The sequence below is a fragment of the Neopsephotus bourkii genome, unplaced genomic scaffold (assembly GCF_033783945.1).
Source record: "Neopsephotus bourkii isolate Nb327-2 ecotype Australia unplaced genomic scaffold, CSIRO-AGI_Nbou_v1 NB_1120, whole genome shotgun sequence".
Taxonomy (NCBI): domain Eukaryota; kingdom Metazoa; phylum Chordata; class Aves; order Psittaciformes; family Psittacidae; genus Neopsephotus; species Neopsephotus bourkii.
The window spans coordinates 391,530-635,322 of NW_026901606.1; the positions used below are offsets into that span (position 1 = coordinate 391,530).

Consider the following 243,793-nt stretch of genomic DNA (forward strand, 5'->3'; position numbering starts at 1 on the left):
TGGTAAAGAGCATCCAAATAAGATGTTTTTAACATTGGACGTCCTTGCTCCCTTGCATCAAGAAAAGAGTTTCTTTCATCCATGAATGGGTAAACATTACATTTTAGCTTCATCTAACCCTACTGATGGTGAGATAAGACCATTCAGAGTTCCTCTAATGTCAAGGACCCATTTAACATGCTCCATTTGAAATACACCCTCTTCAGAAGCTCTGCAAACACCAGCTGCATAGATCGCAGCTGAAACCTTCCCATCTCACCGAGTTTAAACCGAAATGCACACCTCTGTGTAGGCACAGCTCAGCACCTTTCTCACTGATCATGGTTTCTGGAATGCTTAAAGGATTAAGATGAACCTGTCCTAGGTACCTGCTAGCTAATAGTTTGGGTGGGATGAATCTTTGTTTAGCTGCTCCCTTCATCGTGACTAAGGGAAGTTCATTGGTATTTTACCCCAAAGAAGAGAATGAGAAAACAAGGATTTAAAACAAGACATAATTAAGACATATAAACACAGTGATATTGGTCAGGAGATGTCTTAGGAAAGGCAATGTTTGTGTGTTTGCTTCAAAATCACTTTGTTTAGCTGCCAAAAGGACATTGCATGAGGAACTTCCTTTCCAAACATCTTGTATATTCCATCAGCCCCCACTCTTTCCTACTCCAGACAAGCTTTTTGCATACAATTCCCAAACAGAATGACTGTTGATACTCTCTGTCTAATGTTCCCTTTCCCATAGTAAAAAACACGTGACCTTTATTACGGAGAAGACAGCAGCATGTGTGAAAGTCCATCCTTGTTCATCAAAGCACTTAAGCTCATGCTTAAAGCTAAGAAAACAGTTACGTGCTTTGATATAAAGGGAAGATCTGACAAAATGGGACCATAATGATGCTACAGTTAACCGATTTCCTTTGAGAACAGCCTGTATTTTCCCCAAATGGCTAATACTGTAGTTCTTCAATTCAGCTCAAAAGCTGCTCCAAAGCTGCAGCAAGCTTGATAGGGTTGGCGTTTCTTAGAAGCTATTTATTCATCCATGACCAAAGTATTAAGACTCGCTCTCTGCAGTAAATGTGCACAAGTGGGCACACACTGGGAAATTCTTTGTCTTGTCCCTGTTCTGCTGCTGAAGGAAGACACATGGTTTCAATGATGTCTTTGTTATCTGATCAAGCCTTCAGTCCAATTTGCAATTTTAATGAAAATCAGACACCTGCACTGCAACTGATCTCCATTCCCAGGATTAACAACAAGGAAAAGAAGCATTCCCCCTTATCGGAAGAACTGAAGCCACCAGTATCCTGTTACCAAAGCCCAGGCTGTGATTCCAAATGTTACCCAGAAGAAAGGAACCCTTTATCCCTCTTTGGACAGTGATCTCCTCAGATGGAGAACCAAACTGAAATGACTAGCTAGTGGTATTGTTAGCTTGAACACAGAAGCACACGCTGGGGAGCTGTGCGCACCAAATCTCTGCAAGCTTCAGATACGGGCCGTGCTGGCTGACTCCAAAGCAGCACGAGTACTGCACTGACCACAGAGCAGGCTCTCTTATAAATATCACTCATCCAGAATTACTACTTAGAGCATGCATCTTTTGATGGTGATTCAAGTGTTTTTCCTTGCTTTTAATCTGTACAGGCTCATTTTTAATCTGGTCTGGACCTGAAGATGACACACGCTGTAGCACTGAGCAAACCCCAAAAGGAAACTGGAAAAGGATTTGGAAGCAGGACAAGTACCCTGGCTACAAAGCCAAGCAGGAGAGGTGCCCCAGCACTTCACCATGCTATAGCTGAAGCTGAGTGATGCCTGGGAGGAAGTATGGCCACTGTGCATGGGGCATTCAAACATTAGGGGCAAAAGACCAGCTCAACACGCACGTGGAGAGACTTCCTCCACTCCAAGAAGCAAACAAACCCACTTTCTCAGTGGTTTAGTCAATGTTTACTGAAGTACCTCCCAAAATGTTTCCTGGTTTCTCTTCTTGCCTGAAGCCCATTTCTTTCTGTCAGCTGGGTTGGTGTTTGTTGGTGTGTTTCATGAAGGGGGAGAAGAATAAGGGAAGGAAAGAAGGAAATAAAAATACTAGTGAGCACCTTCAGTAAGAAGATAAACTCCAAAGGCTACCCCAAACCAAGAACTTGCAAGGAAATTGGAATTTTTTCACACATTTTGCTTTTTGTTATTGAAAGAAATTTGTTTCAATGGAAACCCCCTCAGCTGTGGAGATGCTCAGGTAGCTCTAACGAGAGCAGGGAAGTTTCAGACGCCAGAGTTCTTTGGACCTTCCTTGTCCTGAGAAGGAAGTCAGGAAGACAGACTTCTGCATAGTTTGTCTTCTTGTTGCAGCATGAGCTCCCTCTTTTGCCCTTCAGAAGGTAAGTCAGGCAGCTCCAAAGACAGTTTGTCAAACGATTGCAAGCCATGCATCTCTTCCTGTCCCACAGCAAGGCAAACAATTTGGAGACCCCAGGTCAGCGAAGCATCTCATATACTGCTGAGTCGAGCTCTTTATGTGCATGGGCTTATGTTCCTAGGCAATGGTGCTCTATATAGCAAGACTATTGTCTATTCAACTCTAAGCTGGGCTCTGTGTTCCTAATGAGGACTTTTCACCCCATTTTGCAAAGGAAATTGTATTACTTTGAAACTACATTTAGCCACCCCAGCCTTCCAGAATGTTCCTGAAAACACTGTGCTCTTGAACCTACCACCCATGAGGTAACAGAGAGATCTTTCTGCCCAGGCTGTTTCTCTTGCTGTGTGGTTTAGAGACAGCCTCCTCACCGAGTCCTGTTGTAACTCACCCAAGCCCAGTGGGGTGGTGGTGCTTCTGAGGACACGCACACTCAATTCTAATGTGATTCAGGTCTCATCTAAGTTGAAGATAACAATCTCCTGTTGATTCCAGGGAGCAGTACAGCCCTGTAACATCTCTGCACAGCATTTGGACATAGTGCAAGTGCCGCAGCAGTTATAACACAAAGCAGTTCCTTCAGGCCCTGTTTGATGTGTCTGTTCATCCAAATTAGATCCACAGCACTTATCTCTCCCATCGCTTATCTTCACGCCTCCCATAAACAAACGTTAAAGCGCCAAGTTCAGGTCCATGAAGCCTCAGATCTCCAAGCCCCACTGTCCCTATGCATTTTGGTCAAGGAGCATTTGGGGAAGCATAATGAGGATCATGGGTCATTACAGGCAGCAAAGCAATGGTGTTTGCAAAAGCACCTGCAGGTGGGGTTATGTCTGGATGTTCGAGTTGTGTCCTAAAGCTCAGCGCTGATTGCCCCACTGGGCATGTCCACACTGCACAACAGTCCTAAGAAGGGTCCTGGAATCTGTGCATCTGTGTTAGCTGTTTACCCAGCGAGGAGCTGTTCTGGTGCAGTTACATTTCCTAACCCTGAAAACCTGGTTTTTGAGAGGTTCCAGGCAGATTTGTGCCCATGATGTGGTGCAGAGGTACCCATTTCCATTGCCTGTGTGTGGCTGATTTCATTCCCCAGATTTCACGTGGTAATAAAGGAGTTTAAGGAAAATTATGTGTAAAAACACAGCTAGTGTGGAGGGGATGTCAAAGGGGCCAACACAGCTCCTGTGAATGTCCCTCTGCTCTGGGAAGAGCCAAAGCAGAAGTGAGCCCATACAAGCACTGTGAACATATCCTGGGCACCATCCCTGCTCCCTGCTCACTTGTCACTGGATGTGGTCTGCATGCCCCTGCAGGCACAGCAGCATCATTTGGGCATCTTCTCTCCATCAGAGCCTCTAGGGACCATCACGGTCCAAAACTCAATCAGCAACAACAGCTCTGCCTCCATCCAAGGTTTTTAGCAACTTTGGTCTAGCAGTTGTATGAGGGGAAGGGAGAGATTTAAAGCTTTGTTTTTATCTTCCTCTCTCTCCTTTTTCTTCCCTTTTGTTTTTTAAGCAGGCAAACATCTGCAGAGCACTCTAAGATAACCATAGCAATGACATGAGGACAATTGGCAGGCGCTCTGCACTCCTCAGCTGCGCTGTGATTCACTGGTCCAGTGCTCAGAGCTGCGTCCAGGCGGCCCAACACGGAGGGACCTCCTCACATGGAGCCCTTGCCCTGGGGTCAGGGATAGAGCACACCAGAACTTGCATTGGAGCGGAACGGGGGAATGCAGATATCAGGGGATTTTCAATGGAAATCACAGGTGTTTCTTCCCTGCCTCCTCCCTGCAAGAGGCCCCTCTATGTTCTGTTACAATCTGTTTTTCTGGCAACCAGCGCACTCTATTTTCCTTGCCTGTGTTTTTATGAGTTATGTTTGGTTTGTGCTAAAACAACAGAAAACAGCACAGGGCTGGGTGGTTTTTTTTGAGTAGGTTGTTGGTTATTTTCTTTCTTCTTTTCCTTTTAGGAACTATGCAAAGGGTCATTGGGAAGCCCTGATTCCAGTAAAACTTTTCAGAAGGATTGATGGAGGTTTCAGATCAGCTCAGGGTCACAGGTCAAATGGTTTAGCCCCCCAGGCGGGCGAGAAGATGAGATTAGCAGCCATGCAGCCACAGCTAAGCCGTGAAAGAGGAGCAGGGCTCCACAGGACACACATGGTGGTGGGAAGAAGGCAAGCTTTTAGCAATGGGCTTGCAAACCACTGTTGATAAACATCTCGCTGAAGAGCCACTCGTCCACCCCATTTGAATAGAGAAAGTGAACTGCAGCTGGCCAGGGGGCAGGACAGGAGAAGCAGATTTGTGTTTGCACAAGAGCAGAATAAATACCTCATTTTTTAAGAAGAGATTTTTTCACTGTAATGGAGGACTAAGTCTTTTAAAATATCTGACATTGTGTTTAAAAGCAGCATCAATTGCTCTTCAGTGCAGGCCTGAGCCAAAGATCAAGCAGAGAGAAAGAGCAGGTGTTTAATAAATCTTTGGAGGAGTTGCTTTAAAAGGTATCTGTGATTTGCTCTAGACATGAAGTATTGGTAATGGGAAAATGCATTATTCACGCACCTCCATCTAACCACAGAACGATTTTGGCTGTGTTTCAGAGAGAAAAATCGGTGGCATATGGTCTGCATAAAGCACAAGCATGACTTGTTCTTTCGACTGGTCTTGGCACTGGGGAGGTCATGAAATCATCTTTCAGAAACTTCAGCTGGACCAAGCCAGAGCCTCCTCCTCTTTTCATAGTTGTCCTTATCAAGAACCTTATTCATAGTCACTACTGTCATCATCAGAGAATCAGCATAGTTACGGTTGGAAGGGACCTTAACATCATCCAGTTCTATCCCCCTGCCATGGGCAGGGACACATCACACTAGACCATGTATCCCAAGGCTCTTCCAACCTGTCCTTGAACGCTGCCAGGGATGAAGCATTCACCACTTCTCTGGGCACCCTGTGCCAGCCTCTCAGCACCCTCACAGTGAAAAACTTCTTCCTTATATCTAACCTGAACTTCCCCTGTTTTAGTTTAAACCCATTACCCCTTGTTCTATTACTACAGACCCTGATGCAGAGTCTCCATCATCCCTGTAAGCCCACTTCAGATATTTGAAGGTATGCCATGCATCTGCCCAGGACCAAAAATTTGCGGTTTGAATATAGAAGCATTTTACTTTTTCCTGCTAAAGACAGAGATAAGATTAAAAATACCCACCCCAAAACCAGATATTCCCTTAAAAATGTACGTAAGACCTCTGCATCTTCCAACATTTCAGATTGTTCCCCCCGTTCATCGCTGCCAGGAGGAGAGAACTCCAGGCTCTCCAGTGGGGATCATGACCCAGCTCATGTTGCAGGCGTTCAATATTCACAGGAGCAATTGCTACCAGCCATGCATTACCAGCCTGTCCCTAACCCTCATGAGTAACCCTACCTGCGAGACAGCTTTCGGGGGGAGGAGGACAGTGGAAAGTCTGGAAACAGAATATGGAAAGGAAAAATCCAAGGCCTCCGTGTTACATGAGATCATTAGGACAAACTGTGTACCTCTGTAAGCAAACCCCATAGTGCTTATTTGCATGAATAAGCACCCTTTCTTTGCCTTTACAAAGAGTTTGCAAAGGATTACTAGGCTGGCTATTTCAATTCATGCAGAATGGACAAACCCTGTTCCTGTGTTCCCCAAGACGGAAGAAAGTATGTTTAGCCACCTGCCCAACTGGGAGATATGTTTGCATGGTGACCACGTCATTTACATAGCTGGGAGGTATTGCATAGCCTCCTTCCTCAAAGGAAGAAAAGGAGTTGAGGCTGCTTTTTTCCTTCTCTAAACAAAAGGTGATTTATTTAAAGCCAAAAGGTGTGAAGGATTATCTTCTGAACCTGCCAAACTGGCTGCAAACATCCTGAAGAGCAGATTTTATTGTTATTATTTTGCATTATTTCATTTTTAAAAGAATGAGAAAAACCTTGGAAGCAGAAAGATGAAAACTGGCTTTCCCCTGACATATTTATTCCTGAGATTAAATGTGTGTAATTGTATGCTATATACATACCACTGTAGATAACAGAGGTGTTAGCTCTAGGACACTGCAACATCCGGATGTAATTTATATCTCTCCCCTCGTCTTCACTCTCAAACATATGTGGTTCATCATATTCTTTGTCACTGCTGGACTCTGGCAGGTCTCCAGCATTTCAGAGGTCAGTGGGTTCCTGAGTGGCTGATCTGTCAATAGCTGCTTTTGCTGTGTTTACCTAGGTATTATTCAGCTTTGTACCACTAAGACAAGCTGGTACATGCTGGTTCTGTTCCATGGGGTGTTTATTCTCTGCTATTTTGACCTTAAAGTTCAGCCGTAAAATGTCTCCAACCAGCACTTTTAGAAGCTGCTCTGAGGCTATAGAGATGAGGACAGGGAGAGAATGGGGTGGGAAGAGATGAGATAGGATAGGATAGGATAGGATAGGATAGGATAGGATAGGATAGGATAGGATAGGATAGGATAGGAGCTGGTACTGGTAACACCAGTTAGAACAAGATGAATTTGACATTTCTATTAAACTTGTGGTTTGCGAATTTAATACTTAGCAGAGGCATCACTTCTCTATCTCTAAAACTTACAGCCTGAAGGTCAATCACGGTTTCAGCATACTTGCTCTGAATCGTACTGAACATAACATTGGGATACTGAAGAAAGGTATTTTTTTCCCCTTGTTTTACATTTAAAGATCACAAATATTTATCCCAAGGGGAAAACCTGCCCTTTTCTCAGTACCAGCCTGAGGAAAACTAAAGCAGCACAACACAGCAGGTAACAGTTGAAGCCCAACCCCGTTGCCTTCATGGCAGCATTGACTCTGAAAGACTGTCTTAGGATGCCAGTAATGTTGCACCAAACCCAAGCTGCAACTGTGAAAACGTCTGCTCCATGAAGACCTCCAAGCACCGAGTCCAGTTGCTTGCCAACAGACGTTTTACAAACCTCATTTCCAGAGCACGGCTATTCAAAGCTTGCTGAAAACCAAGACCTTTAGAAGTTTCTTCAGCTGGACACCCAATAGCTAAGGCATCCCAAATCCCTGGTTATTTCTGAACATCTTGGCACACAGTGCTGAGCAGAGGAAATGGGTGAGATTAACGACTTCAGCTCACACATCAAGCAGGATATGGAGGGCTACGTGTGCTATGTGCATAATATGTCCCTTTTGCCAGTGTCAATCAAATTTTAAAGCACAAAAAGGACATTGTACCCACTTGGAGAGCAAACATTTCACTTCTCCAGATCAAAACCTAATGGAAATATTCTCTTTCTTCCTGTCCTTCCGTCGTATGAGCTAGATAATACAACTATCTAATATGAAAAACAAAATCAAATAAACCTGCAAGTTTACAAGCTAAAAATCCAAAGGGAAGTGCTTCTTCTCATCGAACTTCCTGTGTTTTTGTTGCCTGAGAGAAGACTAAGGTTTTCCAAAGGTGTATTCAAGGATCTTGCACAAACACGCTCTCCTTCACTAGACATTTCTTATCGGCCTCGGACTGAGAAAGCTGTGATAGGAAATGTGCCATTCATTCACAGGGCTGCTGGTGGGGATCTGAGGCATATCTCGAGCGTGTTATCACATGCTTTGTATTGTCTACTCCATCCTGAGAAAGAAACACTCTAATCAGCCCGACATTTTCTCCTTCTGGAAATCACCAGCTCTTTCTCTGCCTTTTGCCGTGCATTGATTAAACACCTTCCTGTTGAAACAGTAACTAGACAACCACAATAGCAGCAAAAAAAAAAAAAAAAAAGGCTTTGAAACTTGGTATCAGCTTCCCAGATTCCTGGTCTTTTTCATGTGAGAACAGAGTTATTTTGAATGCATGGGTAAGGGAATGGGTGGGTAAGGATTGGAAGAAGTTTTGCTGCTTGGTTTAATAACGATCACCTTCTAGTACTATCCTGTAATACGTACAAGTGGTTTGGATGTGATTCCTTTGGGTTAGGGTAGTGCCCACATATATGACCACCAGGAAAGGATCCCCTCTGCAGAAGATCTGATTTACAACCTGATACCACCCAAAAATTCTAGGAAATTTACAGTTCAGCAACTGAAAAAACCCGTGTCTGTATTGTTTTCCAGCAGAACCTTCTTCCATTTTTGTGGGAACAGGGTTTTCCGTTGCACCACCTGCACTACCCATTCAGACCTACTCATTCTGATATATTCCAACTTTCCAAATGCTTTTAACTGCATTTCCCAAGGACGGGATACTTTTGCTGTGTCCTTTTAAGTTACCTAAAGTGTAAAAGGATATTTTCTAATAGGAAGGAGATCTCAATCATTTAAACGTGCACACACGAGCCAATAAGGCGGCATACATGTTAGAGTAACATTTATCTAATCATACCCCTATCAGCTTAGTGTGACATTGCCTCCTAGAAAGGGAAAAAAAATTATACTAATGTTAACATTGCAGTAAGATAAAGGTGGTTTTAAGATGTGATTGTATCCATTCAATTAACTTCTAGCACTTATGGTTGTAGACTGCCTTATGTAATTATTCTTTCTTTAAAGTCATTTGAGAACTTTTCATCTCACTAAAACGTAATGGAGAAAAACCAAAACTCTTCATCTTTTTACCTAAACTGGTAAGCATCTAGATCTCAGGCTGTGTTGGTGAATATTCAAGAAGAAAGAATGCTGTTCTTAACATCCTGTCTATATGGGAAATTAAACACTCTACGGATAGTGAAATACTCCCTGTATTAATACAATGCTTATCAGCAGAAAGAAATGAAATAATACAGACCAGAGGTTATTTTAATTTCAGAAAACCCACGTAAAAATTCTAACTGCATGGGAAGAATCCTTACATTTCTCTTGATTATGTCTGTATTAAAAACTGAGTTGAGCACTTCCTAGGAAATACTGCATTAGGCTTAAGGATGCTGCATTAGTCTTCTCTCAGCTGCAACCCTCTGGCAAAGGTCCCTTAGTTTAGTGGGTTGCATGGACCTTACGAGCTTGCAAGGCAGTGATATGAACTAAAAAGGCTGGGCATGGAAAATCTCCCATGAAAATGGAAAGACAATCCCAGCAGCCTTCCCCAGACATCGTTCAGCTCAATGAGAACACTCAAATGTCCTGGTAAGGAGCAATCCCAAAACCAGGTCCTCCCAGACTTCATCTCAGCTGTGGTTTGGATCTCTTCTTATTTCAGATCTCATGTTTCTTAAACCGTTATTCTTGACACTTTAAGGTTTACACCATGGCATGATAACACTCATACTGGTATACTTTAAATGGCAGTGTGGGAATGGCATATTTATCTTGGGCATTACTATCTATGAAATATATTAAAATGAAGAGTCAAAACGGCCCATTGCTCCATTTAGTGCTTGACACACTGTTGAAAAGTAACAAATAACAAAGTGGAATTTCTTGGTTCAAAACTTGCTAGTGAGCACTTCAAATCCTTACAAAATTCACTTGATACAACACCTCAGCTGAAACTACTCATCAAATTCCAATCAGATTTGCTGAAAATAGTTCACTAAGCTTTGCCTAGAAGGTTGCTTGGCTGAATGCTGAGCAAGACAGAGTTGACTGATAGACACACACGTACACACAGGCATCCAGAGAAGATTTAAGAGCCATCTTCTGCTGCAGCTGTCTTCATAGCTTAGATCGAATTCTCTTACTCATCGCACGTAGTCATATCAGTCAGACTTAAAGGAAGACCTAAAGATTGGTTCAAACCTAAGCCTTCCTCATCTATCTTAGTCATTTTACAGGCTTACAACAGGAGTTCGTCCTTAGAAGCATAGATTGATGCCTTTCCTCAGTCAGACTAGAGCTTTAACGTATTCCAATTCAGGCACTTCGGACAAGATGACAGTGTGATGACAGCAAGCCTGTGCCATCAGTCTTCCTGAAAGCACCATGCAGATAACTTCTTTGATGCTTCAAGAATTTCAAAGCTTCTAAAGAACACCTTGAAGTAGCATTAAAAAAGGGGATGAAAGTTTAGTCCAGTAAGAATGACACAATCCACTGAACTCATGGGACCTTGTTATCTGCATAGTTCCTATCACAATCTGCATGTCTGCAGGCCTCCAATAGTAATGTGTTGCACAGCACATTTTGCCTATAGTGTCAGCAAACCTGCTCTCAAAAAAACCCAAACATGTAATGGCATACTCTTATCTTTCCTGTTATTAGCAATGTTTCTGAAATTCCCACCAAAGCCTGTGGGATATTCAAGACAGTTCTCTTGAGAGGAAAAATAAAAGGCAACAATTGTATCCCGTGACCATCCCTAAGCAGATTTTGCGTTACTTCTTGCATTCTTAACCAAAATAGTCACCTGCTTTACGCTGAATCACTTACCAAATTACCTAGTGTTTCTGAATTCCCTCTGAGAGCAGAGACGGCAGGTGGGGATGGATAACTGCTATGCAGAAGTCTAAGCTCCCTAGCAAGAAATCTTGCAGTAGAATGATCCCTTTGATCCAGTGCTCGAGATCAATCCCCAATATTACTGATAAGCTTAGATACAGTTTTGAGAGGGACAAAACAAACAATACCACAAGAGATGGAGAACCACATAGAAGAGGAGAGCCTTAGGGATAAGAGTGCAACCATCTTTGCTGTGATCTATTTCCATGCAAAATTGCTGTGTTTTTCTGGGAAATTCTGATCCTTGAGACATTAATAGAAAAATGAATTCCTTCTTTCATTTCTATACACAACACTTTCCTCTTGATCCTTCATAAACCATGATTTCTTCTTTATAGTAGCTTCCAAATGCAATCCTCAGTGGTTTCTTTATTATTGGTTTGGTTTGTTTAACATTTGTCCACGTTAGAAACAGTTTTAATGCATCCACACACCTTTGCAAAGATACTGAGTATAATTCAGGTTTGACCACCAGTGATTAGAGTTTGCTTTGGTATAACTGTCTCATTTTCTATGTCAAAGAATGTAGGAGGTGGCTGCAGCTGAGTACATACATTGTAAATCTAGTCCTGACTCGGACAGAAGAAGCTGGTGTACAAAGATGGATCCCATTTCTTTTTTAATTCACATATAACAAAAGGTTGCATTATTGCTGCATCCCAATTACTTCTGCAGCTGGTCTAGGTACTGCTGGCCTGTATGTCTAAGATACATGCAGGACACACTGAGTCGCTGCAGCGTCTCCTCTTTCTTCTGTAAAAGGAGGTATTGTTCAAATGCCAAAGTTACATGGCTGGTTTTCCAAAAACACTTACTATTTTGATACCTTTGTTCCTACTGATACCCCAATGAGCTGTGTTGAAACACCAGCCTGCAGGTCAAGCAAACTGAGTGGGAGGTGACTTCTCAGGGAAGATCTTGCTTTTAAGGTAGCAAAATTCACAGATCCTTTGTAATGCAGTAGAGGTCCAGTCCTTGGACTCCTCCATTCCCTTCCTCATCCCTGAGCCTACTCCCCTCCCTTTTTCATAGACTACAAATGGAGTGGAGGGGACTGAATCCCTAATTAAACATACTAGCATTAGCTGACCGTGTCTTTGGAGGGAATGAGGCATGTCATATTCTTGTAAGATGTATATGCCATGCTGCCAAGAAAAATCCTCATCAAGGACAGTATCACGTCCTGCTGTTTTTACAGCTGTCAATTTTTTTCTTCCTAAAATGGAAGCAAACCTTTGCACACAAACTTATCCCTGGTGTAAGTACACTTGAAGCCAAGTTCAGTATCAATAAATCAGTGCCTTCGTCAGGAAAGCAATTGCATGGTTGTTTTTATCTGCTATTATCTGTAAGTTTAATTGGAGTACAAAAAGTAAGTAAATTTTTAATGACAGCTGCATTCCTTATCCCAGCCTGTTGTATGACCTTCAGATATTGAAAACAAATGAATAATTGAAAACAAAGCTTCGATCATGCAACTTTGAGGTGGTTTTGAAGCTCGCCTAAGAGACCTCAAAAGACTCCTTGCTCCTACCAGAAAGCAAATGTTTCAATCAATTGTGATTTTAACCATTTCTCTTTAAAAGATAATTAAAATCTATTTCTGTACTTCTCTAATGTGGCAAAAAAAATCTATATAGAAGCTAAATCCTGCTGGTTTTCATGTGACTTAGGTCAAATAGATTACTGCAGATTTACACTGCACTAAAAATGGGGGATTTCAACTGATACTTTATGAGTACCAAGTGCTCATAAAACCAGTCCAAATTTCATACAGAAACACTGTATTTTCTTGCAGAAAGAGGAGAAATTTCTGTTTCCAAAATAAATTAAGCAGGTTTAGGGACTCAGAACCAACCCCTGGACTATTTTAGCCTGTACTCTCTGTATTTCTGCTCATTTCCCACTGGGGCAGAAGACACTTCTAATATTTGTTTCAGATGGGTGCAGTTTTACAAGCAATAGTCTCACGTAATTGTTTGTCCCCACTTTATGGCAGCAAGGGCAAATTCACTACTGAATTAATCATTGTTCTTTTCAAGGGGGTCTGGGTTTTAACTGGGAAAAGAATGAAACTGATAGGGGTTATTTTCCTTTAAAGTTTAGTAGATTTTAAGTTGAATATTGCAGGAAATAAACAACCGGTATTCCAGTTCTTAGGATACAATATAGTCTTCTTTTTACCTACCTGGAGCTCTTTTTGAAAAACATGACTTTTGTATAATTAACTAACTCAAGCAGCATTCATCCAAACAGGAAAATGCCACATGTGAGGGTTCAACAGCTTTTGAAATGAATAGGAACTGAGCACTATATCCCTAAGACATCTCTGCAAACCTCAGGCTGAAACCAGATTCACATGCCTTGACCCCAGTCTGAGTGAGGCATCCAGCCCAGATTTCTCCCCTTAACCTGGTTTTCATTTTGAATGTGCAGTTTACCTTTAAGGAATTAATCTTTTAAATATGAATTGCTTTTCTCAGATGCCTGGCTATGATAAAAGGCTCCAGACACAGCCAGGAATGAGATTACAATGAATATTGGTATTTGTCATGATCTGTCTGCCTCTTTGCCATTTCATATTTCAAACTTGAATAAATGGAGGCTGTGCATATTAAGCACCTGTGGTTTGTGCATTGATGGGCACACTGGGAGGAAAAAGGCCAAGCTTGATTTCAGAAGTGCCCGGATTGCACACCCAGCCCATAGCTATGGGAGTAGTTGTTTCCATCTGTTGAGTGGGAAATGACTCTCCCCTTTGTCAGATTTTGAGGAAACTTGGAATTCCTGATTTCAAGCTCAGCCAGCCAAAACGCATCCTCCCAGTTTTGAGATTACAGCCTGGTTTGGATAAAGCATTGCAAAAACGTGCATTGCAACTCAAGCCTGGGTGGTGGGCAGCCATAGCATTGCTCTGCGCTAAGTGGGAATTGCAGCCTGGTCCATGCAGCAGCTCCTAGGGGATGCTGCGCACATCCCTGCTCAGAGCCAGAGCCCAAGTGGCACCTCAGTCTGACACAATGCCAAAGCCAGGAAGGCTGTGAGTTTTGGCTGGTGAGGCTGAAACTGAGGACTCCTCATTCACCCCATTCCCAAATTTCCATCCCAAACTGCACAACCCATTGCTCACACAGTGGTTCCTGCTACATCCAGGAAAACCCAGGAAAGGGCAAGTCCAAACAAACTCTTCTGCCTTTGGTGAGGGTTTCTCAGGCCTTGCTGACAAAGATAACATTCGGTTTTTGGAAAGCAGATGTGTAAAACCCTACCAAATGCTCCTCCTCCCGGCCTGCCTGCCGGCCCTCATCTGAGCTTGGGCAGTCTTGTTTGTACACGTTTGGTCTGCTACGTGTTGGCTGTAATTTCTCTTGATTGAATAAAGCATTAATAAGATAATCAGAACAAATGCCACTCTTTGGCTGTCCCTTAAGCATGTCTGGAGCTACAGAAATTGTTTCATATGACTGCTGGAAAACAGGGATGGTGTAAAACTGTACACATGGTGGCATACGGCTTACACGCACTTTCACGATCAATCAGCATCAAATTAAAAGCAGGAATTATTATTGAAGTTGAAATGAAGTACAGATAGCAAATGGGAGTACTTACAACTTCTGGGTCACGCTTGAGCAAGGAAATGATGCTAAGAGCTATAATTGGTTCTTTTTCAAAGGAGCCTTTGAAAATACTTTAAGCTTATCCCCAAAGACCAGCAGAAGCAGTGAGCTGAGGGGCTGCATGTCAGGGGTTGGGTCTTCCCCCCAAAGCCATTTATGTGGTGCTGCCTCAGTTTCTTAAATCTGTAAAATGGGCTAATATTCCCAGCAGCTTTGGGGCTGGATCAAAGAGAGCCACCAGAAGGCACAGACAGACCTTGCATACTGCTGCAAAAAGTAAAGCATGATACAACTTTGAGGACTGCAAGGAGCCTGTAGCACACTGAACCTAACCATGGCCATATACCTTCTTCTCACCAGACACTCCATACCAGGGTGAGGCCAAAGGGGGATGCCACAGCAGCTGCTATATTGCATTCCTCCTCCTAACCAGGCTATTTCAGCAAAGGCCGTTGTTCCCATTACAATCCCTGCCTTGCGTTGTATTGGTGTGTTGATTGCATTAGAGACTTTACAGGAAATCTCCTTTCCAACAGATTAGCAGGTCCCTCTCCCCACCTTCCCACATGCCCCAGGGCACTGAAATCCTCTGTAGCCTACAAATCCCTTAGCAGGAGTTCTGGCGTGGGAGAAATATATATTGGCATTTCAAGTTGATATGGAGCTTTGCAATTTTATCCTCTCACATTTAAAAATGATAGCTTTGAGGAAGCTTTACTGGCTTTGTTGGTTTGCTTTAACCTCATTAGTTTATGTGGCAATAAATGACAGCCTCATGTAATCCCGCCCCTCATCAGGAGAGCGCTCAGACCCAATGCCAGCTTTCAGGTGGGGGCATGCAGCCACTGAACCACCAAAAAACCTTCCTCACAAGACCAAGCACTTGGCTGAAATGGTCCCTGAATAACTGGAGCTGCAGGGGAAAGCAAGCTGCAAATTGCCTTAGGCCATAGTGTTTGCTTGGGTGGTTCTACCACTGTGAGCTGAGGGAGCAAAGGAGCTTGCAATACTAATTATAGTTGGGATAAACCTGGGACTCAACTGCTGCTCTCACCAGAATATTTGTCTAAGTATGAAAATAGTCTTATTACTAAATGAGAGACAAGAACCAAGAGCTCCTACCCCCCTGAGCACCTTATATGTCCTTACATCACCGGTCCATACACCACACAGGCATATTCTCCAAAGCATCACAAGCTCCCCTGAAACCGTCCCACCCTCGTTGGTCTCCTTGCCTGCAGCAACCCCAGCAGACCTGATCCTCTGAGGATTACAAACCTTCTCATTTTCTGCTTGTTTATGGTCATTTGCTCTGCTGCCAGAACGGGTCGGGGGTTTTTTACACTATTGTTTTCTAAAGAAACACGGAGTTAACTCTGAGCACCGCGTCCCTTCCCTTGAGCTGTTTTGACAGGAACGCCACAGACCCCTGTGCATGTCAAGAAAATGCTTGTCTGACTTTTCAAGTCCTATTTCAACAAACCCTTCAATTGTTCCATCAAACTGGGGGGAGGAAAAAGAAAGGCAAAGCTAACAAGGCACACTTCTGCCCCCTCTTTAAGGGAGAAATGCACCCCCCCCATACACCGCAGCGTTGATTCAGGCAAAGCGCCAGCTTGAGAGTTCAGTGAGTTATCACCTTCTAATAGAGCTGGAGGAAACCTTTTCCCCCTTGTATGCTGTGGTCCTGAGAGGGCCAAACCTGACCAAATAGCTCCAGAGAGAGCCCCAGGGGAAGGAGAGCCCACACAGTGTGGGGACAAAGCCACCAAGGGACCATGGCTTCTCCTGGCTCCCCATCTGCATCCAAATGTGTCTTGGGGCTGGGAGGGAGCAGAGGGAGGGTGTTTTTTAAGTGATAAAAGAATAGGTAAAGAATAAACCTTAAACATTGCTAAAGGCCATAAGCCAGGAAAAACCCCAACAAAGTGAGCTGGAGCATTGTGAAACCCAGGCAGAATATGGGAGTGCTTCCTTCACTCCGCATTGCAACCAGCACCCAGAAAGTTCACACCTGTGCTGGGAACCCTGCCTAAGAAAAAGCCCAGCCAAGTATTTGAAACAAACACATTTTCAGACTTTTCTAACCCCAAGGCGCTTTCACAGGGATTGTCAAGGAGTCAAAGCACGGAGAGGAGAACAAACAAAACAACCCTCAGCCAAGCCCGGTCCTCCCGCCTCATACAAAGCCACCGCAGCAGGGTGACCGCAGCCAGGATAGGGAGCCAGGTTGGGCTGGGATGGGTTTCCTAAAGAAAAGGCTCCTCCAGCATCTCAGTCCCACCTCTTGCCATGGGCGCTGTCGGGAGGAGCGTTATCAGCACAGCATCTCCAGGAGGAAGGGAAGAGCAACTTGATTTCAACCGTCTCTGAAACTAAGTAGGACTTTGATAGAGACATTGCACAACCTTGCCATAAAATGTAAGAACGGGCTCAATGAAGAGCTGAGAGTCAAGCAAACGTGCTGTGCTCACGAGGGTAATCTGCTCCCCTTCTCAGGGAGGTTTGACAGGAGCTTAGTAACTCTGTGTCACCAAAATACTGCTGGGGTTTCCAACCTGGCAGAGCCCGCGTGCTGCATGGAGACCAACTGCAACAACAAACAAAGCAACCCCTGGGTGCCGCGCTCTGTTTAGTTCAGTGTATCTTCCTGAAAGAAATAGCAAGGTAATTCCTTGGTTATTTATAGAGCCATTTACAGCACAAGTCACCACAAACAGACATGCCCTTGCCATGTCCTGCAGCGTTTATGCAGCCCACCTTGCTCAGCATGCATGGGTGGCTTCTGCCAAGCAGTGGCTGGACACCCAAGCAGACACAATTAGCAGTGTGCCTCATCAGCCAGCTGGACCAGCTGTGTGGTCCTGCCCTTCAAAGCATGGAGACTTGAACCCAGACCCATGCAGTGCATAGGAAAAGCTTGTAGGTGGTTTGTTAAGAAGACAAACCTCCCCACTGGCCATCCCGCGCGGAGCTGGACCTCACTGAAAGCTGCTCTGTACATCTGCTTCACTTGAGAAAGGGGAGATGGCCCTCCCCACCATCACTCATCCTGCCAGATGTGAGGTCACACATACAAGTTGGCTCAGCTAAATAGACCCATAGAATTATGGAATGGTTTGGGGTGGGAAGGACCTTAAGATCATCAGTTTCCAACACCCTGCCATGGACAGGGACACCTCACACTAAACCATGTCACCCAAGACTCCATGCAACCTGCTCTTGAACAGTGCTAGGGATGGAGTATTTACCACATCTCTGGGCAGCCCATTCCAGTACCTCACCACCCTCACAGTAAAGAACTTCTTCCTTATCTCCAACCTGAACTTCCCATGTTTAAGTTTTTCAAGTTAACAAATGCTCCCTGAGGAGGTGCAAGGAGGTCCCTGTGGCAGGCGAGCTGGCAGCTCTGCCATATAAAGCCAAGGTTTAAAGCCATTCCTGTGATGCATTGACGGATGGCAGAGCTGTCAGGGCTGGATGTGGGCTCCCACACATCTGGCACGGAGGCTTTAGATTCAGATCTGTCCTGCTGGGGTGTCTGCAGAGCATGGCCAGCCTCTGTGGAGGCTGCGGGCCTCATTGCGGTAATGCTGCCGAAAAGAGCTCTTGGTGGGGATGAACCAGACAGTCAGGTCAGCCCCATTCCCACAGTGGGTGCTAAGGTGAGAAGATTATTGTCGTTACCGATTCTGAGTTTCTTTTTAGCACAGGACACCAGGCTGACTGGGTAAAAATGCTTAAATTACAACCTTTGGGTTTAAGGATGGAGCACTGGAAGACCTCTGAATCCAGCCTCCTACCATCACAAAGGAGCTCATAAAATGTCCTTCAAAAGCTAAAAAAGCTCTTTTTAGAAAACCAGAGGGGTTTGGCTGTCATTATTCATCCCAGGCTTGTGAAAGAAGAAGGATTCCAAAGGCAGGGTTCAGCCCACCAGCATCCCCCTTCCCTTGCAGGCCCCATGCTGAGGAGAGAGAAAGACAGATGCAGGCAGGGTCATGGGGATCCCTATCGCTGTGCAAACTCTTTCAGGAAACCTGGGAGTTTCACTGCAACGCTTTAGGGGTAGCCGCAGAGAAGAGGAAAAGTAAATATTTCACAAGCTGCAGAAGAAGGTGGGACAGGCAGAGCCTGGGCTGGGGTAAGCCAACAAACAGCTCTTGCTCCTGGGTACGCCTTGTGTCAGCCAAAGAGCTGTCTCAAGAGCTGCGACTGAGCAGTGGAGAAGTAAACATCCTCATCTCCTGCTGTGTCAGGGGAGAGGCAGCAACACACCACTGCACCTCCAGCTTCTAGTTATTCTGGGTGAGGATCCAAAGCTTTTGCTTGAATTAGCCAAACCTGCTAGCGTCCAGACCCCATCTTCTCCTGTCAGCATCCGAAATCCGAATTTCTTACAGGAAAGGCACTCAGAGACAAGGCAGGGATTAAAGGCACTTTACATATGCTCCCTTGCAGGGCAGACTTGCTCCCACATTAGCCCTGCAGTTCTCCAAGGGAGAAGATGTAGTTTGATGCTGAGCTTAACCCCACCAGCCTGGCCTGTTCTGGCTGGGTTTGTGAGTGGCTGACACAGTGCTCTCCACTGCTGGTGGCATCTAAAGCAACCCCAGCTGTGGGACAAATGATGCCAGCATAGGTCTGACTGCATTTGTACCAGTGACACCATCTCCAGGACAGCTCCCTGCACTGGCGTCTGCTCTTTTTCCCCTCTCTGCAAAGTGAAATGTGACTGCATGTTTGTGACTGCTGCACCCTCGCTGGAGTCTCAGCAGCTCTGCTAGTGTCTGGGCTCCTGAGGGAATAAACAGAGAGGAGAGGAAGAGCCAAAACACCAGGGGAAACGAGAGAAGAGACGGAAAGCTGCCAAAGAAGTCTCCCTCCTGCTTGTTCAGACAAAGCTTGTCTCACAGCCAGAAGTGGCAGAAAAATGCTGCCCTATAAAAGCAGGCAGGGAGCAAGGAAAGCAAGAGATGCCCCTCAGTGCCGACTGGACACTGGGGTTTGCATGCCAGGGAAGTGGAGCTAAACCAGGTGTCGTGCCAGAACCAGCCCACCAAGCTCTGGGAATGGGCACATCAGGTCCTCTGAGGTGGTTTGCACCCTGTTACAAATGAATGGTACTTTCTGGTACCCAACCTTCTCTGTCTTGTTAAAATGCCCCTCCTGACATTAAAGCAGAGAGGGAGCTTCAATAAACAGTCCTTTCTTAAAAGCTTCAGTCTCCATCTTTTCTGGATTAAGCCACGCCGTCTGTCTCCAATCTAAATGTTAAACCGAATCGGCTACAACGTGTCTGCAGAAGCCCCAAGTGGAGCCTGGGATAGTGTCTGGGGTTGGAAATACTGCGTTTGAAAATCCCACAAGGTTCGAAGCTCTTGAAGCAGAGCCCACCAGAGTTGCTGATAGACATCCCTCTCCTTCCTGTGGGCTTTTGGCTTGCTGCTGGGCTGGGAAACAGCACAGTGTTTGACCATAGTCCAGTGCTTTGGAGAAGACAGGGTGGCCGAGCAAAGGAGGTGCACAGCTGCAAGTCAGGAGACCCAGCTCCATGACTCGGGATGTGTTGTGTCCTTTCTCCATTTATTGCTGACAGCATGATAAAGCCTTTTGTGACATCAATCATCTCAGAACAATAAAAACCATAAAACAGACCAAACATCTTGCTTCCAAACACATCAGCATTAGCGACTTCAGATCTGTATTGGCTGTAAGTGCAACTATATTATGATAAAGTAGGCTCTATAGGGCCAATACTCTTAGCAAAGGCTATTTTAATGGGCTGGAGGTTTATTTTCCTGCACTACCACACACAGTCACTGCTGAAGAAAACAGAGAGGGCTTAATAGGGCTCCAGAGCACACAGATAATTCTTTGCAACTCTAAAACTGATTTAATGTTTGTACACATGTAATGCTCCTGGATGTTTTCAAATCTGAGAAGTTGCTCAGAGGGCTGTGCTTGGGATGTCCAGCAAGTTTTATGTGGCAATTAAAACACAGAGACAACCCACCCCAACAGCACAGTGATGCTGCTTTGCAAAGACCAAACTAAGTATTACTTGGCCTTGGTGGCTATTGCCCTATTTATACTTAGCATCCCAGCATCCAAGACCGTAACAAAATCAACTTCAGCTCTAAGAATCGGAGCCCAATTTTCCTGTTATTAAACAATGACCTGAGTATTTCCCATTGAATTTTTTCTCTCTTTTTCTTCTGCCTTTTTGTTTTTCTCTGCATGGGGAATGTAAAGCTCAGTGTCTACAAATACTCATACCAATGACATTCTGGTTTCAATGCTTGTGTGCTGCTGCCAGTAAAAACTGATGGACTGCATATCAGCGAAAAGTGGATACAAAGGGTGCAATAACCACTCAGGCAAATTAATCCGAAGATCTCAGTGAATATTCATGACATTTGGGTGGCATTCAGCCATCACCAGCATTTTGGACTTGTCCCATCAGTATTGCAGCCAGTTGTGGAGAAGGGGAAAAGCTTTGCTCTTCACCCAGCTGTTATCAACCCTTCACTGATAAATTAGGAGTAGCACTAATTTACTCCAAATGCTTTGCAACACTTCACACAGCTTGCAAACACCCTAAACACAACCGTCCATCCAAGAAGCACCCTCCAGTCACCCTTGGTACGCTTTACCCATCCAGTCTCAAAACTCAGGCCAAACACCAACCTGTCCAAATCATTTCAGATCCACTGACTCCTCTGCTAAAGACCAAACAGCAAGTGTGGCACTGTCTTTCTCTGCAAAACCAGGTCAGATTTGGAGAGCTCCTGGTACAGGGCAGGGAGCCTGAGCTCAGCCAGGTCCTCTGGGTGCTGCTACGGACACACTACTAATGATATTTTCTCTCATCAGCAAGATTTTTAACAAAATCTTTGGATATTTCTACTTTACTCATGGGAGCCTTGCTAGCTCTGGGAGAGAAAGCCTGTTGTGGGCAAAAACCAGGCACATTTCTCTCTGTCAGCTTCAGTCACCTGAAATACCATCTCCAAAGAAACATCTTCACCAAGACAGACAGTATTTACCTTCTGCAGCAAACGTGACAATCAAATGTGCCTAAGCACACCATAAAAATGAAATAGCACATTTACTACATCACAGCTACCACACTGCCACAGCATTCAGTTTGTTGGATCCACAAAGCTATAGCAGGAAAGGCTCTTAAAATTCAGTTTGTGATACTGCAAGATACCAGGTTGTGTCCCTAAAATGTGCCATTTTCTCATTAAAATTAGGTTTATAGGAGCTTAGTAAAGCAGCTACTATTGCAAGAAAGTCTAGACACCAGTACCTCAATGTTCTCCTACATGGACGTGGGGACGCTTTTTGGGGTTGGTCCCAAAGATGATGCTCGGTTATAATTATCACAGCTCCTGTTTGGAGCTTGCTGGGGCTCACACAGACCCACAAAAGCTTTATTATATTATTTCACAGAAACAAAGTCTGGCAGCAACCACAGGGCAGGATTCCATCTGCTTGAAGAAGAAGCAAAGAGAGGAGAGGCTTGGGCAGCCACCAGAACACCGGTCATCAGCCTGCTTGAAGCTGGGCACACTGAAGAAGTGTTGGCCTTTCCCAGGTACAAGGTGCCAGCAGTGCTCGTCTGCACCAGACATTTACATAGTCCCAATGTGGCATAAGGGCAGCAATGCCTACTGAAGGATGTCGGTAGGAGCCCAAGCTCCTGAACACAACTGGGAAGGACTGACACTTTTTTGGGTCATAATCCGAGCTTTTTACCCGGTCATCCATTGATGATGATGATGATTTACTGATCCCTGCCACTTCATCCAGTGCTATAGCTGATGTTAAATTCAGTGCAAAACCCACCGGAGCCTTTTTCCAGTCTCCTTTGTGGGATGTGACTTGTGCTAATAAAGGAGAATGCAAATGGCTTCAGTCTGACCTGATGCAGTTGTTCTGGGATGAGTCTGACTTGGCCAAAGAAAAGACAAATATTCACTCTGCACACAAAACAAGGCAAAGCTGCAGAAAGTTGTTCGACAGCTTTTTGTCATACAGAGGCACTTTCGGAGTTGTCAGGACATGAAAGAAAGGACTGTTAAATAATATTTTACTTGAGCATTATGTCACATGAAGTAAATATCATCTGCTGTCCTGATGGTTTGCTTCGGGTTGGAAAACAACCGCCACTGCTAAAGGCACCCAGGCAACCTTCTAAAACAGGCTCTTGCCCAAATGCTGGGAGCAGAGGTTTACCAGCTCCACATTGCAGCCGAGACCCTGGCTGCAGATGGACAGATGGATGCAGAGCACTCCTGAGCCACCTCAGGTCCTGTGGGCTCAGCTGGATGAGCAGAGCTACATCCCATTTGTGCCTCAACACGCAGACCTCCATAGGCAGCATTTGAGGCTTCCATAGCTCCAGCCATGGGACAAGCCCAACAGTAGCTCAGATGGAAATCACAGACCTACAGCCATGGAAAGCATGGTGCTGAGCATGCGAACTCACTGGGAAAGGTAGAGGAGGTGTGCAGAGATTTTGGCTGTGGCAAGGGTCAGTTTATTTATTCGATGTTATTAGCAATGAAACCTGCAGAGAAGCCACTCCAAAAATTCACCCTGGGTACAAAATTTCTTTAAGGAGAAAAAAAAGAGACAAGGAGGGAAGAGTCAAAAAAGGAATTTTTGCTTGGGAGTGAAATACAGCCTAATGCATCAAGAAGAAATCAATCCCAGCCTAGGAAAAAAATCCTGTAAAGAGCTGCCTGGGGTGTGCATGTACCAGAAAATGTTTTTGTCTCCTACTGGCAATATCCCTATCCAGGAGACACCAGGAGGTGTAGAGGGGCAGGTACCACCTCCTTGGGCTGGCTCTTTCTTCTCTACAGCAGGAAGATGTGAGCATCAGGATGCAGGAATGGTCTCTACAGTTGCATGATTGAGCCCTTGAGCAGAGCGGTCCCTAGGCACTGCAGTGAGCAGCATAGGCACCCAAGAAACACCCAAAACATTGCAAATAACAACGGCACCTTCCATTCAGGACATATGAAGAGCACCTGGAAAAATCATTTTTCTTGGGAAAATTCCAGCAAAGTGCTGTAGAATTGTGTGTGAATTTTGTGTAGAATTGTGTGACTCCACTGCAGGGAGGCTTTGGACACACAGACTCACGCCTGCATGGAGAAGTTAGAGTCTTGGGACGTTCACTTTTGCCCTCAAAGATCTCTGCACCCACAAAGCTCCCATTGCTCAGGGAAGCTGTCAAAGAGGCTGAGCAGAGCCCAAAACAATGGGGTTGGCTTGGGAAGTGCTGTGACTTTTACAGCACTAAATTTGATAGATTACCAAGATTTATTCTGTTTGTTTTTTTAAGGAAAACGTTTTATGGAACCCAAAAATATTTTGCTAATGAAAATAAAAAAGCCACTTACAGAAGGCTTTGTGAGCCACCACATAGACAAATGTTACTAAGCACAGTGCTTAAACTGGGATTAGAAACACAAACATTAAATACCAAGAGGCAACACAACCTTTTGTTTGCCATGAATCAAAATGATGCCAAGGGTGGCATCAGGGAACTGTTGCTTTATCCTTAGACTTTTTCTTTTGGCATCTGTTCCATGGTCCCAAGTACAACCCAGGGATCCTAACCTATGTGCAAACACCCAGCACATACATGACTCTATTTTGCAGTCTGATTGCAAACATCTCCTGGAGATACCAGAGATTTTGTGTTTGGATGAAGTATGAAGGCCTGGTAGTGGTTTACAAATAAATGCCTTAAAGATAAATGCATGAAGGTTTTGTAGGAAAAGATGTTCTTGTGGGAAGAGAAGGGAAAGCAAATGTGAGCTAATCAGGGCAAAGACAGAACAAAGGAGTTCATGGCCAAAAACCCTCTAAATTCACTGCCATAAAAGATAAAAATTGAATGAGAGAACAGCTCTGCCACAGCAGGAGGAAAACTGGATGAAAACACAGAGGTCTTTCCACCAAACAAATCTCTTCTGCAGGGAGAAAAAGGGGAAAATGTAAAAAATACAATTATCCATTAGCTGCTTGGCCAATTTTCTCTTGGTGTCCTGTATAATAAATGCAATTTAACACTTTGGGAATACAAAGGGAGAATTGTGTATGGGACCTGACAAACGTGTGACACACATTACTAATGGAAATTCAAGTCTTCCCAGCCAGGCAAACAAGCCCCAGGAAGGGACTGTGCTGTTACTAACAGAGAGAGGGGAGAGAAGGAAAACAGAAAGACAAGCAGAGGAAGTCATCAGTGAAGCTAGGGAAACAAATACAAAACATCTCTTAAATTAGGTCTGGACACAATTCTTGGTGCCTTTACACTGGGCCGGAGGGGCCTCGGAAGTCTGAGCATCTCTCATAGATGTGCTCAAATGGGACAGGTTGGGATCAAACTGCATTCCAGGGGGGCTCTCCCAGCTGGGTCAGGTTCTGCTTGTGCCCATCCTGTCCTTGCAGCAGACCCCCCACACAAATGACTTCACATCTGTACTCCTGGATGGTTTTATGGGAGAGGACATTTTTAAGGGAGATGAGGGGAAGCGAGCAGCAGAGATGGAGCAAATGGGATGCTGGCCATGCCAAGGCCAGGGCCATGCATCATTGTAATCTCTGCTAATGCTCTCCTGGATAACAAGAGCATGACTTTGTTGCAGCTGGTCTGCCCCAGTGGCCCCCAGCCCCACTGGCCAGTGGGAGACTCTATACAGTCCAAAAGCAAGGAGAAAACCACACGCCTGAAGATATCGTTCCCCATTCATTCATTTGCACCGCCTTCCCTGCACACTAAATGAGTTCCACAGGTTTATTTTACATAGTGCTTTTCAGCAGTTATAGTTGTCAGACACTGTCTATAACAAAACATCGGGTTTTCAGCTGCTGCTGCCAAAATTCAACTATCGGGTCTTAAATTTTCCAAGTGAGCATCTGCTTCAGTCTAGATACTGGGGGAAAAACATCACTTGAAACGTGTCTCCTGTTTAGTAGAATGAGCTCACGGAAAACATTGTTGTTTTGTCTATGTTGAAGGGAAAAGAAAAAAGAATCCTTGTTTCATCACTAATATTTCCATACAATAGAGTGAAACATTAAAGCTTGTCAGACGAGAGAGGAGTTAGCAAGTTAAAGCCATAAGATGAAAAGCACCGGTGTTGTAGAGGTGCAGCAGTGGCCAGGTTGTTTTCCCCATGAGACAGACCCACTCATGGAACAAATCCAGCACTCCACCAAGGACCTAGAGTGTGTCCATTCACTAGACCCCTGCTGGATGAAGCAATTGCCCGTGTCCACATGTGCATTTGTGAGACTTTCCTAGTGATGCTTGGCCTCAGTACGGGCTTTTTCACAGAGCAGATGCATTGTGGTGATGCCTGGAGAGCACTGCAGAGGCATTTTCAGGCAGGCTAGTTTGAGATGCAGCTGGGATTACATCATTCATTAATTTGTGGTAGAGACAAGTATCCCATAACTCAAAACCAAGAGAGATTTCTAGTGCTTTGACACTAGAGATTAAACAGAAATAAACACATGACTATCAGTAAAAGTGACTGCAAAATACCAGAAAGGATAAGTGGCTAAGAACAGATAAAAATCAGCCTATAACAAAGATTTAACTGGAAGGAGAGTAGGGTATAGAGACCATGACAAATTGACAAGGTCTTCACTGCTTATGAATAAAGGATGCATTTAAAATAATAAAGACCATTTTGAGAGAGGGGACGTGTGGGCATGAGGATTATTATGTATAGTCCGTTAAGCTGCACATGCTGCATTTTAAACTTGCCTCTCTTGAAAAAAGGCTCTGAGGTACCTCATACCAGCATGTGTTGTTAAACCTAAGAGATTAGTTAGTACTTTATTGTCCAAGACACTCTTTAGAGATGATGATATTTCCACTACACCCAATAGCTGCCTCCGAGGCACACATGCATCCATAATGAAATCCTACTGCTTTCTAAATGTTCTGGAAGAAAGTACACAAAAAAGGCCCATAAGCAAGGACAGAAGCAATAGATACAATCTTCTGAATTTTTATAGCCTGTTTAGGAATGGTTACATATGGGCTCTGCCATACACTTCACAAGGGACCAAATTCTACATAAAGCAGTGCCAAAACCTTCATTTGTTCCCTGGGACTCCAGCGTGCAAGCCATATTAAAGGGACTGACACAACATCCCTTTAGCAGGGTCACTGTGGCTATAGCAGCAGTGCCGTAGTAACTGTGGCCAGCAGGATCTGCCAGCTCCAACCTGCCCCTGCAGGCTTTGGCTATTTAAGATCAGGATTTTCAGGTGTGTTTGTTAATGACCCCACTGTTGTCTGTTCATGCCAGCATTGCGGGGTACCATGCACTCAGAAATAACATCTCCATAAGCTAAGTATCAAACCGAGGATTCCACACCACTTTGTTAGTAATGGAGCTAAGAAAATCAAGAGGTTTTGAGTCAATGAGTAACTCATGAAATAACTTAAAAATACCTATTAATCTTAAACTAAAAGGAATGCTTCAGAAAAACATTCACCTCTCCTCCCTACCCTTTGAAAGACTTTGAGTAAAGTCTTCAACACGTAACATGATTTTTCTTGATTCAAAATAAAAGTCTGCTTCACGTCTGGGTTACTCAGACTACTTTTCTGTATTTGAAATTTCCTTTTAAATCTGGCCTAAAACACACTTAAATCTGAAAGATGACAAAATGAAGCATGAGGATTTTAAGAAACCTTTAGTAGAAAAATTAAACATCCAACAAGTTCAGACTCAATTCACAAGAGGTCCAGACCTTTCAAAGCCTTATTGTAAAAACAAATGTGTCCTCTTCAACGATTCATCTGCCCCTTTGCAGTGTGTTATATGTAACATGATGATAACAAGACCCAGAGAAGATGCTCAGGCACATCACACTGGGCACTGCTCAGGTCTGTCTCGCATCTACAGGACATCTCCTTGCTGAAGGACACTGGTGGCACAGAAGCACCTACAGCAGAGCCATGAGTGACTGCCAGCATTGACATCCTGCAACGTGCCCTAACCAAGACACCATTTACCTATAAGAAGAAGCAATGTGTAAGAAAACCTCCAGGATTATGTAAAGACATTATATGTGCAAATGCCTTGGGAGATTCACTGAACAAATTGGGCACATTCACATGAATGAACTTCTGGAAGGTTTAATATGAGTGTAACAGAAATGCCAAGAAGTATCTGTTTGACAGGAAGGAGCTCCATTGCTTGCAGTACCACAGGCTCTTCTTCTCGAAGCGCTTGGAAGGAATCAGGGAGGACAGGGACGATTCCCTAGGCTGGTTTTAAAGGATATTTTTAAAATATGGGCAGCACATGGAAAAAAAATGGGAACAGCTTTCATAGAAAAGGTTTTGTTCTATGCGTTCGAGTGAAGATATTTATGGTGTCTGCTGTGTCATTCCAGATTTGTCATGGGCCATTAAATATCCACCTGGATATTGCATCATTTAACTACTGGAATGCGTAAGCATTTCTGCTGCTCATGAAAGGGCAACTATGAGCTGTATAGAGCATAAGTGCTCTGCTGTCCTTTAACAAATAAATCAGAAAGCAGAGCAGATAATACAACTGTGTTCAGTTGTGGCAGCCTGGCAGTTGTGTGTATTTATTTTTTTTAACTGATCATGACCAGAATGTGAGCACGGGCTCTATATATTATTTCTGGCCTTCCCTCGAGTTTGTTAATCTTCCCTGGGTGCCAGCAGCAGTTTGGAGATCCATCTGAGGGGGTCCCTTCTCACACAGTCAGAAGGCAGCCCCTGCAGCCTCACGCATAGGCAGAGACAAATAAAAGCCCATCCAACTTCAGAAACATGCTCCAAGCTTTGTGTGTCTGAAGGTGGAAACCCATCTCTCAATCAAGGTGGCACCAACCTGTCAAGATCTGAAACAGGGTCTCACATTCCACTTTTGTGCATGAAATGCCCACAGAAAAAAAAAACGCAACCTTTTTTGACAACCACTATGACTTAAACGTGTGTCCAGCCTTAGGTAATGCTTTTCAGACATGTTCCTTGTGCTGGCTGGTCCAGCTGCTTCACACTTGTCTTCAAGGTCCATCCGCCTCTTCTATGTATGGCTGGTGATGCACATTGTTCTCCAAGGGGGATTTTAGGGGACATGCAACATTACTACAAACACCAGTGCAGTATTTAAAGTGGAAAATAAGACTCTTCTTAGAATGGTTTGGGTTGGAAGGCATCTTAAAGCTCATCCAGTTCCAACCCCCTGCCATGGGCAGGGACACCTTCCACTAGAGCAGGTTGCTCAAAGCCCTGTCCAACCTGGCCAAGTACGGTTACACAAGGCACTGAAATGGATATCTCCTCAAGAGAAAGCAGCTGATGACGTATCTCATGATGACAGCCTTCTTTGGTGGTCCTGGTTTATCCAAGATTGAGAAAACCTTTTAATGCCTCATACTGAACTGGCAGAAACAAGGTTATGCTGTACCTGCACTGCAGTTGGATGTTGGCACACGATGCACAAATCCAACAGGCAGGGACAGCGCTGGAAAGGGCTGTCTCTGCCAAGTCTAGGGGGTTTAGAATACATATATCCTCAGTGGGGATGGTGGAACGGAATCTGAGCCCTCTCCAAAATCAAGATGTAGGTTTAATGTTATTAGGAAAACAAAGTGGTTTCAGTGGAAGGGTTTATCCAGGCAGGGGGCAGCTGAAGTGTGGGTTTTGGGGCTGTCTCTCCCAAGCACCCTGCTCAAGGGCCAGCAGCCCCACAGCCTTTGGCCACAGCACACATCATCTCACAGAGTACCCGGGGGATGTGGATATGGGGAGTGTGTCAGAAAGGTCAGCAAATCTGGCAGGTCTATGCCCAGATGACATCAGTGTTGGAAGGACTTCCTCAGAGTCAAAATCCTGCTGGGGAGAAAGCAAATGTCTGCAGCCCCACAACCGCAGGGGAAGGAGAAACTCCTTCTGCAGGAGGGGTTTCACGCAGCATGCCCAGACCCCAGCATACACACATTTAATGCCTCCTGCTTGTCACTGGAGCAGCAGCAGCAGCTGTGGAAGCGCAGGTTGGTCCCAATGAACGCGTTCCTCCCTCCCAGAGCTACAGGAGCTTTTCTTTTGTAATTACAAAGGATGAGACCCTAAATCTGCCATGTTTCCTCTAATAAGATCCCATAGCAGAGGCTCCCACTCTCCTCCTCTGATACCAGCAGCACAGAGCAGTGAGCAGGCGGAGGAAGGAAACTGAGCAGGATCGAGTTCCTCTTCAGAACAATTCTATCAGCAATTCCAAAGCTGCTCTCCCCTTCCCAAGCCCAGAAGAGGCAGGTGCTCAGTTCACTGTAACCCACAAGAGCAGTGTGAAATGACTTGCACTGTACTGGGCCATATGAGTAGAAAATCTTCCTCCAGAGCAAACATATATCAACTAAACCCACCCTCAAGATACATCCTAGCTTTAGGAGAAAGCAAGACCTATATAGTAAGCTCTGCAACAGCCTTCAGGGGGAGAAACGGAACTGTTTTCTTTGGCATTTCCCATCCCTTTTTGCTTCAGCTGCAGACAGGAGGAAAGCAAAACACACATGTGGTCCCCAGGACGGCAGTGGGGAGATGAAAGAGGGAGGTTGCAGGCTGGGTTGGTATTAGGATGCTGTCGTGCTTTGGAGAGCCTCTCCAGTGCCACCCAGCATGAAGCCAGCAGCTCACTGTGATCAACCAGAGCAAGGAGCACTGAGGTCCTCCTTGAGAAATAGAAACTGAACACACAGAAAAGGAAAGCCCTGGTAAAATGCACAGTGAGTTTGTCAATGCAAGGCAAAGAACAGGCAAACAAATACTGACACCAAATAGAAGAGTGATGTACCCAGGAATCCCATAATAACAAAACTATTGTCTCCATACTGCTTTGCCCACTAGCCTCTCTCACCAGTCTGTCTTCAACAACCCCTAAAGCCCACAAGGTCCTTGAAATTGCTTATTCCTTTAATTTAAATGCAGCAAGACTCCACATGGCCAGTTGTTATAGAGAAAGCAGGAACATTGGAAGTGGAATCCATTGCAGAGCAACCTGTCCCTATAGCTAAACATCAGCAGACAGCAACAGGTAGAAGTCAGGCTGGTGTTTGCTATGCTTCTTTCTCAGACCAAGATCTGACTGGTAACAGCTGCCTACTTTATGGCTGTCTCTTTTTATTACTTTATTCTCTTCCATGCCCTCTAAAAAGGGGGGGGGGGAAGAATGGCTAAAATTTATGGCTAGAAGAAACCGATTACTGTTGGCAAGTGAACTGAAGGGATCAATTGTTCCATACGGCAAAAGCCAAAGAACTCAGGGTTCTATTCACAAGAAAAGACTGATGTGCTAAAGGGCATGGAAATGCCACTTTTATTGTGTGCCGGAGAATTTTCACATTTGAATCCAAATTCCATAGGAAAGCGTGGTATGCAAGAGACCCAGCTACAAGGGCTGGCCAGACGGCATGTGTGAGCAGAGAGCATGTGTACGGGGAAAGCATAATACCCTGAGCACAAAGGTTCTGTGTTCATGTCCTCCCGGCACAATGTTGGGCTTTCACACAAGCAAGGAATTATGTGCAAAATGCCTGGAAGTCAGCACCAAATGTGCTCTGAAACAGGCAAAACCAGAGCGCTGCTATGTTGTTTCCTACCCAAGCATGGACTGTTGGGTCTATTGCTGGTGGTAGTGCAAGAAAACTTGGTCAAACTCAGGGGAAACTCTGTTTTAAGTGTGGGGGAATAAAACCCTAATGTTTTTCTGCTTCAGGAGAAGAAGCAGCAATTCCCAAGCTGAGCAGGGACTATGTGCCCACAGATGGGAGCAGGAAAGCAGGACAGGGTGAGCACAGGCACCAGTTATGGCATGCTGGGAGAAGTTATTGGAGGTAGGATGTGAAGAAACACGAGACCTTTGGCTCAAGGACAGACATGCAAACTGTTTATGTATTTGTACAGTGGGGCATGTTGACAGAGCAGTTAAGCACGATGGATCCAAAGAAGCCAATTCAAGCCATAGTTTTGGATGTGCATCAAAGGCAACTCCCGATGGGAAGCAGAGGGTTGGAGGCACAGCTTTGCCTTCTCAGCCCCATGTGCCATGCTCACTGGGGTACTGTCCCCAAAGGCTTTTGGTGCTGGGTGTCACCCAGAAAGCAGGAACAGATGACTCCTGCTCAGCACCAGGGACATGTATTAATGTCACCAAATGATTCGGTGTTTTCCAGTAGACAGATGTACAACAGCAGAGAGCCAGATTGGAATTGTGCTCTGCAGTTTTCCAAGCAGGAAATAGGAGTTGGGCCCAAATTTAATAAAACCTCCAATGACAGCTAGGTACCTCACTCCCCAAAAGGCCTTGGGAATCACAACCCTTCTCAATTAAATGGAAAAGTAAAAGAGTTTTCAGAACAGCCAACTATGGATTCCTCTATGGCAAATGCCAACAGTGAAATTACCAGGGTTTGTTTTGGGATGCTCCTCGCAGGCATCTGAAACTCAGGACACACAAATGTGTATGCATTTAGGAGGCTCGTGGCTAAATTTGGGCAGAGGTTTATGAACAGGAGGAGGAGGAAAAGGCTCTGGGAATGACTTCAGCCTTGGAGATCAGGCGTTAGCAGCACAGCTCCCATGTGCGGCAGGCACGGTGGGAGCACGCAGTATCGATGGCTCTCTGGCCGGCTGACGGCACAGATGTGCTGCAGCTCAGGCTGTGACTAATTGCAACAGGCTGCTCGCACGGTTACAAAAGGCAGATCTGTTGGCATTTTTACTTTCAACCACCTGGCCTTGACAACCGTTTTCTGCAAATAGCACATATGTCATGAAGCTGGGCTCGGGAGATGTGCAAGGGAAGAGTGTAAATCCCAAGGATGGAGGCAGGGGCTGGAAGTGGTCATGGCCAGGATGTCCCGCCAAACAGCATGGATCAGCATAACCAGCAGTGGTCAATGGACTGAAAGAAGGCAATGTTCTTCTTTCATTTAATAAAACAAATGATGCAGTTGGACAGTCTGTTGCTCACGATGGTCTTCTCCAAGCAGGAAAACCCACAGTGCATTGATTTTAGCCTTGCACCAATTCCTGCCCGTGTTGGGTCCATCCCTGTTAAATGTCAGAATGACACAACTCGAGAGGGAAAAAGCCCAGATGACACAAGTCTGACCCTTTGAAGGAGAATATATTCAACAGTTTTCATAAGATTTCTATTTAAAATAGATCAATCTGTGCTAAAGCCAGCAGGGAAGGACACAGCTACAGAGATGGAATGCTTTCAGGATCAGAACCTGGATGGGTTCATACTCTCAAGCTGGGTGCCTTGGGAGCTGCTGGGCTCCCTCCCTCAGGCAAGGCTGCTCTTTTTCCATGAGATCCATGAGGGACCTAAACATGCAGCAATGACCTCCACAGTTCTCCTTTTCTCACCCCACAGTAACATACACTGCCATTTAGGGAGGAAGAACTGGTGTGAATTAGTGTCAGAAATGAACATAGTCCAATTCAAGCATCATGACTAAGCACAAAGATAACAAAGGAGCTGCTAACGCAGTTTTCATCCCTTGACATCTTCACTGGCAGGCCAGTTTGGAGTAAGAGTTATTGGGCTCATTGGCAGGGTGACTGTGATCCTGTGATTCATGAAATGTAAACTTCCAGTTGTTGATCTTGTGATACTCTCTGCCCTTGAAACTACTCTGGCTGTACACAGGGGTTTATTCTGGTTTCCTGGAGCCTGGCACAGTGAAGTGCAGGAGAATACAAGAGTATAAGGTCAATCTGATGGGTCCATGTCCTGACGAATGTACAGGCCTCTTTTTGCAGGTGGGATGGTGAGGGGCTGCTGAAAAGCTAGTCTTTGATCAGATGAGAGAAAGGAGGAAGACACCCAGTGGTGCAGAAACTATCACAGTGAAATCACATTTTCTGTCTTTCAGAAGGATGAAGCTTATTCTTCTCTCTGCATCTACAACTAATTTACTTGGGGTTGGGTGAGAGGAACGGAGAAGTGGGACAGCCCTGGGAATCTGCAGATCCATTCTCCTGTTAGACCATGCCTGGCTCACAAAGCTAAGCTGGCGTTCCAGCTTGGTTTGGGGCTATGCTAGAGCCATTTCCGAACTTCAGAATAAATGAAAAGGAAGCAAATAACAATCCAAAAGCTTATAATCAGCTGAAATGCTGGGTCTCTTCCCCCAGAAAATGTTTCATACTTTTACTGCAGTGTTACCAAATTGGGTCTCCACTGACCTATTACATAAAGCTCTTAGTCAAACCCAGACCATTACATGCTTTCTGCACACAGCCTCACCCCCAAAAAGGGTCAATCAGGAGTTTCCATAGCTGGTAAAACACACTTTCCATTGCCTATGCAGCACACAGACTCTTCACAGCTTGCTTTAAATTAGTCGTGGGACAGCAGAGAGGAATGAGAAAGATTTGAAAAGATGGAGATTTAAACATAATTTATGTCTTCCAGAAAATGCAAGTCAAACCTTGCCTGTTCTGGCCCTTCAGCACTCCTGGTGGGAACAGGATATGTGTTTAGCATATCTCCAAGGTATTCTCATATGAACATGACAACCAGGTGCCTACTGTGAGGACAGCTATAACAAATCACCCACATTCTTTTCAAGCCAACGCTGCAATTGTTCTTCTCGCCAGATCATCTGGCTTCAGTGTGGGCTCCCTTCAATTTCTAACACTGAAAGTATTTCCAATAGTTGACAGATGTCTTTCCTCGCTTTACACTCCTTCCTTACCCTTCTGTGTGAGCCTTACAGGAAATACCGACCTAATTGGAAAGATTAGGAAAGGTCTCCTACAGCTATTGGAGAAAAAAGTGGGAGCAGACAGAATGCAGCAAAGGGAGAGTAATTCCTTTAGCATTTTACTTCAGTATTAAGCTTTAAATATTAACACCCAGAGAAGAAAGGGCTCTAAAATCCTGTTTGTTATCACTCAGCACAAAGTTCTCTCTCTCGTAATAGTTTTAAACTAGTAGTTTAATTCCTTGCCCACATATAGAAGACATTTTCCAAGAAGCAAGCATTTGTAAACAGTTGCTAGAAATACCATTTGATCATGCTGTGCAATACTACAGTGTATGTACATGGTCTGGCTCACTGGTTTATACCACACACAGACCTTAGGGGTTTTGCCCATTAATTTCTCTCCTGTGGAAGATGCAATATTCATTCTCAGCAGCAAAAAAATCACCAAAAGAAACACAGCAATGAATTTTTGCAGTGTGTAGATAATGAAAATGTCTATAGAAATAGTCTCTCATGAGCTCATTGGATTTGGAAGGAAGCAGGGTTTGATGCCAAGATTTCTAAAGGATGAGAAGTCCTCCAGAGTATCCAGAAGTCTGATCCAGGTTTTCAATTCCACCTCCTCTCCCCTGTTTTGTAGACAAAATGAATATCCTCACACCGGTACGCTCAAACCTGGAGTTTGATCTGCTCTGATTTACAGGCTATGTTCAAGTGTGAGCAGTTCCAAAGAATTTTCTTCCTGAAAGACCACAGAACACACCCTGTCCTAATTATTTTCCTAAATGCACTGGGGCCATCTACGCTGTTTGGACAGCAGGAGCCTACAGTCGTAACGGAGGTATCTAAGCACCACTGAACTAAATATATTACTCCTTTGGTAGTGCTGCTCTTGCAGCAAGACAAGCACCATTCTCCTCAAAAAGAGATTTGTAATCAGAGGGAGGGGTGGGGAAATGGACACCTCTATCCTGCAGAGACCAGCTGCATGAGGAAAGCATACCAAAGGAAAAAGCTCTGTATGAGCAACACTTAACATGCAGCACTTAGCTCATATCCAGCACAAGAGGATGCAGAGAACGGACACGGCTGGAGCATGGATGTATGAACAAACAATAGATTAAAACCCAGTTTTGTGCTTAGACCTAGATGAGGAAGCATGAACAATTAGCAAAGACATGGTAATTCAAGGTACAAGTCAGTGACAGTAACTGCAGGGCTCTAGAGCAGGAAATGGTTTCATTAAGGTGCAGGTCTCTGAACTGTTACCACCATTACGACTGGTGGGGATAATTTGGGCTAATTTTCAGGATCGGTATTATTTGTGTCATGCCAGCCAGCACTTATCCTTCAGGTCAAAACGCAGCACTCATTTAAAAGACATTTCAAAGCATTACCTGCTCAAGCATCTGGAAGCGCTTAAGCACGTGAACCTGTTTGCTATTTATGCTGCTTAACTGTTCCCATGTTAGAGTGCGGTGGAAAGTTGGGTGACAGCAAAGAAAACAGTAAAGTGCAAGACTGAGCGCCTTTCTCAAGGCAATGGGATGTTAAAAGTTCACTGGCAGCTTTGGTCTTTGGTTTCTCCTTATCTTATGCCTTGCGAGTTCTGGGGAACAAGTAACAGGGAAAGAAAATGAAGAGTAGCCATGACTGCAGATGAGGAGATGCTCTGGTGATATCAGGATGAAGACTGACAAAGTCTGATGGAGAACAGGAGCATTCCAGAAGGGAATCTGCAAGGAACAAGACCTTGACAAAGGATGCCTCAGCTGAGGACACTGAACAAATGGGATCCAGTGAGGAAGGATCTTTTACCAAGAGCCATAAAGGCTGAAGAAAGCCCATGAGAACTGTGATGAAGGGCTGCAAGAATGCTTCATGAGCATTACTGAACTGCCAAACATAAGTCACAGGCCCACAAGTCATAGCAAAACTACCCATAGCACATCCTGAGTAATTCTGACTTAAAGTTCAACTCAGCTTTGTGTTAACAGATCATACCTCCACATGCCACACGTGGTGGCTGGCAGAAGGAAAGAGATAAATTACAGCAGAAGGCAGGCTGTGATGTGTAAAAGCTCCCAAACAGCCGTGGTCCAGAGGCAGGACTATCGCCTTACGCAAACAGAGCAATAGCAACCAAAGTTCAGTGCTGATAGAGGCAAAGCTGTACACGCTGGAAGGTGCTCACCTCACTGCATGGGGCAGGAAGGGACCGACAGCATTGAAGCAGCAGGGATGACCTCAGCTGAACACACATGCATGGTGAAAAACACACATCAGTGAAACCCCATCACAGAGAGCAATATGGAGATAAGCGGGGATGTGCTGCTCTGCTACAGGACACTCCATCCCTGGAGGATGCAGAAGAAGGAGGAGCTTAGAGAAGCTGAACAAACACTGAGGCAAGAAAAAAGCTTCCTCTAAAAAGCCAGTACAAGATACCTTAAAAGGAGACAAAAAAGAAGACAAAGGAATCCACTTTCTATTACTTGAAGAAAGCTGATAAGCAATTTCTCTTCTCCTTCTCCCATTGCTCAAGAACTACCAGAGCAAAACCAGTCCAGAGGACAGCAAAAGGCAGTTTCATGCAAGCTCATCCCGAATTATCACTCAGGCCCCATCCTGGGCACATGTGCTGTGTCTTGGGATTACTACATAGAGCAGTTTTAGAGATGCTGTGCACAGATCTGCCTGCTGCAAAGCTTTAACGCCTTCCCCAGCAGCAGGATGAGTCCCCCATGGCAGAGGCAAGGCCAGGCAGCACATCTGGCACAGCAGGCAGCAGATGTGGCAATGCACAGCACCATGGTCTAATGCTGCCTCAGTGACACACGTGCAGCAATGTGAGGACAGACACCTGCCAGCTCTCAAAGCCAACACATTCCTGAGCCAATGGCAGGCAAACAAACAAATACAACAATGACTTGCCCCAACAGCAACATGGGGCAGGAGTCCCGGCTTGTCTCAAATATCAATAAGTTGTTCTTCGGAAGGGCATGGGGCTCATCTGCTCCAAGAACACCCACACAAATATTTGGGGGTATGTATTTCTCCTTAGCTTAGGAGTTATTGTAAAGCTTCACCCTATCACCATCCCTATGCTTGCAGCCCATGGCAGTACTCCCCTGGCACTCTGCACTGCTCTGCATGCCATAATGTCCCCATGGGATCTTCCAGCTGAGGTGCCCATCACAGAATACCAGGTTGGAAGGCACCTCAAGGATCATCTGGTCCAGCCTTTCAATCTAAGCATGACCTAGACTAGATGTCCATCACCATCACCCACATCAGATCATCTTCCAGCCTGTGAACAGATGCAAGACACAGCCATGGCCCAGGTAATCTTGCACCCATACGACCTCCACAGCATGACACCCAGCTAAAAACCCCTTCTATTTTCACCCTTTAATGCACATGTAAAAACAAGTCAAATATCTAATGTGAAGGCCTCTGTTCTCTTGGTTTTCTCCTCTCAAGCACGGGATAGTTGGTCACTATTTTTCTTCACCAAGTCAGTTCTTTTCCTCTTGCTTTGCCAAGGTTTATACTCAAATCTCAGTTTTCCCCCGAATCCCAACTTGTAATTACCATTGTTATCTAACTCTTTTTCAAGAGAAAGGAATGCCCCTTGGTCTTGAAATCAGCTCAGATTTGTGACCTGAGTTTAAATACATTCAGCTGAAAGCCATTAGCAATTACTCAATTGCCTTTGCTGTAAAATAGCTTAAATTACTCAACTTTAGTCCATTATTTGAAGAAAAAATATCAATTAAACCTTCAGGCTTAGAGAACTTACATCTATACATTAGAGGCATTTAGCAGTATTTGGATTTTAAACTTTTTCCACCAGATTCAAGCCGGGGCCTTATTCAGAGCACAACTTTCCCACACCAGAGTGTGTTCCCATCTGAGATGATGCCGGGTGTGCAGCATGCTTGGCCCAATGCTAGATCTAAGTGTGCCATGGACCTGAGGTGGTGCTGGGTCTAACAGCACGCCTGGAAGCATGGATAGGCTGCAGAGTGCATAACCCCAGGTCCATGTGTCCTACCATGGATATGTGTACCTCCCAGCATACAAAACTCTTTTCAGCTGAGTCATACAGCAAAAGCTTTATTCAGTTCCACTGAACACTTTGCCCTGATGCTGTTGGCAGCATGGTCTGTGCCAGTGAAAGAAGAAGGGTGAAAAAAAAGAGTTTAAAATAATAAAGAAGTAAAGAGTCAAACAAACGGTTGGGTGGTAGTGCTGACCAGAGCATCATTTCTGTGTATGCCTGTCCTCCTGCTGCTTCTTGGCAGTGAACAGGCTTAATTTTCTCCCCTTCTGCTCTGAATTTGACTCTCCTTCATGGCCTGGGATGTTGAAATGCTCAGGTCCTGGCCATTAAAATCATCGGTTGTACACAGCACACCCATCTGGCACCAGGGTGGCTCTAATGTTAATGCAATCTATTTGATTTCAGGAATCCGTGTTTTATTATCCTTCAGAAACTCTGAGCAGCATTTCCCAGGAACAGATATCGGAATTTGCCAAAAGAGGGAGCATTCCCTAAACGCTCGGACACGGCGGAGGGTGTACGGTTCCTGCCGCCTCCATCCAGCCCCAAAGCCTGTGGGGTTTTGCAACAGGGGAGCAGACAAAAGCTTACACCCAGATACCATCATGACTACATATTCCAGCTGGTTGCTACTGCAGGGCACCAGGTGAACAAGCAAGCAAGGTCTGCCAGCCTAATTCAGTGTGAAAGGGGCACAGATTGAGCAGAGGACCCTCTGCCACCCTGATGGAGACATCCAGGCACATGTTCACCCTTTAGGGCAGCCTGGGCTGGGTACGACTGTTTGTGGGGAGCAGCCAGGAGCAACATGGGGTGGACATAAAGGAGGAGATGACTCCCTGCATGAGGTTTTGGACCAATAGAACCTTTTTCTAAAGAGCTGGTCAGAAACCACTTGCTTAGATAGCAACTTTCCCCTGGATCCATCTTCAATGCAATCTGAAGGCAGAAATAGCCAGTAATGTGATACAGGGCTAGTGTTAAATCTCTTTCGAAATGGAAGAAGGAAAGAGCAGGTACGATGCCATTACTGATGCCACAGGTGATGCCACTGCAGAGAAACACCTGGCTCACAAGTGCCTAATTCAAACACTGAGCCAAATTCAGATGTGGATTCTAAGTGGCACGGATAGAGAGACATTAAATGTTCACAGAGAGGGAACAAAGTTTGCAGTGTGCAAACCTCCCCCTTGTACCTTCCTACCAACTCCATCTCGGATATTTTCTTAACAGCCTTTTCTGGGGCTGACAGTGCTGCAGAGGAGGCCAGCAGGGATCCCTGCACCGCAGTGGTGGTTTGGCAGCTTTATGATGTTTTACATCACTTTTGCAAAGAGCACCATAGCTATAAAATCTGTAGTTTTCCTAAACCCCTAGAATCCATTTAATCAAAACAGTCCGGCGGCCGCACCAGGGCATTATGCAAGTGCATGGCTGCTTCTCCTTCAGCTGCAGGAGCAGGAATTTGCTGACAAGTCAAGATTAAACTCTCAGTTCCTTCTGCTCGGTCATTATGTGCAGTTAAGAAGAAATTTCAAGTTAATTAATTCAATCTCAGGAGAGGGAAACACACGCAGGGTTTCTTTAACTTGGTGCAGCTATGGAAGGGAAAGGCTGACTGTGTTTACTGCCGAGTGAAAAGCAGTTCATGTCCTTCGACACTCCCTTCTCGTCTTCCACTGCACAGGGTGTTGTCATGGGGTAGCCTGGTGGGAAATCAGTTCACTTGAAATGAGTTTTGCAGCCCCTGAACAGATCTGTACCGCCAAACCCCTTGATTTCTGAGCCACTTTCTGTCCTGCATTTTGTCTTCCTCCCAGGAACTCCCTGTATTCACATTCCACAACTTGGCACAAGCACCAGGAGCTGCACCTTGCCTCCTTCCAAGCCAGAAACTGGTAGGCAGGCAAGAGAGCCCTATAAAACACAATTAACCTTTTCATTAAACAACAGCTCCCCAAGTGAAAACCAGGCCATATTGGAAGGAATGAGACTGCTTTATGTTAACGGCGTGTCTCAAACCTTAAAATAAAATATTTGTGCTTACATAAATAGTTGGAAAGGTAAAAGTGTCATAACACTGGGTGTTTGTTATTGGAGCCGGAGCTTGCCTCCTGCCTGCAACAGAATGTCATAACAAAGCCCACATTGGGCTCGCTGCGTTTACTCCTCACTGCAGTGTTTAAAACTCAAAGACAATCCTGAGCTATAAACAGATTGTGTGATAGCTCACGTAAGGGCTCCTATCACAGGGGGGCTTATTTTAGTATGATGCAGACCCAGCGTGCCATAGACCTGAGATGATGCTGGGTTCAACCATGACGTGGACCCTGCAGGCCTGCAGAGCTTTGCAACAACTGAGATGGTGCTGGGCCTGCATCACACTTGGAAACGTGGCCCAGCTTGGGACATGGACCACAATCATCCCGGGTTCGCAGCACACTTGAGACCATGGCCCAACTTGGGACCTGAACCAACATCATCTCAGGTTGATCCACCTTGAGCCAACTTAGTAATTCAAAGCCTGGATAAGAAGCAAGGAGAGATTTAGTGGTATATAGTCAAGGTAGGAAAACCCATTCTGCCACGGTGTGACTGGGCAGGAGACAGGTAAATTAAAAGACATCTATATCCAAGAAGTGGATAGGTATCCTTTTTCTTTCAAAATGGCTTAAGTAACGTACATCTTATGACCTGCTTTGTTAGCACAGATATGTACTGATCACTTGTCTTGTGTAAGGTGCATTCAAGTGGTCTTGAAGAGCAACTGGCCTTTGGAATGACCCCCAGAGCAGGGGCAGCCTGTACATCTGTGCCTTATCATGCAGCAGAACCTGTCCTTGGCACTGTCCCTGACCAACAGACCTCTGCAGCTGTGTGCAACCAAGAACGAACATTCAGCATAAAGCAGCACGACACCCCAGAGCAGCTGTAGAAATACTTCACCTAAATTAACTAAGCATTACTGTAGCAGCAAGGTGCCTATTCACAAATGAAGAGCTGGAGGCTGCAGACAGACCTGCTTGCTCCAGTCCCCCCAGAGCCAGGGCAGAAGGCTTACAGGTGTTGCCTGGGGACAGGACTGGATGATGGATTAGAGGGCCAGGGTTGGAGGCTGTATTTATGCTCTCAGTGTCTCTCTGGGGTCATTCAAGAGGTGGGTGATGATCACCAGGTCTCCAAAGGCTGGATCCTGTCACACAAGCCATGCTGCTGCCCAGAGGCTGATGCCGTAAGTGGAGCTGATACCTTTATGCAAGCATCTCCCCATGGAGAGTGAGGTCCTCCCTGAGCTGAAGCATCTCACCACCGAAGACCCTCTTGGGTAGACAAGAAGGCCACCCTTGTACCTGCCACCTTTCACCTTTTCAGCCATACCTTCCCACTCCTTTCCCAACTTCTGCCCTGGGCATTTACTTTCATAAGCAGGTGTCTATCTGGAGGCTTTTAAATACACACAAAATCCCCTTATTGTTCGATTTCCAGAATCCTGCCCACTCAGCAATGCGCTCGAGTCCCTGGAAAGGCATCAGTCGTGGGTAGTGAGGATCCTACGGCTGGAACCCTTTCCTTCAGGAAAGCCACTGCTGGTTTATTTGCCCAGTGCAATCTGCAGCTGCACCACACAGACCCTTTGGCTTCCCCCTGACTTGTATAGGGCTGGGGAGCAGCTGTATGCTCATGTCTGGGTGGGGTGCAGGCAGCGAGCAGAGCCATCAGCAGAACAAGCCAAGGTTTCTGTTGCCCTCTCCCAACCCACAGGAATCCAGGGTCATGCCTTTCCCACCGGGAGAGAACACCACAGCTGTCCTCCCATGGGGCTTCCCTGGATCCAAGAACCAGACCCTCTGCAGGAGCACTTCAAAGGGCTTCACTCCTCACCACTGAGGAGCTGGGATCCAGCAATCCCAGGCTCCAGGGCTTTAGTAAGTGTCCCCGAGGGATGGAGGGAAACCCAGATGCACGGAACGCTGGTGGGTGAAGGACTTTCCCACTCTCAGAGCTCAGCTCCCCATCTGGGAGCACCAGCACCAGCATCACCTGGTGCTTTGAGGTTTATGGGTGCAAGGCTCTGGCACAGCATCGGGGGACTCGGGGGCCCCGGGGCAAACACAGGCGCAGGTGGGTCCATGGGATGCCAGCACAGCCGGCTCGGGCGGGCAGAGAGCCATGGCCCTATCGCTGCAATCAAACCCTCAGCTCCAGCAGGCTGGCACCCCCCTATGGAAAAATGTGCTTGGAAGCTCTCCAGCCATTGCTGCTCCATGAGTAACTGATAACCCTGCTGCCAGCAGATACCCTGGGATCATCCTTCTTCCTCCCCACCAGAGAAGGACGTTTCAAACCCCATTGCTTCCCGGTCCAGCCTTTCAATGCCTTTCTATTTCTCAAAAGAAATTCCTGCACAGCCAGAAGACTTTACCACTTTGTTCTCGGAATATCATAATATTTTCTTTTTTAATTAAATCGCATTCTCCATCTGCCTTGCATACATGTTCTGGGTAGTCTGCTTTTGCCAAACATAAGGTCAACATCCATGCTACTAACTTTCTATAAAAGAGCAATAATACTAAAACACTGTTTTATCTAAACCCGATGTTCTTCTCACAATTCTGACCGCACCCAGGCTAGGGCTATGTGACTTCACTGCCCTGGATCCCCATCAAGAGCTTTTTAACATGAGTACGCTCATTTAGCGGCATACATTGTCCTGCTTTCTTCAAGAGCAAACTCAAACCTCCCAAGAATGACTTATAACATTTCCATAACAATTATGAACTCGAGGAGAGGGGTTGCTGTATTTGATTTGAGCTGCAAGGAAATGAGCAGGGATCTCCCAGGCTTTAGTTTTAAAGCTCCAGAACTGACTGAAATCAAGGGAATTCAAGAGAGCAAAAAGTTAAAGCAAGGGTATTAATAAGGGAGACAGCCAGGAAAAGCAAATCCCAACCTGCAGCATACAGACCGACCAAGTCTATACAGTTGGCCTGAAAGATGAACCACATAAATACAGATATAGCAGGGCTTCTGGGATAGATGTACGCAAATGAAAAAGCTCACAGTACTTCTATAAGCTTCTTGTCCAGAGTTCACAACCTTTTCCCAGAGAGATTGTAACCTCCCAGCTCTCCAGTTTACAGAACTGAAGCACAAAGATTAATAATTCATACCAGCTTCCATCTATATCCTGCAGCATGGGATGGACAGAAATGAGCTTTTGGCCAGTGCATTACACCAGTCCAGAAGCTTTGTATAATTCATAAGGGAAGGATTTTGGACAAGAGCTCGCCCATTCACATGCAGTTGGGAAGCACAGCGCTTTCCCTCCCCATCCTGAAGCTGAAGAAAGGGCTGCACTCAGCTATAAATCTGGACTAAGATCTGTAAGGCTAAATCAAGATAAGCACAAAGCAGAATGTCTGCAAGTACAAACTCATCTTCTTCAAAGCATTTCAGGCCCCAGCTGCAAATTGGTTTATTCCGAGAACAAATTGTTGCTCAACTACTTGGAAGCAGGCTTCCCAAAACTTCAGGCTAAGCATCTTTGATTGAAAAGAACATCATATCAGTGATAAATAATATCACGTGAGAACACAGGAGGAGGCCTCAGCCTCCCCCAGGAGTGAGATAATTAACTGCAAGACGTGTTCTATCACTTGCTGTTCCATACCAGCCAATAAGTTGCCCAAGAGTCTTCCCTGTGGTATCGTACAGAGTGTCCTTCTTCCTCTGTGCAACTCATAACAACCTTCCTCCACCAAGATAAACCCGCATTAAAGAAGGACAAATAATTGTGCTCTGTTAACAGAGGGTTGGCTGGCCCAGGAATTCCAGGTGAGCTTCAAGGATGCAGACATCCTGTCAGTATTAACTCCTGCCCTTGCCAAGGAGAGCACAGTCACATCTCAGGTACACAGCTCCCTTTGGGAAAGGAGATTCTACACAAGGTCAGCTCTGGTCATAGAATCATAGACCCATAGAATCATAGAATAGTTAGGGTTGGAAAGGACCTTAAGATCATCAAGTTCCAACTCCCTGCCATGGGCAGGGACACCTCACATTAAACCATGTCACCCAAGGCCTTCATCCAACCTGGCCTTGAATTCATCCGTGAATTGTGTGATTGGTGACACTTTGGCTTCAGCATCAGAAACACTGAGGCTCCCCCTGAGCACCTACCACCTCCCACTTGCACAAGCATGACTCTACTTGGGCAAAAGGAGAGATGAAGACCATGTCTCACCTACTGTAGCACTCAGTGTTGTCAACTGGCGTTGTCTGAACACGTGTTTGGGAAGGCATGGTGCTGTGCAGTCAGATGGCATGATACTCCTGCAGGTTAATGTCTTATTTTTCCTTTTATTTTTTTCCTTCAGACTTAGAGAACTGAAAAAAGAATATTTTCCTTCCAGCATTCTCAGTTGCAGGTGACAAACAAGGATCAAACCTGTTCCTAAAAACACAGCTGTCTCTTTCTCTTCTACTCTCCACAGGGAAGGGTTGTGAGAAGGAGGGACACAGAATGAGGGAGGGCCATGAGGGGTGAAGAAGAGTGAGGAGGAAAACAATGTGAGAAGGCAAGGACATAAACAGAAACACATGAGGTAAAACATCCCTCACTTCATCACTAGACAGCTCAGCAGGGTCACAGATGACACGAGCAACAAGCCTGGCAACCTCAACAAAACACCATCCAGGTTGTGTTAAGACAAGAAACTTCCCCTGGAAGCCATCACATGCTTGGGTTGGTCGGAAGTGATGCTGCTGCTCTGGGGGTTGCTCAGTCATACACATCACACATCCCCTGCAGAGCAGAGCATGGAGCAGATGGCTGTGCCATCAGCGAGCCCAGGTACCCCAACTGCTTGCAGCAGATCCATATGCCAGGGTTATGTGCACACAGCTTGACATCTGGGTCAATACTCCTGGGGAGCCAAGGACCATGCTGCAGAGACTCACCATCAGCAGATAAGCTATTTGCATGCAGCACTGCAGCTGAAGGAGCAGCCCCAAAAATCGTTTCTTTGCATTTTGCTGCTTGAATTTATTAATTGAAGGAAACAAACAAGGACCTCTCCTGAAGTCGGGCTATGGGAGCTTTTTGGAGCAGCAGAACACCATCTCCCTGGAAATCCTGTGGTTTTTATTAGGGTAATTAAAGACACAACAGAGCTGCCTGGTCCAGGGTGTCCATGCAAGGCCAGGGGCCACATCTGGGGAAGAGCATCCACCTGCACTGGATTACTCTATTGCATGTTGACCTCATTTTGGCTCTCCTGCATAGTGTTTGAAGTTCCTCTGCAGAATCAGATTTAGCAAGGTCCATACCTGGGCTGAGAAATATATATGTCCCGGGGGCAATTCCTCAGCTGTCCTGGCTTTCATTAACCAAGCTCCTCCACTGTCCTTTTTTCACACCCATTAAACAGCACCAAAGGGAGCTGGCAATACATTTTCCTTTGCCCTTCTCTTTTGTGCTTCTCCTTGATGAATGGCTAAAGCAGATGCACAGTTGTCTTTGAAGGCTCTGGTGGATGAGCATATTGAATCAATGATGGATTGGACCAAATGAATCACAGTGTGGGACAAAGCACAAGGCAATGGTTTCTTAGTGGCCTTCACATCTTTACACTTCAGAACTTGCTTTAAAAGCCCATTTTCTTCTTTTTATCTGGTTCCAGTTTCTGCAGTGCCTTTGCATATGTTGAAGGAGGTAGGGGGGGAAGGAGGAGAACCTTTACATATAAACAGAAGATTCCACTTCTCCGTCAGACAATAATGAAGCATTGTCATTTAGGGAGTTCAAATAGTTGGGAAACCACTTCAAGGCCATGCAAAACAACTGGGTAGCATCAGAAAGAACAGCAGTTGGCAAACTGAGCAGCAGAGTTTAAAATTCCAGTATAGCAAACTAGCAAAAAAACCCCACAGCTGGTTCAATGGCCCACTTCCCCTCATTGGGACGCAAGAATCCTTCAGAAAACAGCTTTAATGAAATGACATTTTTAGGATACAGTGGATTGCCAGAGATTACTGGGTATGTAACTGCTGCTGCTCATTCCCAACGGAAACCCTGCACATTCAGACAAGCTTTGTGTGTCCTTACCCTCAGCGAGCGGGAGGTCTCCAGTACCCATTCAGAGCATCAGTCATTTCCAGCTTGGCTGCTCTTGGGCCCTCCCTGTGACTGACGACACGACTGCACTCATCAGATGGATGTTTTGCTCCCCACAGATACACCAGGATGGATACAAGAAATCAAAAGCACTGATTCTGCAGTGCTGGGCACAGGAGGGAGGCAGAGTATGTGGGAAAAGGGAATTGAACTTTTGGGGCGGACAGTGGACAAGAGGGAGAAGAACATGTACATACACACACACCTGCAGGCTCAGACATCTGAAAAACCTCCAGCAAAAATCATACCCCAGGTTGGGTATTGGGTTTTATGGTTAAGCAACAAGCCACACACATTCACCTCCAGGTCTCCACCACTTCATGCTGCAATGTGTGCCCACATGACACTACCACAAGGAGGACACTGGTGGCTGATCTGTGCCTGGGCAGAGGTCTTCCCACACGCAAGCCTCTGTGGGATCTGCTTTATGTTACAGCTCGGGATGATGCCATATGTGGAAATACAAGTGGAAGCTTGCTCAGACCACAGGATTTGCAAAGCCTGCTCGCCTAACCAGAGCTAAACATGAGCCAAGGACAGCTTGGTTTGACTTCTTTATTCTGGATGCCCCACATGAAGTGCCGCAGCTCCTGCAGTAGCATGGAGAGAATGTGGCAGCAGTGCCAGTGCTCGGATGAACCTTGTGGAGAAAGGCATGGCTGACACAGACAGAAGGAGGACAAACTGGAAGCTGCTTCCAAGACCCTTCTTGGAGATGGAGACAAAACAGAAAGCAGAGAAAACAGGGATACAAAGGGCCTATTCCTCCAGTGCCACTACTCCTCATTCAGTTGTATTTGCATAGAAGCTGCCCATCCACCTTACAACAGCAGCATCACTGCACTCTGCTCTTTGCCTCCTCACCAGTGATCCAGTGAGGTACAAATCCCTCTGCTCCAGAGATAATGGACTTGGATGCATTAACTCCTCTGCAAACTGCAGGCTTGCCCCAAGCAAACAGCAACTGCCAGCACTGGGCAGGGACAGATCCAGCTGCAGCTTCCCACTGAATGGTCAAAATCTCCATAGCCCAGCAAACAGGGCTCGGGAAAGCACCTCCTGGTCTACACACAAGCAGTGATATTTATTAAGTGCTGTGAGGTTGGAAGTAGAATTTAGCCACAGACAATGGAAGTAGGGACAAGCTGAAACATCATTTGCTTGCGAGAGCTCCAGTGTCACACCAAGTTTACAATTAAAACAGTGGAAAAGGATGTACGAGCCTGTCTGTGGCCAGAGGACGGTACTGCAGACTCTGCTGCAAAGGGAAATGTGTGAAATAAAGGTGCTTAGGACAAAGGGAAGTCTGTTAAGGTAAGGAAAGCCTGAATAAACAGGGTTTTTCCCCAGTTCCACTTTCAGCTTCATCCAGCCAGAGCTTAAAGATAAAATAACAAGGAGTTGCTGATTTTTCAGCCAGTGGCTTCAGGGATGTGTTTATTGAGCATCGCATTTGCACAGCCAATCTGACAGGGACTCAGGCCCTGTGAGGCCAATGTCAGGTGTTCACAAGGGTTAAATCTCCCTTGCTTTGCAGATCCCCAGAGCATTCTAAGAGAAGTGAAATCCCTCCAGCTGGAAACCCACAGGAACACACTTCCCCCCCTAGCCCCACAGAGACCAGTGTCAGGATGAGCCAGGGATGCTGCAAGCTGCACAGCCCTGTAAAACATAGTATCGCTGTCCCAAGGCATCATTTACAGCCACCCCATCACGTTTGTCACTGGTTCTCTGTGCTTTCAGATGCACATACTGTAACCCAGTGGGATGCAGGCTCTGCTCAGCAACACCCCATGCATCTGCTGGGCTGCAGGGCACTTTGAAGTGCTGCTCCTGCAACGAGAGCTCTGGTCGGTAGGAGAGCTCACATACATGTTAGGAGGGGAAGATGATTAATTGCCTCTCTCCCCCCTTCCCCTCCAAGGGGGGGGCTCCTCGATGTTGTCTTGCTGACAGTGATTTTTCAGGACCATATGGCACTTCCACATCCCATTAGTAACGCGCCTGCTGCACCCCGTCCACTCCGCGATGAGTTTCATCTTTCACTGGGCTGGGGAACGTGAAATACCAAAGCTCCGGCCGAAAACTTGAAGGTCAGAAGTTGGGGATATAGGTTTCATGGAAAACTGAACTTCTTTCCTGCTATTGGTAGTGCTGGTGTCACAGGGCACTGACCTCACACAGAGAAGGGTCCTATCTCCAACAAGACCTCACGTAGGTGCAGTGCTGAGATGCCCTATCAGAGACTCAGCTCTCCCTGGACAAAGGGCTGGTTTTAGTCCGTTATTATAATATACTTACATAGAATCACCTGAAACCCTACTTTTGGCTATTTTCCCTTTACCCCCCACATCATGGAGCTTCCCTTGGGGTGCACAGGGGAGACTGGCAGCAGTTGCAGGGAACATGCCCTGATGCTCACAGCTCCAGGGAGCAGGAAACCTGCAGACTTCATGACCAGACACAGTATGGTGATGTAGTGTCAAGGTGCATGAAGCTGCAAAGCTATGGCTGTATTAACAGGTAGATATTGATTAAAATGGCCTCAAGTTGTTCAGGTTGTTTCTTTATGTTTGGTTGGTTTTTTTGTTCCAAGCTGTTCATCATTTCATGTCTCCAAGACCCTCTAACAGTGCTCATGCCTACTTGGAGCAGGTGCATTCATCTCAGCATGGATGGTATAGGGGGCACCTATGAAAGCAAAGGCACAGCAAAAGCAATTCCCAGCCCCTGCTGCTCCTCCAAGCACACCACAGGGACTTTTCCCACCTCATGCGCAGCAGAACAGAGCACCCTTTGCAGCCAGGCACCTGCAATAATGTGGGTGCTCTGGTCCCAGGGCTGGTGCGTGACAAAGCGCAGCTCCCCAGGAGAGCAGGGTGTGCTGCAGCAAGTGCCGCGGCCGGTGCGAGAGCACACACTGGCTCTCAATCACTGCTCCACAGTGCACGGCCCCCCTTGGCAGGCAGCGTGGAAAATGCCAGCACTCACAGATACGGTCTCCAAGGAGGACAGTTTCCATAACCTAAAGCAAAGCAGGAGCGGCTGCCACAGCGGCTGGGGGCCAGCACCCACCTCCCGATCTGCTGGCAGCTCCTGGTGGCAGCGGGCTGCGACACCCCGGTCCGAGCCTGGCAGGCGCTTGCCCTGCAAGTGTTTTGCTCACTTATCCTATCTCTGGTGGCTGTTTTTACAGAAGAAAAAGTCCAGCCAACTAAAAAATAAATAAATACAAAAGCTAAACAGAGAGCAGCTTCCAAATGACATTATTTCACTCGGTCATCCAGTTCCCATCACAGACGGGAATTGTTTTCTTCCGAGAGAAGAAACAGTTGCTCACCTCAGCCCCATCCTCAACCTCCCCTGCGCAGGAGCTGGGCACTGCCATTGCCAGAGCCACCAGCAGTTTTTTGGCACCATCTCAGGGACCCCAAAGCATCTCAGAGCATCTCTGCAACCCCAGCAGGCCCTGCAAGGTCCTGAGCTGGGATCTGCACAGGGATTTCTGCCCCATGGTCACTGGTGGCAAGAACATGGGGTCCTTCTTCCACCAAGCACCTGGCAAAGGGCACAGCTCCTCTGCTGTGATGCTCCAGTCCATCCATAGGGGAGGCTGGGGAAGCCCTCCCTCAAAGACCTTCATTGCTACGTAAGGGGAAAAGGAGACAAAGAGATCAAGGGCAAACCAGACCTCTGCTGAACCATGGAAGATCCCCGTTGCTGAACCCCAGTGCCCACAGGACACGTACCTTCCCCAGCCCTGTGAACACGCCAGCAAACCTTGCTGCTGTCTATCTAATGTATTCCATATGGAGCATGCACCTCCGAAACATTACTTAAAATGGGAATAAATCCTTCAGGAGACCTCCCCGTGACAGATACCACTTGATTGAATTGCCAAGCGAGGAACTTTTATTTTAAGGAAAAACCTGCAATTAACCTATTGTCACTCTGCAGCAGGGGGGAAGCAATAAACTGTGTATGTCTGCTTTCCAGCCAAGTCCTAAAGGTTTATCCGCAAGCCCTTCTTAGCAGATCTCCTCCGCAAGTTCTTTTGATACCTTATGGATTTGTTAAACATTTATAACATGAAAGAGAGAATATTATACACACTGCCCTGGCATAAATCACAGGTCTGATCCTCTGTATATGCTGGCGATGGAAACAGGGACCTGGAAGGAGTAACAAGGTTCTAGGCTGCAAGATAAGTAACTGGGAGAGGTTTCTCTCGTCCCTTCATTCAGCACTAAATGCACACCGAGGTATCATAAGGAGGTGGTTCTCCCCCAGCCCCTCCAGCTTCCCAAGTTTTACACCTAGGGAAAGAGGAATGAACAATGGCTGTTAGACATCGGTGAGGTGAGCGCACAGCACATTTAAGAAGTGGAAAAACATCTGTTTAGTCCAGATAGAAACCAGATGGAACGGGGGGGGGGGGGGGGGAGGAGGGTGGAGGTGAAGGATGGAGGAACAGTCAAAAGGAAAAGCAGGAACACACTCAGGAAGAAGGCTGCCGGAGAAAAGAGGCGCTTCCAGGAGGGAGAAGTATCACCACACTGAGACCTGTATGTCCTTGCAATGGTGATGGTTGAACAGCAGAGCACAGCTCTGGCTCATATGGGGGACTGGGGGCCACTCAAAGCAGCTGATTTTGGAAGTTCAGATGCTGCCTGGCCACCCAGGACACCATATGGCCACTAACACTGGGAACTGCTAAGGCAAAGTCTCACTGGTGAGAAGGAAGTGAGACATGGGCTCATTTCCAGCGACCAGAGAGCCACAGACCTCCCTCAGTGTCTCCAGCTCTCCCCTCCAAAACACCCCAGTGGTGCCTGGCCCAGAAGCCTTTCCTACAAGGAGCACATAGGACACATTCTTCTGCAAGTGTGGTGCTTTTAAAAGGTCACTTGGCACTATTCTGCAATCCTCTGTACCCTCACATGCACCACAGCAACCAAGTTGTGCTGTTCTGCCACAGCACTGCTGATGCTAGGGCTTTCAGAGACACCAGTGTCTGGTGCTTTTATGGCTGCAGTAGGGGCAGTAAATGGAAGCAATGCCTGGCAGGCAGGGTGCAGCAAGCAAAACCTAAAAGGTTATGGCACAAGGCCATGGCTAGTCTTTGGGAGGTGCTTCTAGTGCCTTCAGGCAGAGAACAGCAAGTAACTTCAGCAAGAGGACTGGAAATCCCCCAAGCTGAACCACCAGGATGCTGAGGAGAAACATCATTGCAACACCAGGGACATGTTATCCATGGATGTGTTTGCAATGCAGACAGCCACCTTGGAAAGATCACTAAAATAGGACAGTGAGGTGTACTGCAAAAGGCACCCTCAGTAAGCTCTGTTTCCTCCTGGTTTTGTGTCTGACTTTGCTCCCAGGTTCCACTTTGGCTGGCAGAGCAGATGCAAGAAAAGCAGCGATACTTCCTTTTAAGCTGTGAAGGGCCTCTCCAATAGCATCAAGTGGTAAAACTGATGAGCAGTTTCCTCATTATCCAGTATTTTCCCACAGACAGAAAGATTGTCAAAGCAAACTTCTTTATTTGCAGAAAATGCTCAGCTCTGAGGCCCTTTTGACCCATTTTTTCAATCCAGGTGAAGCGTCCCCTTTCAGGCAAGTGCCAAAACTGAAGGTCCTTATGTTGCTGTTCAAAATGAGTGCATTCCCAAAGTAAGAAAGGGATCTAAATACAGCCCTCCTTTACCCCCCGAACAAAACCCAAGTGCTTAAACATGGCCACTATGCAACCTAAGAATTATACCATTCAAAGGTCTCTAAAATATTCCCCATTTGGGAAAACTATTCCCCACTCCATTTTAAAGGAATGCATTAAAAATGGCCTCAAGCTACCTCTTCGCTTGATGAAATGCTTTGCCTTAAAGGAGACATCAAATGTCCAGCATGCTAAGAGGTGAGAGTAAATGAGCCCTCTTCTGACCAGGTCCTACAGAGAATAAGGTAGTAGTACAAGACTGGGTCAGGGAGAACGAAGGATCGATGACTGCAGCAGCCAAAATAGAGGGAAAGAAGGAAGAATAATGTAGGGGTACCCCAGAAGATGAGCAGACTGTGCTCACGGGAAGCCTAATTCCAGCCTACTGCAGCCGATCACTGCAGGTGGGACACCAAGAGAGGTGGCACTTTAGACTGTGTTCTTGGACCATGAGCTGGACAGATGAAACCAGAGTTCTCCAATTTGGCAATCTCCAACAGGAGCTTACCCTACCTACCCAAGAGCATGTCCCTGCTGTTAGTCCTTCACTGCAGATGCAATGCTGCTGTGCATTTATCTTCTTTACCAGAGACAGAGCACTGACATTCTCTTCTCTGCCCTGCTGCCTGTTTGCAGGAAACCTATGGAAACCCAACTTTCCTGGAGCCTGACACATGTACAAAGCCGTTCTCCCGCCAGCTTCCTCTCCGGCCGGTTCCCAATTTGTCTGCAAACCACAAGTTTAATTGGAGTTGGCAAGTGTTTTGACTTCAAAAATGCCTGTAACACCTGGAAGACAACGTTCAGGTTTAAGGGGGGAGGAAATGGGATGATATCCAAATGCTATTGTCACGCTCACAGCTGCCTGCGCAAGGAGGAATGAGTAGCTGCAGGGTCTGGTGTGTGCAGGCGATATACAGGCACGCACACAGATCTGCCTTCCTCCAGCTTCATACTGAAGCAGGTTTTTGAGGTTAAAAACTAGTTAAAAACCCCTTTTGCCGAAAAATAAAAAGACACACCCTATAATGGTTGGGGAAAATGAATTCCAAGAACTAGGAAGAGATGTTGATGTGCCATTCCTAGCCAAAACTAGATACCACAAAGCAGATGAATTATCCATCAGCTAAGGGTAGCAGATGGGAAAGACTGTTCTGCTGAAGGACGTGGTGGGGGAATGATGACTCCCCTCCATGTATTCCTTCAGCATCCTTCCAAGCTAGACAGTCATTTTGGATCAAATCCACAACGGTGCGAGCCTGCACCATCCGTTATCCCACAAGACACAAGTTCCAGCTGCCTGGACACCAGTTTCATGGTCCTTCCCATTATGGTTGGCAATGCTTTAGGAGAAGAGGCATACAAACCAGCCCGTCAGCTGGAGCTATGCCCTGGAAAGGTGTGCTGAGGGTCTGGGTTTTGGAGCTTTCTCTGAAAGGCTTCAGTGCCCACAGTTTGTTTGACCTGTTGCAGGAGGAGGAGGAATGGAGCCAGCTCCCATTGGAGCTGCCTGGGGCGCTGGTGTACCTGTGACTGTAGAGTTGGACATCCACTTTACTGCTTTTTATGCAAGAAGCATTTATGGCCAAGTCTTTCTGAGTCTTTTAAAGACCAGCTTTGGAGGACATACTTATTGCCAGTGGCTTTACCTTAGCTGAGGGTGGAGCAGATTTCTCCTAATGGTAGGTTCTTGCAGTCCCAATCAGCGGTGCCCTGCTAGTTACTGTGACCCTTCTTGCCAGCAGGGTACAGCTGAAAACCCCTTCCTCTCACACAGCTTTGGGGGCATAACAAATATTAACCCTTGGAAGAGATCTAAACCAGGATAAAACTGCTATGATGCAGAAGAATTCTGCAGTTACGCCATTTTTTATCACATTACATAGACCTGAGAAGAATGCATCCACTTCCCCCCATAAGTTTCACCTTTTATTTTCATTGTTGAAAGCCCCACTAGTTTGTTTCAGGTCAGTTTATCTTTATTTAATAAATACCTACACAAATAACACAGAAAATTACAAAAACTGATACGGAAAAGGTGAATCAGCCGTTTCTGGAAGTCCTTCACTCAAACCATTGATCAAACCTTTAATAACAGGCACTAACATATGAAAAATGTTAACAGAGAATGAATGTTAAAAAAGAAAGTAAATGGTTTGCAGGGTGTTCCAGCTGCAGCCCCAGGGACCAGTGTGATTTGTGTAACAGATTTCCTTCCCTTTCAGGGAACCAGTAACTTTTGCATCCTTGCTGCAAAAGGGTACTGACCTATAACTAAGTGTAAAAGCAATGAGCAGTATAAGAAACAAAGCGGTTGTTTTATTTTTACCCCATGCATTACACACTGCATCCCATATTTTATATCTTGCTGTATACCTGTACTTTTTTAGCTGTTCTGTATTATATTGAGTGACTTTCTCAAACCTGGGCAAATTCTTATGAGACAGATTTTTGGAGCAAATCCAATCTGGAAAACGTGAGTGCTAATTAAAACTGTGACACTGGCATGATTGCTACGGGAAGGGATAGACAGTTCTGTTCATTAGGAAAAAGACACCTCAAGAACTTACGCAAGCAAGTACAGCAAAAGCATGCACTGAGCTGTCTCTTATTAACAGTACAGATCAAATGAGCCAATGCAACTGCTTCTGCTTTGCCTAAATAAATGCCTGGATCAGTCATCAAAGTAGGATTGTTTTCCACAATACACTTCCTTGAGCAACCCAGATAGCCTTTTTGTTGGCCCCAGTAATGATGTAATGGGAAAAACTTACAGGCATTCTGTCAAAGCCACGCAGATTGCTCAAAATACTATTTCCCAAGGCTCCAGCTTCACAGGTGCAGGCTCAGCAGCCATCAGGACTTGCTGTGATTAATGACTTTTTCCAACGTGTTGCCTTACATTAATATAGCGAGCTAACCTTTATTAAATTATGGATGATCTATTAGAGGATTCTAATCACCTGCAGGCTGTCATATGCAAGGAAACTGTCAGAACCCATGCAATCTGGGTATCTCAGAGACAAGCCAGTTTAAGCTTTGCATTACTTCCGTGCATTATGGTACATATAGACCTCCTCTCTATATTGTATCCTGCCTGTTTGCCTTCTGTACAGAGGCCAAAGAAAGACATTTAGGAGAATTACCGCTCCAGTCGAAAAGCCATCAGCAAAAGAAGCAAGGAAAACAATCAGTCCTTATGGAAACCATCTGAAAATGCCACGTGCATTGGAACCAGCAACCCCTCCTGAATGCACCCAAGACTGGGCTTGGTGCAGAAGCAAAGGAGGTATCTCAAATCACAAGGAAACGCTTCACTCAGAGACAACAATTCAAACACTACAGTAGCTCAGATAGTCACACAGCCATTACTAGCCAAACTGGAAATAAAAAACCCAAACAAAATAGCACTTAATAAAACATCATTCAATAAGAAAGGCAGTTCTCATTCACTTACCCCTCATGTTGCTGCTTGAGACCACCACAGTTATTTCAAGTGTCACATGGCTCTACTGTGCACTCAAAACCAAAACAGAGGCATTCCCTTCCACCTGAAGCAAGGAGAAATCCTAGGGCTAGGAACAAGGAATCACCTGAAGTGCAGCTCTGATGCTTCTATCAAAATAGCCAGCAAAGTCACCACATGAAAAAGATAGCACCCATTAGCTGCCATTTTACCCTCAAACATCCCGCACAGGACAAAAGCCTGGTGCCTGATTGGCACTTGATAAGTCGCAGCTGATTTTTCTCAGGTGCAGCCCATATGGGTATTCCCATCCAGGGAACCACCACGTACAGAGACACATAAACCCCATAAATGTAGGAGAGAGCAGGCCTTATCTTTGCTGCAGATAGTCCTGTTTCTAAAAGAAGGGGTAGTACAGCCCATGTTCTAGTGTGTTATCAGATGGTGTTGAAGGGAAGGAGTTCAGCTTCCCTTTCTGCTCTCAGCAAGCCTGTGCTTGGGGGATATGATTATTTACTGTGGTTTTGCCAGTCGGATTCAGTGACTATGAAGACCTCTTCAAGAAAATGGGGTAAGCAGGAAGCAAAAGTGACCTTTTTCCCTTCTTCCACCTTCTCACTGTGGGGTTTCTGTTGGAGGTTGTCTGTTCTCTAATCTGCCCTTAGTAAGAACCCTCTCTCAATGCCCTGGCAATAGGTGATGCTGTTCCTAGCTAGGTGAGGAGACAGGGATGGCTGGTTGATATTTTCATGGTGTCTGGTTATGGAGCTTCCAAAATAGAATGGATGATGCTATTCTCCAGGGTAGCTACAATAAAAAGGCTCTGGCTAAGTGAGATGGAAAGGGACTAATATAGCCTTCTTTGAGAAGAATATAGAAGCTAAAGAATAAAAGAAAGCCTGGTGGAATTTAACTCCCATCTGGAGCAGCACAGTTGTGAAGCTAAAAGTTCTATGCAGTTTTCTCTAACCCACAAGGCAAATTACATCATACTGTGGTGCTTTTCCTCTTTTAAAGCTGGATGGCAGAGGGCATGAGGCATCTTGTGCCCCTTCAAACAGTGATGCCTCCAGAGCACAAGCTGGTACCGGATTCAGTCCCATTGCTCCTGCATGAGCTCTTGAATTGCAGCATGCTTTACTGCCAAGTTGATGGAAACCTCATTGCAAAGGCAAAAGGAATGTAATCCTCTTGGGATAGGATAGAAACAGTCATCCTACATCCCTGCAACTTCCTGTGGTTGCTCACATCTTGTGGGAGATGGAGAATGCATGTATGTGCTATAGGCACACAGAGCTCATATAAATCCCAAACATCCACCAATGCATTTATGGACAAAGCTGTCCAGCTACTGCAGTGCTGGTGTGATAATGCTAGAAACTGTTTCATATGCCATGGCAAGCTCTAAGACAACTTTGAGACAGCTCCCATCTACTTGTTTCCCCACCCTGTTTCTAATTAGTGATGCCATTGGCATAAACCAGGTTCTGTGTCTATTAAGTCTTCATCTGCTCCTCCTTATTTCCACATGAAGTCATAATCCTTCATGTCATCCCAACTGTACTCTATGGAAGTGATTTAGGACGTCTCAAACCAGAGGGTAATAACCTCAGGTATTGAATAAATAGAATAACTGTGGGGGAAAATAAGCCTTGTGTCACACACTGCTGGTCAGAAGCACATGTGTTAGAGTGAGACAGAGAAGGGGAGGAGAGGCTGATGCATCCACAGAAGAATCTGAAGAACAATCATGAGATTTTACACATGGCAGATGTCTAAGATATTTTGAGAGATTCTTTTCAGGGCCTCTAAGCCACAGCAGGGCCCTGCCACATTTTTTTGTTCTTCGTATAATGATGCTGCGCCATTTGTATTGCACTATTGATGCACTCCTGGGTGGTACCAGCAGGACAAGAAGTGTGGTTAATAGTTGGCTTCAAGGGCCAAACAGAAATATCAGCCTGCCGTTCTGTCCCTAGCCAAGAACGAGGCACTCAAGAGCGAGGGAACAGATTCCTTTCCTAAACAAGGGATCAAAGTATGATGAAGCAGCAGACAAATCTGAGTATCTTCCAGCCAGATGAAGCAAGAAGAGTCAGTTTGGTCGTAATAACCCATGGTAATCACAGAGGAAGTAACTGGGTACCAATAAAAGCTGTCACAAAGCATCTTGCCCCATTTCCAGTATGGATAAAGATCAAGTACAACAGTTAGAACAAACTAGCTCTGACCTGCAAGGCAGTGCTTGTTTGCCAGATCATTCCAAAGTCTGGCTGCTGTGGTCATTCTGCACTCATCTTCCTTTAATTGTTATATGGGATTTAGACCTTTGAGAACAGCCATAACTTGTGCAACTTTCAGCTAAACTTGCCTTGAAAATACTGCTGGGCAGAGACCACCCTTGCTGATGGTGCCCTTCATCTGCAGTGTAAAGTCTTGACAGTAAGCTACTAAATAAATACTCAGCTTGGCTACTTTTTGAGAGGGCACCCTGTACTTGCCTCACTTGGGTTTTTCCTTACCAACCATCCAAGCCCACAGAGAGGTATGGGTTGTTATTTTTGGTAATTACCTTTGTTTGCTGTGAAAAGTAACTGGAAGTCAACAGCCATCAGCAAGGAAATACAAGCTTTACTCTGGAAACAGTTTTACTTTGCATTACTTTTACTTTAAACACTTTATTTTTACATTAAATTTATTAAGCAAGCTGGTTGCTCATTTTCCCACTTACACTGAGGTAAGGGTTTGCAGTAAAATAAAGCATTTACTACTTTCAGATGCACCTTAAACCTCTCCTCTTCCTAGAGGAGGCTTGTCCAGAGTGAAGAAATAGTTTCAATTTAAAGCATCTCTTTCTGAAAGAGAAGTTAAACTTCTTCTCCTGTATTCCTAAATCTTCTTCTATTATCCTCTGAGCAGGGGCAGGTGGTTCCACTTGCATGATTTCATCTAACACGTTCCTTTGGGGCTGCAAGAACTTCACGCTTCCATCTCAGCCTAGAGGTGAAAGCAAGGAAAAGAAGTTGCACCACATAATTATAGTTATTATGCCAGTTAATAGAGCTCTTCATAGCATAAACACTATTAGTGCTAGTCACTGTCGGGAATAGCTGTGGCTCCAGCTCTGCTCTTGTTGTTGGAAGCTTGTCACAGATCTGATTCCAAGCCCAGATCTGAAGAGCAAACCCTAATACCTGCCAGCTCCTACATGGGGCCAAATATCTCCCTGGGCTTGGGGAAGCTTCTGGATTTTGGATCTCCAGCATGGTTAGGGGAGTATAATGTCATGCAGAAATGTGTGATCCAAGCATTCAGACTTCAGGTCTACCAGCTTTCTCCCTACTAGAGTGTCCATGGCCTTCTCTACAAAAACATGTTTTTAAGCCAGTTTTCCAGGCTTACACTCAATTACACAGGTACTACAGGTTTACCTTCAGACCCTCTCTCTTATCATGCATTTTGCCCGTCCAAATGGCAGATGATATTCTAGTGCTAACAGCTGCTTGCTCTCCCCCTTTTCTGTTGACCATAAATCACTGTCAGGCTTTTCTGATAGTCTGCTTTTAAAAGGATGACATAAATACACATGTTTATACCAAAGTTTTAAAACAAGTCTTTTGGGAGGGAAGAAGAAAAGGATCAGAGGTGGCAGTGTTGTGACAGAACATGGATTTAGTTAATTGGATCTAGCTATTTGCACTATCTTTTGCTAGCTGCCTGTGCCCGTCCCAGGCTGGGAAAACAATTTAACTCCTTGCCTGTGAAAAAAGAAATGACAGCAGCTACTTGAGTGAACTTTCACATTAATGAAGCATGATCTGAGCTTGATCAAAGACTCTCCTGCAGGACAGGGTTCAAGCATCACTCTCTACTTTTAAGAGAGAAGGCTTATGTGTCATTGCAAGGCAAACTCTGAAGAGTCTGAGTCCAAGCTAAACTTTCATGTCAGCACTGTGAGTGACCCTGTACTGAAGCTTGATGTGATCATCTCTTCCTTTAATTCTCACTGTCATATGCTGCTTCCTGCAAAGCTGATTTGGCTTCACCCATTATCACAGTGAGAAGTGATGTTATCATTACTTGTTGCTGGTAGGCACTTTCGAATCACGTCATGCATCTCGCAGGTTGTTCCAACAAAATGAGCTCTGTGGAGCAGGATTGGGATCCAAGACATACAAAGACCAGCTTTGGGTGGCAAGATGCCATAAAATTGTCCTTGCAGATCTGGTGTAACCAGATCAACTAATAAACCTCTGGAATGCTGATGCTTTGGTTGATCTGGTCATACCAGAGAAACCATCTTTTGTAACTTGGATGCTGGAAGCCAAACCATGCAGCTTGCCGTGAGCATCTAATCCTAAAGACCACTGTTAGCTATATACAAATGTGGCAATTGTGGTGTTGAATAATCACTGTGATCTTGTATACTGTCCCTACAACATACCCTCTGTAAACTTTTTGAGCATTTGTCATCATCACAATATGGATTGACACCTCAGTGCACCAGGATGACAGTATAAGGAATTGTGACCTTGAGTATCAGACAGCTTGCATGTATCAGTGCTATCAGTGTTGGGTCAAAAGCCATCATGAGTGTTATGAGAAGAAGATAAATATTGTTACAAGAAGATCTGTGGCCCTTCAGATAGGAGCAGCAAGATGAAGCGAAGGAAGATTGTCAAATGCAAGGGTGGTCGACATAAGCTAAGGCACATCCTTATCCTTTTCTGTTGCACTGCTTCCAACCTTCAGCCTGCCCCTGGAGAAGTCAAATAACATCCCTTACAACTATCATTTTTCATCCAGTGTGTCACATCTTCTGGGGTGCTCTGCAGCCTCACCAGGGTTCCTGTTCAACCCTGGGACTTGTTCTGAAATCCAAGGACTCCATGAAAATTGACTGGAGATCCATCCAAAACCACGTAGGTTAGAAGTTATTTGGAACCTCTAGCTTGCAAATCAAATTACAGAGATATACTTTCTGCAAGAGACAGAAAATAACCTGATGTTAAAGACGAAGGATGCCCTGCGCTCGGGGCTTGTGCGAGTCCTGGCTGTACCCCAGGTACGCAGGGTCACCTAAGGTGAGCCACTGGGGCTCCAGTTCCCCGCTGTAAGACAGGGATAATGCTTCTGTTCTCACCTCGGTTTGTCTTCTCTGTTTAGATTTCAAGCTCCTCAGGGCTGTGTCTTGCTACATGTATGTACAGTTCCTAGCTTAATAGTTGTGATCCAAACTGAAGCCTCCAGGCACTCCTGTGTGTTATATCATTACTAATTTCACAAGAGGTTGCAATCAAATCCCTTTATTGGGCAAAAAGGAAAAAAAAAATCGTAGAAAAGAGTAAAGCAGGCTATTAAAAACTGAGGAGAATCTTTGCTGAAGTGGAAATAATGGTACTTTGTCCCAAAATGCATGAAATGCGTATTGCAATTAAATTCTCTATTGGCAAATTGCTCTACAATTAAACACAGGAGCTTGAGTGAGCAATTAGAATAATAGTAGAGTGTTAATTACAGCTTGATGGATTCTGCGTGCTGTCAGCAATTACCTTCCAAGTGTGCACTTCTGAACCACCTCCAAATCCACAAAAAGACACCGGCAGAATTAGAAATATCTTCCTTGTTGGCATGCCTTTGCCTCTCTAAAATTTGTTTTCATAAATACTTTTGTAAGCTACTTAATTAGATTTAATGAGGTTTGAGGAAGAAACATCCTCCATGCTGTACACAGGCTTCTCCCTAGCAAAAGGATTGACTCAGATAGGAGGGAGAAAGTCTTTATTTCCTAGCAACTGCCCTCGTTCAGTTGTTTCCAGTGCACAGCCCAGTTTCTAGGAGAGCTGCTTCTAGATTTCTGTTTTAGAAAGATTATCTAAGGCTTTCAGGTCTCTCTTCATGGGAAACCCCATGGCCAGCTCCTCACAGGGCAGGGTCTTTGGGCATAGGCACTGTAATGACAATTGCATGGTGCAAGGTGAATGACCTCCACTGAGTGGGTGAGATGAAATCAGTGGGGTTTGAGTTCGCGGGGCACAATAATAATTTACAAATGTTTAATTATTAAATTAATTAAAAAGCTCAGTTGTCAAATTTAGAAACACCAGGAAAGAACCAAAAGTTTTTTACTTGCCCTACTGGGCAAGAGAAATCTGCTTCATGAAAGTGCTTTGTGTTTCTGACATGGAAGAACTAAAGACATAGTTTTGATTTTTTAACATCACAGTCGGGTTCTGATTCAACTGGTGCAATCTGTTCTGCAGATGACACCAACCCAGGTTTGCTGCCTTTCAGGAGGCGGCGTGTTTGTGCAGCTTGGGTACCACCAGACAAACCTGACTGTGATTCCCTTTGTGCATGCAATTTTATATGAAGATACGCGATTCTTGGATGATAAGCAGCATGATCATTGTGGTGCAATGCCCCGTCCTGTTACCAAAAGGGAATACTGCTCTGGCCCTGCACCAGGGAGAGAACTGCAGCAGAAGGACAGAAACCTAATCAAAGGTAGTTGAAGCAGGATCAGGCTGTGTATGTGGTATGTCTTTCTGTCCCTAAAATATCACACCCATTCTTTGCATATAATTCCCAGTGTAAAGTTAGGCTGATGCCTTAGGGGTTAAACCCCACTGAGCCCAAGAGCTTCCTCCCTAAATGCTATGTGGACCACATCCAAACTTGACCAAAGCCAGTTGGATGCTGTCCACTAAGCTCTAAATTCAGTCTTTAGAGTGTATCAATGCTCTAACGTTAATTTTGCCGGTAATGATCTTGCTGCAGCTATCTAATGAGTCATGCTTCGACCCGTGCTGGACTGCTTGCTCCCTTGCATCTGCTGTTTGCTGGGCTTTCAAAAATAGGGGTAGGTTTGGGAAGCAAACCTCACCACTTTAGTCTGAAACACGCGTGCGACGGGTGTGTGTGGGGACACGTTTGGGTTCTGGAGAAGGGCACATCGCGGTGTACTCTCGTCTTGCAGCTGGTTATCTACATCTGCAGGAGGGAGATCTTTAAATCGCTTTTCCCAGTGGCAGGTCTGGGATGGGTTAAAGAGGACGCGGCCCCTTTAAGAGGGGTAGAGCGGGGGGGGCGAAAGGGGAGGAGGTGTTCGCCCCCTTTCACACCTGGAGTGGGAAAGAGGGGCGGGACTTAGCGCCTGTGATTGACAGCCAGGGGGGGACTCCTGACCAATGGTAGCGGGCGCGGGCCCGCCGGAGGCCGCCTGCCAACCAATGGGTGAGCGCGCAGGGGGCGGTGCGGCTACATGTTGCGGTGTCGCCAACGTGGGTCCGCGGCGAGCGGCGCTCGGGCCGGGCGGGCAGCGGCGCGGCAGCGCTAGGGGAGCGGAGCGGCGGCAGCGCACCGAGGACACGGAGCTCCAGCGGCCGCGGGGCCGGAGCTGTGCGGCTTGAAGGAGGAGGAGGCGCTTCGGGGACGCGGACCCGACCCGACCCGCCCGGCGGAGCCCGCCCGCTCGCCGGCGGGTGGATGCCGGTGCTGTGAGCGCCCCACGCCGCCGGCGGCCGAGGCGATGGTGCGGGCGGCGGAGCGGCGCTGAGCGGTCGCGGGGCCCCGCGGCGTTACCTCTGCGCTCCGCGCCGGGGCCGCTGCTGCCGCCTTCTCCCGCCTCGGACCTTCTCCGGTGCCGGATACAAAATGGCGGTGCCGTCACGGGCGGGCGGCGGGGCGGCGGCGCTGCTGCTGCTGCTGGGTTCGCTGCTGGGCTCAGCCGCCGCTGACTGCCCCGCCGGCTGCGCCTGCGGCGGGGAGCTGCTGAACTGCGGGGGGCTGGCGCTGCCCGCCGTGCCCCGGGACCTGCCCCGCTGGCCGCGGCACGTGTGAGTACCGGCGGGGACCGGGGAGGTGAATCGGGGCTTTGGGCAGCACCGAACAGCTTGGGAAACAAACAGGCAAAGCTGGACAGAACGGCCGCAAAGCTGAGATTTGCTGTTTGGGAGGTGCGAAACTTGTGTCGTGTTTCGGTGTCCCGCAGCGGCGGGGATGGAGGCAGAGCGGCCCGCGGTGCCGTGCTCGGGGCTCTCGGCCCGGCTCTGCGCTCCGGCCGCTCTGTTAGGTGTCTCGGAGGAGGAATAGCTGGAGGGGGCTTGGTCTGTCGATCAACGGAGGTAGCGGCTGGTCACTGCTCCGCCACCGGGCTTGGCCCCCGAGGGCGGACTGCAGCGCTCGGCTGTCTTTGCTCTGGAGCTCCGAGCTCCAGGTGTGAGAGCCGGGGAGGCAGCGGCTGTGAGCAGAAACAGTTGTAGGCTTTGGGTGTCTCAAGAAAACCCGGCGCTGTTTTCCAATCAAAGCTGTGATTCCCTTGGCACTTGTCTATGGAAGTTATTAACCTGCGGTGTATCGTATGTCGGGATGGCAGTTGAGCTTATAGCCCATCACCTGGTGGTTAGTACGGTGCTTTTATTCCCTAGAAGCGTGTTTTGAAGTGTTCGGGTACCTGCCCCAGGACAGGGCAGTGCGGTTGCCGTTTCCCTTAACGCGCATCGGGTAACGCTCCGGTTGTGTGACCACTGCTGTGACCTGGTGGGATCCATAGCGCAGCATCAGGCGCCTGAAGCACAGCAGATCGGGGGGGGATATGTGCTCAGCTTTGACAGCTCAGTTCCTTCGACAGTGACAGTGCAAGAGGGCTGTGTGTCTGTGTGCTCATAAACTTGTAAAAGTAAGTGTCCAACTCACAGCTAACCTCGGGGAAACAGGGATCCAGAAAGGGAGATGGGAAGATGACTTTTTGGTGCTTTTGTTGCTGGGCCCTTCTGCTGTCTTAACAGATTATATAGATTATTGAATCCATAAAACTCCCGGTTGTAATAGATACTCTTCAGCTCTGCCAGGGAGAGAACGGTCACTGAAGTGTTGCTGGAGATAATCCAGCTCCTTATTAAGAAGAATTATTAGAGGTTTGTCAGGTTCTCCCAGTACTGTTCACTTTTGGCTTCAGGAATGCCTTGTTGTACATGAAATTATCAGGTGTCTGCTGAGAGGAACGCGTGGCTGGTGTTAAAACCCTGACTCATCCCATTCACCTGTTGCTGAGTGCTCGGAAGAAGCCTTCCTTCAGCCTTTGGGCACATTTCGGGGCAAGTTTTTAGCCTTCTCGGCATAATTCCGGCATCCCCGGGGACCTCTTAAAATAGGACTGTGTATCTCTGTTCATGCAGAGAAATGCGTTAATAGCCCAGCCTGAAGAAATTACTTCTTGTGGGTTTTTTGGGAGTGCGAATACCCAGGAGTGTCTCTTTCATATGGAACAGGTTTCTGAGTGTCGTGAGTTCAGTTTAAATTTTATTGGTGAAGTAATAGAACGTATAAATCTGCTGCTATGCACCTGTGGGGTGTTGATCTGGAGCCACTTGGACAGAATATGGTTGGTAACTTTGAATTCTAAACTAACAAAATATTAGTTAAAGTGGCAATCTGTGATGGCTTTCATAGCTGATAATGTAAAAATAGGGTGTTTTTCCTTCTCCATAACTAGTAAGCAGAAGCAGGCATTTAAGCTATTGCAGATGCTTTTGTTTTTAAAGTAATATTGTTTCTAATTGCTAAAAATCACTTGAATTGCTTATTTCGGTTTAGGGGCACAAAGCTGAAGCATGTTTTTCATGCTTGGTACGATCATAAATGCTAGGATCATGGTGCAGAGAATTGCTAACCTATTGTTTTAGGAGTTGTTTAATGTCCTCTATAAAAGCACCATGTGCTGGAGTAAAGTTATCTCCGTGCAGCATGCCCTTTTAAAGAAACAGAAGGGAAACATGAAGGTTCGTGGTGGCCCTGGACTGATGGAGGAGCACAGGTTGTGGGTGCAGGTCCCATGGCCATAAAGAAGGGTGAGATGGGTGATGTCTGGGCTGCATGTCCCTTATCGCATCACTTGTGGACAGGCTGTGTCTCCCCCTGGGGTGATAAGCTTGGGCATGTTCGATCACTAATAAGAGACAAGATAAATCCTGTTTTCAGTGGCTGTGCTTTAACTTCATTAAAGTGCTATTGAAAAGCCCCTTCTTAGCAGTTTATCTCTTATTCCTAATGAAGAGCCACAAGGCTGAAGCAGTGCTTGGGGTCAGTTTTCAGTGTGTTGGAGATAAAGCTTTTGTTTGTAGGGTTGGAAATGCGGCTGGGTGCCTTGGGGAGCACTCTGGAACAGACTTAATCACGCCGTGTATTTTGTCAACAGGACTATGAGTGCTGAGGAAAAGCATTGGGATCTTTGGAAGCTATTGTTATTTCTCTATTGGCAGCAGAGCTTGCAGTTGTAATTCTTCTCCCTAGCTTGCAGAAGACATAGCTGATGCACAGAAGGGCTGGAGTGCTGTGGTTGCTCACAGTTAATGCAGTGTGGCACAGATGTTAGGCAGCTCAGTACTGTGTGCCAGTTGAAGTGTGTGGGACTTGCTGGCTGAGCATGTGTAAGTAGGGCACGTTGCAACACTCCAGCATGCCCCATACTGTCCTTACCCTGCTGTGAAAAGTCCCTGGTCTGTCTGGGAATGCTGGGAGAATCCAACTCTGCAGGGCAGTTGCTGTGCAGGACTCCTTTGGAGTATCTCACTTTGAAGCTGCTGGAGATGCTTTGTGTTTGTCTGAAATTCGGTTTTTCATTAGCGTGTACATCGTGTAAACCTTAGAGCCGAGCTTAAGCACAAAACACTTTGTGCCTGGAAAAGCCAGATGCAGGGATCCAGCAGTGTTGGTGACTTGGGACATCCCCTGCACCCTGTCTCTCCATGCCTCTTAATTTTTGAAGGGTGATAGAAGAGACAGGCATCGTGTATGTGAGAGGGTTTTTCCTTCCTTTTTAGTGATGGAGCAATAGTATTTTATGTACAGACGTTAATGATGAGAAGGCTTTGGGGCTGTGGAAGTGCAGTTGGATAGCTGATTTATTGCTGGTGTGTTCTAGGGGAGTAGAAGTTGTTCATTTTAAACATGTGTGTTTCTGACCCAAATGACTAGAGGGAATTTTCAGGGATGCTGGGCATCTGTTGCATGGACCCTTCTGCCTATGGATCAATGTGTGCCTGGCATGTCTGGGAACAAGGCAGAGTCCTCCAGTGCCTGCAACAGAGCAGGGCTGAGCGCTGCTTTTTGTTTCCTGGGGAGCCTCTGGGGTTTGGTTATATGGCTAAGCTGTCCCGAGGCACCAGTTCTGTCAGTATTGGCCATTATATGGTGCTGCTGTTGTATGCAGAGAGTGGGCAAAGTTGATGGTTTTGGGAATCCCGTGGGTGCCTGTCAGTGGTTTTAGAGCCTGGAAGCACATGTGAACTAGGAGTCGGGAACAGATTCTTGCTGTGCTCAAGCGTACACAAAGATTTTGTCAAAGGCAATGAAACTGCTCAAAGTTGCCTGTTGACTTGAATTTCTTGCTAAACTGGGCTTTTAATGTGCCAGGTCTCTGATCTGTTCTCACATAAGTGTAGCTTCTTTGCTTGCTTGGTGGAATGGGGCTCTGCAGAGCTCTTGCTGTACCACCATGCCTGCGTGCATGGTGCTCTATGGAGATGGACATAGTTGCTCTCTGTCTGTGGAGTAACTGCTGTGCCTCTGCAGATGCTGGAAGAGCAGGCTGCGGGGGGGATGGTCCTGCTGACAGCGCTGGGAGGGGGGAATGCTGCTGGCAGTTCCTCCCCTGCATGTCTTGCTTCCAGCCCTGCTGAAATAATGGAACAAAGATTAAGTAATCGTCACCCTAGGCTCATGCAGCTGCAGAGCCCTCACCGTGTGCTGCTTGCCTGGGGGGCTTGGGAGAGCCGGATGGGGATGGCTGCAGGTGGCTGGTCCCCCTCCCTCCTCCTGGGGAGAGTGAATGGAAAGCAGTGGCTCCCTCCTGGGTGGTGGTCCAGGGAAGGTTTCCTGCCCAGTGTTGATGGGAGATGGTGGGGCTTGTGAAAGCAGTCCTGCTCAGCTTGTGATATGCTTGGGTTTGGTGCTTCCTGGAGCATCGTCCTCGGAAGAGGGCTGTTTTGGAAGGTCTCCATCTGCTGTGTGCCTGGCCCTGGTGGGGTAACAGCGAAGCCTGTCATTGCAAAGCAGTGCTTCTCCAGGCCTGCTGCTTAAGCACGGATAAATGCGTGTGCTTGCACCCTTCCTGTGTGAGCATGTGTCTGTGGATCTGCTGATTACCCTCAGCATGCAGTGATATTTATTAGGGCTTAAACTGGAGGACAGCAGTTAACAGCAAGCCCTTTGCAACTGCTGTCTGAGCTACTCATCTTAATTCCTCACTGAGCCACAGCTGGGGCAGAAATTATCTCAATCAGACTAGCATTGGAAATACGTGTGAGATTCATAATGAAGCCTGAGTGGGGTAAAATGTCCCTACCAAGAAGCTTTTCTGGCTCTTGCAGAAGCTCCTGGCTTCAAGTGAAAGGTTCTAGGACCCCCTCAGCCTCTGCATATTCTTCTCTCCTTTTGAGAAACTTCATGGCATTTAATCACTTCGAGGCTTTTCCTCTCTGCAGTGACTGCAATTTGAAACGCAGGGGTCCCTTACAAAAGAAGCAAGTGCTCAATGGGCTGTGTTAATATTCAGTGCCATTTACAATGGGTGCAGTTTGAAAAGGGGAGAATGGATGGTCTGGGAGCTGGGGGAGGAGGAGCAGGAGAGGGAAAATTCCCAGGGCAGGGGAACTAGCATCTCAGTGGGCAGCCCAGGAATCGAACACACCATCAATTGTTCTATAGGGAAATCAAGCATTTCTATGCTAGGTACAGCTTAGTATTTCTTTTCTTTGCCAGTGCAAACTGCTTTGCAGTTCTGTGGCTGCGAGGCTTGGGGTGGCTGAGCCTTGCAGGAGTTCCTGCTTGGAGTTTAAAGAGTGAATGTGAGGTTGATTGCTGGCATTGAGAGGCTAGAGGTGGTAAACTGATATGTTTGGGAGCCCAGGCGCTTCAATAAAGCACTTGAGATACTTAAATGCTTTCTTGAGCATGGGTGAGATTTCACTTCCCTGCTTAAAGTTAAACTGGTGCTGGAATCTTGTCTCCGGTGGGGATTTAGGTAGATGCAGCAGCACTTCAGGATGGGGTTTAGTTGGTGCGAGCCTCTCCTGGTGCAGGGAATTCCAAAAGGGATTCTCCCTTGTATACATCTATAACAGAGCATGCTGGAAGGGCTCAGGGTGGCTTCATGTTGAAGTGCTCCCCAGGTGATGGGGAAACTCCATCCTGACTCCATGGGCCTGCTGGGCTCATGAATATACATGTGTATACAGCTCCCACTGGCTCTAAAGAGCAGCTGGGAATTGCTGAGGACCTGGCCATGCCTAAGCAGTGCCTGCCTTTGGGTTCTGGTTGCTTTGATCCCCCGAAGAGGGGTTAAAGTTGTGTCTTGGAAGTTTGAGTAGCTGTGAAATGGGATGATGGCTTTCATTCCTCAGTGGCCAGCTCTGATAAGAACTTGTGTATTGTCCCTGGCTGTATTGTCAGCTGCACCCAGGATCTCTGTTAGGGCTACAGGGCTTTTAATTGATCACATTGGCTGCCCCTGGAGACACCTTGGATTGAGTTAGCTCAGCTCATCAGCTTTTAACATAATCATTTTGTGTTGCTAACCTAATCACCCAGTGTGACTCCCTTGTTTTGCAGTGTGGAGCTGGATGGGGTCATGTGGATGAATGGAGCAGAGATAATTTAGGCTAATGCTGCTGGGAAGAGCCATCTGCAGAGAATCCAGGCTCCAGGTTCATCAGTTCTGCAGGACCAGGGCTGGGCAGGAATTAGCACCTCCTTTAGGCTGAGGGGAGTGGATTAACATAAGGATGGCTTTGAGTAACAGTGAGTAAACACAGCCCCTTGGGCTGGGTTGTGCTTTGGTGCAAGCCTGGGCGCCCACTGTTGCCCTCCTGAGGTCCCTTGCTAGTTGTCGGTGGCCTGTGAAGGAAGGAGCAGAGCGTGAGGCTGCAGGAAGAAACAGAGGGCGAATAAACCCTCTTACCTATTTCCTGGGGTGTCCAGCTATTAAACGATGTGCTACAAAGCTGGGTTTTCTTCCTGCCATGCGTAGGGGCCCAAGTCAAGGACCAGGATGCCATTGTGCTAATGCGCAACACAAAATACCTATTACTATTATAGCTGAGTCATCCATTAATAGTTAACCAAGTCCTGGAGTCCTTCAACCCTGGCCTCTTCCAGCTTCAGAGCAGGACCACAACACATGTAGTAGGTTATGCTCTCTCATTATATTTTCAGTGTGTTGTCTCTCAAGCCACAACCATATAATTTTGGAGGAGTCTGGGATCTGGCCCTGCTATTTTGGGAGCACCTCACATCGCATCAAGACCTGATGACGTGTTGCATCCAGTTCCAGGAGCGTGGCTCACTTCTACGTGGTTGTGTTTTTTGGTTTGAGTAGGAATTGAAGGATGGGTCTCAAACTGGAGCTATCAGCCTAGTTTTTAATGTGAACCGTGCTGAATATGCAGGCAGGCTGGTTACATGCACTTGGTGGCAGTTCTGTGTTTTACAGTGTCTTTGCATGGATCTCAGAAGTATCAGAGCCCTTCTATTGAAAGCACCTGATTTTAGATGAATCTTTTCAGGTTAGAAAGCGTCCCGTGAGTTCAGTGGTAATTTGGCTGTGAAATCTTGAACTAAGATGCTTTTTCTCTAGAGCACCTCCTCCAGCTGGCAGGTTTCTTGCTCCCTGCAGAAAGGCAGGACAAGGCCTCTGGTGCAAGAAGGAGCAGAGAGATGCAAAATGCAAAGTTGGGGCTGTGCTGTTGGGGCTGTGCTGTTTCCTGCTTCCCCACACAACAGGGACATAGATTCATTCTCTCCACCAGTGTACCTCTCCCTGGTTACCCAAAGCCTGTGGTTTTGGGGTGGGCACGTTCTAGGGTGAGACCCCATTGTCTTTCAGTGCTGTGAATACTTATGCTCCGTGGAGAATCTACCACCACCAGCTACTAATGAACCTCCAGCTACTGCCCTGTGAGTTCAGAACACATTTTGCCTAGCTGGTGTAGACTGGGCTGTTTTATAACTGCACTTAAAGTCTGTTTTAGCCTGCTGTGTGCCAATATAAACACAGGTTTTCTATGTTATCTATCATCTAAAACATACTTGTCAGAACTGCCGGCTGGCCAGTGGGTTGGTGCTTGCGTTGTGCATGGCACTTGGCTAGTTCTGTTTGATCACTGGTCCGGATGGGTACCAGGGTTGAAGGTGCTGAACTGGATGTGCCCAGGGCTTAGTGGGAGCTAATCTGATAGAGATAGCAGGTTTACTGGGCGCTGTCTTCTTCTCATGTTAAGGATGTGATGCTGGAGGTGCCCAGTTGGTGGGACATGTGGGTGATATCCCTGTAGAAGTGGGGTGGTGGGAGACCTCATGGATGGGGGGAGCTGTTGGTCTGTGTGTTCTATCCTGGGTAATAAAATGGCTATTGTAGGAAGCAGCCTGGCTGGAGGCCCTGTGAAAAATCACCCCCTAAATGTGTTCCAGTTGTCCAAACATTGGTGCCTCTCCTTCCTCTGCTGCATGTGGGGGGAGGCTGGAGCTAGCTCTGCACCCCCACTGCCTGGGGAGCAGCCCTCAGCAGCCTTTGCTTGCTTTCTGCTGTATCTTGTTCAGCTGCAGTCCATCCATTCTTGAGAGCTGTGAAAAGGCACCAGAAGCCTTCCTTTAGCACAGACCTAAATAAATATCCTCCAGCAGCATGGGCTGTTGCTGCAGCAGCCCAGCCTGTGAGCAAATAACCTGAATTTGGCTCTTTACCCAGCACCAGGAGGTTGGTTTGAGTTGGAGCAGGAAGGTGCCTGGAGCCATGGGATTTCCTCCGTTGCAGCCCTGGGGGGGATGTGGGGATGGGGAGTATGGCAGGGAATGTGCATGGCCCATGTCAGTAGTGTCCTCCCTGTCATTTGCAGAAGGTGAGGAGGTGTCTCTTGATCATCTGGGTGGCACCTGGACATTCCCCTTCTCTCATACTCACTTACTTCATCTGGCAATGGCATGGGCAGTGCAGAAATGCCTGCAGTGCTCACATGAGGTGGTCTGGCCTTGCTGGTGAGCCAGGAGAGCATCCCATGCTGTCTATCCCTGTAACTTGCCATAAACCTCTTGTGTCCTGAGCCGGGGGGGCAGAGTCACGTCCACAGTTGTATTTCATTTGCTTTGGCAGAACGGGGCAATTTCTTCTGTTTCAGGAGATTTAAACAAAGCATATGATGTTTTATTTTGAAAGGTGTCATAGTACTTTCCACTTCTCCTTTGCTAAGCATATTTTTGTGCTGTTCCTGTTTATAAACAACTCTGTTCCCCCTTTCTTCCCCCCTTAAACAGGTCTAAGTCACAATTCCTGCCTTTCAAACACCTGGAGTAGGGCACACATTCTGCATTAAATCAGTAAATAAGATATAGTGTGTATTTTTAGACCTCTCTAATTTGGAAGCATTTGTGAGAGTTGCGCTGTTTCACATGGTTGTAAACCTCTTGTATGTCCTCTTTCCTGCTTTCCAACCTTGTTATTGAGATGGTGACTGCCCAAAAGCTGTTGAGATCGATGGAGTTAAGGGCTTTGGATGATGGCTCATAAGAGCAGATGAATGAGCTCTTCCTTTTCCAGTAGGATAAGCTTCAGCTCCTGCAGTTCTAGGAAATGTATCTGTTTATCTCCATGGGGCTCAGTCCAGCTCCCCAGTGAGGTTGCTTGGTTTTGACTTCTTGGTGAGCTGAACCCCTTCCAGGAGCTGTGTTTTCATCCTTATCAGCAGAGACATATCCTGGCCTTTGAGTTAATCTCCGTGGACAGAAAGCTGTACAGATCTGACAGGGTGTGTTTGGCTTTTACATTCTACTTAAAACAGCGGTTGGCTTTGCTGCTCCCTGGTTTGATAGTCTCTGAGGCAGGTACTGCTTTTTACCCAGGTTTCCTGAGATAGGAGGTTATGTTGATGGTGCATGTGTCTGTTTTCTCCCCCAGAGCTTTTAATGCTGATGGCCAGCTTCAGTTTGAGGAGTGAACTCCAATTCGAAGTGCCAACCACATTCATAGGCAGCAGGCTGGGGAGAGTGGCTGTATGCCCACCAGCGAAGGGAAGCAGTGTGAGTTGATCCCATATGAGACATCAAAGAATTTCCATGGGGGAGAGCGGTGCTATTAAACAATCCCTGCAGGAAGAGTGGATAACGGAGACCCAGTTGTGAAACACAGCTCTGCCAAACACTGTGCAGGACCAGGAAGTTGGTGGAGTAGTTTAGGGTCTTACTGGGATGGTGCTGTCACTGGTTAATATCCATAGGGAGGACTGGAGGTTTTGGTCCTGGGTTACCCTGTGTGTCATTCCTGTGAGTAGGAGGTGTGTGGAGGCAGCACCCAAATCCTGGCCTCTTTAGGGACCAGCATGGTCCTTTATGTATTAAGTGATGTCACCCATGTGGTAGGGGAGTGTCTCAGCCAAAGCAGCAAACTGGGAATTGATTTTGGTGGCTCTCTGCTCCTCTCTTGGAGCAGTTTCCAGGAAGCAGGTGCTTTTGGGGCCTGATGGGCATTGAGCTGGTGGGAAGCAGTGGCCCTGGGTGCCTGCATGGCCCTGGCAGCACTGGAGCAGGGCATGGACGGCTGCCAGGGGCTCATGGTGTCTAGTCTTCATAGCAATGTGGGGAGATGGCAGAACCATGCAGCTGGGCAGTATCCCTGGGAGATGCCAAATCACAGCCTGAGCTGTTTACTACAGTGCTTCTCTCTCATGGCTCCTAGCACTTGTGTCTCAAGTACTACCACTTTGTGGTCTGCTTAACAAGAGCCTGGCGAGCTGTCCTTTTCAGCTGGCAGGGACACGGATGTGCTGCATCCCTCTGTCTGTCCCAGGCTCTCCTTTTGTTCAGTCTGCAGAAGGTTTATTCCAACACCCCCTTGCCCACCCCATCCTTGGGTCTGGGTCCCTTTCAGCAGCCCCGGTGCTGGCTGGGCTCCCGTTACTGCTGTTTACTTTGTTGGCTTCACTTTCAGCTGCGGATGCTGGAGCCAGCTCCAGGGTGAGGTTTTCAGGCACCCTGTGAGCAAGTCGTAATGCCAGCGTGGGGCTCGCTGTGTGTGATTAAGCCATTGAGGCTTGCCAGACTCTTCCTTTAAAGTCAAACAACAAAACAACACAAATCCACCTCTTGTGGGGGAGGAGGAGGTGGCAGCTGGACACTTTTGGGGCTGCGTGCTAGTTAACGTTGCTTTGTTTGTGAGAGGCATGGCTAAAAGAGGAAGAATTCAGTGCAGACTTACGGGCCTGCGCGTTTGGAAATAGAATGGGGAAGTTTCCCTGTCCAACAATTTCCAATTGCTTCCTCTATGGCTTCCTGAGTAATTCTGACCTCCAGTTATAAAAGGCTCTGCCTTGCTGTTGCAGGATGCATCATCCCTCAAAGCTCTCCTTGACCCACTGTCTCCTTGGGCTGCGTCATCCCCTTCCATTTGGCTCCTTGTGCCCTTTGCAGCTGGTGGCAGGAAACATTCCAACCCCTGGGAAAGCAGTTTTCTTACTGTGATAGACAATAACAGCAGCAGAACTCATGGGACTGGGGTGGGATTGGGAGTGGATTGAAAACGTGCTTTGAAATGTTTTGGGGAATTTATGGTCTGTCACAGTTGAAATGCCTTTTGATGGTTCTCCTGCTTTTAGGTTTGAAATGCAGAATCCCTCTTGGCTTGTTGGAATGGCTTTGGAGCCACCTGGCTGTGCCTGTCCTTGAGGAGCAGAGTTGCTCCTTCTCCTGGCACTCTGGTGGTGTGGGATAAGGAGTTGCAGGATGCCTGCTTAGGTTTGGGTCTCCATGGAGCAAACACAGAGGACAAGGCAGGAGGGAGCTCTCTGGCACCTCTCCCTGTGCTGGCTCTTCAGTGTTCCCTGTGGCACCTCCACTGAGTGCTTTCAAGCCCATGTGGACCAACCATATTCCCTTTGGGAGTGTTTGTCGTATTTGATGGTGTTTTAGGGGCAGCATGCGTCTGTTTGACCCATGCTCAGCCTGCTGCAGTGGTTGCTTTCCACCCTCATTCTGCATTGGGCAATGCTGTGATGCTGGTGTCTTGCAGTCAGGAGTCAGAAGCATCCCTCCAGCCCTCATCTCATGATGTCTGTTGGGCCTCAGTGGGGAACAGGGCAGAAATAAATGACAAGCTGATGTGGCCAGTGGTGTCACAGCAGGAGCTGGGCCTTACTTTGGAAGGCACTGGCAGATTGCTGGTTTGGGGAGGGTTCCTTGGCTTGAAAACAGCCGTGTAAGTACAGAAGTGAAGATCTCTTTTCACCTAAGGTAAATATTAGGCTTTATGGTAAGCTAGGGGTCTAGTTTTCTCAGTTTTGTGGAATGCAATGTCTGTTTCCAGAGGACAACCTAAGTATTGTCCTGGGAGCTGTGCAAGCGGAAGACCAAGAGCATGCTTGTCCTTTGGTGCTTGTGGATGGGGAAGCATTGGGAAGTGGGTGGATCCTGTCTGGGGAGAAGCGACTCGGGGCCCAGAGCTTTTATTCACACTGTGATCATCTCTGTGAAGGCCAAGAAAACTTGATCTGAAAGCCTGTTTTATTTATTCATTCTTAACTCCAGCCCTGCTTTGAGCGGAGCACATGGAGGCCATCAGCCTCGCTAGGCACGCAGGCTGTCCTGGCACGGCCACGTTCCCGTGCTGGAAGAGCGTGTTGGGGCAATGCTTGAAATGCAGCAGAAAACCCACACTTCCGTCAGGGTTTTTGACTCTTGCATTCTTCTTCTCGGGCAGGCTTTAAAGCTCTGTGCAGCATTCAAGGGAAGGTTTTGGTTTCCCTTTGCCCACATGTCGGCATTCCTGAACAAAGCAGCCTCAAGATTTGTGGAGCAGATTCTTGAAATTCTGGGAATGTTTTGAGCCAGAAGATGCTTCCAGAAACTGCCTGGCCTAACAAAAAGAGTTGGTAGGACTTGGGCATGGGGGGGGGCAGGGAAATGAATGAGGCATTTTTATCCCTCTCTAAACGAGCATCATTCCGATCAAACCCACCATCCCTGGTTTGGGAACTGGTGAGCTCTGCCACCTTGTTGCTGTTGACCACAGCTGTGCTCATGTGGGCAAACCAGATAAAGAAGATGTGCACTTAGAAACTGAGGTTTGTTGCACTGAGTTCCCTGGTGATCCTAGCGATGTCGTTTAAGGTTAGAGCTGAAAAGGCGCCTAGACACCTAAAGGTGGACCTAAGTGAAAGTGAAGCAGGGGTATATGGCAGCTTGTGTACCGGCTTAAGCATCCTGGGGATGCTCTCCTGGGCACATCCAGAGGTGGTAAGTCTTGTGGTCACCATCACCCCATAGTTCACACCCCGCAGCACCCATGTGTTGTAAATGTTCCAAATGTACATTTGTGGTGAGTTTTTGTGGAAGAGCTCAGCGAGAGCTGCTGCCTTTGCCCCAAAATATGGACGTGAATGTGCTTTCTTTTCCCTGGGGCTGGGTAGGCAGCAGTGGCACTCTGAATAGGTAATGTGAGGGCAAGGGTTGCTCGCTGCCTTCCTGTTCTGGTTTAACTGTTGCTGGGTTAGGGTTTAGGGCATTGGATGTCTCTTCCCATGAGCATTTTATTATAGGCATGAGTGACCAGGAAGGGGATGTGGAGTGTCACACCACCCAAGGCAGTCATGGGGAGGTGTTGAGAGGCAGGAAGGCTCTTGAGTCTGGGACCATTGACCCATGTATCTCATAATCTTGTTTCTGAAGGTGAAAGTGCAGATCCATTGCTAGTTTGACCCCAATATGGGGTTTGTGTTGGGTGTTCTGTTTTTGCTAGCACGCTTCTGGTGTGCTGGGGGGTTTGTGGTATTAACATTTTCTCCTCTGAGAAGAGATTTGACTTGGACCACAATTGCTGATTGATTCCCTTTTTTACCCTCCCCCTTTTCCCTGTTGAAGTCAAGAACCACTTCAAAGGCTGAGATGTGTTGGTGCCAGATGCCACGCAGTTATTGTTAGAGGAATCTGAAATATAATTGAAACCAAACCTTTGTTCAGCCAGGCGTATCTGGCCGTTGGCTTTCACTCACGGCAGAGATGGGTGCTCAGCCTCTTCTGCTAGATACAGTGTCTACACACTTGTCACGGCAGATGAAATGTCTGTTAATTCTCTTGCATCTGGTAAATGTTTGCAAAACCCAGAAAGTGTGCATTAAAGATTCTCTTTTTCCTACCTAGGAACCCACTCTGAGGCTCCAAAGTTACCAGCATACTTGTGGACTTCCATGTGGTAATAAAGCACATCAAATTGTTTTTGGCACACTGATCTCCATAGAGGTGCTCTAAGTCCAGGTTCCTCTGCTTGGCAAGCACAGGGTTGTCTCGCTTCCTTTTAAGGCATTTCTGTGGGATATAGGATATTGTTTGATGTAAAAGCATCGATAAGGTAGATGTCAACATTCATTTTAGCTTTATTTGGTGTGAAAGCAAAGGTTGATGTAGGAGGTTTGTAATCCAGCTCAGTTGGTTCTCTTGGGGAAGACTGAGGCTGTAGGCTTCTGAAAGAGCCCAGCAGACTTTAGGCACTTAAAATCATAGAATGATTTGGGTTGGAAGGGACCTTCAAAGGTCATCTCATCCACCCTCCTGCAATGAGCAGGGACATCCTCAGCTAGATCAACACCTGCTGGATGCTGAGTACAAGCTGTTTGCAGATGTAATCTGATGGAGTGTGAAGACATGATATGTGGTTGCAGGATGCAGAGGGTATTTCTGGTTCCTGTTTCTTGTAATTATTGCCTATATATAATTTAGAAGAGTGCATCAGGTCTGTCGTGCATCAGAATTTGAACTGCTGCTGTGCACATTAACCCATGATGTTGTCCTGGGACTCAGATGCCACCCCCTTCTCTGTGCTATGCGTATATGATCATCTGGACATCACGTTGTCCCTCCTTGCTGCAGGTACCTGAGTTGGTCTCTGTTAGTGCTGTGGCTGTGGTCAGAGAGATGCTAAAACCACTGCCACAGCTGAGAGCAGGGAGCTGGCTTCCCTATAAAGATTACTTCTGTAGCCTAACTTGGAGAAACAGGTCCCTCTGAAGTGTAATGGGTCTTTCAGCTGCACGAGGGCTGCTGAATTTGGTTTCTTTTCCTTTTAATCTGCCTCCCCTGCCAAAAGCACTAGCCTCTTTGCATATGGCTGCCTGTCTGTTGTTTATTCTCTCTGTTACCCTGTGGTTAGTGCTCACACATGATGCGTCTTTGGTTGCAGTACAGACTGAGCGGGTTGTCTGCCACTGGATCCAAAAAATGTAAACTATTTATAAATGAAAAATACTCTCCAGTTCTCAAGTGCTGCGTTGTCCCCTTTCCCTCCAGCATGTGCACATTTGGCTGATCTCCTGTAATCCCACAGATGTAAATCCAGATCATTAACAGTTTATGGGACTGGGGGCCTCCTGGAGAAAATCTGATGTGACCTTGTTGCTTGTAGAGGGGAGAACACAAAGTAATAGTGATTGAATGTAATGGAAAAATGTTATTTGGCTGTGCTGCATTCTGCACAGATACGGACCCAAACTCGGATAAACCTTCCTTCAGAGCTCAGGGATTCTTGATTTTGGTTTTCCAGTTGGGCTCATCTCCATCATAAGCAATCCTTGAAAAATTGAGACAGAGCTTATTACTGTGGCTTAAAATGACCTGAAACAACTAGAGTGGGTTTTTTTAGTACTCCTTACGATTAAACTGTTTGCTCTGTGTTTTGAGCGTGTACTGAGTTTTATATTGAACTAGCTGCCGATGTTTAGTCTCCTAGGGAAGAAAAATAAGACAGGATTTCATAATGTATTAAGTGAGGCTGGGATAAGTTTTCCTATGCCAATTTGGAAAGCAGGGCAGAAGATTTTGATCTGTGGTGGCATGGTTTTCCATGCACATGTGATGACGTTAAATGAGGCAGAGCTGTGCTGCTTCCTGCTCAGATCTGGAAGATTAGAGGGTAGCTGAACGAACCCCAAAAGGTGGGGTTTTTATGGGGGGACACTTCACAGCATCCCATGAGCCATTGTGCAAATGGAAATGGCAGAAATATTCTAATTCCCAGTGCATTTGGGCAGTCTTTGCTGTGTGGCTATTAGTCAGTATGTAGCTGTGCAAAAACTTTGTAGTATAACTGGTACACAAAGGAGTAAGGCATAATGAGAGTAAATTCACTATAGCTTCCAAGTTTTTCTCTAGGCACTGTTTCCATTGATAGTGATAATTCCTTGTTTTGTAAAACCCAGTTGGTAGGAATATAGTGTTTGGGGCTGCTTTTGAGTATTTGAGAGCACCTAAACACATTTGCACTTCTGTGCCCTGCAAGACAGCAGTGGCTGGAAAAGGCTGTTACAGCCTAGCTGGGACTGTGGCACCAAGCCTTTAACGTACTGATTGCATATTAATGAACAGCCAAGCAGGCAGGACAGTGCCAAAAAGCAGTGAGTGAGAAAGCCAACAATATCTGCGTGAACTTTGCACTCTAGAAAGTGTGAAGTGATGTTGGTGAAAGGAGTTTATTGCACAAGTGGAGCACTGTGGTGTCCTCTTTGCCCAAATTTCTGTGTTAATAAACCAAAAAAGAATAATTGGCCGGTGGAGCTCAGTGGGTTCCCATTAACCTGTTCTGCACCCGTTGAAATGTTCCCTGATCTCAAGTGTGTTTGCTCCCAAGTGCTGTGCCTGGCATATGAAGCTGTAATGCCTCTTGGAGCACATGGAGTTACTGTCCACATCTGGTTTGTATTGCCTTCACTGGGTTTTATTGCAAGCTGTAGTGCTCTGTCTGTACCCTTTTCCTTGCCCGGTTCTGTCTGGCACCATTGGGCAAGTGAAACCCAGACTAGAAAAAGCTACAAAATGGGCTGCGTATGAATTAATGGCTACTGATAGCAGGGTGTTTTTCCTGGTATTTGGCAGAAATTGAATATCTTGGCTCTTACCTCTTCATTATCCAAGCGTCTTAATCCCAAGCTCATTACCAAGTCCCTGGGATGTGTTTAAAGGCTCCCTGCCTGCTTGGAAGGGGAGGCTGGTTCTGAGGAGCCCAAGACCTGCAGTGGGTGAATGCCAGTGGTGGCATGGCCCCATGGGGCACTCGGGCACAGACCAGCAGTATCGGTGGTGTCAATCACCTCGATTATGTCTTTATGCTCCACAGCTCCCTCCAGGAATGTGCAGTATTCAGTGTGGGGGCTTGTGTCCACGTTGCAGCCTCGGAGTTTTCCATCAGGAACATTGGGAGTATTGAAGATGATGTCGCAAATGTTCTTTCTAATTGGCCCCAGCCCAATTTTTGCTTGTCTCTGATGCAGAAAGTGGGTTTGGAAAAAAATGTTGTTGCTCCTTCTCTCCCCCCATTTAAACATCTCAGGAATGTCAAGTCTTGTCAGCCTTGGCTTTGCTGGGGAAAAAAAACTCCCTTGAGGAGCTTGGGGATGTGTGTTTTATGTGATCTCCAAGCCCTGAGGGAAGGTATGGGAGGGAGGGAAAGAGCAGGTCCTTAACAAAAGCTTCCTTTATCCCAAATTTTAACGAGGTATTACCATTAAATAGCACCAAGCCACCCTGACTTGGTTCTCCAATGTTCAGCCCCTTGCTTTATCTCATGCTCTCCCTTTGCTGGTTCCTGCTGTTCCAGTGTTTTCTAAGGCAGATCACCCCCGAATTTGTGACTTAAACCTGTTTGGTAATATGGGCAGACTGAAAAGACTTTTCATCATGTTTTCCTGCTGCAGTTACACATAATCACCAATAATCAGTGTGGAAACAGGCAAATGAAATCTGATTTCCTGAGGATTTCTGTCTCTAGGGCTGACAGGTTTTAATTGGCTTGTGCAGAGTATTCCTGTTATCTCTGCACTGTGTTTTAGAGTCACCTTCCTTCCCCACCTCAGCTGTCCCTGATGTATTTTGGGAGCACGTGGGCTCCCTGTGTACCCAAGCAATGGGTGTAGGCCATCCCAGCCAAGGGCAAATGCTGTGTGTTGGCCCCTGGCCTCTTTTCTGCCCCGGGAAGGGGAGCTTGCTCACCCTTCCTGCTCCTTGAGCTCATCCCAGTTTTAGACCGTTGGGATGACATATGTCTGGAGCCTTGTCTTCCTTGGGAGCAAGGATACAAGCACGTTTTCCCCCTTTCCTCATTTCTTTATGATGAAATGAGAGATTTGATGCACTTAGTGGAGCAGTGGAAGGGATGCTCTGGGCTTCACAGAACCCCTCTTCTGTTGTCTGGGCTGTTTTTCATGGAAGGCTGCAGTGGATCTTGCATCCCTGTCTTTCCTCTTGCTTCTCCTAGTGCTACGGGGTTGGTGTGCCCTGTCATGACCACCAGCCATCCCATGGATGCTCTTGGAGGTGATGAGGAGTGTGCCGAGCTCTCTAAGCCCACAGTTACACCTCAGCCCCGTGCCTGCTGCCCAACTGGACTTTGGAGCTGAGCTGCAGACTTGGGGAGGAAAACCCTGAAGGAGGAGGAGGAGGAAATGTTTGTTTAATCCCTGACGTGTAGCCTACGGTTCGGAGATAGCAGATTGTGAAACAGTGTGGCTGGGTAATGGCCTAGCCTGCAGCCTGCAGATAACACGTGCAGAGCAGGCAGTGATGTGGGGCTGCCGTGGCTCGGGGCAGGGGGGGGTGGGTGGGAAGCAGCAAGGTTTATTTGTTTGTGCAGCTTGTTTTTAATCTAAATAACCTTTTAGAATCCCCCCTCCCTCTGAATAGTGATTCCTTATTTATAGAGGCCTCCCCTTATTATTTAGCCTGAAATACAGCCTCCGCTCCGGCTTTTACGATGGGGATTAGTTTTCTTAATGGGCACAGGGGGTGGGCAGGCAGTGAGAGCCCCCCTGCCTTGGAGTTTCCTTTGCTGTCGTGGGGTTTTAGCTTCTCTCTGTGCATACCTGGGGCCTGCTGCCCTTGGGGCTCCGCTGCCATAAACCAGGCAGCAATGTGTTCCCAGCTGGAGCAGGGCCGGTAATTGCTTTGGGCAGGTTTATGGTGGGGAGGTGCGAAGTGCTTGCTGTCTGTCTGCCCTCCATGGAAGTGGGTCTGCAGATGGGCTGGGAAGAGAATGGCCAGCTTGGGAGAAGGGATGTGTTTTTGCCATGGGGAAAGGGGAGGTGGTTAGGGAGAAAGCAGTGCCGTTACCCATCCTTAGAAGGATGCATATCATGAGGTGTGTGGCTCTGGTACCTTTGCACACACTGAGAGTGCTCAGAGAAGCACACCGGGTTGTCAGAGTGAATCTCTGGAGATTTAGGCTCTGCATTCCTGTTAAGGAGGAAACCAAAAAGTGCCAAAGCAGCTGCTTGCAGACTTGTCATAAATATCACAGAGATTTCACAGCAAAGCACAGAGACTGTTGAAGCTGGTTGGGCATACCAGAGACTTTATGGAATAGTTGGATTTGATCAACACTTAATCACTCTCAGGCTGCTTGGCTCAGTCTTCTCATCCTCTCCCTCATCCCGCAGGAGGCAGGGGGTGCAGGACTCAGCCTCCTGCCCCTGCTGCCAATGGCATGTGTCCGTGGGGCTGAGGGCATCTATAAATGCCCCAGGTGACATTGAACAGGTATTTAATGTGTTCTCGCTATAAGAGAGCAGTCGAGCTGCACCAGGTTGCTGATGCCCCTTTTAGGACAGTGGTAAGATGCTTCCTGCTGTCCTCCACAGGGCATTGCAGACATCCTGCTTTTGTGAGCAGCCTGGCAGACATGTTCTTGAGTGTCTTGTTTAACAGACAAGGGTGCCTTGTGGCAAGGTTTTATTTGATGCTGCCCCATCCATTGCTGTTGCCCACATGCAGGCAGCCACCTCCTTATCTGCTGTGCCACTGGCCTGTCACAGTGCGATGGGGTGAATGTAGGACCGCAGGTAAATGGCAAAGGAGTGGTTTTACAGAGGACGATGCACTTCACTTTAATTGCCACTAAGAGTGTTTTGAGTGTATACTTCCCTAAAACCTCTTGCTAATGCTGTTTGTCATCCTCATGCAAGCAGCCTCCCTGTTCTTGGATGTCCAGGCTCACAGCACTTCCCAAAGACCTTATCTCCTTGGGTTTAGAGTGACTCTGTCTCTGTAGGCACGCACATGCACACATAATTCTTCATCCCAGTCCTTCCCAGCCCAGAGTTGCACTTCTTTTGCATTACCTTGTGGGCCAGTGTCCAGATACTGAATGCATGGCTTTAATTCTTTGTGCTGAAAAATGGCTTGCTTTTTCCCTAGCAGAAAACTTCACATATAGGTAGGAGTTTCCAATTAATTCCATGAAGTTACTGCTAAACAGGAATGGAACATTTGCAGCAGCAGCAACACTTTAAAAAAGTTTGCTTACAAGCAGTTTATTGATCTAGCAAATAAGTGGATAACACAAGCCTGGAGGTGTATGATAGTTAATGTGTAACCATTAAATAGACTTATTTGGGCCCTTTTTATGTGCTTGCATGGCAATTAAAGCTTATAAACCTGTGGAGAGTGTTTTTACGTGGAGTAAAATGAGAACCTTTATCCCAGAGAAGGTGTTTGTGGAAAAGGTACAGTTTATGCAATTGGATTCACGTGACTTGATGTAAGCTTGGGGCTAATTCCCGAGGCTCACTGCAGTATTGCTGGGTATTGGCTGCCCTCCCAGCGGCCCATTTGGTATACTGGAATCAGTGTCATTCCATGATGGTGTTTTATTGTGAGCCTCCTGAACAGAGGGTTATGTCCTTGCTCTAGATGGATCTTTTGACTCTTGCCCGTGCGTTTGTGGGAGTTTTGTGCCTTGCAGTGGTGGTTGTAGGGTCAAATTTGCTGTGAAAATCCCCCTCATAAAATGGTTTCCCACTGGTTAACCTGATGCACAGTGTCTTGGAACTCTTGAAGCTTGTCCTTGTTTAAGCAATTATATAAGAGCCCAAGCTTTGTGGGAATGTGGGAAAACCTTGATTTCTTTACCTTTTCCTTTCCCATACAGTGTGTTTTATTAAAAGCAAAGAATGAGATGTTGCGGATTCACTAGATAGATGTATATATATAATATATATGTAAGCCACCTCCTTTGTGACTGAAAGAAATGAAGGCTGAAAACCAGACTTGTTTAAGGCCTTTGCAACACCACCTTCTCCACACCAGAGCATGTGGATGTCGGGGAAGAAAGGATGGAGGGTAGCCTGGTTCAGCATGTGTGATTGTGATTGTAGCGCTCCAGGCAAATATTGACACCAGATTTCTTGGCAGACGTTTTGTTCCTGAGATGCCTTTGGAGTAAGTGATCCCTCACTGGCGCATGAAGCAGCCCCTCCTGCAGTGGTAAAGGGGAAGAAGCTCAGTGAGTGGAGCTGAGAAAGGTGATGCTAGAGGGGGTTTCACCCAGAAATACTGTGGTATCACATTGAGATGTTGGAGCATCCATCCATTTGTTAAAGATGGGACACCTTGGTCTGAATGCAAGGGATGCATGTGCCTGCTCTTTGTGCCACAGGACAGCCCTTGCCTTTTCACATCCTTAAATCCCCGAATAAATCCCAACTGCCAGCCAGAGAAAGGGAAAACTGTAAAATGATGTTTTCCATCAGCAGCTGGCTGCCTGGGCTAGGCGCCGTGGTGAGGGTGCTTTGCTGAGCATGTGTGAGATAACCTGCTTTCTCTGCTGCAGCTCTAGAGAATACACCGGAGGGTTGTTAACATCAGCCAGATACCTCTGCAGTGTGGCTTTATAGCACAGTCTGGACAGAAGGTTAAATCAAGCAGTCGTTTCTGCAGTGTTATTTCCTATACAACACTCTGGAGAAAGTTCAGTATCACTTAGTTAACTTTTGCAGGGCCATTTCCTGTAGGCTCTGTTAGAGAAAAGCTAGATTATGTGTTTCCAGTTGCACCACAGTTATTTTCCCCTATAAAATGCACTACAATTTATTTTTACACGGTTTTCATTGGTTTGCAGAAGGCTTTGGGGGGGAGTTTGTGTGTTTGGAAGATTGAGAATGTTTTTATTTCATACCTCGCTTACTGTGACAAATTGAGGAAAATGTGTTGTTTAATGTGGCTGTAGTCAAGGCAGGCTTGGAATAGAGAGTACAATAGCATGTGCTCCCCCACTGCTATGGGTTGGTGGCTTCTGTGACACAGGGTTCTGCTTCTGACAGTGCCGGTGTTAGGAAGGACTGAGAAGACTGCAGCCAACAGCCAAGTTGTGATCTCCCTGGAGGAGGGAAAGTATCTCCTCTTTGTAGCTTCACATGTGTGGTAGGGATATGCATGGGTGTTTCTTTTCTGTGGTTTTTCAACCCTATGATGTGCTCTTACCCTCTGGTCTCCTTGGACTTGTCCTCTTTAATCTCTCCCATGACCCCACTTGCGTGGAGTCTCGGGTTCTCCATCATGGTTCAGCTCAGGACTTCATCTTTGGTGCATGAAGTGCTGCACTTCTTTTTCCATTGCTGTCTGCTCTTAGAATCATAGAATGGTTTGGGTTAGAAAGGGCTTTAAGAACATCTGATTTCAACCCCCCCTCCCTGGGCAATGATGCCTCACACTAGACCATGTGTCCCAGAATACTGTCCAGTCTGGCCTTCAACGCTGCCGTTGTTGCTTTCCATGAGCCCTAAGAGTTCTCTTTTTCCTGGTTGCCTTGTAATGGTGACATTTCTCCTTATTCTCTTCACAGAAGTTAATTTATCTACTCCCCAAAGGTCACAGTTAGTATTCTCCAAGCCGTGAGCACACCTGTAGCCCTCCCCATGCAATAACAAACCTTGGGAGCAACTTGTGCACTTAGTTTTTGAGATAACCACCTTTTGGAGTGCAAGGTGTTAGGTGCTGGTGCAGAGCCAAGGTGATTTCTTTTCCCCCATGGGAGACTCAGTGTGAGTGGTGAGCTCCTTGGCACAGGGCCTGTGAGCTTGTGAGGACCAGTTGGAAGAGTGAATGGGGTGTTTCTGTTCCTAGCCTGACTGTAGTGTTAGCTTTTCCTATGATCAGTACAGCTGGGTGGCCACCCACATGGAGTTTCATTATGGGACTCCCTTTAAGAGGCCATCGGGTGATTTTAAGGTGGTATCTACATTGGGTTATGTCTGAAATGGGCTTGAAGCAAGAGGGAAGGATCTGTCTGCTGTTTCACATTCCTCTGCAGAATTTGTTGTTCATGCAGCCGTTGTTCAGGTGAAGGGGTTCCCTGTGCTCAAAGCTGGTGCTAGAACATCCACTGGCATATGCACAGCTAGTGGGTCAAAACTAAGACAGTTACAACAAAAGATCTGATCTCGGATGCAGAGTGGAGCAGTACTCCAGTAATAGTTAAAAGAAAATGGAATGGGCTTATCCAAATATCTCTGAATCCAGCAGTTTTGTAAGAGACTGGATTCTTAATTGCTTCTTATAGCAAAAGAACAGAGGAATGTTCTCCTTCTCATCCGTGTACAATTTAGAAAGGATAAAAATCTATAGAAAAAGTTTGTTCCTTGATTCAACTTTAATAGCATCCACTCTCCTTTGAATTAGCTGTGCTTTTAGCTGAGAAATTGCACAAATCTGAGGGAGTTCACTGAATAATAAATCAAGGCATCCATCCAGTGAAGTACATCCTTTTGAAGTAGATGGAAAAAATACCTTCCTGATCTGAAGGTGAAATGTTTGCTCAGCTTTAGTGCCTGAGTGATGCTAATGCAGGGTTTGAGCTCAGCTCAAGAGCCCCAACAAGGAGTGTAGGGAGCAGGAGCAAGCCTGGCCTCATTGATTGTCTGATTCGTCTTTGCTTTGCTCTTTAGAGACCTTGTCCTGGGTTCAGCAGTAGCAGTCATTTTTCTCCTTCTTAGCAGCTGGTGCAGTGCTGTGGTTTTGATTTTTCAGCCTGGGAACAGCGCTGATAACACCGATGTTTTTAGTTGCTGCTCAGTAATGTTTACCCTGACCAAGGACTTTCTGAGTCTCATGCTCTGCCAGGGAGGAGGGGAAGCTGGGAGGAAGCAGAGACAGAACACCTGACCCAAACTAACCAAAGAGGTATTCCATACCATTCCATACCACAGCACGTCATGCCCAGGATGTAAACTGGGGGCAGTTACCCAGAAGGGCTGGTTCACTGCTCGGTTGGGCTGGGTATCAGTTGGCAGGTGGTGAGTGGTTGTATTCTCTTCCCTTGTTATTTCCATTACTATTATTGGTGGTAGCAGTAGTGATTTGTGTTATACCTTAGTTACTGAACTGTTCTTATCTCAACCCGTGGGAGTTACATTCTTCCAATGGGGAGGGGGTGAGCAAACAGCTGCGTGGTTTCTGTGTGACAGGCTGGGCTTAAACCACGACAGACCTGAAGAGAAAAAAGCTGCAGCCCCTGGAAACAGGGGCTGTGTTGTAATCCTGGGAAGTGCTGAGGTACCTGACTGAGGAAGAGCAAGCTCCTTTGAAGGACTTCCTAAATGTTATTGGCTATAACTGTTCCTTTCTCTTTGTGTCTCTCTGCAGTTTGAGTTGCGCTAATAAAGAAGTCTGGCTTTGTAAGTGGAAGAAGTTGAAAAGTAGCACCAATAAAAACTGTAAAGCTCTCAAACATGTTTAATAATAGTGCTTCTGTAAAATATGCAGCATTATATGCTGGGGCAGAGTGCAATAAAGATTTTTACTAGCGCTCTTCACAACTCGGTCATAAGCTATACAGCTATCCCAAACTCTCCTCAGAAAGCCTGTCTGCCTGTATACATCACTGTAAGTGTCCTGCCTTGTGCAGGTATAGATGCATATGTGCTTGTGTTCGTAGCTGCACATGAATCTGTAAATTCATAGTGAAAATCATGAACATGTGCAAGTTATTTGAGCAAGAATATATGCTTATTTGTGACATCCTGCTGTATGTAAGGAATGTGAAGACTGGCATGTAATGGAAAGCAGCAAGAGATTTAACCATCCCCTTGACTTCTTTGTGGCATTCTCTTGGCAGAGACATAAGCATCAGCTTCATCTGCTTTGAAATCCTTGCTGGTATCCCGTGGCTGCCCCAGCACTAAACAGCACTACTACAGGAGTTATGCCAAGAAAGTATGAATGCTTGTTCTGATAGATGGCCCTGCTCATAACACTGAGGCAGGAATATAGCTTTCTATATAGCACATCGTAAAATGAAGAGTGTCTTCCTGAGGAATGTTGTATTCTAGGTCATGCTTATTGTAATTGCAGTGATCATTTACATGTAGAATCAGTGTGAGGAGAGTATCAAACAGTATCTACCTGATGGCTTTCTCCTGCCAGCAGGAAGTGCACTGTGGATCACTTTTGGTAACTCCCCTATCACACCATTGCCCCTGCAGTCTGCGACTTCAGCCTTTTGCTAGGCAAAGGTGGTAATACAGCTGTTAGGTGCTATAGTTTGCGATAACAGGAGGGCAGAGGAAGCCATCTCTGCTGTTCTTGCACCACGTGCAAAGAAACAAGCTTATTGAGGAAGATTGTTTGTTTAGGACCTAAAATATGGAGTAAATTAACTTGAAAGTCTCTTCTGGCTTTTCATTGTCAAGTGAAAGGTAGATTTATTTGCCTTGTTTTGCAGCAAAAGCATTCTATATAGCTTGGCTTTTATTTCTGTTGATCTAGGTGGAAATGTCTTTTGCATGTAGCTTTTCCATCTTTGAAGGTCAATTAAAACAGGTTGGAGGTCAGATAAAAGGGACAGAACATTTCCTTCTTGGTGTATCTATTTCTGTAATGTTATCAATGCATGTGGTTTTATTTCTAGCATTTTGTTCCAGGGCTTCCTCTAAGACTGAGCAAATTGAATCAGTTGGATGCCATACAGCTTCCAATTTGGGGTTAGAAATCCATTAAATTGCTTGGTGCTTTATTGGCAATGCAAAAGTGCTGGGAATGAAAGTGCATTATGATTGGACATTGATTACTTGAAAGGAGAGAGTGTGGATGCCTGTGTAAACCACACACCTCCTGCGAAGGATGGCCAGCTTAGGGATTTTTTCAAGCTTAAAATGTGTATGTTTTTCCCTTAAAATGCTGTTCTTTGTAAGAAAGAACTATTTTTAACCTGCAAATGGAGAGCTGTCTGCCCCATGTTTTTTCACACCTCTGAGGGATTAGAGCTGGCACAGCATCCTGCAGCGCTGCCAGCATGAACTGCTCCGTTAGCTGGTGCTTTGAGGTTGTATGTGTCATTCCTTTCCATGCACAAGGTCTTTGGGTTTGGTCAACCTCTCAGCTTCAGACTACGGCATTGAAAACTGAAGGGAATGTCCTTGCTTGAGTGTTTTGTTTTTTTATTGTGAGCATAGCAAGAAGTCCAATGTAATTCCACTTGGATTGCTGCTAGGATCAGAAAGGGATTATTTCCACTGCAGAAAGCTGCTGAGTTCTCTGGGGATTATGTGAGAGTAGTTATTGCCACCAGGTGAAAAGAAGGGAGCCAGAGGACAGGAGAGATGACCAGTGCTTGGGGTACCTGCTTTGGCTCTGTTCAGTTAGAATCATACAATAGTTTGGGTTTGAAGGGATCTTAAAGCTCATCTAGTTCCAGCCCCCCTGCCATGGGCAGGGTCACCTTCTTTGCAGCACATAGAATGGGTCAGAGCTTCAAGTCATAGCTGCAGAGATTTCTCATAGACGATGACGCAGCAGATGTACTGGGTGAGCAGCAGCCACTGGTGTGGTACTGGTGTAGTGTGGCCAGCCTGGGTCGACAGGGAATGGGAGATGCCTCTTTGATTTTCCAGTGTTCTGCTGTCTGAGGGTGGGAGCTGCTGCAGCCCGTCTCTGGTGTTAAAAGCAGCATCAAGTGAGGGAGAGGTGAGAGCAAGCTGGTGATCCCCACACCTGAGCTGCAAGACAAACCTGCATGCTGTTTTCCCAGTACCTTTTCCCTCATCTCTTTGCCTGACTAGTTTTAACCAGCGCACAAAATTCCTTTGTGCCGCTTCCAAGTGAGTGTGTTTTTTGGGGGGAGATCTGTCCTTCCCAATTAACTATTAATGGGAAGAATCAGTAGAGAATGAAGCGCTGAGCACACACCATGGGAGCAGGCTGCCTGCCCCTTCTCCCTGCCATTAATGATTGACCAACCTCTGCTCCGGCATGGACATGTGGTGCTGTGCCCCGTGCTGCCATTGGAGCTTTCCCATCCCTGTGTGTATGTGAACATGGTGGTACTGTCAGAGCTGGGCCGGGTGATGTATTTACTCAGTGTTGCTGATGAACTGTGGTGTTGAAGCAGTGGAAAAACGCCTTCTTGGCTAGTGAAGCACTCTGAGCTTACCAGAAGTGCTTGCAGACATGATTGAAACCACTTGCATCCCCAAAGAGAGCAGCGCACATCACAGTTGAGTGTTTTAGAAGAAAGCATATCTTAAAATATGGGTTATTGGATACTATTGAATGGTTGTTGACCTCGGATGTTTTCTTGTGGAAGCTTCTGTTCAGTGTTTGGGGAGCCTGGATTATCTCCCTTTTCCTTCAGCACTGGACTCGTAACCCGCAGCTGGATTTTGCAAAGTCATGTGGTGGCAGGGTTGGGTTGCCAGCAGTTAAACACACAGCCCTGGGTCTTTCCAAGCATCCGAACAAGCCAAAGGTTTAACGTGGTTTATCTGCTGCGAGTACTTGTGAAAAATTGCACAACTCTGAGAGGGCAATATTTGCTTTGCAGAAGCAGCAGGTTTTGAAACTCTAAATAGAATTTAGAGGTGATTTATCAGTGTAGCTCTTGTTATCAGTTGCTGGCGGCTTAGCAGTTGTTCGAAGGTGGACGTGGATGGTGAATTATATAGTTGTTAATCCTCAATAAATTGGTTTAGTATGTTGAATACACAGCGGGGAGCCCTATTTGAAAATGTTAGTAAAGAAGTCATGGCCTTTATTGATTTACTGGAGAAACACAGTGGTGATGGAAGCAGTAGCAATTTGTTTCATAGGCATTTTGCTTGAATTAGGCCTCCAGCCCTTGTTTTAGTGCTCTGAGACATAGTGTGCTTTGCCTTGTGGAGGCAGAATTTGCCATCAAATTAGAAGGTGAGCTTGTTCATGCAAACAATGTGCAGGGGTTTGGTTTTAGGGTATGGCTTTCTCATGACAGTAGGCAGCACTTAGATTAAATAAACACAGAACAAACCCTGTGGGTATTTGGGAGGATGAAGGGAAGAGTTTTATTTGTGGGTTAAAAACCAGTTTTCCACATCCTGCTTTTCCTTCCAGCTCCTTACCTGTTGCAGGGTTGCTCTGTGTTAATTGAGTAGTTATTTGATGTCTGTGCCCTCTTTGAAACCTGTTTGTGTATGAGGTGATCCTTGCAGCTGATGGCTCAGTGTGTTTTGGGGAGGATCAGCTTCCTTCAGCCAGTGTAGCTGAACAGAAGCAGCAAATAAAGTGAAAAATTGCTGCAATTACATCTCGCCTGCTTTAAGCCTTCCAGCATCCCTGTTCCCTGCGTAGAATGCTGCCTTTTAGGAGCGAAGGAACATGCAGTCCTGATGGGAGAATTTTTGATCTTGTTATCTGTAAGCTAAGTGTTGCTTGTATCTTCAGAAGCAGAGGAAGCCTTGTTGAATACCTTGTCATTCGTGCTTGCTTTGTCCGGCCATCCTCGGCTGGTTTGGGTCCCTGCTGGCTGCAGGAAGGGCTGAGGCCATTGGATGGCTTTCAAATTACTTCACTTACTGAAATCTCACTTTTATTCTTTTTGGAGCATGGAGGAGTTGAAATGCTGAGAGAACAACTGTTGGGTGGACCAGGATCAGCCTTTGGTAAAATGAATATCCTTATACCTTTCCTGACGCTGCAGAGGTAGAGCAAGATGTCTGTAAGCACCTGAGTTACCAAAGTGCTTTGCATATATGTTGGGTGTTTGCAGCTGTGTGTGATTATGTAGACTAAGCTGAAGCTAATTTTTCTTTAAGAAAAAATTAAAATATTCGAGGTGTTTGAAGGAGATGGTTTTCCAAGCAAAATAAGAAAAAGGCAGCAAAGAACTGCACTTCAGTTTTGCTAAGGTTATTAAAATAGCAGGAAATGGGATTCTAGCTTTTGTCAAAACACATTTGCGTAAACTGAACAGGCCCTAAAATAATCTGACACTGCCCTTTTTGAAAGAGACAAGTAAAGCTTCTGAAAGCTTCTTGTTTGTAGGAGATATAGGAGCCTCCAGCATTAATGTAGCATTTATTACCCAGTGCTGCTGCGACACGCTTCTATGCCCTTCCTCAGCCAGAGCGTGGTCGCTCTCTTGTGCTGTTTGAGCCAGGGAGCCAGCAGTGGTGGAGATACCTGTTTGCAGCCCTATGTGAGCAGACCAGCTCTGGTAGTACCTTTACCCTTATGTGCCAGATGAGGTCTTTGTGCTAGTGAGCAGAAACAATTGTGAGGGCAGAATGGCAGAGGAGGAGGAAGGGCCAGGGCTGAGAATACATGCCTGAGAGTTACTTGAAGCTAATTCCCTAACTCTTTGAACCATATCTATCACGTTTAAGTTGTACTCCAGCACAATGCTTCTCAGTGATGAGGTTTTAATTAGTCTTCTTTGCATTAATGACTGCATGCATCTGCTGGAATCAGCGTGGTATTGATTCTTTGGTGATCATGCTACAGGAATTTCCTTTAGAAAGTATTGTTGGTCGTGACTGAGAGTGATTCATGATGCAGTTTTCTTGGTGTCTGGATGACCTCTCAAAGTTTGTCTTCACTGTCAAATTAGCTCATATTATGGCTTGAGGGTTGCCCTTAGGTTGACTCCTTTCTGCACATAAAGCCCCTTATATGAGCAGGCTATTAACCCAGGCTAATATGATGCTGCTGCTGCTAATTTGAGCTAGGGCATAAGTAAAGCCTGAGTGAGCACATTCGCTTAGCTGCTAACATGACTGCTCAGTGATGGGGCACAGCTTTACCCACGTGGGTGCTGCTTGTCTTTCCAGCACTCTGTAGGGTCCCCTTCTTCTCTCCAAAGCACACAGAGCTTTTCACTTTTGCTGCCCTGTGTTTTGTGGATCTTGCTTCCTTTTAGGAGGCAGCTCTTGCTGATGCTTCATGTGAGAGACTTCTGTGCCCCAGCAGTGTCCCTTCTCTTGTAAGCTGGGAAGAGCAGAGCTCATCAGTGTGCACTGCAAAATCATGAGGAGTTTGGCTTATCTCAGCCACAGGCACCCCAGAAGTTTAGCATCCCAGAAGCTGCACAGCCCAGTCAGTCCAAGTATTGCTCAGCAGTGTGCAGGCTCATGCTCGAGGCTGGCTTAAACACAGGATGTACTAGGGGTACAGAGCCCTCCAGTGCATCCTTCAGCAAGGATGTATTGCTGTTCTTTGTCATTACTGACCATAGGGTTGTGACACTGAGTTTGGGAGCAGTGTACCAGAGGTGAGGGTGATGAGGCACCTGAGGGGTATAAGAATCTGTGAGTTTTCTATCAGTTTAGCAGGCCAGATTCAAAGGAAACTCGGGAATGGCTGTGTTGGGTTGGGTGGGTGATTTCTCTAAGTCCAGGCTTCAGCTTCTGGCGGTGTCTGAGCCATTTCAAATGAATCTGCAAGAAATCCTTCAGAAGGTAAATAAGGACTGTGTGTCCAGCATGTGAAAGCTCCTCTTGACTCTCATCACTCTGGCAGCTTACACAACTCCATTTGGTGGCCATTTGTTTTAGTGGAAGCTGGAAAATTCCCCTTTAAGGGAAGGTGTTGCTGTGCAGTGCAGATGTAGCTGGCACTGGCTGCAGTAGCTGTTTGGCTACTCTTTCTTGCCTTATGGAAGTAGATTTTGGACTTGTCCTGTGCACAAGGATGAAAAAATAGACTAAAGCTGCTTCTTTCCATCCTTACATCCATACCACCACCTGAATCCTTGCAGTCCCTTTGATCTCTTTGTACTTCAGTGTTAAGCCTCCCATGTCACTGCATACAAGGACTCTGCCATCTCTCTGGGAGCTCATGAGCTTGTTCAAAAGAGAAATTTGTGTGTGCTTGCTTTCCTGCACAGCTGTATACTTTTAGCATGGGCAGTGTGTTCCCCCTCTTGTTTTCCTGGCCCCCATCCCCAAGCTAATTCAGCTGCAGCCATGCTTTTCATACCCAATCAAGTGTGCATGGGGCCTCCATTCCTGTGCTGTAAAGCCATCCACAGACATGTGGGAAGGGGATGGTGCCTATTCAGTAAGCTGCAGACTAGGCAGCTATCTTTCGACAGATTAGCCAAAGGAATTTCTATTGCAGGGCTCGATTGTTCTGGGCCCTCGGCTCCCTTTTGTGCAGGAGCAATGAAAAGTTGTGTTATGACAATGGTTGACAAAGTGTTTAATGAAAGCCACAGTTGGCAGTGGCAGAACTTTGAGCTATCCTCGTTTTCTGCAATGCCTGTCATCAAAAGGTGGAGAAACGCTTTTGACATAATCTTCTGCACTGACAGATAAATGGTTTTGATGTAAGGGTCGGAAACCTTCACCTCGCTAAACAGAATTCAGCCATCATCGTGGTGAGCACAGACGAGGAGCTGCGTATGTCTCCATTCCTTTGTCTGGCAAGCCAGCCAAGCACCTCTGTTTTCAAGAGAGGTGACTCTTCTCTATGCTCATCAAGTTCCCAAACAGAGCCTTAACTTCTACATGAACTCCTGCTCTACCCTGCTTTGCCCAAGGAGGCAGGATTGGCATCTCATGGTTCAAAGAGCTTATTGATCCCTCCTTGCTGGCAAGCAGAACCCTTTGTGACAGCATCATTATTTTCAGGACATGGTTTCAAGGCAGGCTGTGTACCTGGTTACTTAACAAGGTGTTCTTTTTAGTCTCTGCACTGTTCACTGATCCACAGTGCCATTTCCACAACGTGCACTGAAGGCAAGCCCTGCTCTCTTATTCAGTCTGGAATGGATGAATAGAACAGGGCCCTTCCCATATTGATTTAAAAAGTCCTCAGTTCCTGATCACAGACATCTTACTGACTGGAGGGGGAAAAACCCTACCTTGTTGGATTACCCAATACAAGGAAGACTTGAAGTATGCAATGGATAAATAATGTGCAGAGTACGCCTCATACCATTAAGTCAAAGTTTGAAAAGACCCACAAACTTCAGAGCAGCATATCTATTCAACAGGGAAAAAACAATCTGAACACTTGAGCCCACTCAAGTTGGTGGCTCTGTCTTCTCTGCCATTTTGTAGAAGCTTTTGACCTTTGTAAGATGCATCCCTGGACTTACAGCACAGGCTCTTGTCCAGGATTTCTGTTGGCTGTCTGAATTCTGTTTTCTTTCCACAGTTGCCTTGGAGGGATCAAAATACCCTCCCATGAGTAATTCAGTGGAAACATGTACCCATGGAGGGAAGCAGGCAGGGCACAGGGCAGTCTGCTTTCTGTGTGGGTATGTCCACACTTGGGTTTGGCTGACTCCATATGGAGATGTAGGCAATAGGAAATAGGCAGACCAGACAAAGACAAGGTCTCTTAGGACTGGCATAAAGCATTATAGATGATGCTTTATAAACTGCCATGTTGAAGAGATGTCCAGCACTTGACAGGTTTGGACAGGAAAGGACAGGTTTTGCTTTGAGTTTTGAGGGCTCTTTGAAGACATTTTAGAATACTGATGGCAGAAAGATGTGCTCAGTGATCCACTGCACTACTGCACGCCATCAGAGTAAGAGGCTTCTTGAGAAGTGATGTGTTCACTGCCATGGGAGAGCAGGAATGTGACAGTTTTCAGCAATGAGACAGCTGTGGCCCCGAGCTTGGCATTTCCAACCAGTCTGCATTGCTAGTCTGCTCAGCTTGATGAGGCTGAGCTGATGGAGATGTTACAGCTCCTGCAGTGCTTTGTGCACTGCTGTACATTTGGGACCCATGCTTGGTGGTGAGGGGGTGTCTCATATGTACCCATGACCTCAAGTTTTGAGTTCTCTTTATTTGCATTGCTGGAGCCCAACCAAGACTGAGGCCTCATTTCATCGGCATCAGGCAATCCAAGACAATACCTACCTCAATTTTATTTACAGTCTAAATAGACAAGACAGACAAAGGGTGGCTGTGGAAACAAAAGCTCTGGAGAGGTGATGTGACATGACCCGGTCACCCAGCAGGAGATTAACAGAGACAGTAATAGAGGTTTCCTGACTCTCAGTCCCAATGATCTATGTATTGGAGCATGTTGGTTCATTCTCCTGTTTGAATTCTGTGACTAGCATGCCAAATACTGTCTGGTGAGGGGATCCAAGTTCTGGGAAACATATTCTTTGATTACTAATGCTTCAGGCTAGAAATTCTTGGGCATTTTAACATCAGCTGAAATACATCTAGTCTCAGAAACGGAGTAAACTGTTTATTTTGGTGTATATGATTGACTTATCTCCTGCTTATTTTACACTGGCTCTGTATTTCTACCTTTCATTTCCCTGTCTGATTTTAAGTCTGTTGTGTGTTTGTGGCAGTTAGAGTGGGTAGCATGGGGAGAACTGGAGACTTTGGTGTGCAAGGTGTAGTTCACCTGTGCCTTCTGACGAGCCAGCTACTTGTGCAGTGACTCTGATGTTCCGACTTGTTGAATGGCAGCAACAATAATCAGAAGGCCTTGATGGTGTTAAACTGTGGCTATGAAATCCTTTCATTCACCAAGACATTTGTTCTTTCACTTGTGACCTTTTGAGGTTCACATCAGCTTAAGCACTGGTTAAGCCAGGGATCTGGTCCCTTGGATGAGGGTAAGGGTGATCGGTTTGTGCCTGCGATTCTCAGTGCTTGATTCATGGAATAGCCTCTTAGCTTATCGCAGAGGAATGTTTTGAGGATAAATATGTTACCTTAAGAAATACAAAGATTTGGAGCAATAGAAGGCATAGAAATACATGAAAACAGGTGGTTTCATGCACAGTCATGTCTGGCTGTATTTTCCCCTTACAGTTTATCACTAGTATTTCTGTGTCAGCTTTATCTTTATTGTCTTGAGCCTATAGGACATTACCTGTTGTGTTTTCTCTTTTTGTCTGTACATCAGGCAGGGGCAAGCTCCAACCTGATCTTGCTGTGTGGTTTAAAAAAGAAATAGTAATGTAATCTGTGGGCAAATTGCACTTTAATTCATAATTGTGCTATGAGTATGGACTTGGCTTTCAGACGCACTCTGAGTTTAAACTGCAGTTTGACTTTTATTTAGATAAATGCCTGTGAGTTCATAGTGAAATGGATATCTGCTGTAGGCTGGTATTGATTTAAAGGTCTCTTGAGTATTTTAAAAGACAGTAGGGGCTTACAGGACAGTATATTTTATAAAGCTAGATGCTTGGTTAGGTTTTACAGTCCTGTGTAGCTTCAGGTCTAGGTTCTTCTTAGAGCCAGCCTGTGTTGTTGATTTGTGAAGCCTTCTTTCACAGCAGGTATTGGCATGAAATCGAACATGTCAGGCAAGATGCGAGGAGCTGCCTTCAGAGTTGGCTGCTGTGCAATGATGGGGAACTGCATGTGCATGAGAACTATGAAATGGTTCCCATGTGCAGGGAATGCTTTGAGGACTTTCCGTAAGTGCATTATAGGAGGGCAGGTGATCAATAACTGCTTTTTAGCTCGGAAGAGGTGTTTATTGCTTCCTGCTCATCATGCAAAGTTGGTAAGCTTTGTGGTCTTCCAAGTCTTGGTATTTGTAAGGTTGTTGTGGGTTTGGATTTCTCTTTGCAGTACCATGAAGTGCAGTGGGCTAGCACAAGCGATTCAAGCAGGAGGTCTTCATCTATGCTCTTCTGGCAGCTGCCCTTTTTTATGGGTCTTGTGTCCTCTTTACCATGGGCAAAAGTTCATTATGTGCCTTGGCGATTTAGGTCCTGTTTACCTGTGTGGCCTCCAGACCTGCTTGGGTTCTGTGGACACAGCTTTAAAACAACACAAAACGCACAGCGCAGGGAAGATTGGCTGGTTTTCTAGTCAGACTGGCTTGGTGGTTTGAATGAGCAGCTGAGTGTTTGAGGGCTTATCTGAAATCAAGCTGTGAATCTTTTGGGTTGTGTTCAGAGGTGCAGTAAGAGGGTGTAACCTCCCTGCAGAAGAGACAGGAGGGTTGAATTTTACCCAGGATAATATCCTGGAGCAGGGTGTGGAGCAGGGTGAAATGAAAGTAGGTCCCCCTCACAATTTCCTTACAGCTTACTGTGGTTGTTCCTCTGCTACCGCCCATCAATTTGCCTCCTCCCTCTTTAAATTAGATGCTCACAGGAACATGCAACGCTGCATACATCGTGTTAATTAGGCCATTTGTTAATTTCCACATCATTAGTCACTTGGTTTTAATTGAGCTGTTCTCCTGGTAAGCTCATAGCTGCAGGTTTGACTTGTTGTGTGTGGTGTGCTGATAGTGCATCTCTTGGAGGGGAGACTTTGTGGTTGTGCTGTATGATGCTATAGCAGAGCATGCCAAAGGTCTTGTGGTTTTTGGAGTCCAGCTCTGGTGCCCCCAGCAAAAGAAGGATGTGGACTTGTTAGAATGAGTTCAGGGGAGGGCCGTGAAGATGGTCAGAAGGGTGAAGCCCATCTCCCTTGGAGACAGGCTGAGAGAGTTTGGGTTAGTTCAGCCTGGAGAAGAGCAGGTCCTGAGGAGATCTTAGAGCAGCTTCCAGTGCCTAAAGGGGCTGCAAGAAACCTGTTGAGGGGCTTTGGACAAGGGCCTGTAGGGACAGGACAAGGGGAATGGCTTGAACCTGCCAGAGGGGAGACTGAGATGAGCTCTTAGGCAGAAGCTCTTCCCTGTGAGGGTGCTGAGGCACTGGCACAGGGTGCCCAGAGAAGCTGTGGCTGCCCCATCCCTGGCAGTGTTCAAGGCCAGGTGGGACACGACTTGGAGCAGCCTGGTCTAGTGGAGGGTGTCCCTGCCTGTGGTAGGGGACCTGGAACTGGATGGTCTTGAAGGTCCCTTCCAACCCATTCTATGATTCTATGAGTTGGTACTTTATTTGCATTATTTGGTGCTTGCTGTCGCTAGCAATCCTTGCAGTGCATCTCTTCCAGAGGCACACTGAGCTCTGGCTGTGTTTCCAAACAGGGATGTCCCACAAAACAGTTCTGCTCTCCCACCAGGCTGTTTTCAGATAGTACAACACAACCTATTTGCCATCCATCAGTGAAGTGCTATAATATGATCTGGATTTATATTGTCAGTTGGTTCACGTTGTTGAGGACCAAAGTGTGTACTGCTACATGAGTAGCTTTAATCACTGATTAAAAAAACATGTAGTGATCTAAAATATCTGGGTAGAAAACGTAGACTATATGTTCATACCTAGTAAGTGTGCATACCTGTGTGTATTTATTTTGTATGTAACACAGCGGTCTGTGAAAATACTCTGTGTGAATACAGCTATAAAATATTTAGCAGAAGGTTTGCTGATTGCTTCAGTTCAGACTCTAATTTGTCAGGAAATATCCTATTCATCTGTGATTAGTCTTGTGGTTGTGAATAACCAATAGAAGAATAATAAATGTAATTGTGCAATATAAAGACAAATTAAAACCACACTAATGCAAGAGAGGAAAAAGCTTAAGGAGAGCTAGATAACATTCTGAGCACGGAACTTAACTCATTCATGTATTGAGCAGGAAAGGGCTGCCCTGCCATGTTCAAGTGCTCTTGTTTAAAACAAATCAAACCGCACCCTCCCAGTGCAATCCAGAATAATTAAGTCTGTGTTTTTGTGAGCATGGTAACTGCACTATGCTGATCTCGCTGTCTCTTCTTTTAACAGAAACCTGAGCTACAACAAGTTGACGGAGATTGATCCTTCTGCCTTTGCAGAGCTGTCGAGCCTGGAGGAAGTGTAAGTATTCTTTCAAATCATTTAAACCTGTGTTTTGCCAGGGCGCTTTGTGTGCCAGGAGGAAATGGTATGTAATTTCCTAAGAGAGTGCCTTCCTTTAGTTAACTTGAGCGAGCAGATCTGACTTAGTGTAGTGTTTCATTTACTCCACATTGTATCTTTGCTGGGGTTTCTAAACTAAACAGCAGAACGCAACACCCCAGTTGAAACAGCACAGATCTCATTGGAAATCATTGGAGTTTACCTCCGTCAGTCTTATGCAATGCTCAGCTAACACACCTGAACATACACACAAAGCTCCTTGCTGAAAGGATAACCCTGAAGCAAGGCAGAACAGCCTGGATTGTGATACCTGATGCCAACCTAACCCAAATCTCCCAGGAAACAAAGGTGTAGTGTAGTGGATAACAAAGCACTTAGCTGTGTCTCCTCCTCTCTGACATTTGTGCTCCTTTTTGGAATCAGAACAAGTTCTGTTTGAAGCCTGCTAGGTGAGGCTGAAATAACAGAGCTGTCTTTTCCTTTGGTGGGGGAAGAGAAGGAGCTGGTGATGGTCCCTGTGACTGTGCCAGACCCTCCTTGCTGATAAAGAAACCTTGTTAGGGAATTGCAGGATTTCCTGGCCCTTGATCTTTGCTCAGCACTTACACTTGCAGGGGAACTGTGCCTGTCAGTGGTTCCTGGAGCTCTGATTTTGGGGTTTGAAAACCGAAAGTGACTGAAATTGCAAGTGGTGGATTGAGGTAATGAGCTCGTGTTTGAATGGTGAATCGCTGGCATACTTGAGGTTTGGGCTCTGTTTGAAGAGCTACTGATGCCTCATGGGAAACTGAAAAAACATTTCCTTTCTGAAACAATACTTTGCTCTGTGTATATCATGCATTTTCTCTTGTCCTCTGTTTGTTTTCATTAAACTGTTGGCTCTGAGGCTTGTGGAGGGGCCAGATCCTGCTGTTCTTAAATAGGCAAAAGGGTTTGCTATGGCAGGAGGTCTGCCTGACTGATGTCTACAGGATTAGAACATGGGGACCATGTAGCATCTCGCCCTTAGCTTCCCTGTTTACACTAATAGTAAGGACTTGCTAGGGATCATGATCAAGTGAGGAGTGACTGGAGTGCTCTGAAATTAGTTCATCATGAGAGCAAGTCAGGGAGGGGAGAGAAAGTGATGCAGGTCAGTGAAACCCTGCCTACAAGGATCTGTTTTCTCAACTTTAAACTGTGGAAAGCCTTAAATTGCTCTGTGCTTAAAGAAGAGAATTGCAGCCTTGATCCCATGAGCCTTTAGAATTATCCTAACATGATTGTGGCTTAGCAATAGCTTTTATTTGTGGAAATGCCTGAAGGCATGTGACTTCAGGGAGCGTGGGCTGGGAAACTGGGGGGATTCTGATTCCTTAGGCAGGGAGCTCCCTGTGCAAAGTGCTGCATGTGTATAGAGCAGGACAAGCCCTGCATGGAACAGCCACTAGAAGAAGGGTTTGGGATAGGTAAGTGATGCAGCCTGCAAAGTAATAGTGCAGATAAGAGCTGCTTGCTCTGTTAGGGTTAGGTAAAAGAGAGAGAGCAGAGGAGTGAGTAGGAGGGAAAAGGGAGCAGTCAGAAATGGGAGACTGGGAGGGAGGCAGAGGTCTGGAGCAGAGCCTGGAAGGCAGGCTCTGGAAAGTGTGAGGGAGAAGCTCTATTAAAAGCCCTATCTACCAATCTTGGTTGCTTTTGAATAACAGCTAAACCACAGACCACTGAAATAAACTGCATTTCACAAAGAGAACCACATCTGTACTGCCCGAGCATCTCCTCTCTGAGAGTGGGGTTTTTTTATTAAGCACTTTACAAACAGTCATGAAACAAGTATCATGCTGTAGCATGTCCTGAGAGCAAGCTGGTGTTTTGCTGTGTGTGCTGTGCTGGGCAAACCAAGTCACCCTCAGGGAAAGACATTGCCCCAAATAATAGATGCATTGATAAGACCTGAAACCTCCCATGATGCTACCAACATGGTGCCTGTAGTTCCTGAGCCTTACAGATAAGGCTCAAAGTTCTCTGTCTCTCTGCGTGTGAATAATAGGTGTGATACATTTTGAAAACCTTTTGTTTTCCCTTGATTTTAAGAAAATATCTGCAGACCAAAAGGTTTAAACTCCATAGCTTATCTTGGGTGCTCTGGTTTTGCTTTACTGCGGTTGTAATAAAGTTGCATATTTACCGTACATTTTTTCCCTTTCCCTGGGTGAGGTGAAGGCTTGAGAAGCTTTTTCCCCTTGAATAATTGAAGTCTGTGGGGTGAAATTTAGTGATTGAAACCCACATGCTCTGAAATAAGTAGCTTTGTGCTGATGGAGGCTCAGGTGGTAGGGCTGGGGTGGGACATTACTTCAGGTCACCAGTGCTCCCCCTTTAATAACAACCCCTGGGGTCTGTCCATTCCCATCCCTTGACTGAAAGGGTGGGATGGAGGGTGCTGCTTTGAGGCAGACCCTGTGGTCCTTTCTGGGGCTTCCTCAGGTCATATGGATCACAGGATCCATGAAAGCGATGGCTGCACAGCTCTCAGGTTTTCCAAGCTCATTTGTAACAGAGAAGTAGTAACTGTGCTGAAATTCCTCCCCAAACAACTCACCTTTTATTTGCTAAAGTGCCTTTCACTGAAGGCTCTGGAGAGCTGTGCTATTTTTGAGCAGGCTCCATTTCAGCCTGACACCAGCCTGGCAACTGGACCGTAAATATTTTATACGGGTGGCCCCCCTCCTCCTCTGCCTCAGCATCCAAAGGCAGCGGGGTTTGTGTCGTCAAAGGGGAGGGATGGGGAGGAGGAAGGAGGCTGAAAGTTTAAATTTGTTGAGCCTGGCTGTTCTGTTTTGGCTGGTTTTTGCCCTCCCCCCCTTTTTGTTCCTTTATATGGGAGAAGGACAAGATGGGAGGGAGATCAGGGCAAACACTGAGTTAGCTGTTGTCTCCGTATTGACACCTGGTGCATGTGAATGAGGAGAGAAAATGAGGTGGGAAAACCGCTTCTGGCCTGACAGGAGGCTGATAGATGAAAATCACACTTACGTCAGAGGAGGGGTTGACCAGTTAGATGCAGGTAGGCACTGGAGCTGCTTAAGCAGAGCTGACCCAGGCTAGGGGAGCATAAGCCTACCTACCATCCTCCCATGCTGTTTCAAAAGATGCTCAATTGGATGTTAATGAAAACACTGCACAGATATAAGCAATATAATGCTCTTTCCAGCTAGCTTTGTATCTTTGAAAGCTCTATGTCCTTGCCATAATATGAGCAACAATGTGCTTTTAGTTGCAGAGTGGAGCTCCATGCTGCATTGCAATGCATCTGGCTTTGTTTTTCCACCTTACATTTTAAGGTATGGGTATAATGTCAGAGGCAGAGCTGAGCCTGAGGAGAGCTTTTATCCAAGAAGTGCCTGGAGCTCCTCATGTAATCAAATCCCTTGCCTGCTCTTGGAGGAATCAGAAGGAGGTTCTGGGATGGATGTACTACTGCCATCTCCCACCTTCCAAAAATCATTTTAAAGGAAAGAAATAAAGAATCACCATAATCTAGGATTGCCTGACTCATGGTGTGTCTTAACTGCACTGTGGTCCCCTGCATGCTGTGGGGATGCTCTGCTTCTTGCACCCAGTGGTGGTCAGAGCAGAAGGGAATGGTTCAAAGGCAGTGTCAGGAGACCCAGTGAGGCTCTGCCTCAAGCAGTCACTGATCAGAGGTGGCTGGGGCCCTGTGGAGCTGCGGTGTGCTGCCCTGCTCAGCTTTAATCACTTCGGCATGTGGCAGTGGGGAGCAAGATGGCTGAGAAATTAGGTAATTCTCAAGCAGCCAGACAAGCGACTGTTACAGTAATTAATTGACTAATTCACCATACAAACAAGGGCTCTTTAAACCAAGGAAGAGCCGGTCACATGGCCAGGATCTGTTTTCAGTCAGAAAAACACTTCAAACATCAGGCCATTGAAGGGGACATTCTTATACCACAGTTTCCAGCAGCAGGGCTCTGTCTGCAATTGCCATTAGCCCCGGGGGGGCTGCATGGTGCTCCCTAGCTGGAGCAGGTCACCTGCATTTGGTGGCATTGCTGTGTGCCCACAGTGGGCTTTATGTGTGTGTTTTGTGGCTTTGTGGGACTGCCCTTGTGGGATTTGCATGGTGTGGGGAGAGGACTGAGACCACCATTCTGCATGGTCATGGCACCCTGGCCTGGCATGGAGGGGCAAGTAAAGGCTGCTTTGTGGAGAGGGAGTTAAACTCATCGTCCTGAGGATGGCCATGGGTGTAGTCTCCTGTCTTAGGCTTGGCTCCATGATGGCTGAGGACACTCGAGTTGGAGTGGCATAAGGACCATCCTTGGTGGCTTTGCTTAAAGAAATGGGTGGAAGGGGGCGTAAAAAGCCTTATTTTTGTGAAGATCCTGTGGGACCAGCTATGGTGCTTTTCCTTCATTAAATGGTTGGGTTTGGAGGATAAGGTGGGACCACTGGGGAGGTCGAGACAAACCCCTTGATGACAAAACATCAGCATTCCTGGGAAGTCACGGGGGTCAGATAAGGAAGTGCTGAAGCCATCCCCTGCTCCTGTGTGCTTGGTTTTAGGCTGCTTGCTTCAACAACTAATTTGTGTTTGTTGCAGGCGACTGGACAACAATGAGCTGACCACCATTCCCTCCCTGGGACCTGCTGCTTCCAGCATCCGATCCCTCCACCTGTAAGTCACTGCTGCTCTTCTGGCTTTGAGTAGTTTATGGGGTAGGTTTAAGTGCCACTGATGGAGGGTTTTGTGTGTGTCACACCCGCTTCTGTTGACTCTTCAGATTTCATTATCAGGTTTGTGGGCACCTGAATGAAGGAACATGCAGAGTTGTGTTACTTGTGTGAGGTTGGGCTCAGTTGCTGCTGTACTTATGGTCAATGGTAACATGTCATAAGTTATATCAGAAAATTCCCCAGGTTACTGCATATTGAGTAAAATCACTTTTTTTCTCATCTGCCTTTGAGTTTCAACCATTATGTCATACTCGTTCTGTTAAAAGGGCATATAATTTTGCCTGTATTGTTGTGGATCTTTTTTAATGTGGTCCTGTTCTGATCTCTTCTCTTAAAGCCATTCACATCTTAATCCGTCAGGGAGCTCATTCCAGACCCATTTTTATGGTCTCTTTCAATGTTTTTTCTCTCCTTTTGAGAGGGTGATTGGTGATTGTAAGGGTATATCTGCAGAAGCTTTGAAGTTCCTAACTGTTTAGTAGTTTAGGTGCCCACAAAGTGTTAGACACCTGAGAGCCCTTGTGTATCTGCACCAAGGTTCTTAAGGATGCTGCAGAAGGCAGTAAAGACATTATAATATCAAACTACTTATACCTTAAGAATTTGGATTTCTAGAATTACTTTTGCATGTGTCTGCTTATAATGCACACCGAGAAGGAATTTTGCTGAGGTATACATGATACCTCCCAAGTTCCTGGGAAGGGGAAGTGGTTATAGCTAATATTGATTCCAGCAAAGTGTTTGAGCAGTTCAAGTGATGGTTTCCAGTGTGCCTGGCCTTGCAGTGTCATATTTGCCATGGATTTGCGTTTCCTTGTAGTGGAAGATGCCCATGTCCATACTACCAGGTGACTGGCCTCTCATGCGCAAAAGGCTGTGATTTGCTCTGAGGCACTGAAAGTACATTCCTGTTCCTTAAATAAAGGACAGAATTGGGTGAAATGAACTGCTCTTCCATTAGGCAGTGTTAAAATATGCAAAGCAGACAAACTCGCTCACTAACTTAATTCAGGTTAAGGATCTTAGCTTCAAATTGGTGTCCGTATCTCACTCCTGGTGTGAAGTGAGTTGAACTTTTGTTTGAGATACAGCTCCTTTCATCTGCTTCTTGGGTATACAGTGTTCCTGCAGAGCTCGTGAAGAGCCAAAGTGCTCCTCTGCTATCACGAGCGCTGGATCCAGCAAGTGTTGTCTCTATTAAATGCATAAGTAACCACTTCACCTCCTGGGTGGAGGAGTGGCTTGTGTCTCAGCACTTACCAGACCTGTCAAATAAGTCGTGTGCAGTTGGTGTGAAACCATCCTGTTTGATTCCTGCCTCCTGACGCTGCCTCTCGCTGCTTGCTTGACCACATGTGAAGCCTGGATGCATGATCTGTGGGCTGCTGGCTGCAGAGCAGGGTGGTAGCTCCCTCCGAGCAGGGTCCCTTGTTTAAGGCATGATGCCCTGACATGAGAGGCCATCTGCCTGCCACTTGCACTGAGCTCCCCAGGCTGTGGCGTAACCCAGTGTGCTATGCACTGAGACTCAAAAAGGACTCCAGAACTCTGATTTATGGGTGGGATAGCTTGCACACAGTTTACCATCCAGGATATAGTTTTAGGCCCCCCAAATTGGCTTTTCTTTCTCACGAAGTCTATAAATGATCTGAGCTTCATGAGCCCCTGTTGTTATTTTTGCTATTAATTTAGCTATTGGCAAAGGCCCAGATTGCCAGAGCTTTGGGGTTTGTATTCCTGAAATGAAGTAAGCAGTTTGGAAAGGAGGAATACTGACTGGTGGAAGGCAGTAGATTTACAGCTCCTCTGAAATTTCAGAGTGGTGCAGAAGGAAGAGGAAGGTACAAAGGCAAATGATAAAAGGACGGTATTCTAAACAGACCTGCTTAGGATCACTTTCCAGAAATCTGTAGTGCTCTCCTCAGCTGCTACACATAAATAACTCTGATAGCGGGATTTGTAATGCTGCTGTCATACATACCTCTGCAGAAAGCATCTCTTTGTTTAGCTTGTTTCAGAGAATGCCACTTCCCCCCCCTCCTTGCATTTCCTTTTAATTTTTATCAGAGGTTAAAATAATCTGAAAGCTGTTTTAAAGTACCTGCTTTAATCGATGCTGCGAACTTGCATTGCAGTGATTTGCTGAGGAAGTGAAGCTTTCTCTGTCCTTGGGAGTCTTTAAATCAATCGGATTGCTTCTTAAAAGATGGTCCTTCAGTTCAACTCTGGGTTAATGGGCTTGATACGCAAATTGTTGGGTAGAGTTCTTTGGCCGCATGTGATGTAAAGAATCAGATAATATGGTCATACTGGTTTCTTCTGGCCTTCGAATCTGTGAAGTAATAACTGGGGAGGCTGCCAAACCAAACCCAGGGTGAAGACTCATAATGAAGACTGTGTACTGAGAAACTGGTTTAAGTGTATAGTGTTACAGTGTATTCTTACTGCTGAAGAAAAATAAATACATTTCCTCTTTTTTTTTCTCAGTGTTTAGAAATGTGTGAAGTGTGTTTACCTCACAAACCTCTGAAGTAGGTTTTGTATATTGCATGTGGTTGAGTATTTCCAAAGGGCTGCAAATGTATTATAAAACCAGGGGTTGTGTATTTGTCACTCAAAACAATCCCTTTGAATGAGTTACTTCATATCCTACTCTTCCTAAACTAGGGAAGAGACCTTTTCTCCTTTTCCAAGAAGGTTTCTTTTAATGAGCTTGGTGGCTGGTTTGGGGTTTCTCATACCTGTCTCCACCACCCCAATCTTGACCCCTGCATATGTGCGGACCGTGGGCCAGTTATATGTATATGTAAGCATGTGGGAATCTGTTGGAGAGACAGTTCTCAAGGTTCTTTACAAATCTTTGGGTGTTTCAGGCTGCAGATGGATGCAGACATATGTATCAAACATGCTATGCCCTGTTACACTGCCGTGAAGTTTAGTTCAGCTTAATTATTCCTTGAAGAGTCTGTTTGTTTCCCTTGCACATTGAAAATACTGCCAAAGTTGTTCATCTCGACAAGAGCAAACATAAGGGACTTGATAAGGCTTTTAATAGAACAGAAGGGAAAAATAATCTTACGTACGGGTTACCAAATAAAGACAGACATTAAATGCAAACATCTGTTAGTGCAAACAAAAGCCAGGAAATTCAGCTGGGAGGGGGAGAGACTGAGTCTGGATTCATTCCGAAATTACATCGGAGTAGCTGAGAGGAGAATGTTGCCTGAAATTCCCACAGCATTTGTAATTTAGCTACAGTTCCTAGACTTGGACACTTGGGAGTTGATGGCAGGATGTTTTCACTGACATGCTCTTGGCTGAGGATTTCCCTTCCCAATGTTCCCTTCTCCTGCAACTCAAGTGCATTATTAACTCTGTAGGTTCTTGAGGAGACTGTTACCTGATGTGGTGGGGAAGGGGAAGGTGGAAGAAACCATTTATTTCCAGCAGAACTGAGTCTGTATCCAAACTCCTCAATAACTTGGGTGGAGAGTCTCAGTCTTGCTACAAAGCCAGGACCTGAGCTGCAGTCAGTTCTGTGTGGGCACAAGCTCAGCCCTTACGCTGGGGCTTGTGTGCCTCTGCTTCATCTACCTGCACGTGGGTCGGTGCATCTTGAGGGGCATTTGGGATGTCTGCATGGGATAACAATGAGGGATCTTAGTCCTCTGCCCTGACTCCAAGCTGACCAGCCTGATAGAGTCAGCATCCACCAGTTCAGGCATGCCAGCACAGACTGTTCCATAGCTGTAGAGCTCAGTGGAAAGCTTGCTAACCAGACCTCTGAAGCAAGCATGGTAAACAGAGCACACTGTGCTGCATCCTTAGCTGGCTGGGAACTAAGGAAGTTAACAGTTTAAACACTTAAAAATAATATTAGCTTCTTTCACTCTTAAGTCTTTTAAGCCCCTGACCATTTAGGAACAAAGGGGATAGTGACCCACGGCAGTCAGCTGTATGTTAGCAACAGTCAAAGCTGCTTGAGATGCTTTGGCCCCATGATCTTGCTCTCAATAAGCACAGATAAACAAGGAAGTCAGAATAGGGATTTTTGGAGCAAAAGAGTGTGAAATAGGATTAGGTGATTCACAGAGGATGCAGTGACACTCTGCAGCGTATTTACTGGGGAGAGTGAAATCAATAGGACTACTCTGCTGCCAAACTGAGCATAAAAGTCTCTTGAAGAAAATCAATCTTCTTTACAGGCTCATTAATGTGAAGATCAATTCACATTAAACTGTAATTAAACAGAGAGGGCTAATGGGAAAAGGGTAAGTGATCTACTGTGCCACAGGCAAAATAGATCATGTAAAATTTGAAAACTAAATACATGGAGAATTGGAAAGCTGGGAGTGGCAGGGGACGTGCTGAATCTGCTTGAACAGAGTGATGAGCTCAAATGTGGGTTGGGGCAGCGTGGTCCTTGTTAGAGGAAAGAGCTCAAAACTGCTGCATCTGTACTGTTTATGGAGCATAGCTCAAGCCTGAGCTGGTTTCTACACGAGGTGTGAGCTCACTTCATGTTCCTGATGAGGCCAGAGTATGAACCTCTGTGTAGGCGGTGTTGATAGTTGGGAAGTTTGAGTTTAAATGGAGAACTGAAGTTGGAGCTAATACAACAGTGTAGAGGTAGCCTTGGAGGCCATTTGTGGCCTGGGAGCCTGCTGTGCTAATGCTGTACAAACAAAACAACTGCCTTGATCCCCCAGAGGCTTAGTCTGCAAGTCATCTTTGCTGGAGTTAAGAAAGGATGATCTAACAATCAGAAATAAGGAGAATACTCTGTTAATTCCATCTGGGTCACAGCAAGTGGTTTTGTACTCATAAGCACAAAATCCAGATGACTCAGATGCAGCCGTGTGCGGGGTCTGGTTGAAGTCAGCAGGCTTTTCTTGTGTTCAGGACGTGACTTGGGCAGCTCAGACAGCTTCTCTGCCTCCCATGCTTCAACATTACTTGCACAAGGAAGACTTTCTCTGGAGTGTGTATATGCAGGTGTAGATCCATCAGTGGGAGCAGATGCACCCCCTGTCCCTGCTTGCATCAGTTCTTATGCAGCATAATATCTACAGGGACCAATTGTCTACTGCTTACTTGGGCAATTCCCCTCAGATGCTTTATTGAGAGTTGCTTTCTAAGGGGATTTGATCCTACGCTACTCAGCTTCTATTTTTGAATGTTAATATATTGGTGTGGAAAAGTGACTAGAAAGAATGCTGGCAGTCAGGCTGTTTGGTATGCATGCAATGTACAGGCATAAGATATTCTGAAACCCACCTCCTGTTTGTTTTGCTCACAGTTCATAGTAAGGCTCTGGTGAGTAAAGTCTTGCTAGTTTTTAAGGCCAAAGACTGCAAGAGCCTTTCCCAGTGGAGGAAGTTCTCATTAATCATGTGCTCCCAAGCAGCAGAAGAGATGCTGTTTTGACTTCTCTGTTGGCATTATTCTAATCATTTGCATGTCCTCTTCAAGCTTTCAGATACAATGTGAGTGCATGGAAATGGCAAAAGATCTGAGGCTACTCCAGGGAAATGAGTAATCCTTTCTTCTAGAAAAGCGACAGCAGTAAAGCACGTAGCTATCAAACTCAACAGAAGAGCATCAGAAAACAATCTGGGCATGTACAGAGCAGTGTGGAAATTGGCCAGAGGAAGAAGATAGTGAAAGTTGGTGGCAGCTCATGGAATACCAGTTACCCCTTGAGGCTACTTTATTATGTCTTTACTAGTGAGGATAAGTTTTGTGAAGCCTTGGCAGCTGTTTCTACAAGTAGAGAATTACTTTGAGCTGGGCTAGGTCTGCTCTGGATCTGTATGCTGCTTAGCAGGCCATGCTAGGTTTGTATTTGTTCTGAGCGAAGGAGAGGACACAAGGGGTCCTGTGGGATGAAGCGCAAGATCAGGAGTTGCAGTACTGGAACAGTGTCTTTTTTTGTGTCCTCCACGTATTCATTACACCCCAAGACAAAATAAACTGCTGTTTGGATAGGCTTGCTTCATCAGAAGAGCAAGTATTGCCCCAGGACAGATGGAACTTATGAATGTAGAGCATTTTCTGGTGTGTTTTCCAAGGGCAGGTGCTTTCATGTACAATGCACAAGTTGGTTTCCAAGTTCTGTCCCTCTTGCAGATCAAGCCTAGATTAGTTGTTAGGGTTATTTGGAACCATGATCTTTTGTTTAAGGTCAATACGGAAAATAGCCTCATATTTGAGCCTTAGAATAGCCCAAACTCGCTACTATTAATATCTGTGGTAGATTAACTGTCTCATTTAATGGCATATGGCAAATAAAGCACATGTCTACAAAAATAATTCCTTTGTTAGTCTTCACAGGCAGAGCAGATTTCAAACAGAAACAGCTTGCTGAGTTGAAAGTTTTTTTAGCATATTGGAGTTTCCTGCCTGAATAAAGCAGAGTTGCAGTTGCAATAAAGCAAGTTAAATAATCTCTGGGTAGAATTCTCTGTGAATTTTTGCTCTCTGAAAGCTTGGATTCAGTTTTGTAACAAAATAGCACAAAATCAAGAAGCTATCGGTATGTGTTACTGTGTCTGTGCTTTCCTTAATACTGAACGTCATAGGTCCTCAAGATTAGGTAGACCTGTTAGCTAGACCTGTGGTGCTTGCTCAGAGCATCAAATAGATGCCCAGTGAGGAGTAAGAACAGAGTAGGGGCAGAAAAGTGTGGTGCCATAAAGCACTTCTGAAAATATCTCTATTTTGTTTACCCTCAAGTGTCCTGGCAGGTTTGAGAACAGGCAGTGTCTTTTAGTGCCTCTATATGTAACCAGGCTAAAACTGTTTCCGCAGAGGTGTTAAAAAACGAATCCTGCCCATGTGGTTCAAAGCTCAGTGAGTAAAACATCAGTTTTGCCATTTACCTTCTGCTCTGTACGATGCTCAGCACTTCCATCATTGCTTCCACTGGCACCATCAGTAATAGTGTACAATCAGAGTAAAGGAACACTACTGTAAACAAGCGTTCACTAAAATGTGATTCTGCCATGTCTAGGTTATGACCTTGCTCTTCTAGAAACAGGGAGGTGTGTGGGGGAAAACTCTGATTTCTGGTTAGGGCAGATGTTAGAGAGATCAATCATACCTTTAGATGAAGTGATCACTTAAGAGGCCGCCCTCCCTTCCAAGTGTGTGCATAACTCTTGCTTGTTAACAGCAATTCCACGTGAATATTGATTGGGAATAAGTGGTTGGGTAAGTACATGTTCTGCCTGTCAAACCATTTAATGTTCAATTGCACATTAGGGAAAATAGCAACAGCAGCTGGAAAATGGAACAGGAGTGCAGGGGCGTGTGAGTGAAAGGGCAACTGGTTTAGTGGTCAGAGCTGAGCAGAGGAAAATAAGTTGGGGAGAGGGGAAGAATTGGTGGCGAAAGAATCTCTAAATGGCTCATTGGTTTAAGACTTAAACTATCTCTCCTGTCCAGTCCATGTACAGCAGATCACAGGTTGCATGGGAGCAGTTGCTGAACAGAGGGGTGATGAGTGTAAACCACCAGGGAAAGGCATTGGACTTTGTCTTCCTTCGGGTACCCTGGAAAAGGAAAACCTTTTGGTGTTCTTATTGAAGACTAGTTTTACTTTCCCCTCCGGAGTATGTTCTTGAGACAGGTGTCCTCTTTTTCAAAATAAGAGGAACTGAAGCAGTAAATAGTCTTTTTAAAGATGCTTGAAGAACTTATTTGCTAAATGGTGGTAAATGCTTGCCACTGAGTTTATAAGATCTGCTCTAAGGAAGTTTGAACAAGTAGTGTTTTACACCAGCCTGGCACAGCACAGTAGGAATTCTACTTCGGAGCTCCAATTTTCTGTTCCCTGGGTCTTCTGATGCCTTGTTCTGCCGTTTCCTGAGGCCACCCTTCCTACTTGACACGTTTTATTAATAACAGGATGCCCAGACTTGTGAAGAGCAGCTATTTTCTCTGCGAACTTGACCACTGCTTTTCCACTTCAGAGCTATTCCTTCTTGCAGGCTCAACAGCCTCAGCTGAGCAGTGAAGTCTGCCCAGAGGCTATCCCTGTTCTGGTGACCTTGCTGACAAGACAGATAAGCCCTTTCAACAAAGCACAAGTGTGTGTCATGTTGGAGCAGACTAACCAGCAGCCTATCTACATCTCTAAAGTGTTAACAGGAGTTTGACTAGCCGGTCAAAAATGTGTTTCTCAGACTGCTGCCTTCAAGAAGCAAGTCCCTTAGCAGCTTCTTAGCAAGTTCCATGGGATTTTGAGACTTTGGTGGTCTGGAGAGTAGATGTACTCAAGCGTGCTGTCCTTTATTTACCTGCCTTGCCATCACAGTCACAGAGCTCTTGTGTAAATCCACCTGTCTTCATTGTGCTCCTGTCAAAGGTGAGAAAAACCTGTGTCAGATCATGGCTTTCAGACACAGTGTATCCTATCAAGGAGTCTGCTTGCAATTACAGCTTGGGTTAATGTTGCAGCAACACGGGCAGAGTCATTACATTTGGTTTGCACTTAAATTGCTTCTCCGCTTGTGTATTTTCTCCTACTCACTCCTGTGGAGAGACAAAAGCAAAACAAAGCCACCCACAAAACACATGCACTCACTAGGCTGTGGTGGATCTTCTTTACTTTGATCATTTATTACACAAGGAGAAACTAAAATCAGCATCAGGATTTAAGGATAAAAGTGCCTACATGCTCTGTGATCCAGGGCTCTGTTGCCTTTCAAATGAAAGTGTTTATTAGAAGCACAGAATTTGCCTGCAATGAAAATGAGAAGCGGCTGCTGCTGTCTGTGCTGGGGAAGGGGACAGGATAGTTGCCCCATCCCCTGCTCTGGGCCTCTTAAAGTGAGCTGGATCTGATTCTTAATGTCTGTTCTTCCTCGTCACAAACCTGACTCATCTTTGAGGGCACTAATAGGGATGTTGGGGCATGAGGCAGCAGTCCTGACATGGAGTGACTCCTTGTGCTGAGTGCTATGCAGTTGTGGGGCTGGGGAGAGCAGGAACTCATCTGAGCAGCAAACTGGTGGGGGTGAATCAGAGCTCTTGGCTTCAAGGCCTGGCTTATGCATTTAATTTGTGATAAAATATTGAGTTTGGCTGGCGTGTGTCATCAGCAGAAGAAAGCCCTTGAGGTAAAAGTGCAAGAGGAAAGGCCAATGGCAGAGCAAGAGAATAACAGACCAAAGATGTAAGATGTAGAAACGCTGACCTGTCATCTGCCAGCAACTGAATGACCCCTTTCAAATACTGATGCAGCTTGGCCTTTAAAGAGGCTCTTCTGAGCCCCACGACCCCATTCAGACAGCTGGCACAGAGCCATGTGGTTTCCTGCATTCGTGTATGAAAACTGCCATTTACCTTATATGACTCTCTTCCATCTGTTCCCGTGGGACAGTTCTCTTCCTTCTTGGCAGAGCTCAGCACTCAGCAGGGCATCTCCTCTCCTTTGCAGCCTTTCTCCGCGCTTGCTCCAGACGGAGGTCAGGGAATGTGTGAAGATGGAGGGTGGCAAGAACAGTGGTTTGGACTGAGAAGTGGAAAAGAAGGAGGGTGAAAGACTAGCATGGCTCAGAGTATTCATAAACTGGCTATTTCAAAGCCAGCACTGATTATACTCCATGACTTAAGAGGTCCTCTCCCTCCCTTGTACCAGATAACTGGCCAAACTGCATTACACATTGGGCAGCCCTTGCTAGAGGTGCCTGCCCTAAGCGTAGCAGGTGCCTCATCCCATTGAGGGATGCACACAGTGACCCTGAAGGTAATTGCTGAGATGTTCTGTGGTAGAGCTGCACACGTGGCGATGAGGTTGTGCTCTGGTGTTGAGTTCATAAAAGTTCAGGGAAGCTCCTTAAAGAGGGCATGTGACAGACAATGAAAGATGCTTTGCACAGGCTTTCTAATGCATCTGTGCCCTCTGTGAATACGTCATTTAAAAAGCCTGTGTGGGGTACAATCTTAAAACATCCTGTGTAACCAGAACAGAGCAGAAACTCTGGTCCTCTTGGAACCACCCTGCTGCTGATGGGGGGAGATGTGCCCATAACAGAGACTGTCTTGTCTTCAGAAATCTTAATTTGCTTTGATGTCATAACAGGTTGTGTAATTTTCTGATGAGATAAGGCAGCCTCTGTTTTAAAGATGCCTAACTTCTCCTCCTGCCTGTCCTGCATGTTTCGCTCTGTTAATGGAATTGAAGGCTGAAGGCTTAGGAAGTTCTGTATTGCAAAAATAAACCCAAAATCATATGGTGGCAAGTCAGAAAAGTCTGGTGAGAGTAAATGCAGATCAAAGTGATGGAGAGAGCTTTTAAAAACTACATCACATACCTCGGTGTGTCTAACACACAGCATAAGGTCATCTAACCAGTCAGGAGGTTTCCTGCTAGTGCAGGAATGCCCTAAGAGAGTATGTATCTCACTGGTCGTGGCATTTCTGGTTAGATCGGAAGAAAGGCTTTCCTTCATGCAGTTCATACTGAACTCAACAAAAGACCTTAGTTCATCAAATCCAAGTTCTTGCTTATGTCCAGCTGCTACGAAAGTATGCTTCTAAGAAGTATGCATGATCTTTGCCTAACTCTTATCCATGTGGCTGCCTTATGAAAGAGCTCTGAGAGTGTGCCTGGCAGGAGAACATCTGCCTGTGATTAGGTACCCAAGGCACAAAGATGCTCTGAGGCCACACTTGGACTGCACCAGGGTCAATGGTTGCAGTCCGTTGGTGTGAGAGGCAGATGAGTTTAGTCCTGTGGGTGGCCATAGAGCAGCCTTTAATAGATAGGGAAAACATAGCCCTTGAGTCACACTGGTCTCACATGAATAGTCCTGTTGACTGCAGTAGAACTATTTGTATGAATAATAGTTTGCTTGTGGGAATAAGGAGTTCATAACATAGCCCTTTGCAGTGTCATGGACTTGACTTGCAGGTGGCTGCTGCTCCCGGGTCCAAAGAGATGAATTAGCAATTCTTATCTCCCACATTGCTTTCTGACTCTAAACATCAGTGACCTGGAACAGGAGATGTAGTTACTTCACTATGAAAGGTTGCTTTCAAAAAGGAAGAAAGAAGACTTGGTTTCGAAGCTCCTGTCTGTCCCAGCTTGCATATATAGCTGTGGGTAGTTTGCTTCATGCTTATCCATCCTAAACCAACAACAGAGGGTGAGAACATGACCTGATGAAATCCCCCTGAAATAGATCTGTTTTGAAGCTGATGTACAGCAAATGGAGAAATGTCTGTAGACTTTCTACCATCTAGTGTGTGATAGTTGGAAAAGCTCCATCAGCTTCTTGCTTTATGTTTAGATATGATGGCTTCAAGTGAAAAACAGTGTAAAATGGCCGTGGATTTTGTTCTGTGCATCTCAGAAAGACCTTTTTCTGAAGGAGTGCTAGGGAGAGGGAAGTTCCTAACATACAGCCTAAAGCAGAGCATGTAAACCATTAAGAAAATGTGAGGATGCCTGTAAAAATAATGCAATGTTGGGGTTTCTTGGTGGTATGTGGGTGGGTTTTGTTGGGTTTTTTTTGTGGCTGACCCTAAACTGCAGTGCCTGTCACTGCCCTGCTCTTGTGCATGCAGCCTGCACCTGAACAAACAGAGCTTTATCTGTGGCAGCCTGGGAATCCACCAGGACTCCTTGGGGAAAAAGAGTGATTCAGAGCATCTGAGAGAAGTGTGGGCTGCTTCCATGCACCCTTGCTTCCTGCCCAAGTGATAACCCATGCAGCCTTACTCTGCAGGGGCAGTGGGGCTGCTCCCATAGGCAAATACATGTTGTGTTGGACAGAAAATGTACATTCCTGTAATGGCATGAAATCTTGAGCCTCACGGATTATCCTGGCAAGGCTGACATGACAATGCCAAGTGTCAGGCAGCTAGTGAGGCTTTCCCAGAGCAGTTGGGAAGTGTGAGAGCTTATGGATTCTGGGCACTTCAGCCCTTTGGGGAAGGTCTCTTGCAGAGTACCAGAGGATGGTGTGCCATGGATTTCCAGGATGTCATCTGCGTGTTTGCTTCATCTGCTGCAGCCATCTGCTTCACTATTCCAAGGCAGCTCTTTCGCAAGTTGTAGTACAAAAGAGGAACTTTTTTGGAATAAAAGTATTTTTTTCCACAAGTAAAATATGAAAGTAATATAAGAAGTTCTGTATTGATAAACTGTATGATCTTTGAGTCCAAGCTGATGTTAAGGGTTAAGCTGATGTCATTCTCATCTCGGCTTTTTTCTTACATTAATAAGAGTGACTTGGGACAGATCTCCAGTTATTGACTGTAATAAGGTGACCAGAGCACACAAACATTTCTGTTGCTGCTATTGTAAAACACATCTGCCACATTGTCAGCTCCTCTTCATCCTTGTCAGGAAAATTGTTCAGGTGTTGCATTCTATTCAACAATAGAGCAGTCTTTTATCATTTGTGTGTGTGTGTGTAGTGAGTGATGGGCTAAAATCAGCTAGTAGGTCATTTAAGGTGAGAGTTCAGGAACCCGTGCCTTGAATCTTCTTTAGCGTTTCTAGGAGGATCAGTATTAGATCCCATCTTTTCTGTCCTGAGAAGGTGAAGGAGGAGGAGGGCAGGTAATTCCAGGCATGGCTTAGTCACACTGTATGTGATCCATCTCCTGTTACAGTGCCTTTGATCTCCCTCCCTTTGCATAGCCTGCATCTGACACCAAACCTTACCTCTCCTTCAGCAGCAAACCCATAACTCTTTCTGGCTCCAGCATTTAGTTTCTCTGATACTTTCCCCGTATGGAAATATTAACCAAAGCCTGAACTTTTTAATCTCTCTAGTCTTGTGATCTCCTTTGTATGCTAATGCTGAAAATGTGCTGGCATATGAATAGAACCCTATGTGAGGTGCGGAACCTCTCTTTTGAAGCTTGATTTTGTTCCTGATGCCTCGAACAGGTGCTGGTTTAATAGGTTTGCTGCATTACGGCTTGCCTCTTTCTTGTGTGAGCCCAGCCAGATCTGTAAGCTGACACGACATGAAGGCCAGGCATGTGGCTTCTCCCTGCCTTTACCCTCACTTCACACCAACCACTTGCGCTGCAGGCTCCCGGCTTTAATTCAAGCTTTGTCTAAACCAGGAGGTTTTGTGCTGATTGTATTTGAACCAGCCCAACCAAAGCCCCCTCGCACATTCCCATCTGAGGGTCTGCTTGCTTTGATTTTCCACTGTCAGCTTTCCGAGGGGCAGCTGCTGAAGGGAAAAGCGAATGTGGCTTGAACAACAAAAGGAGAAGCGTGTTTGTGCTGCTGTCTGCAGAGATTTCACACAAGGAGTTTGAAGCCACGGTCTGCATTACACTGGTTAGTGCTCTCCGAAGGACAGGCTTGCTGCGAAGAGGAAGGTGAATTCTTCTCCTATTAGGTCTAGTGGAAAATGTTTCACAGCCTGTTTATCAAACAAATATTCACAAAGACTCTTCGAGTGGGGAAACCCACGGGGATTAAAGTGTAACTTTACCTCTAAAATACGCGATTCCTGGAAATGGTGCAAGCTTTTGACTTTGTGCCACCTGTTGTTTTCCTGCCATCCTGTTCGGCTCCCTCCCGACTCAGAGCAAACCCAAACATGCTTTGGCTTCACTGGAATGTTCCGCTTGTTTTTCTGTCTCATGGCAGAGCTTCCTGATGCGGTCCTTGTGGAGCTGGTTGAGGTTAATCCCAATCTCCTGTCATCCTGAGGGGGCTGTTCAAGAGCGGTGCTGGCAGGCTGTGCTACCTGGGGGTGTTGAACCCTGGTGCAGGAGGGTTAAGCAGTGGTGGCTGGAGGGCAGGGAGCTTCCTTCAGCTCTTCTCTCTCCTTCTGTAGTTAGTGTCGTTGTGAAGGTCAAGCAGTTCCTCAACAAGTGCCATACATATGCACCTCAGAGTATGACAGTAATCCATTGCTGACTTTGAGCTACCTTGGTTTGTCCCTAAGATGTTACAGTATGAGGTGGCTCTGGGAATGAGATTGGGTATGCACTGTGGAGTTCAACTTTCATAGCCAGATCCTTCCATATTCATGAGCAAACCCAAATGGACTGAGATGGGCTCCTTGGTTGCTGTGATTTCTTTGTCACTTGAACTGTTTTCACTCCAAATTCTTAGTCCTCAGTGAAGGCAGTCCTGCATCTTCCTAATCCTGTAGTGCATTCCCATGTACAGTTGGTAAACTAGAGGTAGAGAGGGGTTAAGAAACTTGCCCAAGGCAGATGAGTCAGTGCCAGAGCTGGGAATAGAAACCAAGAGACTTGGCTCCTGCTCCAGGCTCTAATTGCACAATCTTGCATTGAAGCCCTGTCATCATATACTCTTGAGGTAACACTGGTTGAAGTGAGATGGGGGAAGCTGTTTCCAGGCTGTGATACCTAAGGAGAGGGGAGAGGAGGAGACACCTGGAGCCAAATTGGTTGTGGAAGCACCAATAATTGATGCTTTAAAGCCTGGTTTCAGCAATTGGTCCTAAAATCTGATCTGCCACCTTTGAAGCCAACAAAGTGTAAACTAAGGAGCTGGTTGGGAAAGATCCAGCCCTTTTCCAGTCACTGCTAAAGGGGAGAGGCAAAGGCAGAACGTCACTGGTCTTTTCTGTAAAACACCCTTGCAATGAGACTGGGCACAAAGGCAGGCGAGCTGGAAGGTTCCAAGTGATAACGGGAAGGGTTAAATCCCATTTCAGCTGTTAACTGCAAAGAACGAAAAATAAAATGTAATCAAGCTAGTAAAAGGTTTGGATGATGTTGCGTTCGTATCACATGCTGTGTATAGGAAAAGTCAGCCAGGCTGGTTTTGTTTGAAGTGCAGTGCTTGAGAGGGTGCAGTGCTTTGCAGCGAACTGTCTGACATTCCCCAGCTGGGACTGGCTGGGGATGGTGTTTGGAGATGAGAGTTCCATTTGGAGTCGGCCCATGTTTGAAGGAGACAGAGAGAGGGAGAGAAAGGAGCCTGTTTCTTTCCTGTGTGAAATAGTGCATCCATCTAATCTGCCAGCTGTAGCACATGGAAATCAAGGCAAAGGGACAGAAATCACCTGGGAACTGTGAATATAGCTCAAACAAGAGTTCTTTCCTGTCCTTTCCTTCCTTTCTCCTGGGACAGCAGGGAGATCTGGCAGAGTGGATATACATTGACCAACTAAAGCACAGAAATATTAATACTCTAAAAAATAACACTGGCTTCTGAAGAGCGCTTCATGTCCAAATGCACTCTATGCTCTCAGTCCCCTTGCACAGGCATTGTCAGGTAATCTATAGATTCTCCACATTCATGTGTAGAAACATTCATTTCCTTTTAATTTAACAGCCATATTCATCTCAGCCCTTACAGTCTAGATGAGATCAGAGTTTAACTCACAGCCCCTGCTTCAGGAGAGCTCCAGAAAACATGCTTGGGGTTTGTTTTCACTTCTGTCTGTGGAGCTGTTTTCCTGAATCAGGGTCACACATAACACAGGTTTAATTCTTTTGGGAAGGCGAGAGATTAAAACTTTTGAACTTGCTGATGCTACCAGTCAAGTTCATTGCAAAATAAACTAGCCCTTGGGGAAAGGAAGTCCCCCTTGTCCATGTGCTGACTCTATGGAGGTCACAAAATTCTGGGTGAATTTCCCTGTATTTTACTCTTACTTGTATGAGTAAAATTAAAGTAAGAGTTAAATTCCAGTGAGAGTTAAATTCACTGGTCATCAGTCCTATTATGTGCATGGATGTGAAAATTCAGTTTTCATTCCTAGCTGTAAACGAATATTGGTCATTCGGGTAGTAGTCATATTGTTGCCTTTTATGCAGTTAGTGGTTGTAGAGACCTGTTTGCCTGTAATCCGTGGAATAACAAGTTTGGGGACGTGAGTTACGACTTCCCCTTAATTTGGTACCTTTTGCATCATATTAGCAGCATATTGCTATAGTGGTGCAAAATTTGTCCTTTAATGAGCCTATGATGAATCAGTGAAGTAGCATTTAAACTCTTTAATCAAAGCAGTGTTTCTGTGAATGCTTTGCCCGTGTAAGTGGGGATGATGTGCTGGCTGTTTAAAGGGTGAGTCTCCGGCAAGCAAATTGTTCTGGGGATGCAGTTTTTACCCTTTTCCTATTACAGATGTCAGCAAATGTGGTGGAGAAACAGTCTGGTTTTAATTACAGGGAGGGTAAAGGAGCAGATCGCAGTGTGGGGAGCATGTCCCTTGCCACGTGCTGTTGGTACTTTGAGGGGAGGGGTTTTCTTCACAAGAGACTTGTCTGAACCTCTGGGAGAGCTTGAAGTGGGGGTGGGACTGCAGAAGACAGCAGCTTCAGTGCCTGGAAGGCTGTGGTCAGCTCATCCATCAGTTTCAGTGAGCTTTGTCATAAGAGCTGGGATGTCCCGGTTTGCATTCAAGAGTGCTCTCACTGGCTGCTGTCTTCTCTTCTGTCTTCTCAGTAGGTAGCCAGCCGGATTAAGGCACAGTTCTCGTCTGAGCTCTCTCTACTATCTGTTATTATTCAGCAAGTTCTCAAGTGTCTGGTGAGCATCCCTGTTTGGAGTGCCTCGCTCACAGCCTTGCCAGTAATATCAGTGACTGGTCTAGATTCACAGCAGGCATGTGTTCTACTCCTTGTGACTAATGCACAATGTATTCTAATTGATTACTGTTCTCTTGACTGATTCAGGCCAGAAAGGAGTCCAAGGAAAGGACTCAGGGTTTTCTTACTTAGACCTTGTTGAGTACAGATAGGGTCTAGAGGTACTTGACTGTTTGATGGCTGTGGAAACGCTGAGAGCAGCTTGTGGTGTCTTCTCTAAAGAAAACCATTAGGTTGAATCCTTCAGGCTGTGGCTGGTAAAACAGCAAACACAGGTGATAGTTAGAGGGTCTGAGCTGGGTGCTTGGGCACAGCATTGGCACTGCGGAGTTTTCCTATGGTAACAAAGCTAGCAAAAGATGAGGAATCATTTGCAAGCCCTCTTACAATGTTTCTGTGCATTACAGCCCCTTGTAACATAGTCTAAAGCTGTGAGCTTTTGGAAAGATCCATAGGAAGTAAGGAAACAGTATTTTGTAACTTGCTAAGATGAGATTTACTCACCTGTTTCCTGCTTGGAAAATCCCATTCTCTGTGTATAACATTGACAGGTTGCTTAAACCATTGATGAGCACTCCTTGCCTGCGGGTTTATAATCCAGCCCTGTGTATAACAAATCTGTTCTGAAAGTGCAGTTTTGTGGGATTCTGACATTAAAACTGATGGAGTCAATAGTCCTGTAGAAGAAAAAAGGTATTGTGCTATAACAGAAGTGTCTGGAGGCTTGCAGATATCTGTGGGCTAGTCTCTCTAACCATAGGATGGTTAGATGGGGATTAAGGAAGATCCCTCTGGTGTGGGTTTCTCCTTGGACAGCTATTGAAGAAGCACGGTAACTCTGAGTGTAGGGACCCAGGCGCTGGCCTCTGGGCCTGCTGCAACCTCGGGTGTTCTTTCTGTTCCTCTAAGAGAACTAACTTGTCTCTGTTTCTCCTCCGGTCTGTTTCAGGCATCACAACAGGATCCGCAGCATTGAAGCAAGTCAGCTGAAGCCCTACGTTTCCCTGGAAACGTTGGACCTGAGTTTCAATGACATCACAGAAATCCGAAACGGCTGCTTTCCACAGGGACTTCACATAAAGGAGCTGTGAGTTTTTCTTGTTGGGAACAGCTTTTGTTGAGTTACCTCAGCAGAGGAAAGGGCCTCAAACCTTTAAAAAAAGAGGGAATGAGCATACAAAGTATGGGGCTGTTCCTTAGGTTTCTAAGTGCAAAGGACAGCTAGAAGGCAGCACTTTGTCCCTACTGTCAGGTTGGTTTTTGAGCTCTTCTCTTTTTGGTTTCTGATGGATCTGTAAAGAATACAGATTATTATTCATTATGTTGCATGGCAATGGTGCAACATAGAAAAAGTATCCTGCATCCTTCAGATGTGGTTGTCTTCACACCTACAAGCCAGAAGAACTGTTTGAAGAAGGCCTATTATGTTTCTGTTCCAATGGGAAGTGTATATGCTGTTTCTCAGATCAGATACTCTGGGGGGTCCGAGGGGAGGAGGGAAGGGGGAATGACTATTTCATCATCAAAGTGACTACTGAATGTTAAAACCAGAAATCTCTCATTGGTTGGTTGAGGAAAACTGGGGGTTAAGCAGAGTAACACCTTCCTTATTCAGGGAAACGAAAAATAATCTGGTTTAGGTACCTTTGAAGAGGTGCAGACAGATAATCTGCTTGCACTAAAGTTTGCACCTAAATTTCTGCCCTTGGTTGTAAGAGGATACAGAGAATGGTGTTTTGACTGATGTTTTCCTGTTGTCCTGTAAAAGCAGCCTCTGTGGCTAAGGCCAAGTAAGAAAGAGCCTGGGGCAGATGCTGAGGGGAAAATGCAGAATGAATAGAGCCATCCTGCACTGCAATATTGTCCAGTTTCTGGCTTCCACTCCCGATTGCCTTGCTGAAATAAGAGGATATGAAGGAGCTCTTGGGAAGTGCACAGCACTTCTCTGTCGCATGGGAAGGGCAGTGTGCTCTGTGCAACCAGAAATCCAAGTGATCTGAAGCCGTCTCTGTGATTTCACCAGCCTGTCTGGAGACCTACTAAATGCTGATAAAAGGAGATTTCTGACTGAACTGTTCATTTTTCTGCTGTGATTTATTGCAGGTACCTGGGGAGCAACAGAATCAGCACCCTGGAGCCTGGTGCTTTTGATAGTCTGTCACGGTCCCTGCTAACACTTCGTCTGAGCAAAAACAGGATCACTCAGCTTCCTGTCAAGGCGTTCAGGCTACCCAGGCTAATACAACTGTGAGTAGAAATGCCCACTGTAATTAAGCTCAGGCACACTTTATGGAGAGAAAATATCCCTGAGGATATACACAGCAAATGTCACCCTTCCTCACCTGCTGTCTGTAAAACTTAGAATACACTATGCAGTAGTCCTCTGTCAGTACCTAGTGCAACACATTAGGAGAGGGTCCTTTTGTCTTGTAAACATTGGCTTTTCAGGCTGTTCTGATTGGTTATGAAGGGAGGAATGCTGCAACAGACATCAGCATTCTGTGCACTTAACAGTGCAAGACAAACCCATTCCCTTGAAAGCTGCTGGTTTCTGTGGCACAAGAGAGGTTTGGAAGATGTTTGTATTGCGAGTGACAGAGCTCAGCTACTGTGTTAGTTTAAGACCACACATATCTTTATGTGGTGGTAAAAAATCAGTGATGGAGGGTTGTTAAACTGTGATATATTTGGGCAGAGAAAATAGCACTCTAGATGAGTTAACACACACATAGTTGTCCTGCCTGTGGTCCATATGGCAGGAGCTGCATGGGGATGCATAGACATCTGCAGCTATAAATATGCTTTATGTGTAAAATAGCACTAATGGGTTTAGTTTTTCCCTTCTGCTCCTGGTGGAGAAACAGGCCCAGCCTGAGGCATGTTGCAGTTTACCCTTCAGATTTGATAGGGAAAAGGTCAACCTTTCTCTGTTAACAAAGTCCACAAAAGCTGCTGGAACTCACGCCTCTAAATGGCAACCTCTTGATTGAGGGACAAATCCTTAAGTCAAGGCGTGCCTAAGAAATGAGTGTGCATTTATGCTTGCATATATGTAGGATTTATAGCTAGTTTGGGACTGCACAGTGTGACACAGTAGCAAATGCATCTTAAAAGTCTGTTGCCTCTCAGTTAGAAGTTACTGTCCATTGCCTGAGAGCTTGTAACCCACTGCATCCTGTGCAAAATGAGAGTCAACTCAATCTGTTTAGAATCAGTTTTCACGGAAAGTTGGAGTAATTGGCATTCTTAAAGACAACCTCACAGCTTGTTGTTTAACCCTAAAACACGAATGAAATGCAAGCTATACAGACTTGGTGTGTTGTAGTATTCATGTTTCCCGACAAAGCGTAGTTTGCTGTAGCCTAGGAAGTGCAGTAAGGCAAGAGTCTTTAGGCCTGTAAGATTTTAATCACTTGACTTTAATTACACTCGAGTGCAAGTTCAACATTGGTTTTTTAGGCAGTTACGAAGCAAGCTTAAAGTTTCTACAGCTTCCTCATCTTTTCCAATACAAGCTCTGGTGTTGTAACCTCCGCTGTTTTCTTCCACATAAACACTGAAGAGGGAACCACCCATAGGTTAGTCCTGTGTGTGCAGAAAGGTATCTGGTTTAAAAGCTCTGTCTTCGGCTTTTAGTGCATTGTGTTAAGTTTTCCCCTGAATTTAGGGAACTGGTCTGTCTGGGTCTAGCAATCCATAGGATTCTTTGATACAGTTGATAAAGGTGTTTGTTGCGAAGATGTTCACACTACTATTCAGACAAAAGGTATTCCCAAAATTTAGGACCCCATCCTCACCCATGGAGGAAAGAAATGAAATTTAATGAACCAAATTAGAGGTCTTTGTATGTACAAAATACTAAGACTGCCTTGTTATTGGAAACAACTTGTTTCACTCTTTATTAGTTTCTTACAATAGGAAAAACATGAAATCTTTCAGGGGAACTGAAAGATTTCCTTTCAAACTTAGCTATAACATTTCCTCTTGGGGTCACAGTTCTCAGGGCACCTGCTTGTTTCAGAGCACATTTGTAACTGGGCTGTTAAGTCCCATGTGTTGTAAGGGAAATAATGCTGATATTTAACTGTGTGCTTCTAACAGTGTCTCTGCCTGAGAGAAGATGAAGTGAATTCATCATTTTCATTGATGAAAAGGATAAATGGCTTAAAAGAAATGCAGATAGAGGAGGGATGAAGAGGGATTGCTGCACTGTGTGATCTCTCTATAGTGCGAGTTTGTTTAAGGGATCACACCCAGCTGACTTCCCTGCCTAGCTCTGGAATTGAGAGTTTCCTGTGTGCTTCTGCTGTCTCCTGGGAACTGCTGACAGAGGAGCTGTTGGCATTGCTGTCCCCATTGTATGCTGCACAGATGCTTTTGTGAGAAAGAACTGGGGTTTAATAAACTTGTATGGCCCTCGTGATTTTAGGGAGCTGAACCGGAATCGCATCCGCCTGATCGAAGGCCTGACGTTCCAGGGACTGGACAGCTTGGAAGTCCTGAAACTCCAGCGCAACAACATAAGCAAGTTGACTGATGGGGCTTTCTGGGGTCTAGCCAAGATGCAAGTTCTGTAAGTTGGGGAAATGGGCTTTTTTTCATTAAACAGCCTCGACTTCTCTTATCATGTCCTTCACTTATCAGAGAACACTTGTGCTCCTTTCTATGTCCTGCATGCACAGAGCTCTGACAGCAGCTTCTGTTTCATTAACCCCCGTTTTACTGAAGCTCATTGCTTTACCAGGTTCAATAAAAGAGTCCTGTTTTTCAAGCTGTGGCAGTATGGCTTTGAACATTCAATAGGATCTCAACTGGTCTTTAAATAAAAGCTTGTGTGGCTTCTGCAAATTTGGAGTGGTACACGGAAACTCTGTGTTGCAGACCCGATTATTCTGCCTCTTGGGATACCCACAAACCAGGCTGGCCTATCTCAGTGATGTGTTCTTTCCATATGAGAGAACAAATTGAACAGTCATTGCAGAGAAATGCTTGAAACTTCCAACATGAGTGACTGTCAAGTGTGTTTGCGTGGTCGCAAGTGATCAAGGCAGCGTGTTTCTGGATGTTGCTGTCACACAACTGAGACTTTGCAAATACAAACCTGAATGGGATGTTTTAAGCACAGTTTACTTGCAGTGGAACGTACCTCTGCAGCCCCAGCTCATTCTGGGCATTTTCTTTGTGTTTTCCTTGAATTTCTGTTCTTCACTTGCGCAAGGGTTGCTCACACATGCACATATCCACATGGATTTGTAGAAAGGTGTGTGGGAATAGCTAAAATTCCAGTCCTTGTTGGAAATCCTTCAGTATTTGGCCAGTGCTTACGTGTCAATGCTTTGTGTTTTTTGTCTCCACAGCCACCTGGAGTATAACAGCCTGACAGAGGTAAACAGTGGCTCTCTCTATGGCCTTTCATCTCTGCACCAGCTTCACCTCAGTAACAACTCCATATCCCGCATCAACCCCGATGGATGGAGCTTCTGTCAGAAGCTGCATGAGCTGTAAGATGGTTTCTGTTGTGGTTGATTGGGCAGAGTTTGATGCTAATGTGACATTGGTAGGAAAGGGGAAACAGGATTTTTCCCAATCATATGGCTTACAGCTCTTACAGTATCGACCTGTAGAAATGCAGGAACTGCGGCCTGTTAAGTGATGCCCTTACTATTCATGGTGCTGTGACCTTCAGAGGACCTGATTAAAATAGGTTTGCACCAGCAACAAAGATTAGAACCCACTAAAAGTACACAGTGCCAAAAGACATGGAGAGCTTGTGAGCTGCAGTTTGCCAACACTTTCTAACTAGCTAGTTACAAGACATGCACAGCCTGCCGTATAATGACGGCACAGCCTGAAGGAAGCTTTGCTTTATCCTCTGTATTTACAAAGAGCAATCATGGTTTTAACCAGCAGAGATTTGGCCCTTTAAGGCAGTTCTCCTTGTTTCTCCTGTTTATACTTTACCCTTCCTGTAAGGCTCAGTTGTTGAAAAGTAAATCCATTGACTTTGCTCTCCTGAGATTTCCAGCTGTGAATACAGTCTCTTTGATAAATGAAGGAAAGCCTCACTGCTGAGGACAGCACAGCAAGGGTGTCTTTTGGGTCTGTGGCACTGCTTAATGCCTTTTTGAAGAGGCACACATGGATGCTTGCAGTATTTACAGAAGTAGCTGTCATCCCCTTGGTGGGCCTGTGGAAAGATTCACTTTTTTCTTTGGAGAACTTGACACATGTGGTTAGCTGAACTGTAATTCATTCTGCTTGGTGCTCAGAAATCTCTTGTTAAACATTGTTAGGGGTTGTCCTATCCACCAAAAAGCAGTAGAGTAAAACAGCTTCCTGCTTTCAGAGGCCTCAGTCCGGAATCACGCTTGAAGGCCAGTTGGTATCTGCCTACGCAGCTGGGAGTCCCTAATCTTTTGGGATGTGCATTCAGAGATAGGTGGACATGGCACATGTCATTCCTCTAAGTGCAGAAGCTGTAGAATTCATTTGTTAGCCAGGCAGGTGATTTTTTGGGGCACAAGAAAGTAATTTTTTTTCCCTTTAGTTAAATACATATGTGCTTGTTTAATTGCCTAATTTTCCAAATTGCTGTGAAACTGCCTGTGCCTAAAGGGCTCCTTTACTTGGCACTTGCTGTAGACAAGGGAGAACTGTTCCTTCACATGCAGATCCTCAAGTGATGTTTTACTAAGTTAGGGCAGTGTCAATAGAGAAATCCTAAAGGCAACGGATCAGAATCAGCACTATGCCTGTGGTCTGCTTGAATCTAAAGCATCATAAAGGGAGAATCTTCCTTCATAAGGCACTTGCAGTTGTATCCCTGGAATACCAAATTCAGATGACTACTGTGTTGGTAGCATAGCTATGGGAGCTTTTTTGGGCACCTGCTATCTGGTGTCTGTGTTGAAGCTTTATTTCAGCCTAGGTTCAGATGGGTTGGGTAAGTCCCATCTGCATCTTGCAGAGCTTATGTCAGAGCTGTTTAGAGAGAACCATGCTTGTCTTTACTACCTGACACTGTCTTTGCAAACCCTCAAGGTTTAGGTTAGAGGTTGACTGTCTTGCTGACATTCTGTATTTGTTAGGTATGGATTGGGATCACTTACCAACAAGCAGTGCTAACAGTGAGCTGTCCTGGCTTAGAGGCCATCCTCTGCAGTAACTGCAGAAACCCAGTGCAGCACTCACCTGGCCTGGTGCAGGATGGGGTAGATGTGGAAAATGCCTGGTGGTGTGAGGTGGAAGGAGCCACAGGAGCATGCTCAGCCTGACAAACAGGATCGTGCTGGAGTGTGAGGCCAGAGATGACATGGGCTGAGATTCGGAAGGCGATTAGGTGGGTGTTAGCACAGATCCCTGCAAAATAGTACAAGCTCTTGCAGGTGTTGCCTTTAGGGTAAAGCTGCTGCAGGGAGCCATCAGATACTCCTAACTGAAACTCCCACAGCCAGGGAGCACTTCTAGGAGAGGTCTGCTCTGAAATTGAAGGGTGAGGAAAGGAAGGACTAGGTAGATCTAGGCTGCCTCTGTTCACTTCTTTGAATGTGTACATTTTGTCCCTTTTAAAAGATCCTTGCTCACCTCCACTATTGCTAAAGCTTTACTGGGTTTCAGTTACCAGAAAACACTCTTTGGTTGTACAGGCAATGAACTTCAAAGTTCAAAGAGAGGTGGCCAGACCCCTGCTTATCTGTGCTAAGGAAGGGGGTGACTGTCTGAAGGAAGAGTTGTCTCTCCGTCAGATGCTGGGAGAAAATATGACCGCAAGGCTCTGGTCTGATGTAAAAACTTACAAGGAAAGAGAGGTTTTGCCTTGCTATGAGCAGGATAAAAGGCTGATTGTATTCAGCAGTCAGGTGCTAGGGCATCAACATCATGGAAAAATCCACAGTGAGAGTGTAGGATTTCATCAGAGGTAAATGATGTCTTGGCTGCTGGGTCTTTCTTTTCACTTTATATTTACAGTTTGGTCAATGGGGATGAAATGTGTTAGATGTGCCTTGTCCAGAACTGCCTGGCAGCAGGAGCTCCAGCTGCACAACAGGTTTCTGTTTGAGAAAAGGTGAACTCCTTTATGCCTCAGTTTTGGCATGCTGCTCCCTGTGCTGCCATCCTGCTTCCTCACCAGGCCAAAAGGGCTCTGAAGGCAAACGTTCCCACTTGTTTGTTCCCGTGATTTCTCACTGGTACAGGGATGATGAGGTAGGGAAAGCAGCACTTGCTTCTCAACACAGATAATCCAAACTGCTGAGGAGGGAAACATGCAAACTGTCCTGTCCTGTGGCAGGAAGCAGAACCCTTCCATGTTGAAGGGAGACACTGTCAGGTGTGTTAGCTCCTGAAACCTTCCATCTGGTTGCCGTCATTGAGAGAGCCCTCTAAATACTGCTGCTGTCCATCCATCCTTCTTGAGGTGCTTTCAGCATGAACAGAGGGGAACATGCCTTCACCAGTTGTGGCAGGAGGTCTTCTGTGTAGAATCAAAAGGAAATAATTTTATTTCAACCAGTTTTAGGATTCCTTTTGAACACTTCTTTTATTTAAGCAGAATTGTTTCATCACAGGTGAGGATGTAATTTTGACAGGATGCCAGTTCCTCATAGCTAACATTGCAGCTTCTTTAGGAATGAAAGTATTTGTCCCATAGCTTCTGCAAGTTCATTAATAGTGATGATTCTGAAGCTTGTCCTCTGGTCACTCACCCAGCTAAAAGCCAGACAGCTCATTTCCCAGGTAAATGACTGTTGGTGCTCCAATTGTCTGTTTTGACTTAGGTTCTGGCTTTGCACTGACTTTCACACCAGCCATAGACCCATTTTTAAGCAGCCTTGTTAATGTGTGGTACTAGAACAGGAATCTGGAGGTTTGGAATTCAGTTGAGGCTCTTTTTCTTGTTGCCTGTACAATGAGGGATTTCAGTGCTTGGTCAAAGCTGCGTAACTCCACTTTCTGAAGGTTAGCAGCCCAAATCCTCACATCTTCTGAATTAACTTGTCCTCTCAGGTGACTGAGGTAAAAAATCCAATGCAGCTGCCCTTTGTAAAGAGAGAAGCTTGAGAAAATGCGAGTAGCAGCAGGTAGTTGAATGCCACATTTTTATACCTTCAGTATACAGGCTACTTAAATGTAAGGCTGTCGTTGGTCACACTCATCTGCCAGCAGCCCTGCCGGGCTTACCCAGCTGCAGTGACATCCAGAGATGAGGAGGAATATACTTGCAGTAGGGAGCTGTGGGTGAATGCTTCAGGCTGAAGATCAATGACCAGTGACTGCCTGCTGGTGCCCCATTTGATGAGCCATGCTGGCCTTCACTGTCACCAGTGCTGCAGCTGTACTGCTTGTACAGAAGATGGTTACATAGTGTGTGAGGTGTCTGCACTGGGTTTTAGCTTCCCAGGGCCTGCTCTCTGTGTCAGATCTCAAGAAGCCTCATCTGCACACAGGCTACAAGAGAGAACCAGCTTTATTCGCACCAATTGCCAAACTGCAGCAGGAGTAAGCACTTAAGTATCTCCAAAACCCAGAGATAATCCAGACAAGGGGAAGGGATGGAAAGCAGGAACAAAACCAACCCTTCAGTATTAGTCACTTGTAAGTGAAGATGATTTCAAGCAGGCCATACACAAAGGGGAGCATGAGGGAAGGCGGCTGGTTTACAAGGGGTGCCTTTTTCCTGTGCATGAAAGGAAGCATTCAATTGCCTTGTGGTGAAAAGCTTTTGGCTCTTGCCTGGGGTGGAGCAGGCTGTGGAGGCACCCACAGCCAGGCGCCCGGGACTTGCTGTGCACAAGTGCAGAATGATAAGACACCTCCTGAATGCAGGAGTCCTGGGCCCTGCCAAGAGCCCATGTGAACTTCAGAGTGCATCTGCATCCCGCAGGGCGTGGGGAGGCTTTGTCCTGTCAGCCTCAGAGGGAGTCCAGATGGGAGTGAGGATTGAGCACAACCAGGACTGATGTCTGAGTGTTACCTCTATGTTTGGGGTCTGAGAAGGGGTGGTGCTCCCAGACCCGAACCTAGCCATATTAGTGGCTTGTCCCTGCTAAACCTGACAGCATGTGTATTAAGTTATTGCTCTCATTTGCTGCTGGAGGAGCCTCTATTGCCTGTGTAGAGGACTTCCCTATAGCTGGGTACGAAATGCCTCCTCTTCCCATAGGGTTATCCAAGCTGCCCCATGGATGTCTTGTGGGAATATTTGCAGACTGCAGCCATATTTCCTAATCAAGCTGTTACGTATCCACCCAGTACACATTGCCTCCTGTAAGGTGGCTGTGGGAGGCAGGCATTGCTTGGTGCAGAGGAGTTTGGCGAATACTGGTTGGACTGACAAGGGCTGTTGTTGTTTTTTTCCCCTCAGAATACTCTCTTACAACAACCTAACCAGGCTGGATGAGGGAAGCTTGGCAGACCTTGGAGGACTGCACGTGCTACGACTGAGCCACAATTCCATCAATCACATTGCTGAAGGTGCTTTCAAGGGACTCAAAAACCTGCGTGTCCTGTAAGTCGCTCTGTCAGCTAACACGTACCTTCCCTCCACAGTTCATGTTGTGCCAAACTGTTCTGGTTTGCAGTTGCTTTGGGTGCCTGTGAGACGGAATCTAGCCCAACTGAGCAAAACCCCCTGAGATTTCAGACCTTCAGCTGGCAGTGGCATTTCTCTTGCTATTTAATTGAACTTCATCAAATTCATAGAAATGGACCATTTCTATAGTCCATTTTTATGGTTGGGTCATTCTGTGCTCAGGAGGAATAGGGAATGATTCCTACCACTGACAGAGCAGTCTTTTCAACCAAGGGAGCAAGAAGCTGTTGCAGGTACCATGAGAGTAGTCTTTCTGTCTTTCTTTCTCTTTGGTGCAGAATTGGGCTCACTTGGGTCATGAAATGTTCTGTGGATCTGATTTTCATGGTAACCCCTGAACAACAAAAAAAGGTAGTTGCCATGGTATCAGAAGAAAAGTTTCGTGTGCCCTAATACTGAATTGCCGAATGATCCATCCAGCAGTGGCTATGGCCATTGCCTAGAGACTTTTAAAGTCACTGACACAAAGTAATACTTGGAAAGGAGCTTGCTAGTCTGGATACCAGCTTCTAAGATACTCGGGCTAGTAGAGACCATTAGATCAATCTGACCTCCTCTGGGATGGCAGCTGTAGAACTGTACTATTACACACTGTTAAACCCAACAGGAGATTGAAGAACATCTGGGCTTGCCTTAGAAACATCAGAAGATGGGGAGTCCGATTCTAATAATTGTCCATTCCTGCAGCTGTGTTGCCTCATTCCCCCTTATTTGTAGCTGCTGTCCTGCAGGGGCTGTGAGCTCAGCACCTTCAACTGGCACACCTCAAAGTTCTCACAGTCTGTGTCACAGCACCATCCGCGCTCCCAGGCTGGTTGAGTTCAGCCTGATTCAATTCTTTCTTCAAAAGAGAAAAGAAACCCCAATACTTCTGTTCCTTTTCAGAAGCCCATTGTGGCCTGAGTGATTAAAAGGAAATGGGAACAGAGAGGTCTCCCCTCTTTGCAGTACATTTTGCATCTTACACTTTCCTTTATTGAAGTTCACAGTGAAGGAAGTGACTGGAAAGTGAGTTTGGGTTTTGTTTGCTTTTTATTCCCCCCCTTTTCTTAAACTGAAGCCAAAGCCTTTCAGGCACTGGGCATTCAGAAAGGGAGCTCTCTGAGGCAGCTGTCAAGACCGGAACTAAAGGTTTCCAAAGAAAAATGGAGGGGAAGGGGAGCTGGTAGTTCTCTTTGCTCTGCAGTGAATGTGGAGACTCTTTCATGTCTAGGGCAGAGGGGGGAGGCGGAGAGGAGGGGAGTGTGTGAGCGAGCTCTAATTTAATAAAGAGAAAGGCCTATTGGGTCCTGCACCTGGTGAAAAAGACCCGAGCACGCTTTAATTATGGGCTATTGTTGGGGAGCCTTTGGTGGGTGTGAAACTGCTGAAATGTGGAGCTATTCAAATAGAGGTCAGGCCCAGAGACCTCACAGCACAATGATTAACAAGGCTGCGAGCATTCAAGCTCAGCCAGCCAGAAAGAATAGGAAATTGGCAACAGGGGCTGGGAGAGGAGTTTGAATACAAAGAGAACCAGGCCAAAATACCCCTCTCTTTTTTCTCTTCTCTCTATTTTCACTCATTTGTTAAAAAGGTTTTTATTCCTCCTTTCGAGCACTAAACCTTTGAGTTGCCTCTGGATGAACAAGCAGTCCCATTTTCTTTTCCTTTCTCAAGAAAAGACAATGTGTGGCAGTCAATTAATAAAAGTGTGTGTCAGGGAGCTTCTACAGCTTGTTCCCACTTGTCTGCTTCTGCCATGGGAAAGGGTTTGTTGGCCCAAAGACCAGTAGCCCGTGGTGGAACTGAAGAGGAGAAAAGTCTGAGAAGGGATTTGCCCCTGTAAACCAAACAGAACAGTCATTGGCTTGACAACCACAGGGGTGATGCAGAAACTTAGCTCCAGGAAGATGCTTTTGCTCCTGCCCCGCTCAGATGGTGCTGAAAATGTCAACACATCAAACAGTCTCTCCTGGACTTGTCTCTTAGGCCACCACAGCATTATGTGCACCCATACCCCATGGGGATGTTGAGTTTTATCCATTCCTTTGGCATAGATCACCCTGACATCCACAATGAGACCAGGCTTCCCCAGGGACATGAGAGTCAGTTCTCATGCTGAAGCCAGCTGAGATGCAGGAATTGTGGCTTTTGGCCTTCTCCTTTCACATCTTTAGTTCTCACAGCAAAGCTGGGAAACAAGCACAGTCTGCAGTAGCTTAGGTACCGAGAGCAGGAATCTGAGCCCCATCTCTGCCAGTGCTGCAACTGGGGGAGTTCTTCCTTTTCTATTCTCTTGTGGGTTACTGTGTATTGGTGCTGCACAGCCCAGAAGCTGCTCTGTGATGCCCATGCCATGGTGCAAAACGCAGGGGGTTTGTTTCTTCTTTTTTGATCTTCTTATTTTAAACTGGAAACATTCTGATAATGATCTTCAAAAGGTGCAAAAGGAGTAGCTGAGGGTTCACGGGGTTATCTGGGTGGTGAAGTTTACTTTTATTGTGGGGTTTTGCTGGGTTTTCAATCCCAGTGATGTAACAAAACCAACAAAGCCTATTTATTTTTTCTTCCTTTCTTTGTACTTCTCACTAGAAATGATGAATTTCTGTCTGTGTTGCTGGGTGTTCATTGCTTGCTGGAATTAAAGCTGGGAGGGAAGGATTTTTAGACTGTTTAAACAGCTTTTGTGGATCTCTGTGTTTGTTCTGGGTGCTTGTTTTTCTTCAGACCTCTTTGACTCGTGTAATTGATGGTCAATTTGAAAGCCAAAAGAAGCTCATTCTGAAAAAGGAATTTTTACTCTTTCTTTTTTGTTTAAAGTGGTTATACAGAGAGTTAGATTCCTGGGAGGGGGGTGATGGTGCTTTCCCTTGTTGAGCTTTCAAGTTCATAGCCAGAAAAAAATGCATCTTCATATAGAAAATACACCAAATCATCTTCCTCTATAGACCAACACCTTGGAATAGCCAAAATTATCTCAATTCATGATAGTAATGTTTAAATACAGCTGTTTCATTTAGTTTTGGGGACTTTGTATATTCTTTCCTCCTTCTGTTTGAATAAGAAAAGGACTGAACCCTACTTGTTAAAAAGCAGCTATGTGCCACTGCTGCTGTCTCAGAAACAGGGTTTTAGCTAGGAAAAAGCCAAAACTCTCTTTGGAATGCACCATCTCAGCATGGGTCAGTGCAGGACAAGTGGTTAGTGCTGCTTTGCTGCAGGACTCTGCTTTTTGTGGTAACTGACAGGAGGAAAAGGGAATCTCTTTGTTGCAGCATTCTCAATCTTTCTTCCATTTGTTTTAACTGGTGAGCCTAGGACTGAGACATTGATGATGAGCTCTCTCTTGTCCTCTCCCCAGGGAACTGGACCACAATGACATCTCGGGCACAATAGAAGATACCAATGGAGCCTTTACAGGCCTAGAAAACCTGAGCAAGCTGTGAGTATCCCTGGGTTTGAAGCTGTGCAAAGCAGTTGTGTTGTGTGTGGGCCTCTCCCCTCCGATGCAGCCCTCATCCCTTTGGAACAAGATAAAACCCATCAGAAAATCCGAGCTGTAGTAGTTTTGCAGGCTTGCTGCAAGAGTGCAGTTGTGGTTATCAAGCACTTGTGTTTCTAACCAGATACAAAGCCGTTATAGTCCTTTTAAAGCAGTGAACAGCCAGTGCCACATACTGTAGTTCAGAGACACAGGAGAGAGAATCTTAAGTTGTTTTCATCTGTCAGATTCAGCACAACTGTTCTTTCTAAAACTAAACAGCAACAGAAAAGACCCCTCGCAGTCTTCAGCGAAGCACTGATTGATGCAGCAAGTAACAATAAACAGAAGAGAAAAATCACCCCACTTCCTGTTACAACAGAGGATTGAAACAGGATTCTTTTCTGTGGGATACTCTGAGAGTGATCTTTTGGGCTTGCTTCCATGTGCAGCGACAATAAAAGGCACCATGGGGCACAGGCTCTTATAGAGATAAAAAGAAACCTAAGGCAAGCATGCGCCTTGCAAATGTTTATAGCTCGCTTGGCTTTCGCAAGTATTTTCACATTGCTCTGTACTTGTTCATGTTCTATTTGAAATCAGCTCTATAAATCAGCCCTGCCAGAGAAGTCTCTGATGGCTTGTGACAAATCAAGAGTCTCTAATCATTACCTCTTGCTTTTGTTTAAGTTCTCAGCACCCCCCTATCACACTGTCTCTGATGCTGAGATGGCACAGCCAGAGGTGCAGTAAAAGTACCTCGATGGATAGCAGATGGCTAGAATGAATCCTGGCGGGCGGTATATTGTCATGCTCTCATTAGAGACTCCTGGGGGAGTGGGAAGAGCCAGGGCAGGATTCGTGGGGAATTTGGAGTCACAGACATAGCTGGCATTTGATCATTGCTAAGGGGAGTGCCTGGATCCAAGGAGAGGGGAGCTAAGTTGTAGCTGCAAGTGAGGCAGAAGGCAGAGGACTTTGGGCATGGAGAGTCAGGCAAGGAAGTAAAAGAATTGTGGGAGAACAAGAGGCCGGTAGGAATTTCTGTGCACGTGGAGTTGGGAAATCTTCCCACGAGTTGCTGGAAAAAAGGCAGAGGAGCAGATGTGTTGGGTAGGAGAGTCCTTGGCTGCTGTTGCTGAAGTTTCTGGTTTGAAGAAGGCAGTGAAGCCATGTGAGCAGCTAGACGGGTAGTGAGAGCACAGGCTCCCAGAGGGATTTGCAGGCTATAAGATTGTGAGCCTGTAGTGCTGATTTGGCAAGGAAAGAAGGTAGAGGAAAGGAGCAGATAGACAGAGCTCTCCTGGTGGGACATGCACTGTAGGGCATCCCTTCAACGTGGCCACTGACATGGGAGCAAAAGTGGCGATCCCAAGTCACTGAGATGTGTTAGAAATGCTCGTGCAGATAATAGGGGAGAGGTGAAAAAGCCAGAGGAGAGAGCACTGGGGGAAAGAGTTCAGCAAAAGGATTGACTCAGCAACCACGAGCAATGAGCACAGATGAGCTGTGGTGGGGGTCAGGCAGGGGCCAGGAGGTACTGCAAGGAGCGGGAGGAGGAAGGAGAGGAGCAGGGGCAGCCATGGGGTTGTGCAGGTTGTGTGCTTGGAGCTCTGGGCAGAAGCTGGAGCTCCCCTGTGAAATGGCTGTGGCCTGATATGATGTTTGTCATCTAGAACAAGGGACGGCTCCAGAGAGGTCACGTTTTGTCTGCTGCTAGCAAAGGATGCACTAAGGGCTTGCTCAAGTCTAAAGAAGTTGGGTTTGCGTCTTTATTCATGTTTCCTCTGTCCTTCGTTGCACATACATGTTCAGTCAGTCCTGAGTCTGCCTGGGCACAGGGAAGGACATCGTTTGTGGGGGGGATTGCAGCAGATTTCATAGCTTGGAAGAGTGTGTGGATCAGCCTGGTCTCGACCAGACAGCAGTGAATCATAGAATAGTTAGGGCTGGAAAGGACCTTAAGATCATTTAGTTGGTTTGATTATCTAACAGAGCAAACCTGCTGTGGGCCAGACAGGGTGCTGGGATCGTTCATTATCAGCCAGAGTGTAAGCCTAGAAAAACCCTTAGAATATGAGAATAATTCATTGTATTTCTTGAGGTGTTTTGGGGACACTTGAGTTCTGGGGGCACTTGAGAGTGGTCACTTTTAAAGGGATCTGCTTAGGTCTGTTTTAGCTCATCTGCATGTAAATCCCAAACTCTTAAGGCTGAAGTGAGTGTCCTTGCTGGTAAATACCAGCCTTTACAGCAAACATTTCACTGTGTGATTTAGGGCCCCTGTTTAAACTGTCAGCCACCTTTAGCATTAGCATTAGCATAGAGAAAATAAATGGGCACTTCAGAGGAGACCTTCCAATGAATTAATAATCACCTCAGCTCTGTGGAGATTGCCTTAAAAGCCGTTCCCCTTTGATGTGGCACAGATTAGCCTCTGAAAGGATTTAGTGCAGAGAGGGCTGTTGGCTGAAATGAAGGTGTTAAACTGAGAGGTGGGGAGGCCAATCACTTCAGCCTTCCCTGCATTATATATGAAGCTCCCCGGGATGGAGAGCACAGCTAAATTAAAATGTTGCTTCAAGAAAGAGGGAGTCGGGGGGCACTGAAGCAGAAAAAAGCAGCAGTGGAATCGCCAGGGAAGGACAGGTTCCCTAATGCTTCAAGCTGCTAAATGTAGCCGGTTTGTTGATAGCTTACTCAGTGCCTGAGCTCTTCCTGCAGGTGCAAAACTGGCTGGAGGAGAAAAGGCTGCTTTCTAATGAACTGCTGCGTGCCTAGTGTGTAATTACACTTCAGCAATCACCGGGAGAGCAGGCTTGTGCCCAGCTCTGCCCACAGCAGAGGAGCGTTCCTGGGCTGCAGCAGGCTAATTGTGGAGCTGCATACCACTGCCTTTGCATTCCAGCCTGCCACAGCCCTTTGAAGGGGGCCGCTGGGTTCAAACCATTCCAGAGTGGGAGAAGTGGTTAGTTGAAATTTGAAAGGTGTCATGATTTTAATAAGGTTGCTGGGGCATGGCTTTGTTAACAGTGTCTTATGTATTTCTCTGTACTCACCTTGTATACAAGTGGTGTATACGTTGTGTAGTCACATCCGCAGACATCCTGCTTATCTCTGCATGGATAAATGGACAGATATAATCGGTATCGCTGATATTCAAACTCAGGAACCCACCATAAACAAGAAATAGAAATCCCCAGTTACCAAACCCAAGCTCAGCATGACACCCTCATTTAGGAATGTGGCTCCAGAAATTAGTGTGTATGGATGCAGGCACCACCCAGCGTTGGCATATAGTAAATTATTTACTATATTAATCATTTTAATGGATATTTCAAAGCCTTCATTAATACAACATCCTTTTTAGCAAATGATGGTACACACATGATTGCACGCATCCTTTTGGTGCTTAGGGTATTTCGTCCAAACCAAAAAGCCACACACTCTGATGCAGTAAATAGGATTCTGCCTATAGGAGGGAGTTTGAAGTGTGTCTCACTATAGAGGCTGGGACATGGCTTTGGATGAAGTCAAAGCTTTTGGTAGTGTTTTGCTCTAGATGTACAACATTAGTGACTCTGGGGCTACAGACCTTTTGTGTGGAGCTGGGAGTTCTCTGTCTACTCAAACATTAGAGTGGTGGATCGTCTGATGATACCACCATCAGTGTGATTGGTTTTGTGAGGACCTACTCAGTCATAGTGATGCCCAGTGGCAGGCACCCAAATTCCCTCCAGAGGCAACAGGCTGCAAGGACAGACTGTGAAAGAGTCTCAGTCCTCACTGTCCTATGGTGTGATAAGACCTGGTTTTCCTTTCTGCCCATTGTGGCATCCACTGCTTCATCCACACAGAATTTGGGCTTTCCTGGTGCCACTGTAGAGACACCAAATCACCCTGACATTGGAAGGGTGCTTTGTGGAAAGCCCCAACAAGCTCCTGCAGATGTATTTGCTCATGTAACGGCTGCACATGCTTCATCTTGTATCCCAGCCAGCAGCATGAGGAGGGACCATCATAGTTTTAGAGCCTTTTAGGGTTGTGGATGTAGGTTGCACTCTATATTGAAGGAAAGCTCAAGGGGTAACGGGTTAAAACTTAAACAGGGGAAGTTTAGATTGGATATAAGGAAGAAATTCTTTACTGTAAGGGTGGTGAGGCACTGGAATGGGTTGCCCAGGGAGGTTGTGAATGCTCCATCCCTGGCAGTGTTCAAGGCCAGGTTGAACAGAGCCTTGGGTGACATGGTTTAGTGTGAGGTGTCCCTGCCCATGGCAGGGGGGTTGGAACTTGATGATCTTAAGGTCCTTTCCAACCCTAACTATTCTGTGATTGTATGTGCAGGTTTTAACCTGAGGTGTTAGCAGTGACTTGCACTGGACACCACGTGGACAAAGAAAAGATGCACCTGAAAGCTAAACCTTAGAGAAAAAGCATGTCCTGATTAATGACATTGGTTGATGTTTTATTAAAGCAGGTGAGGACACTGTCCATTTCGCATGGGCCCTGCCCTCGGCCAGTCACCACTGGTCAATATTTATAGAGAGCTGTTACTCTGCAGATAGCAGCTGGCCTGTGATGGTTCCAGCTGGCTCTTGCCTGCTGATAAGTCCCGCTCGTGCTGCTGCGTAGTGCTGTGCTGATTCAGAGGAATGCTCCCTGGTCACAGATGCAAGCAAGCACGCTGCACAGCTCTGTACAGTAACTTTTCTCTTCTTCTTTTCGGCTTCCACTTGGCTATTATTTATTTTATTATTGTATATATCATTGTATGTATTGTATTATCAGGTCAGATATAAGGAGGAAGTTCTTTACTGTGAGGGTGGTGAAGCACTGGACCAGGTTGCCCAAAGAAGCGGTGAATGCTCCATCCCTGGCAGTGTTCAAGGCCAGGTTGCACAGAGCCTTGGGCGCCATGGTCTAGTGTGAGGTGTCCCTGCCCATGGCAGTGGGTTGGATCTTGGTTATCTTAAGGTCCTTTCCAACCCAAGCCATTCTATGATTCTGTTACTCTGGTATTGTATTTATAATAAGCCAAGGCAGGAAGTCAGCAGTCACTTCAGTGAGCTGCTGTGTAAACATGCAGCCAGGAGCCAGCCCTCAGCCCTGGTGTATGATGTCCGTTCAGGCCAAGCAGCAGTGAATAAATTACCACTCTTTTACTATCTGGGAAGAAGTCAGAAATGAAAAGTGTTGCAGGGAGAGACCAAAATCTTGTTAAACTGTCACTGCACTTAATCCTGTCTGCAGCCAGACTCCAAAGAATATAGAGGGGACCTTCTGTTACTCAGCAAGCTGGTTTCCAAGCACTGGAGCAAACTGGCCTTTTTACATGATACGGCACATTCCCTTTTGTGCTGTCATCACTATTAAATTCAAATACAGATAAAAGGGTTTAATTTCAGGAGCGAGAAAGTGAGTGTACTCCAGCCCTCTTAATCCCCACACAGTTCAGATTTCCCAGGACTTACACTGAGCGCATATATCAGATAAAACCCCACTAATTGTGTCCCTTCTTTTTTTCTGCACCCCCCTCTCCCCATTTTCTTTCTGTTTATCTGGCACTGGATGTTTGGAAACTGCAGAACTCTGTTTGGAAACAAGATCAAGTCCGTGGCCAAGAAAGCGTTCTCAGGGTTGGAGGCCCTGGAGCACCTGTGAGTAACCCACCATGCTGCAGAGCTTGGGAAAGGGGGGTCTGCCAAAAGGAGCTGCTTGAGAGATCTGCTAGCAATTTAATAGTGTCTTTGTAAACTGAGAAGCCAGTCCATTTGTGGGGGCCACCTGCTTCCTTCTCATTATAAGTCCGCCTCAACTTTGGCCTTTTTTTGTGCCAGGAACAAAGTTACAGAACATATGGCAAATCTGCATGCTCTTAATTTTGTGATTTGTTCCTGGATAAATATCCCCCTGACTTGCGCATTGTAGGCTGTTAGCAGTGAAAATACTCAATTGCAGATGTAGCCCTCTTCTCCTCCCTTGCCCCGGCTCCCTCCTGACCCTAGGCTCTCTGGCAGTGACACATCTTGCACATGACTGCTTATGGTGCAGGCACCGAACGTTCCCATTCAGCACAACTGCATTACAGTGATTTGCAGGAAGTACATTTTGGCTACTGGGATGTCGTTTCTTTCCTGTGTCCCAAGGCTGATGACTCCAGCAGTAATTCAGGGATAATCTCCTTTCTGAATGGAGCCAAGTTAAAGTATATGTGATATTGCTCTAGATGTTTTATTGGCTGTTGATGGTATGAAATGTGATGACCATTGAGAGCATACTGAAGGGTTAGGGCTGCCTGGCTTGGGGGATACCTTCCCAGATAAAGGTTCCCTTACTTTAATACTCTACTGAGATTTTCTCTGCAAGCACTGCTTGTCTGTCCTGCACTTGAGCCCTTAATCTGATGCTGTCCTTTTTCAGAAGACAGGTGAGTTTTCCAGTCAGCAGTGGTTGTGAGGGAAGCCTTTAAGAACACCTTCTTTTGGAAACATTGCAGTGGTTTTCAGACACAGCAGAAATGTCACTTTCAAATAACTTTTCAGATGCCGTTTAGTGCAAGTATTTGCTTTCTTTATGTTTGCTGAAGGTCTAGCCTCGAATACGACATTCCTGACTATCTTTGGTTATCGAGGGGCCTGAGGAATTTCTGAGCTATGGAAGATGGAGGTAGCTGAGGCTGAGGAAGTGTAGTGAGAAGATGGGGTATGGAATGACTTAGTGATTCATTCCCATCATTTTTGTTGGTTGTCTATTGTTCAGCAATACTCAATATTGAAGTGTTTTGTGGAAAACCATTTCTATGAACTACAAGTGCATATGGCCTTAAGAGAGCTGCTAAATTACTTGGTGCTGGAGTCATTGCTTAAATCTGGAGAGCCTTTGCTACAAGCATAGCACCCCTTTTGTTCACATTGCCTTTGGTTGTGTTGTGCAGGAACCTCGGGGATAATGCCATCCGCTCCATTCAAGCAGATGCCTTTGCCAAGATGAAGAGCCTGCGGCAGCTGTGAGTAACTGCACTGTGCACACCATTAACGTGCAGGGATCCTTCTTGCCCTGGACGTGAGAAGTAGCACGTTGTTTCCAATGGGGAGTTAGCCACTTTGCAGGGTATTTTTACACATGAGTAGATAGATGTCACAGGAACATCTTGCATTTAATAGTGAGTGAAATTAGAGCATTGAACAGGTTCTTCCAGCACGTTTGCATCTGTGCAATTATTCATCTCCGCTCAGGAAGTCCGGCCCAGGTCCTGTTGGCCATCTCTCCTTCTCACACTGCCACTGATTTAGTTCCCAGTGGCCCCTCTGTTCCTTGCTGTACCTGTGTTTAGGGTTCGCAGACAGCACTGACGTTTCAGTGATAAGCACCATTTGAACTGGATGCAGTTGTCATCCAGCCTTCTGGTGTAAAAATACAGATGTGTTATCAGAGCTGCTGCTTGTGCTCCAGGCTGGGGCTCTGCACTGTTATCAGACACTGTTCCCTGTCTTGACTGGTTTCCTGTTCTCTTCTCCATAAATATTTAATCCATTGTCAGTGCATTGCTACACTCTGGAGTAGTGCAGTAGCTGTGGAACAAGAAATCACTGATTTAGTATTCGGGCAGGTTCAGATTCTTCTTCCTGATGTTGGAAATGGGAATCTGATGGTCGCTGTTAGCTGTGACATTTAATACCAGTGACTGGGGAATGAATAAGACAAACATTGCATGTCCAGTGTTTGCTTAACCACCTTATCTTTTGCAGTGGCTCTTGAAGCAAAATTGAGGTGAAAGATTAATCTTATTAGAGAAGAGCTTGTGGGATCTCACATATTGTGAAGGAGCCTTTATACCACGGAGAGGGTGTCAGATAGGGGCATATACATGCAGAATGCATTGTATGGTGTCTTAAATACTGAGGTCTCTCTGAGCTTTCGCAGCTATGAGCAGTGTTTATGCCATCATGTGTGTTAGGGGCTGTATGCCTTTGTAGACGAGCAAAGTGAACAACTTTGGAGAATCAGATCCCTGTGTTCCCTCATTCCCTCCCTCTCCAGTCCATTTCTTTCCTTTCCCCTTTCCTGGCTAGTTTCAGACTAAAGGATTTCCTGAGGTTATCAGGTAGATAAATTGGAGACTTGCATCTTCTTAACAATGCAGTGCTGGGATTCTGCTGTGCTCTTAATATCCTGCTGTGTTCAGTGTGACTGTTCAGTGACTAAGTTCTGAATTCAGTCCTCACCAAATATGCTCAAACCACAGAGGTGGAGAAGGAGCACGAGTGGTAATTAGGTACGAGAAGTGGGAGCAGTACTGTTGACTTGTGCCTCTGCTGCGTGTCTCCCTTGTAGATGACCTGCCTTGGTTTCTCTCACTTCAGCCAGGGCTGGCATCGCTCATCTCTTCCTGGGGATCACTCTGGAAATTGGTTAATAAATATAAGGCCCTAGGGAGTGTCACTGGAGAGCAGGAATGGGATGCTCCGTGCGGAGATGAAATGCTGTTTAAATGTGGTGTGCATTTAACATCATTAGTGCCTCGAGGACAACCCTCCAGTCCTTTTCTTCCTTCCACCCATGCTGGGAGGGGAGGGAGAAATGTGTCTAACACGAAAGGGCTGTGAGCTCTCTCCGTGCAGGACTCACAGCAGGCTTGTGTTGGTTCTGTTCCCCTGCAGCCACATAAACAGTGACAGCTTCCTCTGCGATTGCCAGCTGAAGTGGTTGCCCCAGTGGTTAGTGGAGAAGGAGCTGCAATCCTTTGTGGTGGCCACCTGCGCCCATCCCGAGTCACTGAAAAGCAAGAGCATTTTTGCCATCCTGCCAGAAAGTTTTGTGTGTGGTAAGTGCTGCCTCTGTGTTCTGAGGTTGTACCAGGGGTAGGACTCACTTGGGAAGCATTTTCTTTGCCTACTGGTGTGTTATTCCGGAGGGATTCTGTTTTGGTTTGTTATTCCTTGGGATCAAAGCAAGCCCAAGCCTACACTTTAGAAATTTGTCTTTGGCTACAATTTATTTCCCACCAAAACCACACAGCCCATTGCTTGCATCAGGGTATTCCTTACAGCGCTCCCAGAGTATTCAGTCAAAAGGGACTAATGCTTGTTCCAGTTCCAGATGGGGCTGCACAGAGATTTCCCTTGGTGTGATACTACCAGCCTGCAGCTGTAACCTTTGCACTCTGCAGTGTTCTGAGCTGCTTCTGTGGCTTTGTGTTCTACACTCATATTTTCTCCTTGTTGGAGATAACAAAGGGCTAGGAAAAGTGGAGGAGAATCTCTCCATCATAGCTCCTTTCTGGACCAGTAAAGCATTAACATGAACCTAAACCTAACAGCTGACATTATAATCTTTTCTCCTATGATTGGTTTTAATTCTAACCAGCACCTACTGCTGTTCTCCCACCCAAACACTGCAGTCGGCTCTGCACCTGAGCTGTGGTTCCAAAGCAGTTTTAGTTAATACCCAGCACACACAAACCTCTGCTACCTCTCTCATAAAGAAATGTAAGTGATCAGAGGAGGCCACAGTGCTGCTGCTCATGCATCCAGCTTTTGGGGAATATAAAGGCCAGGTTTGATGTGCCGTACCCTGTGCTGTGGAGCCAACCAGTGTGGATCCTGGGTGGAGCTGCACATGGCTGTTTGATGAAGGAAAACTGAGCCTTTGAAAACAGTGTTTAACCAAGTGGGATGCATGACTGGCATTGAACATGGAGCAGAACCTTTGTTCTAGGTGTTGTCCCATATCCCTCTTGATCCCAGAATGGCAGGGCTCTGCTTAGGTGGCCTCTGTCTGAGCGAGTCTGGGAGGCTTGTGGTGTTCATCTGGAAGAAGAGATTGTGAAGGCTCCATCGCCACAGCAACATCACAAAGCGAAGACAGCTTTGCTTCTCCAGCGCCTGCCAAGTCCTCCAGGCACTAGTACTCCTGCTTCCAGAGGCCTGGCTGCTTAATTAAGCTTTAGTCAAATATTAAATTACACCATTTGTAGAAATCTAATAAATGAATCTGCTTGGAACCTTGCTAAAACCAACAGTCTTCAGGGCAGAGACAGAGTGTGCAAAGCTTTCCACCCCAGATGGGTGACAGGCAAATACAGCTGCTTCTGCTTTGACAGTGTGTGCTGATTGGAATCACAGAGTCGTTTGGCTTGGAAGACACCTTTAAGATCATTGAGTCCAACCATTAACCCAGCACTGCCAAGTCCACCACTAACCGTGTCCCTAACTGCCACATCTGCCCGTCTTTTAAATACCCCTGGGGATGGTGACTGCACCATCAATGCTTGACGATGCTCTATTCTTTCAGATGACTTCCCCAAGCCACAGATCATCATCCAGCCTGAGACAACAGTGGCTGTCCTTGGGAAGGACATCCGATTCACTTGCTCGGCCGCCAGCAGTAGCAGCTCCCCCATGACGTTTGCATGGAAGAAAGACAACGAGAAGCTGCACAACGCTGAGATCGAGAACTTTGCCCACGTGCGGGCAAAGGATGGCGAGGTGATGGAGTACACCACCATCCTGCACCTCCGCCACGTCACCTTTGCCCACGAGGGGCGTTACCAGTGTATCATCACCAACCACTTTGGCTCTACCTACTCCAACAAGGCCCGACTCACTGTTAATGGTGAGTAGGAAGCTGCTTTCTCATTGCTTTCCTCAGCCTGAGCTGGTACAACTATCTCGCACCTACTTTTGGACTCCTGAGGGTCCATTCCTGATGGTGAGGAGCTCTTAACCCCTTCACACAGTTGCTTGCATCTCAGTGGATGCTGAGAAATGCCATGTGAGGAGGAGCAGATGCCAGGTTTGTGATGGCTGCCATCCAGCCAAGCACTTCAGCACATTCTTAATGGCTTTAACTGCTTCTCTTTGGCTGTTCTGGTAGAGTCTTTGCCTAATGAAATGGCAAAATGAAAATACAAAAGGGTACAAAAGGAAAATACAAAAGGATACAAAGAAGGGTACAAAGTGATTGAAAGTTCTTTATAGGAGAGATGATGGGGTTTCTTTCCAGGTTAATGGCAGAAGAAAATTAGCTTTGATCTCAGCTCTAATGACCCTGAGGGGGGTGGTGCTGGTGGTCTTGGGCACTGCAGACAGGTATGTGCTGTAGCCCCCAGCAGTTCAGATCTATCCTGTAAAACCGGCTCTTGCCTATTGGTAATTATCATGGCCAAGAAGGAAGACTGTTGCCCAGAGGCTGGCGTTTTCCCCATGGAATTGCTCATCCCTTTGTCCTGTGTCTCTCCATCAGTGCTGCCCTCATTTGTCAAAACTCCCCACGACATCACGAGCCGCACGGGGACCACGGCCCGGCTGGAGTGCGCGGCCGAAGGACACCCCACGCCGCAGATCGCCTGGCAGAAGGACGGGGGCACGGACTTCCCTGCGGCCCGCGAGCGCCGCATGCACGTCATGCCTGACGATGATGTCTTCTTCATCACGGATGTGAAGACAGAAGACATGGGTGTCTACAGCTGCACGGCACAGAACTCTGCGGGCTCTGTGCTTGCCAACGCCACCCTCACTGTACTGGGTCAGTTAGTGCTCCAGGAAACCAACTGGTTTGGAAGTGGGAACTGGAAGGGATTGATGTTCATCCTCTTCAGCAGTTGCAGATATAGCAAAGGGATAAAGAGGCAGTGCTCTGCATTGAATCGTGGAATGGTTTGGGTTGGAAAGGACCTTAAGATCATTCAGTTCCAACCCCCTGCCGTGGGCAGGGATGCCTAACACTAGACCGTGTTGCCCAAGGCTCTGTCCAGCCTGGCCTTGAACACTACTAAGGATGGGTAACCTGTTCCAATGCCTCACCAGCCTCACAGTAAAGAACTTCTTCCTTGTATCCAACCTTAACTTCCCCTGTTTAAGTTTGTCCTTGCTTTGTTATGTTGTAGTTAACTAATGAAAAATACCTAACCCCAACTGGTGATGGGAAGGCCTTGGTGGTGATTGTTAGATATGCTGTGGTTTACAGCTGCCGTGCTCCTGGGCACGTGGCTGCACACGTGTTGCTTTGTCTGCAGGAGCATCAGTTAGGTTAAGTACTGCTAGAAGAAACCTGTTGTTGCACTGTGCCCATGAATTAATGCCTGTGTTTATTCTCCTGCAGAGACACCATCTTTGATTCATCCACTGGAAGACCATGTGGTGTCTGTAGGTGAGACTGTGGCTCTTCAGTGCAAAGCCACAGGCAGCCCACCTCCCCGCATTACCTGGCTGAAAGGTGACCAGCCCTTGGTTGTGACAGAAAGGCATCACTTCACCTCTGGCAACCAGCTGCTGATTGTGAGGAATGTTGTCTTGGAAGATGCTGGGAAGTATACCTGTGAGATGTCCAACACACTGGGGACCGAGCGCGCTCACAGCCATGTGAGCATCCTACAGTCTCTGGGCTGTAGGAAGGACCGCACCACTGTGGGGATCATCACCATTGCCGTGGTGTGCAGCATCGTGCTGACATCTCTGGTGTGGGTTTGCATCATCTACCAAACCAGGAAGAAGAGTGAAGAATACAGTGTCACCAACACAGGTACCTCTCATTTCCTGTTAAGGCTTCCTCTGACCTTTTGTGCTGTCTGGCTTACCACTGAGGCTGGATCAGGTAGCTGTGCAATCACACTGGGAAAAAAGCTGGCTTATCTTGGTGGTTCTGTTGGCTCAGGAAGCTGGAACCAGCTTTCACTTGCTGTCGAAGCATGTTCAGAGCTGCATTTCTGCCCTTGGCTTGCTCTTCAGAAAGATCTGTTCCACTTGGCAGTGGTTTCAGCCATTGCTTTGCTACATTGATTTTTCCATGACCATAATTGATAACTCTTGAGACAGTCTGGATTATGTCCTTATGCTGGGAACCTGCCTGTCTTCTTGAGAATCTGTATTTTCAAAGACTTTGTATTCAAAACTTGAAGAAGACTTTGAAGCTGGAATCCCTTTCTCCATGCTGCCTGGAGGAGCTGTTGTAGCCCTGCTGATGAGAGGTATCCCTCTCGTTTTATTGCTTCCTCCTGATAATTCAGAGGGGATAATTTGGTGCTGACATAGGTGTTGCAGTGAGGATAAACTCTCCTGCCCTCAATGGGAGGCAGCCTCTGAACAGAAGTATGGAAGAACCATAATTCCTGAAAATCTAGAGCTTCATGCCTGGCATCATTGAGTTTCACTTGGGAAACTGAAATTGCCTAATGTAAAATGGAGAAAGCAAGGATAGCCAAGGGGCTCAGCCTTACTTGCCTGCTTAAGTGAATCAAAGTGTTCTCCACAAGTCTTTTACCCATGACTTTGGGAAACAGAGGGCTTGAGTTGCACAAGGTACTCTGAATTTGAAGGTAAAAAGGAAGGATTTACTTGTTCTGAAGAGACAGTTCCACCTCCACATACCTTGTACTGGCCATGCCAAATGCAAACACTCAGAATGGCTTTATCAGCACTATTCAGCTTTGAGAAACCAGGAGTGGGGCTTCTGAGGAGAATGGAGTATTTTAGGCAGTTTGGTTTCCATTGCATCTACAGAGAATGCCAGTTACAGATCTGGTCCCGAATCCCTCTCTAAAATGTGATTTTTACATGCCTTTGAAAACAGAAGCCTTTATCTCTTAGTGGGAACTGATATTTCTGTGCTCCACTGCTCTAGATGAGACTATTGTGCCTCCTGATGTGCCAAGCTACTTGTCTTCACAAGGGACTCTTTCTGACCGGCAGGAAGCAGTCATCAGAGTCGATAACCAACAGCCCAATGGGCACATCGACAGCAACGGTGAGAACCGCTTCTATTGTTCCTTCTGTAACATCTGAACTTGATGGGAGGAGGTAGAAATCCCAGTACAAAGTACTTCTGTGCTTGTTAGGGGTTATCTGAGAGATCTGCAGAATGTAATTCTCCAGCTACTGCATTTATGCACAACGAGGATGTATCTCTCACTGCACAAAGCTGTGCTCTCCCGCTAATAACAGTGTCCCTACAAGCAGACAGCTTCAGAAACTGCTCGCTCAGGCCCTAAGGACTTACTTTCTTGCTAATTTTGGATTAGCTTTTTGGCACCAGTTACTCCTAGTTAAGCTCTACTAGAAAATACATTAGCATTGCCTGGCCCTGCCTTCAGGCTGAGAAATTAAATGTTGGGGTTTTACAGCAGTTAAAGGCAGCGTGTTGGGAAGGAGCAGCTCAGTGTTCTGAACAAAGATTCTCCTCAGCTCGTACAGCATTAGTTCTGTTAAACATTAGCTTCAAATTCTCTATTATCTCTAGTGCTGTTTTTCGCCCCTTTCACAGCTTTTGCTGTAGAAATAAGACTTAACAGAGTCATTTAACCGAGCAGATGGTCGTGATCTTTAGCCAGATGGTTCGTTTGTTACAGGTATGTGTCAGACCGATGCTGGAAGGTGTCCAGATGTTGAAGCTCCTGCTGTAGGTTGCAGACAGCCAAAGCTGTGCATCGGCTATAATAAAGACACTTGGAAAACCGAAGACATGGCTGATGGAATGCTTGTTCCAGATAAGACAGGTACAAACCCCATTAATCTGGAAAGGTATTTGGTGTTTGTACAGATCAGAAAGCCCTCCAAGTCAGACAGCGTTAAGACAAGAGATTGTTCTCTTCAGAGAAAAAGGCTCAGAATGATTCTCAGGTGTGAGCACAGTAAATTTACTTTCTCCTGCTCTCTTTGATCCCTTGTGGAGCTTGGGTAGCTTGAATTGGAGGTTTGAGGATTGAAAGAGGCAGACTGAAGCTCCCAGTTGCCGCTCCTTGCAGCTGGCTGATCGGTATTTTGAGTTGAGCTATTCCTAAAATGCGAGAGCACTTTCAAGCTGAAGGTGTTAAAATGTTCCATGCTTTCTAAAGGGTCTGTCAGCTCCAGAGCTCAGCTTTGGCTTTTCATTCGCAAAACCTACAGGTTATTTTGGGCACTACACCTGCCTCTGCTCTTTGCCAGTTTCTTGGGTGTTACACTTGCACTGTTCTATTTGCGGCTGTGTTTTCTGTTCTCATGCTGTATTGTAATAACCACAGGGAAACAGCCAGTGAAGCACATTTTCTCTCCAGAAGAAACTGTAAAGTGTAATAATGGAAAGTTGTGGAGTGCACTGAGGAAATTAACTTTCAACAGTTAGAAAGTCCGTCCTGCTTTGAGCTCTGTTCATCTGCTAATGCCACTGACAGCAATAACATGTATCTTAGGATAACTGCATGAGTTGACAGTGATCCCTGTAAAACAGCAGCACAAAACTAAGAAAGGTAACTCTGTGTTTTAAAGCAGGTACAGGGAAGTTCCACTTTCTGTTTCTACCCTGGCTAGAAAGTCTGGAAAAGGAGATAAATACATAAAGGAAATAAAAACATAAACCCAAAACTTTATTTTAAAGTCACAAATTTGTTTTTGGAGTAAAATAAAACCCAACCAACCAAATCTATTAATTGGAACTACCTTTAGTTATAGCTGGAGTTCTGATAGACACAGGTACTTGTAGCCCTGTATAAACCCAAGAAAGGTCTGTATTAGTGAGAGAGATTCCCCCACTGCCTAAACAGAGCTGCCTTTCCTTCCCTTCTGCAAGCTGTGCCTCAGAGCTGACAGCTTCCACCTGCTTCATATGTTTGTTGCTGCTCTCCCTTCCAGGCTATGGGCTGCCCGTTGTGTGCACGGACTGCAGTGGCAGCACAGACAGCACCAATGTCCACATTTACCCCAAGGAGGCCGAGTACTACTCTGAGAGCCTTAAGACTCTGGAGAGCACCTGCCCAAACGCACTGAGCAGCAAGGAACGCAATAGGAAGCGGGGTGCAGGCACCAGCCTTCTTCATCCTCAGCCGTGCAACGGGATTGCCAGTGGCAAGAGGACGGACACAGACGGGACCCTCTACCCCAGCAACCACGATAGAATAAGACCTGTGAGCACCACCAGCCCGCTGCTTGCAGACAAACAGGGTATGTGATCCCTTGGGGGTGGCTCTTTTCCCCCTCACGCAAGGTAATTCCATCTGGGTTTTAGCAGAGCCCTGTTTTCTCCCATCAGCATTTTTCCTGGCTCAAGGGCATAAATCATAGAATGGGTTGGAAAGGACCTTAAGATCATCCAGTTCCAACCCTCCTGCCATGGGCAGGGACACCTCACACTAGACTGTATCACCCACGGCTCTGTCCAGCCTGGCCTTGAACACTGCCAGGGATGGAGCACTTAACCCCTTCTTTGGGAATGACAGTGGCAGGGCTGGTTTATGGGGTGTGCTGGAGCCCGAGCACCAGCTAACCACACTGCTTCCCTGGGTTGTTTCACAGGCTCTTCACAAGCAGCAGCAAAGCCTTCAGAGCTCAACAACCTTAACTTGGTGCGGGCTTCACCAGCAGGAGGGTCACTAAAGCAACTGAACGTGCTTCCGGAGATCCCCCCAACACTACTGGATTTGCAGAGCGAAGCAGGAGTGAACCAGGCCCTCCTGTCCAAGGGCGACGCACCCGAGCCCTGTGATTCCCATCCTGAGCTGAAGCCACCCCATAGAGCGCTGGACTGAGAGACACAGATTAACACACACACTAGTTTATTATTTTTCCCTTTTTTAATATTTCTTTTGCACAGAGTATAGAGGCTACTTACTTCTACCTCAAATCTTGAACTGATGACCTGTCAGAGGCAAACAAACACCTGAGGTATGAGAAACAAGCTTGTATGGGGAACAAACTCCTGTTCGAGCGTCATCTGTTTGTACATAGTTTAAAACTTCCCTGAGAAGTATGAAGTGTTCAAAAGTTGACTTGCATATGAAGCACATAAATGCAAGGGATTATTGTGTAAAGAGAAAAGTATTTGATACAGTTGTACATAAGAGTTTTCATATATAAATATATATATAAATATATATATATCTTTTACAGAGGCTATTTTAATCTTTAGTGCATGGAAAACTGAGTGAAAATTTACCATTTTGGCAATATTGTTTTCAATATCAGGTTGCTGTTAAAACTTTGTGAGAGAAAATAATTCTGGTGCCTTAAATGCATAAGCAGAACTGTTCCAAAGGGATTGCCCTCTTTTCAATGGAAGTTCCTTTAAATCGTGTTATCGATTGGGTTAACTTAGCACAAATTTCCTTCCCCTCTGAAATTTATTGCACTTACATTTAGAATGGAGATTTTCAACTGTTTCAAAGGAAGTTTCTAGGGAAAAAAAACGTGTGGTGAGGAATTACATAGCAACCTGATGTAGTCCTGGTGGTGGAAGAACTTAAATTCCATTTTTGTTTTCCAAACAGCAGAGAAATTAGGTGTTTGAACTGTGACGTTTGAGCAGACCACACAAGAGGCACTAAAGAATCCACCAACAGCACAGAGCCCCAGAACAACCAGGCAAAGGCATTTGTGACTGGAGAGCTCCAGTACAAAAGCAGTACCTCACAGAGTAAATGTGGGGTGGTCACAGGCACTGCACTGCTCAAAGCACCTCGCAGCAGAGGCGTTATCTGCTACTAATACACTGGGCACCTCCAGCCCTAACACAGGCACTTCCCTTTGCAGCTGGACACAGCTTTGCCTCTGGAAGGTGCATGGAATGATGGAGCTTGGCCCTGTTTGGAAGGAAGAGCCTGTGCCAGTAAATGCATTTTCACACCCAAAAGAAATCCATCTGTTCTGGAGGGGGTTTGAAACCATAGAGCTGTTTTGACAACAAAGCTAAACTCACACTCCTGAGCTGACAGCTGTACCCTTAATTCATCTGATACTTCTCTTTCCTGCAACACAGTATTAGATTTTCTCATTGAACACCATTAACCCAGCCTGCAGCCAGACTCTCTATATGAAAATATCCGCTTCAAATGAATTAGGCTGCCTTGTGTAGCAGCCCTGGGCTGCTCAGAAATACACTCATTTAGAAGGGAAACTGTATCGTTATGGTTGAAAGGGCTCTGTTAAATGGCAATGTCCCAAGGATTTTTATGTGGTCTTTTAAGTATGTCTGTGAATAGGGGGGGAAAAGAACTACCCGCATTGGTCACACAGATCTTTGTCACTTCTGACTTCATGATGACGCTTTGTACTTATAGAAAGGTTGCTCTCTGTTGGTACCTGTGGATGGAGGACTCCCAGTTATTTGTAATTTGAGTTCTGCTAACATAAGGTTGCTAACTCTGGTGATGACTACTTTGGGGGAAGGTTTATTGGGGGGGTTGTTACTGTTTTTTCCCTTAGGAGCAACTCGGACACCAGTTCCACTGAAGCCAAGTGGTGGAAATCCACCACTAGTAGTTCGGTGAAGCTCAAAACAAGCATCATAGGTAAGGGCAGACACAGTTCATTTGCTGTTCAGTTCCATCACTTTCAGCTCTGCCTATGGTGGTGGTTTCAGTGTGGACCAGCTGAACCTGACCTTGAGGAAGCAAGGCATAACTCAGCCAGGTACCTGTCTATCAGTTCCTCACTATTGACACGTTTGCACTTTGGGGCAGGTGGCTGATGATGGTGAGTGCCAAGTTCATTCAAAGCGAAGGAAATGGATGTTTGGGAATTACAAACCCAGCATCATTTCCCCTTTACCAGAGGGCAAACTGCTGCGGAGCCCACTTGCAAGGTGCAAACGTTGGGAATGATTGGGAAAGATGGGAATGATTTACTGAGCTCGTTTTGCTGGTGGAAATGTCATCACCATTACGGATACCAAGCATATTTGCCACATTAACATTGGAAAGTAATGTTTCTGAATCAAGTTAACTGCCTAATTTTCTGACTTCCACTAAATATGTGAATTTGCTGCTTCTAAGAGGCAATGTGAAAGAGGAAGTATTACTTTTGTGTACAAAGTTATTTATTTATTAGAAAAATTTGGTACAATGTTGTACATTGACAAACATGTAAGATATTGAAGTGTCTAACAAATGGCATTGAAGTGTCTTTAATAAAGGTTCATTTATAATATTACAGCTGTTTGGTTGAGAGTGAGCATTTGGGTTGAAAATTCAATAAAAGTCTAATCTGTTCCTATACTCTTTTCTGTCTTTCTCTGACTAAAACACCTGAAATCAGACTCAAGACTACCGTGAGATACTGTAGATCAGCACAAGATGCTGGCAGCCTGAACCCGTGGATGGGGTGGAATCTGGGGCTGGACTGAAAGATACAATAAAGACTTCATAAGAAATACAGGTCTAATATATCAGCTTGCTTAAGTATCTGGCAAGGTCTCTAATCTTGGCACTGAGACGACCAGATGGGCTGCGTGCATTAAAGATGGAAGAGAAACAGGGCTGGGATAGCACCGGCTGTGGCTGCAGTTGTGAGCACCTCTAGTTTGCCCTAAGTCAAACCTAAACCTCACCCTGCATGGAAATTCCAGAGGTAGCTTTAGAGATAAGCTGGAATTCTTTTATGTTGTTTATGTAGGGCTTTTTAAATTAAAAACCAGTATTTCCTGCTCCAAATTGTAATTTTGGGTATAAAGCAGATTTCCCTGTGAGGGTGCTGAGGCCCTGGCACAGGGTGCCCAGAGAAGCTGGGGCTGCCCCATCTCTGGCCTGTGTTTAAGAAGCAGCCTGGTTGAGTGTGAGGTGTCTTTTCTCGTGTCAGGGGGTTGGAACTGGATGAGCTTTAAGGTCCCTTCAACCCAAACCAGTCCGGGATTTTCCTAGACTACTCTGATATCCTTTAACACATGTATGAGGTTAGAGGGAGCCTTCAAGAGGCCAGTGCCTGGGCTGAGATTCACATTCTGTTGTTCTGCACTGTCCCTGTAACTGCCTCAAATTAATTTGTCAAGTTTTGGTAAATCTGAAGTAAAACATTTCATATAAAACAATTCCAAAACACTGCTAAGACTTCAGGCAGACAGGAAGCACAGAATCACAGACTGGTTTGGTTGGAAAGGACCTTAAGATCATCCAGTTCCAACCCCCTGCCATGGGCAGGGACACCTCACACTAGACTGTGTTGCCCAAGGCTCTGTCTGGCCTGGCCTTGAACACTGGCAGGGGTGGAGCATTTAGCACTTCTTTGGGCAACCTGTGGCCAGTGCCTCACCACCCTCACAGTAAAGAACTTCTTTATATCTAACCTGAACTTCCCCTGCATCAGTTTAAACCCATCACCCCTTGTCCTATCGCTACAGTCCCTGACAAAACACCTCCAGGTCTTTTCTCCCACAAACTAAAAGTGTCATTCCCAGCAGGATTAGACAGCTCGGTCTGTGTGGAACACTTGCTTGGTGCTGTTCCTGGGAGTCCTTGTCCTCCCTGCTGCAGTCTGGGGTGCGCAGTCCATCCATGGGCACACGCTTGGGTTCATCTCCCCATGAAGTTTGGCTAGTTGTTCATCTGGGATTTGGTTTTGAATTAAAGCAGTGATGACAAAAAGTGATAATGCAAACACTGAGTGAAACCAACAAGAACAGCACTTGGACCCGATCACTTACAGGGCACAGTTATTTTCAGCTCAAGTAATTAAATGCACCAAGTGCAGTGCTAACCCACTCACCATGTTTAAAGAGCTTTAATAGAAAATATGTCAGCTTTTACAACAGAGAAATAAATAGCCACCCCTTCCCCAAAGCCCCCAAAATCGGTTCGGCGATTTTATATATGTATGTATATAAAACTTCACAGAAGACATAACCTTACCAGTGGCAGGCAGCAGAAACTGAGCAGAATTAACCAGTCAATATGGGCCTTGGCTGAAACACCCCATTTTAATAGAAAATTAAGAAGTACACCCTTTGTTCTTATGTTTTACTGGTTTGCTGTGCTGGGTTCAGCAGTAGCAGTCATTTTTCTCCTTCTTAGCAGCTGGTGCAGTGCTGTAGTTTTGACTTTTGGCCTGGGAACAGGGCTGATAACACCGATGTTTTTAGTTGCTGCTCAGTAATGTTTACCCTGACCAAGGACTTTCTGAGTCTCAGGCTCTGCCAGGGAGGAGGGGAAGCCAGGAGGAAGCAGAGACAGGACACCTGACCCAAACTAACCAAAGAGGTATTCCATACCACAGCACGTCATGCCTGGGATGTAGAACTGGGGGGAGTTACCCAGAAGGGCTGGTTCACTGCTCGGTTGGGCTGGGTATCAGTCAGCAGGTGGCAAGCGGTTGTATTCTCTCCCCTTGTTATTTCCCTTGTCATTACTGGTGGTAGCAGCAGTGGTCTGTGTTATACCTCAGTTACTGAACTGTTCTTATCTCAACCCATGGGAGTTACCCCCTCCCCATCCCTCCGGGAGTGGGAGGAAAGGGAAGGGGGGAGTGAGCGAGCAGCCGTGTGGTTCTGAGTTATGGCTGGGCTTAAACCACAACATTTGCCAATTGTTTTCTCAGTTTTGGCCACAAAAAAATGGCTTATCACTATGTCATGGGAGGACAGTGTTAATAAACCACCCAGCCTTAGTAAGCCTGGTCACTGAGCCTGAGCAGCAGCCAGTGCCTGTGCAGGAACTCGGTGCCCTTTGGTCATGCACTAACCTGGTTTGGTATTTGTTCTCTCTCGCTACCTCTGTACATCTTCCTGCTGATGAGAATAGCCTCCCAGTTACAGCATGGCACCAACGGTATGAGTTCAGGTAACACAAGAGCATTGGGATGACATGGAAGCTGCATTCATTGCCACTCTGAGGCTGGTGCTGCACAAGCCCGATCACGGTCGCACTGCACCATGTCCCAGCACGCAGCTCCCCCCAGCATCCCAATTCCCAGGAGCCCCTCGGCTGAGCCACAGCTGCTGGACCCAGTCCCTCGGATCCCATTGCACTGGTGCAGCATGAGGAGGGTTTTCAGTGCTGGCCAAAGGTGCTCTCTTCAATATAGACAGACTTCCTGTGTCAAGCGTTAACGTATACGGTAGTACCGATGATATTTTGGTGGATGAGTAACAAACATGGATTCAAACAACAAACAGCCAGAAAAACAGGAATATCGAGTGTTCTGTATTTATGCTCTACTAATGCTTGCTCTTTCCAGTGACGTTCACTCTCAACCCTTACTTCTCTTGCAAAGAAAGTTCATTTAATCATACCCACTGCAGAAGCCTAGCTGCTGGTGTAAACCTGGCGCTCCCACCCCAACCCTGGTGATAACTTTGATACCTTTCAAGAAGGCTTTTCTCTGAGCTCATCCCTGCACCATTTTGGCTGTTACAGCATCCATTTCCTAACACGAGAGCAGCAGCAGAGGTTTTGCCTCCCAGCGTCCCCCTGAGAGCCCTCAGCATCTATCCGTACACCAGCAGGAGAACCTGTGTGTTCTCCCAGCCCAACCTTCCTGGGCTCCCTCCTGAGCTGCTTTTCCAGCCTTCTGCTCCTCAGCTACTGTGGGAGGAAGAAGGCCGAGCTGCACGTCTCTGCACAAGCAGAGCTGTAAAATAATACAAGCCCATGCTTTTACTGGAGAAACGTGAGTCCAGTTAATGAAGCTGCACTGGCTCCCACACAGGAATGCTTGCTGAGCACCTGTAGGTATCAATAGGAATATAAACTTCCACAAAACACAGCTCAAATCAGAAACAAATGGATTATTGTCTTTTACAAAGAGCTCTCCCAACCTGGAGTGCTCGCAGAGCTGTAACTCTATCACAGCCCCTTCCCCACCACCAAACCCCTCCCCGCGTTACGAGGCAGGTGCCACTGAATGATGAAAACTCGCTTTATTTCAGCCTCCATGCTCACAAACCCCCTTCCCTGCAGGAGCTATCACAGCGCTGCTCTCAGCCCCTCTAACTGGCTGTTGATACCCCCCCAAACACCACTATTTTGGCAGGACTCTCGCAGTGACCTCACTCGCTTTCCATGCAGGAAAATTCCCCATTTGGGAAGTTGGATTACTGAAGGATTTACTCTTCTGTAGCAGCGAAAGCGGCTCAACAGCTGCTGCAGCGCGGGTAAGGGGCTGCGGGAGGAAAGCTGCATCCATGGGTGGACTCCTCCTCAGCATCCTCTCCAGCAGGACGTGCCTGTGTCAGAGCAGCAGCTGCCGAGTCTTCTCGTATGTCCCCAGGAAGATGAAGCCTCCCAGGCTGATCCCTGCCATCCGTGGGACAACACCTGCAAACAAGCTGAAGGCAAAGCAAAGGCTGTCTGAGCGGATGAGGGGAGAGGGAATGCTGCCTGGATGCTGCGGGGGCTTCAGGAGACAAAGCAACACAAACTCTCTCTTGCTGTTGTCTTCAGTCCCACCCCATGCTCACTGGAGGAACCTGTCTGGACTTCCCTAACAGAGCACTGTGGTTTTTAACCCCACTCCTCAGGTGCTGGAGGCTGTGGGCCATGCATGGAAAGAGCAGCTCAGGCACATCCCCACGCAGGGCTGCAGGCATCCCACCTTCCACTGCCCTCATCCAGCCTTGTCGGAAGGACCCCCTCTCCCTACCAGGAGCTCCCCATGACACAGGCAGCCCTGTGCACCGCAGCAGCTCATTCCCATCACACACAACAGGGACCAGCAGGAATGGCTGCAAGCATTCAGCCATCACAAGTTTTAGGTACCTGATCCTAATAGTTCTTGGAAGTTAACAGGAAGCCCTGGCAAACCCAATTGGCTCAACACATCTAAGCTCGTAGCTGATTTAACAACTTCAGGATAGGCCAGTGTATCCTCCCAGAAGATTACAGGCTTCCCTTTTTGCAAGCAAGGATTAAACATTAGGCTTGAATACATCTGGCATCCCCTCGCTGATCTACGCCTGTGCAGCAGGAGCCCTTCACAGCCCAATGTGGCTGAGCTCCCAGGACGCTGTCCTCGGTATGGTCCCTGCTGGGAGCATGTCCACCACGGGACAAGGTGCAATTCCCAGTGACATGGAGATGGAGGTACTCCCAGGGAGCAATTTGCTTCCCCACACCACACTGGCCCTGCCGCACTGGGGAATCCAAATCCATTGGCTGGGTTTTCCTATAATGAGCTTTGCTCAGCAGCCTGGAGCACAGAGGCACACGGAAACATTTTATGGTTTTACTAGACAGCAATTGGGTCTATTACCATAATGACAGCTTTAAAACAAGGTAATTTGTACAAGGCATGTACGGACAGAGAGCTGATAGGGTAAATCCTACGGTGCGGCGTTGCTCTCGGAACACTCACCATCCTTCTGCTGAATCCAGCAGCCCTCATTACAGGAGGGGCAGACATTCATCTACAGAACAGCCCACTCGAGACACAGCTATTACACAAACAGGGGCAGATAACTGAGTTACCCAGAAGCTGCATCCCTGGCAACCTCTATTACTAACCATCACTTCCAAGAATCCCAGCCCTGCTCCCCCCCAGTTTCCCTTTCCCACCTCCACCTGCGGCCTCTCCAATCAACGCTTTCCTTTCTGCAGGAGGGTAGCACTGAATAGCTCCAGGGCTGTCCTGAATCCAGAGATAGCTGCAGGCCTGATCCAAAGTGGTCCCCACCTGCCCTCATCAGCAGGTGAGGTAAGCAGAGATCATTTCTGCTGGCCCCATCAGATGCTGCTCTGGTGGACACAGGTCTGTCTACAGGTATCTGCTGTTTGCACAGACTGCCCCTAGCACCCTGCCACTCTTCTCTCCCTGCCTGGATTTTCCCTTCCGCTTCAACCATGTGCATGCCTTCCAGGGTTCCCAGCCCAACAGTCCCAGTGGCCAAAGGCAATGGGTTTGGGTGACAAGTCAGCAATCAAAAGCAAATTCTTTCTCAATAGAAACAAACCAGGATTCCTGAAGTTATCCCTTGGGACAGACACTGCAGGGCCTGGACACAGCATGTCCCATGCTGGAAAAGGTGCTGTGTGCTCGGGCACAAAACCTCTGTATGACACTCCAAACCAACGGCCATGCTGAGAAACACCAAGTACAGCCCTGCACTGAGCTCACTCCCTCATACAGCCCATGTTTCACAGAGCAGCAAGCCCCGGGCGCAGGAGCTGCTTTCACCACTCACATTGGGTCTGGAAAGCAGTGTGGTTCACACCAGCCATTGCTTGCCTGCTCCAACCGGGAAGCTCATCTGAGGAACGGGACACCTTGTGTAGATCACCAACTACACACAAGCTGGGATGAGCCACTCAAATAACCCCTGTCTTTCTCATGGAGCTTCATCAACAGGTTCCAAACACCACCACCTCCTCCTTACATGAAGAGTGATGGGACAAGATGTAAACCTGCTCTCATGCCAACAGCTCATCCACACGGTTGGCAAGAGCAAAGAGGCGCATGGATTCGCTCACCTCACCCCTATGCCACCTCCTGCCACAGGTCTGGCTCTCCCTGCACAGAAAGGGATGTGCAAATACTTGGCATGAAGCAGAGGGATTTACTAGGTGCAAGACCAGGAAGCTGAGGCCTGTGCTCTGGTTTTAATAAGGTGGCAATAAGCAACACGTCTTTCTGCCCTCAGAATTCCTCCTCTTCAACTACGAGATTTATTAAAAGGAGCCATAAATCATTTCGTGCAACTGGCCAAAAAAGCCTGACATTTTTATTGGTTTTGATTAATAGATTCATAATTGGCAGCAGGCATGACAGCCTCTGCGTTTATTTTTCCCAAGACTTTCTTCCTTTTCCTTGCAGCTGACACAGCTTGGCCTCCTCTCCATGTTACTTCTTCTCCAGACTAGCTTATTGTTTTGATTTCAATTGAATTGTGTTCCCTTTGGTCTGACTCCACGGGTGCCATCTTTAGACAGAGCTTAAATTTGGGTTGTTTAGAAAAGGACACTGCTGAAACACCCTGAAAAGAACACAAACACACATACTCATTTTTCCCTTGGGGAAAAGGGGAAGGTTTCTCCAGCCAAATCCATGCCTCCTCACACCCTTCTGCCATTAGCAGAAGATGTGGCCTCACTTCTTCCTATGTTCAAAACATGCCCTGGAGTCCATCAAGCCAGGCAGGACCCAAAACTCATCCACTGCCACATCACCTCTTCACCTCAAAGAGCAAACCTGAGTGCTGCTGGGTGCACAGCTGGGCGCCTCCCTGCAAGCCGTGTTCAGGAACTTCCTGCAATTTGTTTTATTTCCCACATGTGTAGAAAGAGAACTGGACTTTTATGAGGTGGTCGAGGGGAGATCACATGTGAAGAGAAACCTGTCCCCCGCCAGGCTGCGATGTGCACGCTGCTGCGAGCGGCAGCTTACACATGTTAAAGCAGCAACTGAAAACATCGGCCACATCAAGTGGATTAACAACCCATGAGAAATCACAGCAAAGGGCCCCAAGGAAAGCTTCCAATAACCTCAGTTTCAAAGGGACATGGGGGGTTGCCCCTACCCATGGCAGGGGGTTGGAACTGGATGATCTTTAAGGTCACTTCCATCCCAAACCATTTTATGTTTCTATGGCTCCACACTGGCATTGCCTGCTCCCACCACGCTTCCAGTAAGAACAGCAAATACAAAGCAACAGAGGAGACCTTGCTGGTGTTTGCAATCAGTAGGAAATAGTCAGAAGGAGGAAAAGACTGTCCACAAGGGACACGTGGCTCCAGCACTGGCCTTCCCTGACATCTCACACCCTGCAAGATGAAACTGTGGTACTCACTGCCACAAGATACACATGCCTGAAGTTTAACTGGTTACAAACCACAGCTACACACATTCATGGAGAAAAGTCCATCACAGGCTGTTAAACACAAAGCCACACTTGCCTTCAAAGCCTGGAGCTAAGCTTGGAGACTGTACCATGGATATAGGCCCTCTTTCCCTGCTATTCCATGGACATTGCTCCCAGCCAGTGCTAAGGTGAGGACACAAGACCTCCCTGGAGGGACTTGTTCTTAGTTACCCCACAGCAGCTCTCTGTCCATGCAATTGGAAGTCTATTCTGTATTAGAGCGACAGTCTTGTTTGGAAACATCCTGAATGATCAAGCAGTCTTTTTTCCAGCCGGATTTGCCTATCCCACATTGCCCTTTTAGTCCTCATCACACTTGTAGTAAGTGTGGGTAAAGTCCTTCCCAAATCTTCGTTTGCAAAGCCAAGCCATCAATCAATCATTTCAATATAAGCAGACCATCCCACCTGCTGACACACACAGATACACCACCTGAGATGCAGCATGTCCTTACCCCGACAAACCTTGTGTCCTCCAGATGCTACCAAGTGCAGCCAGAACATTCCCACTAGCATTGCTGGAACCAGCCTGCACCACAGAAAGAGACAGATTGGAAACTGTTGGCAGAGAGGTTGAGTTATTTACTGAGGTCCCCGTCCATGGTTAGTGCCACATTACAGGAACTAGAGACATCCTAATGACCAGGCACAGTCTCCAGGAACGAGGTAAAGGGCAGAAAGGGAAACAGAGGCATGGAAGAACCAAATGATCATGCCAAGGTCACAGAGCTGATCAGATCAGAACCAGCTATTCAGTCCCTTCTGCACTACACTCAACTCTATCTATGTCCAGCAACTGACACTGGAGTAAGGCATTAACAAAAACACACTCAAACCATCAAGAAGTAACTTTGCTGGTCACTGCAAGAGGACAGCATCCTTGAGATTGACTTAAAAAAGAAAACCCAACACAACATGGGTAGTGTATTGCATGTAAAAATAGCCTTGAGTGCATAACAGAGGACAAACAGCAGTATTACAGACAATTAAATTACAGGTGTGATCTAGTTAGTGTGAGATGACTAATACAAAGATGCTGTTTGGGGCTCAGAACACCCTAAAGCATCATTATTCTCTTACCAACGCTGACCTGGTTGCTCACGATAGCAGCAGACATAAATGAAACCCAGTTCTTACAGTTTCATCACCCATACTGTCCAAAGGCAAAGAAGCTGCAGAAGGTACAACACCCAGCAATGAGATACACCACTGCAACATGACAAGTGCAGATGCATGTGACTCTTACTAAACTTACTGATCATGTAAGCAATCCTCCTGCCCTGGTTGGCAGATGGAAGCCATCATGATCTCTATGGCTTCAAATTTTAGGATAGAAAGTCCAGTGCCAAGCCCTCCTTGCACTCTAAAGCCCAACAACTATCAAACCAACAGAGGAATAAATCCCTGAGGGGCAGTTCAGCTTTGGGTGTCTGACTCTGCAAGGATTTTCTCCTAAAGACAATGCATGAGGCTCTGAAGTGCACAAGCACAAGCCCTTCTCAGACAAGGAAAGGACCAGAAGAGCAATTTCAGGAAAGAAACAACCATTTCATCAGTTCTGTATGCAGTACCTGTTCACATCTAATCCTCCCTTTGAGGACAGAAATCAGTAATAGATGCTGGATTTCATTCTGTAATGACCATAGAGAAACTACCCAAGCCATTCACCTGCATGTCCGCTGGCCGCCTCCATTCTTACCTTTGCCAACATAATTCTGGTCTTCGCTACATCGAGAGGTGTGGTGACTGCAGCTGCAAATCCACCTGAGCAAATGAAAACACCAAACACAAGTGAGACATTGTTGGGTGAACAGGAATGCCACACTGCCTATAATTCCCATGGCTATGGTCAACACTGCTGCTCCGTTATTAATGCCTGCAGAATGTTTCCTCACGTCACAGTCCAGGTATGTTTGTTGAAGGTCTGTACACAGAGTGTTTTATTCTTGTGTGTTGACTTAAGGAAACAGCTCTATACTGGTTAACTGTAAATCCAAATATCCCCATTGAGATTACTGTCCTTTTGTTTTGGACTCTGTACAAATACGAATATATGAAGGCCCTAAGGATAATGGATTCCACTTTCAACATCTACAGACAAGTTTGAAAGGAAGAACCTGCTTACTCATTTGTAGAGCTAGGAAAATAAGGTCGTCACACTGTGTTCTGCCTTGAGAATTAAAGTCTGACCATTCAAATGCCAGATAGAAAGAGAGGAAAGATGCTCTGCATCTGAACACACATGATTCAAAGCTATTCACAACATACAGATGGACTGGATCTGGACTTCACCTGTTAGACCTGGGACTCTGTTTCAAGGATAAAAGATAAGCCAATGCTCTTGATGGAGCTCATCTCCAACAAATGAAACCAGCTCCATTTTGGATAACAACAATGTGAAGATGCTCAAGGGTCTTTGGAAATGGGCAGAAGCCTGCTGCCACAGTGCTGTTTTCCCTCTCACAGGCATTTTTATCCTCTAATTACTCCCAGACTTCACCCTTGGAGCTCATTACTCTCACTTGGAGCAGCCAGCTCAGCTGTGGCTTTCTTCCTGAAAGCCAGAAATCTTCAGCTTATCCATCTGCATGGCTCAGCCACAAACCTGTGTCTGTTTCCCTGTGTCAACCCTGTACCTACAGCCTGGCCTCTTGTGCTATATCTAGGGACCAGCTTTGCTGCTTTTTCTCCCAGGTTCTTATTCCTTTTGCCTTATTTCCCTATCCAGAAATTAACTCTAATCTCTCTCTCCCTCCTCTGTTCACAATATTTCAAGTAATTCATGATAAGGAAGAGCCAAAGTGAAGGAAACATTTCAAATGCAGGAGCAGCCCAGCAGCAAGTGAAGAAAGGGGGGAAGAGATGAGAAACTTGTTCTGAAATCTGTTTTTCTTCTTCCTCCTGTTCTTTTCTCTGGAGCTTGCATGAATCCTCTATCTGCTTCAGCAGGGAACAAAGTGACTCCAAAGACTGAAGCCTACACAGTACCCAGGGAATAAGCTAAAAATAATCTATTTTCTGTTCCAAGCTTTATGGAATGTAGAAAAATTGATCTCTTTTTTTTCTTGGAATGGGAGAAAGGAAAAGCATTTCTTTTAAAATCTGTAATGAAAAAAGTCCATCTTCCCTTCTGGCATCTGTTCTTACCTGTATCTCCCTCTCTCAGCACCCTTTGCTTTAACAAACTAAACCCTGCCTTATGTCAGACAGGAGGCTGGGCCAGCTGGCACCCTGCACTGACTTCTTACAGTTCATTAAGGAATGGCTCACAACAGTTGAGAAGATGCAGTAAGGTACATGTGCAGTCCCCTGGATCTCAAACAGGGACAGCAGGCAAGCAGAGCTAGCCAACAGCCCCAAAAGCCTGCTTTAGGAGCAGCTCCTGCTCACATCAGGTCAGCCCATCCGGTTCACTCCACCGGAAGCTTTCAAGAACTGACACCTCACTAAGAAGCCGGAAAAATGGGATGTATTCGAGAAGCCAAAGCAGAAACTATGAGCAAACTAAACTAAATTCCAGCCTGTTCCTGGACCTTCTTTAAGGTCAAAAATCTTTTTACTGTGAGCCAGTTTTTGAGTAAGTGACCCAAAGGCTTTGAGAGAATGGGCTGGATAGAAACTGTGGTACTCATGTATTTTTAGAACAGTAAAAATAATCTCCATGGAAAAGAGTGGCTTTCTAAGCCTGGATGCAGAAGCCCTTCCTTTGCCCACAGACCCAGATAAAATGAAACAGTGAACCACATGGTTGTCAGGTCTCTATCAAGCAAATAAATCTCAACACGTCACTCAGCTACAGAGGTGACAATCACACTTCAGTCAGACTAACATTTCTCATATCAGATCCCAGTAATCTTTTCCATGCATTCATTCCTAACAGTTTCTTATTGGCAGAAGCTTCAATCTTGGCTGATGGAGTGATTAGAACAAACACAATTTATCCTGAGATGATATTCTTATCTGAAAGGTTTAATCAAGACTGATCAGTTTGCATTTTTCCTCAGCTAACATCTGGATCTGTCAGACTCCTGTTACTGACATTTCATTTTCCATCACTGGGAAGGATTTGGTACAAAATTACCAATTGATTTAGAATGACAACAGCAACAATAAAGTACTTCATAAGCACATAACCAACAGCAGGATAGTGGCTAAATTACAAATAAGTTTGTATATGCTTGACAAAACCACAAGATTAAAACTAGCTTTTTGTTGGGAATGGCATTTTACTGAAGGCAGTGAGCCTGACAGAAAGAATTAGCTCCAGCCTTAACCCTAGAAGTCCAATGTAATTTTAGAGTGACCTCTTCAATGTTAGTACACAGGTATACAAGAACAGGCTCTAGCGCTAGTGAAGTACTGCTCAGTCCCCATCTACTCTACAGTAAAAGAATGTAAACCATGACTCTTTTGCAATCATCAGGTTAATACGACAGATACAAACTAGTCCAGCCAGAGCCTACTCATTCAAAATAGGAGGGGTGTACACTGCACTAATGCACAGTCAGGACCAACATCTTTAAAATACACCTTTAGTCTATACCTGCTGCCACTGAATTCTCCAAGAGCTGCCATGTAAGGCTGGAATCTGCTCAACTAATCAGCCACCAGAAAAAACCACTATCAAAGGTATCAGGTATCAAACAAGAAAGGCCCAGACACATCCAGCCTTACACTCCTCATCATTCCAGCTTCTCTACAGAGCTGACAGAGGAAACAGCATCTGTGCAGGCAGTCTGCATCCAGACACAGTCAGCAGTTCACTCCTGGAGAAGGCTCCTTTCTCCCTTGCCCTAGCAGGATCTCGTGATGACTTGGGCTCAGCAAGTAGGCATAAAGATGGATTTACACATGGGAGAAGGCCCTTGCCTTGTTAACACTTCCAGCAGAGTGACAAACTGCTTTACTGAGAAAATAAAACTTCACATAGTAGTGGAAAATTCATCACCTGTCTCCCAAGAAGTACAATGGACACTGTGTGTATTCACATATCAGCTGAGCAGCTAAACTTTACCAAGCTCAGGGTGTTAAACAGAAAATCTCTCTGCTACTCACACTTCCCCAGTGAGCAGCTCTTGACAGATGTGCTAGTGACAGACATCTGCAGAGAATGATTTACCTGTATTCCCAATAAGAAGTCTCAATATTCCCCTAGGTTCAAGCTAGCATTTCCCACCTTTTTAGCTGTCATATGCAAATAAAACTTGAGACGCATCAGAACAGAGTGAAATACTTCACCTGAGAACAATACATAACCCTAGGTCCTCGCAGTAAGGTGGCTGCCTGCAGAATCTGCTGCTGCTACAGGAGAGTGTTTCACAGGTTCCTTGACACACTCCTCAAGTAAGACCCTATGAAGGGAGAAAGTTCTTCTTCAGCCACTATATAATCTTCTTGTACCATTACAGCTTTCCCTCAGCCCTCCTAAAGGGTCCAGGGAACCCTTCTGGCCATCACAGAGGCTTCTCCTGATTCTGCGTTTCTGTTTTCTGGCCACATCCCTGGCACTCTCTTCTGTAACACCAGCCCAGCTTGGCAAGCCAGGCTTGTTTTAAGACATAGACACTTGTGCTTGATTAATGTCCTTGATGAATTAGCTCACCTTAGGAAAAGAAAATCCAGGTTAAGCTGTATTATTGCCTGTCTTCATTGCTATTTTCTGAACCCATGTCTGAAGATTATCCAGCACTGATTCAGGACTGAATCCCAAATCTAGGTTGAAAAACTAAGTCACACTCTCAGTTCCAACACTAAACCTCACAGCAGCCTCTTACACTGACTGATTTACAAGTCCACAAATGGTATTTTTCAGAACTCTTCACTCAGTCGGTTCACATTTAAACCTTTATTTTACTGATAGTATGTTATTTTTTATTAAGAGGAAGTTTATTCTGCCCTTTCTCACTGTGGGAACAACACCTGCCAACAGAAGAGCAAAGTGACCCTAGAACCTCTTTGGATTTCAACAGAAATGCTAACAGGGAAAGCACTGCTCCTCCAGTGATTTAACCAATTCAGGGTTAGAGACATGGTCCAAGCAGACACTATGGGGAAATCTTGAGAAACAGTCAAACATTCATGCAGAGCTATAGAGCTAAAGAGGCTTTTAGACACAGTGTGTAATCTTGTCAAAGCCGATTAGGTCAGAACAAAAGTGATGGGAAGTCTTCCCTCTTAATGTGCAAAAAGCTTTCGTTACTGCTCTATTATTCACTAGATTTGCTCCTCCATCCTTGGTGACTTTGTCACCACAGAACATTAATTATTAATGTTAAGCCACACTGTTTCGTACAGTAGGGAGAAAGAAGGTGTCTTTAACAGAGGCAATTTTCAATGTCATTAAATGGACACTCAGGTTCTTTGACAAGTTGGAGATCACTTCATTAGTATGAGGCAGTACTTTCCTTTCCAAACAGCAAATACCCGACAGCAGAATTCCATTGCCACCAGCCCACTTCCATGGAGGACCTAAAACCTATCCAGAAAGCTGTTCTGGGATGGCCTGTGCTGTATTATGTGGGGCTGGAGTGCAGTAGTCCAGCCCAGCAGCATAAGCTTAGAGAAGACTAGAGCATGGAATGCAACCACAATCATGCCTGGCCTGCCCACAGCATGGGGAATGCTTCCTTCCTTTGATTGCAGCCTGCTAAAGCCTGTGCCCAAATGTGGGCTGATGTCCAAACACGAGGCAAGGTTTGGTTCAAATGCAACCTCAGGCTTAAAGTCTACCCTTGGGTTCCTCTCCACCAGCTGTTCAGGCATCAGCTTCTCTAACTCCCCAACTGATGCAAACATCTCCTCTAGTTAAGACACCAGAGATGAACACAGAGTTGGACACAGCCTCCAGGGATTAAATTATTAACAGATGAGACAGAGAGAATTCAAAATCTCATATTTATGCTCATGCCTATTAGGTTTCTATAAAAAACCCCATGGATCACACACAGATCTTACACATGTGTGCTCAACAAGGAAGAGTCGGGCCTCTCACAGCACTTTGGCTCAAATCACTGCCATTTCACAGGCACTGGGGATGGAATCCAACATATTGTTGTTCTTTGTTCTGTCTTTGCCAAATAATCAATGATGATTTAGCTAGGAACCAACCAGCGCACATAGACACACACATATACGCGTGTGCCATAAAGGGAAGCCAAACAGGACTTTTCTTTCAGGTTATTTCAGCTCATTACTCTGCCCCTCAAGACCGCTAACATATTTTTAGAAAGCACTGAATTGAAGCAAAGAGCATAGGAGAAAAGCAATTCTGGGTGATTTCACTATCCCACAACTACCATGCTGGCATTTGACAGCATCTCTTCATTTAAAAACTGGGGTTTGGATAATCTTCTCCTTCTAAGGTTTAGAACATGATGATTTTAAATCATTCAGATGCACACATCAATCTTATTTTATTCACAGGGTACTGGTGAGGTTTTGAGGTGGGAAGAAAGAGATAAACAGTTTGGTCTAGTTTTTCTTCCCTCATTTGAAGCTCTGTGTAGGTAGTTGGTTTTTAACCATGGAATCCATTCTTCAGAAAGCAGGAAATTATTCTTCCACTGCCTCGACTCAGCAAGAAGGCTAAATATATGCGGTGAAATTGAATGGATGTAGTACCAGATTACATCAATACAGGGCCTGTCTGTTACATGCCTGCAGAGAGAGGCAATGGAGATGGAAGGGGAAGGTTCTGATCCATGAAGAGTTGAATCTCACAAGTTTTGAAGCAGATCCTCAAAAGAACACATGAGAAAAGAAGTTTAAAATACTGTGAAGAGAGAAGAATGGGGAAACAAAGAACAGAGAAGGAAAACCAAGCTGGAGGAAGTGAAGCTGGAAGGACAACCCAGAGAATATTTATCATCAGTTACATGACCTACAAAATAGCACTCCGGCTCTACAAAGATATGTGCCTGAGGAGCAGAGCCTATAAAGACACCCAGGCTAAACTGTCTCATCTACCACCACCATGGACCTGGAAGTATCTGTGCTGCTCCAGGAGGACCCAGTGTCTCCTCCAGCACAAAGCATCAGGTTTCCCCAGCATCTGCCAAAGGACACCAAAGTGTTTATGCACGACCATGCCTCTGGAAGCTCCTTCTTGGAATATTTCTGCTAGAAAGTGAGCAGACACTACTGAACATCCACCAAACAGCAGCAAGTCCAAGCATAACCAGTCAGAATCAGACACACAGAAAAGGAAGTGGGGGCACTAGGCTAGATTTACTATTGAGGCACCAAATTGGACTTCAGGAAATTACTCTGCAAGGCCTTGGGTAAATCAGATAACCTTTCAAGCTCTCTGAACACGCCTGAACACAGTTATTGTATCAATTTGACTGTAAAGAAATCAACAGAACTAAATTAATGATCCCCATCACACCTGCAGACACACAGACTGCATTCTAAAGCATTTTTAGTCTGATAGCTTGTTTAGTTTCAAACCAAAAATGAGCGACCTGCTTCAATCTCTCTGATTCCATCTGCACTGATCTGAAGTCAGTGTAAAACCCAACAGTAGACCAGATTTTATGCAGAATAAAACTCCTTTCCCATCACATAAATATAAAAAATACAGCTGGACAAGACCACAAGAGATTACCTAAAATACCCCCTTTGTCCCATAATGGAATCAATTCTACTTACACCATTCCAACACAGCTCATGTGTAGATCTATTAAACCATGTGCAGCTACAGCCATGCTTTCTTCTCTCAGTCATGCAGTTACAGCACCCATCAAAAGGAAGTCTCTGCACGAATCCTGGTGCTATTAATACTGCAATTCCCCTAACAGAATTTGTTAAAAAAACCCTTACATACAATGTAATAGCTCTAATTTTACAAGTTATCAAAGAACAAGCTTTGCTTTTGATAGTCTCTATTTCCAGAAATGCTATAATTCCTCTTTAAACAGGATTTATTTTTTTTTCCACAGACTCTGTTACTGCTTTGGAATCTCAAAATGTATTTTAGCTCCTTGGGGAAAAGCTTGGGCTATCCATCTCTTTACTAATCTGTTTTTTCTATTAGACAGTTGCATCTCTCCTCCCTCAAACTTGTCAGCTCTACTGATGAGTCATTAATTGCTTTCTTTTTGAAACAACTACAGTAGGCTAAAATCAACCAAGAAGCCTACTGAAGAATTCAATTAACTTCTGGCTTGTTTGGTAATAAATAGAGCAGTATTGTGTTCTGCCACTCTTTATTCTTGTCCTAGTGTCTGGAGATTGCCCAGATGTTTCGTCCTGCATTGTTGGGTTCCCCCCCTCCCTTTCTGCTGTGGAAGGGTTTAGCCTGCGGGCTGTGCAGCACTAGCCTCTGCTCTCCTGGCTCTAGTTAATCTACATGGCTGTCAGAGCTGTCACATGAATGGTGAATCATGGCCTCTCGCTGCAATCACTTCAACCCCTGGGGAAGTGCTCGGTGCAAACAGCTGCACAAACCCCCACCCAAGCAAAAGTTTCTCCTGGATGAGGATTTTACAAATCAACTTTGAAATGATGACAAAGCCTGAGTGACAGGCCCCTGGTTCTTAAAGAACTGAAATTTGTCAAAAACAAATTGCTTGTCTTTCAAACAGACACCCTGTTTGAGCCCTCCCCACCCTCCCCTTCCCTTTGCTGACTTTTCTATTTCCAAACAACAACTGGATCCGTTTTCTTCTAAACAAACTTGAATTACAAAGGAATGTTGTTCTGCTGTACTTAATAGATTTGCACATTTTTCCCCTTTCTTCTTTAGTCTTTCCCAGTGTAACATATAATCCTTTGCACCTGCAAAAGCTCCACAGACTGCTGACTGCCAAGAATCCACCACGTGACCCTGCTTCCATGACCAGAGATCCTGTGTTTAAAGAGAAAGGAAAATAAAAAGTTATTAAACGTTTGAATCTATCTGATCCCCATGTGAGTTAACTCTGAGGATGGGAACTTAAGTGAAAGGCTATTTTTGTGGCATTTTTCAGTGATGTAATAAGTGATTTTTCCCAAGGAACTTGTGTACTTGAACGAGCAGATGGAGTTAGAAAGATGTCTGGAACTGAGGAAGGCTTGAAGCAAGCAAATTGCTTTCAGGGATTTCATATGTATGTATTTAAGCCTGTGGCCATGCAGCTTTGCAAATATGTTGTGAATTTATTGTCTTTTTGGCAGATAAAACAGTGCAAAGCAAAACACTGGGGGGGGAGGGGGTAGCATGCAAGAACCAGTATCAGTTAAGCCCAGATGTACCAAACACTCCCATTTAAAATGAACCGTACTCAGCACAGTGAGACATGTCCTGTTTGCCCCTACATTTCTTAAACCAACGCTTCCCCTCACACTCCCCAAAACCCCCCATCATTAAGAAATTACTCTTATCACTCCCATTACATCCCAAAGCAGGTGTGTCTCTGTTTTCCACTTGGCGTCACTAGGGACCACACACCCTTCTCCTCCCTGCTGCTCCCACACACCATGCTCTAATCCATTAACTCACAGCATCATTTAAACATGCACATTTAAAGCCACCACCAAGAGCAGTGCCTTCTAAAAAACACCTATCAAGAATCACAGCAGTCTGATGTGTCCGATCAGTATCAGCAACAAAGGCTGATGTGTGCCGGGGTGGTTTCTATTATGCCACTTCGTTCTCTCCTCCTCCGCTCCGCTCCACCACCTCCCTCCCATCTCCTGACATGCTTAACACTGGAAGTTCTCTGGAGGAGAGATTTCTGGTTTATGATGTGAGGACCAGTGGTGAGCAAAAGGCAGTGGGATTCACGGCCCTTCTCAGGCCTACCACAGAGAAATCAGTAATCTCATTTTATAGCTGTGGCACTATCTCATTCTTTTTAAAGCCATATTACTTCTATGCTATAAAACTTCCTTACAAGCAACCCTGTAGCTGTGCTAGGCTGAGATGCTGCTCTCAGGCTCCTGGGTCTGCAATACAAGCACTTTCCACTGGGGTATGAGAACTCATCGCCTTCATTTGCTGACTCTTCATTTAACGCGCTGTCCCTGTGACTCGCCTCTTCCAACTTGGCTGGTGGTTGTATTTCAGTTGAATGTTTTAAAAATCAAACTGTTCAAGCAACAATGGCCAGCCACAATGTTGTTTGGTATCCTGCCACAGCTAAATAGCTGCAGCTCTGCTGTACGAAAGCACTAAAGGGATTTCAGTCTCTTTAATGCTAGCCACGCTTTTCTGGGTGTTTGCACTATGGGTTTCTATTCTGCTGTCACCCACAGCAGAAACTGATTTTCATCTTGTAAGCAAATAAATAGGGATTCATAATTATTGAATGTTTTTCTGGAATAACTTACACTCTTTGGACACACAGCTTTCTTGTAGCTCAGTCTTGCTGGATGAAGGAGACATCTTCCCAAAACAAAAGATGCTTCCTTCTGAAGCACTTAGGCATCGTCAAAGCATAAATCCCACCCTCAAAATCCACTTTCAAAGCACTTCAAGTGCTTAAAAAAGCCTCAATTTGAAGGTCATGGTTTAGAATAACTCCTGGAGCCACTTGATACAAACAGAATTAGTGTATTTTTGCATTAAGTGTTCTCCAAGCATGTCTACACCTACAACTAAACCTGAGAACTCAGAACCGCTACTTCTGTAGTGCAAAAAATCACTGCAAAGGATCTGCTGGAGGACTGGGAGGAAAACCAGTCACATTAATACAGACATTCATGGCTTTGCCAGAAGCCCAGACTAATTCTCAGTCATGATGGGGTTTTATGTTAATGGCATTGTCCAAAGAAGTAGGAAAAGGTCAGTCTTAATTCTTGGCATGTAGCTCTGAAATCTAGTTTCTGATAAAGGCTGGCTTCCCAGTACAGCTCTGCACAGAGAGCCTTTGCCAAGCCAGGCAAATGGTGATGAATTCCTGTTATTGCCTGCAAATTGACAACAGGTATTTGCAGCAGTCATGCAATATGGAAAATTGTGTAGAAGGGTGGAGCCAGGAACAGTTCAATTAAATTAGGGAAAAGGAGAATTGAGGCTGGAGAACAGGAAGAAAATTCCCCAACAGTGAGGTCTACTGAAGAGCGGGGCCAGCCTCCCCAGGGAGGAGAGGAAAGCCCTCTCCTTTGAGTCATTTAAAAATAGACTGGAGAAGGCACTCGAGACTGTACTGTGGGGAATAATCCTGTGTTGGCAAGGGCAGGATGAGATGACTTCATGCATTTCTTTCCATGTCCAATTTCGGTGATTCACCCAAGCTCCAAACCTGTCATGCAGAAGAGCGATAGAGAAGCAGGGCATGAGCACATCATCCAAAAGGAAGCTGAGAGGAACAAGTGTCACAAGGCCAGGAGGACCAGCAGGACTCTAGTCCAAACTCTTTCTAACCACACCCATGCTATGGGCCAAGCTGATGAGATGAAGGCCACACGTGTTTTCTCTCAGAGCCCACAGACCACTTATCAACAGGGCTTTGTGGTAAGTCAGGCTTGTAAGTTCTTCACAAATGCTCATCTCTGTGCTACATCAAGCATGGTTTTAATACTCCTAACACAGAGCAAAGCACAGAAGCTATTAGAGGCTTGACCACTGTAAAACTAGAGCCTTGTTCCTGGAAAGAAATCAGGATTCACAAACAATCTTCCACAGAACACTGACTTTGGACAGAACTGCTGGTTACTTGCAGTGATTCTGCAATAGATAATGCTCTGCCATCCTAGATGCTGCACAGATTGAGAAGAGCCTTCCACCCCAGGTGACAGCTCCCTGCTCAGGGCATCCACACAGGGCAGAAGCCCCCAGGTAATGCCTGCAGACGCCCTACCGCTACACTGCTTTCTCTATATATGCTCTTGCAATATGAAACTGGGAATTATAAGCAACACAACCACAACAATTGGATCAGCCTGGTCTCCTCATCAGCAAATGGCTCCTATCTGCTTACACTGTGCTACTCCTGCAGAAGGGTGCAGGAGATAATCAGACTTTTCCAAAGCAATACCCATTCCCACTAGTATTCACAGCCTAGGAAAGCAAAATGACAAGGAGCACATTACATGAAAGCAGGCCGCCATGCCAAGCCTGTGTCATGTGTATTCTATTAAGCTGAAGGCTGAATAGAAGACTTTGTTTTCCACTTCAAAGGACCCCATCCCAATCTCTCGCTCTTCCCTTATGAATAACAAATTGGAAATAAATCTTCTGGCTGAAGCGCATGGAAACTCGTACAGTTGGGGCCCTCTGCAGCTTCCCAGCTCAATCACATGCTAATTTTTATTGTAAACACTTTTATGTGATATATATGTAAATGTCGCTGTGCATCGCTGCACCATGTAAAGCAATCCTGAGGGTGCGTCCTCAAGGGATGGGACACAGCGGGAAGCCTGAACGCAGATTTCCAATTATTCACAGGGATAATGTTCACAGGGAAGGGTCAAGTTTTATATGTGGGCAGAGTCTTACTTTTCTTCCTGACGATCCCATTTCATGCTGCCCCATAGGCCTGTGTTCTCTGCTTCTCACTACAAATGTTACTTAGCTCTTTTGATACTGAGAATACAAGGAAGCTCATTTTGCTGGGCAGAAAGTGCATTGGAAAAGTCACTCTTAGGATATACCAAAGGCTCTTCAATCTAGTTGGGTCTTGGTCCATATTCAGATATATTCTATTATATATTGAGAATGCACAACACTTGCCTCTCTCTCAAACCTGATGACAGGATCAACACCCCAAACACTGTACGAAGCATCGCAGAGAATGACACATCTCTGCCTTGACCTTGCTATTCTGCAGGCACTAAGATGCAAGCAGACCTCATGGCATACACTAAACTTAAGGCCTGCAGCTGAGTAAATATTACAATTCACTCCAACGATAAGCATCTGCACTATTTCCACATAACCCTCTGTTTGAGGCAGTGTTCAACTTTGTGATAACAGAGGGAAGGAAAAATCTCTCCAAATTAATCACACGGATTTGTGTGCATGTGCAGTCCTGCAGACCGAAGAAAGAAAAGCAATTTTCACATTTGCCTTTGCTACTAGGTATTTTGCTTCCAACGTGGCATTCTGCATGGCTGAGCCTTACAGATGCATGGCACGTTAGCTACAGGAGAAGCAAAAACTTTGTGAGCTGATCACAGTTTCTATACGTAAAATCAAACATAGAGCATAGAGCCAAATGTCTTCCCCAGTGAATTTCTACGCACATATGTGCAGCATATGTGCTACCACATGTGTATATTATCTTGCAGGAAACATGCAAGCCCAAACATGGGAAAAACTCAATGATCTAAGTTCACTGTTGACAAAAGCATTGAGACCCCAATTGCACTAATGGAGTTGTGCTCACTTAAGCCAGTCCTGAATTTGGCCCTAGAATTAAACCCACCCAAATCCTAGGTAAATTGAAAGGGAACAAAAGTTGGCCTACATGCAACAGCATATTTTTCATGTTAAAAGCATTTCATTCCCCTTTTCTCTCCATATAATACTGCATTGATGCCTGTGACCCATTTGGATGTAAATCAAAATGGATGTGCTAAAAGCCTGGTTAAATAAAATGTCTTCAAAACAGTGTTCCCATGGTAAAGGCAGAACATAATATGCTGGCAACACTCAGTTTCCATGGCATGAAGGGCCATATATGCGCCTGGGGAGGCACATGTACTTCTGAAAAATCACTTTGAAGTTAGAATGGCTTTCTTTGAGCATCTGTACTGCCACTACCTGCTAATAAATCTGTGCTTCATGCAGGCTTGCATGAATAAATTACATGGAAGGATCATGAGCTTTTTAAGGTTCTTCAGCAAGCAGCAAGTGTCCAAATCAGACAGTGAGCCCTTCACACTGATGACTTCTATATTGTACCAAACATCCCCAGATGTCATTGGCAACCTCAGCAACTTCTAGAGAACCGCTTGTGGTCTAGGCATGACCAAGAGCATCACAATCTGGCTCTGTATCTCCAAGACTGTGTGAGTCTGGTTTACTTCTGCCGTTTTAAATGCTGCATTGATGAGCCAAGCCCATCTGACTTTCTCAAACGTGCCTGCAGTGCTGTAAGTAAGGATTGCATTTGTTTCTTGCTCTTTGGTGCAGATGGCATACAGCATTCCTTCGACTGCGCTTCAAGGCTGTGTGAATGACACTTATTGTGGCACTAATAAAGCAAGGGCTGTTTGCTGAACAGCTGTTGGGGACATTGTTCTTTTGTGAGGAAAATGCAGCCGTTATGCTAATGGCATGCACAGGCCACGCTGGCCACAAGTTACATCACGCCTGGAAATGTGTTTTCCTGATAGAGCACCTAAGCGAATGGCAGACACGTTAGCGTTATTTAACCATTAGGACTTAATCCCTACATCAGCCCGCTCGTTACTCAAAGAGGGAGTGAGGTATGGTAGAACACTTACTACACTGCCTGCAAGGAAATGGGTTTAAGGCTGGGCCTGGGTTTCATTTACTCTTGACTTACACGTAGCTGAACACAGCAGAAGGAAATACTAGACTGCATCTCCGGGAAAAATGGAAAGCTGTCACCAACCTATAGCGGAGGGAAAGAGCCATTTTTAGGCCCAGTTTGGCTACATTCCTCTATTTTCTACTCCTCCTGTTAAACAGCAACAGATTTGATGTAAATTTTAGGAGGGAAATAGCATGTGGTTTATTGTTTCAATGGTGGAGTTATAAACACGTATTACTGCTGAGAGCCCCAGCTGCCCAGGCAGAAGCATTCTGTGAACTTTTCATTCTTATTAACTTTAAAACTCAGGTGCAATGAGCTCCAACTAAGATTAGAGCCTCTGCTCTCCACAGAAACCCACCAAGCAGTCTTTGCACCGCATGCTTCAAAATACATCTCAAAGATATGTCTGCACTGACAAATACAAGCAAGGCTAAGTCCACTTTGAACCAGACCTGTTCACACCCTCTGCTGCCTATACCAGCCCCTCAAAATTGAGCTCTCTAGGGGGAGGAACCACGACAACCAAGCAAATGAGTACACACACCAGTGTCTTCATGCAGATCAGTCCGACAGCAGATTTCCTAAGCTCTGTTCCTCTCAACGCAAGTGCCTTGTTCCTGGGGTGACAGATGAACCTGCACAGAAAACAAGGGACCTAAGGAAACGTAAGGCCAATCCCAAGCCTGCTCTCCATTGTGTGGGCAGAAACCAGTTTAGGAACACAGGGAACTTCTGACCCAACCAATCTTCTGATACTGCTCAGCCTCACACAGGAACGGCTGGACTCTCCCCATTGTCTGAACCACAATGCCCAGTTTATTTCACAGGGTGGAAACACGCCTGTGTGAACTCTCCTGAAGCCACTGAAGCATGACTCTGCTGGTTCAGCATCTTACAGTGCTACCACATGACACCATAGTCATGACAATATCCCATTGTATATAAGCTCCCTGTCTCTGGTTGTTGCCCCTCAAGGTCCAACCAAGTGTTTCCTTGTAAAACACTTGTTAATTTGTGGGATTCACAGATTTGAGAAAATTATCTAATTGCTAAAGCCAGTGCCAGAAAACCACATGGGCTCACTGTAGCTGTAGAAAGTCTTTGCGCTTTAGGTTTTGCCCAGCACCAAGACAAAGAAGGAAGTCCTGGCCCCACGTAATACCAGAAGAGCCAGACCATCACCCTTAGCATGGTTAGTCCAAGGTTTTTACCTTTCCTTGCAGGTCCTGGGCCAGCAGAATAGCACAGTCTGTGCCAGCCCTCCCAGGACTCAGGGGCACACACAGCCTGCAGGGAGAAGTCAGCCTGACCCTGATGTTACACAGTCTTAGCACCACCCAGGTGTCCCATCTCAGAATCAGACACGTCTAATGAAAAATAAAAGGTTCCCAGGATAGTAGGTTTGTTTTACTTTAAAAAACAACCAACCAACCAAAAATCCCCTTGTTTTTCAAGTCTACTCATTTGAGACCTATGTCCTCCTATCCCACCTGCTCCTTCCCTCCTCACTGGCTACCAAAGCCTTTTCTCCAGACATACAATACATTTGGTCTATAAAGAGACCATTCTCCATGTACAGCTGCATTTGAGTAACTCTCAGAGGCTCTGAAGCACAGCCAACACGCAGAAATATAAAACCCAAGAGGAATGAGGCTTGTTTCACCTGGGACAGGTTTACCTTACACACAGCTCTGTTCTGAGGGAGCTGACCATTCCCACTCAGCCATAAGATGCAGGCATTTTTGACAAGATGTTTCTGAACTTAAACCTAACCAGAGGCTCTTGATTTTGAGGGAAGAGGGGGTTAAGCACTATTTTGTTAAAAAATAACTACTGATGCCCTGTATTGCTGTGGTATTTCCACAGCAGAAATCAAAGTTGTCTTTTTCTCAGGTCTAAAAGAGAAAAAACGTGTATTGAAGCACAACATGAAACAGATGATAAATCACTTATGGTTGGTAGGTATTACGATATGATGATCACAAGTGCTGAATAAAATGCCTGAATAGAAAAGAAGATAATAGAGAAGGGACAAGCTCCACAGTTCTACAGTCACCATAGTGGAGACTACACACACGGGGCAGCAAGGTGAAAGCAGGAGAGCTGTGCTAGACTCTCTGTAACCCACAACAATTTCATGCCAAATACACAGCCTGTAATATGAAATTCCCACAGTGAAGAACATATATACAGTATTTCCAAAGCAAATTACAGAGGCACCCTGGAAATTCCAGGGCAGAATACAAGGGGACTGTGTCTTACAACATTATTGCAAAACTTGAACTAATATGGAAGGCAGTGTGCTTTGCAGGCATTTGGGAAGCACACCACATCTGTGTTCTGCTGCCTTTCTTCATGGCCAGCTGGCTTTGAGATGGAATTAGAAGCATTAGCCTAAAAGAACCTAAATCTGATCAAACAGCCCCTGTGGTCATTAGCCATGGTGCTCCTCCGAGGGCTGGGGTAGCAAAGAGCGAATGGGGTTTGAAATGCCCCTTCTTTTCCTGAACTCTAAGATGAATTCTAACTTGGTTTCGCTGTAAGGCTTGGGCTAAAAAGGCAGAGAAGAGCAACACTAACTCAGCCTAGCACAGAATTACAATGTCTGCCCTGAAATTTAATACAACATCGCAGTTTCCTTCTTCCCTTTGGTTTATATCAATAATCCAAAACAAAGTATAGAAAAAAGAAAAATTAGCAAAAGAAAGGACATGAAGCATGCATTAGAGCAGTGGGTGCTAACAACTTTACTGTTGTTTCTTAATTCATTGTGAACTAAGAAAGAAGCCTATAACTGCTTCTAAATTGTGTGTTCACCTGAGTAACTGGCAGGACGGCTTATATTTGAAGCAGTATCTTTTTCTTCCTAATCATTGCAATACCCTCTTTGCCAGCCCCCCTAGCATACGTAACCGTATAGGTCAATCACTCATACAATGCTCTCTTCTTCTAACCTAGTTTAGTGCACGATATGTAAGTTTACTCTCACACGGGACAGCTGGTCTACATTCACACACAGAACAAAACTGTGCACGTAAACTTTGTGGCTAAAATCTGCTGGAAGCATAATGAATAACCAGAGCAGCCTGGAACAAAGCAGACAGAGAAAATGGGGTAGAGAAACACCTGATTTGATACCTACATTAAGCTTCTTTAACAACCTTCTGCCGGCTGCAGCCAGCATGTATGGAAAGAAAAAGGAAGCTTTCTTCTTCTTCCATGTACTAACTGTCCTTTACAATGGAAAAATATTTTTCCTGATTTTTATGGTGATTAGCTTGTTCAGGGAACTATAACACTGAGTCCATCTTCCATCAGCTTACGTAACTTAGTGCTAATGGTTTTAAAAATGACAGAGCAACAGCACTTGTTTTGTTCTGCTCTGCAAGATGACCCACACACATCATACACAACTGCTCCACCATTTGCATTCCTGAGTAATCCCATTAACACAGTGTAGAATCCTCAGACATCATCTCAATACTTTTCCATGTTCAGTCCTTGGGACTCCTACCTCTTCTTAACTGCTATCTCTTCATGCTCCCTTCCTGCAGCCATGAGTAGCCCTAGCCTGCATATTACTCCTATCGATGCTACTAGGCCACATCCAGTCTGCTGGATCATAATGGGTTTTGCCCTTTGCTGTACTGTCAGGGCAATCTTTAAGAGCTCCATTTAGATAAACAAAACATATCCTGCTTTCATTGCCTGGCTTTGATGTGACAAACCTTGAGCTCTCTCCATGTGCTGAGCCAAGGTGACTGGAGCACGTAAGACTGATCTTTGCAGTTATCTTCTCTTGGTTCCACAGTCAGAATATATTGCAATGGATTTGTGGAACAAACTGACCTGGTTTTGTTTCTCTTCAGATCTGCACTGAGCTCTTTAGATTAAACATGATGTCTCATCCTAAGTGAGTCACTCCTGTAGCCAGCTAAATTCAAACTGTCTCCTTTAAAGCCTGCAATCTAAACAATACATTTTATTGTCACAGCTACGTGGACATTAGTTAAACCAACTTTACAGTCTGCAAACAACCACACAACGTTGCTGGTTTATGTGGCTTTGGCAAGAACACGGCACTTTTTATCTTTAAGCACTGTCACCTCTTGCTCCCAAACACTGCTGCTGCAGTAACAATTAGCAGGTCAGGCCAGCATCCCTGCTGAAGAGTTTACACAAAGCCATTCCTGCACACTGGCAGGGAAAGAGATTCCTAATAAGGCAGCCAAAGCTGCCCTGTGCAATGGGACAATACACAGACACCACATCAGGCTGAGCTCAGGAAGAACCTACAGAATCCTCTATGAACACAAGCTCAGTTCTGTGAAAGCTCTTGTAGGATTTCATGCTCCTTCTTCCTGCGGACTCCCCTTTGTATCTGACTCATTGAAGTCTCCAGATGCAACATCCACACTGTGGGTTTGTCCCCTCAGAACAACCCAAGCCAATTACAGTAAGAGAACAAACTATTGTCCCAAGGATAATACAAGTCCTCCTAACGAAATGGAAGCATCAAGGAACAAGGATAATCACAGGATCCCACCCTTCCAGCACCACTGCCCAATTTGGGTGCCAGTGGCCAGTTGGCTCAGAAGTCCAGTATTAGTAAGAAAGTTATTTTCAGGTCCTCTCCTACAAATATTTTATTTTGCTACAATGCCTTTAGTGACCTGCAATAATTGTCCATGTTTCCAATCCGGATCTTAAAGCACCTGAAGAAGCTTTTCTTTCACCTTCTGCAGCGAGTTAAAGCAAAAACAGAGGGATGAACAAATGCCATTTCTTCAAATCCAACCCTGTGCTCAGCAATCTGGACCCTGACTCTGTCCATGGTAAATAGAGCAACCAGCTGGTGGGAGGACACAGCTCATCATTCTGAAACACTGCACTATTAGAATATCATCTATTGACAGCTTCTTTAAATGACCTTTTAAATGAAGTATATGCAGCCAACAGCCTGTCAGTAACATAGTCTGTCTGCAAAACACCATCAGTTTTCTCTGTATCAATTGCAATTTCCTAATTACTTTGAAGAATAAAACATTAAAAAAAATAGATTAGATTTCTGGTATGTTGGGGAGTAAAATTTAGACTGCATGCTACACATCTATGGTTAGATATTCCCTGTTATTTTTCAGTTATTCTGGCATAGGTAGGTTAGTCCATACTGATTCTTGGATGTGCCCATAATTGGGATAACCAAGTTAAGATAAGTTACCATGGAAAGCCTTTGCAAAATGTTTAACTTTTATTTCTCTCATTAAAGAGGACTTACCTTTAAGGACTCCCAGAGGGGAAACTGTACCAGAGAGAAAGGAATCTGGAGAGGTGGGAAAAGAAAAAACAACATAATGTTACAAAAGCAAATGAGGTTGGCGTGTTCCTCCACTGGCTAAATTAAGAACAGTTCTTGTTCACTCAGAGAACCACAGCTTATTACAGTTACAAATCTTTACGGACACGTTATGTACGCTGCCATTAAATGACGGGTTTCACTAAAGCAGTTTTACTTTGTTTATCACATTCCCTGCTGAGAGGTTAATGTATTGTTACCAGGGTGGCCTACAAGAGCAATAAGCAGTATGATCTAGTGCAGGGACATTCCTGGTTTGACACTTAGCCAAGGAAGCCATAGGGATGGTTCAAGACACACGTTCCTAAGACCACGGTCACAGCTTGGCAAAAATACATCTTCAGCAATAGACACTCTCACAAAGGCTGAGCTGAAAACAGTTGTGCTCCAACCAAGGCTTTGCAGTTGAGCATCAGCTGTGGAAACTTTCTCCCAGTAATCTCATATTAAAAAGCCCCCTTGAGAGTTAAAAGCAGGATGTCAAGAGCTACCACAGTCAACTAAAACTCAAAGGAGAAGCTCGGTGGGTCTCGTCTCCCCATGTATAATGAGAGATTCTTCTGTCCAGCAACAGCCTGTATCTCTGCCTAGGTTCATTCTTATTGCCATGTGTCCCCAGCAGTGCCTGTGCCTACTTTGTAGATCTTCCCCTGATAAACACCTCATGACCAGCTTAACACTCTTAACCAACTCTTGACACATAGGGGGGGAAAGGAAACACACATTGCTGTCAGCTCTGTAGGCTGTGCAGGGTGAACATATGGAGTAACTCATTTTTCACCATAAACAGAGTGATTCTTTGCAACAAGAGACATCGCTTTCCAAGATTATACCTTCCCTTATTATTCCGTCCTCCCTCCTCCATTTTCTCCACTAAGTTCTTCTGTATCTTCCTCCTCCATCACCACTATGACAAGCCATGTCCAATATCCTCCTCTGGTGCAACCCCTGCCATCTCCAGCCCAACAATCTATCTCAAGACATCTTAGAGATAGGGGTCTCTAGGAAAATAGTACTGTGCTAGAGCTGCCCTACAGATGTATGTGCAGGTCTGCTTTGCCCTTTCCTAAATGCATCTGCAGTTAACTTCTCCACTTCAACAGCTGGTCAAGCCCCAGTTTCAAATCTTCTTCCAAGTACCTATTTTCTTCTCCTACTTTTAACTTTCTTCCCCAAACACGATGCATGTTGGGTCAGTTTCTCCCTTAGGCTGATTTGCAGTTTGTGCATCATTTTATCAGTCTCAGAGAGCACTTATGCACCTTTTGCCATGTAGTAGATGCTCAACATAGGTCACATTTAACTAATACATAAATCTTTGATCTTTGTGAGTAATGTCAGGTTAAAAACATTCACTACAGAGAGACGAACTGCTTATTAAACCCAAATTCACACTACACAAAGGAGTTTACAATGGTACATCCATTAAACATCACAAGAGCTAAAGAGTCCTGTCTGCCTCACTGTGTTGCAACTAATGATTAATAAATGAGTCTATTAGGTTAATCTGCCAGGCAAAACGAAGCTTGACAGGCACCTGCCACAGAACATTTGTTATCTATTCAGGCAGGAAATGGCAGTGAGAAGAAATCAATGTCACTGCTGTACATTGAGCTGACAAACTGAAATCTCAGAGGAAGTTTGTCATCTTGAGCAATGAGCAATATCCCTGGTGGCAGCTCTGAGCCCCACAATAAAGGTCAGACATGGCTCTTATTTATCAGGGCCCTGAAACTCTACTGTAGCAATTAAATTTCCCTTTTTAATACTGGGTGAAAAAGCCCAGCTATTTGACAGTAATGTGCAGTAATATATTTATGAGAAGATATATATATATCCACATGCTGCTGCATCATTGTTGAATTGGAGTTAAATGGCATGATTTCTTTGCAATGTAAAATGAAAAGCAGCATAATCTATTATCTAGGCCAAAAAAACAGGGAAAAAAGAAACAATACCCACTACATTTGCTTCAAATTTGTTAAAAGAGAGGAAAGGAAACGCTCTGTATCCAGCTGCACACCAAACAAAACAAGCTTTCAAACACAGCCTCCAAGTTTCGCTTTCCGATGCTCACGAAGGAGTGGTAAAATTCTGCAGCTGTTAACAAGACAAGGGAAGCTTTTGACATAAACCCCTTTTTATCTCCCAGCTCGAAGCATTTCAATCAGAGAGGAAATTTGTTCACGACCGCTGTTTGATTTTCGGCGTTCCTGGTGTTTGCTTTCCATGTCCTGCTCAGCAGGGACCCGACCTGGATGGGGATTATCTGTTTCACTTTTCCCTGTGTGCCCCATGAGCTGCTGATATGCACAGGCTTCCAAAATGCCTGGGAATAGTATGGATGTATGACAGTGGGATCTGCACAACCACTGGGCTCCCTCCTCTCTAGGATGCCTGCAGGATAAGGGCCTAAACATCCCTAAGTCACACATTGATCGAGTTTGAAAGCTTGAAAAAAGCAAACAAACTGGGAAGCTTTGCCAACAAAAACAGAGAGAGCAGCACCTCTGCCTGCACTATGATACTAAGGAGATGTCCTCCGTTCTTTACAGTTATCCGTTGTAGCCTGTTTGACAACATCCCGATTTAAAAGCAAAACCCACACAAGCAATTTCATGGGTACTGGAATGGAAGGGAATCTGGCTTCCTCCAGGTTTTGTCATCAGATTCACTGAAGCCAAACAATTTCCAAGCTGTGCTCATCGATCTTCTTGAGACGGGGAACTCCATCACATTTCCCCTCAGCATTCCACAGCCCCTGTTGAAAGTTCAGTTCCAACTGCAAGCCTTTCCCAAACCCCTTTATCGTCTTTATTCTCCTCTCACATTCTCCTCTTAAAGAAACTCGGAGGAACTTCTATTTCTCTTTGCAGCTTCTGCTTTTCCACCCCATTTCTGTAGCCAGCGTGTCCAAGGGCTGCACAGGCTGACATGCATTCATGTGTGCATACAACCCGTTTGCATAAGCCTTGTTTCCCTGAGAGATCAGACTAAGCAACCCACTAAGACTAAGCATTAATATATGCAAAAATGAAATAGCTCTGCAAGGGTAGCTCATCCAACAAAGCCTTTAGATGGCCAATTGCCCTTTATTCCCCTACCATGACAGAGGCGACAAAATCTCACAGGCTGGAGACACTTCTTAATTTGAACATTTACAGCATTTTATTCCTTTTCGTACTTTGCTTCGTAAAAGGAAAGCTTTTCAGCAATGAACAGAATCGCACCCTGCCAGGCAGCAATATTTATGCCTGAAATAGGCTAAGACAACAATAAAAATGTGGTCCGCACATGTGGGTAACTCTGTGCCAGCAAATATGAAACCCTGGCGGGCTTCACCACCCTCTCATTCGATGTTAATATAAAATAGACAGAGTACCAGTTCTCGTGTCTGGCCTAATGTTATATAACTGTGCTGTTTGTTCAACACAGTCAGCTCTTACACCAAAAAAAGAAAGAAGTTTAAAGCCCCCAGAGCGCTGTAAATTGTTGTTCTGAAATGTTTTCTAGGTTAGTGACATTCTCGTTTACTTTGGTCCCTGTAGTCCTCAGCACCTGATGCCTAACTTAATGCAATGAATGGTGCATGTTCTTATTCCTACAGACCTGCTTAGTTCCTCTGATACAGGAATTTTAAAGATTCATTTTAATAAGCTACTTCTACCAAGAGTCGCACTTCACAGCCAGAGCAACAGACACACACATCTCACTCTATGAAAACACCAACCTGAAGATGGATGACAGAGCAAAAGTACTACAATCACATACTTGTTAAGTAAGTAAAAGCAATTTATAGCAAAGCTTAATAATACTCATTGTAGCTACAATACATTTTAATGTAACTCAAAATTCACCCATTCAGTATCTGATGCTAAACTGCAAGCTGACATTGTCCCGAAGGAAACGCAGCAGCCAGGGAGCAAGGAGAGGATGCTGAAGGAGTGGCAAAGAGGGGGAGGGAGAACCAAAAGGAAAAAAAAAAAAAACCTAACCAAACCAACTCATCAACCCCTTCAGAACTGGGATTCCCTTCCAAATATGAGAATTCTTTCACACAAAGAGGAAACAGATGTCCACGGCTGGAATTTGCATGTGGCTTTATTCTCTTCTAGGATACAATAAAACTACTCTTCTTCTCATCCTCCAAGCTAGAAATTAAACAGTGGCATGTCATGCAGAGTCCAGCTGTGCTTTCTACCTCCAATCTTTATTAGCAATATATTTAAAAAGAAGAAGAGAGAGACAAAAAGAAAGGGAGAAACTAGAAAAGCATAAGAAATGAAAAAACTATGTGGTATGTGTTCTCAAAACAATATAAAACCTACAGATGTTCTTACTAATCTGTGGCACATGTTTGTTTATTCAGGTTTTCCCTGTCTCCAGTTCAGCAGGCTTTGCTCTCCAAAACAGCTATCTGTTTTTACAAATGTTAAGAGTAAATACTGCAGGAGAGACTGGCATAAACAGCGAGAGGAGGAACAGGCGCACCTTGTAAGAGCAATCTGTGCCCCTGGAGCTGTGCCTCCATCCCAGGAACAGCTCTCCCCGTTCCTCTACTGTTCCCTGTATTAACAGCAATGGGAGGAAAGCCAACAGCTATGAAGAGAATTTTGAGAGTACAAGTATCACAAAGGCTAATGACAAGAACATCGGTTCTTGAACTGCAGTCATGGAGTGGTTCTCAAGCTTGCGATGTTCTTTGACAAGGCTCACAGGAACACTGTCGTGTTGAAGCCTGTATTTATAAGGAGTACTCCATCACAGCAATTGAGCTGCAGATGCCAAACTGTGCCTTCTCCATTACAATTACAAAAAAATCTAATAACCCACTTCTGAGTATCAAAGAACATACTGTTTTCCAAGGATACATAAACCACAAACTTCAGGAAAACAATCTTCCCTTTACTGAAGTCCCTTTTACATTCCTCTTTTTAAAAATCAGCTTCTTTATAAAAGATGGTTCTCTCAAATAGGTTCATGTTACAGTAGAATAAAACAACGCTGTCTGCACACTGCAGTTAGCACCAAAACATTGCCATTAATAATCACAGTAAATCTGATTCAGTGCCTTGTCCTAAAACTCTTTACACACTTGCCCAGTACATCTGGGTTATAATAAACTGGTATTCCAGCTATAAATAAACTTTCCCTATGGCAGGATTTGAAAAGACAGCGTGAAATGAGGTAAACCTCTCCCCGGTCATGTTAGAGGTCACAGCAATCGGCACTGTTAGGAAGACCTGTACCTTTCTGCAGTTCTGACTGACAGTGAAGATGTAGAGAGCTCAGTACTGCCATCACTGACTGTATGCCCCAAAGCTGACAAAGTAGGCTTATTTTGTTGCAGAGCTTCAATGAATACTACATCCCAGGACCTCCTTGATAAACTGCAGATTCCACAAGGAACCTAACACAGGTAATTTGTAATCTTAATATGAGTGAAAGACTATCAAAGCCATCAGCTGTGTTCCGAGAGATGCAAGGTGTGAGTGTGGTGAAAGAACAAAGTTTATATGTTAAATAAATGATGGAGGGCTTTGTTAATAAACACTGATGTAACTAGAAACAAACCTCTTCAGGCAAGTATGACAACACTGGTACAGCAATGACCAGAGAAGATCTTCTCTTGGCTCCATTCCTAGAGGGACGCAGTGAAAGACCAAGTTCACATACAGCACCTTCCTGTAAGACTGCATGAAGCCAAAGAGGGGTGGAAGCCCCTGGGAAGTTGGGTCACCATAGCTAAACCATCAAGTTGCATTTGCAATAAACAACTTTCCACAGCTCTTCAGTGTTGAACCTTGGCTCTACAGCACTGCCAGAGGCAAAGGAACCGCATTTAAGGTGGTAGAAACCAAGTACCAAGAGCATCATTAAAACAAAAGCTTCAGATCATGCAGCAGCAGCTACCTGAAGTAATCAGCAATTCCCTCATTTCTAAGCAAGTAACATTAACCCTGTGTGAGCTGGGAGACAACTACAACCTATAAGCAGGGAGAAACACAGAATTCCTGAATAATGTTTGTTGTTCTGATTCACTGATCCTCAAATGAACATTTGCACCTTGCTTCCTCTGTTTCCCCAGCTCTAAACCCAGAGTGTTTCCACTGGTCACTTGGTACATGTGAATGGAAGTAAATTCTTTTCAGAGACAAAATATTATCTGCCCCACAGGGTTGTTTAATTTGGTTACAAACCATTCTCATAGATGTCCTTTGGACCTGTGTGGCAGAACTGCACATGCAACAGGCTTGTAGAAAGCACTGCACACTTGTTATATAAGCAGCACATGAAGGTTCTATGGAGACAGATAAACACAAGGAAAATTCTATCCAGTTTTCCCTCCTCTAGAAAAAGGGTTTATAACAAGAAAAAAAAGAAAAGAAACAAGTTTTTCTGGAGGGGCAATGTTGAGCAGTGAAGGGGAAAGACACAGTCAGAGATCCGGCATGACTGTGTGTTCCCAAAACATGGGGAAAATAGAAGCACTGAGGCAGATGCACAAACTCAGTGCAGGCTGGATTGATTTAAGAGAGCCTGATGATCACAGAGCCTTAACTTTGCCCACGCGTGAGACAGACCATCATTGAGCTATTAACGGTGCTTTCCTCAAAGAAACAGTATTAACAGCCTTCAAAACACCACCACCAACCCCCAGTCCCCCCTTTTGCACCAGACCCTTTGCTGAGAGGACAGAATAACTATTAGGAATGGTATGTTAGCCACAAAATCTGATCTTATTGGACTTTATGCACAAGCTGGACCAATCAGCCCCTAATTAGACAAATAATATCCATGTTCACCCATATTCCAACAAAGAAGCACTGAAGGAGACGCCTGCTTTGCCGTTCATCCTTGAAAACAACATGCCCAGAAAAATCCCCAACAAGAAAATGAATATGCTGACACGGATTTGTACATGCTGCTTGCAAGGCACAGATAAAAATCTTGTAGGCTAAAAGATGAGTTTAGCAGTTGTAGAAGAATGAAGGTATTGTTTAACAGGAAGCAGATGTATGTCAGATGGCAAACTCATTAAAGTGTCCCATCGTTAAAGGAAACGGGATAACAACGAGCCATCTGAAAAAACCTGAACTGATCAGGAAATACACAAGCCGCAGCTAATCTCCTATTTATTGGTAGGTAATGCCTTTAAGTCATGCACATGCATTGAGTTTAGGACCATGAAGGGCTAATCTTTGTTCTCATGAAAAAAACACAGGAGCAGAACCCTGGAGCGTGGAGCACAGCATTGCTGGAAGAAGTCTTGTGAGGAAAAACTTCAACATTTGGAGAAGCTATTACATCAGGACGTGGGTGCAGACACACACGCGTGGTTATGCGCTGCTGCTCAAACGGCACGTCAGCTCACTAACTTTGAAGGCATTTTAATGTACATTTTACATACATTTAGCATTTTAAATAGAAGTATAATTTTTAAAATGCCTTTTGAAGGCACCTATTGAGAGACAGCCTCTAAATAAAAGCTTTTAACCTCTAATTAAACAAATGAAATATATAGGTAGGTGCTGGACTGATAGATTTGGAGTATCACAGAGCTGAACAGTTCTTCAGATGAGGATTTTGCAGGGGATACAAGGACCTAAGCACAAGGAATTAGACAAGTAGCATGCTTGATTCACAAAGCAGGTGGATCTATGGACAGGAGTGAGAGTATTGCTTCATCCAGCAAATATTCAATCAGAGAAACTTGACAACAGTGCAGCTGTAATCACACTGACATCAGCAGAGGAACTCTTGTCCTCGGAGTAACAGCCACAAGAAACATGTGTTTCTCCCTTCCTGGATGTGTCTCAACCCTTAGCAGTTCTGTTACAAATGTCTTGTTACTACATTATGATTACAAGTATAACAGAGCAGCTCTCACCGTAACAAAATAAATTCATCTCTTACCAGGAGATTTCTGAGCGTCACTAGAAAAACTGTCATAGGGAAATCCATCTCTGCCTTTGCGTATGGGCCTGATCCAGAGTTCATTGAAAGCACTGGGAATTCTGCACATGTGGGTTTGATAGCTTCTGGATCAGGACCCAGATGGAGGAAAGAGGAGAGAATAGACGCAAGGTTCTACCATACAACACAAGGATCAACTAATTTGGATCCTACCACATCCTTCCCAGAATGCACAGACTCCTGCTGAGAGCAGGATCTAGGATGTGTTCTTTTTAACTTCTTGAATGGCTGCAAATTCCCTGCTTTTACAGAAGCTGTACCTGAGCCCAAGCCATGCACATTTAAGTACCACTTAAATTCCCAATAAGGTTAATGTAAGCTAAGCAAATCTTCTTGAATGTCTTCTGAAATACAAACATTGGTATTTCACTGCATTGATAGCCCTGATTGCCTGATTACCTGGTAAGGGTATTCTTGCCTTTTGTGGAGGAAAAAGAAAAAAGACAATCAAACCCCACAGATACTATGAGAAGATTACTCCATCAAGAAAGTGCAAAACCAACATCAACAGAACTACTGTTATAAATCACTAAATTGGAACTTCTGTTTTTGAAGTGCGTGACCATGCAGCACTGTTTATGTATCTCACACCAGTACCTCCATCATGTGGCAGACAGAAAAAATGCAAATTAATGTCAGATTTAGGAAAGGCTATTCATGTAAAGGTGTTTTACTTATCTTACACATAAAAATACACACTTCTGTGTATACACATTCAAGCTTTTATGAGCATCTCACAAAATGGGGCGTTGCTAAGCTTGCTTCTGTGACGGCTGTTTCCAGCTATTGAGGAAGAGCTGTATCTGCATTGCACAGTACAGGTAAAAGAAGAAAGAACTCGAAGCCTCATGGGCCATGCCCCAGTGGGTGCCACTGGAACAACACACAGGGGAAGCTGCAGCACACCAAGGTGAGCTGTCTGGCATACACGCCTAAACAGCAAGTCAGTACAGGAGGAGTTAAAGGACTTATCCTCACAGACTCCTTGAAGGAGTTCATCACATCTGATCTCCACTGGTGTTAGCTGAATAGGAGTTAGCTCTGCAAAGCACTAAAACATGTCTAGTTTTCCACCTCTTTACAGAGCAGCAGTCAAATATGTCCCCAAGTCCTGTACTGAACAGTATGACTATCCTGTGTGCCTGAAATAAGACTGGACTATTTTCTCTCCCTCATCTACCTCTATTTTTTAATAAACAATAGCATTTATTCAGCCCAAGCACAAGCCATAGTCTTGCAGAAGCCACCAAGTGAAATGACTTGCTTATGTTCCACTGAGAGGCATACTACCTTATGACAATGTTCTCCCTTGCTTTCAAGTATTAAAGCACAAGCTTTCAGCTACAGTCCTAGAAACTTTAATCTAATTCTACATTACAAAATACCTAATCTAAAACTCAGTAAAGGTAGCTGAAAAATCACAACAAGAATTTGATCGAACCCAAATGAACAGTTAGACAATGCGCATACCGATACAGGAAGGATGCTTCCTTTAAAGCCTTTTCTTTACCCTCTATAGTTTTTTTGATGGCTTAACCAGTTCTTCAGACTCTTAACTATTTAAACAGGAACCCCCTGGACACAGCAGACCTCCCTGCCTATGCGGCTGGAGAGTTACTCTGCTCCTAATGGTGCATTTCTTTCCCCCTCTCACCACTGAAGGCAGCAGCCATACCATGTCGGATCAGGCACTGCAGGGCCACAAGGGACTCACTGCTCTCCCAGGTGAGGACTTGCAGACTTATCCATTGCTACTGAGACCCAAGGAAAGCCATCCCGCTGCCTGCAACCCCAACTTCCTGCCTGTCAGCAAGCTGGGAAAAGCTTCAGAGAGGCTAGCTGCATCTGCATACCCAGCGTGCAGAGAGCAGGGAGGGTTTGCTTCCAAGGACCTCTTTTAGGCTTCCTTAAAGGAGTCTAACCCTGCCTGCACAACGGCACAACCATTGTAAGACATGTAGAAATAAAAGCCATGGCTCTTTATGATTTGTTTCAAATCATTTGTGGAAAAGATGCTTTCACCATAAGCCTTTAAATTCATTTGCATGTCTTCATGCAACCACCTCAGTTCCGCCTGCCTTGAGGATCTGTCATAACCACAACGTTAAACCATAAAGCTAAACCAAAACAATTTCTTACACTCAGTTACCCAGCTTGGACGTGAGGAAAGTGCATGAAACTATGAGAGCATGGGAACAGGATCCAGAAGGGTGCTTTGGTGGGCAAGAACTAAATTAGAACATCTCACACACAAACCTTTTTTTTTCTTCACGTGCTTATCCTGCATGGCTGTTCACACATCCCAGCTATAGGTTTGGGCTATCTTCAGAGCCTGATGGGAGCTGAGCCGCAGAGCACAACATCAACTAACTCTTGTTCTATGAAATCCTGGTTATAGCTCTGATCAGCAAAGTCAACACTATTGAGTTTCTACTTTACCAGTATAAATCATCCCCTCCCTGCTTGCAAAGCACTTAAGCACATACTTAGCCAGGCTGGTTTTGGCTGGGGTAGAGTTAATTTTCTTCATCGTATCTAGTACGGGGTGATGTTTTTGTGCTGGGTGATGATCTGTGCTGGAAACAGCCTTGATAATTCAGGATGTTTTTGTGATTGCTGAGCAGAGCTTATACAGAGTCAAGGACTTTTCTGCTCCTCACCCCACCCATAGGGTAGGCTGGAAGGTGACACAGCTGGAAAAGCTGACCCCAACTGATACAAGGGATATTCCACACCATATGGCATCATACTCAGCATGTAGAGCTGGGGGAAGAAGGAAGGGAAGGATGTTTGGGGTGATGGCATTTATCTTCCCAAGTAGCCACTATGGAGCCCTGCTTTCCTAGACATGGCTGAACACCCACCTGCAGATGGGAAGTGAATGAATTCTTTTGTTTTGCTTGCGTGCACAGCTTTTGCTTTACCCATTAAACTGCCTTTATCTTAACACACGAGTTTTCCCACTTAAATTCTTCTGATTCTTACCCCATCCCACTATGGGGAAGTAACAAGTGGCTGTGCTGCCAGCTGGGGTTAAACGATGAATGCCATTAGCTTTCCCTATTGCTGAATAGGAACATTATGCTTTAAAAACTTATCTAAAAGACCAGACTCAAACAAGTCCTTAGGTTCTATACTCTCCTTTATGCTCCCCACTTTCCATCTCTCTAAAAGCTCTTCTTCCAGAGTTGAAGCTGGGCCAAAGTGTTTTGTTGAACTGACACCTAAATAAAGTTTCCTGTTAATTTAGAGCTGCAACCGACATGGTGAATGGAGGGAAAAACAAAAGAAATAGACTACACTTGTCTGTAGTTACTTTAGATATACAATAAAGAACCCAAAGTGACCTCAAACACCCAATAGAGGATAAGCCAAGGTAACAATACAACCGCAGCTCCACCAACACGTTTCAGCATCACCACTAGAGGCAGAAGAATCCAAGCAGTCAACATAACTGCCAGGGCCCCACAATGGGATCAGATCCCAGCATTTCCAGCACACTCGCCTCTCACACAGCAGGTCTGAGTACAGCATCTGCTGCACTGATGGTTCCTTTAAGAAACGTTACTTCTGTGGAAAACATTGACACCAAACGGAGAAAGCCAAACTGCACGCCCACTGCAGTGTGGCCTCCAGAGGGAAAGGGATGGGAAATGCTGATCTTATAGCTTTAACTCATTTAAAGGACATTTCGCATCCAGAAGTTTCCATTGAGATGATTTCTTTTCCTCATTGGTTTTGCAGCCACGTCAAATGCCCATCGCAGCCAAGGGGCAGATTTGCCAATTCCTTGCTGTCACAGGTAGATTCATAAAGCTCACAATGCAATGGCTCAAGTTGTGTTGCCTGGTATGGCCTTTTGTCTCTGCTACACAGCAGTAGGTGGCATTTACATAGATATGATTTGAACCACAGTCTTCCCAATTATTTTCCAGCTGGGAAAGAGAAAATCAGCAATGAAATAATTTTCATGCTAGCAGGCATTACTTGAGGGGAAAGAAAATCAAACACAAAAATGTTGGTTGGGGAAATAGCCAGACATTCCCTAATCATGAGGAATCTCCAGAACTTTCACCTTTGAGGCCAGTATTTTAGTATCTGCTTGAGAAACCTGCCTTTAGGTAGGTCCCCAGAGCTATTTCTGTACCTGTAGCACTTGTAAGCCTTATTCAGTGCTACTCACAGACCCTATAATGCATCCTTTTGCCCTAAGACTGAGGTGTAGTGTTCAAATTAGTTTAACAAAAGTGCAAGGCAGCATCTGAAGAAAAAAAACTCTGAAATACTGAACCTGATCAAAGCCATGGTGTCCCTGAGGTTGCACTGATCACAGTGCAACTCGAAGAACCGAGCAACAGGAAGTACATAAATTAGGAAGCAAATTAAAGACCAAAAAGGAAAGTAAGCAATGCTATTGCCTAATACAAGGAACAAGCTGATCCCAAAGCAAATGCCTTTCCCAGTGTGATGTTTGTAACCTTTTGGGCTGAAAAGAAGCAGACTGGTGTTAGCAGCGTATAATACAGCCAGGTGACTTAAACCAAACATCACAATTCCTGCAATGTTTCAACCTTAAGGCATTTTAATCACATTTTTCATCTGCCTTCCCTGGGATTTTCTGATTTGTGCCAGAATGCTTTCTTCACTTGAAACACAATTTTTATCTCAGCACAAAGAGTAATAGAACACTTCAGACAAAACAACCAACATTTGTGAAAAATGAGCAAAAATTAACTGTGCCTTTCAATCAGAAGATATAATATCATCACCACCTTTCTTTAAATAGTACCACCAAATGCTGGTAGTGGTCTCTGGCATCATGAAAAGCATTCAGAAACCTGCAGAACTGTGTTCTGATTCTGCAGTCACACATACCATTTTAAAAGCTCAGCTGACATGGCACCAGTAAATGATCTTTGTTTGGAAGTCCTACAGTGAATATTATCAGTGTCTTAGGCCTAGAACTAATATGGGGTGGAAAGGAGGTTCCAAAATTCATGCTGAAACGCTGACAGACATGGTTAACCCCCCATTACTGTCCCTGTACCTTCCAAGCACTGGTCTGGCTGCTCACGTAACTGCTCCATCCCCACTTCATGCCAAATAAGCCAGGTTAAAGATGACAATTAGCAACTGGGGAATGTAATCTCTCAGCAGCGCAGCCAGAAGAGGATCTCCAAGCACAGCCTAAGGAACAGACAACACTGGCTGACTTTACTCTCAGGCTTAAACCAAGGATGAGCTATTTCCACCATCAGCAGCAGTCACAGAATCGTAGAATGGTTTGGGTTGGAAAGGACCTTAAGATCATCCAGTTCCAATCCCCTGCCATGGGCAGGGACACCTCACACTAGACCGTGTTGTCCAAGGCTCTGTCCAGCCTGGCCTTGAACACTGCCAGGGATGGGGCATTCACTGCTTCTTTGGGCAACCTGTTCCAATGCCTCAGCACCCTCACAGTAAAGAGCTTCTTCCTTATACCTAACCTGAACTTGCCCTGTTTAAGTTTAAACTCATTATCCCTTGGTCCTATCACTACAGTCCCTGATGGAGATTCATCCCAGAAAAGACTATGCCATGATGCCCTGTGCCTACAGACCAGCTGGGAAGTAGCCATTTGGAAAGTGTAGCTGAGCACTGAGAAGATCCTACCCTGAGGAACAGTCTTTACAAGATGTACTGATTGGAAATGAATAAATAAAAAATAAAAAACCACAAAAACCAACTTTTTGTTGGGTAAAGTAAAGAACTGCCTTTGCTTTGCAACACGTAGCAACTCGGTAAGATAAATGACAAAAGCCTTTAGTGTGGAGGAATAGTTAAATACAATCACAATAAAATTCCACCTGTCAGCTCCAAAAGCACCCCACATGTAGAATTTACACAAGCTGAACTGGAGCTGGTTCAGGGCATGTCATAACAGTCATTTCTGTGCTGTGCACTGTTAAAATTGGCCTCAAGATGAATTGAGTGCTTGTAAAGGGCAACCATATTTCAAGCAAACCAGGACATGCTCTGGGTAGTTGGGCTGCCCCTTCAGCTGCATTCCAGAGCGTTTAATTTTTGCCACTTGGTTTTCATGAAAAATATTTCCATCAAAAAAAACCCTCTGCAATCCAGTAAAAATACTTTGTGGTGAAGCTTTGGAGAAGACAGGAGGAGAAAGGTATTAGTTTATATTAAAAGCATTCTGCATAGCGTTATTCCAACCTAAGCGAAAAGTAAGACTCGAAAGTATTTTTTGCTCACATGAGTTGTTTGTAATCTGTCAGTTCCCATAACTGAAATATGGCATTTCCAATCTAATAGCATCATATGGAGTGGGGTGTGTTTGAATGACAGCCTAGTCTGTTTGTGTTTGTGATAATTTCCAGCAAAAGCCACTTCTGGTGTAGGAGGCATTACTAAAATATAAATTAGAAGGGCACTGTAAGTTAATTTATTCTGTTTTTTCTCAAGGGGTTTTAGCTGAAAAAGCTTCTTGCTGTGTGCAAAGGAGTTTTGAATCATCCAGTGGTGCTAAGCACCCTCGTCCCTCCACAAACAAGTTAAACAGGCAAACACACATGGGGGAAATAATCAGGCACAGCCCTTCCCAGAAGCTGTGCTTTGGAGTCCAACACAAATGAATAGAAACCCTCTTGGGCTTTCCCAGAAATTAATGCACTAATAATGCAATATGAATATGTAATAATGAGGCAATTTTCTTCCATGTCACACAAACTGCATACGCTCTATCGGCACACCACGTGCTCTTTGAAGCCAACAAATTACACTGTCAGCAGCTAATACATTTCAGATGCAGCAACTAGAACAGTGGTTAGTGGCAATTCTGCAATTAGAGTTGCCATGAAGCCCATGTCCCCTTTACCCACATGGCTGCTGTAAGCGTTCAGGTGCTCTGGTACCCAGGTCAGACACATTGGTACCATGTTTGTAGGAGGGTGCTTGCTCAATTCTAAAGGTAAATATTTCTGTAAATGATTCACTTTTAGAATGTTGCTATTCTCACATTTCCCTGCATTTAAAAAAATGTTGTCCTCAAAGCCTTCAAAAATAGATCTCTCAGGCATCTTTAAATCTGTATTATTAAAAAGAGAATTGGGTATCTTGGATCTCCTCTTATTCCAGGTAACTTACACCATATGCAGTCCAGCTAACTAGTTGAACTTCCTCCCCTTTCTATTTCCTGATGCTACCAACACCCAGTACACAAAATCCACCACTTGAAGAGAAAATGAGAAATCTGAATGGCCAACTGGGCTGCACAAGGTCCGTAGTGTCCCCAGCAGAAACCAGAGACTCTTCTGGAGATAAGGCATTGAGCAGGGAATGATGGTGCTCACACACTAGAGAAAGAGAACATGCCAGAGGCTGCTATAATTTCATTGCAGGCCACTTTTGTACCAAACGTTTCACAACCAACTGGAGATTTACCCCAGGACCTGCAAATAGGGGAAGGAAGGCAAATATCATTGCTTAATTCACTTAAAAGAAAGGCAGCAGAGGCGCTGCAAGCTTAAGTGCCACCTTGATGACAGTTTATTCTTTATAAATAAATCATTTGTACACCTGAAACAGCTCATTTCTTCCTTTCATGATAATTATAGTTTGAGAAGCCTCATTTAAGGGGTGCAAATTAATTTCCAAATTCCACCTACTGTCAAAGAGTGTGTTTTATTGGGTGATTTATTACCCGCAGGAGCACTTCAGGAGACACCTTGGAGGCAAACAAGGATTGCTGTGACAGCTCCTTTAAGATATGGCTCCCTTCCTAAAGCCCGATGAGCCCAGAGATAAAATAACTGCATACAGGTGTTGTAACTACAGCACCTTGAGATGTTTGTGCTTCAGAGAAGTGCATTTTCTCTCTAGAACATGCAAATGTTTGCCTCAACACTACAGCCCTTGCTTTGTGAGAAGTTCCATAAACTGTCCAGGTTGGGGTCCACTTACATACCAAATTTCATCATAGTTTCCTTGCTGTCATTTCAGACACCTGCACTCACCAGAGCTTCCAGCAGACTCTTCACAGTGCAGCAAGAAGATCTATACATATGCCATGTAACTCTTCTTTGCAACCCGATTTGGTGCCCAAATATCACAGCAAGAAGAAATCAATGCAGCCCAGCACCCATGCATCAAGTTCAGGTACTTCTCCACACCACCTCCCTGACACATCATTTTGACACTGAAAAAGTCTCTAAAAGACAACTCTTCCAGTAACACAAGTGGAGAAACACAGTTTAATATGCTTTATAGTCTTTATCTACCTGATTCACTTAAGTCTCTTTTTCTACACAATACCCAAAGTGTTTCTGTCACAGAGTAGCACCCCTCCCTTGGATTCCTTGTTCACCTCCACTTATAGGTACACCTGTCTTTCCTGGGAATTACAGCCCTATGGGGAAAACAAGATCCAGAAGCCACTGACCAAGGGCAGGGCCTGTTCCCAACATGTTTGTCTAACCTGTTTTAACAGCCCCTCCTGATGGATGGACCGCACAGACGATCAGCTCAGGTGCTGCGTTGTTGGATAGTTCCCCAGAGCAATTTCAGTCATTACTTGTTCACCTTCTCATCACAGGCACAGGAACAGATTTTTCTTGTCTCCTTTGCAGACAATACTCTAGTACTTGTATTTGTTTATCATTTTTCCTCCCCGTGGCTTGCCCAATGCTCTTCCTCCCTTTCACACACAAGGACATGAAGCTCAAAGACTGCCAAAGGCATTTCTCACTGTGTATTTCATCCGCAAGCTTAAACCGGTAAGCAAAAGCTGGTTAAGTCTAAACCAACATTAACCCTTTAAGTTTGGGAGCAAAAGAAAATACAGAAGCAGGATAGTGTAAGAGAGATTTCTATTACCTGTCAGCAATAAATTTCTTCTTATTTTGTGCTAGTGGGATGTAACAACCTCCTTTCCCATGGAAAAAAGAACATCAGAGCTGAACACATGCTCTGGACTCTGAAAAGAACACCTGAAGCCAGAAGATGCAGTTTTCAAGATGTGGACGACTAGTGTGACTTAGAAAATATAAGCTCTTAACATAACCCTCAGCTAATGCAAGACCAGAAAGCTACTTGTGGCACACTCTTCCTTGAAAAAACACCCAAACCCAACAACCAACAACAGCAGCAGCAGCAAAACAAATAACCCAAAACCCAACACTACCACATAAACTTCCCAGAAGAACAATCAGATCCCACTGAAGATCAAACCGGAGCTTGCTGCTCATAATCTGCCCTTGATTAAGCGTGGAGGTTTCCACAACTCAACAGTTGTTACAAACTTATAGAAAGAAGTCTCATCTAAAATGTCATATAACCCATTAACCAACCCTGACAAAGACTGTACTACAAACTACAAACCTACTTCGATTTTAACCCGTAGCGTCTGCTGGAAACTTCCAGTTGAACATTCTGTAGTTTCTCATTTGCCCACATGCGCTTGCTATTAAAACCACATGCAGGCACTGAATCATTTCATGGTTCGTTTAGAGACAAACACGCAGAAAATTGTGGGAAACAAGTACAACCCTAAGAGTCTGCGCAAGCCTCTGTAGTCTGAGGCAGGCTGTGGTGCAGAAGCTTGAGCTACAGGACTATGTTATTCTGGAGCTCTAAAGTGAGCAGGAGAGAAGTCACCACATATGTACACTGAATTTCTGAGCAGATCAACAGCAAAGTCAACCAGTGTGGCAGTTTCAGCCCTCAGCACCTTGCAAAATGCCACATGTGTGCTCGATCGTTAGTTCATAACAAAAAGCCCTTAAGTGAAGCAGTAGTCTTTCACTTCTGAAACTGCTTCAGTAATGAGGAGAATTCCCCAACTGCATAGGAAGTTAGGAACATAACCTGAGGCACAGCACTCAATCTTTCTGGATCTGACATCTGGAAAAAATGGTAGCCCTTCATCTTGTCCACTGGACCAGGAGGTCATCAGCTCAAAGATGACCTTTGCTAAGAGGACAGTCGGTAAAACAGTAAGGCTTTGCTTTTGATCAGGTTTGTGGGGATTATTCATATTACAGCTGTGGCTGAAAGACTCAAACATATTGTGCCAGCTCAGATGTGCAATGATAACACACGTGAAGCCGACCTGAACACACAACCTCTTCCCATTAATGATTACTGTTGCATTCAGAAGCACAAATACCCTGAAGGGAAAAACTTCTGGATAAGCGTTTTCCATCAAATACACGTCACCTATGGATCTTATTCCCCAGCAACACAAGGGGCGTTCATATTGCAACCACAGAGCTCCAATTTTGCTTTCAAGCCAAATGCAGCCATGTACATGATCCAGGTTTCTTGTTGAGTCCTCTGTCGGGACTGTATAAAGTCAGATCCTGACACTGTAACACAAACATTTTTAGTAGCTGCAAGATCCTGACTTTCCTCTTAAAGACGACACGCAGGAGATTTTCCACAGAACCCAAATGTTTCAAGATAAAGTTAAGACATTAAATGATAAGGTCTTCCAGGAAGTTCTAGGGGAGACCTCTCAAAGTCAACTCTGATCAAACAACTGTCTACCATACAGCTTCACAATGAGGTCATTTATGAATAAAGACAAGGAAAATGATAAATGATAAATCTAAAGCTCTATAAACCATCTGGCCAGATAAGGGGTACACATTTCTCACAAGAACACTGGCTTATTTGTAGCTTTATAAGGACAGTAACAACACTGAAAAGCATTAATGAAAACTTCAGACCTCAGCTTTCCACTAACATTTCCACCTTGCTCCTATTAATATATTGCTATAAAAGCGGGACTTTTAACTGGTATTAATGAGGCAGTAAACATCCCCTTTCAGAAAAGGCAGCTGAAATTTCAGACAGCTGCACATGTAAACCTCTATCTCACTCTAAATAGCTGACTCTTGAAGAGAGAATCAAAGACAGCCCAGGCAGGTTCCTATGAGTGAGACTTCTGATACTTCTGATGTATGGTTGGAAACGTGGAGGGGGCGCGGGAAGGAAAGTCTCAAGATGAGCAAGCATGTAGCAAGCACAAAACAATACCCATCAAGATGATCACTATTACAATCATTTCAGAACTAAGGAAAGAGATGGTTTTAGTACCAAAAATCCTAAGGATATACCAAACTTGAGCAAGCTTTTGGGATAATAGGAAACTCTATTTACGTCTCTGTGGTGCTCTAGGAAGAGCTGTTCATTCCCACCCTACTTGCTACACTGTTGAACTGTGGATGTAAGACAACACTGTTGTCCCGTGTGTTTCTGAACAGAAACAAAGCTTTCTCCATGAGGAAAACCCATATCTTTGAAGGAAAGAACTTTATAGTGCAATCTAAATATTCATCAAAGCTCTACTCGTAACAGCAGGAACTTAGCACAGGGAGGCAGGTGGGGTGAATAAGAATTTATGGGATGTCTGCAGACATATTAAATATCTTAAGTTCTTCAAAGCACAGGTAACACTGAAATGGAATTTACAGACACAGTTGATTTAAAATATACACGGTCTCAATCTATGCTCAATACCTTCTCATATTAAAACACATTCAGCAGATACCATCTGCTCTTTATAGGCACTAGTAATTAAGTTTTCTGTTAGCGTAAGAACAGGCATTAAAGGATATACTGGGGTACAGCTCATGCTAAAATGGAAACAATCTCAATTCTGCATTTTTTCATCCAAAAGTACACCTGTATCCTGGATCAGAAAGTTTATTCAAGCTGTGGCATCTGCACTGTGCCCATATTCATGACATTTCAGTTTTCAAAATCTGCAAAATCCTTTTGGTCAATAGGATTTTCTAATGTCATTTCTTTACTATCAAAGGACCATTTGATCATTTCTGTTAGGCAACAAACTTCTTTTATCTCCTGATCATTCTCATGGAAAAATACAAGTAGTGAAGAGACAAGATACTAGTAACTTCCTGTTAATGCAACATGCTTCATCAAGTAAAGAAACCAGGATATCTTCCATCTAGATGCCTGGGAGCAGCCTGACGCTGCAAGCATCTTGTTCAAGCAGTTCACACTTAAGTTAACAGGAGCTTGGAGAGCAGAACAGCTCTTAATACACAGAAATGCCAACAGTTCTATCTTACTGTGACATTTCTTTACTGTACTAAAATACTTCAAATCACTCTTGTTCAAAATCTTTTCTGTTCCAGTAGAATGGAATGTTAAGATGTGATTGAACAGAAAAGCTGTAGGGTCACAAAATGATATCCAGTTTTACTGTCTCAATCCAGACGGTAGCCTGGGTATCCATTTTCAAATAGAACTCAGACACATAGGGAGTGTAATGCTCTCTGAACTGTTATTAAGCTGCACTATAAATTTAATTACAGAAACACCTTTGAGAGAGTTGAATATTAGTGCTTGTGGTGAGAAATAAGATCACCACTGGTAGAGATAACACTGATAGAGCTACATAAAACCTGATTACCAGTGCTAAAGCTGAAAACCGTCAAAGTACCAGACATCTCAAACAATTTCTAAGACTGTTCAGGTACCTGTAACAGCTATCTAGTGTGGATACAACTAACTGAAAATAAACCACGAACAGCAAAACTCCACCTCTGCAAGCACAGAGCATTTGCAAGTCTGATTCGTGATGGGTAAAGGCCATTACAACCCAATGCACATACAACACCATGCAATTCTAATATCTTGGTTTTAAACTCCCTGATTTCCCTGATCCTCCCTTATAGAGGTTTTTTTTTCTTTTAATTTATTTGCTATTTCAGGAATTTCACTATAATAAACTATGGAATTCTGATCACAGAAACAAAATTCCATACCTAAATCTCCAATTAAAGTCTCATATCTACCAGGAAAAGGAAAGTGGTACCTCAGACCTGCATCATGCTTTGGTTACTTACAGACTATCCATAACAACTACTGAAGGACATCTGTGCTGAGGAAGTTTGAGGACATTTTGTACCAAGAAGAATTCCTCATTTTTAATACCTGAGTGGTTTCAGAAGTGCCCTGAACTAAACCTTCAACTTGTTAATCTCCACAGGTATTTGGACTGCAGCCCATGTGTTTTCAATGGGTACCTAAGACAAGATAAATGACAGTAGCTGGTTAGTACAGTAAAACTCAGTACCTTTGCCAATTATTAATATGATGGTTCTGATCCAGACTTCACTGCCATTGCTGGGTTTTGCCTTCCACCAGCTGCAACTACACAATGTCTGGATGGTAAAGAAAACGCACTATGGCCTTGAGCACAAGGATACTGGCCATGTGTTGAATCATGTTCAGAGATGATGAGGTGAATGCAAGAGAAAGCAGTACGCATGCAGCTAAACAGCCTTTCAGAATACCCTACAGAAAACACAACCATCCAAAACACAGCAAGGGGGGAACCACAAATGAAACAACAAAGAAAACAAAAAGCCACGGCAGACCTGTGTAAATAAATAGCGAAGAAGCTTAAAACCCAAGGATTTCTGATTTGTGGTGGTGGATTAAAGAGAAAAGCAAGAGCCTAAGAGATTCTGCCTGTATTCTGCTCCCAAAGGAAACGTAATGCACAAAAGAAAGACTTGCAGCAGAAAGAAGATCCAGTGGTTGGGGAGCAGTATACAGCTATTGAAACTGAAGCGCTCTTTAAGAGGGTTCTCCAACATATAACCCCTGTGAGGAAGCTCTGGAGACTATTTAAAGAGCCCCTGCCCGAGCTCAGGGCACCACTTAAGTCTTTTTTGGCCACAAAACGCTATCTCTGCCTGTTTAGGATGTGTTCAGAGTCCTTAGTACTCCCAAGGAGACAGGGAAATCTGTGAGGCCAACAGGCCAGCAGACATCTGAGGAACAGCTGCTGAGCACTTTAGAAGTTCCAGGGACCTTCAAGTTGATTAAAAATAGAAATAATTTAATCAAGGTCACATTTCTCCATAGAAAGAAGGAATTCTTTTTAAATACACAGTATTTTGTTACAGTAAAAGTATTCCCTGTGTTGGCAGTTCATGGGCCTTGGGAAAATAAATACTTCAAGTTGTTCTAGGCCATCCCAGTTTAAGATCATCATTTCCAAGGGGACCGAGAGATCAAACATTAACCTCAGCAAGTGGTAGCACGTTTCAGTGTCTCCACATTACCCAAGCAAGATATTCCAGCTACTTAGGACAAAATTGCTATTGGGTTCTTGAATTGGCTTCTTCCTACCAGTATTACCCAGCTCTGCTCCCTTTTTTAATTAAAAATGGGGGGAAATTCCAGAGAAAGGAAATTTAGCAATGGGAATAGTTCCCTTCCACACACAAGAGACATTTCCAGCTAATATACTTCATAGTTAAAGAGCTAAACCAGATTTAAGCACTTAAGCAGCCTTATTAGTTTCTGGAAGTAATAAGCTCGTTCCTCACTGTTAGTGGGAGCTCTGCATGGCTGGTGGGTTTTGGGGAGCATGAAGATAAAGTGAATTCATAGGTGAGAGGAAACATTCCTTCCTGGTCCCTTCATAATACACATGATTCCTGTGGTCTGAATTAGTTAATTCCTAAACTGCTGGGACTGTAAAGAAAACCATGCTTTTGATTTTCCTTCTTTATCTTCCCTTCTGTTGAAGTAAATTAACCAAAGAGGTGAGTTGGTCAAGCCTGGATATTCATACGCTTACTGAGAGTCATCACACTTGGTGGTCTGGAAAGTTTTAAAAGGACACAGAACTAAACACAAGCTGGATAAAACCAGGAAAGGTGCTTTTAGTCACTCTGAGCACAGAACAAAATGGACAGATTGAAGTCTCCTTGCAATAGCCACAACAAATACATTCCATGGCATGAGGGGTGAGGGAACAGTGGAACAAGGAGGTATTCTTGACTGATTTTGAAGGTTTTGTTTGTACCCAATGGCTTAGGAAATGTGTTCATCCTCCCCTGGAGACTACATTTGTAGTATCGTACCATGTGGGGGTGAGTCAGAGGTTAAGTTACTGGCCGGATTAACTTCCAAGAGCACAGTTTATGTTCACCTCACCTGTGGATCTGTGCAACATACTGACTCAGATATTAGAGTAAAACAAAGGATGAAAGATCTTTCGCATCTTGCTTTTCACTACTCTGAACACAACATGGCACTATAGGATCATGGGCAGAGTTCTCTCCCCATGGTTTGCCAACCCCAAATGTTTAATTATTTCTTCCTGACTCAAATTGTTGTTTTGCCTCATTTATTTTCTCTTCCAGACACTTGGAATATCTAGGCAAAGTTTGCTCTCAGTCACCATGCACATAGACCATCTTAAATCACACAAATACACTGCCTCCTTCAAATGCCCACCTAAAATTCCAAATGAAACATCAACAATCCTGAAATAGGCTCAAAAAAAGTGCAGGAATGAAAACAAACCCATCAGAGCTCTTTTGTTGGCTGCCGTTTGAAACTTCCCCATAGCATTTAGTTCACATTTTTTCCATGCTCATTAGAGGTAGACATACGTCTGTTTTTAAAAAAGCAGCTCATATTTTGACATATTCACATCAGCCTGAGAGATGTGGATCATAAAAGGCACAGGGAGAAGACACAGTAACATCCAAGTTTATCCAGAGAACACTTCTCCACCAGGCACATTCATACTGTCTCTCAACAGACCATAAGACATGTATCATAACATCAGGGAAGGGAATGCTTCAGTGATTTGTAGAGGCACCGTGAGCTTTATTCTTCTTCCAGTCAGGGACAGTTGAGGCCAGAAGTGTCTGCCCTGCCACAGAAATTCCTGGGCTTAGTTTCTAATTACATTCTTTCACAAACTACATTTTAGTACCATTAAATATTCATAATAGGCATCTCTCAACTATCTAAAACTCAAAATGAACACATTAAACACATCGCTAGATCTACAACCAAAGCAAAAACACAATAAAGAGCACTGGCAAAAGAGCTAAGAATCCAAAACAGAATTCCTGCTCATTAAGATGAAGCAAACATGCATGTGTTTCAGAGCACCAAAAAGGGTAAATAAATTGAGGATAAAAAAAGAGTAACTAAAAAATTCATAAAATATAGTCTTACGGGATACAGTTTTGATACAAATACTAGAGACAACCGAAAAAGGAATAATGTTCTTCAGAATCTAATTCTAACAAATCCCAGAAGCTTCAGATATTAATTTACAATAAAAATCCTGCTGAGATTCAGTCCCAAAGCCCCCAAAGAGGCATCTCTTTCACCTTCTCAGAGCAGACCTCATCGTCCTTTTGCTCTTCATCATAACCTTTTTAGACAATTCCAAGCCCTGTGGGCCCATCCCTCCCCAATTGGTCAAGCCAGAATTCAGCTTAAGCAAGCTGAGCAAAGTACAAATTAAGTAGCTCAATGATACAAACTACTCAAGCTAAAGAATAAAAATTCACTGAATCATTTATCTTCCCAAATGCAGAGCCTCTCAAACCTTCTGACATAATTAAAACCACAAAGACAGATGGTCCCTGCAGTAGCATTCTCTCTTCAGTTTCAAAAGCCACTAAAGAAACCAAAGGCCTTTAGAACCAGCAAGAAAAAGACATCCCACTGAAAGCATCCCCCAGTGTTTCTCACATTGAAAATTACATGCTCTACCCATTTCCTTTCTGCAGGGTGTTCCCTTTGCAAAACACAAGGCCTTCCAGCCAGGCAGAGTACGTGACAAAAACCCTCAAGCGTCCATGAGTACGCTCTATTTCAATGAGTATGTCCCATGAGCACTGGGAAATCAATGAAGATAAGAAAGCACCAAATCAGTTGAAAACTCTTCCTCCCATTGTTAGGTTTTGTCCAAATCTGGAACTAAACACAAGTCCTTTCATTACACCTCAGTGTTTTTGCTGTTGCCACTCCTCAGCCTTTCCTTGTCCTCTACTGGTTTCTTTTTCACAACAGCTCCAGTTACATTTTGATATCAACTCTTTCTCTCTTACTACACTACGTCTACACACCTCAGGTTCTTTGGATGCACACAGCTTTTTTACCTACCCCGACACAGAACTGAAATACTCTTCCAGGCCTGGCAGGTGTGGGAAGAAGTTGTTCCCAAGCTGCCAAGAATCCTCATGGTGAGAATTACTCTTTCTGAACCATCTAACAAAGCCCATAGCTTTGTTAGCTCTTCTTCTGGTTATTATTTTCCAGACAACAAATTGCAGCCTTCAAAAGATCTTGCAACAAAGGTAAGGGACCACCATGCAACCACTCTGGAGAAGCCTCTGCCACAGAGGTCCGGGAGATACATGGACTTGTGTTGTGGCCCAACTTACCAGCCCACAGTTCTATTGAGAGAGAAGTCAGCATCAGAAAACACCGACAGGAGCATGATTTGGCCCACAGAGATTAAAAGTTTATCTGTGTAAGATGATGCTTTACAGCAGGACACTGAAATAAATAAAGGTGTTACGGAGGAGAGTCTTGACAGGAAAAATAAATGGGGAATAAGTAAAAAGTATTTGTTTTTCTAGGCAAATAGAAGCTGCCTCCCCAAAAAATATCTGTCAGTGGTGAAAGAAATCTAAGCCAGCTACATGCATTTAACAGGGTTAATGTAAAGGTTTAGGATTTGTAGTACCTAGTTCTACAGTGGTTGTTAGGGGTCCTGAACAAGGACTCGCTGAGGAAGGTTGAATGCTTGCCTTTCAACAGCTGCCAGCTGTGAGCCTGAAACACAGCAGGGCACCCTTCCTACCTCCCAGCTTCCCTGAGGATTTCACATCCAGTCCCAAGGAGAGACAACATACTGGACCACAGAGGACATAGGTCTGATCCTGTCAGGGTAAAACCTAACATGCCTGCTCATGTTCTCCAATATGCCACCCACAAATAAATGCTCCAAGTGTGAGGTATCTGGCATCTTATCAAGGGACTACAGACAGAAAAGGGACAGGGTTGCTTGGAAAATAAGCTTTTCTTTCAGTTGACTTTCAAGCTGATAAGGTTTTTGTGGGTGGTGGAAAGTTGCTGCGAATTTTCACCAAGTACACAGCTGTATATTAGAGGTTGTATAGGACAAGAACTTTAACTCAATAGACCCAAGAACGCTATGAAAACAGCTCTTAAGTGGTTGTGCAGAACTCAGGTAATTACACTAACTATACACCAAAAAACCCCACTGCGCTACTGCTGAATGCTGAACTATTCTAAGCAAAACATTGGGAATTAAATGAGAAGCAATGGAGTTACCCAGCTGGAAAGCTGATGGTAAAACACTGAGAAGCCATTAATTCCTCACATTCCTTTGCTACCAAGAAATCATATATGAAATCATATGCTACTGAAAGGCAATGATGCTTCTTGAACTAGATCAGCACCTGTGTATGTCTTTAAGGAGCAACAAATAGAGCTTGTCTGGTTATCTCCAGCTACTGCCTGGTATATGGCACAGCATAATTCAAAGCATGGCAAACATCAGAACTAGGAAAAAGGCTGCTATGGGCAAGCTACAGCAGGGAAAGGAATTACTGAAGTTACTGCACAGTGTAGTGAAAATATACCTTCGGTTCACATTGTTTTATACTGCTAAAAGAGTCAAGGAAGACGCCCATCGCCATCATGTTGCAGAGGATCTGCAACACAGGAGGTAGTTACTTTTGGCTTAATAAAGCATCTGTTGATTCAGTCTGGGGTGCACATTAAGACAGAGAAATGTTTGCTGCTTCTCCTAAAATGTGAAGAATGAAAAGAACTATCTTTGGAAGCTTTCTCCACAAAAACTCAAAACATGAAGAGCTTTATTAATCTGATTCAAAATTGTAACTAGAAGCGATGTCTACATGTAAAAGCACAAGTCATGAAATGTGTTTGATGTATTTTAAGTAAGGCCCTGAACTGCAGTTGTTATTTACAGATCAAAGAAGCTCCAGCAGTGTCCTGAAACAATCTAACTGAGAAACGCCAAAATCTGATTTCATCCATGTCCATATGTTGCTTTGAACTCATAATTCACAGAATTGGTCACTATATTGAACTAATTATCAAGCTTAACGCTTGCCAATGGTGACGGCTGTGCTGCGTTATAAAAAAGTCAGGTTTGAAGGGAAGCAGAATGATATATTGGAAGACATGCAGCCTTTATTGAAGTCTAGGGAGGAAAAAAAGCAATGAATAGACAAAAAAATACTTGCTTCCTGCAAAAAAAAAACAAACATCATTTAGTTTTCTAAATGGCTGCTGCAACAGATTAGCAAAATAAATAGTTTGCATTAACCAATAGATATAAAAATAAAGTGGGTAATTCCTCCTCCTTCATAGGAAAAGTTTCTTGTAACAGTTAAGTGGAAAAATATCTATGCTATCTAAAAATCTAATGAGAACATATTGTACATGGAAGTAGAACTAAAACAATTTCATAGCACATTTAAACTAAACTCCAACAATGAAGAAGAAAAACACTGACAGAATTATGTCTGCAGGCAGAAATATATAAGCAAAGAGTGTTCTAATATCAGTAAAGACTTTAAAAATCACTTTGTTGCCAATTACAGTGGTTGGAAGTGACCATAAACATTGGTTTGCCTAAGCAGTGATTTCAGGACACAGCTTAGGCTATAATTAAAAAGCAATCTATGGGAAATAGGTAATTACCAGTATTTAGCAGTTCATTTGCTAGTTAATGCCTTAACAAAGCTCTCCTTTGATTGCAGTGGAGGGAGGAACAACTTCAAGAGGATTATTTGCTATTAAGACTTGTACTCAATTATTGAGAATGCTGATGTGCTCCTGCCATTACAATTGCAGAGCACTCCCCAGGAAAGCCAGATGGATTCTGCAGCCTGTGCTGAAGCAGTGATTCCCACAGCAGGGCAGAAGCCTGGCCTCTCAGTTTGGAGGACAGTTCAGACTACCCTCACAAATATGTTTGCTGATTAACAGAAAGGTGCAAACTTAATGTTCTCTGATGCCAATCACATCTTATTATCATTCCCATCAATGTGGGGATTTTCCCCCCTCTATATTCTTTAATTCCATTTCTGAAGGAGCAGTCAGGTAATTGCTGGAGCTTCCAGATAACATTTTTCATCAAGATAACATTTGTTTTTCCTTCTGACAAAAGTGACAACACAAGGTATTTTCTGTCAAGTTCTATGAATACAGTAGTTGAGTCACTTTACTGGAGACAAAAAGAACAGTAACCTACAAATATATCCCATGTACTGACAAGTTATAATTGACTCAAAGTCACCATCACTTGCTACTAGCCCCTAGCATAGCTACTATACTGCTGAGCAGGGCATGGAATTAACCTAACCTAAACCCAGAGTTAAATTCAGTCCTCGGAAACACAAATAAGAAACTTCAAGGTAACAAAGCAGAATGGAAACAATCCAAATTCACCCATATTTATTGCTTTTCTTGTCAATGTTACCTCTTCAGCCTCCTACTTCAGTTGCAAAGACTTTCCTGTAACAAGAGCCTGACTAAAACTGCCATCAAGATAATTGAAGCTGAGGAACACTTTCTATCTAAAGATTGGTTTGGGGAGCTGTAGCGCAGTTGACACAGAATCTCAGGAAGCCTTCAGCTGCAGAGCAGAGAGGCCCATTAATCATATTTATCATGATTGTCCACCCCAGCTTTCACGCAGTTAGGGGAAATGTGCTATTCTACTTCAGCAACAAGGAGCAAGGCTAAAACAAACTGACCTAACTGCATGGGTCATTTCCAGAAATAGAAAGTATAGCAGCAGCACAGCTGTACAGGCCAGAAGGCAAAATGCTGGGAGAGTTGGAGAAGGGGAATAACCAACCACCCCAACCTTGTGAGGTATGTAGCCAGTAGCAAAATTCATACTGGGCCAAGTTTTGCTTTAATTGGCATTCAGTACATTAAAGTCAGCAAGACATGTTTCAGTTAAGCACCTTATGGCCTTGTATTTCATGAGACTCCTAAAATGTTTTACTGCACTTCAGGAGTTCGTATCAGCAAAAGCAAGAAGGGAGCAGATAACCTCCCACTGAGGTGTGAGCACATTATTTATTCAGATATGCATGGATACTTCTTTATTTGCTCTTCCCTTTCATGTGAAGAGACTGTACAATGTCAAATGTAAACACAGAATACAATGTACTTTTCCCATGAGAAAGCACGGGTTGTATCCTGCCTTATTTCTTTCTTGTTTCTCTTTTTGGGGGGTTTGTTCTGTCTGAAAAAGCATTGTGATGCTTCAGTTTACTCACAACAAATTAATCCATGTCACATATTGTGCATCGTTAGCATCCTTAACTGGGAAAGATTCAAGCCTGAGATAGTTGGAGCTGGCAGAGTGGCCTTGGCATTGTTGTATCTGTGCTGTGATGCCAAAATGTTCAGGCCAAACTCTACTTTACTGTAGCTAGACCTGCTGGCTTTGAAACGCAAGAACACAGTTTTCACATATTCAACCAGTATAAAAAGAAAATCTGCAGAGCTTAAACTTTATTGGCTTCTATAAAATTAACAGAAAACTAAAAGTGAGATAAGAGCCTGGTTAAATAACACCATTTCCATCTGTGGCATACACAACAGGCCTGCTTTGCCTGCATTTCTATAAACATAATGAAAATCACGTTGCCATCAGTCCCTCCTTCTCCACCCCCCCCATGTACTTCTAACTGCATACAAAGGGACATGGGTTTCGAAATTTAAGGTGCACACTACATGGGGATTATCCCAAAGATTATAAGGCTTATTATATTCTTCTTAACAATAGATAAACAAAGGAAATATGGAATCTTGGCCAAAAACTGATGATAAAATGTAAAATAGCTTACTGCATAACCTCAGAACTCATAAAACTTACATAAGTCACTTCACATCTCAGTATGGGCACCAGGGTGTCATGATCATACAACCTCCTTTCTCTTTATAATCGCACAGGCATTATTCCACTGGGCAGGAACACAAGGGAAATGCTAGACCTATAAAACTTAATCAACTCATATCAAAGTTAAAAGATAGGAACACCTAAAATCACCCATACTAAATCGACTCCATTTACTCATACAAGTTAGTCCCAGGAAATTCAATGGGACTAGCCCCCAGCGTCAAATAAAATTAATAACATTTCAAATTTGATGCTTCCTTTAATCCTGCCTCTCAACCCAGTTGCAAAGCAAAGTCAATTTCAACATCCACAGGCCATCCTGAGATTAGATCCCTTGTGATAGGCATTTTCTTGGGCTGATATTGCAGCAAGTGCAGGCATTGCGTGCCCTCTAGTGTATAACAGCTTGCAGCACTCAAGTCAGTATGCCCACAGCAAGGAAGAAACGGAAGGTCACTGTGCTCTGATTCAGTTTTGTTTTAAATTAGAAACTAGAGCTCCCATGCCCAAAATTAACTTGTTTTCCCTTGAGCAGCCAGTAAAATACTCTGAAGACTCACATGCCTGCTTTGGGGAATCACTTCTACACTCAAAGCAGTGGAATCGATTCCTACTTCCCATAATATGATAGTAAGATAGTGTTTCAAGAAAAATGAAGTATTACCTGTATTAGGTATTTGGAAGAACTGTTCTTGTAGCAGAGTCTCCCACTTGTAGCAGAGTCTCCCAAGTGCCTCTCTAGCCATGCTTCCAAACATCAACGTAACTGTGATAAATTACACAAGCTCTCTGCCACAGATCTGTTTTCTTTTTCACACCTCCACCATAAACTTCGACTTATAGATTCAACTTTTCAGTTTCATATTTCTCAGATGCCCACTTTCATATATAAACGTTATATGTAATGTAAGCAAGTAACAAAGTATATACATGAGTAAGCATATATATATATATATATATATATAAAATCTACTGACATGTCAGGGTTGGGTGGAATTATTTATGGTCAAATTAAGGCACAGTTTCAGCAGCAACAGTCTAGATTAAAATCAGTTTCTTCTTTCCTACGTGCTTTAGCTACATCTCTCCAGATCTGCTGTTTTACCTGCAGATGGAAGATCACGATCACTACTGCCTTCAAAAACCTGAACAAGCAGTAATTCAAGCACTAAGACGTCCATTAAAACCAGCACTGCTGATGGGCACATTATTATCCAACCCTAACTATTCTATAATTCTATGATTATGGGTATGTGCCTGAAACTTCATATTGAGAGTATGGGCAACAGATTCTTACAATCAGTGCTGGGATAATATAAGAAGAGATTTTCCTCGGCTGCCTGCCTCACCCCACTGCCAGAGGTTCTTCACCCTGTGCCAGAACCAGAAGCTGGTACACATCAGGGCCTCCTTTGAACTCCAGCTCAAAGCCCACTGCTTCCTGCTATTTTAAGCTACAGAGGTGCTGACCCTGAAAGAGAAAGGCAAGAATCCCCCCAAACAAATCACTACAACTCATACGTCAGTGCCCTCAGACCTTCCTCTTGCTGAACTATTGCAACAAGCTACAGAATACGAAAACATCTTTCTGAAAACATCATCTTTCTGATAAAAGATAAAGCAAGACAACAGCCACCACTCAATCAGCGGCCAGAGACTTGCAAGCACTAAAGGCTCTTGGTCACTGCCAAGCTCAAGGGCAAGCAGGAAGCAGACAGCCCAGGCTCCTGGTCCCATGCCAGCCCTGCTCCCCAGAACTCTCACTATGCCCTTAGGTCCTGAAGTGCATCTTCTCTTGACCAGACAGAGCAGACACTGGGGTCTTTGTGTTAAAGCAGAACTGCTGGTTGGGATAACATCATACAAGGAATTTTGGGGAACAGCTTTTGATTTTGGATTGCTGATTCTTTTAACTGTGCTTCTGGCTTTTAGCAGACGTAGAGAAACTGGGTAATAGCAGCTTGAGATAACTGCTATTAAGACTGACAGCAGCGTGATTCTGCTGGTGGAAGTATTTCACTGTAAAAATCAGTGTTTGGACTACTTCAGGCAAGAATTTCATCCTTGAAAGACAGTCCTGTACTTGAAGAAATTGCTAAATTGCTTGTTGTTCCAGACCAATCACATTTATAAGACCAGTTGCTTTAGAGTCCTAACCCCTTGACAAAGTATTATTAAAAACAATACTTTACATGTACATACATCCCTATGTCTTTGCACAGATTTTATATAAGCAGATAAGCCACATTCACATCAGTTTTTAGCGTTAGAAAACTATCCTCTCCGGCACAGACACACAGAAATTGCTTCACCCACATATGAAACACAGTCTCCACCAGATAGAGCCCAGCAACATTGCAGCCATCAGCAGGATGACCACAGCTTACTAACAGGAAATCTTGTCTCCCACTGAGAACTACAGGAAGAGTTTAGATAGACAAAATACAGTCACCCATAGTGGAATGTGGCTGTGGAATTAAAGCCAAAGCCACCACTCAGCCAAAGATCCCACAAATTTTTGTTTGATTCTTTCAGTTTTGCTTTTCAACAAGTCGCAAGTGTTCAGGTCAGCCAGATTTTACAGAAGTAGGCACAACTGTCTTACCCCCTTAGTGACTTCAGTTTCGTGCTCTCAGGCTGCGATGACTGAAGAATCAAAGTTATTCCATTAACTCTAATATCCTCAGTTTGCCCTGGAAAGCTTTAAAGCTGTTATTTATTGCATGACACTACCAGATAGCTTTTTAAATACACCTTATAATTACTTACTTGGTACTTACTACTTTTAATATTTTAAGCCTTTTCTCCTCCTTTTACAATGAGGACTCATCTCTTGGTGCCTGTCCTCCCTCTTGGTACAGTCCCACCTTCTCAATGTGTTTGCAAACACTTCCTGATCCTCTGTCCCAGATAATTCTATTTACATGGGGAAAGAAAGTGAGGAAATTCATTCTCCACTGGAGCGAGCACAGGGAGCGTGCTCTTCACACCATTGTGAAACATGCAAAAATCAAAACCAAGCAATGTAAAGAATAGAGTTATGTTATTAAGATTACAAAAAGCAGCAAACAAGCAAACCAACAAAAACACAATTATCACAGCATGAAGAAAACCAGAACAAAATTAAGCATTTTCTTCTTCCCAACTTGTCCTCACCCACAGTGTTGCTACTGACCCACAAAACACATTCCTACACTATGAATGCTGCAGAAAACATCACTTGCAAAAATGCTTTAGTAAGCTTCTTAGAGAATGTATGGAAATAGTGTCTCTATTTCAAGCATGTGGTAGAATACACTTCCTGCAAGACTCTGCTTGCACACATATTCATTTGGAAAGAATCTGTATTATCAAATCACAGAGGCTGTTTTTAGCACACACAGTTTTCAAAGTGGGGTTTTTTTCTGTTCAAAGACCTTACATGCAAGACCGGAGTTTTCAAACTACAGAAACACTCTGCCTATAGGAAATTCTTTTCAACTGAAGAGATCACTGATGTCAGACAGATGCAGTAATTGTATGCTCCATCGGTAAACTGCAAATCGATGGCAGCAAGGATGGCTGCATTCTGCTTCTAACCACTATATATGGTACTGCACCTAGCCTCAGAGAGGGAATTCAGGTGAAAAAATCTGAGATCATTGCACATGCTTGACAAAGTAAATAAATGAAGCCACCACCAACTCCCCAAACTTCAGCAAGGAATTTGCTTTAGGTCTCTGTCCACCCTGGCCAGTTTATTTGCTATTTCAAGCATGTCACAAAGCCTGTTTCCCAAAACTGGTAAATTAGAAAACCCAGAGTTGTTTTGTGGTCTGCAAAAGCCATTTAGAAGTGCTTTTTGAGATGTCCATTTTCATTTCCAAGTAATATCCCATCATTTGTATGGAGAAGGTAATAAGCATAACCTACAACAGCAAAGGACAGTTATTCCTTTTGTCCATTTTTCAGCATTCCGGGTCATGAGTTAGGCTGTGCCTGAGCCCTTATCCCAGAGCAGGGACTCATCTCCTGCTTTTATCCCACAGGAACTACTGTGATCCCTTATACACCTTTCAAAATTCAGATTCCTTGAATGTAGATACCCAGAAGGTTACAAGTGTACAAGCACTACAACAGCTGATACAGCCCCCGTGACAAGGGTTTCCAAGACAGAGTAGCGTTTAGGAGTAGGGGGAAGCAGAGACTTATTTTTTAACTTCCGTTCCATTAATCATGTCACGTAACTTCTGCACAGCTTTCCACATGGCAGGGACCAGCTAGTTAATTCATTTTACAGTTCCTATCCCTTTCATGAGACTTGTTCTATGTGGAAACACCCAAGCCAGAGAAATGCTGGTTGCTCAATACAAGTCAACATCCCAGTGCTACAATCCTGCATGGCAAATTCCTGGTTAAACCTATCTAGAATCACAAAATAAAACCAGCTCAGTTTTCCAGAACATAACAAAACACAGCTCCTGCACATATTTCATTGAGGAGGAAGTTTCTTTTTTGAAGTATCGCATTAACATAGTGTCCCGTTTGCCTGTTTCTATCGACATCTGCTCTGTAACACAGAGAACGATAGAAGCCCAAAGTTTTAATTGCGCAAGTAAAAGAATGTATTAACAACATTCTTTCTGTTCTACAGCAACAGAGATAAACTTTAAAAAAGCCTCTAACAGCTAGGAGAACAGGATATTTATGTAAAGATGTCCTAACAAAAGAAAAGCATGCAGAACTACCTCTGGTGGATAAACAAGCAAGGCTCCTTGTTTGCAGACTGTTCCCTCTTGAGCTCACACATCCCCTCCTGTCCTTAGCAGGGGCAACAGGTCTCAGCTGGGTTTCACAGTTTTATACTAAACCTTCTCAGCATCCTTTGTGCACTGACCCTTTACATTTAGGAATAGGCAGCAGGTGAGCCTTTAAGGCCCATTTGGCTGCTAGTTGCTTTAGATTCCATCTCCCAGCGAGTAAGTCATTTAAGAAGGGGATGGGTTTTTTTTTAGGTATTTTTTTCTGCACAGGCTGCACTGCATATCCTCCATATCCCTTTCGATAGACACATTATGTCAGGATGCTAGTCAGGCATCCATACAACAAACAGTACCTCCTCCTCCTCAGAGACATTATTAATGCTTGGCTTTCTGAGACTGGCAAGAGCCTGAATTTGTTGCCTGCTCACCACACTGCTGCCACTCATGAATGCAACAGCTTACTTTTAACTAGCTGTCCTTCTCCTCCCCAGAATTAATGTAGCATGGAGTGCTCTCTCCATCCCAGCATAGCAGCAGCTGCCTTTATCCACTTAGGGCTCTAACATGCATACACTGAAGGGAAAAAAAAAAACCCCAAGCCAATAGGAAAAACCCAAAGCTACCCACAACTGTACTAACATAAAACACTAGGACTCCCAAAGTGATAACTAGGTTACCTCTCCACAAGTAAGATCACCAGCATGCTGTAAAAGTGGCTTCAGATTTATCAGTAGTTCCTTTCAAATTCAGAGCTCTGAAAAAACATTGTCAAGTAAAAGCATCAATACCACCTCTACCTGAACAGAGACCATTGCAGGCAGAGAGCGTGAACTGCCTCCAAACAGTCCATGAGGCAACATAGAGGACAGGCTTACTTAGGGCTACCTGCACAAAGACTGACACTGGACTGTGATTTGAAAGCCAGGTTGGACGGGGCTTTGAGCAACTTGGTCTAGTGTGAGGTGTTCCTGTCCATGGGGGCTTGAACTGGATGATCCTCCCAACCCAAACTATTCTTTGTTTGTAGAAGTCTTAGTCTCCTTTCAAGACATCTGTGAATTATAAAGAGCCAGTCATCTTCCATCCCCTTTGTCTTTAAGGAAGGGTTCAACATTAATTTTAGCTCCTTTTCAACCTATTTCTGGGCTAGGGCCCAGTCCATCTGCAGTACTTTATAAAAGTAACAAATCAGATTAAAACCACCCAGAACACCCACTCAGGACTCACTCAGTTCTTTCAAACTATAGTAACTCCCAACAGAAGGGACACTACAGCTAAACGTGGCACTTCTTGTGCAAAGCCACAACCTGCACACAGACACGCAGAGGGTGAAATAACTCATTCTACAGCAAGCTATTTTACACAGGAAAACTGGACAAGGCATTTCCTTTTCTTTTATGTTGTCCTGTCATTCATAACATCTTTTAAGACATCTGCTAGAGTCCTGTAGCATTAATAGGAATGGAAATGCTCCAATGGGAACTCAGGGGTTTCTCTCTTTTTCCCATGAACTGAACATTATGGAATTTTAACAGATGTTCTACTTGGTCATAGTTAATAAAATGAATTATGCAGGAATTAAAAATCTGGCTCCACTTGCTTATATAAGACTTCAGCAGCAGAACTGTGTTCCCATTAAGAAATACTAGAGAATTTATAGTGGATTTATAGGCTGCTCCTGCCTTGTTATGAGATTTTACAAATGAACTTGTCTCTTTTGTGGAAAAGATGAATAAATTTACCTGTTCATTGACAGCTTTCAGTAGCAGGAAGCAGTTTCCACATCGATGCACACTGGTACACTACACTCATAGGAAAGGACAATTCTCACTTGGATTTGCTTTGGAAATGACATCATGGGAATTCCACATCATTTCACAGCCTCCAATTTATTCAAAGTCTCATTCAGCAACCTAATAACCACGCTCCCGCTTTGTGCTTTATCACAAAAGCTTTCCTCTTGGAGCACAGATGTCTCTTCAGGGCTACTACTGCCAACAGAGGCACTGTACCTCACTTCCCCTTTGATTTTCAGATTAGTTTAGTGTAACTGCATCAAAGAAAGATGTAAAGACCAAAATGTAATGGCAATGTGAGAGAAAAGGCACCAAAAAGGAGGTAGGTGAAAGAGTCAGGCAACACTTCCAAGCACTGAGGTTAACCAAGTTATTTCCAAAAACATTACACATATACCCATTTTCTTTTTCTTCCAGTATTTATCTGTATAGAGATTATTCTGATGAGAAAACAGAAGGATAAGTGAAAGAGTGAGGATGAAGCAATTACCTTGCACCAGAACAGAAGCACCACAGCAGCTAATGCACATTACATGGAGCAGAATAAGGCTGTCTTGAAAAGATCTGCTATGCTATAAAGACAAGGTTTCAACATTCACTCCATTTATAACAGACTGACTTTCACTTAAGTCCAAGCAATTGGCAAGCACATCTCTGGCCAGGCACTGCTTTAGGTAATACACAAAATTTTATCTCAATGCAGCAACTAAAATTAACCTTCCTCAAATTCTGGCTCAAGAATTTTGGCAGTGCAAAAATATCATCATCTGAAAAGCATCAACATTCCCAGCCTTTTCCACGAGAAATTATGCATTGAAGCCCCTCTATTCAAAAACCCCACTCCAGTGTAACTAAACAAAGGGGTTTGTGTAGGTGAAGAACCAACGCATATGAACAAAGTCTATAAGTACACAAGTCAGCTGGAATTAAATATCAGTTTATATATGCTATGCAGCTACCTGGATGTGTCCAATAATGAATGAAGATAGAATTTTATCTGAAAATAAAGACTTTCCTTAAAGGAAGAAGTGTCCCTAAAGAGAAGGGAAAACACCAAGATTAAGTGTCAGGCTTACAACAGTTCTAGGTGCAGGTTCTGACTCAAGTGGACATTGCTTTACAACATTTAGTGTCAGAAAAAGGCAACGGTCTTGACAGTGTTAAATTCAAAAATGATGTTTTTCTTTTAAACATCACCTCTGATTTGATTCATTTGGAAGAGAAAGCACATTCCATTTACTTCTTATTTGATTGGACAGTTACTCCCAAAAAGCAATATTTCAACTGAAATCAGTTCTGAAAGATCTTTTATGAATATACATAATGGAGAGGACCCCCATTAAATTTCCAGCAAAGTGCTGCCATTTTGAGTAAACAAAGTTCTCTCAGCAGGGTCATACACCGTGCCATGAATATGGTCTGCAAACGAATTACCACCCCGACATGTGTCAAAACAGATTTTAAGGAGAACAGCACCCAGTGGTAACCATGTGTTTTATCTACCTGTTAGTATGCAAAATCTGTATGCAATGGGATCCAAATTTATTCATTTATTCAGAAGCCCTCAGAGAAATCAAAATCATTTGTTGGCCTTTTTTTGCCTGTCTGCAAATGAAATCCGAGTGAATAGCATGTTTAGTGAGCCGGAAAATCAGTACAGGACAAAGCTATGGTGGGGTTTACATTTCAGAAAAGCAGGTGTCATCTCCGCACAAATAAGTGATTTTTTAAACACTCAGACCTGCCAAAATTAGACTCAGTCCATTATTATGTGTCAGCATTTTAAGGAACTCTATATTTGGTATTTATTTTAGGCAATATCCATTCTTATACCACAACTGTAACAAGAGCCGGCTAACGTAACTGTCCTAAAAACAGCTTTCAGCATGAAGAAAAGCTTTTCAAAGCAGAGCTATTGAATGAAGGCTTGAAAAGCCTCTGCAACTGGCTTTAATATCAACGCAACACAGCCAAGAGACCTGATCCTGTGTTTAAAACACAAAAGCAGCAAAGATCCAAACGTTTATTCAGCAAGTTACATAAGGAGAGGACAACCCCACACACAGCACATGGAACAGAGTACTTAAGAACCTTCCTGGACAAAAGCTCTTATGTTTTCATAGGAATTGAACCTTATCTCTTTATTTGAGGTGCTAATGGTGTACCAATTGGGATCCAATTCTGAAGCAGTTTTAGACTGGGAGCTCATCAATGTGTTTTTCTACCTCTTATAATCTGCCTCCAGTTTACACAGCACATCAAACACTTCCATGACACTAATCCTGTAATTCACAGTAGGTTTATTAAGAGATTTTAGTTTAGGAGCTATTTTCTGCCAAGCAGGCCAAAATATTTTTAGCTCCATAGTTTTTTTTCCAGCAGTGAAGTATTCTGATTTAGAGTTAAGTAATGCCATATCACATCCACAGCCTGGATGACTAAATGCATTGCTTTCACCCATTTAAAAAGAGAGCACAATCCTCTCTATATAGCAGATGACAGATAATCTTTTGGCATCTGCTGACAAATATATTTAAAGAATGCCTAAATCTGTCTGTGCCAAACTTGGTCTGATGCCGCCAGTTCACCATTGTTGGCATGCATACTACAAATGATGCAATCACAGCACTGGAGGAAGTTTCCAGTATTTTACTTCATGGTTTTCATCATGTTAACATACACATTTCCATCCTTTCACAATTTAGCAGCAATAGAACTGAGACACAGAGTGGCAGACAACTTCCTGCATGTATTGTAGGTTTTCTTAGTGCACATTATCAGTATTCTATTTCAATCACAAACTAGTAACTTACCTAGAATGAAACACCCTAGGATTTAGAGCTTATGGTTAGAGCAACTGATCTCAATTGTACTATCTGGTGTTAGAAGACAAAGCGACACAAAGGAACCAATTAAAAGATAAAAACAAGTGTTTTACCTCTCTTAATACTGTGCTTTTGTAACCCCGATAAAGGCCTCGAATACCCTGTAAACCAACAAAAGAAAGCATCAGCTAAAGGGAATGAGTTTGCCAAAGACCACAGTTTATCAGTGATTGTGAGGCAAACATTACAGCTTGAGTGTCAGACCTGAACTTCTTGCAAATTGACTATATTGATTATAGCATTGCATACTGTATTCCATGACTCACAGTACCAGAGGAAGTTTTATGTTCAAAGATCATTTAACCACTGTTCAGAATAATCAGCTATAGAAAAGAGGATATGCCTTACAGTTAAAATTAAAAGGATAAGAAGATACAGAAATACATTACTTCAAACTCTACTTACCCAAAACTTTGGTCTAAAAGTATGCACTATCTCATACATATTTTGAAACTACTACTTTTCTGTTTGAATAGCCCATGCAAAAATGAACCCATAGGATGACAACTTTCCCTGACCAGATTTAGTCTTGATTCGGAGCTTTTATCAAGACATTTTATATTTTTAACTAGCTGATAACATTAAAAACCATTACAATTTTATAAGTATATGTAAGATTATATTAATTACCTTATAGGGCAGTTTATTCAAGTGCCTGGCAAAACTTAAGGTTCTCTGCCAGCCATAAAGAAGGGGAAAACCATACAGTTTTGAGAGCACCAGCTTTTAGAGCAGAATGACCAATCCATTCTAGCTTTTAGAGCAGAATGACCAATCCATTCTTCAAGCAAGAAGTTTCAGTGACCCTCTTGTGCAGGGTTATCACAATAGTTTTTATTTACAAGCAAATAAAACTCAAGTGGATCATTTAAAGGTCATATTTATGGCTTCCTTTTCCTGGCCTTTACACACAGAAATATGTATAATATTTTCCCCACAGTATTTTCAGGAGCTACATTCTCTTACAGAATAAACTTGAAAAATACCCCTTGTGAGACTCAGTAAAAACAGTGGTGAACAGGTTTCTACAGGAAGGATCGGTATAACTACAGAAAAGATAACAAAAGCCCTTATTTTTCAAAGCTACAAATACTGGTTAAGCACTCATTTCCAGAGCTCCTACAGAGCCTCTCTGAAATGGTGCCTTTAGGACACCCCCTCTAAAGCCAGCTACAAAAACTGGAAACCATTCAGCAAACTCTAGATACAGACTCGATCTTCTGTTTTCCCAGAACATGGCATAAATACAAGGGGGCATCCAAGAAATCTGGAGAGGGACTTTTTACAAGGACATGTAGAGGGTAGATTTAGATTAGACATAAGGAAGAGGTTCTTCCCTGTGAGGGTGCTGAGGTGCTGGTGCAGGGTGCCCAGAGCAGCTTCAGCTGCCCCATCCCTGGCAGTGTTCAAGGCCAGGCTGGATGAGGTTTGGAGCAACCTGGTCTCATGGAAGGTGTCCCTGTCCGTGGCAGGGGGTTGGAATTGGATGAGCTTTAAGGTCCCTTCCAACGCAAACCATTCTATGATAAATACAAGCAGAACTTTGGAAACGGGAAAGCTAAATCCCCTTTTTACATTTATTTTTTAGTGTAGGTATCTCATATAAAGAGAAGTGGAAAGAGTTGTTTAGAGTGTGCAGGCACATGGGGAAGGTGGGGGTTTGCTTTCCTTAAACACAACATGCCAATCACTTTTAACAGAAGAATAGATGGGAAAGTGCTGGGAGAACGCAGAACTCAAATAAAGTCATAGGAATGGTTCTGGACATGTATGGAACTGAGTGGGAAGAACGAAGTAATTTGTTTGGAAATTTGCTCTGAACTCACCTCATGATACAAGGTGCGGGAGAGAATCTGGAGGGTACTCGAGGAAGGAGAAACCTGGGCCCTTTGTTTGACTACCTCAGATGGAACCCGTATGAGGCAGGCAACCTGCAAAAGAACCACAAGTTCAGAGAACAATTCCTTTTGCTGCCTTACTCTTTATATAGCAGACACACTTGGACATGGTTCCAAGTACAGAAAATTAAGAAACGAGGAAATAACTTTAGTAATTACACCAGCTGTACTTAAAAGCTCTTGATGAGCAGCTCATGTGTTTGCTCTGAGCACTACGTACCTTCTGAACACAAAATTGTGCTTATAGAAAAAATGGAAGTTTTTAACTTCCATACCAGAAATAGATTTGGGTGGGGAAAAAACAACAATGAAACCAGAATTTTGAAGCCATCCTGTCTTTTGGCAGCCACGGGAATTCCCCATCCCCTTCAGAGAGGTGAACTGGAAATGCAGGACTTGGAAGAGTAAGTTTCTTTCCTAGGTAGTTCCTTTGTGCCCCCTAGTGACTGACAGCAAGAGACGCAGACGCACACGATAATATTCAAGATATACCTTAAAACACATTAGATCTCATGCATTGTGAACCATCGGAGTGATCCTTTCCTACACAAGGGATTTACAGGCAAGAAAGGCCCCTGCAGCTGGATGTAATAACATGGCTGTTGCCACAAAACTCCAGCTTTGCTGAAAAAGCCAGACCTGGCTTTAAAATGTTCACCTGCCACTTCAGCTTCATGCAGGAATTAATCTTGTGTGCACATAATGTTGAATAAGGATCCTCAAGAGTTACAAGCCTCTCCTCTCTCCAGAAAATACCTGTTTACTAGCACTTTTAACAGGAGTTTGTCTTCAGTTGGCCTGAGAGATACTTAAAGCAGTGCTGGGACTGGTGGCAGAACACCGGGGACACTGTAAGCCTGATATTTGGCCTTCCTTGTTCCCATCCTGTGCTGGCCTCAGGAACACACTGTGGTTCCTAGAGACAAAGATGATCACTGAGCACTTCAAGTCAAGAGCAACCCAGCTGAAAGCTGTCCATGTGAAGTGACAAACCCATCTGCTAACTCAAACTCACATGTGCCAAAGTAAGTTCAGGAATTCACTGCCACATTGCACAGAAACAGTAACTTGAGCGATGGTTTGTGGGTAACACGGTCCAAGGCTTAAGTTCCATTTGCACAGACAGACCACAAAAAAAAAAAAGTCTGTTATCCTGTTACATTCCTACAAGTTTACCAGACAACAATATCCAAAGTCATTACAAACAGATCTAACTCCATGTGCTCTTCAATTCTCAGGGTCAAAAATAACAAGTGACCCCAATCTGTCAAGAAAATAAGAACTGTCAAGTTTTTTTGATAGTTCAGTATAAATATTTATAGAACTTCATGCTTCATAACACTCCATGTCCTTATATTAGCTTTTTATTCCTTAAAAACATGGAGGCAGGAGGAAAGGTTTAAAAAGGCTCGGATGAAAACAATCCAGTCAATCAAGACCAGACAAAGAGCGCAGCGTGGCTTCCTGACATCTGGGGTGCTGCAGTTTTGGCAGGAGAAGGGTGGCCTCAAAGTAATGTCTCCATTTCCCCCAGACTACTTGGGGTGCATTTCATTTCAAATTAACTTTGATGTTTCTCCCATTTGAATTTGCGCTTACAAGGGAGCCTGTGGCTGCACAAGAACAAAAAGAGTGATTACGTTGTGCTGTTATGAAAGGAAATACAGGCTCGTGTCACCCAGGCTGCGCTGTCAGATTGGCTTCATAGGGCACTGCTGGTACACAAAAAGCCACAAGCTGCAACTGCTAACATCAGACGGAACAGTGACATTTTCACTGTGCACCTGAATGTACAAGGCGTTACCTGATTTGTTCCTACATTCATACCTTACCATCACTAACAATCCCATCAGTCTTTTGATGTCAAACACAGGTCTCTAAAGGGAAGTATGCAAGATTAGTTTCACACCTATCTATTAGCCCACAGATTTTAAAGACAGTAACGATCTGGGACAGATGGGTTCAGAAAAGTCTCAAATCCATTGTGCTCAGATCTCAATCACTGCAGCACCTTCCAATGCTGACAAAGTTAGAACATAATACACATCTCCACAGTTTGCTTTCTTTGACTTATGGTCAAGCAGTACCAGTATGATAACACTGCACCAAGAGAACTCATACTTAATCTGGAAGCTATAAGTAAATTGAACAAGCAAGGGTGAAATACAATTGTTCAGATGCGCTGCAGTCACTGACCACATACATACTTTTTAGTTGCATCAACTACTAGATAAATAGATGCGGAGGACAGACAATCATGTGACCTTGCACAGTGGAGACCCATTCACCTCCCTGGTCACGAAGAGCCCAGAAAGAAATTGCTTTTAAATCTCTTGGCTCTTCACATAAATGCAGCCTGTTGCTTGCCACAGAAGAGCACAATACAGCCTGTTGAACTCAGGCCATTCCTGGTGCATCCCACCAGTTCTGGGGATGACCCTGTGACAAATTAGCTCTGTCAAACATCTGTAGAGCCAGCCATGGAGAGGGCACAGCAGTGTACCCTCAGCTACCTTGCCTGACGTGAAAGCATCAGATAACAGCACCCTGTTGATAGGGACCATGCTCATTCCCTTCTGTTAATGGAAGCAGAAAGACAGAATCAAGATCCTACAGACCAAGCTCTTTCCTTATTTACCAGGTCAGGTAACCCAATACACCAGTTATCAGACTCTCCCCATGTCAGTGCACATGTAGACATACCATAAGGTCAGGAAAACAGTAACACTGAAACAAAAGGTTCAAGGATTTTTAGATTTAAGCTTTAACAAAACCCAATTTTACAGCTTCAAGCAAAGCTACGATTACTTTACAGAGGAGGTATGCAGAAATGACAACACTAGCATCTATTAACTTTCCAGCTTTTTAATGCCATAACCACTTCTGATCAAGAGTACTGAATTTCAAAATCTTGTGTTAAATCATTACCAGTTCAAACATGGCTCCAGTATTTAGATGCCAACTGAAGTGCATTTTTAATTTACCAACTTGCATTAGCCCATTAGGGACAAAAGCTAAAACTAGGCCTATTTTGTTAATATTTACCTGTGTAATGCTAAACCAGCACATCTTCCAACTACAGGATACTAATTTTTTCTGTTGGTTCAGGGAAGCATTTTAACTTTGAAATACTCTTTGCATGCATCAATGCTGCCATCTCCTGGTTGGATTCATACTGGGACTAGATTTTCCTGATTGTTCTGACCAGTGTCTTCAGTCACTGTGATGAGTGACCAGTGCCTTTGAGTCAACACAAATACTCTTTATACATACCGATTTAAACTGTTTCAGTGTATCTGTAACCTGTTCCTATGTGGCCACAGCTAACAGAAAACAAGACCTGCTGCAAACAGCACCAGGAACCTGCACAAAGCCTCTTGCATGGGCTTATCTAAGTTTATTTAAAACACCTTATCTTCAACCAGTACCTTATGATAGTTGCCAATCCTACTTAAAGCTGGAGCAGCTGTTCAGAAGGAGGCAATACTCACGTAATCCATCAGCACAAAGCTACCAAATATCCTCCTTTAGACAATAACACAAGGCACAGTCTGGTTGGACTAGAAAGAACCCATTGCATTACCACTGCAAATTCTGGAGTAAGAGCTTACCTACAGACCACCATGACACCACTTGTAGCTCACCAGCAGGTCCTTGCTCCCCTATCCAATATATGATGGCCTTTAGGCAAAGGCAAACGTAAGACATCTTCAGAAAAGAGCACAATACCTCCTGGTCTTCAAAGCTATATTATTATACAAATATTAACATATCCCATTTAGATTCCACCCCTTGTGCTCCAGGCTAACCATTTCCTACATGACTGGTTTTGTAGGATTTAGTAGAGAATCAAAGATAACGTGCATCTGTTTTTAGGCACCTACACCACAGTTCAAGCACTAAACTTGTAGGCATGATCTGCACATGAGCTGTATCCAGAAGCACTTGAAAAACAACAGAGGAGGTGTTCTAGTTGCTATTAAGGGTTTATGTTGGGTACTTAACTTGGGTTGATGCATAGCAAGTTCTCAGCACTGGGGACACAGCTGGTACAACACTATTAGCAGCTTTGGACCTCCAAGAGCAGCTTGAGAAAGCTTTTCCTTATGCGGAAAAGCAGCACCTTGCACAGCTAATGATCTGACCCATAGATCTTAAAAGCTCCTATAATGGTTTGGTCTGAACACTTATCTTTAACAAGAGAAAGATACTACCCATGCTTTTAAGACACACCACTAAAGGGCAAATATTAAGAAGCCACTCTGTTAAGATGCTAGCACCTGATGCTCCTGGCTGATGAGCTGATCTGTTCTTTGCACTAACCTGGGTTTGGGTGAGGATCAAGACCAAGGTTTTTTCCCCACTTAGTCATTCTCTATTCTGCTACAAGCAAGAGAGTAGTCTGAGGACAAAGAATGGTTCCGAAACACATTAGTGGCTGGCAATTTAGGAACCTGCATTTGGTGACTCTGAGCAAATCTCTGGCTTGCACTGCTAAGCCTACTCTGGAAACGAGGTACAGAAATGTGTTAAGCTCCAGAAAACATCTCTGTTACAGCTTTAAACCCTTCAGAATACTTTCTAAAGGATTTAAATTTTAAATTTCCCAAGCAGGAGGTTAGTTTTAATGACTTTATCTGTCTAAGCAGGCTGAGAAGCTTTAACTGATGTTCACCATATAATTTAATACTTAACACAGAACTAAAGGAACATACCTGGGGAAAGTTACTCTTAAATGTCATTTGTGTAAGTTTGTTCTTAATCAAGTAAGAATCTAGTTTATGACACTATACAACTTTGTATCCAGGGAGCAGAGACTTCAAACTAAACCTCACAATACCTGTGCAAGATAAGCAGTAACCATTTGGGAGAAAAAGCTGCTGCAGAAAAATGACACCAAAGAGGCTATGACTTACCAAAGGATGTATCTTTAGACTGCAGTCAACCTGGTAACAAACATCTAATTGCTCACCCCATTCCTGAAGGTCAGGATTTTCTGCTCCAACATAATGTAGGAAGAGCAAGAAAAACACAGTAAATCTAAAACCCCATTCAAAGAGAAGACACAACCAAGATAGTATTAGTCATTCGCCTGCAGACAAAAGCTACATTATAGCTCAAGTTTATTTAGGTGGTTTTCTGTTTGGCTGCAGCTTTTTATATTAAAATACGCTTCTTCCCAAAACAGGTTAATGAATGACCGTCTGAGCATCTCAATTTTCTTGTCAAATGCTCCCTTCCAAGTAGGAAGTTACTGTTTTTAATCTAAACATGAAAAATGTCCTTTTCCATTGCTCAGATAAGTGAATGATTAAAACAATAGGTGTGCCTAAAATTAAGAGATCTTAAACTGCACTGATTTCCTTTGGATCCTGAAAAAGAAGGGGAAATTTCCCTTCAAGTCAGAAGCTCTCAACAAACTTAGAATTCAGTACTGCAGCTTTCCACGCCTCTCTAAACTCTGTTTGGAGATCTGTTCACTACTTCAAATGTTACTGAGATTCCCCTCTCAGAGAAGGGGGGGGGGGAGAGAACTTCTTCAATGCAATTTTATGAGATTAGCAAAGTATTTCATCCTCCCAATAACTATTTCTAAACTCTGGTCACAACTCTTGGATTGCGAGTGTTAGATAGTGTGGCAGGTGGGGATCATGGGATGGATCCATAGACTAACTGCTTCACCCTTTCCATCACCAGGAATACTAACAGAACAGTGGAGAAACATGAAATACATCTGTCATTTGGTTTCATATTTTTTTGAACAGACAAGCCTGAACTGCTGTAATCACAGACCATTATCAGTTCAAACACCCGTAAACCTTCACCTATATAACTGCTGCCCTTTTGACCAAACAGAACAAAAACATAAGTTTCTACAGTCTGTAATTTGCTGTGGGTCACAACTCAACCTGTGAACAAGTCCTTTCACTTGTGCTTGTCATCAGATTGTACTACCTGCTAAGGCACATCCAAAGTGGAGAATTGAAGCATTAACACCTACTTTAATGAGGAAATTGTTTCCAGAGATGACAGAAGCTGCCCAATATATGCACTGTCCACTATCTGTTTCTGCTTTAAGTGCCAGCCCCAGAAAAAGAATTCATGCTCCAAATAAAACCTCAGAATATGCTAATCTTATTTTCCCCTCCCACACTTACGCACATCACAGTTAAATTCAGTCCTGGGCAAAGCTGCTGGGGTCATGAACAAGTGACTCTACCCCTAATTTAAGACCCATGGAGAGAACAAGTTTTGATTAATGGGCTCTGGATGGCAAAGTTTGAACAATGCCAGGCTCTTTGTCCCATCTTTTCTTCTGATGGGCACAACAGGACCTTCATTAATTTAGCTGCAGTTCTCCTGTATGCTGGCAGGAAACATTCTTCAAAGAATAATCTCAGCCAGCAAGATCCCTCAGATCTCAGCATCTCCTAGAGGCTGAAAACATACTATTTCAGAGATGAGACCATCCACAGGGACTGAATGGAAAACCAGAGCTTCTGCACAAACATTTTCAACCTCGTCTTAAGTTTCCACCTTAGATGTATTTACCTGGCATCTGCAGAACTGTCCTATAGAGTGCTATCTCATCCTGGCATTGTCAACCTTAACTCCTTATTACTGCTTTCCAGGGCTCCCTTCTTCCTGCTCCAGAGCATTGCCTGCACCACCATACACTTCTCCCTTCACATGACCATCTTGTCTGAATGGTGCACCCCAGCTGTGTGAAGTCCTCAGCTGGCTTCTTGTCCATCACTTCAGCAGCCCTCTCAGCATAGGCTTCTGCCCCTCTCCAATTCCTTTCACATGCGTGGCTCTTCAATTGCCCAGCTAGGTGCTCTACAACTCCTGCTATGGGTTTCCTGCCTACCTCTCCATCAGCCATATAAGATGCACCTTGGAAAACTCCAGTCCTGAAGCAGTGGATATTTGTGCTGAGTTCTTTTCACAGAAAGGAGAAACTACTACCCCAATTACATCAAGAAACAGGCAAAGAACAGGGAAAGTTTTTGAAGCTGACAAAGCTGACACTAAACACTTCTTTATAAAAGTCCTTCTCACTGCAAGTGTTTTGCAAGTTTCTGTGCTTTGCATAACTAAATTGGTCTTTCAAAGTTTAATCCATGTAGAGTTTTATAATCTGAAATTTACCTAAAGAGGCCTGCTGTTGTGCACATCTCTTTTGTACTCCACCACAAAGTAAGCGTCCCACAGATTCTGAAGTTCTTTGGTACAGTCACAAGCACCGGTTTAAACTCAAGTTGCAAAAATCAGACAGTTGAATAGCTTTGTAAGTCTTCCATAAAAAGTCTTCCATAACCTGGTTGATGCTTGAATCATAAATTACTACTACATTTAAACACAGAAAGGCTTAAAGCCAAAGAGCAGACTCTTAATTCAACCTCCAGAATTTTCTGCCCAATCCAATCTCTCCCAGCAACTCTTTCACTGCTGAGAGTCTGTTAAACTTATTTTAAAAGGCTTAAGAAACTAATCACATCCACCAGCCAAACTGTTCTTTCAGCAAAAGTAGCATGGCGCAGTCCATCCAGCATAAAACCATTTCCAAGGAGCCAAGTGGGATCAGGCTGTGTTACAAGAGGACAAACATTAATGAGACTCCAGGCAAGAGAACACAGGCTATATTTTCTGCAAACACATTAAGTCTCCTGTTGAAAGATGACTGGTATTTTACTATTTGCTCAGTCTCTTGGGGTTACATTGGCCCAGAACACGGAAATTTCAACTACGTTGTATTTTATCAAGTATTTTCCTCTAATTGATCCCTTACTCTTTCCTACAGCCTTTTCACTTAAAGAATTACAGGCTTGTCCACATATGGAGCTATTCAGAAATTGTTATTCCCAACAAACCCTCTGCAGAACCTTACTTTGGAATAAACTTACCTTAAGCTATCTCAGACATTTCCAAAGCTGACTCTGGCAGAGTGTGTTGCAAGCCAGGAAATACAGCAGGAAACACTTTTACATTATTTTTTTTTTCCTCACTTACACTCTTTAACCCAAATTAGCTCCTCTACAGACACCCTGAGATACAAATATTTCTGTATCAGCCGAACGATATCAGCTCTAGGGTCAAAAGAAGAGAGGTGGCAACCATCAAGCTTCTACTCTTTACTGCAAAGTAGCATGCCCTCTAAGCCCTGAACTGAGCAGATAACACAAAACCACCTGATGAAGAATATTAAATACATGCAGATAACATGGAGCATAAAGAGAAGCTCAGTGTGGCTGGCTGGTGAGGTGTTTGACAGTTCTTAATTTGCTGTTTCAGCCTTTAATTGTATAATGAATTTGTTGGCAGCATTTGTGGATTCATGGTTCCATTCATCTTTATTTACAACCAATTTTTCAGCTGCAGCTCTAATTGGAGTTTCCATTCACTCTAACTATGCTCCTTCTTCACTAGCTCTTACTGACAGCAGTCACACCTTCACACCCATCTTCCAACCACTGCTCAACTATGCTTCTGCACAAGGATTTGGCAAACATCCTACAGCATCTGTACTGCAGACCTCACCTCACCTACCTTCATTTATGAATAGTTCAAAATCACCATGATTTATTCAAAAGACCACCTACATTGCTGCACTCCCCACCACTGCTCATCTTGCCAGGGTCAGCATGTTCCTCTTCTCAGTGCCTATAGATACCCAGACACACACAGCACAAAATATACAGTCACAAAAAAATGACAGATGCTGATCAAGGTAAATGGCAAAGAAGAGATGAAGTACTATGAAAGAGCTTACAGACTTTGACTGTGTCAGACTTTGGACACTACTTTGAATACTATGGTCAGCCCACTCATACTATACTGGTTGAAAGCAGCTAAGATGCGAAATAGAAAATGCAGCTTTTGGTTTTAAACGGTTTTGACCATTTATCAGTTCAGTTCTTAGAAAAGGGATAGTGACAAATTCAAAGCCATTAGCCCAAAGTCTAGACACCACAAGTACTAAATCATTTATTTGTTGCAGCAGATGATCTTCTTGGGCTTACAATGCTGACCAGTTATCCTGCTGGAGATTCCCTCGCAACATTACTCTGAATTTGCCCAACTCATGCTACTGCCTTGTCCTCAGAATGGGCATTAATAGCAACTTCCTTCTCTGATCTAGTCAGTTACTCTCACAGAATTCATACCAATACAACGCTGAAGATTCTTTTTGTTCTATTAAAGCAAAACTAGTTAACAGCTTCAAAAATATATTGCCAAGGCAGAGGGAAGGGGATCATTCTTGAAGAGAGAGCAACAGAAAATGCGACATTGCCCCTCGTATCTAATATAAAACACGCACTATCCTTCTTTATTTGAATTAAAAGCACACTCAAAATGTCATTCTACAGAATCATGAGTCGTAAACTTGCTTGCATTTGGGCTTGCTTCTAAAAATCAAGTTAGGACTAGTAGAGAAATCTAGCTGAATTCACCAGAAAGATAATTCCTGCATTAAGAAGCTCTCTTATTTGACACATCCCAACAGCAGATAAAAAATTCCCAAGTTATTAATACTGACGGTCAGATGCTAATCACAGATGAACCACACACTTTGCTCGTATCACTAAAGTATCTTAAGTGGCAACACACAGGAATACACAAGTGAGCTTGGAATTTCACCTTGAAATACCTGTCCTCACCTTGCCCTGCGGAACTGCATCACCCCCTCTCCCCATTTAAGTGACAAACTGTTGGGAGTTTCAAGCGAAACTGATTCACCATCCATCCTTCCTCAAATTATGGAGAACAGTGTGAGGCCATGCCGAACTCTTTCTTGCTGAGGAAAACCAAACCCATCATCTTCTAAGGGAGGAGTCCCCACCTAACCCTTGAGAGCTCTCTCTCAGAACACGGACAAGGGTTCCATCCTTTCCCATAATCTTCATGCTCCAGCAAAGCTCAAGTTCTGGCATTCTTGCAGTCAGACCAGAAACACCTTTCTAGACCCATGAGCTTGTCCAGCATTTCTACAATTCAAGGGACCACATTGCAGAGACACTGAAGCAGAACGAACACAAGCCAAGTGAGGAGCCTGAAGTATCATGGCTACATGACAGGACAAATGAATGCGGGCACCGTGGCACTAATATGACCAGGCAGCTTTCAGGATCTGAGTTACTCTGGTACTATGGCATACTCTGTAGGCATACCACTTTACCACGAGCAACCTGGTATCTGGCAGCCTTAGGGATGCACTGCACAGTGTCAACACATCCCTACTGCTGTATTCCTAAAGTACTCTGGAGTTTTACCCAAGGACAAAAGCAGCTCAACAACTTCACATAACCAGCTTCAAGAACCTGATTATCACCACTAGCTGCCAAAAGGACAGGACATCTACTTCGCATCCTGGTTTTCAATTCTCCCCAACCTTTCCTCACAAGTTGAGCTGGAGGTCAAAGCAAAACAAGACAAAATCACCAAATATAGCCACTCAAAAAAGAAACTTTTTTCATCAGAAAGATAAGAGTGATCCTGATATTTACAAGCAGCCCAAAACTTTCACTAAATATCTTGCAAAGCTCAGGTCGTAACCATAACAATACCTAAACATTAGCTGGAAAAGGCTGTTGTCAGCCTTCTCTAGGACATGATCCAAACGACTTTATTCTCACCTCCATGGAAAAGCCAGTGGGATATAAAATTAACTGTGCTGAATCCAACCACTTTGGCACTTATGAAGGAAACCTCATCGGTCAAACTGGGACAATCCTAAAATTCTCCCATGAAACCATGTCTGCGGGAGGCTGGTGGAAAGGCCCTTAGGGGGACTTCTCTTTATCAAGGTTTCTTTTAATTAATAGTATACACTGTCATATTAAGCTGATATAAATTCCATACAAATCAATCTGGAGCTGTACAGTTAACTCTGGATCTGCAAGACGCACCCAGTTCCTATTAAAATGCACACCAGGAGGTTAAATACACTGCTCCTCAGAGTTACTTACACTGCCTCAGAATATTAAAAGTAAAGTTTTAGAACATCTGGTTTTCCTTTCCACTCCCTATGATATCATGTTTTCCAAGCACATTTGGCAGCTCACAGTAAAGATACAGGCAGACTAAACATACAGGGTAATGTAGAGTCAAGATGAAAATCCGAACCCCTGGATTCAGCAACTGTGTTTCCTATCTCCAGATTTCAGTTACACAAGTGGTAAATAAGGGTTTTCCCCACCCTTAATAACTCATGTATACTTCAACCTTCTTCCTTGATGAGATACCATATAACTGCCCTCCAGAGTTTCTGTGACTTTGTAAATAACTTTCATGCATTGTGGGATATTCAGAGTCCCTATACAGCAAGATTCAGTTATGGGAGGGGGGGGAACCACGTTTAAGAGGGTCAGACTTTGTATGTACTTTTCCTTATCTCATTCCAGGAGATGAGATTCACCTTCCACGTTCCTCTTGCCTAGAAGGGGAAAAAAACCCCACTGCAGCCACTGCTTTTTATGGCTTGGTTTTGTGCCTCTTAGCCTAGAACACAGAAATTGGATCAAATGCATGTTTTCCATGATTTTACACAGGCTGTAAACAACACAGAAAAGCGGCTGTAACAAAAACTAAGAGCTCCCATTTTACTGATTCCTCCCATGTATTTTAATAAATCTTGATGCAACCTTTGTATTGTTTCCTTTTCACCTATTATTTTTACTGAGCCACATTCAAAACAGAGTAGTAAGCATGAACATACCTCTAAGGTTAGTACATACCCACATTTTATTGATGCACAAATACCTAACTCACTTATGCTTACCAGTGAAGGAGCATCAAACGTGGAAATCCAACATCAGTTTCTTGCCCCAAATCTTAATTTCTCCTTTTTTGTAAAAGGATGGTTTGGAAATGCAAAGGGATGCCTTGAGAATCCCAACATGACACCAGCTTTGGCTTATTATTTCACATTTAACATCAGTTTATATCATTGTAATTAGTAAAGTGTACAAAAGAGGAAGAGTAAAGAAACTACTGACAAAATAGTCCCAGAGGTTATGCCCCGATTAAAACTTAATGACTAATCAATAAAACTATAATTATAATTTTCACCCTGATCCAATTTGGAATGGTTTATTTATATGGATCATCTAAGATTTCATAAAAAACAAATGTAAGAAGATCTTGCTTTGTGCTATTTTTATTACAGGTTTATTGTAGCAAATCTCTAAGTCCCCATCTCAATTATTTTACAGCTTAGTTCTCCCATCATACCAAGGGGAGCAGAAAAGCTAGCAAAAAGCAAAATCTTATTAACTGAATAACGGCTGTTACAGCATTGCAGTTTCCATACCATAAAGTCATTTCAATGGCTATCACTATGAATTTCCCTGGCCATACAGTAAGTAGCAAGAGCCAAGCATCTAAGACAGCTCTGACCAACTCCTTTAACTCTGCTGCATCTCTGTTTATCGGCCTGAAAATGAAAGCAGTAAGTGCCCGAGCTGTGAGGCTCACAGGACCACAGATCACCTTGAAAAAAAAACAGGCAACAGGTTCTGTAATCATGCAAGGAGTCATCTGTAGCCAACTGCTGATAAGTCACATCCAGTTATAATTTTCCCACCAAAACCTCACAGGCAGAGGCAGTATATTATAAATAACCCACTTGTGAAAGAAGAGACTGGTTTTTCAGTGGATTTTAATCACAGATCACTGGTACCTCATTATGAGCCCAACCATTATTTCACTCGATTCTGAAACAGCACTTGAGAAGCTTAGAACCCCTCTTGGATCTGCTGTTCCATGAGATAGCAGGCTAACAAATTTATCAGGGCTATGCATTGCCATAGTGATGAAGAACCTCACACTTATTTCTAACAGCTTTTAGAGAATTTCCATGGAAGCAAGTTCTGTGCATTGCCTGAAGTTAGAAATCATGGCCTGACAGCACAGGCTTCAATCAAGACAGAAAAAAAAACAACAAAACATCTGAGGCAGCAACACAAACAAATTCCACGCAGCCTTAAATCACCTTTTATCTACTCCCACCTATAACCACTACCAGAGTGGTTACAGGGTGCTATATTCACCTATCTTCATGTGCTTGGTATGTTAAATTAAGTTCCATGGCTAAGTCCCATTCAATCTAATCAGAATCATTTCCACAGGAGAATAAAAATTACTTGGCAATCAAAGCTGAACCCACAGAGAGCAGGGAGAGCTGAACTGCTTCCTGTGGGAAGTGGCTAGGCCATGCTGCTATAACAAGTCACCTTATGCTGAAGGATTTTGGTGAACCTGGAATATATTTTATTCAGATAATCCAAAGCAAACATGAGCTTTCTGTTTGCAAATAACCTCAGGAACAGTTATTAAAAACACCATATACAAGCTTCTAAGATAAAGCACCTTCACTGTTCACCTACAGACAAGTTTGGGTCTGTATCACACAGGAACCATCATCATTTGATGACATTGAGAAGTGCTCTCTTTCAACACCTGCTACAGTCCAAATAGACTTTGCTAGAACACCAAATGCCTGTTATGGAGTGTCACACATTAGCTCTTGTTAGAAGTGTTACTAACTCATTTATTCACTTCGAAACAATCTTTACAAATGCCAACACTTCGTTAAAAAACATAAGTAACATTTTTACGAGGACTTTCACGAGTATAAAGATGGTCAACACTCAAAAAGTAAGATATGACACGAAACCTGAGGTTTCATAACTGAATGATTTCATCTCCTCCCACAGACACAATATATGACCTTCTTTCTTACCACTTCTGCAAGGGAGGCAGCCACCATGTGTGTTGCTGGAGCCAAGCAGGATGCAGAGCCGTGGTGCAGCATGGATTTCACATTCTCATAGGTGATAAAAAACGCAGCAGCTGAAATTCAAGAACACATGCAGTCATTCAACTGTTCTTCCAGCACCAAACTAGCACAAAAAAACCCCACCATTTAGAGCTGTATTTTGTCACCCATGACATTCTACACATGTAGTTCAAAGGAGGGTTTCTTCCCCCAGAATGGTACCAATGAATTCTATAGGATAATTCCTGCAGAAGTTTAAACTTCTGGCTACCACTGGAAAATCTCCTATTAATATCAAAGATGCCAGGACTTTAAGGCCATTCTTAGTACAGAGATAAAGAAAGATGTGTTATGAATTAGTCATGAATGTCCAGTAGGTTGGGGCGGGGCGGGAAGGGGCAGGGGAAGGTTCCATTCCTAGGTAGGAAGGGTAGAGAGGAGGTTGTTAGATTGAATTAGATGGTCTTTGCATGAGGGGGGAACAATCAGTAAATTGAAAAGGGGGGAAAAATAACTAACCCAAAAATCATCAAGGCACATGACGTAAGTCTCTACCCTGCAATGTGTAAAACCGTTTCAGTAGCAGTTATTAATAACTTCTTCCTAGCTATTGTCAGTTTCATATTTTGCACTCTATCTCCAAAAAGAAAAACATTCTTTCAAGTTTCTGAAGGACTTGTAAAAGTCCTGTTCAGTGAACAAGAAACATACAAAAGTAAATAGAGCACAGCAATACCAGCCATGTTTATTCACTGCAACAGGCAACTACAAAGGCATTTGCACCTTAAGGGTTACTCCTGCTCCAAAAGATAAGTTCTCACTCATACTTGGAAAGATAAAACCACAGTTCAGATTCTGAAGATGTAAATCATGAGAAAACTGACATGTCTTGCGGGGGAACAGATTTTAATTGTGAAGAAGGGCTCTGTGAATTGCTTTCTGTTAATCAAAAGATGCTTATCACCTCAGAAGGAGATAACAGAGCAGACAAGATAAAGAACTGAATTTTTTTGTATCACCTTATGAAGGGCATCAAACATCTGAAGGTATCAGTGGATTTGTCAGCAAAGTTCTCCTAACATTCACTACTGACAGCAAAGCCTGTTGTTCATTTATCCCTCCCTACAAAGACAAAATGGACAAAGGCATTAGGATTTTTTAGATGCCTTTTTCTCTGCAGGGACTACAAGCATTTACTTTTTTAAAGCTTCATTTTCAAAAGTTTTCCTGATGTCTTATCATTTTAAGTGGTGTAGTTGTTTCCAGGGACAAAAAGATAAGCAGAGCATCCCCAGGGCAATGAGCTCAAAGACCTCCAGTGCTCAAGCACTTTGAATTTTGAATCATTCCAAATGGTCTGATAGAGTGGGTCATGACAAAAGGGCTAGCAAGGCTCAAGCCCTCTTTGGCACCCAAAAATGCTACAGGGTACCCCTGTAAGTAAGGATAGTAAGGAATGATTCCAAGGACTAAGGGTTGCTCTTCTGAGTAAACATGCAGCAACCTTCATTCCAGGCTTGCTCAAAGAGCTTGTTCATCTGTGCAATTCTAGCAACTGCTCTTCACAGGTGGACATGGACTCACAGAATCCAAAAATCACCTGCAGGAGAGGAAGCAATGAGCACAAATGTCCTATAACAGTTCCTACTTAAGGACAACAAAGAATAAGCCAAAGAAAACTTACCATTTGGAAATGATCCTATAGCAGTAGAAGGAACACCAGCATAGATGCCACGAAAACCACCAGCCTTCCTAAAGCCTTGAGGACTCTGCAGTCTTGTTTTTACAGTATCCAAAGGAAAAAGGATCAAGTCAACACAGACACCAGCAACTCCACCAGCCTTCAAAACAAAACCATAGAGTAAAGAACATTAATATTCATAGGGGTGAAGCTGTGGTGCTTATGAGATAACTGAGGCAAGCCTAAAGCAAAGCACTACTGACTGGATCCCTTCTGAGGTCAACTTATAAACCAACAGTGTTACACAGATCTCAATAGCTTTATAGCTATAACAAGGAAGCTTCAACAAGAGAGAAAGTAATAGATATTACAGCTGTAAAAACCATTTTTAAGGTATTTTCAAAACAATTTCAGTGTTCCAGATAGTACAAAGTAACACTTAACCCCTATACATAGAACCAAGACAGTGAATGCCACTTAACAATATAGGACAGCACAGAATGATCAACACCTCTATGAAGTTGTGTGATAAGATCAGGGAAAGACAGAAGCAATTCTGCTTCACCCTAAGCATCTCTAGAAAGCACTGTCCCATTTTTTCTAGCAAACTTCTTAATTTAAACTATCATCCCTCATTTCATTTGTTGAGCAACGCCTGAAGTAAAACTGCTTTATTTTCTTTGGCTGTCAAAAGTCCATAGAGGAAAAAAGTCATATTAAAGAAAGATGTTTTCAAAGGTGTAAGAAAAAAGGGAAGGTTTTCACCCATAGCAACTCTCATAACCAAACCCTAAAAAATCAGTTTCAGCTAAAGCAATCCTTTTCCATTGTCTGTGTTTCTAGTTGCCTTTCTTTAGTTTTCCCAGGACATAGATATAGAAAAAAAATATTTGTCTAAAACAGGAGGAGGAGACTAAAAAAAGTATAAAAACTCCTTTTTTTAAAAAAAAAAGGTATGAACAGTTACCATTAACCTATTATGATTAATTATTATACTTCAGAACAGAAAACAGAGTTTGAAGTCTACCCCATATAAAGCAGTACCCAAGAAACAGCTGTGCAGGTTTTTAACTGCCTGAAAACAAATCACATGTGTATTTGACTGGGTTCTTTTCAGGGCCAACAGAAGATTCACAGAGGTGTTCACTATTCACTACTAAACTTTTAATCAATAAGTTAATTACTCTTTTAATCTAGTTGGCTACTTTGCATGCATTGATTTTTCTTCACATTTTTGTCATCAAAATCCTTATCTGCTCTAAGTAACATTGATGAGATTTAATCCAGCCATCTGTTAAAACACGAATCAAAAGTTACTAACCGCTTCTTTCATTTTCAGAGTTCTGTAGCTCAAATGTCATTTAAATTCATGAAACAGCTAATAGAGCCCCTGCCAGAGACCAGCAATACCTGGGGGCTTATACCATCTGGAGAAAACAGTAATGATTTTTAGATAGCAAGACAGCTGAATGCACCTTTCCCCCCACCTTTCTGTAACAGCAGCATTAGTAAATATAGCAGCAGCTGAAAAACCTTTACCAGGAGTTGAACATACCCTTAAACTTAACTCCACCAAAGCAATTAAGCAAGACAAGGACCTAATTCAAATGCATTGAGCCTTGCAGCTGGCAGGGATCTGAACCCTCCCAACAGGCACAGGTCAGCAGCTCTCCTCACACTAACTAAGGGCACCCCGCTCATGATTTTCAACGCAGAACCCACAGCAGTCATTAGATAATTCCAAGGAGGTCCTTACATATGGAGACCCCTTACACGTGATGCTGCTGGGTGAACACATCGAGAAGTAACTTAGGGCGAGAAATGATTCACAAAGGACCGTGCACGCACCCAGAGCCTGCAGACCGCCAAGAAGACACGAACCAAGGCACCGGCACTCGAGGCCGCCGCGTCTCCTTGGCAACGGGCAGGCCCGGACCCCGCTCACTCACCGCCAAGGCCGCCCAGGACTCCCGCGGCTCCATGTAGGGGTGGCGGTACGGGGCGGGCACACAGCGCAGCACGAACCGGCTACCCCCCCTCCGCGGAACGGGGCTAAACCCCCTGCTCCGACCGTGCCCCGGACGCGCACACGGGCGCAGCCATGTTGCTGCCCCTGACCCGCGGTCAGGCGGGACCGTGACGTCACCGCGCTTGCGCGCGGCGGGAAGTGACACCGGTAACGTGGACTGGGGCCAGTTCTGTCAGCCTCGCACTAGAGCGGTGTGGAAACCGCCCGTTAATTAGCACTCGGCGTTAATTAGTTAATACGTTGTTGCTGAGCGGTAATTAGTGGTTAAATCGCTGAGCGGTAGCAGCTGTGCCGCTCCGGGAGAGGCGGGAGGTGAGCTGCCCCCGAGGGGCTCTTGGAGATAGTTGCCCCCATGGCCTTTTCTGTTCTCGCCGCTCGCGGCTGCTCAGAGCAAACCTACGTCCAGTGAGGAAAAAAAGGCATTTCTGAGGGAAAAACATTCCTGAAGTCGCTTTGGGGGGTGTTTCCTCAACCCATGTCTGCAGTATGGTCCTGCTGGTGCTGTCCTGTGCAGGCTCCCTGTGGGCTGTTCGTGCAAACAGATCAGAGCAGTGCACAGGGACATAGAATCATTGGATCAACTAGGTTGGAGAAGCCACTTAAGATCATCAAGTCATGAGTAAAGCTTCCTGGCCAGGGACATCTTTCCTGCCTGCTCAGGAGGTGTGTTGGCTCTCGCTGGAAGGGAAAGTGCCATTTTTCACTTGCATCCCATCAGGAGCACCTTTGCCGTTTGCATTTGTGTCTCATGGAGGAGTCTCCTTCTCCACAAGGGACGTTCAAATCGGCAGTGGTTTCAAAAGCTACAGAGAGGATTTTGGCACTAAGTCCTCACGTATCTTCACCAGCAGGAAAGCACACTCGAGCTTACAGGAAGTGCGATTCCAGCGGAGGGCGAAGGGATAAATGTTGGAGAGCACTGCAGTGCATGTGGAACCAGAACATCCGCAGGCTTCAAGTCAGTTAGTTTCCTTGGCTGCAAGCACATCGCTTGGGGTAAGGTTTGGGTGTTGCAGCTGAGGATGTGACAATGACTCAGCATCAGTGACTGCCTTCGGGTGCTCAGCTCCCCTTCATCAGACTGCTAATGGTGTTTGCAGGTGGGAAGCACCCACCTGCACATTCCCACAGCAGCATAGTGACTGAGATCAAAGTGGAGATCCCAACTCCAGCAAATTTATAGATCTTATGCAACACTGATTGTGTTCTGAACTGCCTCAGTCCCCAGATATAAGCAATGTCAGGGTAGCCTTCATTTCATTTAGTTCTTATTTCAGTGAAAAGCTCAGGGCTCTGCAGGCAAAATTAGAAAGAAGCTGGATGTATTATATTTCTCAGCCTCCTTTGATTTTAAGGCAGCTCATTGGTTTCCTGGTCCTAACTTAATAATTTTTACAATAATTTGTTGGGTTATCAGTGCTGAGTTTTAATTTAAGATTTGTTGTGCTCATCAAGGATCACTTCTTAGTTTCCGATCAGGACATGATCAAGTAAGTGGAGTCTTTTGACAGCTGGTGATAGTAATGTCCCCACTAGAGCTGGCTGGCCACTTTCCTCTGAAGCCTGTGATGTTCATGAAGCCAAAAGCAAGCCAGTTTGCTGTCGTAGGAACTGATCCTGAAAGCTTTGATTCTGATTCCTGGAAGAAGCAAGAGCCATGGCTACATATTTCAGCTGTAATATAGCGAAGACTGGACTGTGAGCAGTTATAGTAATACCCACCAGAGTACCTGGTTTTCCAAAAGAACCCTGCTGTCTAGACAGAAAAAAAAAGTGATTGAAATCCACCATTTCTAGCTGATGTTCTGGTAACTGGCTAAACAAACACCGAAAGTGAAAGTTCCTCATTTTCCAAGTCCATGTCCATCATTGAATTAGGTGCATCATTAAATTAGGTGCTTTGGAACGACACTGAGGGGAAAATCAGACATCTGCAGTAAATGAGGCATGCCTTTAGAGTTACTGCTATTCCCCTACAACCGACTGATGGCAGCATTTAAAATGAGACCTCATTCCCCACGTGTGACCAAGAGGTCTCTGGATGTAAAGGTTCTTGGGGTCATAGCAAGCATTTTTCATATTGTGCAGTGCAAAGCTTTCAAATACACTCTGTGACTCTTATTTATCACCTTCTGCCAGAAGAACTGCTGCTGCATCATAGAGGTCACAACCTCCTATTCTTCCAAGCCACTGTCCTGTCTTAAATGAACAAGTTCTGCTTAATGCCACAAGCCAAACATTAATCTTCATGCTACGTCCTTCAGTGGAGTCCCCCTGAGCTTGCAGAGTAAGTTGAGTGAAAAAAGAGATCTGTTTTCTTGTGTCTTTCTTTTTTTTTTTTGCCAGAAAACACTGCAGGTGCTCCCCAGCATCTCCACTACAAGTGAAAAAGGTGGGCTTAGAAAAACATAACACAGGCAGATGAAGCATCTGACTGCACACGAACAATGGGTGTCTGTGGTCCCATCCCTTCATTCAACCCTGTTTTCAGCTTGTTTGTGGTCTTTTACCTTCTCCCAAGCCTGGTTTCTGCTGTGGCTGAAGGGCAAGCTGGGGAAGCTGAGGAACAAGCCACAGTCTGCTTTTCCCAAGCACTGCTGGTGCAATACCCTGTACCAGAGGAGAATAAATAGTTGTGTCCATACTGACTGCCAGCTCCAGAGCAGGTTATTAGCCACTGGGTTTTTGTTCAGCCCTTCTTTTTATCTCATTTGTTCCCTTCTTCTCTCTCTCTGTAAAGAGTGGCAAGAGTACTTTTAAAAATGACCATGATGCCTGCAGCACCTCACCTGCTTCCCCCAGCATTTGCAGCGCATAAAAGCTTTGGCAAAAGATGAGAAGTTTTTGAATTACAGTATGATAAAGAACATATCGCACCTGTGAGTGCACTGAGTGGGATATGAGCTGCCAACAACACAGCAATCCTCTAGCTTATACTCTGCAACAAAAGAGAGATCATAGGGGATGAGTATCAGCCACTGAAGGTCCTCTTTGTCAGAGCTACTTAAGCAGTATTTTGAATCTTTTATATGATTAATCCTTCCACTGGTACAATGCCCATGTACAAAAATGCATGTAAC

At 44.8% G+C, this 243,793-nt stretch overlaps 2 protein-coding genes across 7 annotated transcripts; one reads left to right on the plus strand and one right to left on the minus strand.

The window, feature by feature from the left end:
* The first annotated feature begins 63,087 nt into the window (after window positions 1-63,087).
* Window positions 63,088-153,811, plus strand: LRIG1 (leucine rich repeats and immunoglobulin like domains 1). 4 transcript variants are annotated; one of them, XR_009726810.1, is made up of 20 exons: window positions 63,088-63,568; window positions 99,395-99,466; window positions 104,109-104,183; window positions 121,743-121,880; window positions 122,897-123,040; window positions 125,223-125,366; window positions 126,151-126,294; window positions 131,157-131,300; window positions 134,728-134,808; window positions 140,436-140,507; window positions 141,785-141,856; window positions 143,511-143,674; window positions 145,144-145,464; window positions 146,095-146,376; window positions 146,953-147,372; window positions 148,471-148,593; window positions 149,195-149,341; window positions 150,456-150,764; window positions 151,116-151,484; window positions 152,087-153,811. XR_009726810.1 is itself a non-coding variant. In XM_061362305.1 (19 exons), exons 1-19 carry the CDS (start codon window positions 63,387-63,389, stop codon window positions 151,346-151,348), a joined length of 3,267 nt encoding a protein of 1,088 aa, XP_061218289.1. In that variant the 5' UTR covers window positions 63,088-63,386; the 3' UTR covers window positions 151,349-153,811. The 4 variants fall into 4 exon arrangements, 3 of the variants coding, with proteins under 3 accessions (XP_061218289.1, XP_061218290.1, XP_061218291.1); XM_061362305.1 differs by having other exon boundaries at window positions 151,116-153,811; XM_061362307.1 differs by lacking the exon at window positions 63,088-63,568 and adding an exon at window positions 83,766-83,969 and having other exon boundaries at window positions 151,116-153,811.
* Window positions 153,812-157,428: 3,617 nt separating this feature from the next.
* Window positions 157,429-240,843, minus strand: SLC25A26 (solute carrier family 25 member 26). Of its 3 annotated transcripts, XM_061362318.1 has the most exons (10): window positions 240,634-240,843; window positions 238,688-238,844; window positions 236,968-237,077; window positions 223,152-223,256; window positions 221,379-221,426; window positions 182,079-182,123; window positions 171,153-171,222; window positions 163,075-163,139; window positions 161,831-161,904; window positions 157,429-157,851 (listed from the first exon to the last, which is right to left on the minus strand). In XM_061362318.1, the coding sequence occupies exons 1-10, from the start codon at window positions 240,664-240,666 to the stop codon at window positions 157,755-157,757; spliced, it is 804 nt and encodes a 267-aa protein (XP_061218302.1). In that variant the 5' UTR covers window positions 240,667-240,843; the 3' UTR covers window positions 157,429-157,754. The 3 variants fall into 3 exon arrangements, with proteins under 3 accessions (XP_061218302.1, XP_061218303.1, XP_061218304.1); XM_061362319.1 differs by lacking the exon at window positions 221,379-221,426; XM_061362320.1 differs by lacking the exons at window positions 221,379-221,426; window positions 223,152-223,256.
* Window positions 240,844-243,793: the final 2,950 nt, after the last annotated feature.

Bases quoted from the DNA above. Each gene is read 5' to 3' on its own strand.
- SLC25A26 (XM_061362318.1), bottom strand. From the start codon at position 240,666: ATGGAGCCGCGGGAGTCCTGGGCGGCCTTGGCG. The intron at 182,124-221,378 runs GTAAAACACTTG...CCACCTCTCCAG, and splicing joins AAAGCACAGTATTAAGAGAG to ATTCCTTTCTCTCTGGTACA. The intron at 163,140-171,152 runs GTGCAAAGGATT...TCATTTGCTCAG, and splicing joins AGTCTGTGGAGCTTTTGCAG to GTGGATTTGCAGCTGCAGTC.
- LRIG1 (XM_061362305.1), top strand. From the start codon at position 63,387: ATGGCGGTGCCGTCACGGGCGGGCGGCGGGGCGGCGGCGCTGCTGCTG. The intron at 145,465-146,094 runs GTGAGTAGGAAG...TCTCTCCATCAG, and splicing joins GGCCCGACTCACTGTTAATG to TGCTGCCCTCATTTGTCAAA. The intron at 149,342-150,455 runs GTACAAACCCCA...TCTCCCTTCCAG, and splicing joins GCTTGTTCCAGATAAGACAG to GCTATGGGCTGCCCGTTGTG.